Raw genomic sequence first — 225,839 nt, forward strand, 5'->3', positions numbered from 1 at the left:
GACCCAGTGCACACCCAAAAATAAAACAATTTAAGAAAAAAAAAAAAGAATGCTTGTAACATAAGTCCAAACAGAGTATCTGTCCCTTCCATCATCCCAGAAACAGAAGATTTGTTGGTATTCAGCTGTATATTCAGCTTTAGAAGCTGAAATCATTTCTGCTTGAGCAATTTTTGCTTTGGAAACATTTTCTAGGATTTTTCCTTTCCACCCTTCATCATCCCATTTTAGGTCTTCTTTTTTTTTTTTTCTTTCCTGCTTACATAGACTCAGTGCTTCTGTTTCCTTTTTCGAAGAGTTTCACTGGGTGCTGAATTCTATGAAGTTTACAGAATATGGGGACTGATGGCACAGTTGACATCATTCAATCTTAGGGTTGGAAGAGATGGAGCTTGTTGAGCAGTCAATGTAATAGACAGCTGTGCATGTTCCTCTGAAACATCTCTGGAAAGGGCTTGTGTGGCCTTTGCTTGAGTATCCTCTGTGAAAGTGAAAGTGCTGATCGCTCAGTGGTGTCCAACTCTGCAACCCCATGGACTGTCGCCCATCATGCTCCTGTGTCCATGGAATTGCTGATCGCTCAGTGGTGTCCAACTCTGCAACCCCATGGACTGTCGCCCGTCATGCTCCTGTGTCCATGAAATTCTCCAGGCAAGAATACTGGAGCGGGTTGTCATTTCCTCCTCCAGAGGATCTTCCCAACCCAGGGATCAAACCTGGGTCTCCTGCATTGCAGGCTTTCCCATCTGATCTACCAGGGAAGTCCAGTCTAGGGCTGTGGAACTCACTGCCTCATAAGATAGCCCTTTCTGCTTTCAGGTAATTAATGCTCAGCCTTGTATTGAGTTGGTCTGCCCTTCTCTGTAACTTCCGTTTCCAGGAAGGAAATTATAGTTACTGAGAGACCAAAAAAAGATAGCTGTGTTAGCTAAAAATGGCATAGAGACACATACCAAGGGGCTTTTGTCAGGTAAATTATGTACAGAACCTCCCCACCCCCAGCCTGCGTCCTGAGTGGCCCTGTCGGTAATTAACCTTGGACTTAATCGGCTCTTTTAAGCTTGGCCATTGTGCAGAGGGAGGGGTTGGCTGGCCCCAGTCCCACCTGCCTGGAGTCTGCTGCTGGAGGTGGGGAGGGAGGAGTCTCTCATAACTGCTGCAACAGGTGAAGGGGAAACATGGGCAGGACGGTCTCTCTCGGGGTCCCTCAGCCCCCATAGAAGGCAACCTTCTGGGTTCACCTTCCTTGTTCCAGGGGACCCTAACAGCAGGATTAGGGCTGCTGAGGCCAAGACAGCTTGGGGCCACCTGAGCCTGAGAGAGGCCGGAGGTGTGTGTGGGGGGGGGGGGGGCGGGGGGAGGCGGCGGGATGGGGTGAGGAGAGAGGGCAGGGCACCTTGCCTTTTGTTGACATTTCCCAGGACTGGGGAGAGGGTGGTGGAGAATGAATGAAGCCTTCCCCCTGGCCCTACAGTGAATAGCACCTATGAGAATCCAGGCTGTTCTGGCTTTTGAACAGGCCCTTTGTGGCAGGGAAAACGATCCCTTTGTGACACCTGGTTCAGTGGTGGCGGCTTCCGGAGCAAGGGAACTCTCTGGGGCCCAGGGGACCACCCATCCATCACCCACCTGCCTGCTCACGTGGCCTCCCTCCCTCTCTCTCTGTCTCTTGCTCTGTCTCTGGCTCATGGCCACCCACTCCTTTCCTGGAGGATGAACTAGGTCTAGACTAACCTGAGGCCATGTTTGTTTGTTGTTTTTGGCCATGCTGCACAGCATGTGGGATCTTAGTTCCCAGACCAGGAACGGAACCGTCCTCACCTCTGCAAGTGAGTCTTAGCCACTGGGGAGGTCTCTGAGGCTGTGTTTAGAAAACACTTCTGGGAGTTCCCTGGAGGCTTACTGGTTAGGATTCCGGGCTTTCAGTGCAGTGGCCCCGGGTTAAATCCCTGGGCAGGGAATAAAACAAACAAAAACACTTCTCCAGCCAATGAAGCAGCTTTCTCTTCTAGGGCAACAGCTGGTATTCAGTGGACTTGGGGAACCATGACTGCTGGTCCTGATTTAAAGAAAAGTTAAAGTGTTAGTTGCTCAGTCATGTCCCACTCTTTGTGACCCCATGGACTATAGCCCAGCAGGCTCCTCTGTCCATGGAATTCTCCAGACAAGAATACTGAATTGGGTTGCCCTTTCCTTCTCCAGGGAATCTTCCTGAGCCAGGGATTGAACCCGGGTCTCCTGGATTGCTGGCAGATTCTTTACCATCTGCGGTACCATTTAGTGATTTAAAGAAAGTCCTCAAAGGACAAGGGCAGAAAATACCCTTTGAATATCACCCAGAGCCTTGCCTAAGCTTGGAACTGGCCCTTGAGTATGGCTTCCGAGGGGTGGGGCCAGAAAGTTAGGAGCCCCACCCTGCTGGCCCTGCCTGGGCCTTCTGGACCCCCAGAAGGGGAGAGTGAGCAACAGGTGGCCACCTGTTGGCACATCTGTGGAGCCCCACCCACTTGCACAGTCCCTAAGCCTCTGACAGTTTCCTTCTCCAGGCCTTGACCTTGGCTGTGGAAGGCAGTGAAAGAAGTGTTAGTTGCAAAGTCCTGTCTGACTCTTTGCGACCCCATGAACTGTATCCCGCCAGGCTCCCCTGTCCATGGACTTCTCCAGGCAAGAATACTGGAGTGGGTTGCCATTCCTTCTCCAGGGGGGTCTTCCTGACCCAGGGACTGAACCCAGGTCTGCACTGCAGGCGGATTCTTTATCGTCTGAGTCACCAGGGAAGCCCAGTGCTGGGTTTTTGCAAACATCTTTTATGCAGGTATCGCAGTCTTTTGTCTTTTTTTTTTTTTGTCTTGCCCTTGCAGCATATGTGATCCTAGTTTCCCAACCAGGGATTGAACCCTCACTCCCTACATTGGCAGTATGAAGTCTTAACCACTAGACTGCTAGGGAAGTTCCCATTTGTCCCAGTCTGAATAACACAGACTGTGTCTTGGGCAGGTGTTACATGTATAAGGGTGTGTAGCACTTTACATGGAGAAGGCAATGGCACCCCACTCCAGTACTCTTGCCTGGGAAATCCCATGGACAGAGGATCCTGGTAGGCTGTAGTCCATGGGGTCGAGAAGAGTCGGACATGACTGAGCGAGTTCACTTTCACTTTTCACTTTCATGCACTGGAGAAGGAAATGGCAACCCACTCCAGTGTTCTTGCCTGGAGAATCCCAGGGACGAGAGCCTGGTGGGCTGCCATCTATGGGGTCACACAGAGTTGGACATGACTGACGTGACTTAGCAGCAGCAGCAGCAGCACTTTATATACACCATCTTCAGTCACATGTGAGTTAAGTATGTTATTTTCCCCTTTTTACAGATGAGGAAGTAGAGGGTTACTTAGTTTGCTAAAGGTCAGTGTGGTTCAGCCAGAACTTGGACCCAGGTTGTCTGACCCCAGAGCCCAGGCTTATAGTTACTACTTCCAGCCTTGAAAGGAGCGGGCAGATGGTCATAGGGAGTGATCCCTGCAGCCTGGTACCTTCTCCCTGGGCTTCCCCGATGGCTCAGCAGATAGGGAATCTGCCTGCAACGCAGGAGGTGCAAGTTCGATCCCTGGATCAGGGAGATCCCCCAGAGGAGAAAATGGCAACTCACTCCAGTATACTTACCTGGAAAATCCCATGGACAGAGGAGCCTGGTGGGCTACAGTCCAGGGGGGGTCACAAAGAGTTAGACACGACTGAGCAACTGAGCGTGAGCACCTCTCCCTGCCAGCCAGCTCTGTGACCCCAGGGCCAGTCTGGCACTTGCCCTTGTTCTCCAAGTCCACTTGTATGTGACTTTAGTAGGTTTTTGGGTGGGTTAACCCACTGCTGGGTCCTCCGTCCAGCTCTCCTCCCCAGGAAGAAGCTGCTGTCGCAGTCATCCATCCTGACTCTTGCTCCTCACCTGTCAGGCGCTCTGGGGCCTCTGCGTGCAGACCTGGCAGTTCTCCAGGTTAAGCTAGTTTTTCTAGAATAAGTTCCTCTTCCACTTTGCCCTAACTCTTCCTGGTCACAGCCCTCTGCCAGCACCTGGCAATCCCACCTTGAAGCCCAAGAGAGGGCAGTGAGAGAGCTCTGGGTTTGGGGACAACAGGCCAGGTTTGTGAACTCTGTACATTTGGGCAGGTCTCAGTCTGATTTTTTTCTTATCTATAAAATGGGGAAAATAATAGAAACAATTGAACTTTTGACAAATTCTACATGAAGATGCTTTAAAGAGCTTCCTTGGTAGTTCAGTGGTTAAGAATTTGCCTTGCAATGCAGGGGACGTGGGTTCAATCCCTTGTCGGGGAACGAAGATCCCACAGGCCTTGGAACAACTAAGCCCATGTACAACTCTTGAATCCACATGCCACACTAGAGAGTCCACGCAACACAGCGAAAGATCCCGCACAACACAGTGAAGACCCGGAATGCCGCAACCAAGACCCCATGCAGCCAGATAAATATTTTATAAAAAAGAAAAAGGAAAATTCTTTGAACCCAATAAAGTCCTGGATAAACACTGTTCTCTCCAGACCTCGCTTTATGCTGTTTTCTCTCACAGTGTAAATCTTTATGTCTTTGGGGGCTGGGGAAACATTACGGTTCAGAGCAAGAACTCTGAAGGCCACCTGGTGGGACTGAAGTCTGGATCTGCCACTCAGCAGCTGTGTGACTTGGGGCAAATTAGCTACCATTGGAAAAATAGAGAAAACTGGAGCGTCTATCCTATCAGGTTGTTGCTGAGAATTAACGGGATAATGCACATGACAAGCTTAGCCTGGTGACCCCCCCACAGTGGGTGGTCACCGCATATGGGCATCATTAAGTCACCATGTTGGTGTCCTTCACCCCGACCCCCCACCCCCCAGCAAGGCCTCGTCTGCCTGCAGCTCCTGGAGATCCTGGAGGTGGGGCAGGGGTGGGGGGGAGAACAAGCCTCAGGTCCAATCAGGTGTTTGTTAAACGCTGTTTTGATGAAGAGGAAAGAGCTGAAAGGCTCCCCTGTTGTGGCCAAGGCTGCCTCCTGCTCCCATCTCCCCAGACTCTGACCCTAGGGCCTCTCCCTCTGCTAAGTAGCTTTGCGGGGAGGAAGATCAGTAACTAGAATGGAAGCCCCCAGCCTTGCAGAGCCTGCAGAGCTGAGAGGGTCTCCCAGATGGACCCTGCCACGTCTGGACAGGCAGGGAGGGGCCTCGAGGAGCCTGTGGGTGGGCAGCTCCGCCAGGGCTCCAAGGACCCTCCTGCTCACTGGCTCGTGCTTCAGCTCCAAATAGAATCAGAGCCAGCCAGGGAAGGGGATAAAATTAAATCCTTGATCATGATCAAGTGGTTAAAAAAAACCCATCACAGCCAGAGGCTCCTTCAAGCTGCAGCCGGCTCTGCCTGGGAGCAAACAGGAGGAGGGGGATGGGGCCGCTGGCTCTGAACGCCCAGCACTCTCCCCCTCCATTATCAGAGGCCCCCAGCCCCACCTCCACCCCTGGGTCTGGGCCTGAGGGTTCCCCAACCAGAGCTGTGGAGTGGAACAAAGCCCCTGTCGGTCTCTGGGGGTGGAGGCTGCTGAACCCGGGAGCTGCACAGATCCAGGTTCAAACCTAGGCTCTGCCAGTTACCAGCTGTGTAACCCAGGAAGCCACTGCAGGTTTCCAAGCCTCCGTTTTCTCATCTGTACCATGGGATTATACCTGCTCTGTGGACTGTGGTCTGGAGGCAGTGTGTGGATACCAGCAGTGGCAGGACCAGAGTGGGCTGCCCTTGGGAGTAGCTTGCCTGGGGGTCAGGCAGGGAGTTGGCTGGAGGGAATTTCAAAAACAGTAAAACCGACTAAAGATCTGGCCTGCTTTTTTTTTTTTTTTGGTCTCCATGCACCAGCAACACAAACCCTGGGGCTATGGGGCCTGCCCCCAAACCTTGACCCCCCGCTTAGGTGGCTTCTGAGCAGCTCGTGGGTCTGGGTGGGCTGCGAGTCCACCCAGAGGAGCGGAGGAGACTGCAGCCCCCCACTGAGGCGATGGTCCTGCACGCCGGGCTCTGGGGTCTTCCGTGCACTTCTCCAGCCTCAAGGCCACCACCTGCAGCCCAGGGATGGCCTCCTGTCCTCTGCCTGCAACCCAGCCTGCTGTGAGCTGGCCAAGGGAGAGGCGATGGCTGAGCTGGCGGCACCTGGCAGCCTTTGTGAGGAGGGAGGTGTGAGGTGTACCTTGGCCGGGAGCTGAGGGAGGAAACAATGAGGCGGTAAAAATAGCCCTTTGTTTACCCAAGGCTGCACATCCTCCTGTGTCCTTGTTCACAAGAGAAACACAGACCACCCTAGGGAACCAGGCCCAGTGCAGCTCAGGCCCAGGCATGGGGCTGGGAGGAACTGGCCCGTGGATGGGGAAGCACCCAGAAGGGGGAGGCTAGACAGGGCCCCGGTGGGGCCAGCCTCACCCTCAGCTGTTTCCACAGACCCCCCTAACTCCACGCAGCGCCCCAAGCTGCCCCCACTGGGTCTCCCTGATCTGGCTTGGCCACTCCTGGCCAGGCCTACCATGCAGCCTCTGCTGTGACCCTCAGAGATGCCCTGCCCCCAGACTGCAGCCCACAGGAGGCCTGGGGCTGGTCCAGAGGTGAGGTCTGGCTGTCCCTGCCCACCCACCCCCTTCCCACCAGACTGCCCCTGCCCGCTTGCCCCCTTGGAGATTTCTCCTGGCTGTGGTCCAGTATCCCAGAGGAAGGTGATCTCTGGGCTTTCTCTGGCCGAGTCACTCCCCCCCACCATACCGCTTCTGAAGCTGCTGGGGCTGCAGAAGGCCGTGCCCTGGGAGGGGCAGCCTGGACTCTGGCCCCTCAAGGTTTCCATCCGGAACCTTGCTTGGTGCCCCGCATGGGTCCTTCCGGCTCGGGTGGCTGGCTTCAGAGGGGGCACCCTGAGTCCTCTGGCTGGCCCCCAGGACCTCTCCAGATTCTGGCAGAGTTAACCCAGCCCAGCTGCCCCAGCTGGGCCCCTAGAACGCTGACTGAGGACCTCTTGCATGGGAGCTGGAAGGCGGCATACAGGGACTCAGCCCAGCAGAGGCCGCTGGGGCGACTGGTCTGGAAACAAACTACAGGGCAGTGTCCTGGGGAAAACAGAACCCTACCCTTGTTACAGAGAAGGCGGAACCGGAGCCAGCAGACTCAGGCCTGTCTGCCAGAGCCCAGGCAGCCAGGAGGGTCCCTTGGAGCTCCAGCACCTGGCCACAGGGATGTCCTTCTTGCCTGTCCTGTGGCGCATGGGGGGTCAGGGCAGGGCGGTGGCAGGAGCCTGTGAGTCCACCGGGGCTGCTGGTCCCTGGCTCCTCCCCAGCACCCAGACCCAGAGAGGGAGGCCAGAGGAGCCCAGGAAACTGCTTCTGAAGGAGAAAACAGTGACGTGTGGGGTGATGCGTCAGGGCAGGCCTGGGAGTTCAGGCTGGATTGTGGTGCTTTCAGAACAGCCATCTGTGCGGCCTGACCCGCCCGGCCCTGCGGATTCCTGCTGCTGGACGGGCAGCTGCCAGCACGAGCCCAGGCTTGCTCTGGCCACCCCCTCTCCAGGCTGTGTGATCTCTTCAGGGCCCAAACATTTGCCCCGGGAGAGATGAAGGGTGAGAGGGGGTGTCCTGGGACCCTGTCCCTCCTCTGAGAGGTTGGGAGGATGAACTCATGCTTATAGGTGGAGGGTGCAAGCAGCTTATGAGATAAAGCTCTTACTGGTCATTAGGATGAACCTAGAGCCTATTATACAGAGTGAAGTAAGTCAGAAAGAAAAGCAAATACCGTATATTAGTGCATATATATGAAATCTAGAAAGGTGGTACTGATGAACCTATTTGCAGGGCAGCAATGGAGACGTAGACACAGAGAACAAACTTGGACATGGGCTGGGGAAGGAAAAAGAGGGTGGGATGCGTGGAGAGAGTAACATAGAAACAGTTACACTACCATGTGTAGACTAGATAACCAATGGAAACTCAAACCAGGACGCTGTGACAACCTAGAGGGGTAGGGAGGGGTGGAAGGTAGGAGGGAGGTTCAAGAGGAAGGGGACATATGTATACCTATGGCTGATTCATGTTGATGTATGGCAGAAATGAACACAATATTGTAAAGCAATTATCCTTCAATTAAAAATAAATAAATTTATTTTCAAAAAGGTCATTAGGCAGAAGAGGAGGCTGGGGCAGGGTGGGGAAGGGTGGGGTAGCACAGAGAGAGCACTGGATCACCCCCAGAGTCTGGTTGCCTAGCCTCCTCCACCACTGACCTTGGGGGATTCCATCCCTTGTGTCTAAGATTCAGTTTCCCACCATAAAGCAGAGGGTTGTGGGAGTTATTGATGCTGCTCCCCAAACACTCCTGAGCTGTCTCCCTTCCAGGCATACAGAGGGATTGTGTACCCCTTATCCCCTTGTTCTTTCCAGTTAAGCGTGGCCCTGACTTGCTTTGGCCAGTGGAACATGGGCAGAAATGCTGGGCTATCTCAGGTAGAGGCTTCCCCCCCCCCCCCAACCCCTGTTTTTAAATATTTATTTATTTAGTTGCAGCATGTGGAATCTTTTAGTTGTGGCACATGGGATCTATCTAGTTCCCCAACCAGGGATGAAACCTGGGCCCCCTGCATTGGAAGCACAGAGTCTTAAGCTACTGGACCTCCAGGGAAGTCCCTTAGATGGAGCCTTTAGGAACTGCTTGGGGACTTGCCTTGTAGTACAGTGGATAGGAAACCACCTGCCAATGCAAAGGACATGGGTTTGATTCCAGGTCCAGAAGGATTCCGGGCTTCCCTTGTGGCTCAACTGGTAAAGAATCCACCCTCAATGCAGGAGACCTGGGTTTGATCCCTGGGTTGGGAAGATCCCCTGGAGAAGGGAAAGGCCAACCCACTCCAGTATTCTGGCCTGGAGAATTTCATCAACTGTATAGTCCATGGGGTTGCAGAGAGTCGGACACGACTAAGCAACTTTCACTTCACTTCACTTCACTTCACTTCACTTCCAGCAGGATTCCACATGCCTGGGTGTGACTAAACCCGTGAGTCACAGTTACTGAGCCTGAGCTCTAGGGTTCATGAACTGCAACTACTGAGCCCCTATGTGCCGCGACTACTGAAGCCAGTGTGTCTAGAGCCTGTGCTGTGCAAAGAGAAGCCTTCACAATGAGAAGCTGGTGCATCACAACTAGAGAGTAGCCCCTGCTCTCCACAACTTGAGATAGCCCATGGGCAGGCTGAACGCAGCCAAAAATAATATTAAAAAAAAGAAAAAAAGAACAGCTTGGTAATGTTCCAGAGGCATCTGGTCTACCAGCCTGGGTCCTGGCAGTGCCCTCATTAGTCCACCAGTGAGGAAGCATGTTGTTGTTTTGTGCCCTGAGGGTCTTGGGCCTGTTTGTTTCTGCAGCAAGAACCAACCTCTCTGGATCACTACGTAGCACCAGAGATCTCAAGCCTTTGAGGGCGAGGGGCATTCTGATTCTTGCTGTGTCAGAGAAGGCTCTGCTCCACTCTGTTTCACTTACACTTGGGCTCCCCCAAAAGCTTATGTCTGGAGCTGTTTGCTTTTCTGGGACCTGGGGAAACACAAGTACTGCTGCCCATGTTTCCACCCAGGACCCTGCAAGGATGGCTGCCATTTGCATACAGGATAAAATCTCTGCTCCCTGTCAGGGGCAGCCCAAGAACCTGGTGACCTGGCTCCTGCTAACCTCTGACCCCATCTCCTGCCCCTCTCCCCTGCCCTCTGAAACCAGCCCCTGGCTCAGTTCATCCCTCAGCCAGCCTGAGCCTGCCCCCAGCTCAGAGCTCTTCCTTCTGCCTACAATTCTCTTCCACATGGCTGATCCTCAATTTTCAGATGTCAGCTCAAATGTCACCCCCTGTCTTAGTCTGTTCAGGCTGCTATAACAAAATATCACAGACTGGGTGACTTATAAACAACAGAAATTTATTCCTCACAGTTCTGGAGACTGGCAGTCCAAGATCAGGGTGCTAGCCTGATCAAGTTCTGGTGACAGCCTTTTCCTGGGGTGCAGACTGCCAGCTTCTTACTGTGCAGTGGAAGGAGCCAAGGAATTCTATGGGATCTCTTTTATAAGAGCACTAATCCCATTCATAAGGGCTCTACCTTCATGAGCTAATCACCTCCCTAAGGCCCCACCTCCTAACACCTTCATATTGAGGGTTAGGATTGTACCATATGAATTTGGGAAGGGGGAGGCATAAAGATTCAGACCATAACATGGGGTCTTCACTGACTACCTTAAAATTAAGGTATGACATGCTGATTCCCAGGCCTTCCCTAATAGCTCAATTGGTAAAGAATCTGCTTGCAAAGCAGGAGACCCTGTTTCAATTCCTGGGTCAGGAAGAGCCTCTGGAGAAGGGATAGGCTACCCACTCCAGTATTCTTGGGCTTGCCTTGTGACTCAGCTGGTAAAGAATCTGCCTGCAATGTGGGAGACCTGGGTTTGATCCCTGGGTTGGGAAGATCCCCTGGAGAAGGGAAAGGCTACCCACTCCAGTATTCAGGCCTGGAGAATTCCATGGATTTTTATAGACCATGGGGTAGCAAAGAGTCAGACAGGACTGATTGCCTTTCACTTCCACGTTCACATGCTCTATCCCATTTATTTATTTGGCTGTGCCAGGTCTTAGTTGTGGCACTCAAACTCCTAGTTGCAGCATGTGGGATCTAGTTCCCTGACCAGGGATGGAACCCGAGCCCCTTGCATTGGGAACATGGAGTCTTAGCCACTGGACCATCAGGGAAGTCCCTCTATCCCATTTTTTCTGTTTATTTTCCTTATTTGAAATAACCTTATTTATGATTTTCTTCCTTTTTTAATCTCTTACTCCTCCCACTAGAAGGTAAGCTTGTGGGAACAAGATCCTCATCTGGCTTCTGCACAGCTCTGTCCCCAGTGCCTGACACATTGTGGACTGTCAATAGAGGTTTGTTAAATGAATGAATAACCTTGATCTTGAAATGGCTCCTCTGCTGAGCCCTCTGTGACCCCCAGCTACAGTGACCCTATTTTCTGAACTAAAATAAGGAAATGTGGGACCTACAGACAGAAGGACATTGTCTGTTTCTCTGGCTGAGGCCTATGGGCACATTTCAGAGAGGCTGGGCCTTGGCACCTGTGTGGCACCCATACTCACAGCGGGCTGTTGGGCCTGTCTGGGCTGGTAAAACAATTCCAGGCTCAGGGATGTGCAGCGGCCATGCCCTTCTGACTTGCAGGCAGTAGAAACCCACCTCCGGCCAGATCTCATCACTGGGGAATCTCTGGGGCAGCTTATAGGCTGAAGGTGATTGCTGTCAGAACCAGGGCCTCAGGGGCTAAAACTGGAGACCCGGTGCTTTTGAGGGGATTCTCCTCTTCTAGGTCCAACTCTTCTGGCTTCTTTTTCACCTTGCCCTTTGATCTCATCATCTCCTTTGAGACTGTCTCCTCTACAATATCCTCAGTGCTTCAAACAATCCCAGGGCAGTCTCTGATTGGCCCTGCTTGGGTCACATGACACCTTTGGACCAATCACAGTTTCTAAAGCCTTAGCCACATTCCCTTCCTGTGACCAAGATAGGACAGGCTACTGAGGGCCAACAGAGCGACACGTAGGACAGCAGTGGTACCTAAAGGGAATGATGTTATACATCGGGAACAAGCCATCCACCCCTGGGCTCTGGTGCTGGCTGAACCCCAGAGGGTGAGAAATCCCATGGTGACATCAACCCTGGGTGCTCAGCCAACCTGCCACGGGGGAAGAAAGGGGACCTTCCCCTTGAGATCAGAGTTTTCTTCTTCCCTGTGGAGACCTGGTTTTGCCATCCTAGAGCAGCACTGTGGTATCACATAGCCCCTACCTAGAATAGCAGGTGTCCCACAAGAGTACAAGACTTGAAAATGTGATGTGCTGTAGGCACTCTTTTAGAGAGTTGCAGCATGCTAAAGGTCCTGAGAAGTCCTGCAATAAAGACACCCATTTCATTTAGCTTTTCATTTAGATTTTCCCTCACCTATCTAAACACAGAACTCTTTTTTTATTTTTTTAATATATAATTTTATTTATTTGTGGCTCTGCTGGGTCTTCATCGCCGTGTGGGCTTTTCTCTAGTTGTGGGGAGCAGAGGCTACTCTCTAGTTGTGGTGCACGGGCTTCTTTTTGTAGAGGCTTCTTGTGGAGCATGGGCTCTATGGCATCTGGGTCTCAGTAGTTGCAGTTCTTGGACTTTAGAGCACAGACTCAAAATTGTGATGCAGGGGCTTAGTTGCTCTGCGGCATGTGGGATCTTCATGGACCAGGGATCAAACCTGTGTTTCCTGCATTGGCAAATTCTTTACTACTGAGCCACTAGGAAGGTCCCTGAACACAGAACTCTTGAATTCTGAGCCCTGCTGCTTATGGGTTGTATGTGACTTCTCCAAGCCTCTGATTCCCCACCTGTGAAAGTACAAGTGTGAACATGTTAGCTGACCAGTTGTGTCCGACTCTTTGCAACTCCATGGACTGAAGTCAACCAGACTCCTCTGTCCATGGAATTCTCCAGGCAAGAATATTGGAGTGGGTTGCCATTCCTTTCTCCAGGAGATTGTCCTGACCCAGGGATCAAACCCAGTCTCTTGCATTGCAGGCAGATTTTTTACCATCTGACCCACCAGGGAAACCTATGAAATTAGTGATAATACCAACCCCCCTAGGGTGGCTACAAATATGGAATGGAAGCAGGTTTTTGATAAGTATCTTGTGAGCCTGAAAGTACTGTGCAGATATCTGACCGTTCCTTGGTTTAACCTGGGAAATAACATATACTGTTTACCTTACAAGGGAAGTAACCTTGTGTCATCAAGATTAGGGGATGGCAAATGGAGAAGAAGTGATGCATTCAGGACATGCCAGACAGGTGACTAATTAAAGGTGGGTGCAGAGAAATTCCAACAGCAGTGCTGTGGAGACTAAGGGCTCAGGGGCCAGGACAATAGAAGCCACACTGATGGACAACCGTGGGAAGAGGTGCCGGGTGGCAGGGCAGCACTGATTCTTACTACTGATTCTTTCTCAAGACTTCAGAACAGATAGCATCATTGGTATTCCCTCCTTGAGCCTCTCTTTTCTCCCATGGAGGACTCTGCCTGGAACAGAGATGGGTCTATGAGTTTGCTTGGGTTGCCTTAACAAACACTGTAAGTAACAATAGAAATTCATTTTCTCACAGTTCTGGAAGCTAGAAGTCCAGAATCAAGGTGTTGGGGGACTTCTCTGGTGGTCCAGTGGCTAAGATTCTGTACTCAAATGCAGAGGCCCCAGGTTCGATTCCTGGTCAGGAAACTAGATCCCACATGCTGCAACTAAGAGTTCATATGGTACTACTAAAGATCCTGCATGCTGCAATAAAGACTGGATACAGCCAAATAAATAAAAATTAAAACACACACACACACACACATAAAACCAATAAAAATGAAACCAAGGTGTTGGCAGGGCTGCTCCTTCTGAGAGTTGCTCCAGGCCTCTCTCCTTGGCCATCTTCTCCCAGGTGTCTTCATATCCTCTTCATTCTGTGTGGCTAAGTTTTCCCTTTTTATGAGGATAGCAGTCATATTGGATTAGCGCCCACCCCAATGACTTCATTTTAAGTTGGTTCCTTCTGTTGGGACCCCATCTTCATATATGATCACACTCCAAGGTACTGGGGGTTAAGACTTCAACATATGAATTTTGGGGAGGCACATTCAACCCATAATGGTGGGCCTTCTCCTAAGCGGGAATCTCTCGCCATCGCACCAGCCCAACTCCTTGGCCAAAAAGCACATGGATTGTGGCCTCCCAGAAGAGAGAGCGAGCCCATAATTGTGTTAATTGCCACAATACCACATCTGCAATTAATATGCCACGGGAACAAAGAGCAAATGCACTAATAGCACATAATTGGACCTAAACTACACCCTCGGCAGAGCCGTGTGACTGAGCTCCGCTGTTTATGCTCCTTTTCAAATTAGCAAAGACGAGCAAATTAACATCCGTTTCCCCTTCACCCTGCTCCGAGGGGAGCTGTGGGGGAACCTTGGGGAAGGGCGATGCTTGGCGGGCACACTGGTTGGAGTCTGTCCAGAACCAGGCTTGCCTTTGGAGCGTGGGCAAGATGAGCGTGCTGAAGGAGTGAGGAGTCCAGAGCTTTCCACAAGTCCTGACACTGGGGCCTTGGCAGACACCCACCCATCACCCCCACCCCTTCCTCCTCTGCACCCCACCCTCCCCAGCCAGGATGGCTGTTGATTGGAGCATGTGCGTGACTCATGTGCTAGTGGTGAGTACTCTGGGCTCAGGGCAGCACTGGCTCAGATTTGGAAACTGAGGCTCAGTGCTGGTGTTAGGGGACAGGCTGACTGAAACTGCCCACCCTGGCTTGGCACCACGGTAACCATCTGCATGAGTTATTTTGTACCAGGAGGTCCTGGTAAGGAACACGGAACTAACAAGGCACCACCAACTGGAAGAATTCTGGAATGGTCAGAAGGAGACAGGAGACTCCAGTCCACAGGTCCTCCCAGAATCCTCCTCGCTGGACTCCATCTTGGCTGAGCAGTGCAGCACCACCAGGAAGGACCCTGAGTCACGGTGATTAGCCAGAGACAACCTGGAAATGAATCCCTTCACCTTAAAACCCGAGCCTGCGAGTCGCATGGCAGCGCAGTTCTCCGGGTTTCCCTTACCCTCCCGATCGCTGCCCTAGCATCCCTCCCCAGTGACGTCTCTTCCTTTGTCAGCAAGTGTGTCTCCTCAGACAATTTGCTTCCAAGTGTTACACAAGAGCCTACTCTCAGGCCCTGGAAAGGGTCCCCCTTTCTTCAACACTGGGGCCTCTTTTCCTCCGTTCTTGAGGCAGTGGTCAAGTCCAGAGATAGATGGAAAACCCCCTCAGAAGAGCAGACTGAAGCCCCTCTGCCCTGTTGGCATTCAGGCCTGACTGCCTTGTGTCTCTGCCACCCCAGGGACAGCCGTCTGGAGCCTGCTCTGCCTGCACCTGCCTCCTTCAGCTGCAAAGCATCCTGCTCAGGCCTGGAGGTGGCTGACCCAGGCTTCAGTGCTGACTTGCAGCATCCCCAGACCAGCCAGCGTCCGGCAGAGCCTCTCCTCCCGCACCACCTCCCTGCCCTATGTCCGGGGCTCCTCTTCCTTGGCTACCCCAGCTGCCTCTTCCCTCTTCCTCTAGTTCCCAGGTCTTGCCCCAGGGCCCCAGGAACAGACTAAGCCCATGTCCTACAGTTTGGGTGGTACCCCTGTCACCCGCACCCTCCCACCACCACCCATCTGTCTGGACTCCTAGCTGGACCTGTGCAGCCAGAGAGAGAGCAGGATTAACAGACTCCTCCGCTGGCCCCTGCCCTCCCCTCCAGGCCACTAGGGTGGCCCTGCCTCCCAGGGCCTGGGCAGAGGGCGAGGGAGGCCCTTTTCGCTCCAGTGCTTTCCTGAAATTTGCTTGCCAGCCTTTCCCAGGCTATGCTGGGCCTCCTGCCCGGCTCCTGCTAAGCCGGCCACAGCACGGTTCACGGAGAATTCTTGGGTCTTCTCTGTGGTCGGCCCATGGGTCAGTGGGGGCAGACTGTCTGCCTCTGACAGGTCACCTCCTCATTTGCATCCTCTAAGTCGATGCCTCAGATGATGGAAGCCCAGCATGGCAACTTCAATGAAGCTGCAGCAGAGGAAAGGAGAAATGCCTTCCTGCTGTCCCTTGCAGCCCAGGGAGCTGGAAACCAGAAGCCCTGGGGAGGGCACAGAGGCACCGGAGCAGAAATCCCTCAAAAGGTAATTGTTCTTACCTTGTCCTTCCTGCCTGCTGGGCCAGGAAGTGGGCAGCACCAGGCCTGTGGCCTCAAGGCTTGCTGTGATCTTCTGGGCCCTGAAGATATCTAGGCTCCTGACCCAGGCCTAATCCTGACCATCCATCTGCCATACCAGGAACTCCCAGAGCTGGCAGAGGTATTGGCCAGGACAGAGACCAGCCACGCAGTTCTCCCATCTGGGTGCCCTCCTGACTTTTCCCGGCCTTGCAGTCACTCACCATCAGAGCAGTTTCTGGGAGCTAGTCATGTTGTGGGTAAGAGCTTCAGCTTTGGGGCCAGACAGATCTAGGTATGAATCCTGGCTCTGTCACTGACCTTGGGCAAATGACTTTACCTTTCTAAGCCCCAGAATCCTCCTCTGAAAAAGCAGGATAATCATGGTCTTCATTGCTGGTGATTGCTGCCAGTAATGAAATCAGATAATGCCCAGAATGCTCCATGCACAGCAAACACTCACTATGTGAGTCGAGCTTGTTATTTCTTGATCTCTGGGGGGTGATTAATCCCTGCTACACAGATGAGGAAGGAGGGGAAAAAAGGTATCCCTGAGCAATTAAATGAGCTGAAGACTTGAAAGAGCCAGGATTTCTGAAATCTGACTCATGATATTTTATTGGAGTTTGCTGGTCGAGGGAGCTTCCGAGCCAAGGAAGAAACACAAAAAGGCCAGAGGAACTTTTGACTCTGTTAGTTTTTGTTGTTGTTGTTATTTTTTTTTTCTGTTTTTGTTTTGGCTCTGTTATTTCTGTGCTGCATGGTCTTGGCAAGTCACTCAACCCTCTGAACCCTGCTTGCCATCAGTTAAATAAAAACCCCTATTAGGGAGATTGTTGTGAGTCCCATATGCATCAGATGCCCTTGAGAAAGGAAATATACTAAATAAATGCAAAGTGTAAACAGCTGCAGAAAAGCCATTATTATAACCATCATCAACTCCTTAGACATGTCAAGTCCATGCATGTACATCCTCATCATTACCATCACCAGCATTGTTACGTCGAGAGCAGAGACCAGTAACTGAGCATCTATGCTGATGACACCACCTTAATGGCAGAAAACGAAAAGAAACTAAAGAGCCTTTTGATGAAGGTGAAAGAGGAGAGTGAAAAAGCTGGCTTAAAACTCAACATTCAAAAAACTAAAATCAAGGCATCCAGTCCTATTAGTTAATAGCAAATAGATGGGGAAACAATGGAAACAGTGACAGACTTTATTTTCTTGGGCTCCAAAATCACTGGGGATGGTCACTGCAGCCACGAAATTAAAAGGCACTTGCTCCTTGGAAAAAAGCTATGACAAACCTAGACAGTGTACTCAAAAGCAGAAACATCACTTTGTCAACAAAGGTCTATATAGTCAAAGCTATGGTTTTTCCAGTAGTCATGTAGGGATGTGAGAGTTGGACCATGAAGAAGGCTGAGTGCCAAACAATTGATGCTTTCAAACTGTGGTGCTGGAGAAGACTCCCAGGAGTCCCTTGGTCAGCAAGGAGATCAAACCAGTCAATCCTAAGGGAAATCAATCCTGGATATTCATTGGAAGGACTGATCCTGAAGCTGAAGTTCCAATATTTTGGCCACCTGATACGAAGAGCTGACTCATTGGAAAAGACCCTGGTGCTGGGAAAAACTGAAAGCAGAAGGAGAAGTGGGCAACAGAGGCTGAAATAGTTGGACGGCATCACCGACTCAATGGACATGAGTTTGAACAAACTCCAGGAGATGGTGAAGGACAGGGAAGTCTGGCATACTGTAGCCCATGGAATCACAGAGTCGGACACGACTTTGCAACTGAACAGCAACAACAACTGTGTGTCTCAGACTGAGCTAAACCCTTTATATGTATCCTCTCACTTGATTGCCACAGTAATCTAAAGGAGATATGATGATGACAATAATTGTGATGATGATGGTGACAATGACCATTTTCTTTCTTTCTTTCTTTTTATCCTAGTTATTTGGCATGCAGAATTTTAATTCCCCAACCAGGCATGTTCCTGCCCTGGCAGCACAGAGTCTTAACCAGTGGACTGCCAGAGAAGTCCAATGATGACCATTTTATAAATGAGGAACTGAAGCACACAGTATCTAGGTTGTCTGGTCTTTTCTGCTAGTTAACTGGAAGCCAGCTATGTCTGAAGTAAGACCACGTGAGTAAGATAATCTTACTATTTTTTTAAACTACTTTATCCTACAACCTCCCCAGCCTCCCCCTTAATTCTAGGAAATATGATGGCACTACAGACAAAACTCAGGTTTGGGGGCTGTTTCCTCTGGGCCCAAACAGCAGCTGTGTTTCCTCTGGGTAGTTTATGCCCTCACCTTTCCCTCCTCCCTGGAAACCCAGTCTAGCCCTTTCCATCAGCGTGTTGTATGCAGACAGGGCACACCATATTTGGCTTGTGTGCCCTCAGAGAGATCATGTTTGTCCATATGTTGTCTGTGTGTGTTTCTGTATGTGTATAGTGCATTGGGTGTATAGTTGGTGCTCCAGAATCAAACAGCCACCCCCTCCCCCCAATGGTGTGCAGAAGTTGAGCAGCTCCAGCACATCCCCTGGAAGCTCAAAAAGAGGAGAAAATGCTGTATGTTACCTTTGGGTGAGAGGATAAACAGGAAACCTCAACCCTTGTCCATTTTGGGGGCACAAAACTGAGCTGCCTGGCTTCTGCGTCAAGGTGAGGTTTTCTTTCCCTGGAAAATTTCACCAGCCAGAGGTACCTGGTGCTTCATATATGGGAATTCCCAGTTCCTTTGCAAATGGCGTGAGTCTGAAACAAGCCCATAGGTACCAATCCAACTCGCTGGAGACCACGGGAATGACCTGTCCTAAGTCAGGATTTCTGCCACTGCCAGAGAGGCTTAAAACTCTGTTGTTGTTGTTGTTGGGTAGCTAAGTCATGTTTTACACTGTGACCTCATGGACTGCAGCACGCCAGGCTTCCCTGTCCTTTACTATCTTCCGGAGTTTGCCCAGATGTCCATGGGCAAAGTTTGTCCGTGTATGTTCAAGTTTGTCATGTCCATTGAGTTGGTGATGCTATCTAACCATCTCATCCGCTGCTGCCTCCTTCTCCTTTTGCTTTCAATCTTTCCCAGCATCAGGGTCTTTTCTAATGAGTCGGCTCTTTGCATCAGGTTGCCAAAGTATTGGAGCTTCAGCTTTAGCCACAGTCCTTCCAGTGAATATTCAGGACTGATCTCCTTTAAGATTGACTGGTTTGATCTCCTTGCTGTCCAAGGGACTCTCAAGAGTCTTCTCCAACACCACAGTTCAAAATCATCAATTCTTCAGTGCTCAGCCTTCTTTGTGGTCCAACTCACATTTGTACGTGACTACTAAAGCTCTGAGCTGTGGACAGAAATGAATAATAAGAACAGCTGATGTCATGCTTTGGTTCTTCTAACTCCTCAGCAAGGCGGGCATGGACGTATCTCTGTTTTACGGATGGAGATACATAGCTTGCAGAGGTGGAAACCTTATCCAGAGCCACAGAGATGGCTAACCCTAACCCTAAACCAGCACAAGTGACAAAAAATACAAAAAAACTTACTGCAGTAAGGAAAACTCCCTACTCACAATACTTTTGACACCTTATGTGTGGGTTTTCCACACCAAGCAACTCTCTGATTCTCTGTGGATATCAACTGGGTGTCCTATGAATTAATCTCATACTAACTAACTAGAATTAGTATAGACTCCACAGGTTAGCACTCAGTCCCACACTGCTCACACTTCTTTTGCAGATTCCAAGTAGTGGGTCCCCAGGTTATTCACACTTCTGTCTGACTTGACTGTGACCCCCTTCTTCAGTTTCAATAATTTATTATAATGGCTCATAGAACTCAAGGAAACACCTCACTTACCTTTCCCAGTTTATTGACTGTAGCCCACCAGGATCCTCCATCCACAGAATTCTCCAGGCAATAACACTTGAGTGGGTTGCCACACCTTTCTCCAGGGGATCTTCCCAACTCAGGGATCAAACCTGGGTCTCCTGCATTGCAGGCAGATTCTTTACCATCTGAGCCCCAGGGAAGCCCCAAAGGATATTACAAAGGATCCAAAAGATCAGCTAGACAAAGGGGTGTCTCTATCAAGGTCTTGAAGGGTCCCAAGTGCCAGAGATTCTTTCTGTCCCCAGGCATTTGGGGCACTACCTTCTCAGCAAGTGGGTGTGGACACCAGCGCAGAAACTCACTGAATCTTACAGTTAAGGGATTTTTATAGAGGCTTCGTTTTGTAGGCATGATTGCCCCTTTCTCCTCCCTGAGGTTAGGGGCTGAGTGGGGCTGAAATTTCCAAGCTTCTGGTCGTGGCATGGTCTTTCTGGTGACAGGCCCTCATCCTGAAACTATCTGAAAGCCCACCAAGAGTCACCTCATTAGAATAAAAGATGCCCCTATCACCCAGGAAATTTCAAGGAATTCCCGGGAATCCTAGGATTCAGGGACAAAGGCCAAGTATGAATTTCTGATTATATCACATTATGTGAGGGAATATTATGCAACTATTAAAAGGAATGGAAACTCTGTTTGTATACTGAGATGGAACCATTTCCAGATATTTTACCCAGAAAAAAAAATGCAGAGTATCTGGTATGATTTGCTGCTCTTTTTTTGGCTGCACCCAGTGAAGTACTTGGGATCTTAGTTCCCTGAGCAGGGATCCAACCCATGCCCCCTGCAGTGGAATCACAGAGACTTAATCACTGGACCACCAGAAAAGTCCTGTGATAGGCTGTTTTTTATCTAAGAGAGACATATATTTAAATATTCACTTGTAAAAAGAATAATGGAAGGATAATCCAAAGAAGACAAAATGGTCATCTTTAAGGGGAGGAAGGGGCAGGAAGGAAGAGACAGGAATGGGACTAAACTTGTCTGAGCCTCTTGTTTTCTAGTTTTGACTTTGTACCCATGCAAATATTTACTATAACCATACAAGATTAAAAGGAAATTTTACAAAAGGGAAGGAAGTGGATAGATATAGGTTTTGCCCAGGTCTGTCCCACCAGAGTCCCTGCTCTAAGCACAAATCATCTTGTCCCTCATTAATTATCCCTTCTAACAGTGAAGGGGGCTTCCTCAGTGGCTCAGTGAATCTGCCTGCCAATGCAGGAGACAGTGGCTTGATCCCTGGGTCGGGAAGATCCCCTGGTGAAGGGAATGGCTACCACTCCAGTATTCTTGCCTGGGAAATCCCATGGACAGAGGAGCCTGATAGGCTACAGTCCATGGGGTTGCAAAAGAGTCAGATACGACTTAGAGCCTAAACAACAGTAACAACAACAGTGATGGAGTGACCTGGCCAGGCACCAAAAGTCAGAGATGTGGCCAGACCTCGCATCTTCTGGGGTCCCAGGGGACCCTGGTGATGGTGCCGGGGGCTGTGGTTTTAGTACTTTTGGGAATTTACAATCTGTAGCTCTCATCGAGTCTCACAACCTTCTCCTGAGCAACCCCAAAGTAGGTTTCCTCCTAAGCACATCACTAGGAGAGGAACCCAATGATGGCTTACCTGCCTCCAGCTGGGTTCCACCAACATTGGCTGAGCAGCATATGCTGCATTAGCAGGAATGACGCGATCACTGGAGAAGAGCTTGGCTTCCTGGCAAAGAACATTCCCACTTGAGACCTCAGTCCATCTGTTTCAACTACAGACCTGGGAATGAACAACTCAGTGAGGAACCCCAGCCTGAATGAGGACAGTCTCCCAGGGCCTTACATACCTGGACGGGTTGACATGGTGGAGTCGGCTGGCTCTGAGCTGTGAGAGCCTATGCAGGGCTTTATTTATTTGTATCTGGGGTGTAATTTCTTTCTTTTTGAAAGTTTTATTTATTTAGTTAGTTTTGGTCATGCTAGGTCTTCATTGCCGTACACAGGTCTTCCTTAGTTGCGGTGAGTGGGGGTTACTCTCGAGTTGTGGAGTGCAGGTTTCTCAATGCAGTGGCTTCACTTGTTGCGAGCACAGGCTCTGGGATTCGCAGGCTCAGAAGTTTCGGCTCCCGGGCTCTAGAGCACAGGCTCAGGAGTTGTGGCGCACGGGCTTAGGTGCTCTTTGGCACGTGGGATCTTCCCAGATCAAGGATCGAACCCATGTTTCCTGCACTGGCAGCTGGATTCCTTACCACTGAGCCACCAGAGAAGCTGCCATCTGAGGTGTCATTTCAAGTAGCGGCGAAGGTACTGTGCAGGCTGAGACATGAAACTGAATCCCGGATGTCCTTTCTAGCAATTAGCTCTTGAGCACATTTTCCATTTTTCTCATCTAGAACCATAAAAGTACCTTCTGGAAAGGGTTGCTGGAGGCAGAGGTGATACGGCACTTTCAGGAAAAGAGTTCAGTACACAGGCTGTTGTTATTATTAATAGTAAAAGCCATTTCAAAGGATGCAGCCCCATGAACATTCTGTGTCCTCTCTACTTAATGCACAGACAGGCTGACTATACGTTCAAAAGACAAAGGCACCGGCTCATCCTCCCAGTCTCCCCCTAAGGATGGACCTGGGTGGTGCCTCATTCTCCCTGCTCCAGGACTACTACTAGGACTGCTGCTGGGTCAGCAGCTGGCTCAGCTCAGGCAAGGACCATCTCTGCTACCCACAGCCTAAGTCTGGATCGATCCCCATCTCAGGGCCATTTTGAGGATTAACTAATCCATCACATGAAGTCCTGTGAAAAGTGCCAATATGGCCGAGGCTATTGTCAGGCCAACCAGAGACTAAGTTCACTGGTTTCCCTGGTTTCCAACATGCTCAAGCTGAGTTCTGCAGCTGCAGGAACTCTCTTGTGGGCAAAATCTCGGCATATGCAGGCTTCACTGAGCTCTGGGACTGCCTGCCTGCCCACCTGCTGATGGACCTGCTTAGATCTATGGCTCTGTTTCTCTAAGGGACAGAGAGGGAGAGAAGATAAAGGGATCAGGATTGCAGACACCAAAGAGCTTCTGTTTGTGTTTCTTACAGAACTGAATACATTACATTTTCCCTCTTGGCATCAGCTTATTGACTCAAAACATAGTTCTGAGATTATACCTTTCTGATTTTATGTTTTGCAAGTCTCCAAGGTCCCTGGAAACCTACAGGGTATTTTTTTTTACTCTCTGAGATGTGATCTCCATAATAATAATAATTAAAAAAACTAACACAACAATTCATTTATTTCATCAAGGAGTGTTTATTGAGTACCTACTGTGCGTTCAGCAGTACATTAGGAGCTCAGAAGCCTCCTGAAGGAAAAGAAGACACTACCACAGTTTTGTTGTTGTTTAGGCATCACCAACTCGATGAACATGAGTTTGAGTAAACTCCGGGAGTTGGTGATGGACAGGAAGGCCTGGAGTGCTGCGATTCATGGGGTCGAAAAGAGTCGGACACGACCGAGAACTGAACTGAACTGAACTGAGTCGCTAAGTTGTGTCCAACTCTTTGTGACCCCATGGTCTGTAACCCACCAGGTTCTTCTGTCCATGGGGTTTCCCAGGCAAGAATACTGGAGTGGGTTGCCATCTCCTTCTCCAGGGGATCTTCCTGACCCAAGGATTGAACCTATGTCTCCTGCATTGGCAGGCATATTCATTACCACTGAGCCACCAGGGAATCCCCTATACCATACTTTTAGACCTAATATATATTAGGTATATATAGTATATATATATATATATGTATGTATCAGTTCAGTTGCTCAGTCGTGTCCATATACACAGTCTCCGCGAGGCACTTTAATTGCCTCATCTCATTAATTTTAAAAAATACTTATTTATCTGACTGCACCGGGTCTTAGTTATGGCATGTGGGATCTTTAGTTGCAGCACATGAACTCTCAGCTGTGGCATGTGGGATCTAGTTCCCTGACCAGGAATCGAACCCTGGCCCCCTGCATTGGGAGCTTGGAGTCTTAGCCACTGAACCACTAGGGAAGTTCAGTATCATCTCAGTTAATCCTCACAACTCTAGGAAAGAGGTATCATTATTCCATTTCACAAGTGAGCAGAGACTCGGAAGGTTTGTAACTTGTCCAAGGTCATTTGAAGTAGCAGGAGCCAGAATTCTCAGCCAGTGCTGTCTGACTGAACCAGCACTGGTTCTTCCCACTAGAATAGCATGGAGGAGAAAAGGACACATGGGGAGTAGTCAGTCAACTGCAAAAAAAAAGCAGATTATTAAGCCTGGGTGATCAAGTTCAGAGAGTGTGGGTTTATGGAGGGAGGGCCTGAGAGTCTGGAGGGCTTCCTGGAGGAGGCAGCTCAGAAGTGTACCAGTAGCACTGGAGGCTCAGGGCATAGGTTGTGGATGGTGTGCCACGTGATGCTGGCTCTGGGAAGGAATGAACTTGAGCTCCATTAGTGTCGAGACAGTGGATCCTGAACTCAGCTGGGTGGGGCCTAGCCTTGAGGGGTGGGAAGCCCAGCAGAGCTGTCTGGACCTGATGAGGTGGCAGCAGGGAGTATCTGGGAACCCGGGAGGCAACAGCCACGCCCGGAGAGTATGACTCTGCAGTGCTGGCTGGAAGGAGGGGGTGGGCGTGGCTTAGAGACCGCAAGGGCCAGGCAGGTGTCTTGGGAAGGGTCCACCCATGGGAACCTGGTCCTCTTGGGTTCAGGGGCCAGGTGGGCGGGGGAGCAGAGGTGGAGTCTTTAGGCTTTGGAGGAGGATGACTTTGAGGCACAAAGACAAGAAGGAGCATATTCCATCACAGATGGCTTTGAAACTCCCTCCAAGGTCACATCACGCCTCTGCTCATTGCTCTTCAAGGCTTCCTGTGGCTTGTAGGATTCGGTCCAAATCCCTCTTTCTGACATTTCAGGCACTTCCCTCTGGCCACAGTCTACCTTTTTTGGGCTCTTCGCCCACTACTCTCCTAAATAAGTCCTCTGCTCTTCACAATCCGAGTGACTCATTCTCCTCCCAGCCTCCCAGGCTGCCCACCCTCCTGGGCTGCCCACCCTCCTTCACCCCACCCCCACCCCAAGCTGGTCCCCACAAAGCCCACCAGCCAGTGAGACCTTCTCAGCAAACATGGCCGGACAATCACTGTGCCAATCACTGTGCTGTAAATTACCTCTGATAGTTCTTCCAGCAGAGTCTTCAATAATTAACATTTTATTGCTGTTTAACTTTGGCTGTGGGTGCCTCCCTCATGCCAGCCCTGTCCTTGAGGGCTGATCCTTTTACAGCAGTGGTCTCAACCGGGGAAGCCATTTCGCCTTAGTTTGTCTCTCTGCAAAATGGAGCCAGTAAAGTACAGTGGCTCTATGGCTTGCGGGAGACCATCCATGACTGTTCTGGTCCTTTCCTCTGGTGTGAAGCAGCCCCAGGGGTGGGGGCGGGAGAAGGTAGGGTCCCCAGGACAGGAGGAGAAGAGAAGGACCTGAGAGAGCCGTAAAGGGATCCTTTTTTTTTTATCCATTTCGATCTCTGCATTTTCAAGGGACCGTTAGGATCACATTAAGATCTAGAAAGGGCACTCGCACCACCGGCTTTAAAAAGCCACATACGGATTTCTTCAGCAAATGGAGGGACCCCTAACTTACAAATTCATATGGGCTTGGGGCAAGCATGCCCTTTTCCAGAGGTGGAACCACCGCAGCACGTGCTGCGTAGCCTTGACTGTTTACAAAGCGCGTTTCGCTGACCTCGTCTCCTTGAACACCTTTTGCGACCCCGCAAGCTCCCTTAGCACCTCCACTTGGCAGAAGAGGACGCCGAGGTTCTACGAGGCGACGTGACTTGCTCTAAGTGGCACAGGGTGCTGTCGCTCTGCGGTCCTGGGCTGCACCCTCCAAACCGGGTCTGCATCCTTGGGGGTGGGGGTGGGAAGGGGAGAAAGGGGAGGCACGCGCTCCAGGGTACCGCTAGGTCGGCTCGGGAGCCTCGGAGCGCGCGTGGGAAGGAGGCGTTGATGCCCTCGGCTGCAGCAGCCGACCGGGGCGGGGGATGCAGCCCCCTCCGTAGCCCGGGCCTTTCCCAACCTCTCGGGAGTCTGTCTCCCGGCGCGACCCGGCGGGCGCACTCGGAGGCGCGCGCGCCCCGCCCCCACCCCACGCCCCGCGCGCTCCCCGGGCCGCCGCGCGCGCGCCTCGCCGTCGCTCCCCTCCCCGCCCCTCCCGCCACCACCCCGCCCCCGGCCGGGTACCCTCGCCGGACCCGAGAGAGAGCGCCGCCGCCATCTTAGTTGCTACCGCTGCCTCAAGCGAAGCGCTGCCTCCGCTGAGGGGAGGGCGCCCGCGGCCCAGCGTCACGGCGGCGGCTCCACCTCGGACCCCGGTGCTCGCCGCGGCGGCAAGCAGCCGGCTCCGGGTCGCGAGAGCCTCGCTCGGCGCCCCACGAACGTCCCTGCCGCTCCCGCCTCGGGCCGGCCGCGGCGCCGGGAGCCGGAGCGATGCTGCGCCGCCCTGCGCCCGCGCTGGCCCCGGCCGCCTGGCTGCTGATGGCCGGGCTGCTGTGCAGCGGCGGGGTCTGGGCCTCGCGAGGTAAGCCCCCGGGCCGGGTCGGGGCGCGGGGGCCGAGCGCCGGGAGCAGGGTCGGGAAGCGGGGGGTCGGGACCAGGCGAGCGACTCTGGGTCAGGGCGCAGGAGGCCGTGCGCGCGCGTTGCAGGCGCCGGGTAGGGGGCGGGGGGCGGGAAACCAGGTTACGTTTCGGGCGCCGCACCGGGGCCCTGGCCGCCCGCATTGCACCCTCGTCCGGGTGGTGGCTGCACGGATCTGGGGGGACGTGCGGACGGGCCGAAGGATCGGTCCGCCTTTCTCGGCAGCGCCCGCATGCTGGGGCTGCATTCTCGGGGAGGGATGCCGTGTGCCTGTGTTGTGTGATCAGATGTGCATCAAGCTGGGGGTGCATGCACAATTTTTGGTGTATGCTTACATAAGAGCCCACTCCCCCGCATCCCTTCCCAGATCCCGATTATCTGCGGCTGCAACCGCGGACGCGGCATCTGCGCCCCTTTCCGTCTCCTTCCAGGGTCTTTTCAACGTCTGTTTTCAAAGGAGCAGAGGCTGAAACTTTTGGCTCCCCTCCCACCTTTTCACCCAAAGGTGAAATTGTGATGAGGTTTACGACCGTGGTCTCACCCGGTGTTAGAAATCTTCTTCTCTTCCGCCCCCAACACATTGGTGCAGTTTTTCTGACGGTTAATTTACACCATACAAATAGGAGAAACCCCTGTTTGAATTCTTAGGGTCGAAATTATTTTATGGTAATTTGACAAAAAAATATTTTTTAGTGAATCGATTCTTTTGTTGTTATTTTTTAACCTTCAACCACTTAACCTTTTAAACGTTGCACGCCTCTTGATATTGACTGATCTTGCCAACGAAAAGCTTACGCATTGCAGATATATGCTTCGGAGTCGATCTTGGAATGGTAAACATTTTTCTCGGCCTTGAGGCAAAGTAATCTAGGTGTAGTCTATAGAGAGTACTTAGATCTGTGCTTATGGTTTTTTTAAATAAAAATTGGAGGGAGGGAGGGAGGATTGATGGAAGGCCAGATGGAATGGTCATATATCAATTTAGCAAGGCTTTTTAGAAAAATCTCATTTTCTCTTTCTGGGCATGACATATCAAGAGAAGTATGGTGTTCACAAATTAAAGGGCAGGAGAGGCAAATGCATCTTTTGTTCTGTGTTCCTTTCTTCACATTGAAGATGATAAACTTTGAATACTTCTTTCATTTATTTCATTTCTAACATTCTGTTGACTCTGTCAAATTCAAATCTCAGTCACTATGTATCTAATTGCTCTCAATTTGATTTTTAAAAGTTACATCAAGCTGAGTTTGGAATGTTCTTTCCAGATGTGGGATGGAGGTCTGTAAGTTTAATATATCCAAGAAAAAATGTCAAAGTTTGCTTCTCTTGGGGAAAACCCACACAGCTTAAAAATATGTGCTGGGATTGGATATTTGGGGAACAAGTGTATTTAGTTTAGTCAGTGATAATATTTCTTATTAAAACTCCACATTTTTCTTAAGTGTGTCCACTCATCTACATTTACTGTTCATTATTGAATTAGCAATGGGCTAATTATTAGCCTATTAGCATTGCTGAAGATTTCAGCTATTAAGTATGGTTTTTATGGCGGACTAACAGAAATCTCACATGAAAGACATGTTGAGGACTCAAGTCCTTTGTCATTTGCTAACTTTCTGTAAGATTTCTTGGTGCATTTTTAGTATTTAAGAATTTTTAGTCTTCAAAATAAAAGCATTTTAAAGCTCAGTTATCCTGTTGTGTTGTTGGTTTTGTTTTGTTTTTTTCTTTTTCTAGCTTACAAGTTAGAAAATGTGTTCCATGAAATGTGAATAAAACGGTTTTCTTTTGAGCTATTACAAACATATTTTGTACATAAACAGGCAATTTGTGGAGACTCCTTCTGTGGGCTCTTTTTAAAAGATGATCTTTTCAGCTAATACTTGAATTCTTAATCCTGCCAGACAGTGTGACACTATGATCTTCTGTTGGTTCATACTCTAGCTGCCTTTAAAAACAATGGGAGGAATATAACCTAAGCTGCTGTAAGGTTTATAATATGAATTCCATTTTGACTATTCATTGTTTTATAGAGAACCCTAAATTTCACTTTAATTGTAGCTAAAGTTCTCTTAAAAAAAAAATCAAGTAAACCAGAAAACTAGGAGAAATTTCCGAGGCTGCCTGCCTTCTCCAGTCTGTCAATGATCAGGAAATAGAAAACTGAAATAGAGAAAACAGAAAGTTTATATGGCTACTAAATAAGAACAAATGCAATCTTGGAATGCATTTCGAAGCTAAATAAATAACGTGCACTGTTATTTTCCCGTTTGCACACAGGCTTCTCGGTAGAGCCTCTGCTCACCATCCTGGTTGAAATTTCATCTCTCTGAACCCCTGAATCCTCCCTCCTCTGCTTCACTTTCTGCTTCTCCATGGCACTTACCCCATCCTGACTTGCTCTGTTATTTACTTACTCTGTCAGCGCCTGCCTCCCCTCACTGGAACACACGCCCCAGAGCGATCTGTGGTGTTCGCGTGTGTGTCCTGTCCCCTGCACTCAGTGGACTCTCTGCTGTGTAATCGAATGTATAATTGTGTTCAGTTTAGACACCAGTGTGTTTTTACATCCTGATTTTCACCTGACGTAGACGTTTCATGCTGAGAAAAGCGTTACAGACATAGAATCCAAAGGAACTTGAATTCTACAACATGGATATGAGAAGTCACTGTTAGATAATTTTTCAAGGATTCTTTCTATTCATTGCAGTGTTGGGACATTAGATCATTAAACGGCTTTGTAGACTGTAACTCTGTGGTTACCACGTTGAGGTCATGTTTCAAAAATAGTGTAATTCTCACCTTATGGGAAAACAGTTTCTTACTTTGTTACCTTGCTTTTCAGAAGCAATTTTGAGGGAAAATAAGTTTATCATAGACTTAAATATTATACCTAATTTTTTTATTGCTGAAAGTAAATATATTTATTTCACATGAGACCTATAACTACTAAAGAAATAATAATAATGATTCTGAGTGTGTTGCAATTTAAGAGCTATGACTTGGTTAACTGGAACCCTCAGTTGACTGGAACCTAGCTTTTGGCTGCATGCTACTTTCAGGAAAAGAAGCAGAAAACCTAGCAGTTTCCTCGAAATTCTGTTTCAAAAGAAAATTTTAAGCATTCATATCACGTATTATGTGGGTCAGTACTATTTGATTTTTGAGCCAAAAAGAAAACAATGAATTAAGTCTTAGGTATGAGGAATATAATCTAATAATTGGAATTTTTGTGAAATATAGCATTATTTTCTTATTGAAATTGGAAAATGCTATAGTTCCACGACACTAATTTCAGGACTTGGTTAAGCTTACTAAACCAATTTTTGTCTTTTTTGATATGGACCACCTTCAAAGTCTTCACTGAATTTGTTGTAGTATTGTTTCTGTTCCATGCTTTGGCCACAATGCATGTGGGATTTTTGCTCCCTGACCAGGGATCGAACCTGCACCCTGCTGTGTCGGAAGGCAAAGTCCCAACCACTGGACTGCCAGGGAGTCCCACTAAGCCAATTCTTGATGTTTAAAATGAGGAACCTGAGGGATATTACATTTCTAAGAAATGAAATAAGTGATTGAATTATTGTTTTCTAAGACAATAAAATGTAATGTTTTGCATAGAGTTTTCATTTGTAAGGTTTGAAACAAAAGTATATTTGGTTATTCTGAAAATCATGAGTTATTTCTCACTTGTTCTGATTAATTGAGGTTTTAGATCATTAGGGTTTTAAAAATATACCTTGCTTTTTCTGTGGTTATGAGTTGGTGACAGCAGAGATACTTAAGCAGTGTATCTTGAAATTTAAGATACTGATTCGTGATAAAGTACAGATTTTAGTAGAGCCTCAGGAATGTAAATGGGTTCAGAGTTGGTAGAAATGATTTATGCAGTGTCATGTTCTTGCACTGTTAAAAAACAACAAAAACCAAACCCTCAGGAGCAACATCTTGACACCAGTAAAGGCTATCAAAGGCCAGAGTTAGGAGCCTTTAGACTGTGATGGCACCCCTGCCAATGCATCAGCCTGATTCGAGGAGTTAGTTTTTCCATGGAGCCTCCATCACCTAGGATTTGAGCACAGCATCCAGTTGTCCCCTATGTGATAGGTCCATTCTTCCCTATGTTTTAGGGCTATTTTTGTTCATTTTCTCCTTTAGCTGTAGGGTGATATTATTATTAGATTAAAATTTTCCACAAGATTTGTTGCTAAGGGTTTTTTTTTTTTACTTTCAAAGTTCTCTGGGAAGATTCAGTTGCTTCAAAGTAACTGAATTTAGAACATCTTAAAAACCTTTAAGACACATCTGAAAGTTAACGTCCATTCCAGAACCCCAGTAAGAGGTATGCAGTAGCACAATAGAGGAAGAATTGTGTTTTTCTTTTTTCATCTTTGGTCAGACGTGAATATGTTTTGGACCATAATTCTCTCAGGACAAGAACTTCTGTCAAGTCTGCTAATCTTCAAGTCTACTTTGATCTGTACTTTCTGGAACTTATTGTTTTAGGGCAAAAGAAGACTCTTTCTGCATCTCTCTTCATTTTAAAAACAGGTTTATTTCCAATGAAGGGACTGCAGATTTGGTCCCTGGTCGGAGAACTTGGATCCCATGTTCCTTGTGGCCAAAAAACCAAAAACTTAACACAGAAACAATACTGTAACAACTTCAATAAAAACTTGGGGGGAAAAGCAGGTTTATTGAAATGTAATTCACATTCTATAATATTCACCCTTTTGAAGTATACAGTTTGATGAGTTTAGTATATTTACCAGTTGTGCAACCATCACCAGTATCTGTCTACTTTCAGCACATTTCATCACTCTAAAAAGAAGTGATGAAAGCCCTTAGCAGTCACTCCAAATTCCCCCTTCCCCATTCCCCCCCAGCAACCAGTAATCTACTGTCTCTATTCTGGACATTTCATGTCAGTGGAACCATACAACATGTGGCCTTAGCTTCTTTCAATTAGCATGATGTTTTCAGGGCTTAGCCACATCGTAGCAGGGATCAGTGCCTCATTCCATCTTAAGACTGAACAATATTTACTATAGACTGGATGTATGTGTCCCTCCAAAATTCATACTATTGAAACCTAATCCTCAATGTGATGGTATTTTGAGGTGGGGTCTCTGGGGAAGTGATTTGGTCATGAGGGTGGGACTCTCATGAATGGGTTCAGTGCCCAAGAGACCCCAGAAAGCTCCCTGGCCCCTTCTGCCACCAGCAGATACAACAACAAGATGGCTGTGAACCAGGAGGTGGGCACTCCCCAGACCCTGAATCTGCTGGCACTTTAATCTTGGGCTTCCCAGTCTCCAGGACTGTGAGAAATAAATTACTGTTGTTTATAAGCCACTCAGTCTGTGGTATTTTGTTACAGGGCCCAAAGACAGTATTCCATACTGAGGGACAGACGACATTTTGTATATTCATTCCTCAGTTGATGGACATTGGGTTATTTTCCACATTGTGGCTACTGTGAACATACATGTGCAGGTTTCTGTGTGGACATATATTTTCAGTTCTCTTGGGTATATAACTGGAGTGGAGTTACTGAATCTTTTAACTCTGTGTTTAGCATTTTGAGGAACTACCAAACTGTTTTCCAGAGTTGCCACACCATTCTACATTCAGCCCTGACCCCTGTAATCGCTCCCAGGAGTGTCTTTCTAATGAGATACATATCTCAAAATTGTCTAAGGGTTTTCTCATGACAGTTTTAAGTTGCTGAGTTTTTTTGCTTCGCTCAGGATAAATATTTCATCCAGCCAGCTCCTTCCTTCTCTCTCTCCATCTCCTATATCATTCTGGTCCTCTGCACTCAAGTAGAAAAAAAGTGAAAGTATCGGTTGCTCAGTCTTGTCTGACTCTGCGACCCCATGGACTTGTAGTCTGCCAGGCTTCTCTGTCCATGGATTCTCCAGGCAGGAATACAGGAGTGGGCAGCCATTTCCTTCTCCAAAGGATCTTCCCGGTCCCAGGGATCAAACCCAGGTCTCCTGCATTGCAGGCAGATTGTTTACCATCTGAGCTACCAGCACGCAGGAACTCAAGTAGCCGTCTCTGTAAGATAGATGATTCTTCACATATCCCTGAAAATTGATCATCCAGCCTGGGCAATCACTGGCTCACAAAGCACCCGCTTTCTTCAAAGCGTTGTTTGGTACTTCAGTCAACTTTCCTTAGGACAAAATCTTACCAGTCCTTGAAGACTGCAGACACCCAGACTGAGAGCAAATGTAACCTAGTATCCATGCCCCAGCTCCCCAAGGCACCCCCTGCCCCACCGCCGGCTGCCATTTCTGCCTGTGGTCTGAGAAATGAGCTAGTACAATACAATGCCACTGACCCAGTGATGGGGTTCACCCCGGTCACAAAGCGGAGTAGATAGCTAGGGCTGGGCTTTATGAAAGGTATTCTAAGAAACAATTAGAATTCTTAAACTGTGACTAGTTTAGAAAATAAGATTTCTTCATTCGTTACCTTTTCATTGCCTAGATTTGATTACCTAGAAAGTACTGTTAAAGTAAATTAGTTTGGTCCTTTGATTTATTCTTTAAACTATTCATGATTTACCTAGTCTTCAATCATAGTATATAAAACACTTAGAAATATGTCTTTAGATTGAAAGTGAATTTTAAAACAGTAAAAATGAATGTTATCTTTCTCTAATACCTACTTAATGTATAGTGAAGATGCATTTATTCTGAGCACTTCCTAAATCTTAAAAGTATTAATACAGTGCTTTCATTTTAAGAAATGCTGAGATAAAAAGATTGAAGGTCATAAACTTTGTAGATAGGGTAGAACTTGAGGATGATTTGCATGAGGTTGTCTATTAAGTGGCTCTTAAAAAGCAAAATGTATTCCATCTGAAAGGCAGAATCCAGTCACATTTAATTTTGGATATTTAAGATGTAGTTAATGATGAATATTGATGGGACCAGCTGCATAATCGAAGTGTGGGGCTCCTTTGTTCAAACACTATTAGGAGTTTCAAGATGGCAGCAGAGCATTAAACCAAGTGTGGGGCCCAGCACGCCCAGGAAACCCAGGAAACTGGCCCTGAGTGTTGGTAGACTTAATATGGCCAGGGTATTAATTGAATATGGTCCTGAGACTGAGATTTTAGCCAGAGCCCTTGGTCCTCTGGGCACCCTCTCAGATGAAGCCCCAGCCCTCCCGGGTGACACCTCCTCACTGATCCTCCCCCCCTCCCCGCGCTGGCGAAGACTTTTATTCCCTGGTGGCCTCGGGGTGGAGGCTGCACGCTCTGCCACGTCCCCTAGCACCTGGCGAAGGGCAGACTATGCTCGGTTCACAGAGCTCATCGGAGGTAGACACTAATTGAGGAATAGGGCCGCTTTTGATTTGCAGGATTAAAGCCCTTTGCGTCAAGCAGATTATGTTTACCTTGAAAAAGCCATGACTAATTCATGCCAGTTTCCTATTACTCATGGAATTAGTAGCAAGGATAACAGAAATAATTAAAATTCTTGGATAATCCCTAATCTTTTCCTTTTTTGCGTTTTGTTTCAAACGTTTATCAGAGTGGCTGGTAAAGAGCAGAATGCACTGGCTTGAATTTAATTTTCTCCCTGAGCCGCTGTCACTTTGGACCACCATTACAGAGAATGGTGGGGAGGCTGAGAGATGGGCAGCGGCCATTCTCAACCTTTGAGCACCTCCTCTGCTAGTGCTGGGTTAATGGGAGGGTCCCTTGATAATCCTTCAGCCTGAATTATAAAGCCCCGAACTGGCAGTGTTCTGATCTTGCTTCTGAGTTGCTTGTAAATATCCATTAATATCTACCTAATATTCCTGAATACAGGACTTGCATTTGGCAGGGATTTTCAAAGGTCCATGCCCAAGTGTATGAAGCCTCCTCCTGCCTGATTAAGAGAGGCAGCTTACAAGTATCTTAGAAACATTCAAAGCCGAAAATGGAAAACGAGTTAAATGCTTTTTCATATGAAATCTGACATTTTGAAAACCTTTTCTATTTGGAGGAAGATGTACCAGTGGAATAATTTAATAACATAGTCTTGCCTTTCCCCAATGGTGACTTCAATTAATAATAGCTGCAGTATTAATACTTGTTTGATGAAATGTTTTAGAAAGGTCATAAATGCCAGTAATTAACATATATTTATTTATTCATTTGATAGAGTTTATTAACCCCATTTTTTCTAGAATTAGTCCTTTCTGAGTATTGAAAGGTTTGCTGTGTTTATTACTACTTTAAAAAAGCAATACATAAGGCAAGTTTGTCTTCATTGCATTTTTTTCTTTTCTATTGAAATGGTGTTTGCTTACGTGGTTTTCAGTGCTGATGAACAGTGTGAAGCCAGGGGCAATGAGAAAGCAAACATGGGCCACTCAGGCCAGGTTTTGGTTGTTTAAGCCTGAAGGGAGAAGGCTTTCCTGAAGTTTCTGTTTTGTCTGGAAACTCAACTCAGGGGTGTAGGCGAGCCGACAGGTATTGGGGGCCAAAGCTTTGCCTTGGAGCAGAGCAGTCCTGACTATACTTGCTCATCTTTGGAAACCCAAGTACAGACAGGGTAACGGAGGTAGGCCTGTGCAGCAGGAAGTGGTGGAACCCCGACATCTGAGGAAACCCCCATTGGTGGCTAACAAAAGTTAACCCATGTCTAACTGGTCAGATTTAGGTCTTGTCTGCCCAAACTGTCAGGCACATTTTACTTCTCGGATTGCCTGGGTGAGCTGAACTCAGCCCAGGTGAGGCTCTTTGTCTACCTACCCCCACACCCAGCTCCGTGCTGTCTTCTCCTGCCTGTTTTTCAGCTGCCTTCAACCAGCTTTGTCTTGATGTATTGTTTCCTGGGATCCATTTCTGATTCCCAGATAACCTGAAAAAGCAATTCATACTGCTTTATTAGGAATACAAATTGGAATTCGGATTATGTTTTTCCATGGATACATTGTTACAAACTGCTTAAACTCCAAAAGTGATGGTCAGAAACCGGTTTAATCCGGAACAAGTGAAAATCAAGCAAATTTGCAGTAACACACATCACACACAATCACCATTATGGTATGCTATATATTTTAATATTAATCATTAATCAACAGTAAAGTGCTAGTTCATGTTTTGTGGTACACAGGTCTTAAAGTTGTAGATAGAGTAGCTTCAGGGAATGTGAGACATGTTGGCTCAGGCCTGGATGGAAGAGCCCAGAAGGAAGAGAAAGGTCGAGAAGGACAGAGGAGCCTGAGGATCTGAGTGAGAGGAAAGGGAGGGAGTGTGGCCTGTTCACCGTGGTCCTGGAAGAGAAGAGAGGCAGCAGAAGGGAGGAGATGCAGGCTGCCTGCGGCCCCCGGGGCCAGTTGGCTGCCCTGCCTGGGGTGGCCGGGGTGCAGGACCCCAGGTGGTGTGTCAGCCACGTGGGGAATGCCTGCTTGTGCAGGTCATCCTCTCAGGAGAGTACTCACTGGTGTGTGTCGTTTGCTCCAATGTACTGAATGTTTTCATCAAAGAAAATTTTACTGAAGAATTGCTATTCAAGGGACTTGCCTGGTGGTTCAGTGTGGTAGAGATGCCACACTTCCGGGGCATGGTGTGTGGATTCCATCCCTGGTCAGGGAACTAAGATCCCACATACTGTGGCAAGGTCAAAAATAAAAAAGGGAAAAAAGTGCTATTGAAAACTTTTCTTGAATTTCCAAGTTCCTGAATCTATGAATTAAATTTACTCCTTCATAAAATTATTTTACTAAAGGAAATGTAAAAAAAAAAATGTGCTTGACATAACCCCCCAAATTCTCAATTGAAGTTTTTAGGTGTTGTTTCTGGAGGTCATCCTTTCTAAATAATGGTGACTTCTGACAGTAAATACTAAAGGATGGGCTTTCTCCTTGAATTGTTATATAGTATAAGTTGATCTCTGAGGCAGCTTTTCCGTAAGGATGGTATATGGATAGGTGTTAAGTGAGTGAGTGTTAGTCGCTCAGTCATGACCAACTCTTTTTGACCCCATGAACTAGCCAGCCAGGCTCTTCTGTCCATGGAATTCTCCAGGCAAGAATACTAGAGTGGGTTGCCATTTCCTTGTCCAGGGGATCTTCCTGACCCAGGGATCAAATCTGGATCTCCCACACTGCGGGCAGATTCTTTACCTTCTGAGCGACCAGGGAAGCCAAAGGGTCTGTTGGTCACCTAAGTTTGGGACATGCAGTTAAACACGTTTCATTACTGTGTGACTTCTTGGAACTTCTAGTATCACCATGTGTGTTGAAGGTTACTGAGCCCAGGTATAATCAGCATTTATCCAACTAAGTTGAACACGAACTCCTCTGGAGCCTGTTGTGGCGCTGGTCTTGCATGGTACACACTTTGGGAAATGCTGCTCCAAATTCCGCACCCCCCTGCACTGTAATACAATTTAGTACAGAAAAGAAAAAGATAAAATGACCTAAAATACTACCTTTGTGAGATCCTTAGTCTTAACACTTTTGTATCTTATCTCTAAATTTTTTCTTTCTCTTATAGAAAATTATCTACATAAGTCAAAATTGTAAAGAAATGAGTTGATTTTATACAGCGTATTTTATAACTTTCTCAGTGTCATTCATTAAACATTTGTCTCATGTATGATGGGTGTAATAGTCCATTAGCGGGCTGGGGTAGGATCTATTTAACTAGTCCTTTAGGATTTCCAGACTGTTTGGGCTCAGGAATCCCATGCTCTCAAGAATTGTTGAGGACCTCCAGGAACTTGTGTTTGTATGATTTTTATCTCTCAATATTCACTCTATCAGAAATTAAACTGAGAACCTATTAATATTAAAATAGTTGTTAATTTATTTAAAATGGCAATAATAGCCCATTAGATGGTAACAACATATTTTTGATAATAAATAACTGCATATTCCATGATAGTCCAGTGGTTAGGACTCTGGTGCCACTGCAGGGGCCACGGGTTCGACCCCTGGTTGGGGAAATAATAAAATCCCCATATGCTGCATAGAGTGGCCCAAAGAAAAAACAAAAGACAAAAACAAACAAAAACCTTCCATATTTCAAAACAGAAAGCAATTTACTAGGAAGACTAGCATTGCTTTATATTTTTGTTAATCCCTTTCATTGAATTTAAGAGAAGGCAGGGGGATTCTGCATTCAACTTTTTGCTGTCTGTTGTTTGGTTGAAGTAGGTGAAGAAAATTTGGCCTCAAGAGACGTATTAACTGGAAAAGGGAGACTGTGAGGAGACCTGTAGAGGTCTTGGGGACCCGCTCCCTCCACAGGAGTCTTCCCACCAACTTCTGACAGCTGGTGCCCTGGGGCAGTGGTTGATGTCGAAATGCAGCTGGAGACCGTGTCACCAGAACTCTGCTTCTAAGTAATAGTTGAAGCAGCAAAGCAAAGCTTGCAAGTGATTTACTTAAAAGGGGAGAGAAATTAGGGTTAATTCACTTACTCCTGTAATCATTTGTTGTTGTTTAGTTGGTATGTGGTGTCTGACTCTCTAGGGACCCCATGGACCGTAGGCTGCCAGGCTCCTCTGTCCGTGGGATCTCCCAAGCAAGAATGCTGGAGTGGGTTGTCATCTCCTTCTCCATCCTCTATCATGTCTTCCTGTTATTTACATTGTCACTTGCTTTCTTGACTGTGGAAGACGGGACTTAATGGCCCTCGTTATAGACTGGCTCTGCCTATTGTTGCAGCATGTTCTGCTGCCAAAAAGGGACCCTTGCAAGTGGGCAGGCGGTGCTCTCCATTTATCAGTCCAGCTCTTGTGTGTTTACGGATTATTCCTTTGGTTTTCTTTCTTTTTTTTCTTTTTTTTTGGTTTTCTTTTTAAGTTCACTATGGGACACGTTTTTAATGAGGGAGAAGGCAAGAATAGGTGACAAAGTATGAGAACATGTTAAAAATCAGATTTATTGGATTTTTCTTTGGTAGTGTATAATTACTCATTAATGTGTTCTAGATGAAATCTGGGGAAAATTTGTCTTTTTAAAAAAAAAAAGTTCAATACTTAAACAGAAAGGTTAATGTCTTTGTTTTTCCTTACAATATGGGCCTTTTGAGACTTTTAAATGACTGATACCATTGTAAAAATGTTTTTGTAACTACCACAATAGAAGAAGTCTGTTTGCTTTACTTTCCTGAAAAATCTTTTGGGGTGTTCTCAGAATCTGAAGTAAGTTGTGCATGGGTGTGTACGTGTTCTGTTTGTCTAGGTGGGGAATGACTGTTTGTTTGTTTCTTTGGGCATTTCCCTCGGTTGGCCAGTGAGCTAGTTCTCAGCTAGTCTACATTCCATAAATCCAATTTCCTTTTGAGAGGTCTTCTAATCCTTTCTCCCCGTTTATGATAAAGTCCTATACTTTTGAAATCTCACAATTTGTATTCCCACTTAAATATCTGGTTATCTGAATATCATTGCATTAGAACATAAAATATTTGTACTTTTAAACCATTGAAGGAGATAAGTCCTGGGTGTTCATTGGAAGGACTGATGCTGAAGCTGAAACTCCAATACTTTGGCCACCTCATGTGAAGAGTTGACTCATTGGAAAAGACCCTGATGCTGGGAGGGATTGGGGGCAGGAGGAGAAGGGGACGACAGAGGATGAGATGGCTGGATGGCATCACCGACTCGATGGGCATGAGTTTGAGTCAACTCCGGGAGTTTGTGATGGACAGGGAGGCCTGGCGTGCTGCGATTCATGGGGTCACAAAGAGTCAGACACGACTGAGCGATTAAACTGAACTGAACTGAAACCACTAGACTAAAAAGAAAAGAAAACCTCCTTATCTGTCTAAAAAATCACTTTCTGAATTAATATGGCTAGAATTCTAGAAAGGAAGTGGTTTTAGAAATCATTTTAGTTCAGTCAACCCATTTTCCCATAGAGGAAACAAGTGAAGTTGTTATTGTTGTCAGTATAATCTTTTTATAGCTCAGAATGTGAAAAGTAGGAAACATAGTGGAGACCAGTCAAGATATCTTTAACCCCGTTCCTTTCTGTAATAAATAATATTCAGGAAGCATACATTTGGGTGACTTGTTACAAACATTTTCACGTGCGGTTGAGTCAGGAAAGATGATGAAATTGGATTATTAAAAATTCTGAAGGAAGGTACATGGTATTGACATAAAGTTATACTCTTAAATTCTGTAGTGCTTGTTTTTATGTGAATATCTCAGAAGTCTTCACACTGTGCTCAAATCACAGTTTTGGAGTTGACAAGAGCTTTAGAAACAGTATTGTGAAACTTTGGATGTAATGCTATCTGAGCATTGGTGTTAGTTGGCCAGTCCACACTGGAAGTCATCTAATCAGGGAGCATCTTCCATTTTGGAGGAAGCTTTCATTGTCAGAAAGTCCTTGGTCTTAGGGCTTCCCTGGTGGCTCAGTGATGAAGAAGCCACCTGCCAATGCAGGAGACATGGGTTCGATCCCTGAGTCAGGAAGATCCCCTGGAAAAGGAAATTGCAATCCACTCCGGTATTCTTGCCTGGGAGATCCCATGGACAGAGGAACCTGGCAAGCTACAGTCCAAAGGGTCGAAAAAGAGTTGGACACGACTTAGCTACTGGGGCTTCCCTGGTAGCTCAGCTGGTAAAGAATCTGCCTGCAATGCAGGAAACCCAGGTTTGACTCCTGGGTTGGGAAAATCCAGTGGAGAAGGGATAGGCTACCCACTCCAGTATTCTTGGGCTTTCCTGGTGGCTCGGCTGGTAAAGAATCTGCCTGCAATGTGGGAGACGTGGGTTCAGTCCCTGGGTTGGGAAGATCCCCTGGAGAAGGGAATAATTACCCACTCCAGTATTACGCTGGCCTAGAGAATTCCATGGGGTTGCAAAATGTCAGACATGACTGAGTGACTTTCACTTTCTTTCACTAGAGGCTGAACAATAACCTTGATTTTAGCTCTGCCTCTTGCTCTCTGCAGAAGTGCTGGCCCTCTATAAGGGCCATGGAATGGAGAAGAACATGGACTCTGTAGCCAAGTTCCTGGATTCACATCCCAGCTCTGCTACTTGCTCTCTGGGTGCTCACCAACAGCCTCCATAACCTCTCTGTGCCTCAGTTTTTCCCTCCGTAAAAGGGAGTAATAGTACCTACCTTACAGGGTTGTTAGGATTAAGCAGGTTTTGTGAGTGTTTGGAACTCTAGAGTATACATTGTGTGTTTGCTGTTTTATTAACTCAGTTCCATATAACTCCCCCTTTAAAAATTGAGGTGAAATTCACACAGCACAGAATAAACATAGCATTTTTAAAAATTAATAAACTTTTTGGGTTATATTTTAGTGGACTCAGAGAGAATGTATAGTAAGTATGCTGTGTGGAAAGTTAACAGTAGCCTTGCAGAGAAGCCTAGAAGTTTTTGTCAGCCTGAACTCCAACCTAAATAGCAATTTGTTGTAAAATAAATGAAGTCAGCCTTCTTCAGTACTGACCGAACCTAACTGATTATGATTACTGCATATCATTAGCCTTCGACTTAGGGAGAAAGTCTCCTCTGTCCGAATGTTTGGGTCTGGAACCCTTCCCTTTTAGCCTTAACACGCGTCTTGAGTGTATCTGTGTTGATTGTCTGCTCCAGAGCCCCTCCAGCCCATCTCTGCCCACAGTACCTTGGTGCCTCAGTGATCTTCTCACAGAGCCAAAAGAAATGCCCAACAATTCTGTTTAATTAGCTTGGGTCCAAACAGCTTAATATTTACATCCCAGCCTCTTAATATTTGTATCCTAACAGCATAGTAGCAGTTTGAAAAAAATACAGAGAAATTGAAAGAAAAAATAATATAATAATACTTTTAATGCGTCTTGAAATAATTCCAAGAACTTACTAATGGGCTATGTGCTCCTGTTGAGCAGGGCACAGCTTCTCAAAGCTGTAGTGTGATCGGACACCGATGCCCTCTTCTCTGTTCCATATTAATTTTTCCAGGACACTTCTTTGGATCACAGCAACTGCTAAAAACTCAGCCTTGCAAAGCTATGACACCATCAAGAGGAATGCAGTGCAGTCTGCTGTTGAGCTATGAACTACCCCAAACTAGCAGCTGACCTAGGCTTTCCTGGTGGCTCAAATGGTAAAAAAAAATCTACCCGAAATGCGGGAGACCTTGGTTTGATCCCTGGGTTGGGAAGATCCCATGGAGGAGTGCATGGCAACCCACTCCAGTATTCTTGCCTGGAGAACCCCATGGACAGAGGAGCCTGGGGGGCTGCATTCATGGGATTGCCAAGAGCTGGACACAGCCGAGCAGCTAAGCACAGCACAGCAGCAGCTTGTCTCTACCTGACGGGCTTAAAGTGTCACTCATTTCCCTCAGATTTAAAATATCCTGCATCTCCCCTGGAGTTTACAGGGACTCCTCGGTGCATATATTTAGGAAACATGGATCTACTTAGAAGGATAGAATCAAATAAATGTTAAGATGCTTTGAGAATCCATTGCTTTCAAAAAATAATAGAAATTAATAAACTTTTTAAGATCAGTTTTAAGTTCACAGCAAAATTGAATGCAAAGTAAAGAGAGAATTTCCACACACCCCCACCCCACACATGCACACTTTCCCCCAGTATTGCTGCTCAGTAAGAACTTTGATATATCCTCAGCAGTGTCCAGAGTTTCAGGTTCACATGTGTGCGTTCCATGGTTTTGACAAACGCATAGTGACAGTTCCCTACCACTGTAGCGTCATACAGAGTACTTTCATTGTCTTCAGTCTGTGTGCTCATCTGTTCATTCCTCCTGCCTCCCTGAACTCCTAGCAACCAACCACTCATCCTTTTACTCCTCTGTAGTTTTGCTTTTATAAAATTTAAAAAAATTTTAAATTTTAAAAATTGTTTATTTGGCTGTGCTGGGTCTTAGTTGCAGCTCGTGGGATCTATTGATAATCCCTTTTCCATGGATCGAACCCAAGCCCCCTGCATTAGGAGCTCGCAGTCTTAGCCACTGGACTGCCAAGGAAGTCGCTCAACATAATGTTTTAAAGTGTGTAGTTCAGTGGCATTTAGTATATTCACTGTGGTGTTCAGACACCGCCTCTGGGTAGTTCCAAAACATTTCACTGCCCAAAAGGAAACTGCATACCCTTTAAACAGTGACTCCCTCCCCCTCTCCCCCAAGTCCCTGGCAGCCACTTCTGTGCTTCCTGTGGATTTAATTATTCTGAATATTTCATGTAAGTGGAGTCATACAGTATGAGATCTTCTTTGTATGACTTCTTTCACTTAATGTTTTTGACATTTGTTCCCGTCGCAGCATATATCAGTACTTCATTCCTTTTTCTGACTGAGTAATATTCCACTGTGTATATAACACATTTTATTTATCCGTTCATCTGTTGATGAACATCTTGGGTTGTTTGCAGCTGTCAGCTGTTGTGGCTAGTGCTGCTATGAATATTCACATGTGGGTAATTGTTTGAGTGTATATTTGAATTTTAAATTCTTCGGGGTATATACCTAGGAGTGGGATTATTAGGTCATACAGTAATCCTATGTTTAATTTATTGAGGAACTGCCAAACCAGTGGCTGAACCATTCTGCATCCCCACCCACAAAGGGAGCTACCATCCCTTCTTCCTTCCTTCCCTCCCCACACCGGCTTTTTATATACCAACTTGCTTCTGCCAGCCTGCCTGGTTACTTTCTTTTTGGGTGCTCCCTGGTGTAGACACCAGCTTTCAGATGGGGCAGAAGGTTCAGTAGAGTTCCCCACGACAGGAGTGGAGTTGAAGTGGCATGTGGCCACTGCCCCTTGTCTCAGCTTCTTGGCTGTCCCTTCATCCCTACTTGATTAACCCCACATTGGTCCTGAGCTCTAGCCAGGTGCTGTGCCCTGGTGCCGGGGCTCACATTCGTCTCCTTTGTATTTCTTCTTGATGCACTCCGCCTGCCTCCACACTGGCAGGTAGTTTTGAATCCTGACTCCACGTTTCTGAGTGTCCTACCTTTGTGTGATTCTCCACTTTGATATGGAGGATGAAGAGCAGTAACTGACAATGAGCCTTCGAAGGGTTACCAGAGTCTGATCCTGGGGTTTCTGGGGTGCATTTCTTCAGTGACCTTTTGGGATGGTCACTATAAGTCCGCCCACCTTTATTTCTATCCAGTTTCCACCTTGCCATCTTGTTCTCCGTCGTGAGGAAATGAGGAAAGGCCGCGTTAAATACTTTTCAAGGTTTAATATACTATTTTTAGAGCTTCAAATGCCTCGTAGTTAAGTAAAATTTTTATCAAGGCACTTCATAACTTGAAACTGATGTCACTTTTCCAGCTTTCTTGTGACTTTCCTAATAACTCTCAAAAGAGAAAATGTTTATTTAATACCTGTTCTTGTGAATAATATCACCAGCTATTTGTGATTTTCTTTTCTTCTCTAAAGGCACAGAAACCAGTCTAGAATTTGCTCAGGGTCAGTACAGACTTACTGAAATAGAGCTAAAAATGTTCATTTTCTTCCAGTTCTTGAACCAGATACCGTAGTCTTCACAGATTCCTTAAAGAGTGGCCATAGCATATGTTCACAACTTTTTATTTTCTCTGCAGTTCTGTGTTTTCAATGTCCTGGGGTTTGAAACACCTAGAATAACTTAGGGGAAACTACGTCCTTGTTTTCTTCCTTCCTGTCTTCCCCAGTCTTGGACTTTCTCTCATCGTTATGTTGAGTCTGCTTTTCTTAACATAAATGTGCTTCTTGAGAGACTCATTGACAAAGTAAGATTGAGCTGTTTCATATTCTGTGTTGATCACAAAACCTTTACGTTTATTTTATTTTTCTGGCCATGTTGCATGGTATGTGGGATCTTAGTTTTTTGACTAGAGATTGAACTTGTGCTCCCTGCAGTGGAAGCCTTGAGTCTTAACCACTGGACTGCCAGGGAAATCCCTATATTTTAAATAATGTAAAAATTCTATGTAAAAAATTTATCCCCACCAATCAGCTATATCAGGTTTATTAGACAATTCCAGTCAAGTTATGACAGAACTTTGTGTAATAGCTGTTAAGAACATTGCATTGATCGTGAATGTCACAAAGTCTTGAACACTCTGTGGCCTTTTCTGAACTATATATGATAAAGTTTTCCATTGTATATGAAGGTCAGGAGACTAAAAAAACACACAGAACTTGGAAACTACCACTGGACTATTATGTTATGTTTCAGGACAGCGCCCTGTCCTATTTTAATTCAAGACAAGTGTGATGATGATAAAAAAGAAAGAAAAGGGCAAACCCAGCCTGTATTTCCTGATAACATTGCAGAATAGGAAATTTAAGGAATTCATGGCAGGTGCTTTTTTGCATGACTAGATTCCTGATTGACTTGCATTGTAAGAGTAAACTGAGAAATGGATGTGTACATATCAACGACTTGAAATGCTCTAAAAGTGGTTTGGCAGTAGATTTGTTCCTGTCATTCTATCTATCTAATTCTGTAGGAAACTGCATAAAAATGCATGTACTCTGAATAATTCCCATGCACATAAGATATGAACTGAGAGGTGTTCAAGGGCTCTGTTCCAAAAATATTTTCTTCCACCACCTGGCAGGGTGCCTGTGTTTCTTACCTTCGTTTCTACTTTTACGTTAAATCATTGAAATAAATACGTTGTAAAATGCAGTTGTGGGTATCTGGTCATTATTCTTCATTTGCACCCAGCTCAAATTAGTTTGTCAGACTAGTCCTAGAAGGGTTGTGAAAGGTGGAAAGTTAGAGCAGGTAAGTGTGGATTTGGTACAAATGAAGAGGAAAATCTGGAAACACTCTGATGGGGTGGGGATGGGGTGAGGCAGATGAGTGTGTTGGCAGCACTGCATGTACAGAAAGGCGGTGGGGTGACCTGAAAAATCAATGCATGGCCTTGCTGTACGTCTCATTTCAGGGAATAGTCATGCATGAAATGCTTTTGCTTAAAGAGGGCTCTTGTGCTGAAACAAAAGCAGGGGCTGTAGTTGGTACCAGTTACAAGTATCCTAGAAGAGTGAAGCCAAAGACAGGTGTCTCGCAAAATGGCTTTCTCAGGATAGTGGTGGTGGGGGGGGTTGGTGTGTACAGAGAGCAAGAAAGCATTTAAGAGAGCACAAGTGAGAATTGCTGTTTCCCTTAAAGAGAACACTCCAAATGTCTCTTCATGAACTTCGCGTGATATTCTATTCATTGTTGGGGAGCACAGCAGAACTTTTGGGCATATGTCCTGTTCCAACCTGCCTGGCTCCTGGTCAGCCTGACTGGCTCAGACTCCAGGGCATGGCCCAGGAGATCAGATCTAGAAGGTTCTGCCCCACACCCCAGTTACAGAGCACTGCTGTGGTATGCGAATTCAGTGTATTCTTTGCCCTCTGTGCTTTGGGCTCCCCTCTTCTGGTAGGATACTAATTTTAATAAGCCCCTCCAGTTTCCCACCTCTTCTGTGCCTCACAAGGCTGCATTCAGAGATGTCTCAGTGTTCATGCACAAACAGCCACTACCAGGGAAAACAGAGCATGAGGAAGGCTCATCGGGCCCCCTCAGCCTCACCTGAGTGCCCACCATGTTGGTCAGAGAAGACCCCTAGGGTTCCCTGGGGATGTCAGCCTGCAAACTACCCTCGTGCATCACTGTGGGGTCTTGTGGGACTGGGGCCAGGTGCCTTCTCCCTTCCCATGAAGGCTATAGCTGAGGGGAGGGCTCCCAGCACAGGGGCCAGGTGGTTGTGGAGTTTTCATGACCAGGTCTCTAGAGGAATCCTGTGAGCCTGGAGCACTTCTGCCTGGTCCCTTCCCAATGGGAACCCTGAGGGAGACACCGCCCCCCCCCCCCCCAGCCTTCCCAGAAGTTTAAGGACTGTCTGCCCTGTGCTCCTCGCCCATCACCTAGAACTCCTGGAGGAGTTGGGCAAGGCCTTTTGCTGTTGGAAGCCATGTTGCAGCTGGACATGAGGCTCCCACGCTGGAGTGGCTGCCGCATCACATTTGTGACATTCATGAGAGGTTCTCAGTTACCACATGAGAGAGCATCCATGGAGCTCAGGAGACTAACCTTGAAACACAGGCATTACAGTTAGACTTGCTAATTATTACTTTGGAGAGTTAAATACAAGTTACTGTGGAAATTTGAGTGCTAAAAAAATGAGATAATGGATAACTGAAGGGTAGGTAGCCCCTTTATTTAAAAATTTTAAGGTTTTTTGTTTGTTTTTAAAAAATATTTATTTTGCTGCACTGGGTCTTCGTTGCAGCATGTGGGATCGGCAGTTGCAGCATGCAAGCTGTTAGTGGCAGCCTGCGGGATCTAGTTCCCTCACCGGGGATCGAACCTGGGCCCTCTGCATTGGGAGTGTGGAGTCCTAGCCACCGGACTACCAAGAAAGTCCCTCAGTAGCCTCCTTAAATGTTAAAAAAAAAAAAATTTATTAGAGGCCACTTTAAAATGTCCGCATTTTCCTGAAAATAGTGAATGAAGTATGCTAAATAACTCCCTGGATGACTTTGGATCAGTAATTATACTGTGCTGTGGATGGTACAAGTAGATTGTCACAGACTCATCTGTAGAGCAGACCTGGAACTTGTTTGAAGAAGGAAATCCTTATTCTATTGCTTGTGGATCCATCTGTCCACCCACCCACTCAATTTCCTTTGCATCTTTCTGCTAACAGTGAAGTTAAGAATGTTTACTTAAGTAACCTCTTGACTAATGTAACAAAGATGCCCTTCTATAAAATTAATTGGGGGACAAGATGGAAGCAGTCCTCTTGGAAGTTATTTTTTAAATTATTCTCAATAAATGTGTAAGGCTTCTGTCTTTATCAGTTGGACTCCTCACCATTATTCAAAGCAAACTATCTTTTCAGCTTCAAATTAACTTCTTTGTTGCCTTCAGCCTTTCTGTGTCATTAACCTTTACATACTTTAAAAATGCAGCAACAGTATCTTTCCTCATTTGTTATTTCTTTCCTGGTTTTCTCCCAGGGTCAGTGGGGAAGTCTCCATGAACTGGTAAGATGTTGCTGTGGAAGACCAAGAAATACTAGTACAATTTGAGAACCACATGCATATAAGAAACATAATTTTACAGTTCGATTTCCAGTTACATTGAAGTGCAAGTGGAAGATGCCAGATTTCTGAGTGTCAGCTAATAGAGATTTCAGTCTGTTTGGGAATAGATTCTTACCTGGACTGATATCAGTGGGCATTTGAGGCCCCTAAAACCTCCTGCCGTGTGTCGTATTTTCACATTTGACAATCTCAGCGTGTGTGCCGTGTGCTTACTTGCTCAGCCGTGTCCAACTCTTGGCGACCCCATGGACTGTAGCCTGCCAGGCTCTGTCTATGGGGATTCTCCAGGCAAGAATATTGGAGTGCACTGCCATGCCCTCCTCCATGGGATCTTCCCAACCCAGGGATCAAACGCTGGTTTCCTGCATTGCAGATGGATTCTTTACCATCTGAGCCACCAGGGAAGCCCTAAATAAATACCAACAAATACAAAATAAAAGTCCTCAATACAACATCAGCAAATCAAATCCAGTGATATACAAAAAGAATTTTATACCGTGACCAAATGGGATTTATTCTACACGCACAAGGCTGTTTCATCATTAAGAAAATCAGTAACCATCGTATTAGCAGGTTAAAGAAAATTCATAAAATCACATGGTCGTATCAGTTAATGCAGAAATAGCATTTGACAGAATCCCACACCTGTTCATGATAGACACTCCAGCAAGTTAGGAAGAGAGGGGAGCTCTCTCAACCTGATAAAGAACATCTACAAAAAACCTACTTATTAAACATGCTCGATGGTGAAACAAAAATTGGGACGTTGCGGAAACCATTAAGGTGTTATTGTTTAAGGGTGATCAAAGGACAATTCATGATGACACGTCACAGAGAGATGTACCAAGCCAAATTATCCGATCACCAACACAGATAAGTCTGAATCCTAACTGGGTGTTTGACATTCATCACTGTGAATTTTTAGATGGTAGTGCCATTGTGGTTAGTTTCCAAAAGAGTCACTATCTTTTAGAGATGTATGTTGAAGTATTGAAGGGTGGAATTAATATGATGTCTGGGATTCATTTCAGAATATTTGAAATTTGTGGTAGGAATGGGAATATATAAATCAAACAATATTGGCACTGTGTTGGTAATTGTAGTGGTTGAATCGTGGGACCATGGGACTCATTATTCTAGTCTGTCTTTTATATCTTATATAAAAAGATAAGTTACCTGATGTAGAACTTGTTTGATCTCACCCATTACGATGGCTACTGTCAAAAACCAGAAAGTAACAAGTGTCGGTGAGGATGTGGAGAAATTGGAACCCTGTGCACTGTCAATGGGGATCTAAGATGGTGCACCTGCTATGGAAAACAGTATGTCACTTCCTCAGAAAATTAAAAATAGAATTACTCTATGATCCACTTCACGGTATGTAGCCAAAAGAATTGAAAGCAGGGTCTTGAGAAGGTATGTGTACATGTTTATGACAGCATTCTTCATAGTAGCTGAAAGATAGCAGCAGCCCAAGTGTCCGTTGATGGAAGAATGGATAAACAGAGTAGTATACACATGGACTTCCCAGGTGTCTCAGTAGTAAAGAATTGCCTGTCATTGCAAGAAACACAAGAGACATGGGTTCAATCCCTGAGTTGGGAAGATCCCCTGGAGGAAGAAATGGCAACCCACTCTAGTATTCTTGCCTGGAGAATCTGTGGACAAAAGAGCCTGGCGGGCTACAGTCTTATGGGGTTACAAAGAGTCAGACGTGACTTAGCGACTGAGCACATATGCAGTATATACATACAGTGGAGTACTGTTCAGCCTTGAAAAGGGAGGGAGTTCTGACACATGCTGTAACATCAGTGAACCTTGAGGACATTATGTTAATGAAAGCAAATCAATCATAAAAGTACAAATATCTGCTTTTCTGAGGTGCCTAGAGTAGTCATAAGAGGCAGAAGGTAAACTGATAGTTTCTGGGGGCTGGCATGAGGGGATGGAGAATCTGTTTAATGGGGACAGAATTTCAGTTTTGCAGGCTGAAAAGTATCCTGGGTTTGAATGTACTTAATGCCATTGAGTGGTACAGTTAAGACTGGTTGAGATGGTAAATGCATATTATATAACAATTAAAAACCTTGTTTGAAGTTTGAAGGGATAATTAGAAGGGCCTCTTGCTTGGAAAAGTTGTAATAGTAGAAAGTGTGATTTTGTTCCCTAAAAATTCCTTTGCAGAATGTGCTTAAAATTAATATTTTAATCAACCATAACATAAGCTCTGCAAGGGCAGGAGGTATTCTATTCACCACTGTTTCCTTAGCACTTAGAAGACTACCTGTGGCTCAGTAAAGATGAATGGATGGCCTGTGGATCAGTGGATGATGTATGTATGTATGGGTGGATGAATGATGAGTGGATGGGCAGTGGAAATGGATGATGGATTGATGAAGGATGATGGCTGGATGGACTGTGGATGGATCGAGGGTGAATGGATGGATTGTGGATGGATAGATGATGGATGTTGGGCAGTAGATAGGTTGATGATGGATGGACTGTGGAGAGATGGACAGATGGATCAGTGGATGGACAATGGATGGATGGACAATGGAAAGAAGGAAGAGAATCTGAGAAGCCCCTTTCCTTGTATTCTCCCCAACTGTCGTCCCTCCTTAACTCTCAGTCCAGGAGGGGAACATCTACCATGTGCTCTGGAAGCTGAGATGCCAAACCACAGTCTTGGGTCAACCCCTTGTTTTTTCTTACCTTGTCCCTGCTGTCAGCATCTTTAACTGGTTTTCCCAGTTGCATTCTTGCCCCTTCCTGTCCCCTCATCCTGAGGCTGTTAGTTTTCCCTCACCATCTCTCTCCCTTGCTTGTGTCTCTATTGCTCCCCCCCTTGGCGTTTTGAACTTGGGAGAAGGGCATCCATGCTTCTCCCCTTCAACTCTTGCTTACTCTCTGGTCTCACCTCGTGACACGCATCCTGATCCCTGACACACAGAACCATGGGTGCCGCCAGCAGGTCACCATCCTCTCCTCTTATAACATGGTACCACCTCACATGTAGGGCTGCATGTTCACAGTAGGTGAACATGAAATGTGAATAAACACAAGCAGTGTTTCACTGTACCATTAAAAAGATTAACTGCTTGTTTGCTCAAGGATTTATTTCATACTGAAAGGTGATTTTAGAAATGAACTTCACCATTGATGGTGTACACACAGTTTATAAAGTTGACTATTTTTGAACCCCTTAAATGATTTTAACGTGGAAAACCTTGACTTTCCTTAAGGTGGTAGGTCTAAGCGGCTCTGTGGCAGCTGGGAGGGCATTTGCCCCCAGAGGAGTCTTGGCAGAGGCTAGAGACGTTTTTGGTTTTCACAGCTGCAGAGATTGTGCCAGCATGTAGTGGATGGAGGCCACGGATGCTGCTGAACATCCTGCAGTGCATGGGATGAGTCACACCTGGACATAACTTGCTCAGAATGGCAGCCGTGCTGAGGTTGAAAACCCTCATCTAAACAATATCTAACATACAGATTTTTCAGACACTTTATTTGACATTAAATTTATTTGGAAATTGTAATGAAGAGGCCCTTAGACCTACACAGGTTTTTTTTTTTTTTTAATATTTATTTATTTGGCTGCTTTGGATCTTATTGGTAGCACTTTCGTTTCATCATGAGGGATCTTTCTTGCTTCACACAGTCTTAGTTGCTCTGTGGCATGTGGGATCTTAGTTCCCTGGCCAGGGATCGAACCCGAGTCCTCTACATTGCAAGGCAGACTCTTAACCACTGGAACACCAAGGAAGTCCCCAGACCTACACAGTTTGTCTAGTGATTCTTTGAGCATGTTCAGTTTTAGAAAAAAAAAAAGTAATTTAAAAACACATTTTACAAAGTCAGAGGAAACCCATGTTGTATTAGCCAAAACTGTTAGCAGGAGTAACCTCAGCTGAAAAGGAGAGGTGTTGTTTGTAAATTCCATGCACTGTTACTTTGGTTGATTAAAAAGTTTCCTCTTATGGTAAAAAGTCAGTTGGTTTTTCACTATTGTTGTTTCACACTTACCAGTTTCACTCTGTATAATATTCCTCTCTCTCCTTTTGCTGAGTAGAGGGGATGAAATACATCTGGGTCTGGAGCTGCAGATCATGTTCAGGGAGATGGTGCAGGAAGGTTGTCATGGAAACACCTCCTGAGCCTCCTAAACTCTGGTCCTTTGGCACTCGCTGTTACTTCTAAAGTGTACCCTTTGCTAACGATTAATTTAGCAACAAGTATTTGTTGGATACCCATGTGGCAGGCATAGAGTGGACCTTTCATTTACCTCACTTGTAATCCTCAACACAAGGTTGTGAAAGGTGATCTCATTCCTTAGGATGCAGAACCAGATACAGAATAGTTCCAACAATCTGCCCCTAGTTACAGAGTGAGTAAGAAACAGAACTCACTTATTAAGTTCTGTCTGATCCCAAAGTCCCAGCTTCTTACTCTCTGAAGGGGGCTTCCCTGGTGGCTCAGTGGTAAAGAATCTGCCTACAATGCAGGAGACCCAGGTTTGATCCCTGGGTTGGGAAGATTCCCTGGAGAAGGAAATGGCAACCCACTCTACTGTTTGCCTGGGAAATCCCATGGTCAAAGGAGCCTGGCAGGCTACAGTCCATGGGGTTACCAAAGAGTCAGACACAACTAAGTGACCAAACAACTGTTTAAAAAATTGAGAGAACTCATGGGTGAAGCAGAAGAGGAATGCTCACTGTTAGGATGCAGAAACAGGTACAGAATTGTTCAACAACCTGCCCTAAGTTGCAGCCCAGCCTCTCCTTACACACTCAGAGCCACATGTTCATGACTGTGTTGCTAGTCCTATAATGAGCCATATATTTTTCTACCTTTCTACCTTATATGTGTTTTTAAAACTATTTTAATTGAAGTATAGTTAATTTACAATTTTGTGTTTTAGGTGCAAAGCAAAGTGATTCAGTTACACACGTATATTTTCAGATTCTATTATAGGTTATTACAGGATATTGAATATAGTGCCCTGTGCTAAATGGTAGGTCCTTGTTGTTTATTTTATATATAGTAATACGTACCTGTTAACCCCCAAGCTCCTGATTTAATCCCCACTTCCCCTTTGACTTCCTTAATGACTCAAATGGTTAAGAATCTGTTTGTAATGTGGGAGACCCGGGTTCAATCCCTGGATCGGGAAAATCCCCTGGAGAAGGGAATGGCTCCCCACTCCAGTATTCTTGCCTGGAGAATTCCATGGACAGAGAAGCCTAATGGGCTACAGTCCATGGGGTTGCAAACAGTCGGACACAACTGAGTGACTGACACTTTACCCTTTGGCAACTGTGAGTTTGTCTTCTATGTCTGTGAGTCTGTTACTGTTTTATAAATAACATTCACTTGTATAAATCTTTTGGATTCTACACATAAGCGATGTCATATGATATTTGTCTTTGTCTGATTTACTTCACTTAATACGATAATGTCTAGGTTCATCCATGTTGCTGCAGATGGCATTATTTCTTGCTTTTATGGCTGAGTAATATTCCATTGTGTATATGTAGCACAGCTTTATCCATTTGCATAGCCATGGACATTTAGGTTGCTTCCCTGTCTTGGCTGTTGTAAACAGTGCTTCTGTGGACATTGGGGTGCATGTATCTTTTCAAATTATAGTTTTGTCCAGATACTTGCTGAGGGAGTGGGATTGCTGGATCATACAGCAACTTTGTTTTGAGTTCTTAAAGGAACCTTTATATGTATCTTTATTCTGATAAAATACCCTCACTCTGGAGAAATCTGTTTTCTTGTTAGGGCTATTCCTGGGGAAGAGGATCTCTCCTGGTACTTCCAGTGGGAATATTCAACTTCCTAGAGTTGACCTCAGGTGTTCCCAGCTCTCTCACCAGACACAGTGTAGAATGGTACCTCCCTACCTCCGGGAGCTTTCATTGAGGCTGTGTGGCTGGTTCTGGCCATGAGTTAGGAGCTGCTTGTGTCCCTTCTGGGCAGAAGGTTCAGCTCCACTGCAAGACCCTCCAGAGCCCTGTCCTTCCTCTCACAGGGGGCATTGCCACGTTGTTGATGGTGGCTCCTCAGTCATCTTGGCTCCTGCTGACTGATGAAGTTCCTGGTACACCGCATAACCCCTTCACTGTAGCCACATCGTCTAGAATATAGAATGCTGACATGTTTGTGTGCTCCCAAGCATGTGACTTGATTTCCTGAGAGCCCAGCTCCTTGCAATGTGCACATGCACAGTAGGTGTTCAAGGAAGATGTCTTAGAGTAAACTGCCAGTCAGTGATGATGGGAAGCCAAGGGGACCTTTGATGTTAAGCTGCTTTGAAGAATCAGGGATGGTTTAATTTAAATAAGAGTTTATGACTGAGGCAGTATATTTTGATTAGGGGACTATGAATATTTCAGAATATTTAGTATTCTCAATATTTTTGAGAAAAAATCTGATGGATATTTTATATTTATATCATTTATGACATCTATCTGTGTGTATCATCTTTAACAACTCCAGGCAAGAATACTGGAGTAAGTTGCCGTTTCCTTCTCCAGAGGATCTTCCCCACCCGGGGAGTGAACTTAGGTCTTCTGCATTGCAGGCCAATTCTTTTATCAACTGAACTGCGTGGGAAGCTCCCATCTTGAACAAAGGGCCTGCTAACTCAGATTACATCCCCATTCCTTGGTAAAAGCTGGATTTTTAAATCAAAGCCTGTCCCGTGCACAGCCGCTTAATCGTGTCCAACTCTTTGCGACCCCATGGACTGTAGCCCACCAGGTTCCTCTGTCCATGGAATTTTCCAGGCAAGAATACTGGAGTGGGTTGCCATTTTCTACTCCAGGGGATCTTCCTGACCCAGGGATCAAACCCGCCTCTCTTGAGTCTCCTGCCTTGACAGGTGGATTCTTTACTACTGAGCCATGTTGCCACCTAGTGGCAGTGTTCATTAATTGCAGATTTTTTTTTGATGAATTGCCGTTAAACATTGAATCTGCAAACAAAACATGTAACATCATCTAGGATTTATGGGAGATGCCTACAGACTCTTACAACTAAGTCACCTGTCATTATATGTTATGATGTCAGTATCTTCCCTATATGACCAAGCTAGGTGTTCTGGAGTGAGGAGGGTCACACCTCAAACAGTGATTTCTGAAAAACAATAGATTTCTCTTTGTAACCAAAGAAGTCAGAAGGCAATTGTTTGTGCTGCTGGGTTGATGTCAAGGCCACTGCATGCAGGCTTTGAAACCACCTTGCCTGGGTCTGTGACTTGTGTGACCTGGATAAGGGGCCATTCTTTTTAGCCCAGAGAGTTGGGATATATTGGGAATGGAAAACCCAAATGAAATTTTGGCCAACCCAATGCTAGGGAGACATAAGTTTTATATGTCAGGTTAACCCTGGAGTTGACTGCTGTATTTTTTGCATTTTAATTTTTCAATTAGTGGCAATCTCTAATGATTAAAATCTACCACAACCATAAAAACTAGCCATGTCCTAAAATGATAGGTACCTACCCCAGGAACACCCTACACTTAGAGGTTTGATCAGGCTTCCTAGGTGGCTTAGTGGTAAAGAACCTGCCTGCAGTCTGGGTCAGGAAGATCCCTTGGAGGAGGGTATGGCAACCCAACCCAGTATTCTTGCCTGGAGAATCCCATGGACAGAGTAGCCTGGCGGGCTACAGTCCATGGGGTTGCAAAGAGTGGGACATGACTGAAGCCGCTGAACACACGTGCAGAGTCTTGATTGCTAGCCTTGCTATTCTGTGATTTTGGTTAATGCCGTGCCATTCAAACTTTAGTTGGCTTTCTTTTTGTGATCTAGAATGCAATGAAATGACTTGGGTAAAGATTCTGAATATGGTGACCCGCTCCTGGACTTATGGCCAGTAGTCTGATGTCTTTATTTGTGATCTTTTTTTGGATGATGACAGAAACATCAATCACTTGTTTCCATCAATATTTTATAATGCACTTGAATGTGATGAAATATTAAAAATATCATTTATTAAATATTTAAAAGCTCAGTCAGTGGAACTGGCCAAATCTCTTCATTCTACTGCCAGCTTAAGTAGCAATTTAGAAATTTGAGCTATAAAATTAGAATAGTGGGGAAAAATAAAAGAGCTGGGACTATAGCTGTTCAATTATTATTCCCCTTGAACCATTAGCCGTTTTCAGCTGCAGGCCTTTCCACTTAGGGTAGCCAGAAATTCATCACAGATTTTCTGCAGTTTGCTTGGCCTGATATTTTTTTACTTTCTTACTAGACCAAGTAAATCCACTTGGTTTAAGTCTCAGGAGTTTTATTGACTCACATATTGGAATAGTGTTCTTCAGTCTTATTTACTGTGCTTGTAACTTTATTAATAAAATCTTAAATGTGAAAACAAATTGGAATTGAATATTGCTTTTAGTAGTACGTTGTCAATAGTGAATTGAACTGATAGCCTCTGAGTTTTTTTTCCTTTTAGTATTTATTTATTTGGTTGAGCTGGGTCTTAGTTGCAGCATGCAGGATCTAGTTCTTTGACCAGGGATCGAACCCAGGTCCCCTACATTGGGAGTGTGGAGTCTAAGCCACTGGGCCACCAGGGAAGTTCCTAGCCTTCTGTGTTTTAAAATGAGGGATTAGTGACAAACAGCGGAGGTTTTGGGAGTACTTTCTTTAAAATGGCCTGTTTATCTGTCTTAGATCTGTAACTCCAGCTGGTATTCCAGCCTATCTTGTAGGACACTTTAACAAGACCTGGAGAGGATGAGGAGTTTCAGCAGTTAGATAAAGCATTCAACCTGGTTGCAAAGTGAGGCTCTTTTCTGTGTCTTTGGAACCCTCTCCTCTCAAAGGCTGCAACCAACTGTGGGACCCATGCAGAGCACCAAGCCACTTATTAACTCACCACTGTCCTGGGAGTTACTTCTTGTTTTTTCTTTTAACTTTTATTTTATATTTCAGTAGAGCTTGTTAACAATGTTGTGATAGTTTCAGGTGAACAGCCAAGCCACTCAACCATACATATGCCTGTATCCATTCCCCTCCCAGACTCCCCTCCCATCCAGGCTGCCACATACCATTGAACAGAGTTCCCTGTGCTGTACAGTAGGTCCTTGTTGGTTATCCATTTAAAATAAAGCAGTGCGTACTTGTCCATCCCAAACTCCCTAACTATCCCTTCCTCCCACCCTTCCCCTGGGGGGCCATTTCTAGAGGAGAAGGGGAGGTTGTACCACAACCAGCTGAGCTGTCTTCTTTACTAGGTCTCTTCTTCCAGGCGGAGGGGACATTTTCCAGAGGCACTGTAAGTTTTCGGTCTTTGTGGTCTAGGTTTGCTTTCGTATTATTAACAGTTCCCTTCATAATCTAGTGAGAACTTACCTGTTGAGGCAGATCCCTCAATATTTTGATTTCTCCAAAATTCTTGTCTCCTTTTCCTGGAACATTCAACTGCCAGAAACAAAAAATAAACATCTTCCCAATATCTAAAACACCAGTACATTTTTTTTTTTTTCAATTGTCTACACAAAAACTTTCTTCTCTATAAGAGAATTTGTAAACCAGGGCACTGACTGTGTTTGTACTGTCCGTGGGTATGTTCTTACTCACTTACAAGATAGTTCCTGAGGAATGAGATCCTAAGTCCTGGGAATAAGTAGAGAAAAAGGGTCATGCCCTCCCGGAAACCCTGGTTTTGTGTGTGTATGTTTGCAGGAGAAGTAACAACTCAGCCCCTTATGGCATCTCCCAAGTGCCTGACCCCGTCCTGACCATTTTACATGGGATGGGTTAGATCACATGGGAACCTCAGAGGTGGGTGCTGTTGCTGTCCCCATTTTACAGATGAGGAAACTGAGGCCCAGGGAAGCCAGGTAGCCTACCCCAGGTCCCAGGCTGACTGCTCGTGGTTAGGAGGAGTAGCAGAGGAAAGAGAGGAAGTGGGACTGGGGGAGCAGAGCAGCGGGTTCTGTCTTAATTGGAGGGGGGGATCTCTTTTTTTTGGGGGGGGGGAAATCTCTTTTATTGATTTTTGTTTTTTTTTAATTTGGCTGCCCCCAGTCTTAGTTTTGGCATTCCCTGTCTTCAGTCTTTGTTATGGGGATTCTTTAGTTCCAGCACGCAGTCTCTTTGGCGCTGAAGGAGGGAACGCTGCAACAGAGGCCTGAGGCAAGAGACCTCGTCAGGGCATCCGAGAGGGCAAAGCTGTTTTAATTATATTAAGACATCACTTGCTTTTTCCTCATTTTTTCATGAATGCACATTGGAGTTTCCTAGAGCTGCATGAGGCATCGTAATGCAGCCTATTGGCTGCAGGAGTGGCAGTGATAACCCAGCTTTCTTCTGCTACGCTGGGCCGTGAAAGGATTTGCAGAATGTAAAGCATTGCCAATCTTCCTAGTAAACTCTATTTTAAAATATATATTTATTTTCATTAACATATTATGTTAATTCACAATGGGTTTGTTTTTGAAAATGAAGTAATAATAAACATCAGTACTAACACTTTTCTTTGATTTTAACTTTAGCACTGATTATTATTACCGATAGATAGATGGGCCCTCCTAAGGCAGAGTTGTTCGAGGTCCTCTGGACCTTTGGTGTAGATGGGTTCTGAGAGCTCAGGCTCTGAGCCACCCCCATGCTCACAGTGGTACCCCAGCCGCTGTGGGACGAGTCAGTGCAAGAGATAAGGAGGAGGCCATTACTTGGCTTTTGTAATAGCTCTCGGTGGACAGCAGAGGGGATAAGAAATGGCTACATCTGAGTTTATTTTGTGGGTGTGGAACGTTTTTTTTTAATGTGGTAAAATACCCACAACATAAAATTTTCCGTCTTCACCATTTTTAAGTGTTGGAGTCAGTGGTATTGGGTTCATTCATTCATACTGTTGTGCAATCAACCGCTGGAACTCTTTCCGTCTTGCAAAACCGAAACCCTCTATACCCTTTAGCCAGCTCCCTGTTGGTCTGGGTCTGCTTTGAAAGTGAAGGCAGGGAACTTGCTGTTGGTTTGGGTGCAGCCTGTATAAAATGTTGGGTGGAGGCGTCAGTACGGAGAGATCAGGTCGCTCATCTTCCCCCTCACAGACACAGGCCTGCTCCTTTGGAATTTCACATGTGAGCACTCTGCTTCTTCAGTAGGTCACATGGGAATTAGTACAGGCGGGGCTCAGGTGCTTCTGATCATCACTGTCTCCCCTCGTCCCATCATCATTAAAGCAAAGAAAAGTAGGACTACATCACGGTCACACGGCATGAAAGACAGTTAAACATTTAAATTTAGTTTCAGTCACTTCTGGTTGACTGCCCGAAGAGCATCTGGGTAGTTCATTCAAGAAATAGGCCCCAACTATGTGGAAATAAAGTTTCATAACCAGTGAATCCTAAAGGAAATCAACCCTGAATATTCATTAGAAGGACCGATGCTGAAGCTGACGCTCCAGTACTTTGGCCCACCTGATGTGAAGAGCTGACTCACTAGAAAAGACCCTGATGCTGGGAAAGATTGAAAGCAGGAGGAGAAGGGGATGACAGAGGATGAGATGGTTGAATGGCATCACTGACTCAGTTCAGTTCAGTTGCTCAGTTGTATCCGACTCTTTGCGACCCCATGGACTGCCGCACGCCAGGCTTCCTTGTCCATCACCACCTCCCAGAGATTGTTCAAACTCATGTCCATTGAGTCAGTGATGCCATCCAACCATCTCATTCTCTGTCGTCCCCTTCTCTTCCCGCCTTCAGTCTTTCCCAGCATCAGGGCCTTTTCCAGTGAGTCAGTTCTTCACATCAGGTGGCCAAAGTATTGGAGTTTCAGTTTCAGCATCAGTCCTTCCAATGACTATTCAGAACTAATTTCTTTTTGGATTGACTGGTTTGATATTCTTGCAGTCCAAGGGACTCTTGAGTCTTCTCCAATACTATGGTTCAAAAGCATAAATTCTTCAATGCTCAGCTTTCTTTGTAGTCCCAACTCTCACGTCCACACATGACTTCTGGAAAAACTGTAGCTTTGACTAGATGGACCTTTGTTGGCAAAGTAATTAATGTCTCTGCTTTTTAATATGCTGTCTAGGTTGGCCATAATTTTTCTTCCGAGGAGCAAGCATCTTTTAATTTCGTGGCTGCAGTAGCATCTGCAGTGATTTTAGAGCCCCCCCAAAAATAAAGTCTGTCACTGTTTCCATTGTTCCCCCATCACTGAGTCAATGGACATGAATTTGAGATAGTGAAGAACAGGGAAGCCTGACAGGCTGCGGTCCACGGGGTGGCAAAGAGTCAGACGTGACTTGGTGACCGAACAACAACAACATTCCTTTTAATCAGATCAGCTTCATGAGTCATTCCATGGTTAATCTATATCCTGAGGTTATAATGTGAATACTCAGAAGGTGAAAATAAGAGGAAAATGGAAAGGTTCCAATTGTGAGAGGAGCTCAAAATAGGCTGGTGGAGAGAGGAACCCAGGGAGGGGCTTTCCTCAACCACAGGAAAGTCTCAGCACAGACCCTTTGGGGGCCACAGCTGGGGAAAAATGAAATGGACAGAAACCACAAATTCATTTTCTCAGGTCAGCAGGCTGTCAGAGCAGATGTTCTTACCCTAAACACGAAAGGAGCAGTGCTAGTGCCCAATTGAGAAGGAAAAACGTCACTTCTCCAGTTGTTCACCCCAGCCCTGTGGGTTGTTGGGGATGGGGGTCCCGGCTTCACTGGAGGAAACTGAGGACTTCCCTGGTGGTGCAGCGGTTGAGAATCCACCTACCAATGCAGGGAACATGGGTTTGATCCTTGGTCTAGGAAGATGCTAGCAACTCAGCTCGTGTGCCACAACTGCGGAGCTGTTGTGCTGCACGTACTGAAGCTCTTGTGCCTCGAGCCTGTGCTCTGCCTGCAACAAGAGAAGCCACTGCAGTAAGTTCAAGTGCCACAACTAGAGAAAGTCCACGTGGAGCAATGAAGACCCAGGGCCACCGAAAGTAAATATTTTAAAAAGGAAATTGAGATCAGGAAATCAGTTACGTGTTCCAGGTCACACATTATAGAGGGGTGCTGGACTCTGGGTCCAGGCCATCCTGATCCAAGAGCAGATTAGTATTAGTATTTTTTAAAGCAGGTTTTTCTTGATCACTGTTTTCAAGTCAGATTTTTCAGGAATTTTGCATATCATTTTCTTTTAACTCATTATATTTGTAACTTTATGTTCATAAAATTGTTTCACCCATTTGTTTTACATTTCTTTTTGTAATGCTAATTTTAAATAAATAATACCGTTATTATCATAAAGAAATAACATTTAAAAAATTGAAGTATAGTTGATTTACAGTATTATGTTAGTTTCAGATGTAAGATAGAGTGATTCAGTATATTTATAGATTATATTCCGTTTAAAGTTATTTTCAAATAAGGGCTATATTTTTCTGTGCTGTACAGTCTACCCTTGTTGCTTATGTGTTTTATATGTAGTGGTTTGTATCTCTTTAAAAAAAGTTGTGGTTTTGGAGGTATAGTTGATTTATAATGTGTTTCTGGTATACAGCAAAGTGATTCTGTCTTTAAAAATATATGTATATATTTAAGAATATACTTTTTTTTTTTTTTTTTTTAAGAATATACTCTTAAATGTGAGCTTCCTTGGTGGCTCAGATGGTAAAGAATCTGCCTGACTTAGCACGCATGCAATTTGGGAGACCCGAGTTTAATCCCTAGGTTGGGAAGACCCAATCCCACTTGGGTCTTGTTACCAGACTGGGCCACAAAAAATAGCTGGCCTTTCAGACTCATGAGGGTTTTTTGTTAATGATAACGGATGTATATTTTCAAAATATACATGTTGAAAATAACGATTCTAACCTGGCCTGTGTCCTTTCTCCTCCTCCTGTTTTTAAACACAGTCAACAAGCACAAGCCGTGGCTGGAGCCCACGTATCATGGCTTAGTTACGGAGAGCGACAGCACTGTGCTCCTCGACCCCCCTCTCATCGCCCTGGACAAAGACGCTCCTCTGCGCTTTGCAGGTACCAGCCTGTCCTTGTTCACTCCCTGTCGTGAGTCTGGGAAGCATTTCACGTGTCCCATTTGGGTTGTTTCTGAGCCTTTCTGAGAATGTCTTGATAGATAAGGGTTGTGTGTGGCCCCCACATACCGCAGGGGTACCTGACTGCCCTTGCAAAGCCTGTACTTGTTGAAAGGCAAAACTTTTAATTACCTCACTGTGTTCCTTGTCTTGGTGTAACCAGTGAGAGAGGATCCAGACCAGTGCGTCTCAAGCTTTTGTGTCTGTGCAGAGCGCAGGATCGTGCTTAGAATGCAAGCTTGGATACAGTGGTTCTGGGGGCACCTGCAGCCTTGCCTTTCTAACCTATTTCCTGGTGCTCTGGTCTCTGAGCGGCAAGGATCTGGGGCAGCGGTCCCTAAGCCTTTTGCACCAGGGACCAGGTTCCATTGAAGACAGTTTTTCCACGGACTGTGGCAGGAGGTAAGGGATGGTTTGGGGATGATTCAAGCACGTTATATTTATAGAACACTGTATTTTTATTATTACATCGGCTCCACCTCAGATCATCAGGCTTCAGAGTCCAGAAGTTGGGGGCCCCTGATATAAGTGATTACAGCTCAAGATTTTCCTTGCACCACCTAGGTTTCAGTTTCCTGAAGAGACTTGGTTGAGAATATTGAGCAGTCTTTTATAAGTGATTTCATTTGGCTTAGATGTCACTTTCAGTAAATCTTTAGCTTGAGTTACTTTATAAGATTGTAAGCTCAGTGTTCACTGGGACAGATCGAGGGTTGCTGTGAAGTTCTGCTGCCTCGATGGCTTCCAGCAGCACTTTGCAAATCAGAACTGTTCCTGCTTTACGTCAAGGCCGTGGTCATGTCCTTAACAGGCAGAGAGGAACAGGCTGCTTCTCCCTTTCTTTGCCTCAGAGTCAAAAGGGACATTGTGAAGTTAATTTTTAAAGAGTGGCTTTGCCTGTTGTTTTTCCAGAACAAAATTTGTTTGTTCTGTTTGCCTCGAAACAAATGAGAAAAATTCAGTTAGCTCATATAGATCATTCGATACATTGAATTTACTACAGTAAATGGGGGACATGAATGCAAGGGTGTCTCTGAAGAGCTGTTTAAAAGCTGAATTTCTCTTCTTTCTGTTCAAGTGCCACATCCCATTTCCAGGGGAGTAACCTGAGAAGCAGCTTGTGCTATTGAGTCAGTAGTAGAGACAGACCTTCTTGATTAGTTTTACTCGTTTATTGGTTTTTAGAGAGAAATCCAATTAGATGTGTGGTAGGGGAAGTGCTCTGTGTTAGGAAGACACACACAGTCTCTGTCTGGTAGCCAAGGTGATTTTTTTTTTTTGGTTGTTCCCTCCCTCCTCTGATTTAAAATCATTTTTAGCATTGCCTATGGTTTCCTCTGTGCATCACTAAATTTTTGAGTATTTGCATAGACATATTTACACACACTTTGCATGCAACACCTTTGTTTATTATATACAGTTCCTCCTTGCGGGTGTGACGTTTCAGGGCCTTGTCAGTAACCTTACTAGGGTCATCTAGCTTATGTTCCTGAGGGTACTTGCATGTCTCTGACATCTGATTCATTTCAAGAAGCAATTGCAGTCAGGAGTTCTGGCATCTACTCCCCCAGACCTCTCTTTACGAATTCTCAGCTGTGCCCAGTCCTGTTGGTGGAGCTCTGTCCCGTTATATCACTCATGATGCATAACCCTTATAAAGCATTCAGTGTTCCGGGCACTGTTTTAAGTACTGTACAAATATGCATTTGTGTTTAATCCTCAAGTCTTTTGAGGTAAGTATACTTCTTGTCACCCATTTTTAAAGAGAGGAAACTGAAGTACAGGGCTGCTAACTTACCAGCTCTGGGTCACACGGCTTAGATGTGTTAGAGGCCAGATTCCAAGTCAGGCAGGATGGCTCTTAACTGTGACGCTGAGTTAGGCAGCACAGAAAGTTACAGAGAACAGGAAGTAGGGAATGAAATGCACATTGAGTACTAACTTTGAAGTCATTTTACGTGTCACTGTTTCCTTGTTGAATTTAATTTTATTGTGTCATTTATTAAAACTTAATGTATTAAGCAACACCTAGAAAACCTACAAAAATAAGTGTTTTGTGGTTATGTAGGAATAATACAGAAAATATTGCTTTTATTTTTGGTGAAGAAAATCAATTTTGTATAGTTCGAACGTGAAAGTCGCTCAGTTCTGTCCGACTCTTTGTGACCCCATGGACTATACAGTCCATGGAATTCTCCAGCCAGAATACTAGAGTGGGTAGCCTTTCTTTCTCCAGGGGATATAGTTTATTTCAACCTGAATAAAATGTGAATTTTGTTTAAAGTTCAGATACATTATTTTTGGTGGGCTCAAAATAGATTCTTATGGTAAATTCTCTTTTCAAAAATATTTATTACCCTTACAATTGAAGATAGGTTCTTTTATCTTTATTATTTTTTGGTTTTGGTATATGGGTTTGCTACTGGGGGAATAAAAATACCATTTTAATTGTGAAATTATTAAATGTAAGATTTATCTAAGTTTCTAGCTATTACATGCTCTGTGGCCCCTAATATAAGTTGTTAGTATTTGCATAATTGTCTCTGGCTAAAATATAAATGAGTATTGCCGAAAAAAAAATCCTTGATGTATAATCTTGAATGAAATAGTACTTACAAAGTTTTATGTTTTTAGAGATTCTCAGGTATTTTTTATTGATGTGCCAAAGTTATATATTGGGATTTTTAAAAACTATATGGAGAAGCAGTGTAGAACCAAGTATAGTGGTAACTTGATTGCATTTGCCATAGTGGACAGAAAAATATTTTCCTTCTGGAGATTTTCAGAGGGGAGCACAGTTGGTCTTATAGTCTTATTTTAAAAATGCAGTTCATATACCATAATGTATACAGTTTTTAAAGTATACAGTGCACTGGTTTTTAGTGTATTCATAAGATTGTTCTACCATCAGCCACTGTCTAATTCTACAACATTTCATCTCCCAGAAAGAAACCCTTGCCTCTGTTAGCAGTCACTCCCCTTGGCAGCCACTAGTCTATTACGTGTCTTTGGATTTGCCTGTATTCTGGATATTTCACACAAGAACAACAGGTGGCTTTTTGTGACTAGCGTCTTTCACTTAGCATGATGATCTGGAGGTTCACCCACATTGTGGCATGTCCCTTGTTCCTTCTTATTGCCAAATAATATTTCAATGTATGGATGGACCACATTTTGTTTATTCATCCATTGGTAATGGGCATCAGAATCGTTTGCACTTTGCGGCCACTGTGAGTAGTGATACTGTGAACATCCGTGTACAAGTCTCTGTGTGGATGTTCAGTGCTCTCGATTATACACCCAGGGGTGGAAATGGTGCTCATCTACTCTTCCTGAAGCATAGTCCTCTTCCTACCGAAGTGAGTAGCTGCACAACCCAGGAAAGGGACCTCCTCTCTCCCTCCCACTTCTGTTACCATGGTACCCATCCAGTTCCCATCCAGCTGCTACGCAGAACACTGCCCCCACCAGGCTGTAGCAGACAGGTGCATAAGGAACACAAATCCTGGAGCCTGTTGCTTGAATCCTGGATGTGAGACTCGTTGGCTGTGTGGCTTTGGGCAAATTACTTAACATCTCTGAGCCTCAGTCTCATCATTTGTAACATGAAGATAATATCATATACCTTACAGGGTTTGGAGAATATTAGCTTATTTATTTATAGATATGAAGAGCAAACAATGCCTGGTATGTAGTAAGTGCTATTTTCAGTGTTCGCTGCTGCTGTTGGGAATGTTTAAAAAAAAGGTTTTTTTCACATAACATTACATGAGAACTGTTTTCCATCTTTCTCTAGTAGTCTTAGTAGTATTTCATTTTCTCACTGAGTTTCTTAAATGGGTAAAGCAGAGGACAGGTCTGGAGCCTTATTTTGATCTTAGGTTGCAGTTGGTGGTGACGTTGAGTTTAATTTAGCATTACGATGGTGGTGGCAGGAGCCACAGCTGACATTTATTGAGTTCTCTTCAGTGTGGCACAGGGTGTTCTCTGGCTCTGCATGGTTCCTTTGATTCCTTCCAGCAGTCTCATGTGGTAGAGACTGTCATGCTCCCATTTTCCAGATGAGGAAACAGAGGCTTAGAGCACATCTGTCAGCGGCATGACTACCAGGTTCTCCATTTAATCCCCGGTCCCTTAACAAGCCCCCAGGACTAGTTGGTGTTTGGGTTTTTGTTTAGATTTGTTTTATTTTTAATTTTTGGTCATGCTTCGCAGAATACAGGATCTTAGTTCCCTGACCAGGGATAGAACCTGTGCCTCCTGCAGTGGAAGCGCACAGCCTTAATCCCTGGACCACCAGAGAAGTCCCTGGGACTAGTCAATGATCTGTAAATTCTGGTAGAAGGACCGAATGAGTTTGCCTGAGATCACACAGCCCACAAATGACAGCTCAGCCTTTGAACCAGGCAGCCTGATCCCATTGTGATTTTTAGCTTCACCAGGTCGGCTCTCACGACACTGACTTTACAACACGGTGAACATTCTGGTCCACGGTCTTAATCCCATTACAGGGCCTGTGTGTGGGTAACCACCGGAGATGACTTGTCTAAGCTCCTAAATACCTGTGAAATGTGGGAAGCCTGGTCACCGAAGTGTGTTGTAATTTGTCACTCATCAGACGATCATGTGAAATGCACAGTTTGGCCCACATTGTTTTCTTGGGGTAAGACTAGGCAAATAAAGTCTTGGTTATTGGTCAAGCATTTTAGAAAATGAAAACCACGCCATTCGGTTCAGCCCCTTTTCTTTAATCTACTAAAAGCCCAAGTAGAGTTGGGGATAAAACATGTGGTGTGCGTTGCATGTATTTAATGGGCAGTTACAGGCTGGAGCCACTTTATCAGCCACATTCTTGCTGTTTTTACGGTGACACCTTTGACCCCAGTGAGTTGCCTGAATTGGGAGCTGAACACTCTGTGTGCATGCATAGTTGTGTCCAACTCTTTGTGATCCCATAGACTGTAGCCCACCAGGCTCCTCTGTCCGTGGGATTTCTCAGGTAAGAATACTGAAGTGGGTTGCCGTTTCCTCCTCCAGGGTATCTTCCCAACCTAGAGATCCAACCTGAATTTTTTGCATCTCCTGCATTGACCAGTGGATTCTTTACACCCTGCCACCCAGGAAGCCCTGCATCCACTCTCCCCCCACCTTTTTTGAAGCTCTTCCCTTTCATACGTGGTTACAGAAGCATTCTTTTTCCTGCCTTCCTAGTCTGAGTACAGATATTTTACAAGATTAAACAGTAATGAATGGAGTCCAAAAGAAATTTCAGGGCAAGAACAGGAGCTTTACTTTTGTTGACATTTAATTAGAACTGGCTCACATCTGTGCTACTTTTCTCCATATTCTGTGTGATTCTCATGACTCACATGCCCTGAGGGTGGCCCACGGACTTCACCACCACACACCTCCACCCAGTTTTACTTTGTCAGCACATGCAGCTGGGCTGGGACTATGTTTGCAACCGTGAGTTGGATATATTAGGTTAAGCCACGTGAAAATGCCATTTTTGTCTGAAAATGTCAAAATATGTGAAAAATTGGAATGTCAGAAACCTTGTGTAACTCAGCCTAGTGCAAGGCAGTAATCGGTTGAGTAGCAGTTTTAAATAAACAAGGAATGGTTTGAGATCAATAATCATTAAATATTAGGTAGCTTTGCTAGGCCTCCCAGAGAAGGCAAAAAGCATTTCTCAGATCACTGATCTTCTAGGTGGGAAGGTGAGACTAGCATCGTCCAAGAGTTAAGCAGGGGTGCTGGACATCTGTAGGTCATTGTCAAGTGAGAGAGGCAGCACTGGGTGGACTGGAGTTCATGAAAAGACAAGGACGTGATTTCCGAAGGCAGACTCGAGCTCCTGCCAGGGATGTACACGGTTGGGCAGTGACGGGCAGTGGGGAGGATGGAACAGAGGTGGGAGAGCTGGCAGGGGTCCCAAAGAGGTGGGTTAAGAGTCAGCCCGTTTGGTGTGTCAGAGGAGCAGAGGGTTGGAAATGAGCCCAGAGCTGCATGGTTTCTGTTGCCAGACTGAGTAGACAGGATGTCACCTCGCCCGTGGTTTCTAGTACTGCGTCCAGATCGTCCTGGGGCACATCCGTCAGGTTCCCCTGTCTGCTCTTGCCCAGTTGAGTCTGTACTTGTAGGAGCACAACTTAGAAATTTATAACCAGCCGGTGAGGTTCGGAAACCACCGATGGGCCAATCTCTCAAGTGCGGATTGCAGCTTGCCAGCATTGGAGCCTCCTGGCAGCACTTGTTAGAAATGCAGTTGACAGGGCTTTGCCCAGAGCTGCTGAATCTGACTTTCTGGGAAGGGGGCTTGGCAAAGGACATGTTCAGCAAGTTTCTCGGGCGCCCTGGAATGTGAGAGCCACTGCGTCGTCTGGGGAAGGCATCGCCCTCGGCTTGCTGTGCCTGGGCCATTAGGGCCTAACCCTTGGGCGTGTGCTCTTTCTTGCTGTACATCGGAGGTGCCTCGAAAAACTGTTTTGTTTAGAGCCACACGTGGGCTGGTTCCAGAAACTAGCCTGGACCAGTAAGCAAAGAATTCAAAAGTCGCCGTAAATAAGAGTCAGCCGGACATCTAGCTGGTGGGCAAGGGTGCCAAGGCCAGGGAGAGAGAAGTGGGTCAGGGAGGAGAGGTAGATTAGCAGGGACGTTGCAGTGGACACTTGCTGCTCAAAAAATGTCAGTTTTCCCTCAGCAGCCCCTGGTCTCCTTCCCGTCGGGTCCAGGTTGGTAGGTCTACAAATCTGTTACCCTGCTTCCCCAGCCAAGCACAGGCATGACCCAGGCCAGGCCGACAGACACTCTCACGGGGTGTGAATGTCCAGCAGAGGGACAGGTACTGATACCAGCTGTGGGCACGGCCCTTCCGTCCAGGCCTTCTTGCTGTGGAACTGTGGGGCTCCTCTTCGCTGGTCTCGAGCCGCCTTGGTTTCTGACCGTCTCCAAGTCCCTGTCTCTGGCTTGCAGTCAATTCTGTGAGCTCCCGATGGCTCTTCAGTGAAGGCCCTGTTGCTGAGTTGGCTGGAGTGGATTCCTGTCGCACCAGAGAACCGGAAGTATCCGAGCCGGTGCTGGTGACCTCCACTGGGGCTGCAGCAGGAGGGTAGGACAGCGCCAGACCTGGAGGGGCTGCAGGAAGAGCTCCAGAGACACCCTCTCTTGTCTGGGGAAGAGCTTGAACTAAGATTTGGAAGAAGACTGAGAGAGAATGCAGGCCAACTGGAAGCCAAAAGGACCGATGCAGAAAGTGAGGGCTCAGCACTGTCAGATGAGAACTGGACACGGCCAGAGAGAGAGAAGAGAGAGCTCTGCTCTGCTGGGTTCATCCATTGTTATATCTTTCTGTTTTGCTTTTTAAAAATTCTTTACTATAGTTCCTTTTGATTGTTTTAGACGATCTTAGGGGAATGAAGAGTGGAGAGAGACGGGAGGTTTTGTCCATTCTGAGGCCAGCAGGGCTAGAGGGGTCGGTTGTCCAGGGACCCCAGTGGGGGATTTCAGACGTGATGAGAGCAGAGCTGTAGATTTACCTAGCAGAGCAGTGGTTGCTCAGTCGTGTCCCACTCTTTGCAGCTTCATGGACTGTAACCCATCAGGTTCCTCCTCTGTCTGTGGAATTTTCCAGGCAAGAATAGTGGAGCAGGTTGGCATTTCCTTCTCCAGGGGATCTTCCTAACCTGGGGATTGAACCCACATCTCTTACGTCTCCTGCATTGGCAGGTGGATTCTTTACCACTCGCACCACCTGGGAAGCCCAGAGCAATAGTACATGGTCTGGATTGAGTGGGAAGGAACAGGGCAGAAAGGAAGTAGAATACAAGAGCTGATTTTGAGATGTCCTTCTTTGGCAAGGCTGAGAGATGCCTAAGTCTGTCCTCTCCTCCCAGCCTGGTAGCATGAAGCGGGCAGTTTATAGCTTCTAGCAGACAGCTCCATTCCTCCTCGTGGTCCCATGGTCCGAAGCAGGCTCAAGGACAGTGCTTGACTGAGGGTCTTTATTTTTTTAAGCTGTGCCAGCTCTTGGCTGTGGGAGGTGGGATCTTGGTTACAGAAGGTGGGATCTTGGTTGCAGCATGTGAGATCTAGGTCTCTGACCAGGGATGGAACCCAGGCTCCCTGCGCTGTGAGTGCAGAGTCTTAGCCAGTAGACCACCAGGGACGTCCCTGGTGATTGTCTTTGAACTCTTACTCAGCATTGCACTGTGTAGGTAGCATCACCCAGGTCAGAGGCTTCATCTGAGCTTTTAAACCTCACTTCCCTGTGCAGTGGCCTTGTTGGGAAAGCCTTGTCACTCACTGTGAATGACGTAGGATGCCTCATCGTTTTCTCTTTAGAACAGCAGACTCCCAAGTCAAAAAAAAAAAAAAAAAAAACACGTGGTGTTATTATACCACTGAATTAAAGCTGGGCAACTTGACATGTCTTAATATATATCCCACTCTGTTAGTTACACCCCAAAAGTGCAAACGTAGTCAAGCTAATTACCACATTCTGGAAAACAGTTGGACACAGCTGGTACCCAGCAGTTTCTGCTCATGGTGTATTAAAGAGCAGTGATCAGCCAGTCTTTCTCTAAAAGGCTGGCAGTGAGGATATGAGCGTTTGCAGTCCATGGGGGGATGGTCTCTTTGGCAGTGACCCAGCTGTGCCACTGTGGGGGAGAGGCAGGGGAAAGAAGCCCGAGACAAGACATTAATAGGTCTATGTTTTATGCGTCCTGATAAAACATTGCTTAAGGACACTGACATTTGAATTTCCTATAATTATCTTGTGTCGTGAAATAACACACAGAAACCATCTTCAGCTCGCAGGCCACTCAGAAGTACGCACTGGCTGGACTTGGCCTGCTGGTTTGCCTGCCCCCTGCCCTGAGCAGCGCTGTCCAGTAGAGCTTGCAGTGTGATGGAATGTTCATGTCTACATCTCTACTGAATAGTTGCTGTTCATGTGTGGCTCTGGAGCACTTGAAATGCAGCCAGTGCAACTGAGGAACTGAGTTTTTATTATTATAAAAATTTTTTTTTAATTATTATTATTTTAATAAAAAATTTTTATTTATTTGGCTGTACTGGGTCTTCATAGCTCCTCAGGCTTTTCTCTAGTTGTAGCGAGCTGGGACTACTCTCTGGCTGTGGTGTATGGCTTTCTCATTGCCGGGGACTCCTCTTGTTTCAGAGCGTGGGCTGTGAGGTACACAGGCTTCGGTGGTTGTGGTTTCTGGGCTCTGCACAGGCTCAGTAGTTCTGGCTCCTGGGCCAGGTTGCTCCGAGGCATGTGAGGTCTTCCTGGTTCAGGGATTGAACCGGCGTCTACTGCGCTCGCAGGTAGATTCTTATCCACTGAGCTACCAGGGAAGCCCAGTATTATGCACTTTTAATATGAATTTCAGTTCAATTTTAAGCAGCCCCACGTGGCTAGTGGCTTGAGCCTTGTTCACACAGCAGAGCACTGGAATTCTAGTGTGTTCACACAATGGGAAACCATTACAGTGACAACCAGTGTTTGTGGAGGGCTTTCTTTATGCTGGGCAATGTTTTAAGCCCTTAGGTTTTACCTCACTAGCTTCTAATTGTGTGCGCCAGTGAGAGTGAATGAACTCTATTACTGCAGGTGCCAGCAAAGATAAATACATCTCAGATGCACACGGCTGGAAAAGGTGGAGTGAAAAATCAAGTCCCAAGAATCACGCGTCACAAACACAATGAAACAATACTGTTCAGGGATATACATTAAGAAAAAAAGGAAACTGAGGCTGGGTAACCTGGTTTCTCCGGTGAGGCCTCACCGAGTCTGGGGCAAGGTACCTCTGACCCCCTCGTTTCTGTTCTCTAGTGGGTCATAGGGGGAGGTGAGCAGGATTTATACTGACTCGGAAGAACAGGTGTTTCAGGAAGTGAAAACCATGATCACGGTAGCATCGCTACAGTTAGCACTGAATCTGGTTTCAGTTCACATTTAAGCAGATGTTCCATGAGAAGAGGTCTCTGTATGGATATGGGTTACCTTGGTTGGGTTCCTTAGATGAGAAAACATTGTTATTTATTCAGGCCAAGAACAAAGGGGTTGAAATAAAACCCTTCCCTCCCACTGTTTCCTTAAGTCCAGTGATGAGTTGAATGTTACCAGTATCCAGCCACCAAGAACTTGGCTTCAAAATGAAAATCTGAAAACTAGAAAACAGCAAGTAGACTGACTTAGACACTGTTATCATCCAAGTATTCCTGAAAAGAGAGAGCCCCATGGCACCTGTGGGTGTGAGGAGACTTTACAGCAGTATTTCATCCCTAGGCTAGTTCCTCTGTGGTAAGTGGCTGCAAAGAGACATTTTGTCCTTGAAGGTTCAGTTTTGCTCTAACAATTTTAGCCACTGGCTACTGAGTGTATTGTTAAATGATGTCAAGCTTTTCTATGTAATATGTGCATCTTTGACTTTTTTTTTTTTTTCTTATTGTTTCAAGTTCGTTCTTTCCTGTATTACTGACATGGGTTTATCTTTTCTCCCTTTAGAGAGTTTTGAGGTGACAGTCACCAAAGAAGGTGATAAAGGGTTCTTTCTATCCCTCTTATGAACATTAACCCACTAACTATGTTTATGAAATTGGGAATCAGCCCTCAAACAGAAGAAACTGTCATGCTCTTTTTCCCCCTATTTATTCTCCCACTTTGTTTCTATTTTTTAAGTCTATTGATGGAAATTGTATGTAACCAAACCCTTGGTTAGAAATATCTGGAAATCAGACATCCATTTGAACTATATGGATAATTCTATTTTTTAAAAAAATTGGATCTGAGAGATTCACTATGTAACCATTTTCTGCTTGTTGTAATTTTGGAAGTTTTGTTTTTACGTGAATTATATTCTACACGCATCAGAATGTTTATGTGTGTTCTCCCCTGGGCCAGAATGGAGACCTACGCTTTAACTCCCAGTGAAGCTCATAAACGAACTTGGGTGCACTTCCACTCCCAGGCAGGCTTTTTCTTCAGGTTTGATAGGACACAGTCCAAAACCAAGGGCAGTCTAGCACATCCCTCCCCAGAATGGAGACAATATCTCAATCGTAGATGATAGCTGTTGAAATGGATGCCTGAAAAGTTGGTATTTCTACCTTTTTCTCATTTAGTAGTTTGTTTTGATTCCCTAATTTTAGCCAGGCTCATTGCACAGGAAGACTTGTTTCTTAGATTCTTTTTTTTTTTTTTTGGACAGACCTTCTGTAATTCTGGTGCTGAACCTATGCCTCACGCTTCTTCTTTTCTCAACACTTAACTGTGCCTTTTAGCCTCCTCTCTGGTCCAAATCAAAACCACGGCCCGGCCCTCCCAGGTCCCTGGGCAGCTCCTCTGTGTTACCAGGCCTTGGCTGTTTGCTAATGAAACTACTTTACCCCGGAGCTCTCCTAAGTACTCCTGTGAAATGCCTGTCTATATTTTCTCTTTCTCTCTTTTGTATTCCTGCATGAATGGATGCAAAGTTAAACAAGTTGCTTGGAAAGCCAGAACATGCTTCTTTTTACTAAAGCCCCCAGAACTTGCCCCTATGAAAGCACAAGCGCCCTCGCTTTGTCCACAGACCCTCCCCCCCAACCCCTGGCTGCCAAATCGTTGTTGTTTATTTTCTTTAGGGGAGGAGGGGAGTGCACCCTGGGTTTGTGTGGCAGAAATCCTAACCCGTGCCGCTTTGACTCCCCAGGTGAGATTTGTGGATTTAAGGTTCACGGACAGAATGTGCCCTTTGACGCAGTGGTGGTGGATAAATCCACTGGCGAGGGGGTCATTCGCTCCACGGAGAAGCTGGACTGTGAGCTGCAGAAGGACTACACGTTCACCATCCAGGCCTATGACTGCGGGAGGGGGCCAGACGGGGCCAACGTGAAAAAATCTCACAAGTGAGTGAGCGGGACAGAGTGTGTGTGTGTGTGTAAGGAAAACAGTGACTGTTGCCACTGTTCCAAAACTTACTGCTTTTGTTTGTTTGCTTTTAAAATATTTGTTTATTTGGCTTTGCCAGGTCTTAGCTGTGGCATGCTAACCCTTAGTGTGGCATGTAGGATCTGGTTCCCTGACCAGGGATCGAACCCCGGCTCCCTGCATGGTGAGCACAGAGTCTTAGCCACTGTACTGCCAAGGAAGTCCCACAACTTCCAGTTTTGAAACACAAGGCAGAGGATAGTTTCTGATTGTCCCCATTGAGATTGTCAGCTCTTTGAGGGCAGGAATCCTGTGTGTTTCCCCTTGTGTATGGCTCCCAGCAAGTGTTCGATACTTGTTAGATGTTGAGTGAATGAATGAGTAATTTTATTCTCCCAGGTACTCTAGTAAAAATACTAGGGCCTTCCATTGAAAATTCAACAAGCCCACTTTTCCTGGAGGAAGATATTCTTTTGTTATGTTTATATACATTTTTTTCCATAAATTTTAATTTCCATAGCCGGTGAAAGAAAGCTTACTTCTGCCCCCAGTCCTGGGTGTATTCACATGCTTCCTACCAGTTGAGAACTACTGGTGTCATGGAGACAATTGGACAAGACCTAGATTTAGTCTTTTTCTAGGGTCTTTTCTCCACCATTTACTAGTCCCTCGGCATTAGGCAAATTTAATTTTTCCAAGTATCAGTTTCTACTTACTGTATTGGTTAAAGAAAGAAGCTCCGTGGATGAGGTGATGTCACATATCCCATTGTGAGGGTCAGACTGGACAGGTACCATTGGGGTGGGGAGGGTCTTGGTGAATAGTTGGAGTGCTACATGCCAGTGAACCATGCCTCATCCTTTTTACAAAGTGCGATGTTACTGTTTTCCTTGACAAAGACCTTGTTTCAGTCAGAGACCTTGTCTGTCAGAAACATGGCCTGGTCAAGTAGCACTTGAGACTGATGGTTTTCAGTAGCTTGGTCTGATGATGCCTTAGTTTTCTTGTGCCCACACTGGGGAGACGGAATGTGGTTGATGAGGGAGGGCAAGTTGAAGTCTTTAATTTGTTGGTCAGTAGTGGATGATATCCCAGCAGTGGTTTACTGATGCTCTCTATTCCTTATAAGCAGGATAAAACTTGTTTTAATGCTCATAATTTCCCATTTTCTATCTCTGCTTTTTACCTCTACTTCCTAATTTTTTTTTTCCGGATTTTGTAACAAAATACTTTTAACTTCCTGGGTTGAGCACAAACAGATATCTGGTATATAGTTACCTCCCTTGTGCGTGCCCTGCCCTACATTGTCAAGAAAATCCCAAGTCTCTCTGTTTTGTGTTTTTTGACTGCTCCATGCAGTGTACGGGATCTTAGTTCCCGAACCAGGGATTGAACCTGTGCTGCCTGCATTGAAAGCATAGAGTCTTAACCACTGAACCACCAGGGAAGTCTCTCAAGTCTCTTTATTTACCAGCTACCTTACTCGGTAGGACTTTGTAGCATCATCCAAATTCCTTTTTTAACTTTCTGTTGTCTCCACGCTAAATTAAAAACAGTGAGCAGTTTAATTTTCATCTCCATCATAGAATTTAACAAAACAAGATATTGGAAAAAAAAGGAAATTTAACCATAGGGCAGAAGTTTATTCTTGGGGTAAGAATACAAAAAAGCAAAACTGACAGCTTTTTTCCTCCCCCTTCTTCCAGAGCAACTGTCCACATTCAGGTGAACGACGTCAATGAATATGCGCCCGTGTTCAAGGAGAAGTCCTACAAAGCCACAGTGGTGGAGGGAAAGCAGTATGACAGCATCTTGAGGGTGGAGGCGGTGGACGCAGACTGCTCCCCCCAGTTCAGCCAAATCTGCAGCTATGAGATCGTCACCCCGGATGTGCCATTCACCGTCGACAAAGATGGTGAGAACCCAGAAGCGGGCGCATTCCTCCCCGAGGGGGAGATGAGGCAGGCAGCCCCCTCTACACCAGTTGGCTTCAAGCCCAAGCTTTGTCTGCACTTTAGTGAAACTCACAGTTAGTCCATTCAGGCTGCTCTCACCAAACACCACAAACACAAAGTGACAGACACTTGCTTCTCACAGTTCTGGAGGCTGGGAAGTCCAGGACAGAGCGCTCAGCAGTTCAGTATTGGTGAGGATCTGCTTCTCATGTGTCCCCACATGGCAGGGAGAAAGCTCTAGTTTCTTTCTCTTTAAGGACACTGATCCCATCTTGAGGGCTCCACCCTTGTGAGCTCACCTAAAGCTCATCACCTCCCAAAGGCCCCACCTCCTAATACATCACCATGAGAGTCACAACTTCTAGTGTAAGAATTTGGGAGGACACACACATTCAGTCCATAGCAAGACCTAACTTGGTGTGTCTGTTTCACGCTTAAGTTTTTTTTTAATTGAAGGATAGTTGGTTTATAATGTTGTGTTAGTTTCAGGCGTACAGCACAGCGCCTCAGTTGTGTGTGTGTGTGGGGGGGTGGTCCATGCCGAGTGGCTTGTGGGATCTTAGTTGCCTGACCAGGAACTAAACTCCTGCTCCGTGCAGAGAAGCTCGGAGTCCTACCCACTGGAACACCTGAGAATTCCCTACCTCATTGTAATTTTGATTTACATTTCTCTAATAGTTAGCCTTGTTGCACATCTTTTCATACAGGTGCCTTTTGGCCATCTGTATGTCTTTGGAGAAATATCTGTTTAGATTACGTTTAAATTTTTACTCTGTTCCCTGAAAGCCTGTTTTCTGACACCAAAGTTTTGTGTTCTCTTTTAGGATGATCCTTTTTCTCCTTTCCCACCAAAATCTAATAAAAATCCACTGCTTAAGATGATTTTATTTTATCATCTCCCTACCTTTCAGCCAGCTTGCATCTAAACAAGACTGCTTCTCAATCCGCCTCATTTTCTGTTCTCCATCAGATTGGAATCTTCTGCCTCTTCTTGAAAATGAAGTTGATACCTCACTGCCAGCCCCGCCTCCATCCTTAGTAATTGAACAGTATTAACTTAGTCTGGAGCTCAGCTTCTTTATTGGGTTATGGCTTCTTGATGATGCTGTGGTGTCTCCATTGTTAACACACAGTCCAGAATCTTCGATGAAATGATGGACATGATGCAAACACTTTGCAGATATCTGCACTCATGTTCAGAAAGCAGGCTTCTCTCCTGCTTGGCGGGGGTAGGAAGTCTCTCTAAAAAAGTAAATCTTTTAGCAAAAAGTATTTAATGCAGCTCCATCTCATATTTAATACATGAAATACTTGGATTATTTTGTCTATTTATGCTTTTACACGTTATCTTGTTGTTGTTTAGTCACTGAGTCATGTCCGACTCTGTGACCCCATGGACTGTAGCCTGCCAGGCTCCTCTGTGGGATTTCCCAGGCAGGAACACTGGAGTGGGTTGCCATTCCCTTCTCCAGGGCATCTTCCCGACCCAGGGATTGAGCCTGTGTCTCCTTTACCACTGAGCCACCAGGGAAGCCCTTACATATTAAATCTTAAATATAAAATCAAATACAGCTGTAAGAATAAATGGAGGCTGAATTCTGTAAACTCATTCTTCTACTTAAACAGTCTTTCAAGCTGGATTTAGTGTGTGTTCAAGCTCAGGAAAGCCAAACTTGAGTGTTAATTATCTGAAGCATCAGTTTATTTCTGTGTTAGTACTTCCAGGGCTGAAAGCATGTGCCTTTTGTGTTTCAGCATAGGGCAACAGAAGTAGAACACAACATGGGTTTGAAAATAATCTGGAAAAAAATGTATATGTACACGACTCACTTTGCTGTACATCGGAAACCGACACAGTATTGTACATCAACTGTGCTTCAATTTAAGAAAAATCAAGGGGAGGGAGACGGAATGGGTTTGGGTTCTCATTGTCGTTTTTCCCTTTGGAAGGTTACATAAAAAACACAGAGAAGCTGAACTATGCTAAAGAGCACCAGTACAAGCTGACTGTCACGGCCTATGACTGCGGGAAGAAAAGAGCGGCAGAAGATGTGTTGGTGAAGATCAGCATCAAGCCCACCTGCACCCCTGGGTGGCAAGGTGAGCCTCCCTCTCTCTGCTGCTCTCGCACCTGCTCCGAAAGTCTGTCCACCATGGAGACCTAACAGGAGTGTTCCTCCTCTCCCCTCCACCCCACCCTCCCTGTGGGCCCACACAGGATGGAACAACAGGGTGGAATACGAGCCTGGCACCGGCGCTCTGACACTCTTTCCGAATGTCCACCTGGAAACGTGTGACGAGTCGGTGGCCTCGGTACAGGTGGTAGTGGAGCTGGAGACCAGCCACATCGGGAAGGGCTGTGACCGTGACACCTACTCTGAGAAGTCACTTCACCGGCTCTGCGGTAAGGAGGCGAGAGAGGAACCCGACCCCAAACTCCCGTTCAGAAGGGTGTGTGCGTGTGCTACCTTAAGACCCACTGATTTCAAGCATGTCTTTCTCTAACGTACGTTGGGAATCATCCAAATAAGGGTTCTATAAGGAGTGTGCTTTAAATGAAATGAAATGATTAAGGACTAAAAAAAAAAAAAAAGCTAGGTCATGTGATAGCTTTTGGCAAACGTGAAGTAGGAAATGAAAACTAAACCTGCATTGAATATATAGTCTTTGTGTCCCACAAACAAGGTGTGGAGCAGGTGGAACACACAATGGTCACGAATTTGACCCAAGGCTTTTTCTCCATCTTCACCATCAGTCTGGATATTTTTCGGGTTTATCTAAGTCAGGTAGAGGAGAGGTATGGATACCTCTCAGGGAAAATGCTGAGGAAGAATCTTTCAAGCAGCTGGTGGTAGAACACCAGTAACTTGTTTATGTTATGTTTTGGCCATGCTGCTCAGCACATGGGATCTTAGTTCCCGGACCAGGGACTGAACCTGTGCCCCCTGCAGTGGAAGCATGGTGTGTTAACCACTGAATTGCCAGGGAAGTCCCAGAACACCACTAACTTAAATTGCTTCTTGATGATCAGAAGGGCCTCTTGTGTTCCAACAGCTGCTCAGTAAGAGTTTTGGAGGTAGCGTTTTCTGATGCTCACCTGTCTCTTCACTAAGTGATAATGGACTTGAGCAACCAGTTTTCTTACATCATTGGAAATTGTCATATAAAGAAGAAGTAACAGGGAAAAAGTATATTCTCTGTTGGCTCATCCCTGTGCTGAATATACTTGGATGTCTGACCATGAGTCCAAATTCTCATAATCAGGTACCTAAAAATGTGTAAGTGAAGAGGTTTGGAGTACTTTCTATTTTAAATTATGTAAGTATAGTGTAAAAACCATGCTTTCTCATAATGCCATTCTTCTTCTTTTGCTTTTTATTTTTTAAAACTTCTTATTTGTACTAGGGTATAGCCAGTTAACAAACAATGTTGTGATAGTTTCAGGTGAACAGCAAAGGGACTCAGCCATGCACATATCTGTATCCATTCTTCCCCAAACTCCCCTGCCCTCCAGGCCGCCACATAGCATTGAGCAGAGTTCTCTGGGCTATACAGTAGGTCCTTGTTGGTTATCCACTTTAAAAATAGCATTGTCGACCCCAAACTTCCTGACTATCCCCCCCACCTGCCCACCCAATTCATCACCCCTGGCAACCGTAGGTTCCTTCTCTTAAGTCTGTGAGTCTGTATCTGTTTTGCAAGTAAGTTCATTTGTATCATTTCTTTTAAGGTTCCCTATATAAGGGGTGTCGTAGGATATTTCTCCTTCTCTCCTGACTTAACTTCACTCAGTACAGTGGTCTCTTGCTTCATCCATCTTGCTGCTGCCATTGTTTGTATGATATTAAATAAGCATTTTCTCAGCAGAACAGTTCAAAGGTAGAAAGAATTTTCTGTCCGAGTGCTTCCTATACACTAGGTACTTGCACATGTGTTATTTATCGTCCCATCAGGATCACAAAGGCAGTGGAGTTATTCCTCATCTTTCCAGAGGAACTAGTTGAGACTGAGGGAGGCTGAATCACTTCAGACTTTTAGGAAGAGCCTGAACTTGGATTTGGACTGAGATCGGATGATACTGAAAGACCAGTCTGTTCCAGCCTAGTCCTGCTGCTCCTAGGAATGGGAAAGTCAAGGGCCCAGCAGCTGGGAGAGGTTGCAGAATTCTCTGTGGATGAATTAAAAAAAAATTGAGCCTGGCAATGTTTAACAACAGTTGTGAAAATGTCTCATGTTCTCTGGCTTAGTATCCCGTTTCTAGGAATTTATCCTAAGGGAATAATCATGGAGACACACAGGTCCTCGTTGAGGCAAGGTTTATCACAGAAAGGAATTAGAGGCGACTCTACGCACAGGAACAGATCAGTTTAAATACATTATTGTACAAATTCTATACAATAAAGTGCTGTTCAGACATTTTAAATTGTGCTCTAGACTATGGTCATATATGTAAGTACATAGTAGGACTCCATTTTTATATTTTCATACACGTTATACATATTTTAATAATGCGTGTATATTCATAAGGAAAGGACTGGAAGTGTTTATACCCAAATGTTAGCAGTGTATACAGTGGAGTGAAATCACAAATAATGTTTCTTCTTTTTTTTTTTTTTTATTAAAGTATAGTTGCTATACAACATAGTGATTCACAGGTTTTAAAAGTTAAAACTCCTCTTTTCCTTCTTTTTTTTTTTTTTGAAGATAATAACCATGGTTGTTATTTTTTAATCTTTTTAGTAATAAAAACTCTTAGTTTTGAGGAAAAGAAAACTGAATTAGCAAACTGTTTAACCATTAAGATAAATACGGTACCTTAATACATGTGCCTCAGTGTTCAGAGCAACACTGTTTATAATAGTCAAGACATGGAAGCAACCTATGTGTCCATCAACTGATGAATGGATAAAGAGTGTGTGTGTGTGTGTGTGTGTGATACTACTTAGCCATGAAAAAGAATGAGATAATGCCATTTGCAGCAACATGGATGGACCTAGAGATTCTCAAACTAAGTGAAGTAAGCCAGATGGAGAAAGATGAATGTCATATGATATCACTTGTATGTAGAACCTAAGAAGAAAAAAAAAAGATACAAATGAATTTATTTACAAAATAGATGCATAAACGTAGAAAACAAACTTACGCTTTTCAAAGGGGAAAGGGCAGAGGATTGACATATACATACTCCTATTTATGAAAAAGATAAACAACAAAGACCTACTCTGTAGCACAGGGAGCTCTACTTAATATCTTATACCAACCTATAGTGAAAAAGAATGGAAGAAAAGAATATGTATATGTATAACTGAATCACTTTGCTGTGTACCTCAAATTAGCACAACATTGTAAGTTAACTATGTTTCAGTAGTAATTTTAAAATAAAGACTGTGCCTCATGGGCCTTGAAATGCTTATCCCATTTGAGTTCATCACACAGTGCACAATAAGCATCACTGTGTTGCTTCAGGTGCTGCATCTGGCACGGCTGAGCTGCTGCCTTCCCCAGGAGGCTCCTGGAACTGGACCATTGGCCTTCCCACAGACAACGGCCATGACAGCGACCAGGTCTTCGAGTTCAACGGCACTCAGGCAGTGAGGGTCCCAGACGGCATCGTCTCTGTCAACCCCAAGGAGCCCTTTACAGTCTCTGTGTGGATGAGGCATGGGCCATTTGGCAAGAAGAAGGAGACGATTCTTTGCAGCTCAGACAAAACAGGTAGGTGAGCTTCGCTGTGAGGGACATCCTCACAGTGGAGCCTGGAGCCGGCACCTTATTCTAACCCTAAAGGCTCCCACAGGCTGTTGGTGACACTCATGGTTCTCTGCATGGATCTGGCACTGGTATCTAGGCATTTATTAGTTTTACTCAGTGGATCAGGCCCCACTTCTCAGTAAAGCCCAGGTGTGCGTGTTTGCATGCATGTATGCATGCTAAGTCACTTCAGTCATGTCAACTCTATGTGACCCTATGGACTGCAGCCCTCCAGGCTCCTTTGTCTGTGGGATTCTCCAGATAGGCATACTGAAGTGGGTTGCTGTGTCCTCATCCAGGGGATCTTCCCAACCCAGAGACTGAACCTGCAGCTCTCACATCTCCTGCATTTCCAGGCAGGTTCTTGACTGCTAGTGCCACCTGGGAAGCCCCAAACCCAAGTGTATCTGTTCCTAACCCTGCCTTGGCCCACCCTGGAGAGTTCATTTATGCTGGTAAAACTGTCTTCAAAATCCATTGAAGAAATAACAGCTTTTGTTTCTCCTTTGGGTCTTATCACATTATTGACTGGAGACGCATGTTTTCAGAGAGTGATATGATTAACATCACTGTGTTAAGTTGTTAGAACTTAAAATTGATCAGGGATTCACTGCACAACTTAACGATTGTTGTTATTCACATTTTGCTGTTAGGTTTTTGTTGCAACCTTGTGTATATTGTAAACACAAGTTTATTACCCTAAATTTTTTTTTAAATGATGCATAATGAAATTTTGAGTGAAAAAGAATTCTTTGGTGAATTTTATGCAGACACTTTCTCTAATTGTCCGAGTGACATGTATACTGGAGTCTCATAAGATGGTAGTTCTTCAGAATATAGTTATACTTCAGATGATGTGAATAGTCAACTAACAAAAAGACAAAAAACCTTAGTGATTAATTCTCATGCAGAAAGTGAAAATGAAACTCATGGTGCTGGAGAAGATTTACAGATGTGTCAGGTGTAACTATTGAATGTAGTAACCCACAAAGTGTTAGTGAATAACAGAATTAATTTTTGGCCAGCCAGAATAAAAATGGCTGGGCACAGATGTTAGTTTCTGCAAAAGCTGCCTGGTGAGTAGTGAGTAAAGCTGATGGTTTACCAGTAGAATTTCTCTCTGCAGAGATGAACCGACACCATTACTCACTCTATGTCCACGGCTGCCGGCTGGTTTTCCTCCTCCGTCAGGATCCTTCAGAAGAGAAGAAATACAAACCTGCAGAGTTCCACTGGAAGCTGAGTCAGGTGAGGGAATGGAAAACTCACTGATAGTATTTTTTTTCAGAGAGAGTAGATGGGGCAATGAAACCTTGCACGGGACCAACTATTTATGGGCAGGGTGTATTGAAGGTTTTACAATTTCTGTGTCTGTGGGTAATAGGATAGCACATTAAATCCATTGAACTCCTTCACATTGAAAGACTTTGTTTTTTTACATGTGTGTATTTTGTACATAAAATATTAATACAGGCATACCTTATTTTATTGTACTTCTCAGATACTGGGTTTTTTGGGGGGGGCATACTCTGCAGCATGCAGTATCTTCATTTCCCAACCAGGAACCAAACCCGTGTCCTCCTACCCTGGCACCTGCACTAAGAGCATGGAGTCTTAACCACTGGACTGCCCTGGAAGTCCTAAGCATTTTCAGATGATGGTTACAGTTTTTAGTAAAGTATTTTTAAATTGGGCTTCCCTGGTGGCTCAGGTAGTAAAGAATCTGCCTGAAATACAGGAGACCTGGCTTTGATCCCAGGGTCGGGCAAGATCCCCTGGAGGAGGGCATGGCAACCCACTCCAGTATTTTTACCTGGAGAATTCCATGGACAGGGGATCCTGGCAGTCTATAGTCCACGTGGTCGCAAAGAGTCAGACATGAGCAAGCGACTAACACAGACACAGACACAGTTATTTTTTAGACGTAATGCAGTTGTGCACTCAGTAGACTATAGTATAGTGTAAACATAACTTTTTATGCTTTGGGAAACCAAAAAAATTCATGTGACTCACTTTCTTGTGATATTTGATTCATTGCTGTGGTCTGGAGCCAAACCTGTGATATCTCCAAGGTGTGCCTCTTTAAAGAAATAGCATGTTTCAAATACAAAATGCTATGTTATAATTTATTGAGATAAGCAGCACTTACTTAAAAGTTGAGCTCCTTGTGTTTGTTTATTCATTGTCTAAGCCCTTGACTCCCAAATTGTGCCCAGGACTCTGGATGCCTCAGCAAATTTAGGGATACAATATTTTAAATTTTCAAGGAACCAGCAGTCTTGACATCTTTCAGACATCACATGAATTGCTAGGTCTTGGGAGTTTACAGTTTTGGCATTAGATCATATTATACTTCTTGTGATGATGTCATATCTTTGCAAGGCTGATTTCCTAGAATTTACAGTGGTAAAAAAGCAAGTGTCATGTGCAAAGAATCAATGCATTATAAGAAACGAGGAGGTGCTGTGAACTGAGAAAGCCTTTCCATTACAATCACAGCAGGTTTGTTTGTCTCATGATTTAGAGTTGGTACAAGAAGGAAACCTTTGGCCTAGACTTAAATTATCTGTCTCCTGGAGTTAGTAGATATGAGCAGACATAGTGTTATATATGTGCTTATAGTTGGTGAAATATAACATTGTCTGAAACTATTACAAGATACATACATAAGAGCCCATATGAGAGGAAAAAAATGTGTGGTGGTAGAAAGATGAAGTCACTGTCCAGGTGACAGCATTCATCTCTTACTGTTGTCATTTTTATTTACCTAGATCATTTCTTTCTCGGACACCATTGTCATAAATTTTTTCAAGATACTAAGAAAGGTATCCAGAAAAAATTTTTTGCAGCGTAGGTAGATATTTTAGGTATAGTTCTGTTTTTGTAACCGTAGTCTGCATTTATATATTTAGTTTCTTCCTTTCTTTTAAATAAAAAAAATTTTGACTGCACCCCACGGCATGGGGGGATCTTAGTTCCCCAGCCAGGGATCAAACCCATGCCCCCTGCAGTGGAAGAGCAGAGTCCTAACCACTGGGGCGTCCCAAGGTTTCGTTTCTTCTGTTTACATGTTTTTGAAACTTTATCATGGAAAATTTTAGACATAGGTAAAAGTGGACAGATTAGTATAAGGAGCAACTCCATACACCCTTCAGTTGGGTTCAGCAATTATCAGCTCTTGGTCAGTCTTATTTGATTGTCACCTCCACTGTTAATAATTTTTCAATATCCATCCAGTGTTCAGATTGTTTCATAGGTGTTTTTGTGTTTACAGTTTTGTTTGTTTGCATCAGGATCCAGTAAGAGGCCATACATTGGGATTTTCTGATAGACTTTTTGAGTTTATTTTAATCTATAGACTCTCCTCTTCTCCCTTGGAATTCATTTGGTAATAAAATTAGGCTTTAGTTCAGTAGGTTTCAAGAGTTTAAATTTGACTGGTTGCTTCCCTGTGGTGTAATGTAACATGCTCCTCTGTCGTCTCCTCCTTTTAAAGATGTTTATTTATCTATCCATCTGTCTACCTCCTTACGGCTGTGTTGGGTCTTAGTTGCAGCGTCTGCGCTCTTTGTTGAGTGCGCGGGCTTCTCTCTAGTTGAGGCACATGGGCTTAGTTGCTCCACCGCATGTGGGATCTTAGTTCCCTGACCAGGGATCGAACTTGCATCCCCTGCATTGGAAGGCAGATTCTTAACCACTGGACCACCCAGGAAACCCCTCCTCTCTTTTCTTTATACCCTGTACATTGGGAGTGGGCTCTAAAGACTTGATTAGAATGGGGTTTAATGTTTCTGATCTGTTTAAGCCCTGCGTCTGGTATTTTCTCTTCGTGATGTAAGCAGCCATCAGTGGTCAATGTCACCATCCTTGTGGCATTTGTTTTCTTGTCACTTGGGTGGTAGGAAGTGTGTTCCCAGGAAGGGCTCATGGGAACAGATTCCTAACTTCTTACATGTTGTTTTAATAGTTTGTCTGCAACCTTTATACTGAAGGTCACTTTGATTGTATATCTCATCTCTGGCTCAGATGTAAGATTTCTAAGAACAGAAAATCTCTCTCTCCATTGAGTTCTAACATAAAATGTTACTATTAAACTCTGACAACAACTTGATTTTCTTTCATTTATAAAATATTTAGTCTTTTTGTTTGGATGATTATAGGATGTATTTCTTTCTCTTCCTCTTCTTTTAATTTTATGAATACATCTTGGTGGTTTTAGGTGTGTTTTCCCAAATATGTGGTATTCCCTTTTAGCATCTAGCTTCAAATGTTTGGGTATTTCATGCAAGTTTTGCAATGTTCTTTTTCATTGCTTTGGTTTTCCTCCCTGGGGATGCCTTTTATCTTTTGTTGATATTCTTCGCCTTTTTTACTGTAACTGTCCCTTTTCTTTAAATCATTTTTGTATCCTGGCACCTCGTTTCTGAGTTACTTTAATTATGAACTTGTTTTTTACTGTTTTATGTCATTCTCCTAATGTCTTTTAGCATGTTTTAAAAATACTAGATCATCGTTCTCATCTCTTTTGTTAGGTATGACTTTCAGGTATGGTTTCATTAGCTGAAGAGATATTAATTCCCTTTGGTTTTCTTTTCTTTTCCTTTTAAAAACTTCATGTGGAATTGAGGCATGATCATTTCCACTCCCCCACCCTCAGTTTTACATGAAATTAGCTTTCCTACACTTTGAAAAAAGATAGTTGATCAGCTTGACTTTTTTTCCCCCTAGCTTTAAGTTTTGAACTCTCCCTTCAGTTGTCTTCATAAAGTCTTTTTTTTTAATGTGGCTTCACACCCTCTGGTATCTCCTGGATCAGAAACCCTGTTGCTTTTCTCCACCTGGCTTGTTTCAGCATTCATGTAGTCACCTCATCAGCAGTATTATCGTGGGTGTTGTCTGTGGCTTGGGGTTTTACTCTCCTCATCTCCCTGTTTTCAAGGAAATTAAAAAATTATACTAATTCTACTGCTATCTTCACTTCCTGTGTAGCTCAGTTGATAAAGAATCTGCCTGCAATGCAGAAGACATGGGTTCAACTCCTGAGTCGGGAAGATCCCCTGGCTATCCACTCTAGTTTTCTTGCCTGGGGAATTCCATGGACAGGGAAGCCTGGTGGGCTGCAGTACATGGGGTTTCAAAGGATCGAACACAACTGAGTGAGCACACACTCAAAGGGAGCGAGGCTATTGTTGATGTAAAGTGAGTAGTTGGAGTGGTCCCAGGTGGCACTAGTGGTAAAGAACCTGCCTGCCAGTGCAGGAGGCATAAGAGACATGGGTTCGATCCCTGGGTCAGGAAGATCCCGTGGAGGAGGCCATGGCAACCCACTCCAGTATTCTTGCCTGGAGAATCCCATGGACAGAGGACCCTGGTGGGCAACAGTCCGTGGGGTCGCACGAGTCAGACACGACTTGGCGACGCACTTGAACTTGACTACTATCTTCTCAGAATATGCTCATGGACTTTGACCAAATATTACTGATATTTAAGTACAGTGTTATTCTGCTAATCCCCTAGAAACCTGTAATATTTGTAAAACTAGAAATGTAATTACTTTCTGAAGAAGCTTCTGTTATAGAACTTGTTTGAAATAAAGACTTAAACTAAAATTAAGATCTTACCTATCTCAAAAGTGAATTACTGTGTAATTCCTTTATTTAGAAATATGTGATGACACATTTATATACACACATATCATGAGTATATAGTAAACATACATACAATGTTATAGGTTTGAATTTTTCCTCAGGCTCAAAAGCAGTTGCTTTTCTTTTGGGAGTAATCTTTGGTAATGTCTTCATTTATTTTGATGTTTCTGGTCTGTTTAAGCTCTCAATTTCTCCTTGGTTCAGTTTCTTAGAACTAAAAGGTAAATTGGGCAAACTTAAAAAAAAAATTAGTGATTTATTTAATTTTTGGCTTCATTGCTGCTTGGGCTTTTCTGTAGTTGTGGCAAGCAGGGGCTACTCTCCTGTTGGGGTGCACGGGCTTCTCATTGCAGTGGCCTTTCTTGTTGGAGGGCATGGGCTCTAGGATGTGTGGGCTTCAGGAGTTGCAGCACATGGGCTCAGTAGTTGTGGCACATAGGCTTAGTTGCTCTGCCACATGTGGGAGCTTCTCACATCAGGGATTGAACCCATGTCTCCAGCATTGGTCGGCAGCCTCTTTATCACTGGGCCACCAGGGAAGCTTTGGGCAAACTTTTTGAAAGCCATGTTTAGAAATTTCATCCCAGAGTATCTCCTCCTCTGCTTGTCCCTGTTCTTGCATAAGATATAAGCCAGAAATCAGGCCAGTGCCAGACCAGCTGGGGCCTCGGAGACTGCAGACCAGCACTCTCCGTGTGACAGCAAGGGAGATACTCAGTGATAGGAGAGGAACTCAGGTGAATTTGGCCACCTGAGCTTTATGTTCATACTTGTATAGACCATCACCTTTGAACCGAGAAAGAAAAACACATGATGCACAGTGGGCCTTGTTCTGAGACGAGAGGTAGTTTTCATTTTGATCCAGAAAAGGAACTGCAAGCCCCCCGAGTGGTGTCCATCCTGTTGATACTAGAATTCTCTGGTGTCTGCTCCTGGCAGAAGAGGGTTGGGCAGCTCACCATTTGAAGCCCTGTCTCATGACGGGCAAGTAGCACCCCTCCCTGCCCCCCAGTCTGACATGTCCTTGAGGTGGTTGTCACCTGGGCCCTTTGGGTAAGACATGGTGGGAAGAGACATATTTTGTTGCTTTTTTATTTATTTATTGATGATGTGGACCATTTTTTAAGTCTTTATTGAATTTGTTAACAATATTGCTTCTGTTTTATGTTTTGGTATTTTGACCACAAGGCATGTGGGATCTTGGTTCCCTGACGAGGGATGGAACCCACACCCCTTGCATTGGAAGGCGAAGTCTTAACCACTGGACCACCAGGGAAGTCCCTGTTGTTGCCTTAAATCTTTTCCTTTCTAGGAAAACAGAAATTGGTTCTCGTGTCCAGCTGTGTGAGAGGGTGAGAAGGAAGGAGGGTGTTACACACCTAACACTTCCCTTGGCCCCTCAGGTCTGTGACGAGGAATGGCATCACTACGTCCTCAACGTGGAAATCCCCAGTGTGACCCTCTACGTGGACGGTATCCCTCACGAGCCCTTCTCTGTCACTGAAGATTACCCACTTCATCCATCCAAGATCGAAACCCAGCTCGTGGTTGGGGCTTGCTGGCAAGGTAACGGTCACGGGTACCCCTTTTCCCCTCAGTCTCAGGGAGCAATACTTTTTCTCTGATGTGTTGATATTAATAGAAGCAGGCTCTTCTCAGTATTCTCATTCCTTGCTGTCCTTTCCTTTATCTTTTCATTCCTTTGCCTGGTGTTGCCTTTCCGGGGGCGTTGCTGTGCAAGGCTCTGGGGCAGCTCTGTGATGCGCGAGGCAGTGAAGGATGGGAACACCTTTTCTGAGGGCCTGGGAGGGAGTGTTGTGCCGAGAGAGAGTGTGTTGAGAAACTTGTTTATAAATGAATCTGTTCATTGGAAAGTTTACAAAAACACAGAAACAGCAGTCAGGCACAGATGTTTGAGTTGCTCTGGCCCAGAGGGCACATCAGAGTGTTTGTGGTTGGTAACCTGGTAGAAGCACTTCAGTGAGGACTAGAGAAGAGTCTGTGGGCATCTCTGCCAAAAGACCGAGATGGGATGTGATGACAATCACCAGCAAGATGATACCGCTTATTCTTGTTTTCTCAGTGGCAGGCTGTGTGCTGATGACTTAACATACATTATCTCATTAATTCTAAGTGATACATCTGTGGGGCAGAAGCTCTTTTTATCCCTATTTCACAGCTGAAAAACTGAGATGAAGAAGCAAGCCATGTTAATCAGCCGATCACATGGTGCTAGGGTTTGAACCCCTGGAGCTGGTGCACTCAGACTAGGGTCTCTGATCCACTGAATGAGGAGTGTTAACCTTTTCTGTGCAATGGATTCCTCTGGTAGTCTGGGAAGCCTGAGGATCCCTTCTCAGAAGGATACATTTCTTATGAATCTATAAAATACATAGGGTTTCAAAGGTGACCAAGTAGATTGAAGTACATACAATTATGAAAGTGCTAAAAGCCCTAATTTGTGAAATAGTAACATTTGTGCCGCTATTCACATGTGAGAATCAGGCATATCTGTTAATTGCTGTGAGTCAGAATAGCAAGGGGCTTTGTAACAATGCTTGTTGGTGTGATGGGACATGATTTCTATTTGCAAAGTCACGGTTTCTTCCAGTATTCCTGTTTGTAGCTGACATTTATAAGGAAAAGGAAAACTAAATATTAGAAGTTAGTGAAAATAAGCATGTGATTTTTCCCACCCAAGTTCACGGGTCCACTGGTCTGCCATTGAGGTTCATGGGGCCCCACCTCCAACCCTTGCCCTTGACTCTCGTGTGTGACTGCAGGGTGTCATCATCATCACATGTACCTGCTAAATCAGCCTTCCTTTTCCTTCTCTGTGGAAGTGTTGTACCTGGAGTTAGATTAGAAATTTATGAAAGAGCCTAATTTCCAAGACGTCATTTGAGCAAACTCTGGGAGATGGTAAAGGACAGGGAAACCTGGCATGCTGCAGTCCTTGGGGTTGCAGAGTCCAACACGACTGAGCAACTGAACAGCAGTTTTCAAGACACTGTTGCTGCTTTTCGGAGGATTGAATTTCATAATTTTCCTGTAGATCCTTTCAAATGAAAAGGAGTATGACAGTATTCACAGTGAACTTATTCAGTGAATTCCCAGATTTAATTCTGGTGACAGCTGGTTCGTAAGAAATGAGAACATGAGACCAGGGAGTGAAGAATAAATTATTAGGCATATCGGAAGTTTCTGTTATTCTTAAAATTTCATTTCATATTAGCTTCCCCAATTTCTCAGCAAAGACTTGAATAAGAATACAAGGGCCAACCTAAGTGTTACTTTGTATTCTGAGAACTTTGTTGCATGGGTTAAAATAAGCCCTCACATTCCACTCTGCCTTCCTGTTCATGTCCTGGTGCCTCTGCTGTCAGTCGGCCGTCACTTTCACCCTCTCTCATCTCTTTCTACCTCAGCCCTCTCTGCATCCTCAGCCAGAAAAATCTCCCTAAATCTCCAAACCAAACACAAGTTTTTAAAAATTGTAGTTAACAGGAAAAAAGATCTCCTTTCTTCCTTTCAGGGGATTTGAGATCCCTTTTCAGATTCACCATGGGGAACTTAGGCTGGAGGCGCCCTCATGGCATCAACAGAAACATCAGTTCTAACTATGGGTTGTGAAGACAGAGGAGCTGTGTGGGCCCCAGGGCTCATCTGTGTGTTGGGACGGAGGAGCTGTGTGGACCCCAGGGCTCACCTGTGCACACCTGGCCTGGAGCCCACTCAGCTGCAGCTAAAGCTAAAGGTGGAAAGGCCTGCTCTGCAAGGTGGAGTGGACACAGGGAAGCAGTCTTGAAAGTGGAGACTCTGTCCTCTTATTGGGTGGGTAGGTGCCTGGACCCAGAACGCTGGTGGGTAGCCGCAGTTGCTGTCCCCGAGCCCTGAGCCCGTCACCGATTGAGTATGTTTCTCTGGGTTAAGTTCCCTAATCTCTGACTCCCTTCCTGTTCAGAAAAACTGGTTAAAAATGCCTTCTTTCCTCTGTCCCTTGCAAGTCAAAGTCTCAACCAATTATGTACTCCTTTGGAGCCTTCAAAAAAGTCATACACTTTCGCTACGTACCAACCTCTGGATGCTGACGCATGTGTTCCCCGCCAGGAAGGCCAGTGCTGTGGTCCAGGTGGGCTGCCGTTGCACCCGGTCCGTCTCTGCCATCAACGTCAGCCACCATCTGGCTGGGTCCTGCCTGGGCAGGTTGAGGAGATCAGTGAATTGAGCGCACGGCTTTCACTCAGTCTTATTTTGAATCCAACTTGTGTTTTGGCAAGGAGGCTGTAGGAGGGTGAAATAAAAGACTGGAAAAAGATGAACATCATGGTCCTACTGTATAGCCCAGAGAACTATATTCAGTATCCTCTTATCAACCATAATGGAAAAGAATATGAAAGAGGGTGTGTGTTTGTGTGTGTGTGACTGAACCACTTTGCTGTACCACAGAGATTAACTTCGTAAATCAACTACACTTAAACTTTTTTTTTAAAGGATGGGAGGAAGCATTGGGGTGATAACAGGTGACGAGGTACAAGCTTCATCCATGTAGAGTGTGTCAGGAGGGATGAGAGGCGAAGTGTTCTCTTTGTGTTTGTGTTTGGTAACTTTTCAAAACTAATTTCCAAGGTCCAGTTCTGAAGAGCCTAACCTCTTGGTCCTTTTATATTGTCTGTCTTGCTTTTCTACAGAGTATTCAGGAGTTGAAAATGACAATGAAACTGAGCCTGTGCCTCTGGCCTCCGCAGGTCCCTGGACTCTTGCCTACGGTTTCACTCTTGTGTTTCATTTAAAGACGAGACCTCCATTCATTGCCCATTCCGCATGCGACACCCCGTTTGCATTTGGGTCCCAGACACTGTCTTGAGCTGCTGCTTTGCCTTATGCTGCCCCATTGCATCATGGGATTTCCCTTTTCTGCCCGTGCTGATCCCAGCTGAAGTGAGAGCAAACGACTCATTCATGCGAGGCACTAATGAGAGTTTCTTTTACTCCCTTCATCAAATCTTACCCCATCCCACTGCCTGAGACGCCCTGCTGAAATCTCACAGGCCAGGATTGAGAGACTACCTCCTGCTTCTTGTGTGTCTGAACTACCAGATAGGAAAAGACTCGTGTCTAGATATTCTGTCCCGCCCGATAATAAATTCTAAGTAATGTTTTTTAGAGATCTCGATCCCTAGCAGTGATGTTGCGTGTAATGTCCTTGTCAGGATTGAGACATGCTGCTGACAGTCGGGCTCTTCTCCTTCAGTGTAAGAACAGGGTTTACTACCTCCTGGTTTTGGCTGTTTGTGACAACCTGTCAAGGGCCACTTTCTGGCTTTTTCTTACAACATCTTCACTCTCCTCAGCTGTCTTCAGTGGTTGGCGACAGGCATGCTGCGTGTCAATGAAACAGCCATCTGAGTGGCCTTGATAACTAGGCTTCTAAGTGCAGGGTGGGGTTTTAACATTCATTTTATCTTCTACTCCTGCTTGTGTGTATTCATTCCCGAGTTTGTATGTATTCTGGGAATATGCTCATTTAGAAAAAAGCAACCCAAGGGGAATTCCCTTTTGGTCCAGTGGCCAGGACCCAATGCTTTCACTTCAGGGGCCTGGGTGTGATTCCTGGTCAGGGAACTAAGATCTTGCATCCACATGGTGCAGCCAAAAATAAATAAATTTTTAAAAGGCAGCCCAGCATCTGATCCAGCTGATTGAGAAGGCAGTGGTTGAAGAGACTGGCACCAGTAAGATGTTACTCATGTGCCATGGTGACCAGTGCAGCATGGACCACCCTTTCTGGGGAGTGGCCACATGAGTGGTGACAGTCATGGGACCTCTGGGCTTCTGGTGAGGGACCCCCCCCCCACCCACGCCATCACCACCAGCTCCTCTCTTCTCCGGGCCACATGCATGATCATAAACCATTTAATTTCCTCATTGTGCTTCCATGTCAGCTGCAAGGCTAACAGGATCTGATAGGAACTAACCTGCATGTCCACCCATCAAGCCACCACCACTGGTAACACCACATTGAAAAGTGAGATGGGAGGCCCCAGGCCGCCCCCACAATTTCTGCTTTCCCTCCCTCATGTCTCACAGGTGGTGACCTGCGCATGACCCAGTTTTTCCGAGGTAATCTGGCTGGCTTGACCATCCGTTCTGGGAAGCTCACAGATAAGAAGGTGATTGACTGTCTGTATACCTGCAAAGAGGGGCTAGACCTGCACACCCCCGAAGAGAGTGGCAGAGGTGTCAAGGTAACACAGGCACCCCCCCTGCCTGGCCCCTCACTCCCCTGTACCCACAGCTTCCTTGACCTCAAGTGCAGAGGCTGCTGGCACAAGGGTTGATAGTTTTTACTCTTAGCACCTCCAGCACCACACCGTAACTCTCCAGCTCTTTGGGCCCCCGTTCCCCAGTCATCCCGTAGTCCACTTCCGTCCTGACACTGACTGGGCACCAGGCCCCCCTGCCCACCAGACACCTGCTCCTCAGCTGCCAGTTACAAGCTTCCAGGCCTCTGGTATCCACACTTCCATCCAGCTTGGCTGCAAGTCCAGGATTCCCACAACGCCTCCCCACTTTCAGTTTCAATAATTTGCAGAACTGCTCAGAAAACCCCACAGAACACTTTGTTTATGGTTACTGGTTTATTGTAAGGGATGCAACTCAGGAACAAGCAGGTGGAAGAGATACTCAGGGCCTGGGGTGAGGGAAGTGCACAGGGCTTCCACCCCCCAGCTCCTTGCTGTGTCTGCAAACCCAGTTCTCCAGACCCAGTTGTTCGGGGGGTTTGTAGAGATTCCATTATATAGGCATGATGGATCAAATCATTAACCTCTGGTGATCAATTAACACAGTCTCTAACTTTTCTCCCTTCAAGGGTAGGACTGAAGGTCCACTCTTACCACATGGTTTGTTTCTCTAGCAGCCAGTCCCCATCCAGAAACTATCTAGGGCTCCACCAAGAGTCACCTCATTAAGGTAAACTCTGGGGTGGTTGAAAGGGGCTTAATCAGGAATAACAAAAGATGCTTCTATCCCTCAGGAAATTCCAAGCGTTTTAGGAGGTCTGTGCCAGGGACAAAGACCAAACATTTTTTTTCTTCTTATATCACAGATCTGTTTGCACCTTTGATATTTACTTCATGTTGTGGGGTCATGGTCACTGGAATTCTACAAGCTTTTCTTCTCCTAAGTCACCAGTTCATATCAGTCCCAAGCTAATTTTCTTTGTCAGCGTGTTCATGGTTTCACCTCCTTGCAGACAGAACCTTACTCCTCTCCTGTCTGTTTTGGTGCCATTTCAGATCCAGGCCAACCCTAGTCAGTCGATGTTGACCTTGGAGGGAGAGGACGTGGGGGAGCTTGATAAGGCCATGCAGCACATTTCCTACCTTAATTCACGACAGTTCCCCACCCCAGGGATCCGAAGACTCAAAATCACCAGCACAGTTAGGTAGGTGCTGATTTGTTAGCAGTAAATCTTATTTTTCTTTGCTCAGTGACCCTTGAGAAGAAAACGTGGGAGTGGCCAGCGTCTTGTCCCCCACGTGGTTGTGGAATCCTGCCTGCGCCACCTCCGAGCACTCTCGTGTGGCCTGAGTTGTGTGTGTGTGTGTGTGTGTGTGGTGTGTGTGTGTGTGTGTGTTGTGCTCAGTCATGTCCAACTCTTTGCCACCCCATGGACTGTGGCCTGCCAGGCTCCTCTGTCCATGGGATTCTCCAGGCAAGAATACTGGAGTGACCCTGTGACAGTTTTTCCTCCAGGAATGTGGCCTGAGAAGCCATCTCTTCGAGCCCTGACCCTCCCCTCCCCTTCCCTTCCTTGTTGACAGGTGTTCTAACGAGGCCGCCTGCATCTCCGTCCCCCCGGTGGACGGCTACGTGATGGTTTTGCAGCCAGAAGAGCCCAAGATCAGTCTGAGTGGCATCCACCATTTTGCTCGAGCGGCTTCTGAGTTTGAAAGCTCAGAGGGGGTCTTCCTCTTCCCCGAGCTTCGGATCATCAGCACCATCACGAGAGAAGTGGAGCCCGAAGGGGAAGGGGATGAGGACCCAACAGGTGATAGCCCAGAACGACTGGCCCTGCCTCAGCTCGAAACTGTGCAGCTGAAACCCCATCGCAACTGCCAGGGGAAAATCCCAGCCCTTTTCCTCTGTGATTTTGGAAACTTGAATGTTTCTGTGCTGTTTTGGGTTTGCTTCTAGAATCTGACTGTGGGCTGGAGCTCCTTCTGATGTTTGGAAACCCACTTATTGGGGGGGAGGGGGTCCTTTGATCTTTTTCCAGCTTGATGTCAGAGTCTGGATAGATCTTGGGGGTTGAGAGGATGGAGACCAGGACAGGGGATGCAGTTGGGGGATGCTCCTGCTGGCTGGCAGTCCTAGCAGGACAGACTGCTCCCCATTCTCAGGCCTTCTGACTGTTCATTCAGTCCTCTTTAGATGCATAAAACACCCCCAATTCTTGAAAGCGACTTTCCCATACCTCCATCTATGGTCCCTAAAAGGGCTCTGTGAGTTTGAGGATGAGCAGGCGGGCCATTGCTGTGACCCCCCTCCCCATGCTCCGAGGCCTCTGATATTTCCGGTTGGGCTATTTTTGCAGTTCAAGAGTCACTGGTGTCGGAGGAGATTGTGCACGACTTGGACACCTGTGAGGTCACAGTGGAGGGAGAAGAACTGAATGGAGAGCAGGAGAGCTTGGAGGTGGATGCGGCCCGCCTGCAGCAGAAGGGCATCGAAATGAGCAGCTCTGACGTGGGCGTGGTCTTCACAGGTGGGAAGAGTGACAGCTGGGAGCTGTCCTCACAGCTCAAAACCTGGAGGGAGCCCTGGAGGGGGCGGGAAGGGAGAGTGTTGACTGGGCCGATGGCACACGCCCTTTAGTAGGGGGAGATACCCCGCAGTTGGACAGCCAGGCATGGCTGAGTGCCTTGGGAACTGCCTGCGTTTGCCTGTGGCCTGTATTCCTAACCTCTGCACTGCCATCTCCTCCTCGCCCACAGGCGTTGACACCATGGCCAGCTATGAGGAGATCTTACACCTCCTGCGCTATCGGAACTGGCACACCAGGTCCTTGCTTGACCGCAAGTTCAAGCTTGTCTGCTCTGAGCTGAATGGTCGCTATGTCAGCAACGAGTTCCAGGTGGAGGTGAGAGCCAGGCTCTACAGAGAAAGGCCAGTGGCCTGGTGACTGAGCACTCCACTCACGACCCTGATGTTTGCAAATGCTGATTTCCAGGGCATTTGTAGGGGTCACTGTTGGGGTTCTTTGGGGGGCTGGGTCACCTTTTCCAATCGGGGGGCTACTCCAGGCTAGACCTGCACAGGTTTGGGATGACGGGTTGTGTGTGAGGTGAGCTGGGATCCGGCACGGTGCCCCCTTCACAGTCCCCCTCAGCCTGAGACTTGGAGGGGCCTTGGAGGGCAGTGGTCAGGATCAAGTGGTGGTTGATACCTTGGCTTGAGGAGCAAGGGTGTGTCTTGAGATTTAACACTGCTTTTGAAGGAGCAGTGCCCGGGAGCCAGAGGTTTTCTGCAGAGGCCTGGCCCTGCTGGGAGTGAATGCTTTGCCCAGGGCAGGACCGCCTTGCGAGGAACGTGGTCGTGGTGACTCCGGCCCAGGTGGCCAGGGAGCATGTGGCCCCTCTGACATGTCTAGTGTCACTCAGAGCTTCTGTGCCCCAGAGGAATGAACCAGAAGTTATTCTCAGCAGTTGAACACTTGCACTGTGACCCCACAGCCCCAGAATTAGACTCACAAGGCTGAAGAGTCCATGAGGGTATTCTTTGAGCCGAGGGTAGTGGATTTGAAAGATAAGAGAGCCTGTTTGGTGCTGTTCCATGTGGCTGTGATTTTAAGAAAAGAGGGGCATGGTCTGTGCCCAGGCTTCTCAGATGACATGGGGTAAAGGGCCATTGGTGGTGCTGGGCCTTTTCCTCCAGCCTGTTGTGGATAAATTATTTTATCAGGCATAATAAATATGAGTTATTACAAAAGCTGGCTTTTTCTTGGCTGTGTGACAACATCAGATCATTACAACACCCTCCTTGGCTTCTTCTGCCCTTTTCTCCACCTGCCAGCACCCATCCCAGGGCCCACTTTGGTGGGGCTGGTCAAGTGCATGTCCATTCCCCAGACACATCCAGGCTGCCTTTCCATTTCTGCAGGTGAATGTCATCCACACGGCCAACCCTATGGAGCACGCCAGCCACATAGCTGCCCAGCCACAGTTCGTCCATCCCGAGCACCGCTCCTTCATTGACCTCTCGGGTCACAACCTGGCCAACCCCCACCCGTTTGCAGGTAGGACTGTGCTGCCCTGCCCTGACTCCTGCTGTAAGCTCAGCACCCGCTTCCCCCCCTGGCTCAGGACAGTCACTGGCCAGCCCAGCTTTTATTCCCCAAAACATAAGGAAACTGGAGCACAGACAACGCGACAAGGGACCAAACCCCTGCACTGAGCCTTTTCTCAGAGGTCTGTCTGTTCTCTGGGGGCTGATGGAGCCAGCAGTAGGGAGGCCCAGCACACGGGCCCAGGACGGGTCCTGTCATCACAGCCGTCCTGTCTCCTCTCGCCCCAGTCGTGCCCAGCACTGCCACCGTCGTCATCGTGGTGTGCGTCAGCTTCCTGGTTTTCATGATCATCCTGGGGGTGTTTCGGATCCGGGCCGCACACCAGAGAACCATGCGGGACCAGGACACCGGGAAAGAGAACGAGATGGACTGGGACGACTCCGCCCTAACCATCACCGTGAACCCCATGGAGGTAGGTGTGGGGCCCCGGGGAGGCTCATCCACCCCACCCCACCCCCACCGCGACGTTCCTGTGCTTTGTGTGGTCCTTACCACGACCCTGCCGTTAAAGTGAGGCCTGTGGGGCCTGATATGGTTCCTGGTCACACTGTGGGTGGTGACCAGAGCTTTGTTTCCCTTTGTCTGCGGTGAGGCTCCTTCCAGCCTAGTCCAGCCCCTCTGGCCAGGTCGTGGGATGTGACTCCCAGCAGGGGCGGGTGCTGGATTCAGTACCCGGTCTGTTGGGTCGTCCCTTTGTCAGACGTACGAGGACCAGCATAGCAGTGAGGAGGAAGAGGAGGAGGAGGAAGAGGAGAGCGAGGACGGGGACGAGGAGGATGACATCACCAGCGCCGAGTCGGAGAGCAGTGAGGAGGATGAGGGGGAGCATGGGGACCCGCAGACCGCGAACCGGCAGCAGCAGCTGGAGTGGGACGACTCCACCCTCAGCTACTGAGCAGCCCCCCCGTCCCCCACCACCCCGTCTTCCTTCCTGCTTCCGGAGACTCTGCTGCCATCGCTGCCCACCCCCAGGGTCCTTGATGTACAAAGTCATTCTGGCCAGTAGGTCTGCAGACCCTCCCCGCCGCCAATCTCCGCCCTGCTTGGTGTGTAGGCCCGTAGGCTCCCTCCCCTGCCACCCGCCTTCCTCCCGCTCGCTGGATCGCTCTTAAGTTATGTGAGGAGCTGACTCTCGCTCAACTCCAGAAAAGCTGCAGTGACTGGACTCCTTGACAAAGGGTTAGAATTGCTCACTCCCACCTGGTAATCCTTTCTTCTTTTTTTTAAAGTTTTTATTTTTCCACACTAGTGCATGTATAAAATGGCAGAATGGGGCTAATATGTAGATGATAAACTGACTTTTTAATATTTTGTAAATAAATTGGGATTCCTCGTGTCTTTTGTGCTAGTGTAACCCAGGGCTGGGTGCAAAGTGAAGTGGAGACACTGAGCCGTGGGAGGGACCGAGACCCCCCTGTCCCGCACCCCCCACCCCCACCCAGGACCAGGAGAGCCGGGCACAGAACTGTGCTTGCTGCCTGGCAGGAGGGGACCGGGCCAGGGACCCCTCTTCAGAGGCTGGAAAACAAAAGGTCAGGTCTTTTCTTTAGGATTCTACCCATTTCTGATTTGGCAGAGGGCTTAGGGGAGCTGGGGTCCCTGGCTGTGTGTACTCGCTTCTCTGAGGACCAGCAGCTTACACAGGTGCAGCCTGGGGTCCGTACTGAATAGATGTAGTTTTCCTTGCTGGTGAGAGTGCATGTTGACCGTCCAGATGGTGCAGACCCTCTAACCGCTTGGTTTGGAGACAGCAACAGGCCTGGAGAAATCCATACTCAGAACCTTGCTGAAATGACGCCCAGTGGCCGGAGGGCAGCACTCCATTCCCAGGCAGCTGCTGTGCCCCCTCCTCCCAGAGCCCGACCCGGGGATACAACCCACGCCCAGTAGGTGGTGAAAGGAGAGAACAGCAGTCAGGAGCTAAAACCCCTACAGCACTTGGTTTTTAATGTACATGTAAAATTTTAGATTTCTAAAACCGGGGGAAAATAATTTTGAACACTACGCTGTGATCATAACCGCTAGTCTCGAGGACACTGCCAGCTGTCCCGTGTCACGTGTGGCCACCCCTCCATGTACTGTCACTAGCTGCTCTGTTTAGACCGTGGGTAGACGCTAATGTGGAGACAGGACCGTTCTCGCGCTGTCTGTAGCGGCCATGGTACCACTTTTCAGATGTGTATATTGACAATAGGTCAGAAAGTGTATACATACAATAAAGTCTGGTTCTAACTCCAGCAGGAGAACGGCTTTTTGTTGGTCTCATTTTCATTTGAATCGTATATTCCCTTGGTTTCTTTCTGAGCCAAGAACATAACATACAAAGGCTTTTATTTCTTTTAATCTGTTTTTACCTCTCACTTCAAGGTTTCAGACTACTGGTCTGAACCTTCATCAGTTATGTCGAACTCACCTTCCACATACAGAAACACCAAATGGTTTTTAAAAAAAAACATAGAAAATATTCTTTTCGCTGGGCACACAGGCCATGCACCCAAACCAAACATTGCTGTGTATACACAGTGTGCTGTCCATGCCAGGAAGCACAGACTCGTTTAAATAAATAAACAGACAGATGTACACTCAGCTTTTCCTATTCCTAGATAGGTGAGGTGGGTCTGATGAATTCAGCACTTAGTTGGGAACCAGGGTCTGGTCAGCGGAGCTCTGTGGGTGGCATGGATTGCTATGGCTGGTGCCACTCAGCCCCTTCTAATGAACAGAGAAACAAACTAGTTCCCCGGGCTCTTCTGGAAGCTGTGCACTTGGGCTGTTGAGAGGGCAGTTACCTCTGGCACTGCTGAGCCTTGCAAGGCCTTTGAGAGGTAAGTGGTGTCGCCCTGTGGGTCCCCAGTAGGCTGCTGATTGCATTACCCCCACCCGTGGGCTGCTAGAAACCCAGATTCTCAGCCGTGTCTTCAGAGTTGGCTCCAGAAGGCCGACAGAGGCCCAGAGACCTGCGTTCCTGGAGCTCCTCAGATGTACCCAAGGCTGAGCCTGAATCGTTCTCTGGCTAACTACCGTCTGAGGAAAAGATGCCCCTACACCCCTGACTCATGCCTCTGCTACCTAGGTCCTCAGAGCAGAGTCTCAACAGTGAGTGTTTCGGAGAGGAGATAGGTCTTTCACTACCTAAAACCTGCTTCGGGGGGGGGGAGGTTACACACAATTGCACAATTGCACCTGCTCGCCTCTTGATCCATGACCAAGGTGAGCTCAGTGAAGCTCCCGTCTTTCTGATGTGGCTTGAGAACCAGTGTGCGCTCTACCTGATGGGGGCTGGGGCCATCCCCCCACCCTCACCCCGAGCTATAGAGGTCAGTAAGTAGTTGGGCTACTTTTTTTTTTCTTACCTGCAAACAAAATCGCTTTACAGCAGAGATGAGAATTCCCGTAACCAGAAGTACCCTCCCTGAATGCGGAGGGCACCCAGGCTGCCTCTGGGAGCTGCCCAGAACTCAGTCAATGGAGAGCACATAGGTGGAGGTGGTGAGCAGGCATGGGCGCCCTGTCTGGACTGCCAGGCACGGACACATGTGCAGCGCAGTGGGAGCCTGGGGAGGAGGCAGCCCCCGTGCGGGAGAGAGGAGTCTTGGCTGGCTCCACATCCACCAGCTGGAAGACTTGAGGTTACAGACCCTCGGCAAGATGCAGCCTGAGGTGTGCGGCTCACAGTGTCTTCCCATCAAAGCCCAAGGCTCTGACGGACACGAGGAGGATAGCGCCCCGCCCCCACTCTAGGGTGCATTTCTATGTATGGCTGTTCAGTTCCTGAAACATTTCAAGTCATAAATAAATAACCAGTGTAAACAAAAGGCAGTCGTGTAGGTTCTTTCCCAAGGATGCAGTCCAGCCTATTGGCCCTGGAGGGTGGCTGAGGGTGCTTGGCTCCCAAGACTGACAGTTTGCTCGTCTCCCGGCGCAGGACTGGGAGGGGCTATTATTGCCTGTTATCTTTGGACACATTGTGGGCCAGCCAGTTCACTTTGGTTTTCCAGCTCTCCCGGAGGGCTTCATTAAACTTCACTCGGAAGTGCTTCAGAGCTTCCTCCTCTGTTTTCCCCAATGCCAGAGAATCCTGGGGCAAAACCAAAGGAGTGGGTATCCCCCTGAGGGGCTGGACCCTGCTCAACAGGAACCCCTGTCCCCCTGCACCTCTGCCCTCTCTGGGCAGGTAACACCCCCTCCTCACAGAGGAGTTAGGAGAGCACCCCCCAACATCTCCCCAGGGAAGAGGTTCTTCCTTCTGACCCCAAACCAAGGCAGCTCCCCGACCCATCCTCAAAATAAGATGTCAGCTTGTGCCAGGAGGTCTTGGCCCCAAAGCCCCATGTGGACAGAGGACCTGGCCTTCTCCACTGGAAGCTGGCCGGGGGAGGAAGCAGGGGAGCAGCTTCATCCCGGGAACTGGGCACCAAAGAACACCAGGCAGGAGGTGTGGCCCCACTGCCCTTCACTCCCCACCCCAGAGTCACAAACTGAAAAGACACAGGAAGGAAAAATATCTTTTAACCACAGAGGGAACCCTCCCGTGCAAGTGGAAACACCCTCAGCCTGTGGAGGACGGGCAGGCGGGCCAAAGGAGGTACCGGCAGAACACAGGCTAATGCCGTCTGCTTCCTGCCAGATCTGGGTCCCAGGTCAATGGGCCTTGTGGGTCCATCACACCTGGGGGTTGGGGGGGCCTCAGGAAGTCTGAGGTTCCCTGGTCTCCTGACCGCTGGGGCCCTGCCCTGGCCTTTACCTTGAGATACTGGATGTCTTTGGAGCAACTGAGCTCAGGCAGGCCTGCCGCCCGCATCAGGGCAAAGAGGTGGAGGAAAAGGAGCCCATGGCGCCGCAGGATGGTGTAGGCCCGCTCACAGTAGCCCCGGAACCTGCGGGGAGAGGCCGGGGAGGGGGCTTTGGGTCCTTCTGGCCACTTCCACCCCAACCAGCCAGCCAGCCAGCCAGCCAGCCAGCCAGCCAGCCAGCAGGCCCACCCTTACCCCGGAAAGAGCCATGTACACAAAGCCCCAGCTTCCTCTAACCCACTCCCAGCACTGTCCCCTCCAGGGGTGATCTGAGAGCTGAGGCCCACCATCCCTGCACTCCGCCTGGGGCCCCTAGCACCATGGGGCATCTAGGGGGTCTGAGGCACTCCCACCTTTCAAACTTCTCACTATTATTTGTCTTCCCCTGCTGGATCACGTGGACAAAGTCATAGGTGAGGATGAACGGGACCCGCTCACGGTTGATTCCAAACTTGGTCTTGAAGTTCCCCAGAAAGTGGCCGAAATCAATGTGGAACAGCTGAGGGAAGGGGAGAGCAAAGACTGAAAAGGAGTCAAAAAGGAGGGTGCCTGGCCCAAAGGAGCTGGGAGGGCTTGGAGGGGGTTCTGCCAGTAGCTCCATGCAGAGCAGAAAGGCCAGGGCCTGGGGCCGGCCAACAGGCACCCACCTGCCCGTTCTCTCGGATCATGATGTTGTCGCTATGGCGATCGCCAATGCCCAGCACATAGGTGGCCACACAGTAGCCAGCACAGGAGAGGGTGAACTCCTCAATGGCTCGATCCAGGGCCTCCCTGGGGGGTGGGGAAGGAAACCATGGCCACGCCACTTTGCAGCTTCTTCTAAGTCCTTGTCCCCTTCCCTCTACTCTGGCCTTGTGATTGCACTAATGGAACATGGAGGAAGTGATGCTGGGCTCATTCTGGAGCCGTGTCCTTAAGGCACCGTACGGCTCCTGAACCTTCCTCACTGCCACAGAGGGAAGCTAAGGCAAGAACGAGAGGCCATGTGGAGAGAGGCCCCAGATGTGCCCCCCTCCGGGCAGATCAAGCTACGTGATCTCAGCTGCTGGAGAGATTCCAGCAGAAGAACCACTCAGCCGAGCCACTCAAGTTGCAGATCTGTGATTTATAGGCTCCTAAAGTTTGGAGGGGGTAACACTTCCCAGGTGGTGCTAGAGGTAAAGAAACTGCCTGCCAATGCAGGAGACATAAGATCCCCAGGTTGGGAAGATCCCTGGAGAAGAGTATGGCAATCCACTCCAGTATTCTCGCCTGGAGAATCCCATGGACAGAGGAGCCTGGTGCAGATATGACTGAAGTGACTTGGCAGCGGTAGCTGTAAAGTTCAGAGTGGTTCTTACATGGCTACTGCTATGTAACTTATAGGTTACTACTGCTATGTAACCTATAGGTTACTACTAACCTATACCTGTGAGAACAGAGACCTGCCCCACCCCTCAACACTTTCTATGGGATGGTCCTCGGCTGAGCAAGAAGCTCCAGATACTGTCACAGGCCCTTCTCCTTGCCTTTGACTCCCAAACTCCACTCCTTGGGAAGGAGAGGCTGTCTGTCCTGAGGGCCCAAAACCTACCCAGGGTTCTTGGACTTGAGCCAGTTGAGCAGAGCATCCTTATTGAAGGCGGCCGTGGCCGCCATGTTGCTCTTGTTCAGCTGGATGTTGGCAATGGTGTCCGAGTGAAGCACCACCTCGATGAGGCCCGTGCGGTCCCCAGTGGAGAGGCAGCCGTAGGGGGTCATCCTAGCCGGGTGAGAGGAGGGGCAGGCAGACATAGTGGTCAAGGGCTGTCCCAAGGGGTGCTTGACCCTGAGGAGCTTAACCCACAAAAGTCAAAGGAGATGCTACTCAAGTTGCTGAAAAAGAGAAGGTGCTGGGGAGGAGCCCTTGACTCCCAGGGCTCCAGGGAAAGTTCCTTAGAGAGGTCATACCAGAACCCAAGATGCAGAGAGAAAAAGTCAGCACTTTGGCCAAGTCCATGTTTGTTCAAAAAGAAAAATCCCAGTGACTGGATGGAGAAGATGGAGCAAAAAGCCAGGGATGCTGGGGGCAAAGGAAACCATAGAGAGAGACAGGTGCCAAGGGCCAGGTTTGGCATTCTCTATCCTCATCCTACGGCCCTATTGCCTCCCTGACCCCGAGTTTTAAACTGGTCCTTCAGGTTGGTTCAGTGGTAAAGAATCCGCCTATCAATGCAGGAGACAGGGGTTCAATCCCTGGGTCGGGAAGATCCCCTAAAGGGGGAAATGGCAACCCATTCCAGTATTCTTGCCTGAAAATCCCATGGACAGAGGAGCCTGGTGGGCTACGGGGTCACAAAAGAGTTGAACATGACTTAGTGACTAAACAAAAACAGCAAAATTCTTCTTAGACCAGTCAGTCTTGTTTCAGGTTGAGGCAGTCACGTCAGCTTTGACAGGGGACCCCGGCAACAGGATACAGTCCTAGGCCTGGCACGGGCACACGTGGATGACCGGAAGGCCTCTCACCTCAGGTCCAAGCCTTCCTGCTTCCACAGAATGTCCATGAGCTGGATCATCTGCAGGGTCAGCATGTCCTGGCGGAGGTCTGCACAGTTGCCCCGGGGAGGAACAGCATGAGTATCCCAGCCATGCCCAGGCCCCCGAGTCCCAGGACTCTGTCTTTTCCTCAGCTCACCTTCCAGGAGTCCTCCGCCCCCAGCAGGGTCCCCCTCCCCACCCAGGGCAGCATGGCAGGGTGTGTGGAAGCCTTGGCCTCCCGGGTCCTCCCTGGGGCCCGCCTGCTCACCATCCCCATTCTTAAAGATGATGCCCACAGCGCCATCGCTGCCCGCCTCCTCGTTGCTGTACATGACCCACAGGGGCTTCATCTTGGAGTCCATGAAGGTGCACTGCTCCACGCTGTGGGGCAGACACAGTCAGCAGCAGGCCCTCCCCAAGGCCTGGGGCTGGGGGAGGGGAGGCCCTCGCTGGGGCCTGGGACTTACCAGACTTCAGCCAGCAGGGTGCTGGGGTCGAGTGGGGACTGCAAGTGGGACAGGGCCTCCAGGTAGGTCTCCTGGCGCATACACAGGTGCATCAGCTCCTTGGTCTGGGGCTTGGTGGTCTTCTGGGAGCTCACTTTGACGACGTCATTCAGGGCTTTCAGTTTGCTCAGTGCTTCCCCCTGGCCGGGAGGATGGGAGGGTGTCGTGGGTGGACTGGGAGGAGCAGGCTCCGAGCCCCTGCCAGGCCCACCGGGTTCTGCAGCGATGGGGCGTGGAGCTACTCTGCCTGGAAGCGGAGCCCAGGCGAGGTCGTGGAGTGCAGGCAGGGTTGTGGGGTGCCGCGCCTCACCTGCTTCATCAGCACCTTCATGTGGTGGGTGCTGCCCCGGCAGTAGGCTTCCATGATCAGGCCGAAGCGCAGGGACACCGACGGCACGTGCATCTCGGAGCTGGGGGGAGGAACCCGGGGCTGAGCCTCGCCGGGCGCGGCCACACAGCCCCTCCCAGCCCCATAGGACCCGGCTGCCAAGGACACCCGGGCCGGCCAGCTGGTGAGAAACGCGAGGCCAGCAGGCAAGAGGCCCCTCCTCCCCGTGGCCTTGCAGGTGAGTCCAGCTACCGGAGGTGCCAGAAGAGGAAGTGGCCGATCCTGCGATTGGCCAGGGCCCGGTCCAGCAGGAATTTGGTCAGCTCGCAGTCGAGGTAGGACTCGTACTTGAGCACCTGCACCAGCTGCAGCAGGTACTGGAAAAGCTCGTCGTCCCTGCAGAGAAGGGAGGCCGGCTGGGGCCCGGAGCTCCGCGGCTTGGGAGAGGGTCTGCGGCTGGCGAGGGGGCAGGGCTGGGACGGGAGGCCGGCCTCACCGGAGCAGGCCCCGAGGAAAGGTCCCCACCCGGTGCCTAGGCCCCAGGCGGTGGGAGCAAAGCTGCCCTCTGAGGATGAGGAATCCCGCGGGACTCACGTCAGTTTCCGCAGGGACTTGATGGCGAAGGAGCCCACGTGGCGGTCGGGGAAGCTGAAGTCTAGCAACTCCAGGGCGCTCAGGACTGGCAGTTCAGGCCAGGAGCAGAGCAGGTAGAGCATCTGGAGGAGGAAACGAGCGGTCAGGGCAGGGACGGGGCTGCGTCTGGCTCCAGGCTCCGCCCCTCCCCGGCCCCGCCCCGCCCCTGCCAACCCCGCCCTACCCGCCTCCGCCCCGCCCCGCCCCTGGCAACCCCGCGCTTCCAGGGTTCCGCCCCTCCCATCCCGGGCCCTGCCCCCTCATCCCGGCCCCGCCCCCGTCACCCACCTGGGCCACGTCCTCGTGTTTGTTCCACTTAGTGACCAGCAGCAGCCGGGCAAGGGCCTCGGGAAAGTGCTCCTGGATCTCGTGCCGCATCTTCCACACCAGGTCCTTCTCATGCTCATACAGTTCCCCGGAACCCCGGCGCTCCAGGATCTCCCGCAGCTGCAGCTGCTGAGGAGCACAGGCGGGGCGGGGGCGGGGTGGGGGGGCAGCGGTGAGGGTTGCAGCCAGGTCCACACCTCACCACCCACGGCCCCCAGCTCACCTCCTCCTCCGTGAAGCGTCCGTGCTCTCCGAGCCGCCCCAGCTCCAGGATCTGCAAGAGTGACCCTCATATCAGCAGCGCCCCTGGGGCCTGGGAGAGCCTGGGGGGGACCCTGGGAGTCGGTGTCAACTCCTTGGCACTGCTGACTTCGTGGCGAGTGACCCTCAATGGTGGGGATCATCCCACGCACTATAGGGCATTTAGTGACATCCCTGGCTTCCACCCATGACATGCCAGGAGCATCTCCCCTGCTAGGTGCAACAACCAAAATTGTCTCTGAACATTGCCAGAAGTCCCACAGGAAGCCAAGTGGGCCCGGTTGAGAACCACCACTCTAGGGCGCGCGAGGACTCCAGACAGTCAAGGAAACCCTCAAAAGTGTGTGGGGACCCAACCCCCAGCCCTGGGCAATTCACAGGGTGCAGGGACCATGACCTGGGTGCCCCAGAGGCAGGGTGAGGACAGCTCATCTTTAGCCTTGAGGTTTCTGGGCAGGGTGAGTCCTGGACCCCAAATGGCGAGGACCCCCTCACTGACCTTGTCCAGGGAAGGGTAGTATACAGGGTGAGGGGCCACCTCGGGAAGAAAGATGACCAGGGCGGCCGCACTCTCAGTGTTGGGGTTACTCCGCACGGTGCCACAGGGGTTCAGTAGCTCCCCTTTCTCGTCTGGACACAGGGACAGACAGAGTTGCAAGGGGAATGCCGCCACATCTGGGTGCACCCCACACCCTCACCGCCCCCTCCTGGCCTGGGCCCACCTGGGACAGAGGGCCACATGTAGAGACAGCGCTCGCCCGTCTTCAGCTGGTCCTTGTAGTCAAACAGCATGAGGTTGGCCCAGGCAATGGGGCAGTCCTGGGAAAGAAGCCAGGTGGGTCAGGGCCAGCCGCCCCAAAGGCCTCCGTTTGCTCAACGGCAGGATGGTTCCAGTCAGGCCATGCTGCCCTGCCCTCACCCACACTCCCTATGCAGCAGCCAGCAGGGTCAGCCAGACTGGTTTCCTACTGCTCCAGGACACATCCCACCCTCGGCTTCTTGAGAAAGCCTCACACAGAACATAGCAGCCCCGGAGAGCTGGCCCCGGTCAACTACCAGTGAGTCAGAGCAGCTCGGCGGCCAGTCACAGCCTGGTCCTGCTGACTCAGGGCTCAACCACCCCTTCATCCCCAGCTGGTTGCTGACGCAGGCTCTCTGCTCCCTGGGAGGACACTGCGATTTTCCTTCCACCCCAGGGAGAGGCCTCCGGGTTCCCTCAAGGATCAAAGGCCCAGGTCTAGATATCCCAAGCACTCCTGCTCATAAGCCCAGGATTCCAGCACCATCAAACAGCAGGGGGCCAGGGGGTGGCCAGTGGGGCGATGGGGAGGAGGAGGACGGGGTCTGCAGGCCCACCCAGACCCCATTCCCAGGATGTGTGCGTGCCAGTTGGGATGCTGGGGACAGATGGGCAGCAGCCCCAGGGGGCTGCAGGACAAGACCAGACCAGCAGGGAGTGACTCCCACAAGCTCCACCCACCGCCTTCTTGGACTTCTTCTTGGTGGAGCGGGCCTTCTTAGCCTTCTCAATCACGGCGTAAAGTGCGAAGCAGAGCCGGGCCATGCGGGGCAGGTCACAGACGTTGATGTCAAACTCCAGCCGCTGCTTCCACACGGGCTCCGAGCACACACTCACCTCCGAGCTGGACACCGTCTTGCATAGCGTCTCGTTGCCGTGGAAGAGCCCAGCCTGCACCACCAGCTGGGGAAGGTGCGTGCAGGTGACTGGTGGCAGAGGCCAGGCCCCTTCTCCCCCTGTGTGCTCCGTTCCCCCTAAGGCTCGAATCTCCTCCTGAAATGTCCTCATTTCAAGTGGGCCTGAACCTCCCCCACCAGGTGCTTGAAGGTGGTCCAGATAAGGGATGACTGGCTGCCTCAGGGGGAATGAGTGATGGGGAGGGGAGGGTGGCGTGGGTGACTCCCCACTGACTGGGGGACCCTGGGGCAGGTTGCTGCTCTGCTTTGGGCCTCAGTTTCCCTATCGGGGCTCAGGAATTCCAGGGGCCCCTCTTGGTCAAGCACCCAAGAATTGCATGAGTCCCTCTAGACAAGGAAGGATTTAATGCCCCAGCACACCCTGCCCTCACCCCCCAGTCACAAAGCTGCTACGTCTACGGGAAACCAGACCTGCCTTGCGTGTGAAAAAAAGAGCCCTGGCTTCGTTGAGCCTGGGTTTCCCATTCTGCAAATGGGATGAGAAAACCTGCACCTCACAGGCCATCTTGAGGCCAGAGGAGGCGGCCTGTGAATGACTCAGAAATGGGCCTGGCCCCCTGGCTCACTGGAGCGGCTCCTCTTCTGTGTCCATCACCTCCCAGGCTCCTCATCCCTGGGCTGGGCCGGGCCCCACCACCTCCACCAAAGTCAATACCCAGAACTCACTGGGTCTGGTTTCTGCGAATCGGCCTCTCTGGCCGGCCGGCCCGCCCCCCTCCCCCTTTCCTGTTTTGAAGCTGCTCACAACCACCCCAGGCAGGGATGCTGGGTAATGTGGTCAGGTGGCTTTCGTGTGACCCCCCTCCCTTCTTCCTCTGCCACCCCTTCAGGCCACAGCCACCGTGTTTTTGCAGAAAACACACACTGCCTGTGCCCTTCCCGGCCAGGAGCCTGCCCTTACCTTCATCCGCTCGTCAGCATTCACTTTGCTGCCCTGGATCAGCTCGATGTAGAAAGGCTGCTCCAGGGACCAGAGGGACACGGAGGAGGGCTGGGCAGGGTTGGGGGGAGAATCGGGGAGTTAAGGCAGAGGGATTCAGAGAAGGCTGATGAGGCCTGTGGCCACTGGGGGGGGGGGGGGCGGTGAGGGTGTTGCAGGCTTACAGCCAGGTTTGGTACCTGCCCACAGCGCCATCCTTTACCAGAAAGACTGCCGCAGGGACACCCCCACGGCCCCAAGGCCCCGAACTCTGCAGGGCACACAGTCCTGCCTACAGGGCAGGAAGCAGGAGGAGCAGGAAGAGAAGGCAGCCGGAGAGCCAGGCCTGGAGGCTGCCCTGGGACATCCAGACAGACCCCCAACCCAGCTCAAAGGCCCAATTCTCAATCCTGAGCAATCAAAAGGCATGAGACCGGGCAGGAGACCGCTGGCCCATGGTGTTGCCCGATAGGCTTCAGGGTTGGACCACAGGTGGGAGGAAGGGCTGGCGGGGAGGATAAGAGCAGGGTGCCGGCTCACCTTCTTCATGGGGATGGGGGGCGGTTTGGTGCGTGGCTTCTGGACTTGGGGGGCAGGGTTGCTCTGCTCGTCCCGCATTGCGAGGATGGAGGAGGAGTGCACCATAGTCAGGTGGGGGGTCAGTCCGCTGTGCAGGCAGCTGCAGATGTACTGAGATGGGGGCACAGGGTGAGCGGCCCCAACTGTTCCCTGGCCCACTGGCTACCTGGGGACCTGCCCCCCCCCCAAGCTGACCACTCATGCCAGGCCTTCTGGGGTGGGGTCTCTCCTCTGGCCCTTCCTGTCCCCACCTACCTCCCTTGCTCATGAGGAGAGCCAGTCCAGCGTGGAGACACTCTCACTGTGACCCCCAAGTTCTGGCTTGCTGGGCTCAAGAGGGGCCAAGGAGCAGCTCCCCCATCCCACCCTCCACTCTGGCGAGGGCTGCGGGAGCCCAGGAATCCCTCCCGGTGCCCAGCCCTCACCTGGAACTGGCAGAGGGGGTAGCTGCCGTACAGGTACTCGTGCTTGCCGTTCACCTGCAGTGTGTAGTCCTCAGGCTGCTCCACCAGCGGCTGCCGGAACACTGTGGCCTTCTTTCGGAGGGCACAGGCCATCAGTGCCAGGGGCACATCCTTGGTGGACACCTGGAAGGTGAAGCTCTCCTAGGAGGAGGAGGGAGAGTCAGCCGTCCACACCTGCAGGGAGCTCACGGGGCACAGGGGCGCACGTGGGGTGGGGGGCAGTGTGTGTGGCCCATCTGCATGTATTAGGCACATCCTACCCCCCAACTGCCTCTGATGACTGCACGTGGCCAACACCAGGAAATATCTGTTGGATACATGAGTGGACTGAGGACCAAAGCCATCCGGTCACTCTGCTTCTTGCAACTCGCCTGGTGGGACGTTTGGCTGACCCCTCCGGTGTAATAGATACCCCACAAATACCACGCAATGTTGTTGGAAGGAGGGTGGATCTGGAGGGCTGGTGGGGGACTGGGAGTCTCGTAGGGGGACCGGGCAGCCTGCCTGCAGCACACCGGGCAGGCAGGAGCCTCAGCTCACCTCGCTGCCCTCAAACTTGACATTGACCAGGAGGGCCCGATTGGGGACGCGCAGGGTGCCCGGCCCCCAGCTCCGCGCTGAGGGCTCCAACTGCAGAGGGAAGCTGTACTGCAGCCAGGCCTCCCAGCCCAGCTGCTGCCTGCGGGCAGCCGCCTCCTCGCAGAACTGGCGCATCTTGCCTCGGAAGTCATTCACCTCCGGGTCTTGCAAAGAGTCAAACTCGTGGAGGCCTGAGAGGTGAGGGAGCCAGGTCAGCGCCAGGATCAGGGGCGGGGTGGGGCCGGGGGGACAGGGGCAGGCCCGGCCGAGGGAGGACCGCCCGGCCCCAGCAGCGCACCTTTGCCGATGAGCAGGCTGATCTGCGAGTTGATGAGCTTCTTCACGCGGTCACCCTCGCGGGCCACCAGCCTCAGGACGGGCAGGAAGGGCTGGATGTCGCAGAGCCGCCGCTGCTCGTCCTCCAGCTCCTGCTGCTCCGCCGTCTGGTTGACGCAGGTGAACACGTAGGCCTCAGGGTCACTGAGCATGTGGAAGAGCGGCTCGTACTGGGCGCGGTGCCATAACACCTGCGAGGACAGTGGTCCGTCAGCCCGGCCCCTAAGGTGGGCGGGGCCGTGGGCGGGGCCACAGGGAGCCCAGGGCTGGTGGGGGGCTGACAAGTGGGGGCAGAGGCAAGGTCCCAGGACCACTACCCTCTCCACGCCGCGATCACTGACCACAGGTTTAGGGTCCACCGGGTCATTAGGAGTCGCCGATCCTGCCCTTCTATGATGGGGGCCAGGTAGGTGCTAACATCTGGAGCTGAGAGCGGGTCCTCTGGTCTCCCCTAGGCTACGCTGAGAGATGGCCAGCCAGACATGACCTCCAGGCACCCAGCTAATCGCTCTGGAGCTCATCACCCTGATCTTTCAACTCTGGCCACTAATTCAGAAAAGTTTAACACAATGAGGGGACCCTAAACGCCTCTGCGTGGAGGTGTCCCCAGGGCGCCGTTTTAGTGCAAAGGCGCTCACCGCTGAGTTACAGAAAAGATGGAAAAGGAGAAAACGGCCCTATTTTTCTTCCACGGGGGATGGATAATTATGTTCCATCAATGTAAAGGGACAGAACAGAGGTGTGAATGGAACATAAGGATACCTGTACCAAGGGCAAACAGGACTCCAAGATACAGCATTCAGTGGGGAGAAACCCCAAGCTGTATAACAGTGAATGTCATTCAACCCCATTCCCATAAAAAAAATAAAAAATGTAATTATTACTACTAAAATAATAATTTTATTATTATTAAAATAAATAATAATTTTATTATTCCCATAAAAACAATTAATGAGTGTATTATAGTAATTAATAATTACTGTAGACCAGGACTTGGCAAGCTACTGTTTGCCAAGTTATTGGAAGACAGCCACTCTGGTTCACTCACACGCCATCTATGGCTGCTGCCACCCCAGACAGAAGAACTGAGTAGTCGAGACAAACACCATATGGCCAGCAAAGCCCAGGATATTTACTAGCTGGTCCTTGGTATAAATAAGAACATTAAGAAACTGAAATTGAATTGGGATATGAGGTGAGACTGAAGGGACTGATATGTTTTAGATTTCTGTGGTGCTGGAATTTTACTAATGTGTCTGCAGTACTGGAATTTTAATAATATGCATGTATAGCTCTGTAAGCAGAAAAATATGATTCACTTTAAAGTGATATTTACATAAGGTTAGTAACATGAAAAAGATGTTGTAATGTTAACTCAGAAAAAGAATATAAAAATTCATAAAGAGAATAATCACAAAAAAACACTACATAGAAAAGAAAACAGGAAATAGCTAAAGTGTTAACTGTGGTTGTCTCATATGGCTGGATCATGGGTAATTCTTTTCCTTCTAACTTTTTCTTATTCTCCTAAATTTCAGTGTGTCCATATACTTTTGAAAAGGAAAAAAAGAAATTTAATTTTTAAAGAAACACCCAGAGGGACTTCCTTGGTGGTCCAGGGGCTAAGACTCCATGCTCCCAATGCAGGGGGCCCAGGTTCAATCCCTGGTCAGGGAACTAGAGCCTGCATGCCACAACTAAGAGCCAGTATTAAAAAAAGAAAGAAAGAAACACCCAGGAAGGGAAGGTTTAAAAACATAAAACAAAACTCAAGGATGGTTCATTGCATCTCTCCTTTTTTTTTTTTGCTCCCCAGTGTTTTCAAATCCAGGGCTAAGGCCTTGTCCTCTGACATGACCCGTGAAGTCCCACCCTTTGCAAGTGGGATAAGCCCTTGAAAAGGTCACAAGACACTATCTACCAAATACCATCCAGACGTTTTATCCTTTGACTCAGTAATCCACCATGAAAATAATTCAATAAAGCCAAAAACTATTTCCAAAGATGCTGTTGACTATGAAGACAGCTCTGAAGACAAAAGACCAGTAAAACTCCTAAGTGGCCGTGGATGGGCTGTGGTTTCAAACATGAGGGCAGACTCATGGAGAGAATGAAAGGCCCCCCTGGGAACCAGCACCCTGGAGCTTTCACGAGAATCTAGGGAGGGACAACATGGCAACCCACTGTGGTATTCTTGCCTGAGAAATCCCAGGGACAGAGGAGCCTGTTGGCCCCCAGTCCATGGGGGTCATTAAGAGTCAGATACGACTGAGCACGCATGCATGCAACATGCAATGTAAGGGCAGGGGCTGAATTTGGAAAGATAGGTCGATTCTAACTGTGGGTTTTAAAGAATTCTTGCACATTATTTTATCTTTTAATTTTTTTTTTTTTTTCGGCCACAATTTGAGGCTTGCAGGATCTGAACCCAGGCCCCAGACAGAGAAAGCTCAGAGTCCTAACCACTGGACCTCAAGGGAATTCCCATGTCTTTTAAAATTCATAGCAGAGGATCTCAAATCTGAAACTGCGAGACTTTTTCTGTCTCTCTGAGTTCCAAGCTCTGGGGACTAGTTTTAAGGTCAAGATCGTACCTTCTTGATAGTGCTGAGGTTGGCATTTCGGGACACAGGGAAGTTCAGATAGACCCCTGTGGGCAGCAAGAAATCAACTGCCACGTTCTGATTCTCCTCCTTGGTCCAGAATTCCATGGGGCAGTCAACCCCGGGGGGCATCCTGCTTTTTCACTTCTCAGATACCAGTCCTCCTGCAAAGGAAGCAAAGCATTGTGAGGCTCTCAGGTGTGCTGAGTGAGTCCTTTCAAAGGACCCTTTGAAAACACGAAGTCAGGACCTCTGCCAGCAGGAGGCTCTGAATGGAGTCCCAGCCAGGAGGTGGCCTGTGGCTCCTGCGGCCCCAGGTTGCTGTCCAGGCTGAGCGGCCTCTCGTCACAGGCAAGCACTGTGTCTGCCTCCCTCACGGCAGTGCCTCCAGTTTAAGACACTAACAGGACCTCTTGGAGTAGGAAATGGAAACCCACTCCAGTATTCTTGCCTGGAGAATCCCATGAACAGAGGAGCCTGGCAGACTACAGTCCATAGGGTTGCGAAGAGTCACACACAACTGAGCAGGTACACAGGACTTCCCTGGTGGCCCAGAGGCTAAGAACTGCCTGCCAGTAGAGGGGACATGGGTTCGATCCCTGGTCCGGGAAGATCCCATATGCTGCATGGCAGCTGAACCCATGTGCCTCAACTGCTGAGCCCATCCATGCACGCTAGAGCCTGTGCTCGCCAACAAGAGAAGCCACTGTGACGAGAAGCCTGCGCACTGCCCCCGCTCTCCTCAACAAACTGAGAAAACCCGTGCGCAGCAACGAAAACCCAGCACAGCCCCAAACAAGCAAATAAATAAAAATTATGAAAAGACACCAACAAACCCATGCCAAATCATTTTTCTCAAGAACACATACATGGGAGACCTCGCCATGGCTGCTAGCTGGCAAAGATGGAAAATGGCAGGATCACTGGGCAGACAACCCTGGATTTGAGAAGGACCGAAGACTAAAGTTCTTTGAAATTTTACGACCAGAAACCAAGCAGCTTTGACCATCAAACAAGTTGTTGCAATATCTTGAAGTGAAGTGAAATTTGCTCAGTTACGGTTGAGTCTTTGTGACCCCATGGACCATAGCCCACCAGACTCCTCTGTCCATGGAATTCTCCAGGCAAGAATACTGGAGTGGGTTGCCATGCCCTTCTCCAGGATCTTCCTGACCCCAGGGATCAAATCCAGGTCTCCCACTTTGCAGGCAGATTCTTTACTATTTGAGCTACTCGGGAAACCATACCAAACTCCCTCTCCAGCAAGTAACAAAATGTTACAGACACAATTAGAGGTCTCTGAGTCTCTACCCTGATCTGGTCACCACCACCTGGATTCTGGTTGTTTACAGTTTCCATGCATGTTTTTATCCTTTTATTAGACTAAAATGTATCCACAAATGAGTCCTAATATTTTCCATGCTTTCCAAGCATTGTATGATTAGTGAGCCTTCTGCACCTTGCTTTTGCCACCCAGCATTGCAACCTAGATTTCTGCATGCTGATACATGTAACTCTAGTTCATTCCTTTTAACTCCTGGGTGATTTTTCACTGTGTAAATAAACCACAATTTATTTCCTCCCCCCTTCTTTTGTTAAGGAACTTCAAGGTTTGTGTCTGTTTGTTTGGTTATTACATATTATGCTACAATGTATATTCTTGCACACATCTCCTTGTGTACAAGTGAGAGTCTTGGTGAATGTTCTCTAAGAAAAATATAATTTGAGCTACGTGTGTAATGTCAAAGTTACTTTTTAAAAAGGTAAAAAGACACAAATAAAGTTAAGTTAGTAATCTATTTTATTTAACCCACTATATCAAAACTATGGGGCTTTCCAGGCGGCACCATTGGTAAAGAATCCACTTGCCAATGTAGGAGACACAAGAGACATGGGTTCCATCCCTGGGTTGGGAAGAGCCCCTGGAGGAGGAAATGGCAACCTGCTCCAGTATTCTTGCCTGGAAAATTCCATGGACAGAGGAGTCCATGGGGTTGCAAAGGGTCAGACACGATTGAGTGACTGATTATGCATGCATCCAAACTATGGTCATTTCAATGTTATCCGTATAGAAAAATTACTAAGATAGTTTACCTTTCTTTGGTGTTAAGGGTTTGAAATCTGGAGTGTATTTTACACTCACAGCACAATTTGGACAGTAGGTTTTCATAAGAAAATTTCATCTGTATGTAGATTTCATGCAACTTACAGGTTAAAACTCCGCCTGCAATGCGGGAGACCTGGGTTTGATCCCTGAGTTGGGAAGATCTCCTGGAGAAGGGAATAGCTACCCACTCCAGTATTCTGGCCTGGAGAATTCCATGGACTGTATAGTCCATGGGGTTGCAAAGAGTTGGACACGACTGAGCAACTTTCACTTTCACAGGTTAAAAAAGTAGGCTTATCGACTCAAGTTGTTCCAAGTATACTTAAGTTTTTCAATAACTGAATCAAGTATGAATTCTTACATTTAAATGAATTAAATAAAATGTTTTAAAATTCCATTCCTGACTTATACTCTCCACATTTCAAATGTTCAAGAAAGACACGTGGCTGGTGGCTGCCATATTGTATAGCACAGGTGATGGGTAGATGCCTAAGAGGGGAATTGTCAGACCATAAGTATAATCTATGACAAGGGGTAACCACATCTTTAACTTTGTAATCTCCATATCTTAGTTAGTACTTGGCATTGTCCAATTTTCTCATTTCTGACAAGCTGGTGGGCACAAAATGCTCTCTTGTTTTAATTTGCATTTCTCTAATTATCCATAAAATGTTTACCTTCTGCAAATAACAGGCTTATAAACATTTCCCTTTTTTGTCTCTTGCTATTGTCGTTCATTAGAAAAGACCCTGATGCTGGGAAAGATTGAGGGCAAGAGGAGAAGGGGACGACAGAGGATGAGACGGTTAGATAGCATCACTGACTCAATGGACATGAGTTTGAGCAAACTCCAGGAGATAGTGAAGGACAGGGAAGCCTGGAGTGCTGCAGTTCATGGGATTGGACATGACTTAGCAACTGAACAACAAATTGATGTTTAGTACCTAAGTTGTATCTGACTCTTTTGTGACCCTATGAACTGTAACCTGCCAGGATCCTCTGTCCAGCGGTTTCACAGGCAAGAACAGTGGAGGGGGTTGCCATTTCCTTCTTCAGGGGATCTTCCCGACCCAGGGATCGAACCCGCGTCTCCTGCATTGGCAGGGGGATTCTTTATAGTCTGAACCACCAGGGAAGCCCTGGGATTGTCTTTTGCTTACTGGTTTGTAGGGTTTCTTAATATTCTTTAGATTCAGTTCTTTAATTGTTTGAATGAGTTGAGAATATCTTCTAATTTGAGTCATCTTTTCATTTTACTTATGTGTCTTTTTAAGGAGCAGAAGTTTTGAATGTTGATGTAGTCAAATCTTTTTCCTTTATGTTTTATAAATTTTATCCTTTAAACAAATACTTCCTTACCCTAAGGTCACATCCGCTGAGATTGAAATGACTTTAAAAATAGCTGCAAGGAAATGCTTAGTTTGAGAGAGATGTTCTTCTGGGGGCTCTGCCAGTGGGGCCCAGGCCTCACTCTTGGTTAGATGTAGAAGCTGCCCTGAGCAGCAGGACCAAGCATGCGCTACCGTGTCACCACTGTTGGGATCCACTTCCTCTGATTGTAAAACCACATCCTACTCTGGGTTCCTCTTTCTGAGAATGGCCAGGCCAAAGGCGTTTTTTTTTTTTTTTTTTTTTTTTTTTAATTATTCAAAATGTGGAGGATCATCAGAAATTCTGGAAAAATCCATTTACAATGGTTTGGCTGAGCTTCAGAAGTCAGGAGCATTTTTGACCACTCGATCCTGAGGTTGAGATGAGCACCTAGGGCTGGAGCTCGCCAGGACTCCAGCCAGAGAGACGGATGGGGCTCTGGGACACAGGTATCCCTCGCTCCCCTGCCCTCAGTGCTGTGGGAAGCCTTTGATTACCCCCATCCATGCGGGATTCAGGGAGACCCTTTGATATTAAAAAGTAGTTTCTGGGCTTCCCTGAAGGCCCAGGGGCTGAGCATCCACCCTGCAGTGCAGGGGATACAGGTTCGATCCCTGGTCCGGGAAGATCCCACACGCCTCGGGGCAACGGAGCCTGTGGCCACAACTGCTGAGCCTGTGCTCTAGAGCCTGGGGCCACAACAGCTGAGGCTGCGCACCGCACCTGCTGGAGCCTGCGTGCCCGAGAGCACACGCTCTGCCACAAGAGAAGCCATCGCAGTGAAACACCCGTGCACCGCAACTAGAGTAGCCCCCGTTCTCTGCAACTAGAGAAAGCCCTCGCACAGCACCAAAGACCCAGCACAACCAAAAATCAATCAAAAAATATTTAAAAACAAAACAACTCATTCCTAGAAGAGGAAGACTCGTGATGGTGTGGGCAGGACAGAATCAAACGCCAGAGGGGAATAGGAGAAAGATGGGGACTCTTTCCTCTTCTGTGGGCCCAGGACCCAGGGTGAGGTTACTAACAAGCCCCATTCTTTGTGAAGCCCAGACCCATCACTCTCAGTATAGATATGGGACTCAGACGCCAGCTAATTCAGAGACTCTAGAACTGCTCCAAGAATGTGGATTGGCATAACCACTTTGGAAAACTGTTTAGCAGTATCTATTAAAGCTGAACACATATGCCCTCTGTGTGTGTGTGTGTGTGTGTGTGTGTGTGTGTGTGTGTGTGTGTGTGTGTGTAGTTGCTCTGTCGTGTCCAACTCTTTGCGACCCCATGGACTGTAGCCCGCCAGGCTCCTCTGTCCATAGGATTTTCCAGGCAAGGATACAGGAGTGGGTTGCCATTTCCTTCTCCAGAGCATCTTCCGGACCCAGAGATCGATCTGGGGTCTCCTGCATTTTTGGCTGATGCTTTACTATCTGAGCTTCTAGAGAAGCCCAAACACATATGCCCTATGACCCAGAAATTACTTCCATGCCAAGGTACATGCTCACCAGAAATGCTAGCACATGTGTGCCAGACGACGCCCCAAAGAGTATATATAGCACTGCTACTCATAACAGTCCCCAAACGGAAACGTGCCACGTGCTCATCAGTAGTAGAATGGAAAATACTACTTCTTCTCCCCATGAAATTCATATAGCAGTTTCTTCTCCCCATGGAATTTGTATAGCAATGAGAGTGGATGATCTATAAATTCAACATATAAGTGAATCTCACAAATGTGAGGCTGAGTGAAAGACGTCAGGTACAAAAGACTGTGTGCTCAAGAGCCCATTTATAAGGAGAACAAGCACCAGCAGAACTAGTCTGTGTAGGCAGATGAAGAGAGAGGGGTTACGGGGGAGTGAGGAGGGCAGTTATCCCAGGGAAATGGGGCACAGGGGTGCTGGTAATTTTTCATTTTTTTTTTTTCCTGGGAGCCAGGGACCTTTCAAAAACTCATTCCACTCTCAGTCCAAGTGACTCAGATGGGTTGACTTCAGTCCTGGGTCCCCAAGTGACCTGAGACCCAGGCCCAGCCAATCAAAGCCCTGTGTTTTCTCTGGCCTTGGGGACTGGACAGGAAGCAGGAATGGGATTGGCCCAGCCAATCGTATCTCTCTGGCTGCACTGATTCCATGATGGGTATATGACTATCAAGTCCATCCAATTGGTTTTGACATCTGGGCTTCTTTGGGGACTTTCTCCTGGGAGAGGAGAAAAGACAGAATATCTACCTAGAGTTGGGCTTCCCAGGTGGCCGAGTGGTAAAAAACCTGCCTGCCAGTGCAGGAGACCTAAGAGACACAGATTCGGTCCCTGCGTCAGGAAGATCCCCTGGAGGAGGGCATGGCAACTCACTCCCGTACTCTTGCCTGGAGAGTCCCATGGACAGAGGAGCCTGGCGGGCTACAGTCCATGGGTTCGCAGAGAGTCGTACATGACTGAAGTGACTTAGGACACACACACACCCTAGAGCTGCTGGTGACCACCTGCTGCCCTGGGGACTGGGACCTGGGAAAGAACCAAAGTGGAGGAAAGCAGGACTCTGTGTGGAACGTAAAGCAGAGTCCTGAGGACAGCCTTTGATTCCCTGGATCCAGCCATGCCTGAAACTACACTTTACCTTGGACTTTTCAGTTCTATCTGCCAAACTCCCACCCTGCCTTTTTTTTTTGTTGTTAACTTAAGAGTAGTTTGAGGTGGGATTTCTGTCACTTGTAGCTGAAAGTATCTATTTCCATGACTAAAGTAGCACGTTCCTTTTGGGAAGCCTCTCTTGTTTGGAGAGTTCTTTCCTTGGAAACGGCCCACCTCTAAGAGCCAACCCCTGTCCTTTGTGCTGCCACCCAGAGGCACATGGAGCTGTTATCTGCTGCCCTCCTGGAGGATGATGGTTCCAGCGTGTCCGTTCTCCCCACGATGCAGATTTAGACCTTTTTGCCAAAATTTGGCATTCCATGAAAACAAGATGCTCCAGATGGGGCCTGGCAGGCCAATTGTAGAAGAATGTTCTGGGCACCAAACTCCCATTTGTTTGGCCTAAAAGTATATCAGGTTTCCCGCCCCTGCTCCCCCAGCCTACCCCACAGAGTGTTCTCCGGTCGCCACATCACCAAGCTTGGGGGCTGCCAACCCTCCAGATATTTCTCACAGTAAGCCAGGGTCTCCCAGCCTATGTGTGCATGCAAGCCAAATCGGCGCTTCAGTCGTGTCCAACTTTTTGTGACCCCATGGACCGTAGCCCACCAGACTCCTCTGTCCCTGGGATTCTCCAGGCAAGAAAACTGGAGCAGGTTGCTATGCCCTCCTCCAGGGGATCTTCCCTACCCAGGGATCAAACCTATGTCTCTTACATCTATCTGCATTGGCAGGTGGGTTCTTTACCACTAGCGCCACCTGGGAAGCCCCTCCCACCCTGTACAGGAACACTAATGTCCTGAATCTGAATGCAGAAATTCACAACTATTCTCATGGAGTAATTTGCACTCGAGAATGGAATTTCATCTCACAAAAATAATCTGCACTCACGTATTATCAGATCTGACACTTTGTATATATCACTAAGGCTGAGATGTATTAGTTTATTCAACTAGTATTTATCAAGTGCCAGGAACCACGAGAGGTGCTGGGAACACACAGGTGAATGAGACAAAGGGTCCCTCTCCAGAAAGACCTTACACACCAGTAGGGAAGACACAGTAGACAAGATGGATGTTTCTGCAATGATGGATCAAGGTGGTAAATGGCAGATTGTCAAGTGATGATGCGAAGGACAGCAGGAGGGGCTACCACATGCAGAAGGCTGAGAAAGACCACTGTGAGGGGAGGACACTGGGGCAGAGGACCAGGGTGAGCCATCATGTTCAGAGCCGACAGCAGGCGGTCCCTTGCCTCTGGAGCATGTGCGACAGTGGGATGAGATGGGCTGAGGAGGTCAGTGGGGACCAGTCTCATTGAGCCTTCACAGGGAAGCACCTGGTTTTCATTCCAGGAGTGATGTACAGTTCTGGAAGGTTTTAGGCCAGGGAGTCACTGGATCTGATTGGCATCTCAAATGATGCTGTTGGCTGTGGCTAGGAAGGGCTGGACAGTTGCAAGCAGGCAAGGAGGAGAGTGTGGGGCAGCTCATGCTACAGATGATGGTGGCTTGATCTAGGAGAAGGAGATGGAACTGGCAAGAGGAAGGGAATCACATACATCTAGGAGCTAGTGGGGGGCAGAGGTCATCAGATGGGGGACAGTGAGGGAAGGAGCAAGGATAACAGGCAGGTTGGGCTTGGGAGACTGGCTGGATAGTGGATATTTACTGAGATGGGAAAGTATACTGGAGAAACAGATTTGGAGGGGCTTGAAATAGCAAGAGCTCCATTTCAGACACACCGAATCAGAGTTGTTTACTGAGCACCCCAGTGGAGACATCCAAGGGTCAAAGTCACAGTAGAGCTCAGAGGAGACATCTTTGAGGTCATAGAGACATCACTTGGGGTCAGTAGGCGGCCATGGAGCCATGGGACAAGAGGGTAAGTGAGGGCCAGGACCACCCTCCGGGGACCAAAATGGGATGGACCTAAGAACAATGAGCCATCCTTCTCACTCCAAGTCATCCAGAATTTTGAGAGAGGGCTTTTCTATTTATCCACATCTGAATCATTCATAAAAGATCAAAGAAAACTGGACCAAGCTCGCTTCCTCTCACCTTCCCACTTCCAGCCAGCATCATCCACAGAACAGCTATGCGGCAACAGAGTCATCCCAGGTGGGGGACTGCTGTCCCCATCCTCTTTGCAAGCTGTTACAAGACATTCCTGGATGTCAGGCCACTTTCTTTGGCCTGAGGATGAAGAACAGTTTTTCAGCTGTGAAGGTTTGAGGGGTCTGACCTGAGTCCTAAGCGGTTGGCAGAGGAATTTCTCCAAAGGTTTCGCTACAAGGACATCCGCCAGCCCCATCCTTCCTCGGACCTCAGGAATGTTTCAGGGGGCCTTAAGTTATTTCTAAGTGTGCTAGTTGTTCAGTCATATCTGACTCTTGCGGCCCCATGGACTGTAGCCTGCCAGGCTCCTCTGTCCATGGAATTCTCTGGGCAAGAATACTTGTGTGGGTAGCCATTTCCTTGTCCAGGGGATCTTTCTGACCCAGGGATTGAACCTGGGTCTCTCACATTGCAAGCAGATTCTTTACCATCTGAGCCACCAACCAGGGGAGTAAGTTATTTCTAAGAGAAAAGGACAAATAAGGGATGTAGGATCCCAGAGTCACAAATGGGATGGGGAGTGAGCCTGTAGACCATACAGCCCCTGGGCTGGCAGACCAGCTGCTTGTCTCTAGCTCGGGACAGCTGAAGGATCCCTTCATTCCTGCTGAAACTCCACTGTGTGTGTGTTGGGGGGCCGGGGTTGGGGGGCTCAGAGCCAGCATCTCCCGAGTTGGCTAGACTTCTACCTTGTCCCAGTGGCCATCCCAGATGTAGCCGACGTGCTCACCAGGAACTGCTACTCAGCCTTTGTCAATGTAAAAACTGTCTTTTTTGTGTTACAGTCACATGTCCTGGGAAACAGCTTCCCAGGGGAACACATGAGTCACTCTCAGCAGGCTCTGTGCAAGGGATAGGCAGCAGGAGAAGGGAAGTTGTGTCCTACTTGTCTGAGTGATAAACAGCCTTCTCCCTAAGGGATGCCCTGGGCAAAACATGCCCTGTACCTTCGGATGTTACTCTAAAGCAAGAGTCTAGCAGTCCCCCTGCACCACTCCTATGAACCTGCATAGAGAGAGATGTTCATGTCCTTAACTGGAGGACAAAACCTCTGCCCAATGTCTGGATTTCAGAGCCTAAAGTTATAACCCAATGAGCCCAGGGGAAGGAGCCTCAGTCACAGAAAGTTGTAGAAGGTGGTTACGCCCACAGTCAAGGATCTACAGTAAAGAGGAAGCAGTGAGATTTTATTTTCTTGGGTTCCAAAATCACTGCAGACAATGACTGCAGCCATGAAATGAAAAGATACTTGCTCCTTGGAAGAAAAGCGACGACAAAACTAGGCAGCGTATTAAAAAGCAGATGCATCACTTTGTTGACAAAGGTCTGTATAGTCAATACTGTGGTATCCAGTAGTCATGTACGGATGTGAGAGTTGGACCATAAAGAAGGCTGAATGGTGAAGAACTGATGCTTTCAAACTGTGGTGTTGGAGAAGACGCTTGAGAGTCCCCTGGACAGCAAGGAGATCAAACCAGTCAATCCTAAAGGAAATCAACCCTGAATAATACTTTGGCTGCCTGATGTGAAGAGCCAACTCATTGGAAAAGACTTTGATGCTGGGAAAGACTGATGGCAAAAGGAGAAGGGGGTGACAGGATGAGATGGTTAGATAGTATCACTGACTCAGTGAACGTGAATTTGAGCAAATTCTGGGAGATAGTGAAGGACAGAGGAGCCTGTCGTGCTGCAGTCCATGGGGTCACAAAGAATACGATACAACTTAGCAACTGAACAAGTATCTACCATCCACCCAAGATGGGAGAGGAGGCGAGCCAGCAGCCATGTGACAAGGGCTGGGGACCTCAGGACTGGCCTTCCATGTCACACTGAGCAAGCAGAGTCCACACTGGGCCCCTCGACCTGGGTTTATTTTCAGGACTTCTCAGCCTCAAAAAGTCCTTATAATCAAGTATTGCTCCAGGCAGCCTCCCATGGAGAAAGAAATGAACACTTTTCCTGTTGCCCACCTTAGATGGAAAGTGCCAGCAAATGAGTACATGAGAAGTGGAGTGGAAGATGCTTGACCCAGAGGGCCCACCTCCTGGTGAACCTCCTGTATGCTTACTCCAAAGGAGTTTCCAGGAACCACCACCCTGCTCTGGCTGCTAAGAGATCCTCCAACCACCACATCCTCCCAGAGACCCTCAGGAAAAAGAAGGTGGGGCCCTCCTCAACCCAGAAGGCTGTAGATCCCAAGTCTTTATTCATTCCTTCACTAGCCTATTCATTCACTCAAAAATGTTTATTTGAGCACCTTCCATGTGCCCATCAGGGAATGGAACAGGCACCACTCCTGCTCTCATGGAATCTTTAGTCTAACAGGAAAAAACAAAAAAATGAAACATTTGAATAATCACGATGATTTCAGATAGTATAGGCTTGGAAAGTGATAAAATGGGGGTTTGCTAGGAGGGTCTCCTTTGGATGACAGGTCAGGGAAGGGTCCTCAGGTGAGACTATATTGCAGGTGAGGCTCAAATGATAAGAAGGATCCAGCAAAGCTCTATGAAATAGGGTTCCAAGCAGATGGAAGGGGAAGTGCAAAGGCCCTGAGGCAGGAGACCAGGAAATGAAAGTCACAGATGAAGGGGAGTCTGGGCGAGATGATGAGGCTGATCCTGCGGGGCCTTCTAGCCTTGGTGAGGAGTCAGGCTTTGTTACCTCTGCAGCGGGAAGTCACCAGGGGATGGAGATGGCCTGATTTTACGCTTAACAAAGAAGACTGCTTTGGCTGCTGTGAGCAAAATGGAAGGATGAGAAGCAAGGATGGAGGTGGGAAAGCAATGGGGCTAAGGACCCGGGTCAGAGCTGGCAGGGCAGATGAATGAGGGAAGGTGTTGGGCCCTGCAGGCCACAAAGCGCCCCGATCCTCTGTTCGTAAGGAGCTGGCAGACAGGCAGTCCAGCAGCCCAGCCTTGAAGCCTGCATCTTCCTCCTTCTTGAAAAGAATGAGGCCACAGGCCAGAGGGAAACTGCAAGGCCCAGGGCCCTCATCAAGCACACTTTTAGGATAGATGTGCTATTCTTCCAAACTACAAATACTTTCTTTTTTTTTTTTTGGTCCAAGCAAGTTGGACATCCCAAAGACCATCCCATGATGAGGAAGGATGGGTTTGTCTGGAGGGCTAACTCCCCAGCTCCAGCCATGAGAAAAAAAGGGGTTAGAGGAGTGAAGGATGGGACAAAATAACAAAGTAATGGCATGTTGTGCAGAAGGCATTTCAATGTCTGCTTGGAAGGTAAGCTGAGGACATACACCGCCTTACTCCCTGGTCTCCTTGTCTACCCACTTCTGCCTCCTTCACTTTTAAAGAAATACATTTTATTTAATTATTTATTTTTGACTGTGCTGGGTCTTAGTTGTGGCACCTGCGATCTTCGCTGTGGCAAGCAGTCTCCTCACTGTGGTGACCAGGCTCAGTAGTTGTGGCTCAGGCTTAGCTGTCCCACAACAGGTGGGATCTTAGTTCCTTGACCAGGGATCGAACCCTCATCCCCTGCATTTGAAGGCAGATTCTTAACCACCGAACCACCAGGGAAGTCCTCTTTCTCACTTTTTTTTTTTCATTCTCTCCCATTTTAAATATATCTCCTTTGACTCCATATTATTCAAAAGGGCAGTAACTTCTAATTTGAATATTTTAAAAAGGGAAAATTCTCAGTGGGGGGAAGCCAAAACAGACATCAGAGAAGGAGAGGGGTAGGGCTTTAGAAATTCTGTTCATGTGGAAAGAAAAGAAAGACTTCTGACTTCTCTTGCTGCCATCAGAAAAAACAAGCCAATTGTCCTGCAGAAAATTCTATCTCAACAATCTCCTAGGATGCTCAGTTCATGGTGCACCTAGGGGGCTCAGCATTATATAGAGAAATTGAAGAGAAAGATCCAAGTTCTCATATCTGGTCAATTTGGGGAACTATCCTAGGAAGCAATTCATAAGCGAAAAAGAAAAAGCTATATGCACAAAGGGCTTCCCTGGTGGTTCAGCAGGTAAAGAATCTGCCGGCAATGCAGAAGACTCCAGTTCAATTCCTAGGTTGGGGAGATCCCCAGGAGAAGGGAATGGCAACCCACTCCAGTACTCTTGGTCTCCCCTGGTGGCTCAGACAGTGGACAATCTGCCTGCAATGTGGGAGACCTGGGTTAGGCCCCTGGCTCGGGAAGATTCCCTGGAGAAGGGAACGGTAACCCACTCCACTATTCTTGCCTGGAGAATTCCATGGACAGAGGAGTCTGGTGGGCTACAGTCCATGGGGTTGTAAAGAGCTGGACACGACTGAGAAACTTTCACTTCACCTATATGCACAAAGATATTCATTGTGGTATTATCTGTGAAAGTTATAAATCAAAACCAGTAAAGAGACTTCCCTGGTGGTCCAGTGTTTGAGATGCTAAGCTTCCGATGTGGGGGGCCCAAGTGCGATCCCTGGTCAGGAAACTAGACCCCACAGGGCACCACTAAAGTGTCCTGCATGCTGCAATGAGGATCCTGAGTTGCAGCACAGCCAAACAAATAAATATCTAAAATAACAATCATAAAGAAATGGCTAAATAAATTATCATATATACAACAAGAGTGAATATAGTCACTAGAACAACACCTGTGCATACTACATGACACTGCAAATAGACCCCACATAAAGTGAAACCAATACGGCACATATAGTTATCATGGCAACATATGTCTGTGGACAAAACATTTCAGTAAGCATAGAGAAAATGAAAACAGCTGTATTATTGATGGAAGTGGCTATTATAATAATGACTTTAAAATTTTCATACCTATGAAAGTTATGAAAGCACATGATTTTAAAAATTAATTAAAACTAAAATGTTTGCAGCAAAAAATTAGCAGTCTCTTGACCTCCACATCCAAATATACCATCCTCATTTTCAGTTGTTTCTCTGGGTATTCATCTCTGCATTTCTAAATAATAGGTTTATATTGATATTTCTTGATCTTCAACTTGTAACTTCTTTTCTTAACATTTACTTATTTGTTACTGCCTGTGGGCTTGCACTAGTTGAGGCAAGCAGGGTCTGCTCTCTAGTTGCAGTGCACAGGCTCACTGCAGTGGCTTCTCGGTGCTGAGTATGGGCTTTAGAGCACGCAGGCTCAGTAGTTGCAATGCATGGACTTAGTTGCCTTGCAGCACGTGGACTCTTCCCCGACTGTGGATTGAACCCGTGCCCCCTGCATTGAAAGGCAGATTCTTAACCACTGGACCCCCAGGGAAGTCCCAACTTTTAACTTCTTACCTTAGAAGCTAAGTTTGTGCTTTCCTGCAGCTACACACATGCATGGATCCTCTCTCCCAACTTCTGGATATAGCAATGTGATCATTTTTTGTTAATCAAACTTTAGTGTTTCCATTACTATAACAATGTAAATACTGTTCAAAGCTAAGCCACATACTATACTATGATTTCCTTTCTTTTTTAAAAATATATTTATTTATTTGGCTGCTTCAGGTCTTAGTTGCAACATGCAGGATCTTCTTGTGATGCACAGGCTTGGGAGCACGTGGGCTCAGGAGCTCTGAGGTATGTGGGACCGTAGTTCCCTGACCAGAGATTGAACCTGCGTCCCCTGCACTGCAATGCAGAGTCTTAACCTCTGGACCACCAGGGAAGTCTCATGATATCCTTTCTTGTTCCAACTTTTTGTTACAGCTATAGTTGATTGTTGCCTTGTTTTTCATTTTCTTTGCATTCTATGTATGAACGAGTAACTATTCCCTAAACTCTCTAACAGAACTATAAAACTCTCATACTATAACAAATATATCAAATAATCCGTCAACTCCATTTTTTTCTTACAGATATTCCTCCTGGGCTCTCAGCCATCTTGCTCTAAATTGGGCTGGTTGCTCTCTAGAGAAGATGCAGAACTGGGACTTCTCTTCACTATTATTATGGGCATTCCCTTCACCTTCTCTCCATCAATAACAGCTCTTGATTGCAAGTAAAGAAGTGGACTCTCAATGATTAAGCAGGGAAGGAGATGATGGGTTATCTGACATATTTGCTGCACAGTGAGAAGTTTAATAGTTCTATTGGAGAGTTTGAGAAAGAATTAGTGATTACTCCAAGCCAGGCTTCAGCAATACATGAACCATGAAATTCCAGATGTTCAAGCTGGTTTTAGAAAAGGCAGAGGAACCAGAGATCAAATTGCCAACATCCACTGGATCACCGAAAAACCAAAAGAGTTCCAGGAAAACATCTACTTCTGCTTTATTGACTATGCCAAAACCTTGGACTATGTGGATCACAATAAACTGTGGAAAATTCTGAAACAGAAGGGAATACCAGACCACCTAACCTGCTTCTTGAGAAATCTGTATGCAGGTCAGGAAGAAATAGTTAGAACTGGACATGGAACCACAGACTGGTTCCAAATAGGAAAAGGAGTATGTCAAGGCTGTATATTGTCACCCTGCTTATTTAACTTATATGCAGAGTACATCATGAGAAATGCTGGGCTGGATAAAGCACAAGCTGGAATCAAGATTGCCGGGAGAAATATCAATAACCTCCAATATGCAGGTGACACCATCTTTATGGCAGAAAGTGAAGAAGAACTAAAAAGCCTCTTGATGAAAGTGAAAGAGGAGAGTGAAAAAGCTGGCTTAAAGCTCAACATTCAGAAAACTAAGATCATGGCATCCAGTCCCATCACTTCATGGCAAATAGATAGGTAAACAGTGGAAACAGTGGCTGACTTTTTTTGGGGGGGCTCCAAAATCACTGCAGATGGAGATTGCAGTCATGAAATTAAAAGATGCTTACTCCTTAGAAGGAAAGTTATGACCAATCTAGACAGCATATTAAAAAGCAGAGACATTACTTTGTTAACAAAGATCCATCTAGTCAAAGCTATGGTTTTTCCTGTAGTCATGTATGGATGTGAGAGTTGGACTATAAAGAAAGCTGAACACCGAAGAATTGACGCTTTTGAACTGTGGTGTTGGAGAAGACTCTTAAGAGTCCCTTGGACTACAAGGAGATCCAACCAGTCCATCCTAAAGGAGATCAGTCCTGGGTGTTCATTGGAAGGACTGATGTTGAAGCTGAAACTCCAATACTTTGGCTACCTGATGTGAAGAGCTGACTCATTGGAAAAGACCCTGATGCTGGGAAAGATTGAAGGCAGGAGGAGAAGGAGATGACAGAGGATGAGATGGTTGGATGGCATTGGCAATTCAATGGACATGAGTTTGGGTAAACTCCAGGAGTTGGTGATGGACAGGGAGGCCTGGTGTGCTTCAGTGCATGGGGTCACAAAGAGTTGGACATGACTGAGTGGCTGAACTGAACATTGAAAACTGAGGGCTTCCAGGGTGGCTCAGATGGCAAAGAATCTGCCTGTGATGCAGGAGACCCAGGTTCAATCCATGGGTCAGGAAGAAACCCAGAAGAAGGGAATGGCTACCCACTCCTGTATTCTTGCCTAGAAAATTTCATGGACAGAGGAGACTGGTGGGTTACAGTCCATGGGGCCCCAGAGAGTTGGACATGACTGAGTGACTAACCCGTTTGCTTTCATGTTGAAAAAAATCAAATAAAAATATGAGGCAACTATCAACTCCAGGGAAAACAAAAAGTTGAACAAGAAAAGAAATATAATTTCAGTACACTATGTGCAGAGTCATTTCTGATGGCAAAACTGCTGGTATTGCCACTGTGTACTGGGTACTGGGCTTCCCAGGTGGCACAGTGGTAAGGAATGTGCTTGCCAATGAAGGAGATGCAGGAGACCCAGGTTCAATCCCTGGGTCGGTAAGATCCTCTGGAGGAGGAAAAGGCAACCTGCTCCAGTATTCTTGCCTGGAAAATTCCATGGACAGAGGCGCCTGGTGAGCTACAGTCCATGGGGTTGCAAAGAGCCAGACACAATTGAGTGACTGAGAACACACTGGGAGCTATTTTGTATCCCTGCCACTTATGTGCCAAGAACTCAAACTTGCAGCCCATCCCTGCTGTCACCATCACAACCATGGATAAAAGAAACATTTCATCCCTCTCTTCTCTGTCAACATGTAACATAGATACATCTCATTAGTGGTGCCCACATCACAGGTCCAGTCTTGGAAGTGAGTACTTTTCAGTTCCCATGGTGGGGTAGGTTTTTTTTCTCCCCACTCTCAAGACTCAAAGACAACTGAAATACAGAAGGTCATTTGGCGGCTGAGCCAAAGGAGAAACAAGACAACTGCACGTTGTACCACTTGTTCCTCTTTGTTGGTTTCCTCTCTCATTTTAGTGGAGCACATCCTCCAGTAGCTTCCTTGAAAAGGAATACAAAGGGTATGTGTGTGTAAAGTTTTTGAAAATTCACATGTCTGAAAAATGTCTTCATTCTATTGTTTTGCTTGAATGGTGATTACAACATTCTGGATTAATTTCCCCTGGAAACTTGAAAGAATTGCTCCATGTAACTTCTGATATTGCTTTCCACCCCACCCCACCCCCCTTTTCTGGTGTTACTTTTGTGAAGTCCAATGCCATTCTGTTCTCTGAGCTTCTGTTTGTGGCTCCTTTTCCCTGTGCTGGCTTTTAGTAACTTCTATCTCTGGAGTTTTGAAAGTTCATGATGCTGTCCCTTAGAACATCTTTTACTTTGATGTAATCTATCTTATTATCATTGTGCTCAGTGCTACAGAGACTCAACGCAGAAACTCTTTCACGTCTAGATTTTTTTTCCCTGGTGTTTATTTAATAACTTTTTCTTCTCCATTTCTTTCCCTTGAGCTTCTATGAGACAGATACTGGGCCTCCTAAACTTACTCTCATTTTCTTATCTTTTCTTTCTTCTTTCCCATCTCTCAAGTCTTTTTGTCCTACTTTCCAGAATTTCCTTGTTCTATCATCCAACTCTATTCTACTGAAATTTCCACTCCTAGTTTTGATATCCAAGAGCTTATTATTATTTTATGAATATACTTTTTATGTTTTAAATATTTATTTATTTACTTTGACTGTGTCACGTCTTAGTTGCAGCATGTGGGATCTTCCCTGGTGGCACATGGACTCTCTTAGCTGTGGCATGTGGGCTTAGCTGCTTCTCTGAATATGGGATCTTAGTTCCCTGACAGGGATCGAACCCACAACCCCTGCATTGCAAGGCAGATTCCTTTTTTCAAATTTAATAAATTATCTATTGTCTGCACTGGGTCTTTGTTGCTTTGCGTGGACTTTCTCTAGTAGTGGTGAGCAGGGACTACTCTGCTCGGGTGCATGCGCCTCTCACTGGGGTGGCCTCTCTTGGTGTGGAGCACAGGCTCTAGGCACACGGGCTTCGGTAGCTGCAGCACTCGGGCTCAGTACTTAACGGGGCACAGGCTTAGCTGCTCCATGGCACGTGGCATCTTCCCGGACCAGGGACTGAATCCATGTCCCCTGCGTTGGCAGGTGGATTCTTAACCACTGTGTCACCAGGGAAGTCCCCTAAATATGCCTTTTTAAAGACAACCATGTTTATGACTTCGAAATCTCTTTTTCCTATCGGTCTGGGTCTCTGTCTTTCATGCTAGAGGACTCATTCGACATGCGATGTACCAGATCTGCCCATTCCAATTTAAGAGCGAGGTACGGAGAGCTGTTTGTACAGGCCTAGCTGCTTGGTTAGTATTGCTGTGAAGGGACAAAGGAGGGTTTTTTCATGTGAGGTCCATTTCCTCAGAGAGAAGTTCTTCAAAACCCTGCCTGGAGGGTGGGTAGAAGCCAGACAGCCACGCTGTGGGAGCAGCAAGACAGGGTCTCTCTGTTCAGCACGCAAACTTTCATTGACTCCTCCTGTTCTCAGCACAGTGCCTCCCTTACCCTCGACTGCCCTGGTTCAACACTGCCTGTAGGAACCAGCTTGTGGGGGAGGAAGCTGCCTGGCGGCCTGAGAGAGGGGTCTGTGGCTCTAACATATATTTCCAACTCATATTCCTGCTTCCACCTGCCCCCCCGCACCCCATCGTCAGGATCATTCTGTAGCCCTCATTCTTTAGCCTTTACTGGGAACTGTATACATGTCAGCTCCCCTTCCTTGCAGCTGGGATATTCAACCTTCTAAGCTTTGCTTCTCTCTCACCTCGCTGATCCCCACCTTTCAAAAGTTTTGCTCACATCCCTCCTCCTCTATCATCTACTTTTCTGTTTTTCTTAAGGATTTATACCTTTACTCTCCTTTTTTGCATTCAGTTCTTTTTGTGGAAGTTCATGATCATATTTAACAGTAAATCAAAATCAAGCTTCCAAAGATACACGCAAAGAAGTCTCTCTGGGGGTGGGGTGGGGGGAGGATACTCCAATAAGCAAACATGGTTCTTTCAGGAGGGGGGGTATAATTATAGCCAAGAGATGCTTGTAATTTCTTTGTATTGTGTACACTTTCAACAGTAAATAGGTATCTTATGAATCAAAAAGTCAGAGGGTTAAAAATCATTATTAAAAGTCATTTTCGGAAACACAGATCAAGACAGTGTAAACAGGTGTGTAGAAGAAACTCCAACTCCTCAACAGTCTACACAACCCATGGTTTTTGCCTCTGGGCCAGGGAGTCCTGCGGCTCCACAGAAACACCCTGAGGTTTTCAGAGGGTGGCAGGAGTGGGACAGGGCGCTGAGTGGAAGGGGTTCTGGGCCAGTCTCTAGTTGTACCACAGTGGCACTCTTTCATTCTGCTTTATAGGTAAAAATTCTGCTTAATAATTTGATCTTTTTAGAGAGAGCCACACTAATAAAGATGCTTGGAAATTCCCAGCAAAGATCTAGAAATGAAGGGAGGATGGTGGTGGGGGGAAGCCCCCAAGGATGACATCATGCTATAACCTGTGTCCTACCTGAACCATCAGAAATGACAGTGGCTGCTTGAACATCCATATAAGGAGCTTGGTGCTTATAGCGTACAAACTTGGTGTACAAGAATACACAAGTACACACAGCTGGCAAATGCGACCAATCTGCGAGCTTGCCAACCACACACGGCCACTCCCAGACACTAAAGGCAGGTGCTCAGCCAAGGTTTGGCCCAGTGTCAGTCTCTGATCTCAGTTTCTTCATTCACACAATGAAAGGACTAACATCCCAAAAGTTCCAAGGAGTATCCTCTTATTGATACAGCGACTGCCAACTCCCTAGAGAAACAGAATGTCCCCACCTAAGGACTCCTTGAGAAGCGGTATCAAGTTATGAAAATCCAATCCACTTCCTCCGGAAGAAGGTTTTAATTCTTTTCTGGCCAAATAGGCCTGTCTTGCTCTACCATGAACGAAGCAAGTCAAATACCAAATGCTGCAGCTTAAAAACGGACTCTAGGGCTCCTCGGAGCAAAGCCATCCCTTTCTTCCTGGGCAGCAGCAGACCTTTGCTGGGAAGCTGGCAGGGATCTAAGTCCACATCCCCCTCTGTTGGCTCGGAGCACAAATTCGGGTCACTCTCTTCCTGTTAGCATTCTAGTCCTACAGAGTTCTCCTTTGGCTAGACAGTCAGGGAGGGTGGATTCCATTCACATTCTTAACCGGTCTACAAAATAACATCTCTTCTTCCCCCACACACTTGTTTCCTTTGCCTGATCTACCTTTCTGGAATGGTCCAAAAAACCAGCAGCAAAGGTCCCTCTGCCTGGCAGGTTAAAGATGCTTTGGAATCAGTGAGCATCAGTGCACTCTTGCCTGACTCTGAGCTACTTATCTGTCTGGAAAAAGAAAGAGAGCAGAAAGACAGAAAGACAGAAAGAGAGGAAGGAAGGAAGAAAGAAAGATAGAGAGAGGGGAGAGAAAGAAGGAAGGAAGGAAAGAAAGTAGAGAAAGAAAGAAAGCAAGAAATCTTTAAAAAGAGAAAGTCTCAGAAACCTTCTGCACATTCCCTTAGAGGACTTCAGCTCAAAAGCAACTCTTTCACCAAGGTTCCCTTTTTGCAAACCAGTCACATTGTGCTTGACGGGCCTTTTTCACCATCTGTGTCAATGCCACCCCCAGCTCTCTTTGGTGGTACTGAAGCAAACCACAGGAACATTTCCAGTGCCCGAAGCAGGAATTTATATACATACAGATGACTCAGATCATTTCTAGAGTTGTTTGTTGGTTTTGTTTGGTATTTGAAAGCAAAGTAAGTGATCTGAGTCAAGCCTGGGTTCGAGTTCCATTCAATGGCTGCAAAAAACATGTCTGTGAACTTGAGGTCTCTATTCAACACCCAGATCACATCATAAAAGAAGATTAATCCTTGTTTGGTGGAGATGAAAGGGAAGGGTGTGTGGGGAGGGGTTCGCCCACTCACTGCATCTGTGGTACTACTTTACCCACTGTGGGTGGCTCCTGGAAATAATCTGACCCCAGGGAGCAAAAGCTACCTGAGTTCCGAAAGCCTATGCAGCTGGATTCCAGCAGCAGGACATGACGCTTACCCCCCACTCCCCAGCTGGTTTCTCCTGCCTGGAACCCACTGGGCTCCTGAAAAGCAAGAAACCTAAACCATTGACTCCATGAGACAAAACGCCCAGTTCTAGGAAACTGTTGGAAAAAGATGCCGCCCCAAGGTCCAAGCTGGAATTCTCCCTGCTGCCAGCCTAACCCCTGGAAGGATACCCCGTGGACCCTGCTGCAGGTTTCGGATGGTCCCTCCACTCAGCATCTAGGGTAGGATGGTAAGGACTTCCCAGAGCAAAGCCACCAGAGAAAGGTGAGATCAGCGACAAGAACTAAGAAAGAAAGAACTTGCATCGCTGACCAAGGAAGCTAATTAACAAGAGGACAAAAAAACAGCAGCTCAGTCACAGGGAAATGAGACTCGATCAGAGCAAAAGCACTTTCAAAACGAGAAAGGACGAAGCAGAAAGCGCGAGGGAGCCGAGAGAATGGAGGGTTAGAGAAGGCAAGGAAGGAACTGGTCCTTAGGAATTCAGGTCAGGGAACAGGGAGCCGGGACAGAATTCACAAGAGGGCGGTCAGGGAGGAGGTGCGTCTTTCGCTCTGGCCCTCAGCACCTTCCGGGACCTCAGGAGCCGGGTCTGCTGCCCTCTAGCCCTCTGGGTTCAAGGGCAAAGCTTTGGGAGGCATCACTGGGAAGGGACGGAGCGCAGGATGCTCCGTCCCGAATCGGGGGCAGGGGGAGGGGAAGGCGCGCGCGGCAACTGCTTGGTCCCTGACAAGTAAACATCTTGCCCTGAACAGGCGCGCGTCCCCGTCCGGAGCCCGGCGGAGGGCCCTGCTCATTCCCACCAAGGGCGGCAGCGGGACACCCCGGATTCCCGGCCCCCCGGAGGCATAAAAGGGAGGCAATAAAATGGGAAAAGGAGACTATGAACCAGTCCACGCCAGAGAAGCACAACGCGGCCCGCTGCCTCGGCCTCCGCAGCCGGGTCGGGTGCGCCCCGGAACGCGCCCTCCTCCCCAGCCCCCGCACCCCCGGGCCGGGATCGCCCCTCGCGGACAAAGCCCGGCGCTGGGCGGGGTGGGGCGTGAGCGGGGGGCACTGGGACCCCGCAGACGCCCGCACAGGTGGGCTCCGTACCGGGTGTCGGTGCCGGGGGCGGAGCCCGGTCTCCCTGGAGACTGTTGCCCAGGGGACGCGGCGGGCGGGTCCCGGAGCGATGGGAGGGCGCGAGCCTCCGGGCGGCGGCGCGGAGCCCGCGGGGGCCTGAGGGCAGGCCCGCGGCGCGGAGCCGGTGAGTGGGGCATCCGCGAGGGGCGCGGCCCTGGGCGGGGCCCGGACAACGGGCCGGCGCTGGCAGGGCCAGGGGGCGGGGCGTCCCGGGGTCGGGGCGGGGCCAGTCGAGGCGCGGGCACCGTCGGCAAATTCTCACAGCCCCAGCTGGGCGAAGCTCTGGAGAGCAGGCGTGCGCTCTGCGCCTCGCGGACGCCGCCGCAAATCCTCCCCGAGCCCCGCTACGGGCGGGTGGGGCTGCGCCTGGAGCCTGGGGACCCGGGACAGATTGCGCGCGCTGGCCCCGGCCCCTCTTTCTGCCGGTAACCAGAGGATAGAAAATGCCACCTGCAAAGTGAGCGAGGGAGGGCCGTTCGCCAGACTGCTCGGGTTCCCAGGGAATCATCAGAAAGGGCGGGGCACGGGGCCAGTGTCACTTGTCAGGAGCCCGGGTCACCAGAGCACCTGGCTCAAATCCAGTGCGCGGACTGTTGCCCAGCCTCTGGGCCCCGCTTTCCATCGGAGTCCCTCTCTCAGTTCCTATTTAGAAAACAAATAGGTTAGCTCGGGACTGTCACGATACATCTATTCATTAAGATGAACTGTGCGTGCAGGCAGAGCGTGTCTGAGACAGCGCGGTAATCCCCATGCACTTCGTTCCAGATGCTATCCAGGCGTCACCTTGTAAGATGGGCATTGTTCTCTCTCGAGTTGTAAATAAAGCAGAAGCTCGGAGGGCAGGGAACCTCACTACCACCCCGCACCACACACACACACACACACACTTCCTCACCCTATCCCACAGCCTCTTAGAGCTTTAGGACCACTTTGGATTGGTACCAGGTTCATACGGTTCTTGCCCTGCAACGTCCCAGGTCCCCACGAATGCTTTTTGGAGTTCACCGCCCGGAACTTCAACCTCCGCCACAGTGGAGCGCAAACGGCTGAGGAGAGTGTGAGGTTCGGAGTGACCCCAGGGTGTCCCACCCCTGGGGCGGAAGAAAGCTGGCCTGAGCGACTTTCCACCTCCACCGAGCGTTCCAGGTGAGGCGCCCAAGGCAGGCCCGCCTGTCCGAACCCAAGGAGCCTCCCTCCATCCCAGCTTCGCCCAGAGCCTGGGAAAAGGGCAGGAGAAACACTCCAACAGAAGTTCCCGGGAATCCTGAAGAAGCCTGGGATGCGCGGACCAGGCAGACCGGTCCTGGGAAGTCCCGGAGCCCTCGGCGATCTCTGCGTACTATCCCCAGCACCCCTGTCAGGGCCAGGGGTGCCGGGAGCCCCGGGCTTCTCGAGAAGAGAAGAGAGGGGATTCAGGATAGGAGGATCCCCCTCGGTATCCCGTCAGCGGATGTCACACACAAGTACACGCGCATGCACGTTCACACACATACACACACACTTGGGCACAGTTACGTAATCTGACACACACAATGATGCGCAAAGTCACGTGGTGGTAGTGGTTTTGTCGCTAAGTCGTGTCCGACTCTTTGCGACCCCATGGACTGTTAACTCGCCAGGCTCCTCTGTCCATGGGACTCTCCAGGCAAGAATACAGGAGTGGGTTACCATTTCCTTCTCCTTCCTCTACATAAACTGATACACACAATGATGCTCAAAGTCACATGCACCCGTACAAATACCCAAAGACCAAAGATACACACACAAACACACACTCACATAATTACTGTATGTCAACACACAATCAGCCGTGGACACCACAGACACACACGCACTAGTGCGCATTCACACTGAGCTGCACTCTTTACCCACACAGCGCTGCGAGCTGTGCACTTGGCCGACAATCTCTGGAGAAGGCGGAGCCTGGCCGCTGGGTGGGAACACCCCGGCACCCAACCCAGGGCGCCACTGGCAAGCTTCCACCTCCACTCCTGCTCCTCCTTGCAGCAGCAGACAGTACACTCGTGGATGGGACCCGCACTCAGCCTGAGGAGGGAGGGGTACCCAGTGGGGGTGGGGGCGGAGGTCGGTAGGACCGCCCTTAATGCACAGAATTGGGCTTTCCCAGGATGAAGTATAAGCTTCAGGGTCACACCTGGACTTTGGATGGGCAAACATGCAGGGAGGGGTTCTCTGACAGGCATCCTGACTGGGGAGGGGTAATATCCCTAACAAACCTCAACCAGGAAAGGATAATGACCCCCTAAGTTCAGGCAACAGAAGAGATTTTCCAGGTAGCTGACAGGTTTTGGCGGGTCCCATCTCCACCTGTGGGTGCCCTTCTCCCTAGGGGCCCCGTGGTGCAGACTTCCTTTCTCTCCAGCCCGGGTTTGACTGAAAGTCAACCTCAAAGGAAGGTCCCCATTAACAATGTTCAAATGAGGGTATTATTTTCCTCTGGAGCTAAGAGAAAAACCCAGAATTCTTTGAAATGGCAAAAGTCACAGAAGTCATCCTGCCTGTATTCACAAATGTCCTGGAACTGCACTGACAAATTCTAGAAAGAGACAGCATGCAATCAGCTGTTTGGGAGATAATTAAGTGAATTAATACAGACGTGTGGAAAGTCTCTAGGACAGTGCCTGGTGTGTGGTATATGAAATCCTCAGACATGTTTTCTCTAATAGAGATGCTGCGACCCACTAGTTAGTGGCAGAGAGGGAAGAAAAATCAAACTGTCCGATCTGGTTCCAAGTTCGGATATATTAACTCCTTTCTGAAATACAAGTGAGGATATAAAGAAATTAGTTAGGTGGATCAATAAATTAGTTTCACCATTGTTATAAAGCATAAGGAAATTAGAGTCCCACTTCTCTACTAGCTGTTGCCAAAAGCTCTGGTTGTTCAGTCGCTCAGTCGAGTCCAACTCTTTTCAACCCCATGGACTGCAGCACACCAGGCTTCCTTGTCCTTCACTAACTCCTGGAGTCTGCCCAAACTCATGTCCATTGAGTCAGTGATGTCATCCAACCATCTCCTCTTTATAAGTTTCTGAGCTTGCAGCAAGAGATCAGATAAGCCTCTGCTCCCACCTACAAGAGCCCCTTGTCACATTCAGCAGGCCTGTAAGAGGGAAGTGGATTTGCTCCATGAGTCTCTCCTTCTGCGCCCTGTCCTGACATTTCTATGTAAGCTCACTGTGATGAAATGTCAGCTTCTCTCTGCTGCCCACACATATCCCAACCTCCAACCTTCCTGGAATTCTGTTTGTCTCTCCCTTTTCAAACCTGGCCCTCAGCATTGCACAGGGTCAGAGTATGTCAACCCCAGATATGCCACTGTGGTATATTGATTATTTGAAATTAAAAGGAGTTGAGAAACAGCCAGTGCAAAAAGGACACTCTGAATCTTCCTTGTCCCCTAAAACCAGGAAATAAATCTTCCACCTGAAAGGTACCTTCCCTGCACCAAGAGAAAAAAGACATCCCTAATCACCAGAGGCAGGGAATTCAGGGGCAAGGGGTTTCCTTGACAGCTCAACGAGTGAAGAATCCACACAGGAGACGTGGGTTTGATCCCTGGGTCGGGAAGATTCCCCTGGAGAAGGAAATGGCAACCCACTCCAGTATTCTTGCCTGGGAAATCTCATGGACAGAGGAGCCTGGTGGGCTAGAGTCCAGAGGGTTGCAAAGAGTCAGACATGACTGAGCACGAGCATGGACAGACGGAGGCTGTATAAACAAACCTTGTTGATTTCTTCACCATCTTACCACCCCTAGCCTAAACCCCTTTTCCTGTCAATTCATAAACTGTATCTTTGTCTTAAAGGAATAGACAAAGGAGTCTGGTGACTTCTGTGAGTCTCATATCTTTGGGGGGGCTTTCGTACATATGTATGTATTTAAATCTATTTTTCTCCTATTACTCTTTTTATTACAGGGCAGGTAGGAGGGGTCTCAGCCAGGAACTTAGAAGGGTAGAAGGAAAATTATTTTTCTTTCTCTATAGCATTTTTAGATGTGGTCAGATAAGAAAACTGAGTAGGAGTACTTTCCTGGTGGCTCAGTGGTAAAGAATCCGCTTGCCAATGCAGGAAACACAGGTTCAATCCCTGATCCCAGAAGATCCCACATGCTATGGAGCAACTAAGCCTGTGAGCCACAGGTACTGAGTCCACATGCCCTAGAGCCCATGATCTGCAACAAGAGAAACCACTGCAATGTGAAGCCCAAGTACCGCAACTAGAGAGGAGCCCCCAATCACCATAACTAGAACAACAAAGACCCAGCACAGCCACAAATAAATAAATAAATAATTTTTGTTTAAAGGGACACAACTGTCTTATATATAAAAAAGAAAGTTGAGTAGGGCTAAGACGAGAAAGGCTATACTAAAAAAAAAAAAAGAAAAAAAGACGAAACTAACAACCGAGAAAAAAAAAGGAATTAACAACCAAAAAAAAAAAGTTAAATGCTTCTTTTAAGTTCTATTAGGAAAAACAAGATGATTCTGGAAAATAATCCTCCTCAAAATGAGGAGACAGTTTCCACAGTTGTTTTTTTTTTTTTTTAAATTTGTTTATTTATTTATTTTTGGCTGCACTGTGAAGCAGGTGGGATCTTAGTTTCCCAACCAGGGACTGAACTCAAGCCCCCTGCAATGGAAGCACCATGTCTCAACCACCAGACTGCCAGGGAAGTCCCTCCATGATTATTCACGTAATTTCCCCATCCTTTTGTTCCCTTGATCTCTTTACTCTCTAATCACGAGGAATGAAGGAACTTAATTACAGGAGTGTCTGCCTCCTGCTCTCCTGTCACTTTTACATATTTTCATTAATCTTTGAGACTCTCACCCCCAGATCACTCAAAAAGTGGCTCATCTGTAGTTAAAAAGCAAAGTTAATTAGAATCTTGAAGCTTGTTTCTTTCTTTTGCCAATTCCCCAAGCTTAGACCAAAAAAGTCTGCCTGAGCTGAGGCTTCCAGAGTCTGTGATCTTGAGGGGAGGGGCATTAAGGGAGGGGAGGAACAGATTTTAAAAAATGATGCTCATGTCTGCAGTGCTCATTCTGTCAAGTGTCAACCTGAAAGTGGGCTTTCCAGGTGGCGCTAGTGGTAAAGAACCCACCTGTCAATGCAGGAGACATTAGAGACAAAGGTTCAATTCCTGGGTTGGGAAGATCCGTCGAAGGTGGGCATGGCAACCCACTCCAGTACTCTTGCCTGGAGAATCCCATGGACAGAGGAGCCTGGCAGCCTACAGCCCATAGGCTCACAGAGTCAGACATGCCTGAAGTGACTGAGCACACACGCAACCCAAAAGCATTCTCAGTTGCAGGGTCTCCTGGTGAGAGGTGGGAGCAGCAGCCCCGGAGTTAGACCAGGATGTGGATGAGTTTCCTGATCTCCCCAGAGCTGTTTCTCTGGTAAAAAGGAGATCCTGCAGGACTTCCCTGGGGGTGCAGTGGATAAGAATCTGCTTGCCAATGCAAGGGACACAGGTTCGATCCCTGGTCTGGGAGAATTCCACTTACCACAGAGCAACTAAGCCCATGTGCCACAATTGCTGAGCTGGAGCTCTAGAGTCTGTGCTCCACAACAAAAAAAGCCACTCAATGAGAAGCCTGCAGGCTGCAACCAAGAGATACCCCCACTTGCCGCATCTAGAGAAAGCCTGTGCAAAGCAACAGAGACCCTGTGCAGCTGAAAACAAAAATAAATAAAAAAGAAGATCTAGCAGACAGTGTCAATGTGGCAAGTGGAGGTAAGGAGCAATGGGACAGCACATGTTGGGGGCTTCTAGCCGGGCCTCGTGGTGGGCACCTGGTTATACCCTGTTTTCCACCGTGGTTTCCTGTGAGTCTTAGGTTTCCAATTCTAGCATGTGATTCTTGTGGAAGGACAGGATGTCGCAGATTTTTTAATACACTTTAGAGCAGAAAAACTATTCCTCTGTTTGTCGAAAAGGTCAATTGTGAATTTTTATTCCGAGAAAATTAGAGTAAGGGGATAAACAGGGTGCCTGGAACAACAGCGGATTGTGTGAATCACACATCAAAGAACATGAAAGACACCCTGGGGACTCAGGAAACTGACCTTCTCGAAGCTTCTTGTGAAAACTCTAGATGCATTTGAGAAGCCGCGAGGGTAAGAAAATTCATCCAAGAGCTTGGGAATTTTTAAAAGTTGGGTCCAAACTTGAAGATGGTAAAATGAATGAATCTGGCAACATTAGACTTAACATATCTGCAGGGCTGCAACTTAAAATTGTTTCTTTAGGACAGGGGGCAGAGGACTTGTGCAAGTCACACGATAAGATCCACAGCAGTCAGTACTGAGAGATACCATAATGAACAACAGCAGCAGAGTGAACGGCCGCTAATATTTTCTGGCTCATATAACATGCCAGTCATTGTGCTAAATGTCTTTACATTTGCCATGAAGCTTTTAAAACATAGCGGCCAGTCTTCATTGGAAAGGCATCTATTGGTATGTTTCCTTCCCTTAAATCTGGGTGGGGGGACTTCCCTAGCGGTCCAATGGTTAAGACTCCATGCTTTCATTGCAGGGGACACAGGTTTGATCCCTGATCAGGGAACTAAGATCCCACATGCCATGTGGTTGTGGAAAAAAAAAAAATCTAGGTGGCCTTTTGACTTCCTTGAGCAAGAGTATATAGTAGGAGTGATGCTGAATGACTTGAGAGCTGAGCCCGTAAATGGCCATACAGCTTCCAGCTAGGTTTGGAGTCAAGCAGCAATGCTTGTTCTCGGAGTTCTGACCATCAGGAAAGTGTGGCCCAGAGCCTCCGTGCTGTGAGGAAGCCCAAGCTGGAAAGAGAAGCCAGGAGACACTGGAGTTGACAGTCCTATATGAGCCCAGCCTCTGAGTCAGCCCCATCCAGGCAACCGGAGGAGTGAAGAAACTTCCAGGTGGAACTTTCCTTTTGGTCCAGTGGTTAAGAATCTGCCTTGCCATGCAGAGGACATGGGTTTGATCCCTGGTTGGGGAATAAAGATCCCACATGTCAAGAAGCAACTAAGGTGTGCACTACAACTGCTGAGGCTGTGCATCACAACTTTAGAGTCCAAGCGCTGCAGTGAAAGATCCTGCACAACAAAGGTCTTACGTGCTGCAACTAAGACCCAACACAGTCAAAAAAATAAATAACATTAAAAAAAATTTTTTTTTAAAGGAAGAAACTTCCAGGTGATTCCAGCCCCCAGGTGTTTAAGTAATCAGCAGTCCTTTGAGAGCCTTCCCCACTGACCCCAGACATCACAAAACACAGCCAAGCTGGCCTGTCAAGCCCTATCTGAGTTCCTGGCCCATAGAATCCATGCTTATAATAAAACAGTTGCTGCTTTATAGCTCTAAATCCAGTGTGATTCGTGTAGCAATGCATACCTGGAACTTTATCTTATTAAGTCCTAAAAACAATCCCACAAGGTAGTTACTATCATCATTTCCTTAAGGAAGCTGGAGCCCAAGACTTACCCAAACCTACACAGTAAATGGCAGAGCAGGAAGCTGAAACCACAAGACCAACAACTAAAGCTGCTTCTTACAGCAAATCATCTGCCTCTTATAGGGCACCAGGCTAGATTTTTTTTTTTTTTTTGACCACCCCTTGGAGCATATAGGATCTCACTTCCCCTAACAGGGATGGAAACTACGCCCCCTGCCTTGCAAGCCCAGAGTCTTAACCACTGAACTGTCTCAATCTTTTAATGCATGATATGTGCCCATTTTGGGCTTCCCTGGTGGCCCAGATGGTCAAGAGTCTACCTGCAATGCAGGAGACCTGGGTTTGATCCCTGGGTCAGGAAGATCTCCTGGAGAAGGGAATGGCAACCCACTCCAGTATTCTTGCCTGGAGAACTCCATGGATGGAGGAGCCTGGTGGACTACAGTCCATGGGGTTGCAGAGTTGGACACGACTGAGTGACAGGACACACACATTGTGCCTATTTTATTGTGACCCAATCCCACCCCTCAAGACCATCTTATGGGGGACTTCCCTGGTAATCTAGGGGCTAAGACTCCATGATCCCAATGCTGGGAACCCAGCTTCAATCCCTGGTCAGGGAACTAGATCCCATGTACTGCAACTAAGAGTTCACATGGAACAACTAAAAGATGCTGCATGCTGAAACTAGACCTGGCACAGCCAGGTAAGTAAGTGAAATTTTTTTAAAACAGACAATCTTATAGGCCCCCTGGACAATGAGGGGTCTCTGCAACTGTTAGATGGTATGATCCAGTGCCCTGGTGGGAGGTGGTCAAAACTAATGGGGTGGGTCCTTGGCTTGTTCTATTGAACACCCCTTTTTGATGACAAGAATGAAAGGAGATTCAAGAACTGGCTCACTCATCGACAGAAATGCAAATACCAGCAAATAACAGAAATTACAAATACCTGGAGAAAGAATGTAAAACTTATTCTAACAGAAGTGGGTAACTCTGGTAGAAACAAGTACAATGTAATTGCATGTCAAGCTCCCTAATCAGAAATACAGAGTAGGGAGGAAGGGAAGAGGCCTCAAGAGAGAACGGCATCCAGAGAACTCAGGGTTGACCCAACACTCATTCAGAGGCAGCACTGTAAGCCCTTCATGAAGGAGCCAACTGGGTCCTGAATTTCCTAAGGACCACTATCTATTTGAAACTATATCCAGATACTTGCCCCTCCTGGTATTCGAACCTTTGTGGAGCCCCAATCATATTTGATGCTTTTGAACTGTGGTGCTGGAGAAGATTCTTGAGAGTCCCTTGGACAGCAAGGAGATCAAACCAGTCAATCCTAAAGGAAATCAACCCTGATTCATTGAAAGACTGATACTGAAGCTGAAGCTCCAATACTTTGGCTATGATGCAAAGAGCGGACTTATTAGGAAAAACCCTAATGTTGAGAAAGATTGAAGGCAGAAGGAGAAGGGGGTGACAGAGGATGAAAAGGTTGGATGGCATCATCGATTCAATGGATATGAGTTTGAGCAAATTCCAGGGCATAGTGAAGGACAGGGAGATCTGGCATGCCGCAGTCCATGGGGTCACGAAGAGTCAGACACGGCTGAGCAACTGAACAACAACACCCATATTACAGCACGGTTGGTCTACAGAATATGGCAGAGTGATGCCAGGTTGCCTTGGAGATTGGGTTATAAAAGAACATGGGGCTTCAATCCTGGGCAATCTTCTCCTTTTTTTTTTTTAATCTTTTATGTTTCTCTCATCTTTATCTCTTGGTTAAGCCAGCAACCAAGTTATACGGACACTCAAACTACCCTGTGAAGAAGCCCGCATGGCAAGGAACTGAGATATCAAAACCTTGGGAGGTATCTCCAGCCACACACACCTGCAGCCCCAGCTGCTCCCTGATTCTGACCTACAGAAACTGTGAGATGGTGTTTGTTGTTTAAGCTGCTAATGTTTTTCTTTTTTTTTTTTTTAATAATTTTATTTATTAATTTCTGGCTGTGCTGGGTCTTCATTGCTGCTGGGGCTTTTTTCTAGTTGTGGCAAGTGGGAGCTACTCTCTAGTTGCAGTGCACAGACTTCTCACTGAAGTGGCTTTTCTTGTTGTGGAACACAGGCTCTAGGGCACGAAGGCTTCAGTAGTTGCAATGCGTGTGCTCAGTAGTTGCAGCGCCTAGGCTCTAGAGCACAGGCTCAGTAGTTGTGGAGCAATGGATTAGTTGCCCCACAGCATGTGGGATCTTCCCAGACCAGGGACCGAACCCATGTCTCCTGCCCTGGCAGGTGGATTCTTTAGCACTGAGCCACGAGGGAAGCCCTAAGTGGCCAAGTTTTGGGGTAACTTGTTACACAGCAGTAGGTAACGAATACACTCATGGCTGCAGGGTTCGCTATGTGGCCTAGCATCTGCTCCAGGCTTAGTATAGCAGAGGCTCCATCCATACCTGTGACTGAACAGTCAGTACAAACTACTCCTCCACTGTAATAATGAGTCAGAGGCATTCCTAAAGAAGTGGCAACAGGCCGAGTGAAAGAAGCCAGCCGCAGAAGACCACATCCTGTGTGATTCCATGTGTACAAAATGTCCAGAACAGGCAAGTCCATGGAAACAGAAAGTAGAGCGGTGGCTGCCAGGGATGGGAGGGGTTGGGGAGAAATGGAGAGTGATTGCTAGTGAATACGAGGTTTCGTTTTTGAGTGATTAAAACGAAGCTCCAATACTTTGGCCACCTGATGAGAGGAGCCGACTCATTGGAAAAGACCCTGATGCTGGGAAAGATCAAGGGCAGGAGAAGGGGGTGACAGAGAAGGGGATGGTTAGATGGCATCACCAATTCAATGGACATGGGTTTGGGTGGACTCTGGGAGATAGTGAAGGACAGGGAAGCCTGGCGTGCTGCAGTCCATGGGGTTTCAAAGAGTTAGCAACTGAACAACAGCTACAAGATTTCTTTTTGAGTGATGAAAATGTTCTATGACAGGTTAAAGTGACGGTTGACAATTCTGTGACTATATTAAAAAATACTGAATTGTGTACATTAAGAGAATTTTATGGCATGTGAATTATATCTCAATAAAGCTTGTTATGTTCTAGAAGGGGGAGAGGAAGCCAGGAGAGGTCACTGTCCCAAGTCAGAAGTGGCACAAGGGAGGCTGGCCCCCCATGGGACTGGGGAAAGCCTTGGGGAAAGTGGAGGGGCCCCCTTCATACATGGAGCAGAGAACATGGGAAGGTCTCAGGAAGGCTAACTGATGCCAGTCAGTGAAAGAGTGTTGGTGTGCTCATCCTACAGGGTCTCAGGCTGCCTGGAGCCCAATATCTGGGGCCTGGACATGGCCCTGATTTCCTGTTCCCTACAGACCATCCCACCCACGCATGGTTGACACCCAGCTCTACCAGGAAGGCCTCTCCACCTGCCCTTCATGCAGAAGAGGGGGCCACAAAGCCACAGGCTGCAACTTCTTAAAGGACACAGAGGCCTCCACAAATGAGGTGATCCTACAGCAGAGTCACCCAGTGTTGCAGGAAAGCCAGTCCTGGATGAAAGGCAAAAGGAGCAGTGAATTTAGAGCAAAGAAAAAGACTTAAACAGTACAGAGTACACTGGTACATCGTATCTAAGAGGTGGTCGATTTACTGGAAATAGAAACAGCTTCAAAGTGGACTTTGAACACGTGGTGGGGCAAGTGTGTCTCACGGAGGCCACAGGGAGGTCGGAATCTTTCGTCTCTCTCTGGCTTCTGAGGCTAGTTTCAGAGTCAGAAGCCGGTGATTGGACCCAAACAGCTCTTCGCTACACCCTCCCAGAATCTAGGATGAACCTGGGGACCTCTGGGAGCCTGACGAAAGTATATACACAAATGGTCTCCTAGGAGCTTTTTTCTGGGGAAAAGTTCTGTGATTTTTCAACAGATTTGCAAAAAGATTTAAAATCTGGGACTTCCCTAGTGGCCCAGGGGAAAGAATCCAGACTTCCACTGCAGGGGGCACAGGTTCAATCCCTAGTTGGGGAACCTAAGATCCCGCATGCAAAAAAAAAAAAAAAAGGATTTAAAAATCTGAAAAAGGTTAGAAACCATTGAGAAGTGGAGTTGTAGGGTAGGCTTTATTTTTCTTCCTTTGGCAAATCTGTGGGTTTTTTTTTTTTTTTTTTTTTACAAACTTCTCATAACTAGCTTGTATGGATTCTATGCAATTAAATATATATAGTATACACACACACACTTATAAAACATATAGCACATATATAAAAGATGTGCACATGCATAATCTAGGAAAATCACAGCCTGTAAAACCCAGAAGATGTAGACAATCCCAATCTCAAGACTCCCAAGAAATTAATATCTTTTAAAACTGCAGGGCTTCCCTGGTGGCTCAATGGTAAAGAATCCATCTGCCAATGCAGGAGACACAGATTCCATCCCTCCAGGAAGATCCTGTATGCCTCGGACCAACTAAGGAAGCGCGCCACAACAACTGAGCCTGTGCTCTGGTGCCCAGGAACTGCAACTACTGAGCTCATAGCCACAACTACTAAAGCCCGAGCACCCAGAGTCTGTGCCCTGCAACAAGTGAAACCACCGCAATGAGAAGCCTGCACAGCGCAACTAGAGAGTAGCCCCTGCTTGCTGCAACTGGAGAAAAGCCCACGCAGCAACGAAGACCCAGTACAGACAAAAATAAATTAATTAAAAAAAAAAACTCTGCAAACTCGACTTCATCTCTTCTGTCCTGATCCCAAACAAATCACACACACACACACACACACATTCAGGGTGGCAGTGGAGATGGCTTCCCCTCCTAAGGGTCTCAGCCATTTGGCAGTTTACTTCATTCTCCTAGGTACCCCCTTGCTAGGTTCAGCCTCCAACCTCCTCCTTCCCCACTCAGCCATGGGTTTGCACGTCCTTTTCTCCTGTCGTCAGGAAACTCCAGATCCGAGGACAACCTGTAAGCCTCAGGAAACACAGAGAACTCTGAACATCTCATTCCATCACCCATCTCATTCCATCTCTCCTTGGCAGATGCCCTCTATGTCTCCTTCCACTTCCAGGTCTCCAGGCTGTTTCTACCTCAGGAACCTCCCAGATAAGTTCAAAACAATAGCTTCAGGTCTTCCCTGGTGGTCCAGTGGCTAAGCCGCCATGCTGTCAATGCAGGGGGCCCGGGTTTAATCCCTGGTCAGGGAACTAGATTCCACGTGCCGCAACTAAGAGTTCACACATTGCAACTAAAGACAACGCGTGCCTCAACTAAGACCTGGAACAGCCAAATAAATAAAGATTAAAACAACAACAACAACAACCTCTTCATCAGTTGTCAAGCCCATCTCTGGGCCTACAGCAAGGAGCCCCCATCACTAAGCACCTGTCATAAGCCAGCACGTTTTAGCTGTCTTACATCCATTTTTGCATTTAATCATCATAAGAAGCCCTTACGGCAGGCCTTCTGTTTCACAAAGGAGGAGGGTGAGTTTCGAGGAGGTGACGCTGCACAGCTAGTGATGGGAGAGGCAGATGTGAACCGGGTTGACTCCAGAACCCTGCTCTCACCACTGAACCATACTCCCTTTCCTGGGTCAGTGCAGAGGAACCAGATTTGGGCCACGGGTCAAGAAGACATTTGAGTCCTGTTGCCCTGACTGTGTCACCCATTAAGTTGAGGACTCTTGGGTGGACTTCCCATGGAAGGCTCAAGAGTTGGGCAAGGAGGCAGTTGAGATTGCAGAGGTCGGGCTCTGCTTCTGCTGGACAGAGGGGGAGAATGGGCACTCCCTGGGCAGACTGGGGTGGGCTGGGTACCAGAAGCCGCATCCTCCTGGCACCTCTCTCTGTAGAGGAGCAGAACCCAGGAGGCCAGCTCCACCAAGATAAAGGACTGCAAGAACAGAAAGGCTGTCTGGACCCCAAGTTAGCCTGGAGACGAGGGAACCGGTGAGAACAGGGCGGGGAAGACCCCGTGCACAGCTGATGGGCTCCCAGAGGCCTGAGCCCTCCTCCCACCTGGGATCCAGATTCCCCTCCTGGGCAACAAGGGGGTGCATCTGGAGACAGCACAGGGCAGGGGTGAGGAACAGGCTCTGCCACTTCCTTTCTGAGTAATACCTAGATAAGTTACTAAACCTCTTTGTGCCTCAGTTCCCCCTTCTGTAAAACACAGATCATGATAGTGCTTCAAAGAAGAAATTAGTATTTGGGGGACTTCCCTGGTGGTGTTGAAGCTGAAGCTCCAGTGCTTTGGCCACCTGATGAGAAGAGCTGACTCATTGGAAAAGACCTTAATACTGGCAAAGATGGAAGGCAAAAGGAGAAGGGGGTGGCAGAGGATGAGATGGTTAGATAGCATCAGAGATTCAGTGAACATGAGTTTGCACAAACTCCAGGAGATAGTGAAGGACAGAGGAGCCCGGTGGGCTATAGTCCATGGGTTCATAAAGAGTAGGACACGACTTAGCAGCTGAACAACAACAACTGGTGGTCCAGTGACTAAGACTCTGTATTCTCAGTGCAGAGGGGTTCAATCCCTGTTCGTGGAACAAGATCCTACATGCACAACTAAAGACCTGGCACAGCCAAATAAATAAATAAGAATAAATGAGTATTTTCAAAGTGCCCAGAATACTACCTAGCACAGAGTAGGTGCTACAAAAGTGTTTGTTCTTATTGTTATTAAAGACGTGGCAAGCTAGACTGAGGTGGCAATTCAGAGCTGGCCAATAGCAAGGCTCATTGGTATAAATACTGCTAATGGGATCTGCAGAAAAGAAACTAGTGTGAAAGAACCCTTTTCTGGAGCTTGTTGTGCTCATCTCGGGGTGAGGGGCTGGTGTCTGAAATGGGAGTTCTAGGTCAAACTCCGCCTCTCACCCAGGCTCTGTGATTCGATACCTCTCTGTAGCAGAATTGGGGGAATTGTGCCCACCATTCCCTCTTCAAGACACCTTGACTGATGGTCTCAACATGCTGACCACTCAGGGCATCAGGCTGCCCGTTTTGTTCTCTGAAAGGCTTAGCTGTTCTTGTGCCCAAGCACACCCATGCCAGCTGTTCACCTTTGTAATTACACAGTGTGGTCAGAGGATAAGTGGATGAAATACGGGTGTGACCAGAAAGAGCTGTTTCCATGAAAACGGAATTGAATGCTTTAGAAAACAGTAAAGACAAGTCACTAAAAGTTTTTGTTGAAGGAGACTGAGCAAAGAAACTGTAAAAGGTGGGGGAGAAGAATAAGAATTGACAAGGATTCTGTGCCTTGTTTAAGAAGGACGAACCAACCAAACAAAAGCTCTTGGCTTTACATCAGTACATCTATGTACTTTTTTGCGGGGTGGGAGGAGGGCATGCTACATGACAAGTGGGACCTTAGTTCTGTGACCAGATCCTCTGGCATCAGGAGCTTGGGTTCTTAACCACTGAACTGCCAGGGAAGTCCCACATCAGTACGTGGGGATATGTTTTAAATTAAGATGCTTAGATTTGAGATGCAGTATTTTCATAATTATCTACCTAAACCGAAGTTCCAGTTAATCAGTCAATGAATCACATAGGATAAAAGGGCTCCTATGGGACTTCCCTGGTGGTCTAGCGGCTAAGACTCTGTACTCCCAATGCAGGGGGCCTGGGTTTGATCCCTGGTCAGGGAACTATATCCTGCATGTTGCAACTAAGATCCAGTGCAGCTAAATAAAGTAATAAATATTAAAAAAAAAAAAAAAGTGCGCCTAAGAAGCTAGGTATCCCATCACAGTTGCATCTAATCTAATCTCTGTTTTGCCTAAATCTGTTTTTCAAACTGTAGTTGGAGACATTGGGGTGGGAATAACGGAAGCCACAGCAAGAACATAAACATCTTCCCAGAGCATCCATCTGACTCAAAAGTAAGGGAGAATAGCAAAATAAACATGGATTATCGAGGAATAGAATGCAAAATTACTGTTAGGGTTAAAAATAAAACCTGAAGCTTCAAAGCAAGGTCATGGTTGGGGTGGGCTGCAGCAGGCTAGGGTCACAATCCCATCTCTCTGGTGGGAGGAGTGGGTGGGAAAGTTGGAGAAGCAAGGTCCATGAGGGTCAAGGTCACAGCCAGCTGCCTAGCCATCTCCCAACCACTTTCCCACAAACCTGCAGCAGAAAACCATCCTGGGGTGGTTGCCTTCAGAGCAGCCTGCCCACTTGGACACACCCGTCTTGCTGCTGCAGCTTGCAGGTGATGGGGCCAAGATCACTTGATGGCAGACCTCACTAGAAGCCTCACCTCCACCCACCCCACCCTCTGTCCTCCGAGCTCCTCCAGACCTTGAACAGTTAGAAAAAGCAGAGGAAAAAAAAAAAAAAAATGAACCTCCTGGCTTTGGCACATCTAAGAGGAACAGACTGATAACAAAGGGCAAAGTGATTCCAACCTTTATCTATAAAATGGGGGTATTTACTGACACACCCCGTGCCTTCCAAAAGGATTATTTGTGGGAGAATCAAATAAGATAGTGGTGGGGGACTTTCCTGGTGGTCCAGTTGTTAAGATTCCACACTTTTTTTTCAATGCAGGGAGCGAGAGTTGAACCCTGGTTAGGGAACTAAGATCCCACATGCCAAACAGCATAGCCAGAAAGTAAAAAAAAAGAAAAAAGGATAGTGGTTGAATAAACTTTAGCACAGAAGTAAACCTCAACAACTTATGACAAAGATACCTGTCACTTAAAATCCATTCAGTACTACTGTGTGGGCTGCAAAGATTCATTCATCCAGTGGCAAACACAGCAACTTTTGAAGTGCCCATTCCAAACTAATACAAATTTTTCCTTACTTCTAATCCTCACGACAATCCAATAAAAGAGGTACGGTTATGTCAATTTTCAGATGAAAATCCGGAGGCTCAGAGAGGTCAAGGTCACTAAGCATTTAGGATCAAAGCCAAGATCTCAACTTCCATCTAGTTCCTAAGTTCTTGCTTTTGACATGAACATTAGACTTTCTCTCTACTCATTCTCAAACACTGTGCCTCCCACTGGAAATACGAAGCCTCACACATTTTATGAAGCTCCCTCATATAAGACACAGGGCTGCACTTAATTTAAAAATAGAGCACGCTTCATCACTGGCTTCCCAATGACAGTAGGTGAATATTTATTCAAATATTTGTCACACCACACAATAGGGAAAAAAGATTCATAACCCAATGAGCTGGTTTTTGGACCCACGAACCATCAGAAACAAGAGTGTGGTTTTGCTCATCTTTTCATTGGCTCTGAACATGAGAAAGGTTTTTCAATGGAGTTTTTTAAGAGGAACAGGTGAGAGGGAAAGTTGGGGGGGTTTTTGGTGGTTTTTCCACTAGAAGAAATTTCTCATGAAGCTATTTGAGATCAAGACTCTGGTTTTATTGATTTCCTCCTCAGACACAGGTCAGCAGCAAAGAGGAAAATGCATGCTTAAATAATCTGTGTATTGGATGGACTACCCTCACCTGAGGCTACTTGACACCCGCTTGAGAGGAGCTTAGAAGCCATTTTACTCTGAGCTATGCTCAGTCGTGTCCGACTCTTTGTGACCACATGGGCTATAGCCCTCTAGGTTCCTCTGTCCATGGAATTTTCCAGGCCAAAATGCTGAAATGGGCTGCCATTTCCTACTCCAGGGGATCTTCCCTACCCAGGGATCGAACTCATGTCTCTTGCGTCTCCTACATTGGCAGGATTCTTTACCACTGAGCCACTAGGGAAGCTTTACTTTTTACTCTAAGGGGCTGCAAAAGTCCGCTTCATGGTCAGCAACCCACGCTGGTACCACCCCAGGGTCCTGCGCCTGCGGGACCAAACCGCACGAAGGAGCGACTGAATGTGGACAGAAACAATCACCAAGATGAATTCTGGACTCCACCATTCATAAGTCTTTATTTTCATTTCCATGCTACAGGGGTGATGGGACCCCAGAGCACAGGGTCCTGCAGCCCCTCAGTCCCGCCATACCTCTTAGCAAGCATTGGTTCATGCATTTGCCCCAGGGAGGCTCACACCCAGATCCAGGCAGACAGCTGGGGACTAGGTCTATTTTGACAGAAGGGCTGATCATCTACCTTTATAGCAGAAAAATGGATCCCCATGCTTAACTCAAATCCCTTTGGCTTAAGTGTAAACCATCTCTCCTTGTAGTATCAAGATTAATCTTGAGGGTAAATGGAGACTTGTTAAATAAAATAATGATAATAACAATAATAGTGGAGTGGGTTGCCTTGCCCTTCTCCAGGGGATTTTCCCAACCCAAGGATCAAACCCACATCTCTTACCTCTCCTGCATTGGCAGGTGGGCTCTTTACCATTTGTACCACCCGAGAAGCCCATTCCTATGGCCATACCACCCTAAATGCACCTGATCTTGTCTGATCCCAGAAGCTAAGCAGGATTGGGCCTGATTAGTACTTGGGATGGGAGACTGCCTGGGAATATCAGGTGCTGTAGGCTTGGGCTTCCCTGGTGGCTCAGAGAATAAACAATCTGCCTGCAATAGACCAGAAGTCCAGCAGAAGACCCACAGAAGACCAGGCTTGATCCCTGGGTGGGGAAGGTCCCCTGGAGAAGGGAATGGCAACCCACTCTAATATTCTTGCCTGGAGAATTCCTTGGACAGAGGAGCCTGGCGGGTTGAGTATCAACTATATGATAGGCAATGTTCATTTTCTGGTTTATCTCATTTAATCCTTAAGACAACACTAAGAACAGGTCCCATTAGCTTCACGTAACAAGAGGAAACCAAGGATCAGAGAAGGTAAGAAACCTCAAGGTCACACAGCAGGATGTAGGGAAACTACAGTTTAAATTCCAGAGTTCCATCCAACTCTAGAGGTCAAGGGTTTAATTATTATGTTATACTGCAGCAAACCTCATGCTATGTCTACAGCTAACAACCAAAACGAAAGCTATTTAGCCTCATTAGCAAAATAAATAGACAAAACAAAAAAAATTTAAGATGACTACCTTTTAAGGCTATTAGTAAAACATGTTTTACCAATATTATTAAATACTGTCATGAAACTGTTCTATATCACTGGGATAAACTCATTCACTATTTCCTGGGAAAATATTTAGCTCCAGGGGCCATAAAAATGGTCAATACCTTTGATGATAATTCTTGAATATGGGAAAATTCAGATGCCTGAAAACAACTGTTACAGCACTTTAAAAGTGGTGTGTGTGTGTGTGTGCCTGGAAGCAAGATAAATGTACCACAGTGGAGGATGCCTGAGAAAGTAATGGTGTCCCTGCATTAGGACACTTATCCTGTCAGTAAAGGAATAACCAGGTGATGAAGCGATGTGGAATGCTAACGTGCCCCCTTAAGTGAAAAAAGCAAATTACAAAAGGACATGATTTGCCCCTCACACAATTAAGTATAGAATTATCATATGATCCAGCCATTACATTTCTGGGTATATAGGCAAAAGAATTCAAAGTAAGGACCCAAACAGATATCTATGGACATCCACATTCATAGCAGCATTATTCACAATAGCCCCAAAGTGGAAGCAACCTAATTTCATTGACAGGTGACTGGATAAGCAAAATGCGGTCCATTCGTACAGTAGAATATTATTCAGTCCTTAAAAAGGGAGGGGAGGTTCTGACACATGCTGCTACACAGATGAATCCAGAAGTCATGATGTTGGGTGAAATGAGCCAGTCACAAAAGGACAAATAGTGTGCGATTCCATTTATATCAGTTACCGAGAGTAGTCAAATTCTGAGACAGAAAGTTGAATGGTGGTTGCCAGGGGCTGAGGTGGGGAGAGGCATATAGAGCATTAGGGTTTAATGGGTAAAGAGTTTCAATTTTGCAAGACAAAAAAATTCTGGAGATGGACAGTAGTGAAAGTTCATGACAATGTGAATGTACTAAGTGCTACAGAATGAAATAAACTTGAAAAAATGATCTAAATGGTAAATTTTATGTATATTTTACCACAATTGAAACATAAAAATTAAGGTAGAAAAAGATATGCCTAATGTAGGGTTCGATCCCTGGGTTGGGAAGATCCCCTGGAGGAGGGCAAGGCAACCCACTCCAGTATCCTTGCTGGAGAATCCACATGGATAGAGGAGCCTGGCAGGCTACAGTCCATGGGGTTGCAAACAATCGAGCACAACTGAGAGAATAAGCGCAGAGCATACTGGTCACAATTAAAAATGCACATTAAAAAACGGAAAAGTGGGAATTCCCTGGCGACCCAGTGGTTAGGACTCCACACTTTCACTTCTGAGGGCCCAGGTTCCGTCCTTGGTCATGGAACTGAAATCCCACAAGACGTTCTACACACCCTGTACACATCAGCTCTTTTACAGACATAAAAGTGTGCCAGGCACTTTGCACATGACTATATGAAATGTTCAAGACTGGCAATAAAATTGCTGCTGCTGCTGCTGCTAAGTCGTATCAGTTGTGTCTGACTCTGTGCGACCCCAGAGACGGCAGCCCACCAGGCTCCCCCATCCCTGGGATTCTCCAGGCAAGAACACTGGAGTGGGTTGCCATTTCCTTCTCCAGTGCATGAAAGTGAAAAGTGAAAGTGAAGTCACTCAGTCGTGTTTGACTCTTAGCGACCCCATGGACTGCAGCCTACCAGGCTCCTCCATTCATGGGATTTTCCAGGCAAGAGTACTGGAGTGGGGTGCCATTGCCTTCTGCGGATAAAATTGCTATTCCAGTGTTAAAACTGGACACTCTGAGGCTTGCGAGGGTTCTGTGATTTGCCTAGTGGTTGGGAGGGACTTCCCTGGTGGTCCAGGGGTTGGGACTTTGCCTTCCAATGCAGGGGGTGTGGGTTCGATCCTTGGTAGCAGACTTAAGATTCCACAAGCTTCTAGGTTCCAAAACCAAAACATAAAACAGAAGCAACACTGTAACAGATTCAAGAAGGGCTTTAAAAATGGTCCACATTAAAAAAAAAAAAATTTTTTTTTAATGGTTGGGATTAAAATCGAGTCTGGTTGACTCCAATGACAGTACTTTTTCTTCCATGTGGCAATTCCTCCATCATCACCTCTGCACCCCACCCCGCCTATATATAAAGGACTTAAAGTTTCAGTATCACAGCTATGAACCTGCTTCCCTACTGAGAAGACAACATGTCTCTAAGATTTCACAACCAACACACAAAAAGGCAATGCCCCCCTGCAATTCTAGATGGGGAGGTGAAATAGGAGCCCTGCCCCTCCAGAGAGCCTCCACCCTCACAAGCTTCAGTAATAGGAGTGGGGCTCCCCAAATCCCTCCCCACACCATCAGCCCCATCCCACCAGCCCCATCTCACAATGGTGGCTGCTCAGGAGGAGGACATGAGGACACAGCAACAAAACTGAGTCAGCCCTCCGACTTCTCAAGAGAGGAAACTCCAAAATGGGAGGGGCTATGTGTCCCCAGACAGAGGTGGGGAGCCCTGAGCTGAGAAAGCGCTGTCCTAGTTTGGGTAGGACCAGAGAAGACTAAGGGGGCTGAAACAATTCCCTGCAGGTGAAGAGCTTGGTCTCTTGGCAATTCCTTTGAATTCCAGGAATTTTCTTTTCTGCCTTTGGGACCCTGATTGTGGAGGGTGCTACTAACAGCAGAGCTAACTTCTAAGGTGGCTGCCAGTTCACAAAGCTGGGGAGAGGGCAGCAGGAGGGAGGAAGGAAGGCTGGGGACAACGGGACCTCTGGTGACTCTGAAATCCTTGCCTGATGTCACCCACAGGAAAGCAGAGGGCCCAGACGTAGGGAGCGTTCCATTTCCTGCAAAGATTACTGTGCTCAAACCTTCCCCAGAAAATACCAAAGAAACACACTCCCATCCTTCTGTAGTAGGCTGAACGGTGGTCCCCTAAAGATATGTCTGCCTTCATCCCCAGAACCTATGAATTATTTGGAAAATTAATTTTGTGCAGAAAGGGTCTTTGCTGATGTAATTAAGTACCCTGAGATGAATTCATCCTGCACTGTCCAGGTGGACCCCAAATCCAATGACAGCTGTCCCTCTAAGAGACATAAGAGGAGAAGACAGACAGAGAGGAGGAGCCGTGTGAACATAGGGGCAGAGATCAGATGATGCTGCCACAAGCCAAAAACAGCTGGAGCCCTCAGAAGCTGGAAGAGGCAGGAGGGAGGCTTCCCTAGGTCCCTGGAGAGAGGGAGGCCATACAGACACCTTGATTTTGAATTTCTGGGCTCCAGAACTGTGAGGGAATACATTTGTATTGTTTTAGGCCACAAAAACTGTAAGAATTTGTTATTGACAGCCACAGGAAACGAATACGGCATCCCTCCAAGACAGTAAAATCCAACTCAGGCAGCTCACTCCCTTTCTGCAGCTCTCCCATTGCCCATCCCCCCATCCCCACCCACTATCTTGTTCCTGGCATTTCCTCTAAGTGGAAAAAGTAATTTCCCCCAAAGTAAGTGAAACACAAGCGAACTGCAATACCACTTTAGGAACAGACACACCCATCACTCTGAGGACTCTCCCTCTCGGCTCAGAAAGTAAGCGGCCTTGGAAAGCACCCATTTCCAGGAGAAGCCCTGAGAGCCCTTCTCTGAGGGGGGTCACGTCACCACCTCTGAAGGGGAGGAGTGGAGAGTTCTACAAGCCACACCATGCAGCACCGACCTCAGGCCCCAGCGGCTGTGCTGGCCTCCAGGAAAGGGAGAGGGAGCCAGATTTTGGAATGACCCAAAGCAAGTCAATATTTTTCTGCAAGGAAAAGAGTGAAGAGAGAGGCTCCCCAGTTTTTTTAATTGTTTTTTCCCCCCACCTTGAAACTGGCAGCATTTCTGATATGATTGCAGGGGATTTCCACCAACCAAGTTGAAGAAAATTCAGTTTTAGCATTAACTGCAGGGAGAGAGGAGGAGTTTTGCAACCTTTGTCATTTATGAAACACCAGCAGTGGCCCCAAAATGAAGATGCTCTCCTTTCTCCCAAATCAGTCAGGCTCCCACCACCCTCCACGGGCTGGCGGCTAATTACCACACGCGACTTGACTCTGACCCGGGGGCAGCAGCGGGCACTGACCCTCCCTGACTCTCCTGGGAGCCTTGCCCTCCAGTCCTGCCCCTCCAACTGCTCTGCTGGGAAAAGTGTTTGTCCCCTGGAGAGCGGCGGAAAGAGCTCTTCTGAGGTCCCACGGTAAGGAAACACTTGGTGGGGCCCCAAGCCCCACTGTCAGACCCACAGAAGCAGCTGGAGGGAGGGAGGTGTTCTCTAAACAAAAATGGTTTTGAAAAATAAGCTAGCCAAAGGGGAATTGCTTCATAAGTTGCACATTCACTTCTCCCTTTAACTGTGCAATTGAAGAAAAACAAGGTGAAGCAGGAACTGACCCCTCATACTCCCCCATTCTCCCCCCACCCCACAATCTCGCTTGATACAGGCACAAAAGCAAAGCTAACCAGGTCTGAGGCTGGTCTCTATTTATGAATTGTCTTGCCTTGTAAGCACCCCCAGGGGCTGATACTCTCCCTGCCAGCCCGCCTTGTTTTTAGCCTTGGCCCCCAGGGGGATCCGTAATAAAGCAAAAGAAAGAATGGAGCCCCAAGCATCATTCAAAGATGCACTTTTACCCGTCCTTCCTGGGCAAGGACCAAAGCAGCAAAAATGCAATTTGTCCCACCAGAAAGAGACATCAGCATGGTCAGAAGGACCTCTGGGGCAGTTGCCCTAAATCCAGAAACATCTGGTTTGGCAGCGTTGTTTCTAAAGGTGGGTGGAGAGGTGAGGGGAAGTAAGCTTGGCTGTCTTTAGAGCTGGCAACTGCCAACTAGGTTTTAAGAGTATACTCATCCTCCCACCCCACCCCCACACCCTGGGTGTTTTCCACTACTTTGCTGAAAGTACCAGAAGAGAATGAACCTCAGCATGTGCTAGTCAGCGCTCTCCTGAGCCAGGATGGACAGAATCCCACCATCAAGACATTAAGCCACAGCAGGGCATGAGAATACGAAGGGGTTGGCAATTTCTGCTCTAGGGAGACCCGAAGAGAAAGCTCTATTCTGCTCTCCTTGTGTTTGCTGGCAGCCTCCTAAATCAGAAGAATCTTCACCCCCACTTATCATGACCCTCAGACCTGGTGGGTAAGGGTAGTAGGGTTTTACAGGAGAGCATCCAGGTGGGTACTTTAGACTCTATGGCTCTGAAAGGACACCCCGCATCCCAGGTCCGACCACCAAGCAAACTGTTAGGCGACATACATTCTTCTTCATCTGCAAACAGCAACACTATCAGATGACTAAATGCTTTGGCGTCTAAAGGAACCAGGATTCTGGATCAGCTAATTGTAAACGTGTGGGTCAGCAAGTTTGGTTTCCTCCAGTGCAAACAGAGCCCTCATTCAGCGCCTATGGTTAACTGAACATACTATGGCATCATTCACTTGAGAATACTGAGGCACTCAGGCATGCCAGCGGTGGGTGTGCAGACCCTCTGCAAGTGAGCAGTGGGGTTAGTCCTCGGTTTCAAAGTCTCTGGAGCAGTGGACCTTTCCCGGGGAGATGCCTGGGAACGGAAGCCGCTCCCTGCCCCAAGGCACACACCTCACACACGCGTGACCGTGCGTGCAGGACATTTCTGGGGGTGGCGTCTGTTGGGGCTTCTGCAGGAGCCCCGGGGGAAAGAAGCCCCACTCGATGATCCGGTGGGGTTCGAGACCCACTGCACCGTCCTTCCTGGGACACCTGAACGGAATGAAAGCTGCCCAATCATCCGACGGCTACGGAGCGCTCCATATGCAAACTGGGCAGATCCCAAGGGTGCTGCGCTTGAACTTGGTACACGGGCCGCCGGCACGGGCTGCCCCACGGCGCCCCCCACTCCGACCCCAGAAATCCCATCCCCACTCGCTTCCCCTCCCGAAGCGCCTCCTATCAGTCCTCTCCTGGCTCTCCATCTCCCCACCCGAGCAGGGCTCAGGGCGCAGACGGCAAAGCAGTGCCCCCGCCCCCACGTCCCCGTCCCCAAAAAAGTTCCCCCGGTTCCTCTCTCCTCTATCTCAGAGAAGGGGTGCACAGGACGGACCCTAAATAAAAACAGGAAACGCGATTTAAAAAAAAAAGCAGCAGCAGCAGCCTCATTCAGGCTGAATTACGGGTACGACTATTAAAAAGAAGAAAGAAAGGAAAAAAAAAAAAGAGTCCGGAAATGCAAAGCTGAAGGCGGTTTTGCCGCCGTAACCCGGACCCAGCCGCAGATCCGGGGGCTGGTCTCGCCGCGCCGCTGCAGTAAACACGCGGTGAGCGGCGCCGGCGGCCGGAGCCCAGCCGGGGAGGGCGGGAGAGAGACCCGCCGCACATCTACGCGCCCGGCAACGCCTTCCCCGGCCTCTCTCCAGCCCCGGGTCCCGCTCTCCCGGGTTGGGGAGGGCGCGCCGGGCTAGGGATCGGGGGAGATGTGTGCACCCCTCTCCCCACGGCTCGACGGGAGCTCGGGGCGGGGAGGGGGGATGCAGCACCGCCGTAGGTAACGTAGCCTGCACCCCGCGGCATAGCCCGGGCGCCCCGGGTCCCGCTCGCCAGCCCCCGGGGCAGGGCGCACTCGGCTAAGCGCTGTCCTTCTCCCCTGGGCTCGGCTGGTGCAGAAGAGGCTGCCCCGCCGAGGGAGCGCACCTCGTACCCCGCCTCCGGCCCGGGAGCTCCCGGGCCCCACTCCGCGGGGCATGAAGTCCCCGCGCACGGGGGCTGTGTGCACCCCTCTCTCGGCGGACGCTCCGGGGGCCGCCCCGACCCCGCGCACAGCCTTGGCCCAAGTTCCGGGGGGCGCCCCCTAGCCCGGCTCGCTAGACGCGGGCGGGTGCACAGGACCCGGGTGCACCGGCTGTTCGCGCCGGGAGACGTCCGCAAGACGGTCCCCCGTCTCCTCGAGGTCCCCCTAAGTCCCCCGAAGTCCCTGGCCCCGGTCCTCTCCCCCATCTCCCAGATGCAGCCGGAGGTGAGCGCTTACCCGTCCGGGCGCAGCTGGCAGCCGCTGGGAGCTCCGGCGCTGGGCGCGAGTGAGCCTCGAGGGAGGGAGGCGGGGCGCGGTGGGGGCGCCCCGCCTGCTGACAGCCCGCACACTCCACTTCCCACTTTGTTTCCTTTTTACTTGCAACAGGAAAAACACCAGGTCCTCCTGCCACTTCGTCTAACCCTCCGCCCGCCTCGCCTGCCCCCCTCCGTCTCGGGCTGGAGGGGCGTCAGCCCAGGTGCCTCTGGAAGCTACACCTTGCCCTTCTTCAAAACAAGTTTATATCTGTATCCCGAAATGGAGTTTCCTGCCGTGTCAACACACAAAGATGTCACAGCCATCAGCGATTCCGGCCCTCCAAATGTGAATTTCTGAGCCCGGAGGGCGCCCAGGAAGAAGGATGAAGCTCCCATGGACCAGCGCTAAGGAGCTGGGGGTGGTGGGGGTGGGGGTGGGGGGTGACGCGGGCATGTGAAAAAACGTAGGATTCTGGCCGCCTTAGCTGAGATGCATATGAAAGGAATGATTTCAGCGAGCCCAGGCTCTTGCACCTTTCCATACACAGAAAAGCGCTAAATTCCTTGAGATATCTGGTTTTAAATAATTAATAATAATCTTTTGATGTTCAGACTACTTGTCCCTTGTTGCAAACTTCTATATAATCTGACTCTTCCGTCCCGCCCCCCACCTCCACTTTGTCTGTAGCAGTTCTCTCAGGGTTACTTGCGATGCTGTCTCCCAGGCTTGACATCTTAAAAATTTGCACCAAATAAAACATAACTCTTGACTTTTAGGTTGTGACTATTTTTTTAAGTCGACAGTTTTTATTTATTAAAGAAAACAATCAAATCAAGGTCCTAAGAGCTCATAAAAGTCCCACACCTTCCACATGCACACACCAAAGGATTTCAGCACTGGAGGGAGGAAAGCTGGAGGCTCCCAGGGGGTGTCCAAGGCCAAATGTAGGGAACTTGGCAGGCAGGTGGGTAAGCGGGGTGGACTTGGAGCTCAGAGAACCACTGTGCTCAGTCCTGGAGGGAAAGCAGTGGCTTGTGGGCTTGGATGGGCCAAGAGCATGGGTCAGTGCCCCCCAAGATTACTACAGTGGCTTCAGATCCTTCCAGCATGTGATGGGTGATGAGTCAGTCAGTATCTTTGTCCAATGGCTTAAAGAACCCTCCCCAACCCAGCCTGGGAAAGAAAGTACCTGTTTGCTTTCTTTGAACAGAAGAAGACTCTGAGGCTTGGAGAGGTGTTCCTTCTACCCAGGAGATCCTCTGGCTACCCCCCAGGGCCCGTTTGGGCCCAGCACTGGCTACAACATTGGAAGGACAGGCAGTTCTGTGTTCAGCCAGGAAATGGGAGAGAATTTGGGCAAGGTGAGTGGGTTACTAAGTCATCCCCGTTTTCTAACAATTGGGCTGCAGACTCTGGTCTCTCAGCTGGATACCTGTGAAGGAGCCAGGAGAGACCATGGGTCCCTACGGGTGAGAATGCTGGGTCTGTTCCCAGGAGTATACATCTTTCCCAATGAAACATCTGAGGTTCACAACCTCACTCTTACCAGGCCAGGACCACTCCAGGGCTGTCCAAAGCCAGAAGAGAAATGGACATTTCAGAGAGAAATATCTGATGGCAGATTCTGATGTTTCCAAACACCTGTCCCAACCTTGATTTTGCCTGTGTGCAGTTTAAACACTACTTAATAATCTCCAGAGCTGGTTGTAAGAAACAGTCAGGTGAAGAACGGCTTTGCATCATCCAAAAGAACTCTCCGTTGAATACGTATTTTCTGTGCGTGCATGCTAAGTTGCTTTAGTCATGTCTGACTCTTTACAACCCCATGGACTGTAGCCCACCAGGCTTCTCTGTCCATGGGATTTTTCATGGCAAGAATACAGGAGTGGGTTGCCATGCCCTTCTCCAGGGAATCTTCCCCACCCAGGGACCAAATCTGCTTCTCTTGCTTCTGCATTGCAGGCAGATTCTGTATGACTTAAACTGCCCTCAGGAAAGCCCTATGTATTTGCTGACAACCAATCAAAGCATGCTTTGTAATATGCAAGACAGGAGGCCTATCAAGTGTTCAGATGCACTTCACACGTTGTTATCTCTGATCTCAACAACAGCATCCCAAGAAAAATCTTATCGTGCCCACTTAACTGATAAGAAAACTGAGACTCAGGAAGGTTGAATCATTTTGAGGGGCCACACACTCAGTGTCTGCTTTCAGATCCTCGACTCTTTGCCCATGCCACACTGTTTATGTCCCAGTCTGAGACCAAGTTTCACTTTCCTGTAACCCAATGCACTTCATTTTAGAGACCAAACTATAGGACTTATCCCTCCTCTTTTGCCTGGAGTGCCAGGAAGCTCAGGCTAACTGTATCATCAAGTACACGGCCCCTCAAGTTCCCAGTAGACTTCTGCCTTCCTCTCTACAGTTTCTGATCTCTCTTTCTCACTTTATTTTTAACTGTTGTCATGTGTGTTTTGGAGGAAGCTACTTCAAGTTCCTTTTGAATCGTAAGTGAAATGGACCAGCTATGGTGGAGCATTTATTTATAGCAGTCCTAGAAGAAAAGTGGCACCTGGGCTGTGAGGAAGGCAACACGTGTTACTCACGTGATCTCCTGACTGGGAAATCCTCTGGCCCCATTTTATGGAAGGGAAGGGAGATCTCAGGTATTGAGGGGAGCCAGTCAGTGGAGAAGATGGACCGGAGGCCCCCTGGGGGGCACTCAGAAGAGCACGCACAGCTCTCCAGACCCGTTTCCTTCTGCGCTTGCTACCCTCTTCCTGCAGAACTTCCCCTGCAGCAGCCATCCAGCCTCCGTGGTTTCTCACGGATGCAGTGAGCATCTTTGCTCTGTTCAACCTTGAGTGCTTACCACCGCCACCCACACATGCCCACAAGTAGGGTTAACTCAGGGCAGCCAGAGCCAAGTTGAACACCTAACTGCAAGGGTACAAAAGGAGCCCACTTCCTCGGCGCCTCCACGAGGGGGTCCAGACACTCACCTCCATGACCAGTCTTGGCACAAAGCCCGGTTTGCCGAGAGGCCTTTCCTTCCAGGCAGAGCAAAATTATCCAACTCAAACCCTTGCCCATTTGCCCGGGTGTGGTGAAGGAAAGTGTAGTGAAGATTTGCAATTAAGAGCACCTTCCCTGTAGCCAAAGTGCCTGGCATTGCCCCTGTGGAGCTGTGTGGTCTCAGATGAGTGACTTAACTTCTCTGTGCCTCCATTTCCTCATCTGAAAAACAAGGATGCTGATAATGGCTTCCAACATTGAGAATTGTTTTAGGTTAACATACATAAAATGCTATGAGTACCCGACAGAGTGAACCCCAAGAAAATGTTAATTATTGAGTTATTTCAAAATAGAATCTTCGTGCTTTGTGGGACTGGATATTTCTGCTCTAGGGCAGTATTTTTCAAAAGCAGCAACCACAGGTTGTGACATACTAATGTGGTAATGTACTGGGAATCCATTCAGCAGGTCGAAATGAAACAGAATAGGGCTTCCCTGGTGGCTCAATGGTAAAGAATCTGCCCACCATTGCAGGAAGGTCTCACATGCCAGCCTTGGAGCACCTAAGCCACAACTACTGAGCCTGTGTTTCCTGGAGCCACAACTACTGAGCCCATGTGCTGCAACTGCTGAGGCCCTAGAGCCCTAGAGCCTGTGCTCCACAACAAGAGAAGCCACCACAATGAGAAGCCCATGCACTGCAACTAGAGAGTAGGCCCTACTCGCCGAAACTAGAGAAAAGCCCAAACAGTAATGAAGACCCAGCACAATCGAAAATAAATAAATAAATACAATCTATCTGATTATATTCCACACAGTAAGGGTGATATCCCTGCCTGAGGCTTTGTGTCTCGTTGATTGGTGTGTGTGAGCATACATTAAATCAAGATGTAAGATGTATCCTCACTGCAGGTCCCAGTCAACACAACTGGAAAGGTGCTACTTTCTGCAGACAGCAACATAATGGTGGTAGTGATACAAGGACACCACAAATGAGTAGAAAATTAGGCCAAGGTCAGACTTGATTCCTGGAAAAGTCTGAGTTCTTTAAAAAATATGTTTATTTATTTGGCTGTGCTGGGTCTTAGTTGAAGCATGTGGGATCTAGGGTTAGGATTAGGCCTAGGGATTGAACCCAGACCCCCTGCCTTGGGAACACAAAGTCTTAGCCAATGGATCACCAAGGAGGCCCCTGCAAAGTCTGACTTTTGAAGACATAGGCTCCAGCCAGTGCAGGGAGGCAGTCAGGTGGGAAGGAGAAGAGAAGTCTGGGCTCCAGGCTATGCCTGCAGTCCGGGGAATGACACAGAGGTCACCCCCAAATGTGGATGGTCTGTGCCCCTGCACTTCATCTCATTGTGCTCATGGGGTTCTCAAGGTAAGAATACTGAAATGGTTTACCATTCCCTTCTCCAGTGAACCACGTTTTGTCACGCTCTGACTGGCAGCGACCTGCCCTTCAGTCACTCCACATAGCCTGATGACATGCCTGGTGCCTTTGTTGTCTCTTGAGAGTCCCTTGGACTGCAAAGAGATCAAACCAGTTCATCCTAAAGGAAATCAACTCTGAACATTCATTGAAAGGACTGATGCTGAAGCTGAAGCTCCTTGGCCACCTGATGCGAAGAGCTGACTCGTTGGAAAAGACCCTGATGCTGGGAAAGATTGAAGTCCCAGATTGAAGGAGAAGGGTGCCGCAGAAGATGAGGTGGTTGGATGGCATCACCAACACAATGAACATGAGTTTGAGCAAACTCAGGGAGATAGTGAACGATAGGGAAGCCTGGTGTGCTGCAGTTCATGGGGTTGCAAAGAGTTGGACATGACTTAGTGACTGGATAACAGCTTTATCTGAGGTCAAAGTAGACTGGAGGGTCCAGAAAGTGAAAGTTGTTCAGTTGTGTCTGACTCTTTGTGACCCCATGGACTGTATAGTCCATGGAATTCTCTAGGCCAGAATAGTGGGGTGGGTAGCCTTTCCCTTCTCCAGGGGATCTTCCTAACCCAGGGATCAAACCCAGGTCTCCCACATTGCAGGTGGATTCTTTACCAGCTGAGCCACAAGGGAAGCCCAAGAATACTGGTGTGGGTATCCTATCCCTTCTCCAGCAGATCTTCCTGACCCAGGAATTGAACCAGGGTCTCCTGCACTGCAGATGGATTCTTCACCAACTGAGTTATCAGGGAAACCAGAAAGACCCAGATAAAAAAAACTCAGAGGTGTCCTGGGTGAACCTGTGGGGCCAAGGCTTAACTGATGGAGAATGAGTTTTTGTGCCCACCTGGATGGGATCTCCAAACAGAAATCAAGTTATCTTTTTTTGTAAAATACACTGAAAACCCAGATTGCCTGGGTTCAAATCCCGGCCGTGCAACTTTGGGGTAGTCAATTCGGTTCCTCCTGATCCCACGCTGGGGAGGGTTCCCTGAGTGGGTGGTTCTGCCCTTGCACAGTCAATATTTCAGAAACAGCAGTTGGCTTTATTTCTTTATTTAGCTGCATTGGGTCTTAGTTGCAGTGTGCCGCATCTTTGATGCACCACGCAGGAGTTTTCCTGGTGGCATACAGGACTCTTCAGCTGTGGTGCTCGGGCTTAGCTTCTCTGCAGCATGTGGGATCTTAGTTCCCCAACCAGGGATTGAACCTGCACCCCCTGCATTGCAAGGCAGATTCCTAACCACTGGACCACCAAGGAAGTCCCAGAAAGAGCACGTGAGTTTAAAAAAAATCTCCTAAGTGTTAGTTGCTCAGTCGTGTCCGACTCTTTTCAACCCCATGGACGTCAACGGACTGTAGCCCTCCAGGCTCCTCTATGCATGGGATTTCCCAGTCAAGAATGTTGGAGTGGGTTGCCACTCCCTTCTCCAGGGGATCTTCCAGACCCAGGGATGCGACCCGAGTCTCCTGTGTCTCCTGCATTGCAGACAGATTTTTTACCATTTGAGCCACCAGCTTTTCCTATTCCAAGGTCTGGGGGAAATATGGAAAGGGGATGGTGGGGAGCAGCAGGGTCTGGGGTCATGAGGCTAGATCCAAGCCTGATTCTCCGTACACTGAGGGTGACCCAGGCTTTGCAACACTGATTCATTTGGCAAGTTCTGGGCTCTGGGAGACAGCACAGTATGAGCCAGAGACCCGCCCTTCTGGGGCTTACATGCCAGTGAGAAGAGAAACTATAAAGAATGAAAATCGGATACAGTGTCCTGAAGTAGTAAATGGTGCAAAGAAATATTCAGCGGGTTAGGAGGGGAGAGGGGTTGGGGAGGGGATACTGGAGGTCAGAACCTTCCAGCAGAGGGAGGATCTGAATGAGGTGAGGGGAGAGCCCTGCTCAGCCTGTGCTCAGCTGTGTCCAACTCTCTGCAACCCCATGGACTGTAGCTCAGAGGCTCCTCTGTCCTTGGGATTTTCCAGGCAAGGATACTGGAGTGGGTTGCCATGCCCTCTTCCAGGGGATCTTCCCGACCCAGGGATAAAATGCAGGTCTCCTGTGTCTCCTGCATTGGAAGCCGATTCTTTACCGGCTGAGCCACCAGGGAAACTCCGTCTGAAGGAAGAGCATTCCCAGCAGAGGGAACGGCCAGCGGAAGCAACAGCATGCTGGAAGACCAGGAAGGAGGCCAGGGAGGCTGGAGGTGGGGTGGGTGCAAACAGCAGAGTGGAGGATCCGGGAGGGGCAGCGGGTTTTTTGGGCTTTGACTGAAAGAGTGATGAGAAGCAGAGGGAGGGCTCTAAACTGGGCTGGGAGGAGTGGGTTGTGATTTACATGTGATTTACACGTTTACAATATGTGCTTATACACGTTCTTGGTCTGCCAGCTCTTAAGTTGTAGAAACTTTAACCCCCAGGAAGCAGTGAGCACACCCCCAGCACCCAGATCTGGGTCTCTAATCCCACAGTCCTTTATAAAAGGAACCAATGCTTTTTGGAGAAATGGCTGATTCTTTGATGGAGGCAGGAAATAGACAAGATGAACCTGGAGGTCTTACAGTGCTGGAAATAAAAGAATACCACAAAACAACAAAACAAAATACCATAGTGATGGGGCCAGTCCATGGTACACGATAGTGAACCGAACAGGTTTCCAGTGGCCAATGAGGGGACAGTTTGAGCAATCAAATAAAGTAGTATTGGATTAGAGCCAAAGGTACAAAATCTGTACCCAACTTTTCCTCTATGGATATATTATAGGATGCTAATAGTCAGCCATGAGACCATAGCCCTCAAGGAACTCTCCTGCAGGGCTACAATCATTTGCCTGGAGGCTTGCCACCTTAAAATTTTAATTCATAAAAAAAAAATTTAATTCATATCTCCCATGCTACTGGTATAGCCATAAACTTCTAAGAAACAAATGAATATATCTACAAAAATAAATCTGGGAAGAGAAATTAGCAAATTAATTTCAAAACTAATCACAATAAGCAGGAAAGATTGAGAATTTAATTTTTTTGAGAATTTAAGTTTTTTGAAGGAAGAGATTTTTTTAAAAAAAATTTATTTGTTTGTTTTGCTACACTGGGTCTTAGTTGTGGTATCTGGGATCTAGTTCACTGACCAGGGATCCAGCCCAGGCCCCCTGCATTGGGAGCATGGAGAATTAGCCCTGGGCCACCAGGGAAGTCCCCAGAGAATTTTTATTCATCATAAGAGTTGTCATCATAAGAGTTTATTCATCATAAGAGTTGTCATCGTATTTGATGTAAGAAATTATTTTTAAGTGAATGACCAAAAACAAAAAACAAAAAAACCTAAGGTATAAAGTAAATATCCGTGAGTCCAGACTGATATAAATAAATGATTGAATAAATAAATAAACAAGGGAGACTCTACCAGTCTTCTGCACAGATGAGATAATTTAGGAAGAAACTTCACCAGCCCTCCTGGAGGAGGAGCTTAAGTCATCACCCCTTCAGCGTAGGCTTGTCGGCTTCTCCCAAAGAGGACACAGTGGAAGGGGGACAAAGAGGGACTTCCCAGTGGACACACCTGGCAGCCACCAACGCGGCCGGGTGACCAAGGTCCCCATCGTCAGTGGTAAGTATGCTGACAGCAGGCACCCTTGGTGTGATATGGTGAGAATGACACTTTGTTCTGTGGTCTTCCTATGAAGAGCTGATAAATACCAGTCTAGTCATGAGGGAAACACACACACACGCACACACACAGAAAAACCAACCATGCAAACCCAAACGAGGAAACAGTCTAAAAAGTACCTGGCCAGTCCTCTTCAAAACCATCAAGATTATCCAAGACAAAGAAAACCGGAGAAACTGTCGCAGCCAAGAGCAGTCTGACAACAAAACGTCATGGGATGTGCTGGATGGGATCTTGGAAGAGAAAAAGGACATTAGGTAAAAACCAAGGTAGTCTGGATGAAGTATGAACTTTAGTTATTAACTATGTACTTGTGACAAATATACTGTAGTAATGTAAGATGTTGAAAGTTGGACCACAAAGAAGGCTGAGTGCTGAAGAATTAATGCTTTTGTACTGTGGTATTGGAGAAGACTTCTGAGAGTCCCCTGGACTGCAAGGAGATCAAACCACTAAATCCTAAAGGAAATCAGTCCTGAGTATTTATTGGAAGAACTGACGCTAACGCTGAAATTTCAGTACTTTGGCCACTTGATTAAAAAGTCTGACTCATTGGGAAAGACTTTGATGATTGAAAAGACTGAGGGCAGGAGGAGAAGGGGACAGCAGAGGATGAGGTGGTTGGATGGTATCACCGACTCAGTGGACATGAGTTTGAATAAACTCCAGGAGATGGTGAAGGACAAGGCATTTTGGTGTACTGCAGTCCATGGGGGTCACAAAGAGCCCGACACGACTTAGCAGCTGAACAACAAAAATGTAAGATGTTAGCAACAGAGGAACCAGTATGGGGTGTGTGAGAACACCCTATACTATCTTTGCAACTTCTCTGTAAATCTGACACTATTCTAAAATTAAGATTTTTTTTAAAGAAAAAATATTAGAATGATGCTGGGGGGTGGAGAAGGGCCAAGCCAAATCCCTTGAGACCATGAAGGATGTGTAGCCAGGGGCATTGTGTTAAAAGCTTGGCATACAGGGACTTCCCTTGTTGTCCAGTGGTTAAGACTCCACACTTCCAATGCAGGAGGTACAAATTCAAGCCCTAGTTGGGAAACTAAGATCCCAAAAGCTGTGAGGCACAGCAAAAAAAACAAAAAACAAAAAACAAAAAACCTGGCACACAGTGGTTTGGGAGGTGAGGCAGAGCCCCAGAAAGAGAGGGGTCGAAGTGCAGAAAGTTCAAAGGCAAGGCTTTTATTCTCTGGCCCTGGAGATCTGCTGGGGTTGGGAGGATGGATATTTTTGAACCTTCTCTTCTGGGAAGCCTGAGATTCAGTCCTACTCCCACATCCTCCAGTCTGTCCTTTCCTCTGTAAAATGATAATAAAAAGTTGTGAGGCCAACTTCAGAGAGCTTGTGAGACTAAAAAGACATGCTTCATTGAAAGTGACCTGGAGCCAGTCAACACTTTGCAAATATAGTGCAGAAGATGTAGTGCTAAATGGAGCTGATCGTTGTTTCCCACCCCATAACCCAGCACACATCTTACCCCTGGTCTAAAAGCACCTGTCTACCTAGAAAAGGCCCCTCTAGATAGCTATCTGTCTTTAAAAGCGCCCATTCTGAGGAGCACCCTCATGTGAAACCTTTACAACCTCAATGAGAAGGCATATCGCTGGTTACTCTCTCTGCCACAGACAGAAAAAGCATCAGCAAGAGAAAGACAGGGCCTTCTCCGTGATCCAGTGGCTAAGACTCTGAGCTCCCAATGCAGGGGGTCTGGGTGCAATCCCTGGTCAGGGAACTAGGTCCTACATGCCATAGCTAAGTATTCACATGCCCCGACTAAATATCCTGGGTGCTACAACTAAGACTCAGTGCAGCCCAATAAATAAATAAAATTTTAAAGAGAGAAAGACAGGAAAATTCAAGACAGACTAAGAGGAGGACACAGAGACAGGAAGGAGAGAGGGGCATGTGAAGACAGAGGCAGAGACTGAAAGAATGTGGCCACCAGTCAAGGACCTCCTGCAGCTACTAGGTGCTGAAGAGGCCAGGCAGGAATCTCCCGTAGAGTTTATGGAGGGGGAGGTCCTGCTGACACCTTGATTTTGAATTTCTGGCCCTCTGAACTGTGAGAGAACAGATTTCTGTTGTTTTAAGTTACGTGGCATGTGGCAATTTGCTTCAGCAGCCACAGGAAACTGATAAACACTCATTCCTTCTCTGGAACATTACACAACCAGTAAAGTGATAATTGCAAGATGTGGCCTTATGGTCAGGGTCTGTTGTTGTTCAATTGCTAAGTTGTGTCTGACTCTTTGCTACCCCATGGGCTGCAGCACGCCAGGCTTCCCTGTCCTTCACTGTCTCCTGGAGTTTACTCAAACTCATGTGCACTGAGTGGGTGATGCCATCCAATCATCTCATCCCAGGTGAGGGTCTGGGTTACATAAACATGAAAAAAGGCAGGAATATTGTTGAGCAGTCAGCCTGCATCCTTTTTGTGCATTATCCTGTCTTAACCTTTAGTAACCATGTGCACTGGGTGTTTTTATTCCCCATTTTATGAAGGAAGAAACTGAGGCAGTGCCTTGGGTAGCTGGTCAAGGTCACCCAGTTAGCAGGTGAGGGTTAGCAGACCCCATGTGCCTAGATGAATAGCTAGATGCCATCACCAATAGATGGCAGCCTTCCTATGACTCAGAGGTCAAGTGACAAGGAGGGTGAGGGTCTACTGGACAAGCTGCAGCAGTAAGTTGGCCCATGAACCAAAAATGGGAGGAAGAAGATGTATCACCTTGCATTGTGGAGGGTCTTCCCCTGGCCAGAACTGTCCAGAGGAAGGCATGGTCCATCCACTGAATGGAGTAGTATCCAGCCATTGAAAATAGTGATTGTGAAGACCTGTAGCATCACAGGAAGTGATCCTGTCATCAAGAGACAAGGGCTCCATGCAGAATTGCCTCTGTGCTGGGTACCACTACATAAGTGCCCTACACCCACATGTGTGTAGTAGGAGGCGGCTTAGCACAGTGAAAGCTGTGTGGGAGGAAGGTGACAGATGTTTTTCTTTACATTTCATTTTCTAGTCACACTTTGCCAAATGTGTAATAAAAATGCAAAAAATGTAAAACTTTATTTCCACTCCCCAAGTTAGAGCCAATCTCTCTAACCCCTCTTTACATCAATACTTTACATGAGCCATCTTTCCATCCTGCCTGGGCTCCAGTCATAGTGTACTGCAGCCAAGTGTCAGATCAAGTGTCTTGGTCAAGATGGTCAAGCATCTGCAAATCAAGGACAGGGCGACCCTGTGCAGGGATGAGAACCCAGGAGAAGGACTTCTTTGGCAATGCAGGTGGCATCTGGGAGGTCTGTCAGTGGATAGCAGGTCCTCAGCCAATGGGAATTCCAAACAAGAAAGGCATCGGTTGGTGAGAACACAGCGCTCTTGCCGGGGGCGGGGGGCGGGGGGCTGGGTACTGTGTTCAACTGCTTTCTCTAGACACACTCCCCCCAGTGCATGCCCGTGGCTACACTGCTGTCTCAATCAGATATGCTTGTCTTTGAGCCTGCCTGAGTTGATGGGGCCAAGAGTGGTCACCTGGTGCCACTTTTGCCAAGCAGTGATCTCGATGGGAATATGGAGTTAGAAGCAGGGAAATAAAGTTTCTTCAGGTCCCTGGAGCTTGGGTGCTATGACATGTAAGCTGGGGAGCTGTAGGACCTCTTATGCCCATCAAAAGGACTAAAGAAGGGACTTCCCTGGAAGTCCAGCGGTCAAGACTCCACCTTCCAATGCAGGGTACCTGGATTCGATCCCTGTTTGGGGAACTAAGATTTCACATGCTGCAGGGCAACTAAGCCTTTGCACTGCTCAACTACTGAGCCCACATGCCACAACTAGAGAAAAGCCCTGATGGCACAATCTGACACAGCCAAAATAAAATTAATATATTTTAAAAAGACTCCACACTTCCAATGCAGGGGACACAAGTTCAATCCCTGGTCGGGGCACTAAGATCCCACGTGCTAGGCAGCATGGCCAGAAAAAAAGTGCAAAAAAAAAAAAGACTAAAGAAATCAGAGAGGCTGCTGAGCAAGAGAGATTTGAGAGATGACCCCTAAAGCAGGTGCGTGGAGAGGAAGTGAGGATCACAAACGAGAGTGAAGATTCAGGCAACTTTTCAGCTCTCATCTTTTTGAGGTCTTGATGTGTCCTTGCCCTTGGGTTCTTCGAAAACCCCCTAGACCCTCAAGCCTGTCTTTCACACGCTGCTTAAAATCTGGACCCACTTCCGAGAGTTGTATGCTGTGACAAATCACCACAATCTGGATGGTCAAAACAACAGAAACTTATTCCTTCACAGTTCTGGAGGCTGGACGTTTGAAACTAAGGTGTTGGCAAGGGTGGGTTCCCTCCAGAGGTTCTGAGGGGGAATCACCTCCATGCCTCTCTCTTCTGTTTATCAACCGAATCTCTGCCCATCTCCAAAGGGCATTCTCCCTATGCCTCTGTCTATCTGTCTGAATTTCCCTCTTCTTATAAAGACACCCTCATCCAGCACAACCTCATCTTAACTCATTAGATCTGTAAAAACCTATTTCCTGTTAAGGTCACATTTCTAGGTTGCAATGGGCATGAATTTTGGAAGGACAATAGTTCACCTAGTACAAACTCTCTTGAGTTGGGTTCTGTTATTTGAAACAATCAAACATTAATAAATCCCAGTTAAAACAGACATTGGTATCAGAAGGAGGGTGTTGAAAGAAACAGCTTTTCAAAGAAACTAGGTATCGCTTTCAAAAATGTTACAGAAGGATAGTTGATTTACATTTTGGTGTTAATTTCTTCTGTACAGCAAGGTATATCATTTGTATATATACATTATTTTTCATATTCTTCTCCATTATGGTTTCTTACAGGATACTGAATATTGAAACTATATGACTTGAAGCAGAATGAAAGGCAGTGAGGAATCCCTGTCCTGGGAGAGGACACCAGCAGGTCTTGCTATGTGGTAACAGATCAGTTCAATTATTTTCAATGGTCTCATGAGGCCCAGAACTTGTGCTCATCAAGGCTGAAACTTTAGGTAACTTGGTAGCAAAATGTCCAGGCTATCAGTCTGTCTGTTACTTCTAGCTATCTTTAGAAGGTGCTACAAGGTGAGTTCAGTTCTGTTCCATTCTGCTAAAGATCAGGAAAAAAGTGGGGCAAATATTGGCCTCTGTTAAGGGAGATTCTTTTTTCCCTATAGCAGGTGACTATCCAGGGTCCGCTAATCATGCCCATGCTATGAGCTGCAACCTCGGTGTCTGCCTCACCTGTTTCTAACACGCATGTTAACACACATGCGTGTTAACAGAAGAAAAACAGAAAGTCTGTAAGCTCAGCAGTTGGAACGGGAATAACTGGGAAAGGCCTAGGAGTGAACAGTCCTCAATGTCTGGTCCCTCTGAAGCCTCCCATTGCCAAGTGACCTGAGGGCAGGCAGGGGTAACATTACCAGAATATTTATTTATTTATTATTTGTTTTTTTTAAATTTTATTTCCTTATTTATTTTTGGCTGTGCTGGGTCTTCAATGCTGCTAGGCTTTTCTCTAGTTGCAGCGAGTGGGAGCTGCCCTCCAGCTGTGGCGCGAGGGCTTCTCATCGCGGTGGCTTCTCTTGCTGTGGAGCACGGGCTCTGGGCGCTTGGGCCCCAGCAGTTGTGGTGCAGGGGCTTAGTTGCTCTGCAGCATGTGGGATCTGCCCATATCAGGGCTTGAAACTGTGTCTCCTGCATTGGCAGGTGGATTCTTTATCACTGAGCCCTCAGGGAAACCGGCAAGAATATTTAGAGAAAAAAGTCTTCCTTCCATCCTAAGTCAGATGATGATTCCCCTTCTCATCTTTAGGTTGAAAGAAGGAACTGGTCACTGAGCTTGCTGCTTAGAAAGCCCAGCCCTGGGGCCCAGTCTAGCTTAAGGCCGAGTATTGAACTGGACAGGATTTCATGGAATTGGATGTTGGTAGGTGACACTACCCAAAATAAAATTGACAGGCCACCAACTCAGGTTTCGTGAAGGTTGAAACTCCAGGAAACCCTGAAGCCTGGAAGTTGGGGCTTGTGATGTCTTAAACTCTGGGCAATTCCTAGGCTCAAGTACTGGTACCAACAAGAAGCCGTCTGATGGGGCAGCTGCATCCTTTTCTAATTTTCTTTTCTTCTTCTTCTTTTTTTCTGTGTAGCATGCAGGATCTTAGTTTCCCGACCAGGGATTGAACCCATGCCCCCTGCAGTGGAAGCACAGAATCTTAACTACTGAACCACTGGGATGTCCATGCATCCCCTCCTAGAAAAAACCTTCCCTGGTGGTCCAGTGGTTAAGACTCTGTGTTTCCAGTGCCGGACTTGAGGGTTCAATCTCTGGTCAGGGAACTAAGAGTCCACGTGCTGCATTGTGTGGCAAAAATTAAAAAAAGAAAGAAAGAAAGAAAGAAAAGAAAAAGTCTTCCTAAGAACCTCATAAGGTCAGGCCTGAAAAACTCTAGACGAGGGATCTCCTCCCAGTGGACAGAACCTGGGTCAGCCACCTTTGCCAACAAGGGGGCCAAGGAAGGTAACCAGCCAAGCAAATCCCACGTGATAGCTTGTTCCTAAAGCTTCATTTACTCTGCCTATTTAGAGGGCTGTTTTGTGTGCTCTGCATGGTGCTGTGTTTTTTTTTGTTCTGTAGATCAAGCACAGTTGTTGTTCAGTAACTAAGTCATGTTACTCTTTGCGACCCCATGGACTGCAGCCCTCCAGGCCTCTCTGAGCCTCACCATCTCCCGGAGTTTGCCCAAGTACATGTCCACTGAATCAGTGATGCCATCCAACCATCTCGTCCTCTGTTGCCCCCTTCTCCTTCTGCCTTCAGTCTTTCCCAGCATCAGGATCTTTTCCAACAAGTCAGCTATTTGCATCAGGTGGCCAAAGTGTTGGAGCTTCAGCTTCAGCATCAGTCCTTCCAATGAATATTCAGGGTTGATTTCCTATAGAATGGACTGATTTGATCTTCTTGCTGTCCAAAGGGACTCTCAAGAGTCTTCTCCAGAACCACAGTTTGAAGGTATTAGGTCTTCGGTGATCAGCCTTCTTTAGATCAAGTACGGTAGGGTAGGTTAAATTGATAATTTAGTCTATCTAATGAGGGGGATCCTGAGGAGCCACCACAGAGGAGAGTCAACAGAAATAGAGGGGGTGGGGGACTTCCCTGGTGGTCTAGGGGTTAAGACTGTGTTTCCAGTGCAGGGGACACGGGTTCGAACCCTGGTGAGAGAACTAAGAGTCCACATGCTATGTGGCTCAGGCAAAAGCTTAAAAAGAAAGAAGGGAGAAGACAGAGAGGGTGGGGATCAGCTGGGGATGAAGCCCAGGGCACAGAGGTTTGAAAGATTTGGGTTGCTTCACAAGGGGTGAGGCATCTGTGGTTAAGTTTGTGGTGTCAGGTTAAGCAAGTGTAACTGGAACGGAGATGCCTTGGGAAAGCCACCGGAGAACAGCAAAGGGTGTGGGGACAGAGCAGGAAAAACAGTCCATCCGTTCCCCTTTTCTGGTCACCCTCCCTCATGTGGTCACGGGGACAGGCAACTCGGCATAGGAGCCTGACCACTAGCCATAGTCCTCTGGGCCAGAAGGGAAGCCCTGATTCAAGAGTGAACAGTCAACTCCTTCCTGGGAAGATGGGCTTGGGATCTGGAAACAGTTCTATTTGGGGCAAGGGATCCCACACTGGGGGGAACCAACAGAACCTCTGTCCTTTCTCTCTATTGCCCGCAAGCCCCTGACCATTCTCCCGGGTAAAGCCTGACTTGTCCAGCTGTGACTGTGTCGTTCATTCATCCGATTCATTCAGCGCTGCAGGTGGGTCAGTGGGGACCGGCCAACAGTGCTGAGAGACTGTCCAGGGGTGTCTGGTTCTGGGACCCCAAAGCTGGGCTGTGTCTCTGGGTTGCATGTGTACACACTATACCCTTGCCATGGAGTCCTCATTCTTTCTTCAGCTAACAGGGCTGATTTCTGATTCTTGGAAACATTCGTGTGGTGGGAGAGTGACCTATATACTGGGTATCAGGTTAGGTTGAGGTTCAAGAACAAGATTGTTGTTCAGTTGCTAAGTAATGTCCGACTCTTTGTGACCCCATGGACTGCAACATCAGATCCATGGACTGATGCATCACTGGGCATCCCTGTCTTTCACTATCTCCCGGGGTTTACTCAGATTCATGTTCATTGAGTCAGTGATGCTATCTAACCATCACATCCTCTGCTGCCCTCTTCTCCTTTTGCCTTCTATCAAGAGCAAGGAAACCATCAGATAATCAAAGGAGTCAACCCAGCTGACCCCCCAGGGTTGTGGGCCGTCCTCCACGTGGCACCCTGAACTGTGACGTGAAGCTCCAGGATACCCCGGGCTTGCTCTCTGACTCTGGGCCTTTGCTCATGCTTTTCCTTCTGCCTGGAGTGCCCTTCCCCACTCCTCTTTCTGTCCCTCCCCACCACTCTTTTGCTTGACTACTCAGCACAGGTGTTATCTACCTGGCTCCCTCGCCCAGAGGGAACCCCACTCTATTCCAGGCTATGCCATTCCCACTGCAGACTTGGGTGACCGCCTGCATGCTCGGCTGCTCCTTGGGAGCAGGTACTTTGCACAGATGTGGCTTGACTCCCTGGCTGCGAACTCCGCGTCAAGCACCCAGAATGTAACAAGCGAGTCTGTAGAAATGATGAATGAATGAATGACACACTCATGGCTGGACAAGTCAGGCTTTGCAGATCAGGGGCCTGTGGACAAGGGAGGGCAAGGACAGAGGTCCTCCTGGTTTCCACCAGTGTGGGAACAGCCCTTTCATTTCCTTCCAACAGGATCGTCAAACCCAGTGACACTGAAACCGGATGCTCAGAGAGCATCAGGGAGGCAGGGAGGCTGAGCCACCTTTCAGAGTGGCCCCTCCGCCCCTCATATAGCAGAGGTGTGGCTGTAGCCTGGATCAGTCCATCCCTCAGTCCTGTCCCAAGCATAGGAACGAACACTGCTTCTTGATTGAGAGTAAGAACATATTACCCCCTTCTCCTTATATCAGGCAGCCTCCTAGCTTCCCCCCCAACCAGCCTCCTAGCCCCTAGCATCCTAGTTTACTCTGAGTGGGAGCCCACAGGGTCCAGAGCTGGCAGCTGGGAGGCAGGGCACACGGCACTCTTTCCGGCTTCCCCAGTTCGCCTTCCCAGCAGGCCTCCGCCTTCACCCCACCACGCCCCAGCACGGCCTGATGAAAGAGCAATGGTGCAAAATTCGTTGGGGAGAAAAACAGGAAGTGGAGCCGGAGAGCTCGGCTGCAGAAGCTCTACCCCAGCGGAGACTGTGGCAGCCCCCTGCCACCCCGGCCTTACAGGAAAGTGGTGAGGGGGCAGCCCCAGCCTGAGCATCGGCGAAGGTGGGGGTGAGGGGAGAATCCGGTAAGGACCCTTTGTCCGTGAGGGGCTTCATTCCTAGATCAAACATCACACCTGCAGCCCGTATTTCACATCTTTTCTCACCTACTCAGGACAGCTCCTCAAGGTTGGTACCTTTACCCCATCTTACAGATGAGGAAATAAACCCAGAGAGGTTAAATGACTTGGCCGAGGCCACACAGCCTTTCCCACGGCTGGGTCATGGCTCCTCGATTCTTTCTCAGGCTTTGATTTCTATTTGTGGTGTGTTTTTGTTCTGGGCCTGTGAGTGCTCAGTGGGTGAGGGGAGGGTGTGTGTGTTGTGGGGGAGGGCTGTTTCTGGCTCCTGCATCTGAGCACATCTGAGCTGGCGGGAAGACCGGGAGCAGGGCCGGCAGCAGAGGGCCTGGTTCCTGGAATGTGTGAGATGGAAGGAGCAGGAGAAGAGAAGACGGTGGAGAGCCCAGGACGGAGGGAGCGGGGCGGGGGGTAGGGAAGGCACTGGAATGACGGCCTCGGAGTGAGGCTCCCCGAACACTAAATCAGGTGTTTACGACCTCAGCTGGCCGACTGTCCAAAGGACTCAGAACTCCAGTTGAGTTCAGAAGCCATTTTCCCTCCCAGGCGTGGAACTCGGGGAGCTCCGATTCTCTATATATGTATACATGTCTGAGAAGCAACATCCGAATGGGATCCCAGGGAAAAGAAGCAGGACTTGAGGTGGCCTGAGTACAGCGAAGTGATGGGGTGGGGAGGTTTACCCCCCAAAGGCCACTCCCCAGCCGAGCCCAAGCCCTCACTCGGACCCCAGCTCTCCCCCACCCGGGGATCATAAAGCTTGCCTCACTCTGCCTGCCGCATCCCAGGACAGACCCTGGACCGCAACCTGGGGCTTCTGGGGGCCTCCCCACGGAGTTCCTACCCCAAGCCTCTCCCCTGCCCAGGTCCGCCCCAGATCTTGACCCACGGGCTTCAGCCCCACTTGCCACACGCACCTGCTTTCTGGTCACCCCCTCTACCTCCAGCTGTCGGTGGGCACCCCCTCTCCCCAACATTCCCCAGAGCTGTCCCGCCCCTGCGCAAGGTGCTGCAGCCCCGCGGTCCCCTGAGGTGGAAACCACGGCGTCGTGCTGTGACCTTTGTGTACGCCACCGGGCGACCTCCCCGAGATAGGGCGCCCTTCCCAGAAACGTCTGGGCTGCGAGACCACAGGGCCCAGAGCTCTCCCCATGGGCTGCAGGCGAGAGGGGTTCCTGCCTCAGCCTCAAGGCGTCCCTCCTCTCTCTGACCCCTGCGGGTAGCAGCATCCCCCTCCTTTCCTCTGTGCAGGAGCCCAGGCCTCTGGTCCCCAGCCCCTCCCGTCTAAGAGCACGCTGTGAGGACCTGCTGGTACAAGAAAATGCTTAGAACAACGCCGGCCCTTAGGGAGAGCTCAGAAGACGTGTATTACCATCATCTCCTTTAATCCTCACAACAACCCCCTAAGTGAGCATTATGCTCCTGTTTTACAAGTAAAACTGAGGCAGAGAGATGGGCAGCCGCAGGCAGCACAAAGGGGCTGATGAGGAATTTGAACCTAGGTTTCTTGGCAGCTGTGCTCTCAGACTGTGTGGAGGGCTTGCCCATTTCCCCTGGTTTAGGGCCAGATTTGGATGTACACACATGCATGCACACACACACACACACACCCCAGCTTTGGATGTACACACACTGCACACATACACACAGCAGCACACACACACACAGCAACACACACTGCATACACACGCCTTGGATGTACACACATTGCACACGCACGCACACACACACACACACATCCCAGCTTTGGATGTACATACACTGCACACACACACTGCATCACATACTGCATACACACCAGCACACACACGCCTTGGATGTACACACATTGCACACACAAGCACACACACCTAGTGCCTCTCCCACCCCCGCAGAAGGGCTCGATGGGATGCGAGGCTGCACCTCTACAAAGAAGTTGAAGTGGAGCCGGGGGCGGAGCCTTCCGGCCGCCGGGCCACCTTCTCCCACGCGGCCTCTCGTTTGAACTCCAGGAGATCACGGGCGCCACCTGGTGGTAATGTGAGGTAAAGGCGCCGCTGTCCCAGTCGTGCTCCACGGCGCTCACCGCGCTCCCTGCGGCCCGAAGCAAATCGCCCAAGCCAGTGGCTTCCAGGACTCGGCATTCACTCTTCTTTCTGCCTAGTTCCCTCCAGGGATGGGGAAATGAGCAACCCTTGTGTTGCTTTGTTTGGGCTGCTGGTGGTTCGGGGTAGATATTGTGTCAAGGAGATTATTTTACTGAAAATACTTTGTATATTGCAACAAACTTCCTGTCCTCTCCTTAATTCCTGTATGCGGGTGGCAGGTTTTTCCAGAGGTGCTTTTTCTGCTTAGGTTGGCACTGGCAGCTCAGCCCTTCCCTCCCACCCCCTTCTCCCAGCTCAGCTCCTGGGCCTGGGGGTGCCGGCTGCACCTTTCTGTCAGACTTTGCTCCCAGGCTCCCGGCTGGGTCCCCAGCAGCCTGGTGGCCTCTCCATTTGGGCCTGTGGCAGTCCTCTCCAAGAAATCTGCCCCCAACCTGACTTCCCACCAACCCGTTCTCATCCTGCATTTCCTTTCTGCTTCAGTGAAAGTTGCCTCTTCTCCCTGCCCCCAGTAGCCTAAGCCAAAACCTGCCTCACTGTCTACTTCTCTTTCTTTTGTGCCTCATTCAGGCGTCACCAAACCTCACCATCCATGTGACCGTCAAGGGATGGGGGCTACAGGTTTCACTCATTCATTAACACACATTGTCAAATGCCGGCAAACATGGCCCGGAGAACGCAGGGTGGCCAATGTCCCTGACCTTGAGGACATTCTAAAGCGGGGGAGGGGTGGTTTGGAGGGGATGGGAGGCGGATGATACAGCAAAAGGCAAGGAACAAACAGACACATTCGTAATGCGTCACAGGCAGTATGTGCTGTGCAGAAAGCAGGTAGGGGCCCCCATCGCCAGACCCCCCAGGTGCCCTCCTCATCCTGCTTGGTGTCCACACCCCACACCAGGAGGCTGCTGCCCTCTGTGCACAGCTGCCTTCCTCACTGTGGGGCGACTGGCCCCATGAGCACCCGCCCCCTCTCCCCTTCCCCCTTGCCTCACCCTCAGGCTCTGATGCTTCCCACCGGGCCACACTCCTGTGTGGATCCCTCCTCACCTGGCTGGGACTCCAACCTCCACACCCGGCCACCCAGGGCTGCATGGCCTGTCTCCCCCCTCCCAGTGCCCTTTGGACAGAATTCATAAAGAAGGAGAGGAAGGGACGGAAGGGGAGGAGGGAGAGAAAGCCGCCTCTTAACCTGATATTGTGAAAAATTTCAAACTTTCCGAAAACCTGAAAGAGTAGTACAGTGAGTGCCATACACCCTAAAGATACCTAAGATGGGAAGAAGAACAGCCTGGAGGGAAGCAGGTGGAGGGAATGGTCCAGAAGGAGGGAAGACAGTAACGAAGCCGAAGTGGGAGGGGCTGGCCTGGCTGGGAGCATGGACAGTCCCTGGTGACAGGCAGGCGGGACGAAGACAGAGGACAGCTGTCCATAGACTGGTAGATAACATTGTGGGAATATAGGGACTTCTGGATTTTTGGGGTTTTTTTCCTTGTTAATTAGGAAGCAAGCTCATCAGCTGAGAGAGAAGAGGGGAGGAGGTGCTGAGAATGGAGGTGTGAGTGAGGGTGTGAAAGTCTGTCTGGGATCCTGTGAAGAGAGCCCCCGGAGAGGTGTGGCTGTGTGTTCTCCAGATGCTTTGGGCTTTGGTCCGAGTGAGTCTGCACCTCTGTCTTCTCTCCCCAGCCCCTGCCCAGCCTCTCTCCCTGCCTCACCGTGGAGTTCCCCAGCTCTGGGGTCGGGGAGGGGAGGAGAGTGAAGCTCCTGCCTCCCCCTGGCCTGGGTCTCTCTGCTGAAGTTGGTTTGAGCCGGTTTCTCTCACTCTATTTCCTTGAACACTTTGCTCGAAGCTTCTAACTTCAGTTCCTCTCCTCTTATCCATCTGCCCTTCTGTCCCAGCCAGATCCTATTTCCAGAAGAGTTCAGTGCTCTATAGGCATTAGCTAGGCAAAGACAAAGCTCTGGAAAGTTCCAGAGTCCAGAGTGGGAGTGATTACAACCAGGGCTTACCAAGCACCAGGCATTGTTGTAAGCAATCTTTACCCAGTTAACTTACCCAGGTCTCACAGTGGTCCTCCACGCAGCCTCTACTGTGATTTCCACAGCACCCAGGAAAGGTGGGGGAGCGGGGGCAGGAAAGGTGGGGCTGAGCCGGGATTCCTACCCCTGGGGCCTGACTTGGTCTGGAACCTGCTGGGTCCCATGCAGCTGGGTGGTACAGGAGGATGGGTTCTGGAAGGATTGGTGTGTGTTGTTGTCGTTGTTCAGTCACTCAGTTGTGTCTGACTCTTTGAGACCCCATGGACTGCAGCACGCCAGGCTTCTCTGTCCTTCACCATCTCCTGGAGTTTGCTCAAACTCATGTCCATTGAGTCAATGATGCCGTCCAACTACCTCATTCTCTGTTGCCCACTTCTCCTCTTGCCCTCAATCTTTCCCAGCATCAGGGTCTTTCCCAATGAGTTGCCTCTTTGCATCAGGTGCAAAAGTATTGGAGAATTGGTATATAACAAGCAAAAGGGAGTTAAAATTTTCCAGATGAAGATTTCCCTGGTGGTCTTGTGATTAAGAATCTACTTTCCAATTAAGGGAACGTGAGTTTGATCCCTGGTGTGGGGAACTAAGATCCCACATGCTGTGGGGCAAGTAAGCCTGCTTGTGGCAATGAAGATCCAGCACAGCCAAAAAAAGAAAAAGAATTTCCAGATGGCTTTTCAAGCAGGTTATTAAACCGAGTGACAGGCCTCTTTGATCACATGGCTCAGACACCCAGAAACTGGGGATGCAGTGGGAAGAGACAGGAAGACTGTGTCTCGGGGTCTCTTAAGGGAGGTCCAGGGTGAGTTGTCATGTACGGACGTGAGAGTTGGACCATAAAGAACGCTGAGTGCCAAAGAATTGATGCTTTCGAACTGTGGTGCTTAAGAAGACTCTTGAGAGTCCCTCTTAAAGGAAGGTCCATCCTAAAAGAAATCAACCATGAATACTCATTGGAAAGACTGATGCTGAAGCTGAAGCTCCAACACTTTGGCCACTTGATGTGAAGAGCCGACTCATTGGAAAAGACCTTGATGCTGGGAAAGATTGAAGACAGAAGGAGAAGAGGGTGACAGAGGCTGCGATGGTTGGATGGCATCCCCGACTCAATGGACATGAACTTGGTAAACTCTGGGAGATGGTGAGGGACAGGGAGGCCTGGCGTGCTGCAGTCCATGTGGTTGCAAAGTGTCCGACACAACTTGGCAACTGAACAGCAACAGCAGGGAGGGTTGCAGTAGGTGACGCTGGGGCTGCTTTTGCCTTCCCACAAGGGGCCCCCTTCCCAACCTTCCAGGGGCCCCTCGTTAACAGTAAAAAGGTCCCCAGGTCCTGAGACCCAGGAAGCAAGGGGCAGGGCAACAACCCACATCAGAGGGGGTCGTTAAGTCTTTCCTGCCAAGTTTGACGTGATCCCTCCTCCCTGTCCAAGTTCCCTTCTCTGAACTCAGAATCCCCAGAACCCAAAGAGATTCTGGCATTAGGACTAGCAGCTACTTCCCACCCCCTTCTTCTCCCCACCTTCTCCCGAGGTCACTGGGAAACATTTTAAAATGTGTGGGAGATATGTTCTGAGCATTGCTTACATAGGACTCATTCTAACTCATCTTCTATCCAGGGAGCCCAGCGCCGCTCACTTTAATGAAACCTGATTCTCAACAGCAGGGGATTGCTTAGGAAAAACTTATGGTACCAAAGATGAAAAAGTATGCCATCATCAGGATCGTGTAGAAGAATATTTAATGGAAAGGGAAAATGCTCGAGAGATGAGACATCTTTTTAAAAAGCTGCCTTAAAGAAACAAAACCAGCATGCCCCAACATCATCCCAATTTTGCTAAACAAATATGCACATTTTCACTCATTTATTCCTCCAGCTGACATCTATCGAAAGAGCAGCCTCCTGAGAGTCAAGCCTCACCCTGCAGGCAGCGGGGTAGGAGTGGGTGGGGGATGGCTGTGAGGAAACCCACCTGCTCCAGCCTCTCAGGTGAGCCACAGACAGTCTAGGCCACCGGAGGAACGTGCCAGGGGCTATGGGAAGGCTTGGAGTCTTCCTGGAGGAAGCAGCACTGGAAGGAAAAGTTACCTTTCCTTCTACTTGCAGGAGTGAGTTACTTGGGCAGAGAGAGTGAGGGAGACCCAGAGACTTTGGAGACCTCACCAGTTTGGGTGCTGGCCAGATAAAGCCCAGGCAATGCTCAGGCTGAACTGGAGCGGGGATTGGGGGGGGGGGGGTACTCCTGACCAAAACAGATGGGGCCCTGTGAGCTACCAGAACGGGAGCCGCCCAAGAGTCTGAGTTCATCCATCTCCCATCCCTCACACGCAGTCTTACAAAGGAAATAAAAATGGGTGAGAAAAATGGGGGTAGTCAGGGAAGGCTCCTCTGAGGGGGTGAGATCTAAGCAGAGATCTTTGGGAAGAGTATGGGGAGGGTTGTCCAAGCAGGAAGGGTCACATGTCTGCAGGTGCCAAGGCTTGGAAGCAGGAGGGGCCTGAGATATTCCAGGAGCTGCAGAAGGATCACTGCCTTGGAGGAGGCTACTCTGCCATGTGCAGGGACCCCGGAGGGCGTTTGTAGGGCTTCTGTGGTGTCTCAGACCATAAAGAATCTGCCTGCAAGGCGGGAGACCTGGGTTTGATCCGTGGGTATGGAAGATCCCCTGGAAAAGGGAATGGCTATCCACTCCTGTATTCTTGCCTGGAGAATGCCATGGACAGAGGAGCCTGGCGGGCTGCAGTCCATGGGGTCACGAAGAATCAGACACGACTGAATGGCTAACACTTTCATGTTTGTCTGCATAAACAGTCCTGAAGAATGCAGAATCAGCGTGGCATCACTGTCTGTGCAGCCCAATCTCATGTGATTCCCCGAAGTAATGCCCTGCTGGCCAGTGGGAGGCACCCTATTTACGAGGCTCTCTCCTGGGCTGGCTGCATAGGTGTGAGGACCTGAACCTCTCGAAGCATCAGGGTGGTTAAGTGCCCCAGCTAAATGACAATTCTGGTCTCTGTTGGTTCCAGGCATCAAGGAAGATGCGCTTTGAGGAAGGGGATCCAAAGTGTGGGGGACCCTGAGGTGTGGGGCCTGCAGTTCCTGTACTCCCTTGTCTGGGTCTAAGGGTGGCACTGGGGTGGTGGGTGGGTGGTGAGCCAGGGAGCCAGGGATGAGGGAGGGAGGGGAAGGCAGGGTTGAAGGGGGCGGGGCCCCCAGGGACTTGGCTGGCTGCTAAGCACCCAGGGAAGCTAGCACTAAGTGTTGGCAGCACTGGTCTCCTTTGGGTCCCAGGCAATGGGAAGCCATGAATAAGCCCCCCGCCTCCCAGAGCCAGGCGCAGGGCCCTAGTTGTACAGGTAGGACCAGGGAAGGCAATGAAGCTCTGCCTCTGGATTGCTGGGGTCCCCAGTATGGCTGTGACCAGCTTGAGGCATGTGGGGCTTTCTCAAGGCAGGGTGGGAGCAGGGAGCCCCTCCCCACCTCTTCACACGTACTCCTGGAATTAGATGAGCTGGTCTCTCCCCAGACCTCTCCCTGGTGCGGGCCCCGCTTAAGACAGAAGGCCCAGGTGCCCTCTCTGCAGCCTGGCTTTCCAGTGCGCTCAGCACCCAATTAACAGGTGAGCAAATGTGACCACCACGACCGAGCAACTGCTCTTCCCTCCCGCCCTGGGCTCCTCACCAACCTGGTAAATGCCATGATGTGGCATCAACGCCCACACTTTAGGAGACCCAGAGACCTTGTGCACATTGTCCAAGCCCACCCAGATGATGAGGGGCAGAAAGGAGATTTAAGGCCAAATTTATCTGGTGACACCAAGTAGCAACGTCCTCGTGGGTCAGTCCCATGGACCGAGCACTGATTGGCGTCATACTGACTGCAAGGCGTCTAAGCCTCACCACAGCTTTGGGAGGATCCAGATCTATCATGTCGCAGCCATAGGGGCATCCAGAGAGCCCCCCATTATGAAACCCATGAATCATTCTGCAGCAAAATGTATGGCTTGCATGCAAAGCGCGAGGGAACAGGGAGTGGGTGGATAATTGAGATTGTAGCCTCACCTCAGTGGTCAGAGATTTAGCCAAGTAAATTTGTGCCAAATTCAAACACATTCTCTTTTCAGAGCTTTGGGGGCTTAGGGATTGACAATAATGGATTGTGAGTCTAGATTGCTCCCATTTTATAGATTACAAAACTGAGGCACAGAAAGGCTCCACCTTTACGTGGGAATTGGTTGAGTTTGGGATTTACATACTTTTTTATCTGATTTCTGGCCATGTTGCATGTCCTGCAGGATCTTAATTTCTTGACCAGGGATTGAACCTGAGCCCTGGCAGTGAAAGCACCAAGTCCTAACCACTGGACTGTCAGAGAATTCCTTGAGTTGAGATTTAAATCAGGCCACGTTATCAGCTTCTGTGCTCCCCTGCCCCTGTATCCCCAGCCCAGTAACTATGTAACAAGCACCTTTATACTACAGACTCAGTCTTACACCAGCCCCAAGAGATAGAAAACAAACCCCTAGTTTTTTACCAAGAGGAAACTGAGTCTCAGGAGAATAATTTACCGAAGATGAGCAAGCCAGTAACTGATTGGTAGAGAAAGAATTTCACCCAGTTCTGCCCACTCCAAGCACACGTTCTTTCCACTGGGCAGCTAGATTGTGTCCTGGGTATACATGTAAAAATTAGAAAAGAGTAAATGCTTGTAAATACATACAGTGTACAGAAGGATACAAGAAACCCTGGTGTTTTCACGCCCTCCAGTCCTATTCCGCAGAGGTTATCAGGGCTGACAGTCGGATGGATGTGAGTTCATTCTTGGCAGGAGGGCTACATAATCGCAAGGCCCAGTACAAAATAAAAATATGGGACCCTTTGTTCAAAAAAGATGAGGAATTTCAAGATGATGATAGTAAACCAAGTGGATCACAGAGCCTTTCTGGATGGGGAGAGGGGTCTGTGCCACGTCTGGGTCTCACACCCATGAACCCAGCTCTGCTGCATGACCAGGGATTGAACCCAGGCCCCCGTGCATCGGGAGGGTGGAGTCTTAGCCACTGGACTACCAGGGAAGTCCCCTCTCTCTCTTCTTAAAAGGACCCCAGTCCTGTTGGGCTCAGCACTCCACTTTTATGACCTCATTTAATCTTTTTTTAAAAAGTTTTAATTTATTTATTTTAACTGGGGTCTAATTACTTTACAATATTGTAGTGGTTTTTGCCAACATTGACAAGAATCAGTCACGGGTGTACATGTGTCCCCCATCCTGAACCCCCTCCCACCTCCCTCCCCACCCCATCCCTCTGGGTCATCCCAGTGCACCGGCTTTGAGTGCACTGCTTCCTGCATCGAACTTGGACCGATGACCTATTTCACATGTGGTAATATACATGTTTCAGTGCTATTCTCTCAAATCGTCCCACTCTCGCCTTTTCCCACAGAGTCCAAAAGCCTGTTCTTTACATCTGTGTCTCTTTTGCTGTCTTGCATGTAGAGTCGTCGTTACCATCTTTTAAATTCCATATATGTATTCATTAATATACAGTATTGGTGTTTCTTTCTGACTTACTTCACTCTGAATAATAGGCTCCAGTTTCATCCACCTCATTAGAACTGGCTAAAATGCATTCTTTTTTATAGCTGAGTAATATTCTATTGTGTACATGTACCATTAATTTCTTATCCATCTGTCTGCTGATGGATATCTAGGTTGCTTCCATGTCCTAGCTATTGTAAACAGTGCTGCAGTGAACATTGGGATACATGTGTCTTTTTCAATTCTGGTTTCCTTGGGGTGTATGCCCAGCAGTGGGATTGCTGGGTCGTATGGCAGTTTTATTCCCAGTTTTTTAAAGGAATCTCCATACTGTTTTCCAAGAAGGCAGTGGCACTTCAGTACTCTTGCCTGGAAAATCCCATGGACGGAGGAGCCTGGTAGGTTGCAGTCCATGGGGTCGCTACGAGTTGGACACGACTGAGCGACTTCACTTTCACTTTTCACTTTCATGCATTGGAGAAGAAAATGACAACCCACTCCAGTGTTCTTGCCTGGAAAATCCCAGGGACGGGGGAGCCTGGTGGGCTGTCATCTGTGGGGTTGCACAGAGTCCAACACGACTGAAGCGACTTAGCAGCAGAAGCAGCAGCATACTGTTCTCCATAGTGGCTTTACTAGTTTGCATTCCCACCATCAGTGTAAGAGGGTTCCCTTTTCTCCACATCCTCTCCAGCATTTATTGTTTGTAGACTTTTTGATGGCAGTCATTGTGACCTGTGTGAGATGGTATCTCATTGTGGTTTTGGTTTGCATTTCTCTGATAATGAGTGATGTTTAGCATCTTTTCATACGTTTGTTAGCCATCTGTATCCCTTCTTAGGAGAAATGTCTATTTAGTTCTTTGGCTCATTTTTTGACTGATGACCTCATTTAATCTTAATGACCTCCTTAAAGAGTCTGTTTCCCCAAATACAGTCACATTGAGGGTTAGAGCTCAACATATGAATTTTAGGGGAGCACAGTTCAGTCCATAACATCCTCTAGACAGGAAAGCATACAAATCCTAAGTGTACAGCTTGATGAGTTTTCACAAGCCATACCAGCTGCATCCAGCTCAGGAAAGAAAACATGATAAGTGCCTAGAACACCACCTCTCCAGGTTCTCTTCTAGGCACTTTCCATCCCCTCAAAGACTAACTGATACAAATCAGACTTGGCTGTGCTCACCCGACAATGCATAGGAAGCCAATCTACCTACACTGGGCTGTGGTGAAGGAAAGGACAGTGTTTAGTGCAGGTGCCTAAGGTGGGGCCAAGCACGGAGAATGGGCAGCTTGTGCTCAGAAGACCTGAACTCCCCAGTGGCTTTCGGGGAAGGTTTTTTTTTTCCTATTTATTTATGTGACTGCATCGGGTCTTAGCTGCAGCACACAGGATCTTTGTTTCGGCACATGGACTCCCTAGTTGTGGTTCATGGGCTCCAGAATGCAAAGGCTCAGTAGTTTGTGGCATGTGGGCTTAGTTGCTTTGCGGTGTGTGGGATCCTCAGTCCCTGACCAGGGATTGAACCTGTGTCCCCCACATTGCACGGTGGATTCTTAACCACTGGATCACCAGGGAAGCCCCCAGGGAAGAATTTTTAAAGGCAAGGTGGGGGAGAAGGTCTCAGGGTCCCTGATCAGTGTGTGGACAGTCTTCTGATTGGTTGGGAGGTGAGGCAACTGGGTGGTATTTCAGGAGTCAGCATCATCAACCTTCTGGCTCCAACTGGCGTGGGGTCTAGGTACTGGTGGTCAGCAAGCAGTTAACTTCTTCCACCTGGTGGCGGTTTTAGCATCTGCAAAACAGCTCAAAGATATGGCTCAGTATATTATCTACAGTCCTTGAGAAGGAACTAAAGGTCATTGACTTTGTTTTATGGTTTAACTATTAGAATTTTGTCTTGCTTGACTGTTTTCCTTTGTTTCTGCATTTTCTCACTTCTCTGTTTATATTTGCTCTTTGAAACTCAGAGAAGACCTAAGAGGTACAAATAAGAGGTGGGAGGGAGACACTGGAATCTGTTCCCAGGAAGGCCCCATGGGGTCCTTCTTAATTTTACAACCACTATTGTGATTCTAACCTTATAGATTATTATCTGATTTTAAACTTTTGTTTTAGCAAATGTATTTATTTTTAATTATTACTTTTAAAAATTTTTTTTTTTTTTTTTGGCCGTGGTGGGTCTTTGTTGCTGTGTGTGGTCTTTATTTAGCTACAGTGAGCAGGGGCTAGCCTCCTGTTGCAGTGTGTGGGCTTCTCCTGTTGCGGTGGTTTCTCCTGTGGCAGAGCACAGGTTCTAGGTGCGAGGGCTTCAGTAGTTGTGGTTCCCAGGCTCTAAAGCTCAGGTTCAGTAGTCGTGGCGCACGGGCTTGGTTGCTCGGAGGCCTGTGGGGTCTTCCCAGATCAGGATCAAACCCTCGTCCCCTGCATTGTAAGGAGGACTCTCAACCACTGGACCGCTGGGGAAACTCTGTTTTAAATTATTTTTTAATGTATCTTTTTATTTATTCAATGTTTTGGACACTCCTTCCAGCATGTGGGATCTTCGTTTCCTGGACTAGTGACTGAACCCGTGCGCCCTGCATTGGCAAGGTGGAGTCTTAACCTGGGACTATCAGAGGAGACCCTGGTTTTGAAATTTTTATGTATTTATGTGTTCAGTTGTGTGTTCAATGCTGTATTATGAGTTCATCTATTAAAAAAATCATTTTGTTTATTTAGTTAGTTTTTGGTCGTGCTAGGTCTTTGTTGCCATGTGGGCTTTTTTCTAGTTGGGTGAGCAGGGGTTTCTCATTGTGGGGGCTTCTCTTGTTGTGGAGCACAGGCTGTTAAGCGCAGGAGCTGCAGTGGTTGCAGTTCCCGGGCTCTGGAGCACAGGCTCAGTAGTTGTGGCATAGGGGTTTAGTTGCTCTGAGGCTTGTGGGATCTTCCAGGATCAGGGATTGAACCCGTCTTCTGCACGGGCAGGTGGACTCTTTACCACTGAGTCACCGGGGAAGCCCATGAGTTCATCCATTTTGTTGCACATAGAAAAAAATCTGTTCATTTCATAGCGGTGTCAGTGTCTACATGTGCAAAAGTCCACTTTTACTGTAATTTTTTATCCATTCCATTGTGGATGGACATTTAGTTCGTTTCCCGTTTTGGGTCCCGCAGAAAGTGCAGGAGAGCAAACAGGGATTGCGAAATGAAGGTCAGCCTCTGAGAATCTAACAGGTGAAGGAATCATTTTTTTTTTTTTAATTATTTATTTGGCTGTATCAGGTCTTAGTTGCGGCATGCGGATCTTTCGTTGGCAGCACACAGACTCTCCAGTTGCAGTGTTTAGGCTTACTTGCTCTGCAGTGTGTGGGGTCTTAGTTCCCCGACCAGGGATCGAACCCAAGTCCTTGGCACTGCAAGGCAGATTCTCAACCACTGGACCACCAGGGAAGTCACCCCAAAAGTGCTTTGCTTGATCTCTTGTTTATATGCCTCCATATTTTCCCCCTTCCCTAGCTCATTTAGCTCATCTGGATCCCTGGGGGTGGGAACCAGCATCAGCACTTTTTTAAAGTTCCCCAGGCTTCCCAGTTGGCTCAGTGGTAAAGAATCTGCCTGCCAATGCAGGAGATGCGGGTTCGATCCTTGGGTTGGGAAGATCCCCCAGTCCAGTATTCTTGTCTGGGAAATCCCAGGGACAGAGGAGCCTGGCGGGCTACAGTCCATGGGGTCTGAACAGAGTTGAACACAACTTAGTGACTAAACAACAGGTGATTGCAGTATCCTGCCAAGGCTGAGAATCAGTGATTCAGGCTTAGAATTTTAGAGCTGTGTGTTGGTGAGGCAAGGATTCCGGCTGGTGTGTGGGCATTACTTGGGGGATCTTGGTGGGTCCTGCGTCAGGAAGTGGGCTCTAAATGCCAGCCTGGGATCAGAAGGAAGCTTGGAGGTGGTGGAGAGCCGGTGCTGCTCCTGGAAACACCCTCAGGGCCCCTTCATCTGGCAACACACTGAGCACCGTCTCTGGAGCTTGTTAGAAATGCAGATATCTGGGTTCCTTCTCAGATTGAAGGTTCAGACTTTTAAGGAGTCCTGTGCACATGAAAGTTTGAGAACCACTGATTTTAAAAGTCGGCAAGTTCAGGATCCGAATCCAGAGCATGCATAAGATTCCTGCTGATGTTGTGTGTTATCACGGGGAAAGGCAGTGCCTCAGTTTCCTCATCTGTAAAATGTGTCCCGTGGTCTCTCATGTTCTTTCCAACAAGAGGTGCTGGTCCAGTTTGAACTAAGTCTGTTAGTTGCAAGTTGAAAGCTTTTAAGTTGCCATCATGTACAATGTTAATACCTTTAAAAAGACACTACAAAAATTTAGCTGGTGTGTTTCTTTATGGTTTATTTCTTTATTTAATTAATGCATCGATTGATTTTTGGCTATGGTGAGTCTTTGTTGTGGTGAGTGGGCTTCTCATTGTGATGGCCTCTCTTGTTGCTGAGCATAGCCTCTAGGCTCACAGACTTCAGTAATTATAGCATTCGGGCTCAGGAATTGTGGCTCTTGGGCTTAGTTGCTTCGAGGCATGTGGAATTTTCCCAGACCAGGGACTGAACTGATGTCTCCTGCACCAGCAGGCAAATTTTAATCCACAGAGCCACCAGGGAAGTCCCTGTTGTGTTTCTAATAATGAGTTAGTGATCAAGTAGAAGATTAGGGATATTTTTTAGGAGGGAAATGCATAAGAAAAATAATTAAGACAACCATCCCATTAACCAGTGTTATTGTAATGACCAAGGACCCCCCAAGTTCTGGAAATAAATTTTTTAAAATAAACATTTTACTTTGAAACAATTTTAGATTTACAGAAAAGAAGGCACAGAGAATTCCTCTTTACCCTACATCTAGCGTCCACTATTGCTAGCATCTGGTACAATCTTCACAATGAATAAACTGATATTACTACTAGAAAGAACTCTGTATTTTATTTCTACATAGATTAATGTTTGGAAATCCATAGCAATTCCATGTGTTCTAGTGATTTTGTGGGGGAAATATACAAGGTCAACAAAATGTGTTGAGAAACAACTTCAGGCTGACTACTGCTTGCTCAGCACGGAAGCAGAAAAAGAGACCTGCTGATGTGGCCTCTTCCTATACTGCTTGGCTGTGCCAGGGGTCATTTGGGGCCATTTATACCAGCCCTTCTATAAAGTCATCAACTAATGCAGTTGGTAATTTGGCAGATTGGAGTGAAGGAGCCAAATAAAAATGAAATATTGAACCCAACTCTCCTGCCCACTTTGCTATTTTTAAGGTCAAAAAGAGGTCCATGTTCCTTGGGCTCCACTGCAGTGAATTTGGAAGCTGCAAGTTCATGATAAACTGTTGATGTCTCTGCAAACAGAAAATCAAATCTCCAGACACAATCCCAGCTCAGCAAACCTCTCAGCAGCTGCAGGCAGGCCTCAAGGTTATTAAAGGCCCTAACCGGTTGATGGATGGCTGCCCTGGACTAGATCTAGTCAAGTCAATCCCAGAAAACCACGAGCTTTCCCTTAACCCCATTATTCTTCCAGCATCATGTCTAAGCAAGTTGAAAGGGGGGCAATCACACATCCCCTGGTGGCATCTGGCAATTCTCAGGGGATGTTCTGGTAATTTGGTGGACAAGCGAGGGCTACGCCACATGGATTTATGCTGACACACGTGATTTAGATGGATGAACTTGGAGGGTTCCACTGGTATTAAAATGGAAGAGTTCAAGTTGTTTAAAGAAATTCTTTCTGCAGAAGGCAACGAGCAGCCCCAGTAGCGCACCCTGATACACAGGCTGCCTGACTCCGGCTGAGGTGCCGCAAGCAGTCAGGAAGCCCCTCCATGCGTATTAAGTTGTTAATTGCCACACTCGATTCAAGCTTGCTACTGTTGTTCAGTCACTAAGTCGGGTCCAGCTCTTTGAGACCCGATAGACTGCAGCAAGGGCCTCCCTGTCCCTCACTGTCTCCAGAAGTTTGCCCAAGTTCATGGCCATTGAGTTGGTGATGTTATTCAAAGCTATCTAGCAAATAATTCAGTTAAGTAAAGGAAAAGACCAAACACAGAAATGCTGTTATGCTTATAAATTTTGGGCCCAGATCTTACTTGGTTCTCCAAAAATTGAACAATTTTTATTTTTTATAATTTTATTTACTTATTTATTTTTGGCTCCTCTTGGTCTTTGTTGCTGCGTTGGCTTTTTTTTCCCCCTCTAGTTGTGAAGAGCAAGGGGCTACTCTGTAGTTGAGGCTCGAGGGCTTTTCCTGGTGGTGGCTTCTCTTGTTGCAGAGCACGGTCTCTAGGGAGCCAGGGCTTCAGTAGTTGGGGCTCATGGCCTAAACTGCCCCTTGGCATGTGGAGTCTTCACTGGCCATGGGGTTGAATCCATGTCCATTGCTTTGGCAGGCAGATTCTTAACCACTGGACCATCAGGGAAGTCCCGACAAATCATCTTTTAAAAACGCTCGTTTGCTCCTGTCTCTTCCTTGCTTGCACTCTGCACTGGCTTTCCCTTTGCTCTTAGGATGAAGTCTAAAATTCCTAATGTGCCCTTTGTGGGTGACAAATGCCCTCCTTTGTGGGTGACTTCTGCTCTCCTGCGTTCAGCTGGAGCTACTCACACCCTCCATCCCAGGGTTTTTTTCACAGTAACCTTCCGATTCCTCAGGCCACCCTGGGGCCTCTGCATAAGCACTTACTCCTACTTACAGTGACCTGGCTCATCTTGCCTTAAAGTTTCATCTCGAACCTCAGGGGACTATGACCCATGACTTCAAAGTCCTTTCAGGTGTGCCGTTGTGTGCTCACTGGGTGCTTACCTAAGCCCGCCCTCCTGCTCCGTGTAGCCCCTGGGGAGCAGGGGCACCTCTGTTCTGCCCAACATGGTAGCCCCAGTGCCTGGCACAGCCTGGCGCACTCTAGGGACAACACAATGCTTATTGTGAAAAATCTAGTTATGGATGAAGAAGACGCACAGGAATCCTGGTTCTCTCCCCTCCTTCACCATAATCTAGCCCACTTGCTGTCCCCTCCAGATGCTTTGGGGCTGAGAGCAGCTTCCCCCACTTTTACCCTCTGTAACAAAATGCCCTCAGAGCTGCCACCACAAAAAGCATTTTTGCAGGACTTCCCTGGTGGTCCAGTGGTTAAGAATCTGCCTGCCAATGCAGGGGATATGGGTTCGATCCCTGGCACAGGAAGATTCCCCATGGCTCCAGGCAACTAAGCCCTCAAGCCCCAACTTACTGACTTTGCGCTCTAAAGCCTGTGTTCTGCCAGAGAAACCACTACAATGAGAAGCCCCCACATTGAAACTAGAGAATAACCCCTGCTCACTGCAATGAAGACCCAGTGCAGCACACCCCCCGCCCCACCAAAAAAAAGCATTTTTCAGTGGTGGAGCCACTCCAGACCCCCCAAACATCCTCTAACAGGGGGCATCTGTCTCTGATTGCCCCTCAGGAGGGACAGGAGGTCCACTAGGTCCTTCTGCTTATGTTGCATGGAGTGGTCCGAGTGTCACACAGCTAGTAGGCAAGGTGGCTGGTATGCTGTTGGTGATTTTTCTTTTCAATCAGCACACCTCTTTTCTGACATACAACCTCACGTGCGGCCCAGACTATGAAAACCGAGCTTCTCTGCTGGACTTGGTGCTGAGCACCTGCTCACCTCCCTTTTCCCCCCACCCACCCCCAAGTCCCTCCCTGGAGGCCAAATTGAGGTGGGGACCATCTCTTTACCAACATGACCAGGGAACTTGGACCCTCTGACCGTCTATCACACCACATAAGCTGTCTGGGAACCAGGCTAAACCAAAGCTAAACCAAAGCTGAAGTCAGATAAAGAATTTTTGAAGGGAAAAAAACTCCCAACACAAAAAAACAAACCCTAGATCACCTTCTTTTTCTTTCTAGAATGTAACCAGGCAATGCATATAAAATGCTTTGGGTTCCTGATAAATCTGTGTTAGAATAAAACCCCCAACACCTATCCTAAGAACAGTCTTTAGGTACAGAAGACACAGGTTCCCACAAGATGCTTACCCCTGTCCCAATGATAAAAAGCAGGAATTGACAAGCCTTCTAGATGCTTGGCAGTAAGGGAAGATCAGATTACCTGCTTGTGCTCTCCGGGAAGGCATCCTTTAACAGGGATGAGAAAGCACACTTGATATCGAAATAGGCCCATGATAGTGTAAAGTGAGAAATAAAGTGACAAAATGCAGTGGGTAGAAAGATGAAGATACATATGTAGAAAAAAAAGAGTAGACACCAATATTTTAATTGTGAGATTATGGGTCATTTTCTTTTTTGCTCACTTATATTTGTAGATTTTCTACAAGAAACTTATTTCCCTTTCACAAGGAGACAACAGATGACATTAGTGAGATGATAATAGACACATCTAAATCCCTTTCAGAAACCAGGGGGGTTGTCCACCCACAGCCCTCTCAGCTGGGTCTCCTTGTCCCAATGTAGGGCTGGGTGGGAGCTCTGAGCAGGGGGGCGGGTGTGACTTTTGAGGAAGTCTTGGGTTCTTCCTGGGGCTTCCCTGGTGGCTCAGAGGTTAAAGCATCTGCCCCTAATGCGGAAGGCCTGGGTTCAATCCCTGGGTGGGGAAGATCCCCTGGAGAAGGAAATGGCAACCCACTCCAGTATTCTTGCCTGGAGAATCCCATGGATGGTGGAGCCTGGTAGGCTACAGCTCGCGGGGTTGCAGAGTCTGGACACGACTGAGCTACAGTCCGCGGGGTCACAAAGAGTCGGACACGACTGAGCGACTTCACTTTCACTTTCACTTCTTCTTTGGGTTCTTCCTCGGCAAGCACTCACAGGCTCCCTGGAGGAGAGGGCTGCTAAGAACTGGGCCCTTTGGCCTCCTGAGGTCACAGCCTCAGAGGACGTCAAGATCAGTGAACTCAGACGTGTTTGTGGCTCCATCTTCAGGCCTTCCCAGATGGCGCTAGTGGTAAAGAACCCGCCTGCCAATGCAGGAGATCCCGTGGAAGGAATGGCAACCCACTGCAGTATTCTTGCTTGGAGAATCCTGTGGACAGAGGAGCCTAGAGGGCTACCGTCCTTAGGGTCACAGAGTCAGGCATGACTGAAGTGACATTGCACACAGGCGCACACACTTGGGGCAGCTTGACCCTGCCGCCACACATGGTCGGCTGTGATCTGTGCGTGGTCAGGGAGCGGCCCTGCCCCATCCCTTCCCATCTGCCCTCAGGGCCGGTCAGACAGCCTGCCCCGCCATCCTCAGGGAGACAAGGACCCACTGACCACCCTCCCTATAGGTGCTAGGCCTGAGTGAGTCCTTTGACATAGTGTGGTGCTTCAGTCACCCCCAGATCAGCCCTGGATGGTGGGCCTGCTTCATAGAGTCAAACTGAAGCCAACAGAAATGTAGACTCTGGTCACTGGGCAGCCTGGGGGTGCCAGAACCTGTGCTGGGACACTCAGGAGGCCAGCCCCTGGGGTTCCCACCCAGGCTCCCAGCTCACTGGGGCATCTCCCAGGGCTACATCAGGGCCCACTGGGGCCGGCGTGTGGGCTGGGGGTCCACTGGTGCACCTGGGGAGGCTGGTGCCAAGTCCACTTGCTGGGAGAATGGCTGGGCCATTCCAAGTGGGCTCAGGGGAAAACAAGGTCTCAGCCATGTGGGTGATCCAGGGCCAGGTCAGGGGCCGCTGGCTGGGAGCGGTGAAGAGCCAGCTGAGCCCCTGCTTTCGCTGCTTACCCAGGACCTCCTCTCTGTTCCAGTTCGCCTTCCTGCTGTGTAGCTGACTGCTGTTCAGTCGCTCAGTTGTGTCCGACACTTTGTGACCCCATGGACTGCAGCACGCCACACTTCCCTGTCCTTTACCATCTCTCAGAGTTTGCTCAAACTCATGTCCATTGTCCATCCAGCCATCTCATCCTCTGTCTACTTCTCGTCCCCCAGGCATCCGCTATCTTTTCCAGCATCAGGGTCTTTTCCAGAGTCAGCTCTTCGCATCAGATTGCCAAAGTATTGGAGCTTCAGCTTCAGTCCTTCCAATGAATGTTCAGGGCTGATTTCCTTTAGGATTGACTGGTTTGATCTTCTTGTAGTCCAAGGGAGTCTCGAGAGTCTTCTCTTTCAAACTACAGTTCAAAAGCATCAATTCTTTGGTGCTCAGCCTTATTTATGGTCCAACTCTCTCATCCATACATGGCTACTGGAAAGACCACAGCTTTGACTAGATGGACCTTTGTTGGTAAAGTATGTCTCTGCTGATGCCCTGTTCAAATCCCTCAGCCCTTCTGGGAACACAGCCACTGGTACCCACCACTCAACACCAGGAGCCCTGGGCCGCTCAACCTGGGCTCTGATCAAGAGTGACTATGCCTCCACCCACACTCCCCCAACACATACGCACAACCCTGTCTAGCACCTGAGTAAAGCAAATGAAGACAAGACAGATTGAGGTGTAGTTCAAAGGTTGGTATCTTTTTTGGTTTCCTTTTCTGCTTTTGTAAAGAAAAATAAGGTTGCGTATTTCTCTGAAAGAAAACATAAGTCAGCCCCCTCCAGGCTCAGCCTCTGCCCTGCCCCTGGGGGCACTGGGATCACAGGCCCTGGGCAGGAGGGGCCTGGCTGGCCGGGGCGACAGAAGGGGCTGGGCACTCAGTTGGGGCTTCCTCAGAGCCAAAGAAGAAGGGCATTCGGGAATGGAGTTTGGCTTGGTTAGGCAAAAAGTAAAATTAAAAAACTCGACACACATGCCCACTGTACAGATGGGGGCCAAGAGGCATCACCTCCGAGTTGGAACCATCTCTGGCAGTTGGAGTCAGGGGCCTGGCGTGGCCCCTGGCCCCCCAATTCCCCGTGTTCCAGGGTGGGGGGCAGGGCAGGAAACAGTAGCTCTCAGGAGTGGGGGAAGTCAGAGCAATCTCCTTCCCCACATGGTAAAAAAAAAAACAAAAAAAATTACTAAAAAAGCACCCGAAGCTTAAAAAAACTAAACCTCCCTGGTAGGGAGAATTGGGGGCATCCTGCTTAGGAGCAGAATGCCTGACCTGGCAAAAATGTGTAGAAAAATAAAATTAAACTTTATCCCTGAATGACAGAGTGAAGACCCTTCCCCTGCCCTCACGACCCTCCCCCAAGGAGACTCAGAGTTCACCGAGTGGCACTAACGTGCAGTGACACGTGGGAGTGTGCACGCATGCACGCCGCCCCACACCCGCGCCCAGAGCCTGGGGCAGCGGCGTGGGGATCCTGACTCCCACAGGCAGTCTTCTCACTCCTCACGGCCCCGTGAGGGTCCCTGTGCCCGACTTTCGGGGGCACGATGGGACTCCAGCCCAGGGGCGGGGGGCTGCGTGGGGGACAAACCCGCAACATCAGTTGGAAGGGCAGTGGCAGGACTGAGGGGTTCGGGGTAGGAAGCAGGCCGGCCACGGGGGCCTGGAGACAGAGGTCACACTGAGCCCACTGCGGCCGCAGGACGCCTAGAGGAGCCGAACTCATGGCAGGATGGGGGCAGGGCTCTGGGTCCTCAGAGACCTGCGGGCAGAGGGGCCCAGCAAAGCCCCCGCGCCGTGCATGAGGGAGGGGCCTGGAGACGGCGTGGCCCTGGGTAGTGTTCTCAGGGTGGCTGGCCTGTTGCCTGGGAAGATCACCAGAGGTAATAAAATGGGGGTGCAGCAGGGAGAAGGGAGCTTGTGGGGGTGCTTACACTAGTCCAGCTGGGCCCCGGAGACCCAGGAACTCTGAGGAGGCCTGGGCAGGAAACTCACTGCCCACCTGGGAGAGCCAGAGGGCAGGCCTAACCCACAGCATGGTGCAGGACAAGGGCGGATGGCGCCGGTCCTCATGGGGGTGTCCAGGGGGTCTTTACCTTCCACTTAACCGGGTCAGGGGGTACAGTACAAAGAGGTGATCACAGCCCGGGGATGCGAGGTCGGGGGGCAGCCCAGCTCCTGCTCCCCTCACAGTAGTAGTGGCATTCCTGCCAGGCAGGGCTGGGCGGCAGGGAGGGGACCCCGGAGTCACACAGCCCCTCCACGATCTCTGGCTTGGGGATCAGTGTCAGCACCAAACGCACATCTGATGCCAGCCGAGGAGGAGGGCGGGGAGGACTGCGCCCCGAGACCACACCCAGCCATGCAGTCTGTTAGGTGTGCAGAAGGCGTCAGAACAGGACTCCCTCCGGAGGCGACGTCAAGGGCCCTGGAGAAGAGGGCGGAGGCGGCGGGCCCTCTGGGGGGCCAAGGCCGGCAGTGGTGGAAGCGGCATGCACCTGGGTGCACCCTCTGAGACCCTCCGGGTGCCGGGAGGCTGCGGACCGCGGGTCAGCGCAGGCTCTGGTACAGGTAGGCCGAGGTGAAGAGGGCGTTGGCGGTCAAGCTCACGGCCAGGAGGCCCCGGATCACGGAGGGGCCAAAACGACCTTCCAAGAGAAAAACCGAGAAACCAGTGAGCTGAGCACTGTGGGGTTGAGGTCCCGCCCCCGGGGGGGTGGGCTCCCCTGGGCTGAGACCCCGCCCCCCAGAAGCCATCCTATCTGAAAAGACCCCAGGAACCTGCTGTCATTTGAAGTCCTGACTCTTTTTTTTTTTTTTTTTTCACCCTGCAGCTTGTGGGATCTTCCCTGACCGGGAACCTGGCCCTTGGTAGTGAGAGTGCAGAGTCCTAACCACTGGACTGCCGAGGAATTCCCCAGTCCTGACTCCTTGAAGGTGCTTCCCTTCCTGCCCCTGGCCCACCAGGCAGGTACCTGGCTAGGGCAGTGACACCTGTACCTTGTCCGGGGGACAGCAGCTTTACAGCTGAGACAGGAGGACGCCCCCTCTGGGCCTCAAGGAAATAGGCGGCTGACTGGGCCCCCCATCCCAAGTTGACGCTGCTGGGTCACGTCCCATGCCCCACCTGATCTGGGCGTGGTCCCCATTACCAGTCAGCCCAAAATGATTGTCTCAGGAAAATCCCTGCTCAGTACACATGGCTTCCACATGCCCCGGGGGAGTGTCAGGACCTGACCACTGGGCTTTACCCTGAACCCCGATTCAGTCTCACAGCCCACCCCCAGCCCGCAAGCTGAGAAGCCTGTATCGGAACCCAGGCAAACTGCTGCCCAGTGCGGCCTGCAGCCTCTGCACTGGGCGTCTGTGCCCAGGCCAACACCTTCCTGGGGAAGTTTATGGAACGGTGACAGTGTCCTGTACCCGCTGTCCACCTGAGCAGCCGCAGGCCACACATGGTCTTGGACACCTGCTATGTGGCTGGTACAGCTGGGCAGCCAGATTCCTATTCTGATTACACCGTAACTGTTAGACTTAAGCAGCCACCTGAGGCCAGAGGCCCCTGTGACAGCACAGGTGCAGACCCCTCGTAACCCGGGCGTGGGATGCTGTCTGCTGAGTCACAGGGGCCCCAGCAGGTGTGGGGGGCATCAAACCACCCTCTGCCACCCGAGGGCCTGTGAAGGGCTGTTCTCTGACAGACAGGAGGGGACGGTGGCTGCAGACCCACGGCCCTGCCCTCTTCCCGCACATCACACGGTGCACAGACCTCGCCAGCTGGTGGGCTCCTCGGCACACCCTCGGGTGGTGGTGTCCACCACACAGGAGGACTGCGACGAGTCATCCTCTTTCTTGATGGAGCGGCTGCTACAGCTGCTGCCCCCTTCCGGCACTGACTTCGTGTCTGCAGGGAGAAGGGGCGTTTCAGTGGGAGCTCAGGGCGCACCCGAGGGACAGACGTGGGCAGCTCCACCTCCAAGCCCAGGATGGTCCATGAATGCGGCTGCTGGCCATCCAGCCTTGCTGGTCCCAACTCGCTTGGCCTGCCCTGGACAGTGGGTGGCCAGCTCCTCACTCAGGTCCCGTCTGCATAGCTGCCCGGAAGGGAGCTGGCTTTGGGTCAGGAGCCGCAAACTCAAACGCCACTAGGTGTGGAAGACGATGCCACAAGCAGGGCTGCGGAGGGGCAGAGGCTGGGGCGAGGGACCTCAGCCTGCCCTTCTACCTGTCTGACCCAGTATGGCCAGATCTTCTGATGTCATGAGAGACACAGGAAGTCCACAGGTTCATGGGAAACGTCTAGATGTTAAATGTTGAGGCCTAAGTTAAAACATTCTAGAACGCTTTGTAGAAAAACAGCATTTGAAAAAAATAAAAATCATCTGCAGCCCAATGCACGGAACAGAGGATCCTCCAAGTCAATTGCAAAAGAAGGAAACAAAAGCAGCCAACTAGGGGCAAGGTCCTGAAGGGTTCGAGGTCACCAGAAGCCAGGCTGCGGGGGGGGAGGGGGTGTCTGGACTTGGGAGAGCGGCCACAGTCAGGTAAGAGCCAGCACAGGCCCCGAGCGGCCTCCTGATGGTGTCCCCACCGCTGCACGCTGACTGGAGGCCTCCCACGGCCGCGGGCTCTCCCACCTCTGGGGCAGGTCAGAGGGCCGTACCCGCCGTGTGCTTCGTGTCCCGCACCAGCTGCCTCTGTGGGGCCGGGGGCGACTCGACGGTGTAGAGGCTGCCGTTGTGGGGTGAGTGTTCGTCGGAGCTGCTGGGGGTGTGGGGGGCGTCCCCAGGGGGCGATGGGAACAGCAGCAGCTTCTGCCCCTTCAGGTTGAGCCGGGCCGGGCTGATGAGGGGCCGGCGGTGGCGCAGGGAGCCGGCGCTGGAGGCCACCGAGCCCGCCACGGAGGGCGCCGGGGAAGGGACCGGGGAGGAGGGGCAGCTGCCCGACAGCAGAGAGAAGTAATCTGGAGGCGGGAGGAAGGCAGAGACGACAACACTGTGAGTGCTCGCTCTGCTTACAGGAGCGCCCATTCTGATCTGTTGCTTTCTCGTCTACTGACAGAGGGAGAAAGGCAAGGCGGGGCCTAGACTGCTGGGCATAGGGGGCCCTGCTGGGAACTGTGGGAGGAGGCACCCGGGGAGGGGAAGAGGATCACGGAGCCTCAGCAATGCCCCCTCTGCCCCTCTCCAATTTCTGTCCAAAGTCTCTGCTACCTCCCTCAGCTGAGAACAAGGCCTGGGGAGAAAGAAACCCTGGAGACCTGGGGTCAGTTAACCTGGGCCCTGCTCATTTCCAAGTGCCACCTCCATCTGTCACCACTGTAAGGATGACGGCACCATGGCTAGTCCTAGAAACCCTGGGGCCCATTTCACAGAAGAGAAAAATGAGGCACAGGGGTGTCAGGCACTTGCCCAGGACTGCACAGCGAGGAGCAGCCAGGGGCTGGGATTTGAACAGAATCCCCTCGAGGGGCCTGTCTGCTGTCCCGCCCTGCACACGCTCTGGAAACCCCAGCTCACATGCTGCCTGCCTGAGCTGGCTTCCCATCACTCCCCTTGGCGCCTGGTCCCTCTTACCTGAAACTGAGACCTCCCCGGGTCGGGACACCTGAGATGGAGGACGGCTCCCGCTAAACAGGTACCCTGAGTCTGGAGACAGAGAGGCAACATAGGTCCCTGGGGAGACGGCCTGTCTCCAACCCCTCCCCGAGGCATGGCTGCTCTGCGTCACCCGCTTCGCAGCTAAGGAAACTGGAACCCATGCACGCCACATGGGAGGCCAGGCCTGGTGCCCACCCTGTGCCCTTCTTTTCTCCAGCCATCTTGAGTCCCGCCTCCTCCACTAACCTGTTGGCAGGTCCAGGGGAGGGGCCTTCCCGCTGGGCGTGCAGGGAGCCGGGGCAAGGCCTGCAGCATGAGCTGCAGAGGCAGGTAGAGCTTGGGAAGACGGATCCTGGACCGCCAGGGCCTCCTGACACCTGAGCCAAGGGCCGGCCCCAGGGATGGCGACTGGGTCCCAGCCCTCACACGTCATTCTGAGACCAACCTGTGTCCCATAGAACCGCCCTGGGCCCTTGGGGCAGGGGGCCCCCTGAGCCCTCACCTCGGGCCTACCAGGGCAACACAGAGACTGCCTGTGGACGCAGCAGGCAGGGGCCATGCCCATGCTGTCCGGCAGAGGCTCCAGAGCTTGGGTCCCTGCCCTGACCCTGGAGGCTCCGCAGAGAACAACCTTCTGCGGATGGGCCCAGCTCCCGGGTCCCCAGGTTCCTGAGTCCAGGGCCTTCCTGTCCACTTCGCTCCTCTCTGCCCCAGCTCCAGGAGCTGTTCAGAGAGGGCCCCGTCCATCAGCCCCAGGTCTGAGCAGGGCCTGAGCTGTGACTCATCTGCTCAGAGGACTCTGCTGAATAACCATTACCAGACGAGGCCCTTCTCCCAGCAACATGGCTTACGTCGGGTGACAGGGAAATGCCTGGAGTCCAGATCTCGGTCCTACTCAGGGCTCAGTCTGACCCCCGTCAATCCCACCCTGCAGGCCTCAAACACTACCCACTGCTCGGCGCACGTTGTATCCAGCGAGCCGTCCCTCCTGCAGTGTGACCCACCCACGACCTAGGAGGATGCAGGACTGCACACAGGGCAAGACGCCGCCTGGGCTCAAACCCCAGGTCTTGGCGGCCGCAGCTGCTGGGCAAGTTAGGGGGAGAACAGGCCCAGGGGATGTCGGACTGGGTCGGGGGAGCCCCCGCATGGGGGAACTGCTGAGGGGCTTCAGAGAGACACTGCATGTCAGAAAGCCCAGCCTAACCGAGATGCTGCCCGTGTTCCTGGAGACCGGATCCTGTGGCACCGCCCTGCCCCCCAGGTCATCCCCCAGAGGATAAAGCAAACCCCGTGAGCACCAGGCAGCCTCCCCAACGAGGAGGGTCATGAAGAAGACGCGGCAGGGCCCCTGGACAGATCCTGCTGGGGGAGGGGAGGGATGAGACAAGGCTTCCCGTGGCGGGGACCACAGGGCTCCACGAACGCGACAGGCTTGAACCAAAGCCCTGGGCCCTGCACCACAAAGGCTGGGGGCAAATTTTCCAGCTCCCAGGGTCTCAGGGGCTTCCCAGGTGGCTCAGTGGTAAAGAATTTGCCTGAAAATTGCAGGAGACGTAGGAGACCCTGGGTTCTATTTCTGGATGGGGAAGATCCCCAGGAGGAGGAAGTGGCTACCCAGTATAGTGTTCCTGTCTGAAAAATCCCATGGACAGAGGGGTCTGGCGGGATACAGTCTAAGAGGTCACAAAAGAATCAGACATGACAGAGCACACACACACACGCATACACACACAGGATCACAAACAGCAGTAATAACAACAGTAACTGTGACACCTAAGGCTTTACATCCATCACCTGGTTCAACCCTCACAGAGGGTGCGTTCATTTGTTTTTTGTGGGAAACTGAGGCTCAGAATGGTTAAGCCCCTCAGCTCAGGCAGTTACTGAGCAGACACACCAGGGTTTGAACCCAGTTCTGCCAACTCTACATGAGGACCACCATGCCCACCTCAAGCTCAGCGAGGTGCCCCGAGTCCCGCACGTCCGCCAGGGCCTTTTAGTGCCACTTACCTGCTCGTGTCAGAGAGGGGATGGTTCCCAGAGAGAGGGCCCGGCTGAGACGGCCGGGCAGTGAGGAGGGCGAAGCCCGGCGGGGGGACCGGAACAGCTGCTGGTTGGCGATGGGCAGGAAGCCGGGCGGGGCGGGGACGAACAAAGACGGCGAGGGGCCCGTGATGCTCAGGCTCGGGCAGGGGACGGCCAGGTTGGGGCCGGTAGGGAAGAGGCCGGCGGAGTCTCCTGGGAAGCACCTATGAGAGAGCCCGGGGGCGGGGGGCATGGGAGAGAGGAGCAGTCAGCCCCGGGGGGCTCTGAAGCAGGACCTCCACCTCGGTGGGCCCCCTCCCCTCCCCCACAGTGCAAGGTGGGGCCTGAGTCGGGGTCCCAGAGGAGGCGTGTGTTAGTTGCAGCAGAAAAGCGGTCCAACCACATTCACGCCATTAGGAGCGGGTGGCTGGGAGGTGTTGGCGTGACCCACCCTCCCTGCATGCCCCCTCCGATCCCCCTCAGCCTCACAGCAAACTAGATCTACTACGAATCTCGGTATTAAAGTGACACTGTCGCCCTCGCCAACCTCACGCCAACCCTTCACCTTGAAGCAGAAACGCCCAGTCCTCTACGGGCGCTCAACTGGGCCACTTCCTGCTTGGTGCCCAGAGCCTCCTCGCAGTGGCCGAGCTCGGGGAGCCCCTGCTCCCCCGGGCCTGACCCCGGGAGTCCCCCTGCTGCTGCTCTCTAGTCTCAGACACTAGACACTCTGCTAAAGCCCCTGGCAGAGCAGGGGGGGAGGCAGCCAGGCTTGGGGATCTCCAGGAAGAGGCTCTGGCAGCACGCCAGCCAGACTCCAACTTAGAAAGAGCCGTGAGCGATCGCGAGGCTGTCCACAGATGGAAGGTGACAGTGTCTCTTTAACTTGAGCGCGGTACAGATCACACCACAGGACCCAGTGGCCCCAAGCCAGAATGTCAACCATGCTTCTGATTAAGGCAACTGATTACAGAGGGGGAGGGGGCAGAGGCAGTTAATAAGGGATTAGTCCGCCGTCTGGACGGAGCTGCAGAGGTCCAGCCTTACCTCGGTCCCAAGGGACAATGAGCCCATGGACAATGTGCCGACGGACGGGCAGGTTGGCTCAGGCCCTGCAGCAGAGCCGGGGGCTGGCTAAAGCGCCCACCCCAGCTGCACACCCGGGGTCCCGCTGGCCAAGCTTCAGTCTACTCATCTCCCTGGTTTTCACCCCTTCCCCTCACATAAAATAACTTCTATAAAGGTGGGTCAGCTGATGCCTGCCTGGAGAAACACATGACCTTTTTATTGCCTTTCTAAGTGCCAGGAGGCCACCTGGACTTTGGAACCAAAGGTGGGCTCAGTGTTTGGGGGACATGGGGAAATCAATACTGTGGGACCTATCAAGCAAATCTATAGAGGACTCTGGGCACCTGGCTGGACATGCCTACATTCCACCCAAGGACCCATTCTGCCTAGGGTGACCCCTACCTCCTTTCCCCCAAAACGCCTTGGGAAGGTTCTGACTCTAAACACAAGACACAGGTTGGCGCTGTCATTTTAGAATTGTGATACCATGCAGCAGGACAGTGACGACCTTGGGGAGTGGCCGGAGGTGGGGGCAGTGTGGGTGCGCTGGGACCCTTGGCTAACTTGCTCCAGTCACACACGAAGCCCCGTTCCCTGCACCTACCCCAGGACCCCTGGCTGTCGTGTGCAGCAGCAGCCTGAGGGCAGGGTGTGTGGGCCACAGTAGGGATTTGGGTGGGGAGAGGGGGACGACGACGCACACACACACATACACACGCACACGCACACACACACCTGGGCCTTTCCAAGGGGCGGCAGCATGTCTGCCTGTACTGGGCTTCCTGTGCTACCCCACTGGGCAAACCACGGGCTGGGCCAGGCCAGGAACTGGCCGAAGTACACCCCAAGTAATTGGCAAGCTCAAGTCCAGTCGGGCCGTGGGTCTTAGAGGTGGCCGGCTGGGTCTGGCCACCTCCTTCCTCCCAGATCCTGCTTCACACCTGGGGCTGCCCAGCTGGCACGGGTGCTTTCCCAATCTCTGATGCGGGTAATCAAGGTGGCCCTGGGGGGCTGCGCGGGGGAGGAGGGGCGGTTCTTCAGTCTGACCCTCTTGGTGGGACACGTGATGGCATCACTCAACTAGCAGATTGTGTGAAGTGTCAGGCATGAGCCTTTGTCCTGGCTCCACAGAAGACAGTCCTGGGAGCCTCTGTCAAAGGAGCACCACCTCTGCCAGGCTCCTGAGCGCTGCACACAGACCAACGCTTCCTCTTAACATCCCCCCCCCCCTCCATAGACCACCTGCACTCTCAAACCGCATCTCATAGAGGCGCCTGGCCTCGGAACCCAAGCCTGTGTGCCCGCCGTGATGGAGGGGCTCTGGGGAAGGGGTGGGCGGCTGGCTGCACTGCACCCCGTCTGACACTGAGGGGGGTCTTTTGTTCTCCAACCCCATCCGGGCCCAGGCCGGGAGCGGGAGGACAGAGAGGACCACATTTAGGGAGCAGCTTATGGGGACAAGGAAATAAACATGCCACCCGAGGATGGCGGGCCCTGAGCTGCTCGGTGTCCGTGTCGCCAGCCCCCAAGCTTGACTCTGGTGGGCGCTCCCGTCCCTTGAAGCCCCCACCCCTGGCAAAGAAGCCTCTGAAGGAATGAGAAAGAAAAAACAGAATAGACGTGGTGCCTGACGCCCACCGGTCAAAGCAGGGCCCCGGAGGCATTTATTGAAAATACAGCATCAAAACACTACAGCTAAGGCCGGGAATTGTGGTTACAGCAATTACAGGGTCACTAGACAGTCATCCACGTCTACACAACAGAAAGGACGGGACACTCGGCGACAGTCGCAGGCAGAGGCGATGCCGGCCTCTCCCAGGGGCTCCTGGGCAAGCATTATGGGGGAGCCTACTTGGCCTGGGGTTGGGGGAGAAGACGGTTCCACACCCTGATCCCCCATTCTGGAGGGTCTGGTCGTGGTCCCCAGTGGAGCGGAGAGTGGGCCAACACACTCCCAGGGAATAAGCCACGGTCCCAGTGATGCCCGCACTTCCTCAGCTGTCGCCAGTAATGTCGGAAGGTACTGAAATATGCTCCACGTAATGGAATTTGAAGGGACAGATGCGTGGTTTTAAAAATCACACAAACTCTAAAAATGCCAGGAAGCCTTCCTTCGATGAGGTCCATCTTGTGACACGAGGGTGTCTTTCCACCCCTGCCCGCTAGAGGGCAGGAGAGACGTCTGCTCAGCAGGCTCCTGGCCAGCATGAGAGCTGGTTACGGTTATTATAAATAATTTAACTTAAATAAACGCGTACACACAGATGTCCTGCTTCTACTCAAAGCCAAAAAAAGCAGTAATTAGCACCGTGCTGCCAGTTTCCTTGAGAACAGGGGATTCCAGAGACCAGGGGACACACAGCCAACAGACACGAGTTCCCCGCCTGGCTCCCACCGCCCCGCTCGGGGAGGCTGGGTCACAGAAGCGAGGGACAGGCCGGCCATCCCACTCCTCCACCTCGTCGGTGCTCTTCCACCTCACCCTCCACCCAGAGCAAGCTGGGCCCAGCTCCTGACTCACCCAGCTCTCCACACATGTATCAGGGTGCAGTGCCACCCGACACACAGGCGGGTGGGTGGGGTGGCTTCTCAGGACCCCGAGAACGGAAGGATGGTGGGGCTCGGGCCTGAGCTGGGCACTCTTCACCCACCCCGTAGGCTCAGCGAGGTGATGGCCCTTTCCTGAGCGTCACCCTCACACATGTGACTGGCCTGTGCAGTTCCCCGGGTCCATACCTGGAGCGGGGTTCACGCTCACCCTGATGAGAGTAGGATAGGAGGCCCTATAGGGGTGCGCAGCCTTGCTCTGCCCCCTGCCACGGCCCTGGGAGGCAGCCCCCAGGCTGAGAACAGCCTCCAGAGCATGCCCACACCCACGCCAGCACCCCAGGGCCCTGGAGGGGTCTGGCTCTCATTGTACAGATGGCGCACAGACGGGGTGGTGGGGCCTGGCCCAGGGAGAGTGAGGCCAAGGCCCTGTGGACTCTTCAGCTGCCCCATGGGGAGGCGGGAAGCAAGAGCCTCCCCAAGGGGCTCCAGAGGCCAGGAGGAGGGTAGTGACAAGCCAAAGAGGGACAAGGGACAAGGACCTGGTGTCATGGGCCTGCGTGTCCCTTAGGCCCCTTACCCGGCGCTAACTTCGGGCAGTTGGAACCTTTTCTGGGCATCATAATGGAGGCAGGGTTTTGGGAAGACACTGGGGACATCCTGGCATGGAGGGAGGGTGGCAGGGCCCCGATACCCGCCAATCAGAGCCACCTCGGCCTGGGAAGCCTGAACCCCAGCCCTGCAGGGAGCAAGTAGAGGGCTGGGCTGTAAGGGTTGGGGTCCCGCCTTTCCAGGGCAGAGCCAGGGGCTTCCCAGGAGAGTGGGCGGAGTGTGTGTGCCCCAGTTACGCTGTCTGGCTCACAGCGGTGCCCAAAAGATAGGGAAGTAAAGAGCATGTAGACCCCTCCCCCCACCCTCCTGGGCGATCTCCCACCACCGCCTGGCTGCTAGGAGAAATCTGCTGACCACGGGCACAGCACGATTTTCTACCCTCCACCTCCATGTGGGCCTCGCCCCACAAACTCATGGTCAAGGCCAGTCTGGGTCTAAGAACTGCATTCTCCACCCCTGGGGAAGGAGGCTGAGGGATAACGGGCTCTCGGAGCAGGGAACCCAGGGGGTCAGCCCTGCCTCCTCCTGGTTTCATGAGCTCCTGGGGGCTGACTGGACCACAAGTAGGACCAAAAGGACAGACCCAAGAAACGAGGGTGGGACGAGGTAGGGGGCCCTGCGTGGCCCTGACTCAGCAGCACCTGCCCACACCAAGCAGCCCAAGTGGTCAGGCCATGCGGCGAGGGCCCAGCCTGCAGCCACCATCGCCAGCCCGTTAGGGGCTCAGAGACGGGCAAGGTGAGAGAAGAAGCAAAGAGCAGGCCCATACCCCTCTTCCGATGGTGTCAGAGCCAGGGAAGGGGCCGTGGCCAGTGTGGGAGTGCCTGAGCTGCCAGCGGAAGCCACGGGGCAGAGGCAGGCAGTACAGGTGCTGCCCTGTTCCTGCCTCAGAGCAGTGGTGGTGGGGTCTTTGGCCAGAAAGGTGGCGGGAGTGGTGACCAGCTAGAGAGCACTTGGGGGCGCTGGGTGGGGGGTGGCTTGGTGGAGCCAGAAAGGAATGGGGGGGGGCCTGACTCCTAGGAGAGGTGGAGGGGCTGGGCCAGGACCCTAAGGTGGGGGTGGGGTGGGAGTGAGGCAGGTAAGAAAGAAGCAAAGACAGAGGTGCCCTGTCCGGGCTGTGGGCCAAGCCCGGGGCCTGCGGGTCCATCTGTCCTCCCCCCGCAGTCACTGTTGCGTCTCTGACCTTCGGGGCCGGAACCTCCGCGGGCCCGTCGCCTTCCTCGTGGCCACGGCTGCCGTGAAGCCCACCAGGCAGCACAGGGACGTGGTGCTGAGCTTGAGCGTGTCCAGCCAGTGGGGCGAGGCGGCCTGCAGGTGCTGCTCGGCCAGGTGCAGCCCCAGCAGCAGGGCCCACAGGCCGCTGGAGAAGGCGTCGATCCTCCGGAGCCTGTGGGGAGAGAGGGAGTGAGGGCCAGCGAGGGGGTGAGCCCTCCTGCTCCCCTGGGCTTCCTGCCTCCTCCATTCACCCCGGTCCTGCTCAGAGGAGAGGATCAAGGTCCCGGGTCAAGCGCGGGGCTCTGAAAGCCGCTTCCAACACCTCCTCAACCTGTGGCTCTGAGTCAGTGTTTCTCTTAGCCTCGGTCTTCTAGTCTGTATAATGGGGCAAGGAAACCTCCCTGAGAGCTGCGGGGAGAGGAGGGGACGCCGTTCAGTACGGAGTCTGCATCTGCACAGGGAAGCACTAGATCCTGCAAGCTAGGTCACTGTTGCCCGACTGATGTGAGGAGCCTGGGGTGGGGAGAGGACGCAGCGCGGCCCCCAGGGCCCCTGACTCCACTGAGCTTCCCCCCACTGTGTCCTGCCCCTCACGCACCGGATGCGACCGGCCAGCAGCATGGCCAGCAGGCAGGTGAGCAGGCCCAGCGCCACGACGCCCATCTGGTGGCTCTGCCCGAAGGCCCAGGCCTCGCGCAGCTTCTCGGCCGCGTGCTCGGGCAGCAGCCCCAGCAGCTGCCGCCAGCCCTCAGCCCCGGCGGCTGTTCCATTGTCTGGTGGGGCCGAGCCATTGCTACCAGGTGGCATGGACGGGGGGAGCGGGGTTCCCGGGACAAAGGGGTTGCTGGTGCCGTAGAGCGCGGTGGTCAGCAGGAAGGCACAGGCCAGGAAGGCGAGGGCCCGGAGCACGATGACCTGCGCTGGGGACTTCACTGCAGATGCGCAGAAGCTCTGAGGGAGGGAGAGGCAGGTCAGCAAGAGGGCCAGAGCCACCGACAGCCCTCCGGGTGCCCACTCTGTGCATGGGGGTCTGGCCAGGGGCCCCCAGCACTCGCGGAAGAACCACCAGCTCCCAGTGATCAGAGGTGCCCTAAATTCTCACGCACTCCTGGCTTCATTTCTGGTTCTCCCCTGGGTCCCATTAACCTGTCTTGTTTCTGGGCCTTCACTCCATTGCAAGCTACTGTGCTGCCACGTTCTCTACAGTAATCCTTCTGATCTGATGGTGACCTCTTCTTTCAAACACACCTTCCAATCATTTTCAAGTTACTGTAATAAACTCCTACTGTATGATTTTAACTAGAATTGTAATGAACATACACACAACTCTAGTCAAAGTTATAAAATACCTGTTATAAACTTACTTAACTTGGGCCCACTGCTGTCCCTCTGAAACTATCACAATGTTGCAATCAGCTATACTCCAACATAAAACAAAAAGTTAAAAAAATGAAAAAATAGTAAGTTGTTCAGTCTGAAAGAGCAGAAAGAAGGAAAGCAAGGGTCAGTGCCAGCTAGGCACCTCTGGGGACTGGGGGTGGGGGGAGAATTTCTTTGGGGAGGATGGTTTTTACTAACCACCTGCTCCTATATCACATTTTTTTTATGCCAGGACACACCAGCATCTGAACACAGCGACAAAAACTAATGATGGTTTTAGCCAGCCGGTCCAAGGTTCAAACCCCGGGGATGCCGCACGCTAGGCCCTCTGCAAACAACTCAACCTCCCTGAGCCTGTGTTTCCAGGGAACCTCGGAGAGCACCCACTATGAAGGTGCTGGAGGAACCCCAGAGGTGCTGGGAGGTGCCCAGGCTCTGGAGGGCAGCCCAGAAACCCTGGCCACGGACACAAATGACACACGTTCTCCTTGGGACCCCCCCCACCCCGCTCCACGCCGGGCTGGGGCACAGGTCGGGAGATGGCTGCCCCAGGGGAAGGGCCGGGCTCTGAAGAGGTGCTCCAGGTCACCGGCCGGCCCTCTGGGAAGGGGTCTCCCGCACAGACCCGGGGCCGGGACGCCGCTCGCACCTGCGTGTAGGTCTGGTCGGCCTCCCGACGCCGGAACTGGTGGCTGAGCAGCAGGGCGCGCAGCTGGCGGTTCTGGTGCTTGATGTAGTGCTCCACGGCCGCCTGGCACGGCCGGCACAGCTTGTACATCTGCTCCAGGTGGTGCCGGTACACCTCGACCTCCTCGTCGTACCTGCCCTGCAGAGAGGACACAGGCTCAGGGTCCCGGGGGTGACCATGTGCAAGTCATCCCTGTTCTGCACCTGCTTCCTCGGGGGCTCACAGGACCAAAGGCCTAGGAAGAGGGGCTGCCCACAGCCCGGGACACAGCAGGGCCCGCAGGGGATGTTCCAGCCAGTTCTGTGGCTGCCAAGGACACACCTCAAGGCCAGAGCCTGGCATGTGGCCCTTGCTCAGGCCCTGCTCCTGGAATCCGGACACCACCTGGGCTTGAACAGATGGGCCACCTGGAGGTGGGCCTGCCTGCCCACTGAAGCCCAGCGGTCCAGGAAACATGAAAAAGCCCCTGGCCAGGTCAGGGCCTCGGCAGGAACTGAAGGGCCTCTGCACTTCAGGAACAGCCCAGGAAAGGCGAGGCCCACCCTTCCTTCCCCAAGAGATGCAGCACACCCCTGCCTGTTTGCAGGGGAGCCAGACATTTCAGTCTGAAGGGGCAGAAGCGTCCTGGTTTGGTCTCTTGCTAGGAGCGAAGGTGCCAGAAACCTTCCCTGGCTGCCCTGTCACACGTGCCTGCCCTCCTCTTGCCAGTCTTCCCAGCTTTCCCTGCCCAGCCCCAGCTCACCTCTATTTTCCTCCCTCCCCACCTCCCTCGCATACTGGGCCTTGGGGAAAGTCAGGGTCTCTGAGCTTCAGCAAGCATTTTCTCTTGAGGTCACAGAACCTCCAGAGTGGGCGAGGAGAGATGGGCTAGACAACAGGGCTGCTGGCCCCCATAGCAGTGGATCCAGGAGGCAAAGGTCTGACATCCAGCCTCTGGGCAGCACCCGGCTCCCCTCACCCTCCACGAGCCAGGAGCCTCGCCCACTCCAGAGCAAACTGCCTGCCAGGCGGTGGGCAAGAAGGACTCAGAGGAACATGAAGAGGGGGCCCTGGACCCAACAGGGCCCCGAGTTGGAGCCCAAGGACAAATCCCTCTGGACTGGCAGGTGCTCCCAGGCCTGGGGCCCCCACAGCAGTGACCACGAGACAGGAAGTGTGAGAAGCGCGTGGCCGAAATGGATGAGATCACACACCCAGAACGTGGGCCAGCACAGGGTTCCAGGTGAGGAGGGGGCGCCCCTCCAGAGGGCTCCCCTCAGCGGCTCTATCGCCTCCAGCACCTCCCAACCCCCCACTCACCTCGTCGCGTGGCGAGAAGGCGGCCAGCTGCTTGATCTTGGTGGTCTGGTGGTGGCTGCACCGCCGGCAGAGCAACACCTGGCTGCTCACCCACTGCGGGGGCTGGGCGGGGGCGCGCGGGCCCGGCGAGCCGCTCACCACGTGGTTGAGGTGCTCCAGGTACTGTGCGGGGATCGGCTTGTTGTAGTCACCATTCTGAGGGAGGAGGACCTGAGTCAGGGGGAGCCCTCCCCACAGGCAGGAGCCTCCCGCCCCCACTCAGGCTGGGCGCCGGACAGAGGCCCCACATGCAGACACTCCCCCAAGGTGGGTCGCTAACACTCCCTCTCTGCATGCAACACAGAAGCTCTTCTTCCAAAGGAACTTCATGGGGAACCCCAATTCAGGCGAGACGAGAGTCCGAAAAGATCTGGGTCTGAACATAAACCCGCCCGTGTCAGTGCCGTGACTCTGCCCAAGTCACCCTGGCTCCCTGAGCCTGTGCGCTGGTCCTCAGAGGAGGCCCTGGATGGCGGCGGGGGCGGGCGGGGGGCACACCTCCTGGAAGCCGTTGTACTGCTCACAGTGGGGGCAGTCCCAGCAGTTACGGTTCCCATAGGGCACCACTGTGTCCTGGTTGCAGAACCAGCAGTTGACGACGGTGTGTGTTGGCTTCATCCTGCGGACGAGGACAGAGTGGAGTCTGTGGGAGGGCAAGAGACCAGGGAGGGTGGGCGGCAAGCAGGGCGGGGACCCCGGGGCTGGAGGTGCACGCAGGTGGAGGAAGGAGCGGGGGATGCCACGAAGCCGTCCATGAGACCTAGACTTCTCCTCAGCCAACCAGGCCAAGCCTCCTTGACCCTGGGGTCACCTGGAGACACACCAGGAACCCGGGGCCAGCCAGGCTATGGGCCGACAGGGACCTGGCTCCAGGACTGCCCTCCTTCCCTCCTTGCAAGGCCCACAGACCTGGGTCCATTCCCAGGCTGTGGAAACGGTGCTCCCTGGGGAATTTCCAGATGGAAGGGGCCTCGGTGCTCACAGAAGCCCCAGGAGAGCCAGGGCGACGGAGACCAAGGGTGGGGACTGCAGACAGCTGCTCAGCCCAGGGCCAGCCCTCCCTGGCATGGGGACAGGACAGGCGGGCCACAGTGGCGCTCGCTGGCCACACGCATGGTGACAAGTGGGTGTGCAGGATAATCCCGGCCCAGACACTGAGGGATCTGTGCTTGAGCCCCCTCCACCCACCTCCCTGGCTGTTCGGCGGGGGTGTGTTGGGGGTGGGCTGGGGGAGGTAAGGACATGGCAGCTGCCAGGCAAACCCCTCCAATCCCAGAAATCTACAACAACAGGTGGCTGCAGCTCGAGCTTGGGGTCCTGGCCTTGCCACTCCTGTCCCCTTGCTTGCCCCCAGAGTCCACCTCCAGCTGTGGGGTTGCCGCCTGGGCCTCTGCTGGGATGGGCAGTCATACCACACACAGACACCTCTGCTGTCCAGAGGATGGCATGGCCCCAAGCTTCTGGGAGTCAGAGTCCCGGCTCTACCAAACCCTCCTCTCCCTGCCTCGGCATTCGCGCGTTACCAGGGCCCCAAAACACAAGACACGTAAAGGTGCTTTGTAACGCAGGGCGCTGGCTCTGTCACTCCCCTGACTCTGGGGTTGTCGGGCGGCCTGGCCCCCTGGGAAGAGAGCTCCTGCTTCTGACACTGAGCTGCCTCCTGGCCTTGCCTGTCCATGGACCCTAGGCAGGTCACAAGAGTTCTCCGAGCCTCAGTCTTATTACCTGTCATCTGCGGACAAGACAAGTGTGCGAAGTGCTTCCAGAGCCCGGCTAACTGCCCAATAAACAGCAGTTTACATGTGGAGGGCAGGAGCAAGTCGAGACAGAGGACATGGAACCAGACCCTGCAGGGAAGGGTCCCAGGGTCCACAGCGGGCACCCTGGCTTGCCCCAGCATCATCGAGCTGGAGGGCAAGGCTCAGAAACAGCAGTGCTGGGCAGCCTGGCCCTGTGGTCACAGTGTGGCCTTCAGGGAAAGTCATTTTTTTATCTGGCTGATGGGGATAGCGACAATCTCTGCTCCAAAAACGGTGCTGAGCGATCAGGTGAGAAGACTGATGGAAGTGCTGGGCTGGGCAGGTGGTCAGCGGAGGCATTCTGACAGCCTCACTGGACTTCAGGCCAAGAGCAGTGGAAGGAGGCGTCTAGCGTGTGGGAACCCTCTCTGCTGGGAAGCCGCACTTGGGCAATTAAGCACTTGGCTTTCTCTCTGTTAATTTGTAACTGCTTTACAGGCTTCTCTGTAATAGTGCACCGCGGGGAGGCGTGTCCAAAGAGGCAATGTCCAAACACCTCTCTCCCCTGGTCCCCCGGGTCCTGCTGTCCTCACGATGGGTCCCTCTGCCCCCTCCAGCCCAGATGCCCACCAGACCACGCCTGCCACTGGAGAGAAGCCAGCGAAAGAGCCAGCAGCCCACGAATAAAGACAGATAGGAAGCGAATAAAGATGACCAGTGACAGGCACCTGTGGTGGGTGATCAGGAACTGAGGCTTTGAGCTTGGGGGCCAGGCACGAAGCCCCTCCCGCCCAGGAAGTTATCATTTTCACCCTCAGTCACCAGCTTCATAGCTGGGGAAGTGAGCCCGGACTGGAAACGGGTGGCCAGGAGGGGAGGGAGGATTAGCCCTGGGTCAGCCCAGGTGGCGCTAATGGTAAAGAACCTGCTTGCCAACGAAGGAGACGTAAGAGACGGGGTTTCATCCCTGGGTCGGGAAGATCCCCTGGAGGAGGGCATGGCAGCCCACTCCAGTATTCTTGCCTGGAGAATCCCAAGGACAGAGGAGCCTGGTGGGCTACAGGCCCTAGGATTGCAAAGAGTCAGACACGACTGAGGCGACTTAGCATGCACATGCTGAACCAGCAGTTCTGGTTTGGTAATCCCTGCCCAGGGTTGTGGGGGTGAGGGTCTTCTCTTACAGACAGAGCAGCTGCTGGCCACCTTGGCCAGATGGGTTCCACCTGGTGGGGTGTCAGGTGTCATCCCCCACGGCTCCTCTGGGGAGCGCCCTGAAAGCACGTTCAGGTCTGTGAGTGGCAGACGGACCAGTGATAACAAGTGTGGATGTCAGCTCTCCAAGGACCAGTGATGGTCCCGCCTGCCCGGAGCTTCACATGCCAGACACGTGGGCGCATGTGACTCACATTTGTGGGCTACACTTGATGGCCGACCTTGCAGCTCATAGTCCCCACAGCAGCTGGGTGACCCTGGCCTTTGGGCCTGTACCCATCTCTACCAGGCTTGACGCAGGAGCCAGTTCAGCCCCATCTTGCTCCTGCTCAGGCTAATGCCCCCACCCTGAGCCCCTCCTAATCCCTTGATCCACTTCTCCCCAAGCCAACCAGCTCTATCCCCCGGCAAAGCTCTGGTCAAACTCCTTGTGGTGAACAAAATCAGAGAGGCCAAGAGAGAGTGACCCTGTGACACAGACAGGAGTGACTTAGGCCAGGCCGCCTCCGGTAGAAGACCAGGCCCCAGAGGATGGGTGGTTGGCTTGAAGGCTCTGGAAGGTGCTCGCCCAGTTCCTGCTGCCTGCGTGCTGAGCTCCTGGGCTCTGCTGGAGGAGAGGCCTGAGGCAGCTAAGGGCAGGACGGGCCCCATGGGAGGAACCATCGAACAGCTGTGTGCTCCGGAACCATCCCTCCATAGCCCCAAACACACAACGGGAAAAAGATGAACACAGACCCTAATGATGGTATCACCTCGTGAGCCCCAAACGTGCATGCTTAGTCATAGAAAAGCTCGTGCCCTGACATTCCGCCACATCCTAACAGGTCAGGTGGGGGCAGGGGGTCAGATCCAGCCCACCACTCTGAGGGCTGCAGCTCCATGCCCCTTGGCCCTGGCCCCCACCAGGGGGTGGGCATCAGCTGTGAGCCCAGCGCCGTGTGACACGGAGGAGACACTGTGTGGGCTCAGAGTCTGGGGGAGGCCGATGTGTCAAGCAGTCTCCACCATACCAGGCTCTGCGAAAGTCCCCCAAGGGGGACCAGGCACACAGCCTGTGACCCATGTGCTGGTCCAGCGGGTCTGGAAGATTGTCTCTGACAGTCAGGCTGGTTTCCTCAGGGCCTAAGAGGTCAGCCTCTGCAGGGCGCCAAAGAGGACAGCCTCCCAGGTGAGGGGTCCCTGCGGGATCCCACGCACTGTCCTGCTTGCTACTCTGTGCCCTGAGTTTTGTGCAATCCACCTGCGAGAATCCAAGGGCCTCCTGCAGGGCACCAGCACCAACGGGCCTCCGGGCCGCCCATTCCAGCCTCTAGGCAAAGCACACTTCGGTCCACAGCGGTCCAGCCAACACCAAACAGAAGGCCTGGGTCTGCTCTCGGTGGATGGCCCTGGCTCCTCAGCACTGCCCGGCTGGAGAGGCACAGACTGGGCTGGCAAGGGGGCAGAGATGCACGAGGCTCCGCACTCCTGACCTGGACGCAAGGACAGAACGACGACTGCACACGGCAGCTGCGACAGATGCCACAGCAGAGGGCCAACGGGCAGAGCGTCAGCCGTCACGCTCAAGGACGGGCCTGCCGGCCAGCAGGGCCAACAGGCAGATGGCCTTCAAACGGCTGGGACTGCCAGGCAAGGGGGCGGGGACCACCCAGTGTGTGTGCAGGGAGCCAGACTGCATGGCTGCAGGAGAGCGTGGTGAGAGGTGTGCAGGAGCGTGGCCGAGGCTCCACTCCTTTACCCAGGAGGCTGCTCCCTCTCGTCTCCAAACACCAGACAGTGGACAATCCAATAACCATGTCTGGGGGCTCCAGCGGCCGTGAACAGGCTGTGCCGGCAGAAGACGGACACGATGCCCAGCAGCAGAGTCCAGGGGCGGGAGTCTGGGTGAAGTAGGCATAGGAAACCACCAAGACTGCCCTGGTCCAGGGCAAGCAAGCCCCGCGAAGTATAATCTGGGCTTCCACTTGGCCTCCTGGGTGCAGAGCGGCAGCCAAGGTGCTCAGTGAGGACCCAGGGCACGAGGTTTGGTTAGGAGCTGAAGGGTTGTGGGTAGGCAGGAAGCCCAATCTCCCCAGCCTCCATTTTCTCATCTGCTGAATGGGGCCACCAGCAGCACGCACTGCCCCCCAGGTCACAGGCAGTCCAGTCAAGAGGACTCCATGGGCAGGAAGCCAAGCTGGCCCTGCCCGAGGCTCTGGGGACCACAACCCTTCAGAGAAGCCAGCTCCTGCCCCTGCTCCAAGGCCAGTCCTCCGGCCCTATCCCTCTCTGCTGAGCCTGCAAACACCCACCCGGCCAAGTCCATTTCCAAAAACAACTCTCCTCACATGCCCTCTCCAGGGTCATTTAAAACCCACACTATGGCCAAAGCTTATCCTCACTATCACTGATCTCCTCCCGGAGGGAGAAGGGCTCAGTCTGGGGGCTGGTCTTGCTTCTGAACCGTGACAGTGGCCAATTTATGACCCCAGACAAAAGCCAGCACTCAAGGAGAATCTCAGAGCCTCCAGGCAAAGGGCTGTCCTCTCGGCTGATGCGTCCCAGTACCATACCACGACTCAGGGGTACCACTGGTACCCTCGTGGCTCCCCTCAGAGCACCTCGAAGGACACTGCACCCAGGTCTCAGGCTCTTGCCTCCGGGAGAGGGAAGGCTGTGGCTGGCAGCCCAGGAGGGGAGATAGCCCCCCCACCGGGAACAGCTGCAGCACAAGACGGAGGCACAGTGGGCATATCCAGCGCAAATCCAGCCACACAATATGGGTGGGGGCCACAAAGCCTGGTGGCAGTGCCTGGCCCAGGCTGTGATCTCTGGACTGACATTCTTCATTCCATCTCCTGGGAGGCAAACGGGCTCTGGACACACCTCTGCTGTGAACATTGCTCTGGGAATCTGAGCAAGTGGCAGGCACCTCTGCACCTCAGTACCTTCGTGTATAAAGTGACTGCTGTGAATCAGCTGGTCCTGCGAGCCCCTCCAGCCTCCAAAAACCAGGCAGAAGCCAGGACATGTTGAGATGTGTGGGCTGTCAGGGGTCCCACGAGGCCAACCCCTCCGCAGCCTGCCATTCTGGCTCATCCTGCAGACACAGCTGATGTCCCTCCCACCCCTTCCTCCCCGGGGAAGACTGTGACTCAGTCGCTCTCCTGTCTTTTCCCCTCGGATAAGAGGCGGTACCCGGTGGTGGCTAAGGAAGAACAGACAAGCCCTCCAGGTTCAAGTCCCAGCTCCCCCGCCTGCTGCTGGCTGGCCGTGGGCAAGTTCCTTCGCTTCTCCCACCTAAGAGCTGAGCTTCCAACATCTGCTGCTGAAGCTACAAACCCATCCACCCCGTCTCCAGAATGTTCTCACAACCCCACCTTTTTTCCTGTCCCCTGCGAAGGTGGATCAAGTGGGGAGACAGTGAAGATGCCCCTGAGGTCCTCCTGAAATAAGACGGCTAGTAAGCTTTTATCCCTGACCACGGAAGCCCATGACAGGCCAGCTCTGCATAGGGGTCAGAAAGGTCTGTGAATCTGGGCCAGGGCAGGGGGCCGCCACTGAACCCACCCGGCAGGAGCCCAGCGCAGTATTTAAATACCCCTAAAGTATGTCAGGCTTTTCTGCTCTTGGAGGCTGCAGAGTCCAGGGGTTAGGAACGCAGGCTCCACGGTCGGGATGCTTCAGTTCACATCCTGACTCGTCTAGTTGATAACAATTTTGCAGCTCTTTTGTCCCTCCGCTTCTCTAGACAGAGCACGGTAGTGACTGAAATGGGCTTTTGTGAGATTACAACAACGCCTGAGGCAGCGTATGCCGCCCCAGGAACCGCTGGCTAGTACTCAACCCATCCCAACGTGCTCCTGAGGACGAGGGATCAGGGCTCCGGGCGGAAGAGAGCGCCGCCCGACCCCTGCTCGACTCTCCCGCAGGGCTTCGGAGCCCTGCAGATTCTGCGGCTCGGTCTGCACGGGTCTTCGCGGGGGAGGAAGTTCGTACCCCCCACGCGCCCCACATTCCTGAGCTCCCCCAACCCGCTTCTCCGCCGCTTCCCGACAGAGGAGCCCCAGCCCAGTTTTCTTTCCGGGGGCGGGGCGTGCACGACCGGTCTCGGCGCGGGGGCTCGCGGGCCGGGCCCCACCGCCACGCCGCGGCCTCACGGCTGACTGACAAGACAGCGCCGGGCGGCCTGGGAGCCCGCGCGGGTGGGGGCGGCAGCCGGCGGAGGGCGGAGGGCGGGGGCGCGATACTCGCCGGCCGCGTGGGCCGCGCGCACTCACCTCCGCGCGATTCGGTAGAGCAGCACGCCAGCGGCGGCGCACGCCGTGACCCCCAGGCCGCCGGCCAAGCCGGCCGTGGGGCAGCGGGCTAGCAGCGCGCTCACTCCCTCCATGGTTCCCGGCGCGAGCGGTGGGCGGTGGCAGGCGGCGGCGGCGGCAGGGCCCAGGGCCGCGGGTAGGACTCGGAGCGGCGGCGCGCGCCTCCTCCCGCCGTGACCTTCGTCGCTTTGTAGCCGGCGCTGGCCCGCCCCCTGACTCGGCGCGCTCCCGCCGCACAGCCAATCGGAGCGCGGGGCGAGCCCGGTGGGCGGGGCGCCGGCGGAAGTCGCGGTGTTGGCCCGAGCGCGCCCTCCCGTGGCCGGAGGTGGGAGGTGACGCGGAGCCCGGCCCAGCCCTCTTCTGCTCCCGCCTCTCTCACTGGCGCCTTCCGCAAAAGTCCGCCAACTTCAGCATCTCAAGCTAGTGTCTTTCCCCTGCTTGTCCTGTTTTCCCAATGCCTCGACAGACCCGGCCTGTGCACGCGATGCTCTTTTGCGGCAACTTGTAGCTTCTTAAACTGCTTCCACTGAAGCCACTCCAATGGTCAAAAAATTAGTTTGTAGAAACATGACCCCCGCTCCTGAGGGTAATTGGATCATGGGACAGTCAATGCTTCGGAATGTAATCTAACTATTAGAATGTCAGAGCTATAGGTATTGTCCTAGATGGATGAAACACTTTAAAAAAAGTAACATGCACATTAACTTTAATAACATATGTTTGAATAAACTATCATGTGTTGTTGTTCAGCTGCTCAATCATGTCCGACTCTGCGACCCCGTGGACTGCAGCCCACCAGGCTTCCCTGTCCATCACCATCTCCTGGAGTTTGCTCAAAATCATGTCCATCGAGTTGGTGGTGCCATCTAATTGTCTCATCCTGTCGTCCCCTTCTTCTGCCTTCAATCTTTCCCAGCATCAGGGTCTTTTCCAATGAGTCAGTTCTTTGCATCAGGTGGCCAAAGTATTGGAGCTTCAGCTTCAGCATGAGTCCTTCGAATGAATATTCAGGACTGATTTCCTTTAGGATGGACTGCTTTGAGTCAAAGGGACTCTCAAGAGTCTTCACCAACACCACAGTTAAAAAGCATCAGTTCTTCAGTGCTCAGCCTTCTTGATGGTCCAACCCTCACATCCATACCTGACTACTGGAAAAACCATAGCTTTGACTATATAAACCTTTGTTGGCAAAGTAACGTCTCTGCTTTTTAATATGCTGTCTAGGTTTGTCATAGCTTTTCTTCCAAGGAGCAAGCGTCTTTTAATTTCATGGCTACAGTCTCCATCTGCAGTGATTTTGGAGCTGAAGAAAATAAAGTCTCTCACAGTTTCCACTCTTTCCCCATCTATTTGCCATGAAGTGATGCCATGATCTTAGTTTTTTGAATGTTTTGAGTTTTAAGCCAGCTTTCCCCCTCTCCTCTTTCGCCTTCATCAAGAGGTTCTTTAGTTCCTCTTCACTTTCTGCCATAAGGGTGGTGTCATCTGCATATCTGAGATTATTGATGTTTCTCCTGGCAATCTTGACTCCAGCTTGTGCTTCATCCTGCCCAGCATTTCACATGAAGTACTCTGTATATAGGTTAAATAAGCAGGTTGACAGTGTAGAGCCTTGACATACTCCTTTCCCAATCTGGAACCAGCCCATTGCTCCATGTCTGGTTCTATATGTTTAAAGAGACAGATGATTGTTAATACTGAACTGCAGTTACCTGGGCAGGGGGTGGTTAAGAAGATTCACTTCATGCAAGTGTTTTAGTATTGGTTTGCACTAAATTACTTCTAGAACTAAAAAAAAAAAGGGGGGGGAATATTTGTATTTAATTATGCAATATCTCAGTGTCGCCACAACTATTCATGTTTTGAGGTTAACATTACAGTCCTTACTGTCCTGGACTGTACTGGGTGAGTTTTTGACTCCTGTTGCTCGTCAATCTATCCCACATCCTAGATCTGAGCCTTCACCAGGAATTGCAAAGAGGCAGGGCAGTGATAAGTCTGGTGGATGCGCCACTGTCTTGGAAGTCTTTCCCATATTTTTGCTTTCACCATAAATGAATTATCAGTGAAACGTCCCTTCAAAATGTGAGACGTTGCATTTAAGCACCATTCTATTTCCAAGGAAGACTGCTGGTATGACATTCCCCTCAAAGGAAAGGCCCTGTGATGTATGTGGACAGAAAATGTACCCCACTGTCCTGCACTGGGCATGACTAGTACACACTCATCTCAAACATCATAATCCTTAAGTGAATGGAATGGAACTATTTGCTGGACCTTGGCCTCAGAGCCAGATTGTCTCACAGGCTCTGTGGCCCCTTCCACCCGACCTGCATCTACTCAACAAGCAGCACAAACCACAAGTGGTCAGTTTACTACTTACCTCGGCAAGTGAGGCAAGCCTCAGTGCCTCTTGCATCTGTAAAATGCTGACGAAACTACACGTCTCACAAGATTGTCAGAATTAAATGAGAAATTAAGTAGCACCTCACATCCTGCTTGGCACAAAAACAGGTAAGCGATGGGTAAGCCTTACACACAGGACAACTAAAAAATGATGAAATCTCCATGACTAAGCTTGTGGAGAAGAAAGCAATCGATCATGGGATTTCTCCCTTAGCAGCTCAGTGATATTGCCCACTTTAAAATCCAATAACCCCTTTATAGAGAAAGCATTGCTTTTTCCTGCTTGTTCTCTCCGTCCTTGTACTCCTGGTACTCAACATTTCTTTCATTTCAATGTCCTGGTGCAGAAACAAGCAGAGAACTAAAGGATGTCAGCTCAAAGTCAAATTTACCACTTCAAGAATGTGTAAGTGAGAATTACCTCCAAAAATTCTCATACCCACCTGGTGGATATTAAGTAACGTTTTGTCTAAAAAAAATTATTTTTGGTTGTGCTAGCTAGGTCTTTGTTGCTGCATGGGCTTTCTCTAGTTGCGGTGAGTGGGCTGTGCTCTCTGGTTGAGGTGTTCGGGCTTCTCTTGTTGAGCACAGGCTCAGTAGGTGTGGCACAGGGGTTTAGTTGCCCTAAGGCATGTGGAATCCTTCCAGATTAGGGATCAAAGCCACATCTCCTGCATTGGCAGGTGGATTCTTAACCACTGGACCACCAGGGAAGTCTGAAACCTAACTTTTAACCTATTAAACTCTTGAGGAAAAATTCAGACTTTCATGCATGCAAAGTTTCATTCAAGCTGCTTCGGTCATGTCCAACTCTTCCGCGACCCTGAGGACTGTAGCCCGCCAGGCTTCTCTGTCTATGGGATTCTCCAGCAAGAATATTGGAGTGGGCTGCCATTTCCTCCTCCAGGGGGTCTTCCCGACCCAGGGATTGAACCTGCGTCTCCTGTGGTTTCTGCATTGCAGGTGGATTACTTACCGCTGAGCCACCAGGGAAGCCCCCTCAAATTTTCATATGAATATTAAAATAGGAAGATGTTGCTCAGTTAAAATGAGCTCCTGGAATAGATCTCTCTTTGCTGTCAAGCACTACAGAGCTTGACTAAAGTCATTTATTTTGATTTCCATTTAGTGTTGACAGCTGAAGCAAATTATACTAGAGGGCTCAGAAACATCAACCAACCTCCTTTATGACCAAAAGTGAACAAAAGTTAACTCAACTGTATTTCAATTTGAAAATATTGTCCTCTCATCCCTACCAGAACATCTGCCACTGAATTTGAAGCTACAAGGTATCCATGATTAGAATCAATGATCTTTCTAAATATTCAGGTGGAAAAAATAACCTTAATATATAATACATACAGACTATAGTGAAAGGGTTAACGGGAAGATTGTACATAGATCTTACCTGCCTTCTATCTTACTATCTTTTTGTTGTTTATTAAAGTTCCTTTATAAATGGGGGTGGAGCTGGGGGGTGGCTTAAAAATCTGGTAATTTCTCATTTCCAGAACTTTTAACCTTGTACTAGGCTATTTCAGCATTATCAGTGCCTCCTAACAGGATAAAAGGGGACTCTATTGGAGGACCAGGCAGTCAATCCCACACCCTGCCCCTCTTCTCCAGTGGTGGAGCCCCCAAAACAGGGCTGAAGACCCCAGAGGGCAGGTCTGCTGCTCGCTAGTCACGTTCCACACTCACAGCCAACTTGGGAGGCGCCTGACGCTCTCACAACGTACCTGGGCTTGACTAGGCTGAAACTGGGGAAATACATCCAGGGGCA

At 49.3% G+C, this 225,839-nt stretch overlaps 3 protein-coding genes and 1 pseudogene across 9 annotated transcripts; 2 read left to right on the forward strand and 2 right to left on the reverse strand.

Moving 5' to 3' along the window:
* The first annotated feature begins 26,025 nt into the window (after positions 1–26,025).
* Positions 26,026–98,456, forward strand: CLSTN1 (calsyntenin 1). Of its 6 annotated transcripts, none has more exons than XM_065935802.1 (19): positions 26,026–26,345; positions 61,311–61,433; positions 72,009–72,038; positions 73,195–73,390; positions 75,119–75,327; positions 77,318–77,467; positions 77,586–77,771; positions 80,834–81,082; positions 82,245–82,366; positions 88,170–88,332; positions 91,458–91,535; positions 92,857–93,014; positions 94,068–94,216; positions 94,596–94,822; positions 95,369–95,539; positions 95,769–95,914; positions 96,934–97,069; positions 97,348–97,532; positions 97,821–98,456. In XM_065935802.1, the coding sequence occupies exons 1-19, from the start codon at positions 26,255–26,257 to the stop codon at positions 98,013–98,015; spliced, it is 2,964 nt and encodes a 987-aa protein (XP_065791874.1). In that variant the 5' UTR covers positions 26,026–26,254; the 3' UTR covers positions 98,016–98,456. The 6 variants fall into 6 exon arrangements, with proteins under 6 accessions (XP_065791874.1, XP_065791875.1, XP_065791878.1 ...); XM_065935803.1 differs by having other exon boundaries at positions 91,458–91,514; XM_065935806.1 differs by lacking the exon at positions 91,458–91,535.
* A 908-nt stretch (positions 98,457–99,364) lies between these two features.
* PIK3CD (phosphatidylinositol-4,5-bisphosphate 3-kinase catalytic subunit delta) lies at positions 99,365–160,894 on the reverse strand. 2 transcript variants are annotated; one of them, XM_065935801.1, is made up of 23 exons: positions 160,860–160,894; positions 113,655–113,827; positions 111,023–111,251; positions 110,686–110,915; positions 110,107–110,286; positions 109,643–109,792; positions 109,085–109,174; positions 107,948–108,169; positions 107,190–107,286; positions 106,967–107,097; positions 106,430–106,480; positions 106,168–106,335; positions 105,841–105,962; positions 105,499–105,642; positions 105,229–105,328; positions 104,880–105,058; positions 104,681–104,793; positions 104,401–104,479; positions 103,487–103,654; positions 102,561–102,684; positions 102,267–102,412; positions 101,865–101,997; positions 99,365–101,198 (listed from the first exon to the last, which is right to left on the reverse strand). In XM_065935801.1, exons 2-23 carry the CDS (start codon positions 113,793–113,795, stop codon positions 101,061–101,063), a joined length of 3,135 nt encoding a protein of 1,044 aa, XP_065791873.1. In that variant the 5' UTR covers positions 113,796–113,827; positions 160,860–160,894; the 3' UTR covers positions 99,365–101,060. The 2 variants fall into 2 exon arrangements, with proteins under 2 accessions (XP_065791873.1, XP_065791871.1); XM_065935799.1 differs by lacking the exon at positions 160,860–160,894 and adding an exon at positions 135,398–135,526.
* On the forward strand, positions 153,245–153,364 carry LOC136170018 (5S ribosomal RNA; annotated as a pseudogene).
* Positions 160,895–198,607: 37,713 nt separating the features above from the next.
* Positions 198,608–221,849, reverse strand: TMEM201 (transmembrane protein 201). The gene is made up of 11 exons (XM_065935808.1): positions 221,612–221,849; positions 214,900–215,020; positions 214,363–214,557; positions 213,025–213,201; positions 211,594–211,946; positions 210,964–211,167; positions 205,539–205,777; positions 203,502–203,573; positions 202,589–202,888; positions 201,695–201,829; positions 198,608–200,573 (listed from the first exon to the last, which is right to left on the reverse strand). Exons 1-11 carry the CDS (start codon positions 221,722–221,724, stop codon positions 200,476–200,478), a joined length of 2,007 nt encoding a protein of 668 aa, XP_065791880.1. The 5' UTR covers positions 221,725–221,849; the 3' UTR covers positions 198,608–200,475.
* Positions 221,850–225,839: the final 3,990 nt, after the last annotated feature.

Source organism: Muntiacus reevesi, chromosome 5 (genome assembly GCF_963930625.1).
Source record: "Muntiacus reevesi chromosome 5, mMunRee1.1, whole genome shotgun sequence".
Taxonomy (NCBI): Eukaryota; Metazoa; Chordata; class Mammalia; order Artiodactyla; family Cervidae; genus Muntiacus; species Muntiacus reevesi.

Coding starts and splice junctions, on each gene's coding strand:
- CLSTN1 (XM_065935802.1), top strand. CDS start 26,255: ATGCTGCGCCGCCCTGCGCCCGCGCTGGCCCCGGCCGCCTGGCTGCTG. Junction 26,346..61,310: donor CGGGGTCTGGGCCTCGCGAG/GTAAGCCCCCGG, acceptor TTTTAAACACAG/TCAACAAGCACAAGCCGTGG. Junction 81,083..82,244: donor TTGCAGCTCAGACAAAACAG/GTAGGTGAGCTT, acceptor TTCTCTCTGCAG/AGATGAACCGACACCATTAC.
- PIK3CD (XM_065935801.1), bottom strand. CDS start 113,795: ATGCCCCCCGGGGTTGACTGCCCCATGGAATTCTGGACCAAGGAGGAG. Junction 109,793..110,106: donor ACCCCCTCTGCCAGTTCCAG/GTGAGGGCTGGG, acceptor CCCCCATCTCAG/TACATCTGCAGCTGCCTGCA. Junction 108,170..109,084: donor ATGCTGACGAGCGGATGAAG/GTAAGGGCAGGC, acceptor CACCTTCCCCAG/CTGGTGGTGCAGGCTGGGCT.
- TMEM201 (XM_065935808.1), bottom strand. CDS start 221,724: ATGGAGGGAGTGAGCGCGCTGCTAGCCCGCTGCCCCACGGCCGGCTTG. Junction 211,168..211,593: donor CTGCTGGCCGGTCGCATCCG/GTGCGTGAGGGG, acceptor CTCTCCCCACAG/GCTCCGGAGGATCGACGCCT. Junction 200,574..201,694: donor GGAGCCCACCAGCTGGCGAG/GTCTGTGCACCG, acceptor TTCTCTTGGAAG/GTCGTTTTGGCCCCTCCGTG.